Source organism: Myxocyprinus asiaticus, chromosome 20 (assembly GCF_019703515.2).
Source record: "Myxocyprinus asiaticus isolate MX2 ecotype Aquarium Trade chromosome 20, UBuf_Myxa_2, whole genome shotgun sequence".
Classification (NCBI taxonomy): Eukaryota; Metazoa; Chordata; class Actinopteri; order Cypriniformes; family Catostomidae; genus Myxocyprinus; species Myxocyprinus asiaticus.
The window spans coordinates 35,943,419-36,204,633 of record NC_059363.1 but is presented as its reverse complement, the minus strand read 5'-3'; the positions used below and the strand labels follow the sequence as shown (position 1 = coordinate 36,204,633).

At 40.1% G+C, this 261,215-nt stretch overlaps 2 protein-coding genes across 9 annotated transcripts; both read left to right on the top strand.

The window, feature by feature from the left end:
* Nucleotides 1-25,956: 25,956 nt before the first annotated feature.
* Nucleotides 25,957-173,360, top strand: LOC127411226 (SPARC-related modular calcium-binding protein 1-like). Of its 8 annotated transcripts, XM_051646633.1 has the most exons (16): nt 25,957-26,281; nt 71,257-71,422; nt 82,238-82,321; nt 88,362-88,474; nt 90,550-90,649; nt 92,581-92,631; nt 94,701-94,748; nt 103,394-103,483; nt 103,612-103,692; nt 125,790-125,982; nt 129,882-129,964; nt 144,643-144,748; nt 148,333-148,577; nt 149,368-149,421; nt 162,349-162,444; nt 171,617-173,360. In XM_051646633.1, exons 1-16 carry the CDS (start codon nt 26,177-26,179, stop codon nt 171,631-171,633), a joined length of 1,632 nt encoding a protein of 543 aa, XP_051502593.1. In that variant the 5' UTR covers nt 25,957-26,176; the 3' UTR covers nt 171,634-173,360. The 8 variants fall into 8 exon arrangements, with proteins under 8 accessions (XP_051502593.1, XP_051502594.1, XP_051502595.1 ...); XM_051646634.1 differs by lacking the exon at nt 92,581-92,631; XM_051646635.1 differs by lacking the exon at nt 92,581-92,631 and having other exon boundaries at nt 103,427-103,483; nt 171,617-173,359.
* A 60,786-nt stretch (nt 173,361-234,146) lies between these two features.
* LOC127411232 (solute carrier family 2, facilitated glucose transporter member 1) lies at nt 234,147-251,358 on the top strand. The gene is made up of 10 exons (XM_051646645.1): nt 234,147-234,161; nt 236,749-236,847; nt 237,499-237,659; nt 240,393-240,633; nt 240,756-240,918; nt 246,574-246,758; nt 250,274-250,378; nt 250,591-250,692; nt 250,800-251,003; nt 251,179-251,358. Exons 1-10 carry the CDS (start codon nt 234,147-234,149, stop codon nt 251,356-251,358), a joined length of 1,455 nt encoding a protein of 484 aa, XP_051502605.1.
* Nucleotides 251,359-261,215: the final 9,857 nt, after the last annotated feature.

Genomic DNA, 261,215 nt, shown 5'->3' with positions numbered 1-261,215 from the left:
TATTAGCTATGACAATTTTATGACCTTATGATGAAAACTAGCTAAAGCTCATGTCATTTTCTTCACCTCATGCATTGCAGGGTCAACTTTCTGTTTGATGCTTGCCCTGACCACCTACGTGATGTCACACCAATGAGGGCATGCAATTTTGATTATGCGGTCTCACAGCTAGGGCTCAGCAAAAAAAAAAAAATAAATAAATAAAATAATAATAATTTATTTTCACTCATCAGGCGAGACAATAAACCCTGTATATTTATACTGTCCCATTTGACCTTATGTCCCAATCACCCTTAATTCACCTATGAATATTTAAATAGGCTTACTTTTCCATCATAATTCTTCTTTTTCTTCTTTTCTTATTTTTGAATTAATATTTTGAAAAGCGCTAGTCTGTACGTTATTGTACAGAATATAAGCATGCACTATGGGGCGCCATATGCATAAAGATCACGAGGGACACAGTGATCAGTGCCTACAATTTTTTGCAACAAATTTAGGTGTTCTTATTGTTTGGAACAGTAGACTTGATCTATTGTTTTAAAATCTAAATCCTAAAAAAATCTGTTTGTGGGATATTTTACTTAAAAAAGAAAAAGAAAAAAGAAAAGAAAAAACATATGTCTTATTGACTTATGTTTAAGTGCGGCTATCACCTGATAGCAGGGAGTTTAGTTTGGAGTTACTGACTGCCTTTAAGGAGTTACTGAACACCTTTTCTTTTAGAGTGTGCATCCCTTAAGTAGATGGTGAAAGCTAGTGCTATTCCATACATTGTTTCCTAAGCTGGTTTAACAAGAATGAGAGAAACCCACAACTGATAGAAAATGTTACAGTGCTTACAGCAGATGCTCTTTTGAGTTGAAAGAATTCCAAATAATAATTTAATTCCTTGTGTTTCTAAGCATCCTTTAAGCATATTACAATGGATACAATTTCATCTGCAGCAAACAGGCAAGTAACTTTCCACTTACACACTTATGACCATTATTGGTTATGCAAAAATAAATAAATAATAAAATAAATACAAATACATGAGGATGCACAATGCATGTTATTGATAACTATTCACATGAAGATACTGTATATAGAAAGCAGCTATGTTACATATGCTGTTACAAATCACCTGCAATCAACCATCTAATCTTTATATAAAAATACAGCAAATATAATAATTTTATGACACAACAAATATTCCTGACAATTTAAAACTTCCCTAAAGTTATTTTCTTTGTAATGTTTGTAATATTGTATAACTCCAGAATCAGGTTTAATCTCGGGAAGCCTCAAATAGAACAAAAATCAAACACAAAAAAAATAAATAAATAAAAAATAAAAAAATCTCATTACTGTAATGTGTCCAGATTTACATTTTACTTGTGTATTTCTAATTACACAAGAAATATTCCTTGTGTTAAGTTCCCTAAAGATGTTCCCTTTGTAATGTGTTTTTTATAACTCAGGAATAAGGGTCTATATAAAAAAGCCTCACAAAGAACAAAAATCTAAACTCAATCCAATAATAATAATAATAATAATAATAATAATAAAAACAATCTCATTACTGTAATGTACCCAGATGTTTTATGCTTTACTTGTGTATTTCTAATTACAAAGTACATATTCCTGACATATTTGCTTTGTAATGTATATTTTATAACATGGTAATTCTCAGGTAGCCTGGCAAAGTACCACAAATAAATAAATAAATAAATAAAATAAAAAAATAAAAAATCCACAAATCCAAAATAATAATAAAACCTCATTACTGTAATTTGCCCAGATGTTTTACTTTTGTAGTTCTAATAATTCTCACTGATGATTCCTATTACAACAATACAATGATTCAGTTCCCCTGTTAATTATCCTGTCCAATGTTTTTTTTTTTTTTTTTTTTTTTTTATTATTATTATTAAATCAGCATAAATTAAAGGTATTTATTTATGTATTAAACACCATACATTAAAAATCTTGAGATTTATCCAACTAAAACAAATGATTGTGTTGCCACCATCTTTGTTTCTGCACAATTATGTTAAATTAAATTCAAAAACAAACTCTGGAGAGGCCGCCCTCAGAAGACTCTTCAGAGAACAGGACTAGATAACTGTGGGGGGAATCTGTGGTGGTAGTGACCCACTAAACTTTTGACCCAGTAGAGGAACAGTGTGAATTTAATTGACGCATGGATTCTATCAGAAAAGATGTGAGTAAGGTTTACATCAGGGGATGTACTGGCTACCTGTCATTTGAGGGCATGGGATCTGAAAGGGTTGAGTTATGGGATGTGACTGCACAGTTCACTAGTGCAATGGTATGCCCTCCAGACTATGCTGGTGAGTCACAGAGAGGCTGCTTGTTGTAGTGATGGAACTGATGGAAGCTGGTTGGGGTGAACTGATGGAGACATAACATATGGTAGTTTTCATGCCTTAATCAAGACACAAAACCTCTCTCTCTCTCTCTCTCTCTCTCTCTCTCTCTCTCTCTCTCTCTGATTTTCTTTCATGGATTGAGTATCCGTTATGACCACTATTAGCTGAGCCAGATTGAATGATAATTTCTTTATGAACAATGATGTAAGGTCCAAATTAACACTAAATAACATGGAATACAGAGGCCTGACATAGTGCAATTGGTTCAACCTTAATGAAAGTATGATTATTCACAATGGTGCAGTTCCATAATCAACTTTATTTTATCAGCCTTTATTCAAGAATAATCTGACTTGCTCTTCATATAATTAATAAACATATGAATAAGACTATTACAGTAAAGCATGATCTCTTTCCACAGAAGATGTTATCCTGGATAAAAAGTAACAAACACCAGCTGTTCACACAGTGAAATCTCTCAGTGATCTGGGGGTGCTTCAGCAAGGGTGGAATCAGGCAGATTCGTCTTTGTGAAGGACGCATGAATCAAGGTTATCCTGGAAGAAAACTTGCTTCCTTCTGCTCTGACAATGTTCCCCAACTCTGAGGATTGGTTTTTCCAGCAGGACAATGCTGTCAGTACTTTATAGAATAAAACAAAAATTTTCATTTTACTCAAACACATACATAATTAGTAAATCCATAATTGGTTACAGAATCTAAGATATATACTAAATATATATATTTTTTATACCTTATTTCCATTCATTTAAATGCAGTTTAATTTAACCAATAATCTTGATGTTGAGAAACATGGACATGTTATACAACAATTATGCTTATGCTGACATAATTAAAAAGTTTTTGTATTACAATAATCTAATGAGAATCACCATTGTGAACAATGGGAATAAAAAAAAAATGCAGTAAAATATGTAAAATTTTCATGAAATAATGTCATTATACAAAAAACAAAGGTTAATGGTCCTAATAATAGGCTTTATTTTCTTTTTGCAATATATACAGTATTTTATGCATGTATATAGTATGTACATAAACATTGCCTTGTTCCTCATAAAATGTCAAGTCCAGTCAAGTCAATTTTATTTATATTTAAATAAATGTATACATATTATTTATTTATATTTAAATAAATGTATTTCATATAAATGTATTTAAACATATTTTTAAATATATATATATATATATATATATATATATATATATATATATATATATATATATATATATTTAAATTCATTTATTTTCATCGTTTCAAAGCAGCTTTACAGAAAGTTACGCAGTAACAGAAAATGATGCTGTAATCTCCTCGTGCGGTTTTAATAAATAATGCGATTGAAAATCATGCTTTAAAAATTATTGTCTTTTGGTCCCCTGTGAGCAAGCCAAAGGTGACTGTGGCAAGGAAGGATCCCCAAACTCCTTAAGGTGTTAGTTTGGTGTCAATTTATGTAATTAAAATTAGCTAAAGCAACACAATTCTAGAACATCTTGTCTTAACATAAATTCATTACATTAAATTCAATTAAATTTGTAAAATTTAAGTTTACTTAATCCATTTGAGTGAGGTCTACATTAATATTTTTTGTAGCATTGATGAAACTGGGCAGGGGATTTCAATTTCCCAGCATGCTTTGCAGGGGACTTGATGGTGTGAGCAAATGTGAAGACTGGTGCTTGTGCTTTGGTTGGTGATGGACTTGCATTTTAAAGTTCTGTTTAATTTGAATGGTGCTTAGCTCTATAGAGCATATGTTACATAACTTTGTTGTCTTTTTATGACTCATTACACGACTATCACAAAAAAACTGCTTTGTTGAATGGACCAACTTTAAATAGAAACAACTGAGTTAAAGTAACTAGAACTAATTAGATGGAACCACTGTCCATAATTTCAGTTGTTTGAATGAAATCTTCTGATGCTGGTTGATTGAAAAATATTTGGAGAGTTTTTAATAGACCAAAACATGTTCAGAAAATGTAACCAGTTTAAGTTACAGGGAAGTGATTAAATTTATTTGGTTGGACATTACTATTTCACATAGATTTTTCCTCATTCAGTTGTGTAGTCACAACACAAGGAGTTTGCATAGATTAGAAAAGTTTCTTTAATGTTAATAAAAACTCATTTGATTGTGTGGAACCACTGTCCATAATTGAATTGAGTTAGTTTAAAATATAATTTTTTTTGAGCGCGTGAACATGGAGCAACGTGAATAAGCGCTGCTTATTATGCTATTCTAAGATAAATTATCAGATGATGTTATTGTTTTTCATATGTGATACAATGGCGATATTTCAGTAATTCAGCTGATTCTTTTTATTGATTACTGTTTCAGAAACCTTGCATATGTCCTCTACATGATGAGCAGTCATTAAAAGCCTCAATGACACCTGCAAGCCTCTGAGATCTCTAATAGGAATGATGTAGCGTCTTTAATGTAACCACAATTTTAAAGTGCTCAGTGACCAGTTTTACAGAAAATCATACCTAAATGTCTTAAAGCCCCCAGTGAGCAAGCCAAAGTCGATTGTGGCAAGGAAAAAACTTGATAGATAGATGGACAGATAGATCCATGCCACCCCCCAGTGTTTAAATCAAATCTATGCCCTTGGTAATATAAGTCATGTTTTAAGTTATGTATGTGGTGTTCGGGTCATTTTTGACCCATTTTGATTTTGTTTCTTTAATAAAAATGGTATCCTTTATCTGAGTGGTACAAGACCTGGTGACTTTTCCTCCACTAGCTATCTAAACACACAAACAAATCTGAACTTGATTCGTTAAGTCTAAGTGGTGCTAAAACAAAGTGACAATTGTGGAGATTCAGTCAAAATTGACCTGCCATAGGAAATTAATGGGAAATACTAAAATACAGAGATTTTTTTATTTGTTAAATAAAAATCAATAAATCAGACACAATGCAGAACACAACCACATATAAATGAAGGGGTGAGACTATAAAACATCCACAATACAGAAAACACATGCACGCGCACACGCCACCCACCCACACACACACATACAGGTTTGTTGATTATATTAGTGATCTCTCATTGACTTCCATTGATTTCATATCAGGCTAACGTCCTGGTTAGTTTCATAACCTCCGTTCCCTGATGGAGGGAACGAGACGTTGTGTCGATGTAGTGACACTAGGGGTCACTCTTGGGAGCCCTAAACACCTCTGATCTTTGAAAAAATTGCCAATGGGAATTGGCGAGTGGAATTTGCATGCCACTCCCCCGGACATACGGGTATAAAAGGAGCTGGTATGCAACCACTCATTCAGGTTTTGTGCTGAGGAGCTGAGACAAGGTCCCGGCCATTTCAGCGGGTAGTTCAGCATTGTGGCAAGAGGGACACAATGTCTCGTTCCCTCCGCCAGGGAACGGAGGTTACGAAAGTAACCAGGACGTTCCCTATCTGTCACTCACTCGATGTTGTGTCAATGTAGTGACACTAGGGGTCCCTATGCAAAACGCCACAACTATTGAACTGTGTTACGTGGACTAGCGGTGTGAGAGACGGGTAGACCTCTGTGTGCCTCATAGCCAGCGCACCAGGCCATCATGTAACCTCCCCCAATGCTCTTATGAGCATCGAACGGTCCTTCAGGAACAAGTCGACTGCCCAACAAATAGGCACAGGCTAGCCCAGCCATGGCCTCTTTTCCTATTTTTTCTCCCCAAAAAGAGTGGAGTTTGTTAACTGACTGGGGCCATAAATGTCTACGTCAGGGGGGTGTCACTCCCAAGGGGAAGACACCGTGGAGACCACACCCCGCCCAGAGAAGGGGGGGGGGGGGTATTTCGATTGGAAATACGTCACATGGTCTTACCGAGTCTTGTCGGAAGTATGTCATGTGGAGAAGTCGTCTAGTAGGTCCTACCCGAGGGGGGAGGAGTTTCTACAAGCATGGTGACTGGGGGCAGAGGGGCCTCTGCCCAAGGAAGATGCAGTTTACCGACAGGGAAACGATTTATTGGAAGATATATCACATGGGGTCACCTATGAGGAACCAGTGCATGTGGAGCACCTACCCCAGTACAGGGCTTAGTTAGCACATGTACTGGGCCAGCAGTGAGTTTCTCTGCAAACTTGTCTGCCACAGGGCTAAGGAGGAAAATCATCCAGGGATCACAACTTGTGAACATGACTGGGAGTCAAAGGCGCACGTCTTCACCTCATGGGAGGGGAAAGGCACTATATGCAAGCAGTACACCCAGCCAGCTGTCCCGGAATGTACCTGTTCAGACCTGACAACACACGGGACAAAACCAGCTCAAACCGGAGATTATAGAACCTTGCAAAGGTGTTGAGTGTCACCCAGCCTGCCGCTCTGCAGATGTCTGCCAGAGAGGCGCCACTGGTCAGGGCCCAGGAGGCCACTACACTCCTAGTAGAGTGGGCTCGTAGCGCCACGGGGAGCAGCATGTCCTGAGCGTGATATGCCATTACGATGGCGTCAATGACCTAGTGGGCGATCCTCTGTTTGGAGACAGTGCATCCTTTCTGCTGTCCACCAAAGCAGACAAAGAGTTGTTCGGAACTTCTAAAGCTCTGCGTGCGATCTAAATAGATGCGTAAAGCACGCACCGGACACAGCAACGCCAAAGCTGGGTCTGCCTCCTCCTGGGGCAGCACTTGCAGGTTCACCACCTGATCCCTAAATGGGGTCGTGGGAACCTTGGGCACATAGCCCGGTCGGGGTCTCAGGATCACGTGAGAGTAGCCCAGACCGAACTCCAGGCACGTTTCGCTGACAGAGAACGCCTGTAGGTCCCCTACCCTCTTGATGGAAGTGAGCGCAGTCAGGAGGGCAGTCTTCAAAGAGAGTGCCTTAAGCTCAGCTGACTCCAGGGGCTCGAAGGGGGCTCCCCGTAGACCCCGAAGGATTACAGAGAGGTCCCATGAGGGGATGAGACGCAATCTGGGGGGATTCAACCTCCTAGCACCTCTCAGGAACCTGATGATCAGGTCGTGCTTCCCTAAGGACTTACCGTCCGCTGTGTCATGGTGTGCCGCTATAGCGGCTTCATGCACCTTCAAGGTGGAGGGGAACAGCTGCCCCTCCAGCCTCTCCTGCAGGAAGGAAAGCACCGATCTGAATGCGCATCTCTGGGGGTCTTCGCGTCGGGAAGAACACCACTTAGCGAACAGACGCCACTTCAAAGCATACAGGCGCCTCATAGAGGGAGCCCTAGCCTGAGTGATCGTGTCTACCATCGCGGGTGGTAGGCCACTTAGGTCTTCCGCATCCCGTCCAAGGGCCAGACGTGGAGATTCCAGAGGTCTGGTCGCGGGTGCCAGATGGTGCCCCGTCCCTGAGAAAGAAGGTCCTTCCTCAGGGGAATTCACTGGGGGGGCTGTCGTGAGAAGCGTGAGGTCCGAGAACCACGTCTGGGTGGGCCAGTAGGGTGCTACTAGGATGACCTGCTCCTCGTCCTCCCTGACCTTGCACAGGGTGCACAAGTAGGCTCACTGGGGGAAACGTGTATTTGCGTAGTCCAGGGGCCCAGCTGTGTGCCAGCACCTCTATACCAAAGTGTGCCTCGGTCAGGGCGTACCAAAGCGGGCAGTGGGAGGATTCCCGGGAAGCACAGAGGTCTACCTGTGCTCAACCGAATCGACTCCAGATCAGCTGGACCACCAGGGGGTGGAGTCTCCACTCTTCCCTGAGCATAACCTGTCATGACAGTGCGTCCGCTGTGGTGTTGAGGTCGCCTGGGATGTGAGTGGCTCGTAGCGACTTGAGGTGCTGCTGACTCCAGATGAGGAGACCGCAGGCGAGTTGTGACATGCAACGAGAGCGTAGACCGCTTTGACGGATGATGTACGCTACCGTCGCCATTTTGTCTGTCCGGACCAACACGTGCTTGCCCTGGATCAACGGCCAGAACCTCCGCAGGGCGAGCAGTACTGTAACAACTCTAGGCAGTTGATGTGCCAATGCAGCCGCGGGCCAGTCCAGGAGCCGGCGGCTGTGTGCCCATTGCATATGGCACCCCAGCCCATCTTGGAGGCGTCTGTCTTAACCATGAACATCCTGGAGACCTGCTCTAGAGGAACCCCTGCCCGTATAAATGCTAGGTAGTTCCAAGGGCTGAAGAGGCGGCGACAGATCAGCGTGATGACCACACGATGTGTCCCGCGTCACCATGCCCATCTGGAGTCCAGAGACATCGAAGCACTTACCTGGCTCCTGATACCCACCATAAGATTGATCGAGGAAGGGGGAGGAGGAACATCATCGCCGAAGTCCATCGGAGCCAACCCGGTGTGGGCGTGCTTGTGACACAGCTTGGCGCGCAGGGGCGGGGGGTCTGCAGTTGGAGCGCCAAACCTGTGAAAATGGGACGGTGGACGGCGGTCTTGACGACGGCCGTGCACACCTGACATGTGACCCAGAGAACAAGGAAACCACTCTTTTGTTGAAGTTTTGGGTACCGCAGCCTCTTGGGCATGCAGCAAAAAATGAAACAAAAGATTCTCCTCCCGGCCCTCCACCGGGAGATGGAGTGGTCTGTCTACCAGCTCCGTAGAAGCAGATCTCCTCGTCCCTGGGTCGCCCGTCACGCTTTGAAGCCTTCCTAGGTTTCTTGGCAGTCGGCCATGAGACGGGTGCCGTCTGCTTCCTGCGGTGGGCTCCATGCCGGGGCCGGGCCGCAGGGGCAGGCTGCAGCGTAGCCGGTGCTGTTGCTGCAGGAGGACGCCTTTGGCGACGAGCAGATGGGGTGCAGGGTCTTGAGCCGTGCCGGGGCAGGATGTGTTGAATGGCCTCCGTCTGCTGCTTTACTGCCGAGAACTGCTGGGCAAAGTCCTCGACGGTGTCGCCGAACAGGCCAACCTGGGAGATGGGGGTGTCAAGGAACCGTGCCTTGTCGGCCTCTCTCATCTCGAACAGGTTGAGCCAAAAGTGGCACTCCTGGACCACCAGGGTTGACATCGCCTGCCCGAGAGACCGCGCCATGCCCTTCGTCGCCTGGAGAGCGAGGTCGGTTGCCGAGCACAGTTCCTGCATCAATCCTGGGTTAGAACTACCCTCGTGCAGCTCTTTTAGCGCCTTGGCTTGGTGAACTTGCAGGAGAGCCATGGCGTGCAGGGTGGAGGCAGCTTGTCCAGCAGCACCATAGGCCTTAGCCGTCAGGGACGACGTAAACCTACAGGCCCTGGATGGGTGCACCGCGAGCGCCTAATCCACCTGGGGGATCACCGAATACCCCTTGGCCGCCCCACCATCGAGAGTAGTGAGAGTGGGGGAGCTGAAATATCGGGATTGGACAGTAAATGGTGCCCCCCACGATCTTGTCAGCTCCTCATGCACTTCCGGGAAGAAAGGGACCGGTGAGGGGCATGACCATGAGCAGCGCTCTGGGCCCAGGAACCAATCATCGAGCCGTGAGGGTTAAGGGGAGAGTGGAGGGTTCCACTCTAGCCCGACGCTCGCAGCTGCCCGGGAAAGCATGTCCGTCATCTCCGCGTCGGCTTGAGACTGGGCGGCCACACCCGAAGGAGGGAGCCCAGCCGAGGCATCTGCGTCAGAGTGGACGAGCCCGCTCTCTGATGCTGTGCTCGATAACTCATCGTCTTCCCGGACTCCGAATAAGAGGAACAACTCGCCATGAGACGAGCCTGTGGTCTCATCCGAGAGCCCGAGAGCAAGCGAGCATGCTGGGGAATGGGAGGTCCATGGGGGTTTACCCGGCAGAGGTGCTCCCATTGAGGTCCCCAAGTCGCCCCCAGTGCTAACCGGCACGGCCTCATACCCGTAGGTAGAAGGACCGAGGCGGGAAGCCGCTGGGGTGGCTTGCTTTCTTACGAATGCAAGCCACGACCGCAACATTGCTATGGTCATGTTCTCACAATGAGGACAAGACCCATCCACGAACGATGTCTCCACTTAGTCAGTGCCCAGACACGTAAGACAGCGATCGTGGCCATCAGAAGCGGAGAGATAACGACCGCAACCAGGAATAACACATAAACGGAGAGGCATCTTTAAAAAGACGTTCCGTGTGTGCTGCTCTTTTAGAATGAAAATATACTCTTTTTAGAATATACTCTTTTTGTTATTCTGCCGAAGTGCCCAGGGGCGTTCTCTGCACTCCATGGGTGCAGAGGAGGAGAAGCCACTGAAATGCGCCATAAAATCCTGCAGATGAGGTGAATGAACTCTCGGATAAATTCAGCTCCAATGAATAGAACTGCTCGGCTCCAAAGAGAAAATCTGAATGAGTGGTTGCATACCAGCTCCTTTTATACCCGTATGTCCGGGGGAGTGGCATGCAAATTCCACTCGCCAATTCCCATTGGCCTTTTTTCAAAGATCAGAGGTATTTAGGGCTCCCAAGAGTGACCCCTAGTGTCACTACATCGACACAACGTTGAGTGAGTGACAGATACGGAATGATATTTTCTATTTCCAAACTCTGCCCCTAAACCTAGCCATCACACAAACATGTGCATGTCACTAGATTTGAAGATCAGCATCATCTGACACATTTAAGAGTTTTTTTTTTTTTTTTTTTTTACTGATGAGGACATTTGGCCCTCACAAGTGTAGACAAACCTATCTATTATTCCAAACATACAACACAGGTCCCACGATCAAAATACATCAGCACTGCACTTTATTACCCTTACTCTTATATCTCACACCTGTCATAAATTATATTATTATTATATTATATTCTCTCTTAACAACTGACTATCAACCGACAGCCTGAATGTCAATACAGTACAATACTGTACATTCTATATATATATATATATATACTTTTTTATATATTTGTATTTTTTATTTTTATTGATTAATGTGTATCTATATAGTGCGTATTGTATACTGTACAGTGTATGTTATTATTTGTATATTGTTGAGTGTAATTATGTGTATAACAGACGTTTAAATTGTGCTGTGTTAATTTGATGTTATTGTAAATTGGTATATGTCTCATCACTGTCACGACTGCTATGTTGATCAGAACTGCACCCAAGAATTTCACACACCATTGCACTTGTGTATATGGCTGTGTTTCAGTAAAGTGATTTGATTTTGATTTGATTTTGATATATATATATATATATATATATATATATATATATATATATATATATATATATATATATATACAGTGTTGGGGAGTAACAGAATACATGTAACGGGATTACGTATTTAAAATACAAAATATAAGTAACTGTATTCCACTACAGTTATAATTTAAATATTTGGTAATTAGAATACAGTTACATTCAAAAAGTATTTTGATTACTGAAGAGATTACTTTGCATTTTATTGTCATTTGTTTCATTTATTATTTAGTCCTTTCAGATGGAAAAATGTATACAAATAAATATAATAAAAAATTAAAAAATAAAGATCCAAAGTGCATTTGAACAGCGGTGAAACACTTTCTTATGATGTGTTACATTCATACGAGCAGACAGAGAAGTAAGTCTGAAGTAAGTTTGGAGCAGAAGAAATAGAAATAAACCTTGTGTAAATTGTCAGCTTTACGCTAAGTTAAAATGCTATTTCTAGCCATTTTACATGCACATGTTACCAGGCACGATCATATTTTTTTATCAAGAAAATTAATGTTGGATCATAACTTCTTTTTTTCTAGTAAGACCTTTGATATTAGGGCAAAAATCATATTCCTGATAATAATTTTTGTATTGTTTTCCTGTAAAAAATATCAAAAAATCCTTAAAACATGATTAATTTGCTTCATCTTGTTTTTGAAACAACACTGCATAAGATATTTAGGTTTTTCAGAGAACGTATTTTTAACATGTACTTTGTCTTACTGTACTGGCAGAGTTTTTATAGTCAAAACAAGTGAAAAAAAATCTACCAGTGTTGAAGAAGAAATCCAAAGTATTTAGAATATGTTACTGACCTTCAGAGTTAGGAGGGTTACATATGAAATGTATTCCACTACAGATTACAGATACATGCTGTAAAATGTAATTTGTAATGTATTCCGTTAGATTACTCAAGGTCAGTAACGTGCAGTAGTTAGTCAGTAAAATGCAGCATTTAAAATGCATTACTTGTGATAATATCTGGAAATTACGTTTTTTACAACATTGGCTTATAGAGATCAGCCAATGCATACAGCACTGAAGCCATGTATTCGCCATTGTTGTTATTTCATGTCATTTTTATTCCAGCAGATGTCACCAGAGATCCACAATGCATGACAAATTGGGATGTTCTTTCAATTTACTAAAATGAATGTTTACTATGTACTTTAGTGTTTTTACTTTAGTAAAAATATTGTTTTTACATATATATATATATATATATATATATATATATAAAAAAAGAAAATGAAAAATATTACACAAGTATGTTCGGGTAATTTCTGACCCACAAACACCACGAGTGTGACTCACAAGCGAACACAGCACAAGGGTTAATTGAGTAAGCTGAGTAGATGTTGGCAGATGTTTAAAACTAAAGGGTATTGGCTGAACTGTAAGATTAACGATTAAGTGTCTTTGAAGTCCATCCCAATTGACTGCTGAAGTGCACATAGATGTCATTTTTATTTGGCTGATGAAGTCTTTGGTTGGCATTCATTTATTGTCTATGTATTCCATTTAAGGAGAGTGTAGTCTATCCTTTGACCAAGATGATACAGGATGAGGTCAGAAGGTGTGCTTTGCAGTCTGGCTGGAAACTTGAGGCATTTCATTTCATTACAGTTCATCCTAAGTCTGAGGTAATATCAACAGCATTAAAGTACAATGCTATCTTATGACACTGAAGCACTTTTACTACGGTGCATAACTTGTAAGATGGTACATTTAAATATTTATATATTATTTGTATATTATATATTTATATATTAAATATAGGCTAGGGAGGTAGGTCTTGTTGATTTAAACACACCTTGAACCTTAAAAACCTTGGAGAACATTTAATTTGCTTTTAGCTCCACACAGTGGACGTTTTACCCAAGGACTGCGGCGATACGTGTAAAGCCTCCTACACACATGCTGCGACTTCTAGCGACAAAGTGACACAATCCCATTCATTTTCAATGAGAGCTGGCGACTTCCGGCGACACGAGCGACAGCGACCTCTGGCGACTAGATATGGGCGTGGTGAGCGACACGACAAAGTTGAGAAAAGTTACAATTTATGCAAATGAGGAGTGATTTTCGGGAGCGACAACCAATAATAATGAAGACGGTGTTCGGTAGAGCTCACATCATCCATCTCCCATTGAGATAATGGAGTCGAATGCAGGCATTATGAACCACATAATATTATTTTTCAAAAATGTCATCGTAGTAACAAGTAATGAGATAAAAAAAAAATAAATAAATAAAAATAAAAAAAATTTAATATAGTTTTTATAAAATAGTTCACCCAAAAATGAACATTCTCTTATCATTTACTTACTGTATGCCATCCCAGGTGTGTATGACTTTCTTTCTTCTGCTGAACACAAACAAATATTTTTAAAAGAATATCTAAGCTCTGTAGGTCCTCACAATGCAAGTGAATGGGTACAAAAATGTTATGCTCCAAAATGCACATAAAGGAAACAAAAAATGTATCTGTAAGACTCCAGTGGTTACATCCATATCTTCAGAGGTAATATGATAGGTGTGGGTGAGAAACAGATCAAAATTTAAGTCCCCCTTTTTTTTTTTTCTTTTTTTTATATAAATTCTCCTCTCTGCTCAGTAGGTGGAGATATGCAAAAAAACAAAAAAAAAAAAACAAAAAAAAAAAGAAGAAGAATGTGAAAGTGGAGATTGATAGTAAAAGAAAGTACTTAAATATTGATCTGTTTCTCACCCACACTTATTATATGGCTTCGGAACACATGGATTTAACAACTGGAGTTGTATGGATAACTTTTATGCTGCCTTTATATGCTTTTGGAGCTTCAAAATTTTGGTACCCATTCACTTGCATTGTGAGGACCTACAGAGCTGAAATATACTTAATAATATTTTGTGTTCAGCAGAAGAAAGAAAGTTATACAGATCTGGGATGTCATGAGAGTGAGTAAATTATGAGAGAATTTTCATTTTTGGGGAAATATCCCTTTAAATTGAATACAGTAAATAGTCTTAATTTTCTTTATGCAAAACATCTATATATACAGTACATTTCCATTTTAGGGCTACAAATATATACAGTAGTACTCCAGCCAGCCTTAGGACCCAGAGTCTGCCTGGCAGTCCTGTCCTTACAAAAGCTGAGACCTCTGAATGCCCCCAGTTCACATTTCTAGCTTGGTTTTGCCAACAGTAAGGGCCACGCTTTGCTGACATTTTGACAACTCTGCGCTCTCGACCCCTTGCTCCTTCCCTCCCTCCTCCATCAGTCTGGCACAGAGGGAGTGAATCCCCCCTCACTGGTGCGGTGAAGGTCCCTGGGACCAAGCTGTTAATTCAATCAGGAGGGTGGTATGCTCAATTAGGCACTCATAAGGGCCCAGGAAGGGTCTGGGGCCCAAGGAGAGGGCAGGCAGCCCTACCCCTGAGAGCCATTAATTGTGGATGACAGTGTGTAAACATTTGGGTGAATAAGTGGTGCAGGTGTTGGACACACCACTCATTGGACACTGTCTCAGTGGTTCTTTTCACACTCTGCTTTCCTCTGAACTTTCTCTTTATCTGTGTCTCAATCACTGTTTGTCCATTGGACAATGTGATGGAATGATAAGTAGGGGAGCTTGACTTTTTAAAAAATATATATATTATTACTGTATTTGTGTGTGATTGTATGTTGAGGAGTATTATTTAGAGCAGTGTTTCCCAAAGTTTTTATTTATTTTAAAATTATATTTTTTACGTACACCCAAAGCCCCATAAGTAGCCCTTAATCGACACCAAACCAGGATTTGGCATCATAATTAGTTATATGAAAGTGGCCATTATTGCAATGAATGATTCACATTTAAACTAAAATAACCAATACTGGAAAGTATAGCTTCTTCTCCCTTTAATAAGACAATTCAGCTTGTTTGTCTTTCATAAGGACCAACACTATGAAAATACAATATGACATTTCTGAGGGCAAATACTGAGAATTTTTTCACAAACTTAGACCTTACAGCAAATGTATTCATAAATCAAATCCAGATTTGATTGCTCACAAAACATACTATTTAAAATAGATGAGTAAAGACCATTTTTTGTTTGTTTTGTTTAATTTCCTCAATAAGGATCTGGGAAAAACATCAGATTGATCATAATTAGTTATTTTAATCTATTTACACCCCTCATATTCCCCATACACCTCTAACTCATAATTTCTTTCTCTTTTTTTTTTCTTTTATAATTATTATTATTATTATTAGGTTTAACATAGTAAAAAAGTACCCCCTGAAACCTGTTTAAGTACCCCCTGGGATATGTGTACCCCTGGTTGGAGATCTTTGCTTTAGGGAACACCCTAAAGAACATGTAAAACCTTAAACAGGCCGGTGACTGAACCCTCTGAAAACTCTGGGCAGGCCTGACATCATGTGACTTTTCCAGATACGGGAGCTTGTGAAAATTGCAGCCAGTACATGTAAAAGACATGGAATTCAACAAATGAAAGCCAGATGAGGGACTTTAAAGTGAAAGGGCTCTCCATTTGACCTCACATTATCTTGTTTGAAGTCCATCGTCCATCTCTTTTCTTCATTCTTCCACAATTAATCAAAAATGCACTTGCAAGAAATATGGACAATGTATAGAACAACTTTTAAAATCTGAAAGGTCTTGTCTTGTTGTGTAAGTCCCCAAACAATATTTCATGTTCAAGTTTTTCAACAGCTGTACAGCAGGTTTACACAACCATAGTAAAGAAAAATTACAACTGAGATCTACATTTAGTCATTTAGCAGACACTTTATCCAAAGTGACAAAAATCTATTTTATATCTTAGTTGTTTCTCCTTGGCTTGACAACAACAAGATTAAATTAGATGTTTCACCTGAGAAAAAGACCCTAGTAGTCTGTGTCCCCTTCAGATTTTCAGGAGAGCAATGCAACTGTGCACAGATTTGCCAAGTCTTCAGTCAAAATTCAGAGATTTCAAAATGAACTCAAACATTTATCATCAAATTCTTGGAAAACCGAATTATGTGATCAATGCTATCCAAGTTGATTTTATAGCTCTGTACTCTTTCTGTATTCCAACAATTGTCTAGTGTGTCTATTTTTATTTTTCCAAAGGAACTTTATAGGAGACACATCTGAGACAAAGTGGACACTGGCAAAAGCAACCTCTGAGCTTAAATATATCTCTGTGAAAACATAATGTACTCACTTTATGCTCATGCTTTCTTATGATTTCTGAACACACTGAGATTTCACATCGAGTAATTAGTAGTATTGTGGATATACTGTATAAAAGGGACAGTTCACCCAAAAATGAAAATTCTCTAATTATTTACTCACCTTCGTGATATTCCAGGTGTGTGTGACTTTCTTTCTTCACCAGAAAACATTTGAAGAAAAACAGAAAAAATAACTTATCTCAGTAGGTCCTTAAAGTGAAGTGAATGGAGATTTCTTTTTGATGCTCCAAAAATCACAGACAGTCAGCATAAACTTCATCCATACAACACCAGCTGGTAAATTAATGTTTTCTAATATGACATTATTGCTTTTAGTGTGAAAAAGAAAAATATTTAAGTACTTTTAAACTCTAAATCATTCTTCCGGTCGGCAGTGGTATGCGCATGTGTTACGTAACTGCACTGACATTTGAAACAAGCGAGAACTGAGGCATGTGTATCACAGCCAGAAGAGCAGCGCTGATTAGAATTGGGAAGAAGAAACGCTGTACAGAAGCTTAGTTGATTTTGGTTAAGATATGTATTTATCTGTTTCTTTACTCACAATGGTGTGCTTGTGTTCTTATCCTGGATGTCTCAACCGTGTGAAGAACGTGAGATTACATCTGTATCCATGGCAAGGTTACATTACATCTCCACCCTCTTGTGAATCATTAGATTATTGTGAAATTTCTCTTGCTCTGTTGTGAAGGAGGAAGCAGGAGCCGGGCAAACAATCCAAAGTAAATTTTTATTTTTACTACTTTTCAGTATCCTCACATTGTTTGCTTTTCAGCATAACGCAACTGAGTGCACACATTAAAACTGCTGTGTGCGTCTCTCTCCTCCGGTGGTCTGGACTTCCCTCTTATCCCTCTCCAGCTCTCACTGTAACACAGAACAGCTGTTAGAGATCATTTCCCACAGGTGTCTGACTCAGGCCGGGGAGCCATCCGGCATGTCACTTACTCCCCCCCCATTTCCGGAGAGGAAATCTGCAACAGCCATCTGCGTAGGCATCCTTCATGTGATGGAACCACTGGAGCGGGGCATGGCCCAAACAGAAGGTGGAAGTGCACCCCAACAGTTAGTACCACTTGATGGCCAAACACTCCTTTTCTATCGTGCTGTACCTAGTCTCCCTCAGTGAGAGTTTGCGACTAATGTACAGCATGGGGCGGTCCTCCCCCTCCACCATATGGGACAGTACCACTCCCAACCCCCTGTCCGATGCATCTGTCTGAAAGATAAAAGGGAGAGTGAAGTCAGGAGATTGCAATAACGGCCCGCCGCAAAGTGCAGCTTTCACCTGTGTGAATGCCTGCTGACACGGCTCCGTCCACTCAGATTAGTCAGCGTGCTGGTAATGGTCGAATAATTAATCACAAACCTGCGATAATAGCCAGCCAGCCCCAGGAACTGTCTCACCTCCTTTTTGGTCTTAGGTCTTGGGCAGGCTGCAGTCACTGTGGTCTTATCAATTTGGGGCCGCACCTGCCCATGACCCAAGTGCAAGCGCAGATACCGTACTCCACCCGCCCAATTGTGCACTTCTTTGGGTTTGCTGTGATTCCCACCCATCTCATGATCTCAGGACAGGCCTCAGATGCCACAGGTGCCGCTGCCAGTCATTACTGTAAATTATGTTGTCATCTAGATAAGCAGTGACATAAGCAGTGTGCAATCTGAGGATTCTGTCCATCAGTAGGGATGACTACGCACCACTACCCCTGGGGTCATTTCAATATGGTGCTCTATGAGATTCGTACGACCAGGAAGAGGTGAGAACATGTCAGAGAATTATCCTTGAAACCTGGCAACCTCCATGACTTGAGATGGTGAGAGGTGGTCTCTACAAGTGACCGGGGTGACACGATCGGTGGCTTTTAAGTTCACCTATGGTCCAAGCTCCTCCCTCTCCGGAACCACCATCGCCAAAGTCACAGGGACAGCCTCTCTCCATGGTTTTAGGAGGTTGAGGTGGTAAATCTGACATGCTCCACCTCTGTCCGTTACCACATAATTGATTTCCCCAACTCGCCATGTGACCTCAAAGGGTCCTTGCCACTTGGCTCGATGTGTGGAACAATACAAGGACTTGATCTCCCAGTGGAAATTTCCATACCAGGGAAGGCCTATTATACAGCCGGCTTTGACGTTCTTGAGCCTGGAGCAAATTCTCCTGTGTTAATTGCCCCAGTAAGTGGAGTTTTGCTCTCAAGTCAAGAATGTATTGAATTTTGTTTTTGCTGTTTGAAGGTCCCTCCTCCCAATTTTCCCATAGGACATCGGGCACGCCACGTGGTTGATGGGCGTACAGTAATTAAAATGGGGAGAACCCCGTGGAGGCTAGCGGGACATCTCGTACTGCAAATAATAGGGGCTCGAGCCACTTGTCCCAATTTCGAGCGTCTTCGTGCACGAACTTACGAATCATATTCTTTAGGGGCTGATTAAATCGTTTGACCAAGCCATCTGTTTTGGGGTGGTAAACGCTGGTCCGAATCGATTTAATCCCCAATAATTCATAAAGTTTGCATAGTGTACGTGACATGAACGTAGTACCCTGATCAGTGAGGATTTCTTTCGGAATAATTCTGAAGAGTGCCTCCGCAACACTTCGTGCTGAAATGTTGTGCAGAGGCACTGCTTCTGGATATCACGCAGCATAGTCCACCAAAACAAATACAAAGCGATGTCTGCATGCCGTCTGCTCTAATGGCCCGACGAGGTCCATATAAATTCTTTCGAAGGGGACCTCGATTAATGGAAGGGGGTGCAATGGCGCTCTTAGGGTGGCTGGCATATTCACCAGCTGACATTCATGGCATGCTGCACACCACCTGCGTACATCCTCATGAATGCCCGGCCAATAGAAATGGGCCATTAGATGGTTCAGTGTCTTTTCCTGCCCTAACTGACCCACCATCAGATTATAATGAGTCATCTGGAATAACATTTCTTGACGGCTCTGCTGTATTAATAATTGGGTTGTATCCCCCTTTGTCTGAGTGTCCTGCATCACCCAATACAACCGATCTGTTATAATAAAAAAACACGGATATGCGAGTCCAACGTCTGGCTGGAGGTGCTGACCATCAATCACTTTCACTTGATCAAAGGCATTCCAAAGTGCCTCTTCTTGCATCTGCTCCAGAGGGAAATCCCCTGCAAGGAATCCTCTAAGGGCTGAGGAAGCCGAGACTTTCCCCTCCCTTACGTCCTCCTGATGTGGAGCTGACGTAGACAGCCCTGGCACCACCTCCCCAGCCAGCGAATCACACACCTCACACTAATACATTTTGTTTCAGGACCCATCCACACACATTCCCCTTAATAAAGTTGTAAATGCCGGCCAATTCATACCAAAGATTAGTGGATGGTAGAGGCGGGGATTAACCGCAGCCTCGACACTATGCTTTTGTCCCAAAATTGAATAATGACCATCATTTCGGGGAAAATTTTGATTATTCCCATGCACACACCTTACCTTCACCCGCCCACTTGTATCCAACGTCTCGGGTTGAACCAAGCTTTGGTGAATGGAGCTTTGATTACAACCTGAATCCACCAAGTCTTGGTATGTACCCCCTTAATACTCACAGGTATCTGGTACGCTCCTGCTCAAATGGGGGTGGCTTGTGGCACATCAGGGATCCAGGCCAATGCCCTCATGCCCACACCCATGGAAGCAGATTCACCAACCTGTGGGGGAGAGCAGAGAGGGTTAGGGGAAACTGGCGGGTTGAACGGCCCATGGGACCAGGGAACCGGTTTTGGGGTTGGAATTCCACGTTTCTGGGGAATAGGAACAGGATGAGGGTAAGGAGAAGGGGAGGGAGGAGAGAGAGCGGGAGAGAGAGAGAGAGAGAGAGAGAGAGAGAGAGAAAAAAGAGGGCTAGCCGGCCCACGAATACGCCACCATATGGTCCTCAGCCAGCTGGACCGCCACATCCAGTGATACCGGTCGGTGGCACTGGACCCACTCCGCTGTCTCTTTCGGTAGCCGGGCGATGAACTGCTCCAGTACCACCAGATCGAGCATTCTCTCGGTGTCACATTCTTCAGCCAGCAGCCACCTTTGGCAGGTGTCACGGAGCTGTTGGGTGAATGTAAATGGACAGCCGTGCTCGCCAAGTATCCGCAAGTGGAAGTGATGTCGATGTTGTTCTGGGCTGTGGCCGACCCGCTGCAGGATGGCCTTCTTCAAGTCCTCGTACACCAGGAGGTTGGACGCAGGAAGTTGTTGGGCGAGTTAGGCTTCCCCGGACAACAGCAGCAGTAGGCGGGCTGCCCACTAAGTGTTTGGCCACTTTCAACTCCAGCCGTCCACTCAAAGAGCTCGAGGAAATCCTCCGGGTCGTCCTGAGGTCCCATCTTTACGAGCGTGATGTGAGGCACAGCCATAAGGGAATCTGGGGTCGTGGCTGAAGACCTCTCCTGGTGTACCAAGCTCCGTAACACCTGCCGGTCCTCCGCTTGAGCCTGGAGGAGCACATGGAACCACTGCTCCTGTTCCATGCACAGGTCAAGCAGAGCCTGATGTTGTGTTTGGTGGATGCTGGTGAGGGCCTTGAACAGCGAAGATGGCATTTTCTTCCTCCTAATCCTGGGTTTCAGCACCACTGTGACAGGTCTCATTGCTCTGTTGTGAATGAGGGAGTGGGAAGCTAGGCAAACAATCCAAAGTAAATCTTTATTTGTATTACTTTTCATTATCCTCACACTGTTTGCTTTTCAGCATAACGGAACTAAGTGCACACATCAAAACTGCTGCATGCATCTCTCTCTCTCTCCCCCAGCGGTCTGGACTGCCCTCTTATCCCTCTCCAGCTCTCACTGTAACACAGAACAGCTGTTAGAGATATTTTCCCACAGGTGTCAATCCTTTACTGTTCTTCCTCTCCCGGCCTCACTCTCCAAAGACGTTGCTCGGCCATGGCCACATCACCACATCACCACAATTATAGTTAAAAAGTACTTATATATATATTTTTTCGCACCATAGGCGATCGTGTCACTTTAGAAGACATACATTTAACAGCTGGTGTTGTATGGATGAAGTTTATGCTGATTCTCTGCGATTTTTGCATCAAAAGAGAAATCTCCATTCACTTGCATTTTAAGGACCTACTGAGCTAAGATTTTTTTCTATTTTTCTTCAAAAGTGTTCTGGTGAAAGTCATGCACACCTTGGATATCATGGGGGAATTTTCATTTTTGGGTGAACTATCCCTTTAAAGAAGACAATTGCTGTCAAAGACATTAACTGAAGGAATCTCTCAGGGTTTGAGTCAAAACTTCAACTTCTCTGAAAGCTGGTAAAACCACAATAAAGCTCAGTCCAGATGTCTAATTACAAAAGCTGTAAAAGGGTTTAACAGCACTAAGAACCACACAATTTAAAGTACAAAGGTATTAAGGACACTTAATGTGAAGTGGGCCTGTCACAGTTATCTTAGGCATCATAATAATCTAAGAGTAGGGGAGAAAGACCTCTCCTCTGTACCGATGTGTTGATTAAAGCCACGGAATGAGCATAGCCTGGCAATAATTGCGTCCGAGTCGGCAGGGTGCCTGCTGGTTGGGGCTGGCTAGTCTTGTCTACAGACACCTGCTAATTTTCTGTCGTCTTCGCTTGCTGTAAACAGACAGTGAACAACCACTGAGGATCTGCGGAAAGGGTCGCAGTGATAATTGGGCAGCACAACCCTTTTCAGTGTGTTCGCCCATCAAACATTTGTTTCAAGTCCAGCCAAGTGACAACAGCCATCTGTGTTGGTCAATGTTTCTCCAACAACAATATTTCACACACCAAAAGGCTTCTTTGTTTTGGATGAGGGCACAGTTAAAGCCGAGGGCAGGAGGAAAGTGGATAAAAGACATAAAGTGATCTCGTTAACATTCCATTAGACACTCCTGTCCCCCCACTTGCCTCTCCCCTCCCCCAGAAATACTTCACACAGTCCCAGACAAGCAGGGACCATCTGGCATAGTGAGGACCAGTGCAGCTGAGCCCTTAGGGAGGTCCAACTGAACTGGAAATCCAAAAGTAATTTAAGGTATATTCCACATACTACCAACCCTGATAGCAGGACCACATGGAAGCAGCCTTGAGCTCAACATTCCCTCTGCTTATCTGATAGTGTCACCCATCATAACCCTGTCAATGCCCAGGGAAAAAAATAAATAAATAAATAAATAAATATATATATATAGAGCCCCCCACTGAATAATGAGTCAGTCTGGGATTAAAAGAAGAGACAGAAGCAATTGAGACAGCCGAAATAGATAGAAGAACTGTGGCCAATTCTCCAAGAAGCTTGGAACATCCTATCTGCCAACAACCAAGAAAAATTGTGTCCAGGTGTACCTAGGAGAATTGGTGCTGTTTTGAAGGCAAAGGTGGCCGCACCAAATATTGATTTAGTGTCGTTTACTCGACTTTGTATGACGTTAATTGATAAATGAAAACAATTTATGGCATTATTTTTTAAGACATCCTCACTATGAAACATTTTTCCCAAGTGCCTAAAACTTTTCCACAGTACTGTATGCATAGTACTGTGTATGTATATATATATATATATATATATATATATATATATAGAGAGAGAGAGAGAGAGAGAGAGAGAGAGAGAGAGAGAGAGAGAGAGAGAGAGAGCAGTATATTGTACAGAGCAGTTGTCTGAGTTACTGTAGACTCTGTCAGTTCGAACCAGTCTGGCCATTCTCTGTTGACCTCTCTCATCAACAAGGTATTTCTATCTACAGAACTGCTGCTCACTGGATGTTTTTTGTTTATGGACCATTCAAAGTAAATTCTAGAGACCGTTGTGCGTGAAAATCCCAGGAGATCTGCAGTTACAGAAATACTCAAACCAACCTTTCTGGCACCAACAATCATGCCACGGTCCAAATCACTGAGATCAAATTTCTTCCCATTCTGATGGTTGATATGAATAATAAATGTATGCGCAGCGTAGTTCTAGTGGGAAGACTAGCAGCTGTACATCATCGCACCATTAGCTAGGTAACTCCTAGCCAATCACATGTAAGCCATCGCTTTATAAGTCTGTTCACATTCTATCACATTGCTGTTTCAGTTGTGCTAACATGGCAACCTCCACCACCCCACCACCACCAGTTGAGTCCCGTCCTGCACAGGAGTAGGCTCCTCGCCCCTGCCTCCTATCTCCGGCAGGATATGACGGTTCCGAGTACAACTTCTTCAGGCTGCCAGATGGGGCTTACGCCAAAGAGAGACATTACATTTTCTGTTTTATATTCAGCAAATAAATGTCATCTTGAATATCACTCAAGTCTGCAAGTCTTCCTGATAGAACTGAAGCTCCTGACCCATATCTGCATGATTTTATGCACTGCACCACTGCCACATGATTGGCTGATTATATAATTGCATGGATGATTGTTGGTGCCAGACGGGCTGGTTTGAGTATTTCTGTAACTGCTGATCTCCTGGGATTTTCACACACAACAGTCACTAGTATTTACTCAGAATGGTGCCAAAAGCAAAAAATATCAAATGAGGAGCAGTTCTGCCGACAGAAACGCCTTGTTGATGAGAGAGGTCAACAGAGAATGGCCAGACAGGTTCGAACTGATAAAGTCTATGGTAACTCAGATAACCACTCTGTACAATTGTGGTGAGAAGAATAGCATCTCAGAATGTATCAGAAGCTAACTTTTTTTTCTTCTTCTTTTATTTTTGAAACAAAACAATTTGTGAAGCAGCAAAATGGAAAAGTCTTACCCAGCTAACAATTTTTGGTTACCAGAACATTACTTTTGGGTTGGATCACAGAAACATTTACAGGAACGGACATAAAGTCCGTTCTCTTTTGGTTAGCCAGGATTTTTTATTTATTTATTTTATTTGACATAAGTAGAATGCTCTGTAGGTTTGGAGAATGTTTCCCTAACGGTCTCCTAACCTCTTTATTCTTATATCCTTTCTGCAACACTGCTGTATGGCAACAATAAATGCGCAAGTAATGTCTTGTTCTGATCAATTTGTTAATTAACCATTACAATAAGTTAAACACATCATTCCACATAATACGGAGGCTTATGTTAAAATGTACAATTTAATTCTACCATTAGCATTAGCATCGGACATTGATACTCAAATACTTAAGTTATTCCAAATAACCAATGACTTCAACACAGTCTAGGGTTTTTTTAAATCTGCAATTTATTGATAGACTTTAAAAATGTAGTAAAAATTCATGGTAACACTTTCTATGAAGCCCATATTTATGTTGCATTGTAAAGTCATTATTACTGCATTAGTACTGTTTCATAATACACCTTATGATATGTTATAATTTCTCATAAACAATTGTAAGCACAATTATACATTATAATACTTACATATTCATAGTTATACCTTAGAGTATAACGCATTATAACACCAGCAACATCCAATTTTATCTGCAGAAGTTATATTGCATTATATATACAGGTATGTGAAATATACTGTATATAATAGGTATGCTTTAAGTAAAGTGACAAAAGTAATGTCTTCTTATAAACATTCATAAGATATTTTTAGTGGTTATAAGACATTACAACAAATGCTGGAAATTATATACATTACACATGCACAAAATACAAATTAACACCCTTTCACTGTACATTTTGAGATATTACGAAAAACACAAAGCTACAAGCTAAATATCTATCAGAAACCCTCTCTCGAGAAAACAACAAATATATGTATGTTGATCACACATGTAGACAGTCTTCTTGGGTGTAGACACACCAAAAAATAAATACATAAATAAATAAATAAACAAACATGATATATATTGGACTCTGTTCAATAAAGTATGTTTGTGAGTCTTATTTGGAGACTTCAGCTTCATAGAAAGTGTTACCAAATTCAGTTAACCTTAATAAAGATAATATTCGATTTATTTTTTATCACTTAAGTGTACCTTTTTTGGCGGACATCACTGCTTCTCTTTATTAACTACCCGTAAAAACAAAATAATTTTTAAATTATGCACATGAGACTGTTTAAAACAAATGCAAACGCAAACGCAAAGCTTTGTGCGTCATTACACTTGAGGTAACCAAAGTGGACTGATGATTAATCCTCGGACTTTTGCGCCCCCTCCCAGTCTAAGCCCTGTCATTGGACCCTCAGAATGTCAATCACGCAACATAAACCCACCTCCTGAGGTTTTATACGCTTCCCAATGTAAGACAAACTATTCAACCTGTAGCGCCAGGCAGGACTGTACATAAGACGGACTGGAAAGAGTGTATCACTACGACATCATTTTGTATGAGTCGTCTCCATGGCACTATGAAACACCACTTTACACATGTAAAGGAAAACCCAACTGAGGACGAATATATTCGGAAAAACACGTTTGGAATTTCCTGCAACTTTGGAACCTTTGCCAATTAAGTTTTATTCTTGTCCATAGACTGTCAAAACATCAGAGAGAATGTACTCCCACAATCTGGTCCTTCTCGTAATTTTGTATTCGCTCACGCTGTTCATGATGATGTGTCTGCCAGGAGCCTCAGCGCAGAAGTCGAATGGTCCGAGGGTAAGTCAGTGCCGAACTTTGATCGCCGCCGCATGATATTCAGATGCGCAACTGCACGTTTGCGCATTTGGAAAGTGCATCTTTCTGATAACTTTGCTGCGTCATTTAAAGTTGTCAATGCGTATACTATTAATACTGGCAGACAAATGAGATTTCAATTTTAGAGCACATGCCAATGTCAGTGTAGTAGCACATGCAAAATATAATAATAATAATAATAATAATAATATAAATATATGAATAATGCATGACAAAAGTCAATCTGATAAAGTTACCATTTGTATGAACCTACTGGTATAGACACAGACTTCAAATTAAATCATACCCCCAATTGCATTGCATCCTAATTGCTACTTTGAGCCTTTTTTAGTCTTTGTCATAGCCTGTTGGGTTAATACATATTAGGTTTGAGAATGACCAGCTAAACTTTCTATAATTACATAATAATCTTCTGGCAATTTTACAGCATCTTTTAACTACCATATAGTGACATTGAATTAAAGTATACACCAGCATATTGGCATTGCATAAAATATTTAGAACATAGTTTAAGCATTTGCCCATACTACTGTTATTATTATTATTATTATTTATAATTTATTAGTTTTAGAAAAGATTAACTAAACAGTCTAGAATACATAATAACCCAATGGGAATTTTACTGTTTATTTATTTATTTATTTATTTTTAACTGCCATACAGAAACATAAAATTAAAGTGTACCACAGATTGGCATTGCATCCTACAAACCATATGTAGAACCTAGTTTTAATGTTGTCAATGCTTCTTAGGTTTATTAGTTTTAGATATACCATGACATCAAGAGTAGGCTTAACCTCAAAAAATTCCATTGCATCTAAAATTCTTATAAATTAGTTTTAGCCTTTGTGCTTATTTATTAGGTTTATACTTGCTAGTTTTAATGAAAGATTAACATATAATCCTAGAATACACAGTAACCCACTGGCAATTTCACAGCATCTTTTTGTGATTCAGCTGAATAGTTGGGTTTTGCTTGCTGAAGCACATTGTGCTGTGCGATTGTCAGTGAGTCTTGAGTGCACCCATTGAACTTTTGTCATAAAGGTCTTTTGCTTCCTGTGCACCCCTCTGTGCCCATAGAAAAGAGGACCGTTGCCTTTCCAATGCAGCATTTAATACGATTTCAACAAAGACAGCTGTGTGGAGTATTTCTTTCTGTAGCTGAATCGGTTTGCAGACAATATTGAATAGTGGTTCTATATGGTGTGTTAAAAAATGACCCCTGGCACCTTTGTTTTTGCATCTGTGGAGATGTCATGTCCATAAGTTAGAAGGTTTGTGTTAAGGTGATGAGCTGTTTCACTTCTCTTCAAATCTATTGTCTGTTATACATTTGACATTTATGACAATTAAATTCATTTAGATGTAATTGGTACCACTTGTCAGGCATAATATGAAAATCTGTCCCTGAAAAACATTTTTGTTCCTCTGTCCTGAAATATTTGAATAATTTAGACACAAGTTTGTTAAGATTGCTACAAGGTCATTGCATGGTCACTCAAAGGTAAACCAAGATTTGACCATTGAGAGTGAAAGTGAGTGAAAATGAGAAAGAGATAGAGAACAGCGCAAGTGAGTTTGAGAGGAAATTTGTGGATGCCGCTGAGGTATTGTCATATTTGTGGTCTGATGGGCTGGCAAGTCTTTATTAAAATCTGTGATGCACACACACATTAAACCTATCAAAAGCACAACATCTGTGTGTGGAACTCAAATAATTAAGAGACCAAAGGACAATGTTCTTATTCAAGCATTGTTCTCCTTGGAAGATTTTTGCAGCAGGTTACAAAATCCAGGCTGATCTCACAGTGAAATCAGAAACAGTATGTAGACTTTTCTTTAACTAATATTTGTCAGTGCTTTATGGAATTTAAAACAGTGCCTCCAGTGGCTAAAGTGGTAAGTGTTGTTGACAGAAATTTTCTGGGTTAAATGTCCACGGAGGGGTGCCAAAAAAAGTTGTTTAGAGCTGTACAGGTAGTAATGCAGTGAAGAGGAATGCATATTTTATAAACTGTACCATTCAATCCAAGCCCCAAACCTAAACCTAACAATCAGTGGAGTAAAAATGTAATGTTAGAGGGAAAATGCAAACTCCGAATTGTGCTGGTCACTGATTATGCGAACACGATTACTTCCTGGTTTCAACGTAATGCAGGTCTTCGACGCTGCTGTCGCAATGAGCTTCAAGTCGTTCCCCTTCCACAGGGGAAGATAAACACACTGGAGACGATGCAAACATGTCTGATAGGAGAATGCACTTGTCAGTGAGTTGGCATAATTTGGCCGATCCTAGGGTACAGGAGGTATCGGAAACAACATGTTGCAAAATAGTCAATTTTTTTTTCATAAAGGGGTAGTTCAAACAAAAATAAAAAAAAAAATCTTCCATCATTTACTTACCCTCATGATGTTCAACTCTATCTGACTTTCTTTCTTCTGTGGAACACAAAGAGAAATGTTAGGCAGAATGTTAGGGACTGACAGCCTCAGTCACCATTCACTTACATTGCATCTTTTTCCCTACAATGAAAGTGAATGGTGACTGAAGCTGTCAGTCCTTCACATTTTGCCAAACATCTCCTTTTGTGTTCCACATAAAAAGAGAGTCAGACTGGTTTGGAACAACATGAGGAGGAGTAAAGTATGTCAGAATTTTCATTTTTGGGTGAACTAACCCTTTAAGAAATTGTAAGAAATTGTCTGAACCAGTTAATCTTTAAAGAATATGTCAGGTCTCATTGTGATATGTTACTAGGTTTTATATATATATTTCAATGTTACAATACATTCTTCTATCTCAGCTTAATATGCAGAAATGACCATAAGTAAGCCATTTGACACTCAAAACACATTTAATCAGCTGCACTGAAAGTCACACGCATCTGTATTGTATAGTATCCACATATCCTCTTAGATATGGAGAAGAAATTAAGTGTTTAGATAACAACACCTCAGTGCTCCTTTACTGTGCTACTGCATAATTATTAAGGAGCACGAGGTTCTACATTTATTACAATTTAAAACTTGCTAAAAAAAAAAAAAAAAAAAAAAAACTCAGGCTGCTGAGAAATATTGTGAAGCATTAGTCTTTGTCATTAATGAGTTTTGAATGATTTGACCTCTTTCCAGACTTATGCAGCCTCTTTCTAATTTTTCTTGTTTTAACACACCCATGATTTTATCTCATGTGATAGGCTTGAATATCTGTTTACCAATTTTCTATTGGCAAGAATTTTACAGCCTGAAATATAATAGTACTCATATGATTTGAGCATGTGCGTGCATGTGTGATGAATTGTCATGCTCGATGACATAGTAAAAACAATGTGGAAATATCTCCACAATCTCCACAAAACACATTTTGCTTCAGTCTTACCTTATTATTACAGGATGTCATAAAGACTGTGTTGAAAAAGTTCTTCAAAGTTAAATGCTTCAAAAGTTGTTCTCCCTTCTGTGCCCCATTCGTAAAAGCTTATCTCGGTACACTGTCAGCTCCAAAAAACAAAAGTGTGAGGACTTAAGGTTGCTGGGCCGTGTGTAAGATGTATTCGGGCCAAGAAGATGCTCGAGCTCTTTTCAGAAAAACAATTGAGTGATTGGGTTTATTAAAAATGAAGAAAGTATGAAAGGAGAGAGGACAAAAGAAAGCGTCGCTTGACAGCAGAGTGATTGTAGGTTTTCCTTTTCCTCATTTAACATGAATTTAGCACACTTTTCCAGTCAATGCAATTCAGAGCTCTTCTACCTGGCCAATTCTGACATCCAGCAGACTTAGAAGTTAATATTTTGTTAGGATTTAATGTTGTCAACAAGTAGAGAAGCGTCTGGGCACAGAGAACGTCTCGACTGTCAGTATGCATATTTTGTCCTATTCTCTGAGATCTTTTGGTTAAACTGGTCCTGTGCAAAGGTCACAGTGAGCTTTCGCTGTTATTTATCTGGTAACATAGTCTGACAAACATGATCCTTGTGTTTGTAGCATGATGTCATCGTGGATTTAAAGGGATAACAGAAAAAACTGAAATAAAAGCTTAAAAAGCTTACAGTCTAATGGGAAACAGATTATAGATGAAGTTCTTAGAAACTTGAAAATACCATAACATTAATTAGCTACATCAAATTATAGCAATACTGTTAAAGAATATTGTATTTTTGACTTGTAGTTCTGGTTGGAATCATAGTTTAGTTATAGGCCGACTTTAAAAGAAGCAAGGGTGACTTGATAGAACAAAGCATAATTCTTTTTGTTAGGTCATGCAGCCTTAGTTTAGTTACATATAACAGTTCACATACAATAATTTAAGAAAGATTTTATGTTGTAACATCACATCTTACTAGAACAGGTGTTTGAAGTTTTTTGCTTTGTAACAAAAGAACAAGGAAAAAGTTGAAAAAGGATGGCAGTTGAGCATATGTTGTTCTGTAACCTCGAAAGATGTTACTCAACCACAGTTTAGAAGAAACCCAGCTGTAAAATTAATAACAAAAATACAGACATAAAAAGTGTAGTTCCAGACAAAAAATAATTCTAAAATGTTTTTGCCAATACACCATTGAAAAATGCATACTGGTGGACAATTATTATAGTATTTTATTACAAGGCTCTCTGGAATACTCAGTTCTGATTGGTCAATGGCGCCATCTAGCAGTCCGATATTGCTCTGTAACAACCGCACATCCACATATTAGATCGCTCATCCGGGCTCTGTGAGCCATATCTCCTGCTCTCGGATCACTGTGTGATCTCTACAAGCTAGCTAATAAAATCATTTCAACTCAAATCAATGTCCATTTATTTGTTTATTTGGCAAGTAGTCTTGTAATAGGCTGAATAATGAGGAGTCAGATGGTCATTTTCACAAAATAAACAAACACCAACAGAACTCAGATGCAAACCGGAGGTTGATTTCAGCTGTTCAGCGATTTCTTTCTTCTCAAATGATATACTTTCAACGCAAATCAATATTGTATGTCCATGTATTTATTTATTTGATTTGTTTTATTTGATTAGTAGTCATGTGATAAGCCGCTTCACATCAGGGTCCTGATCAACCTGTCCGGGTTTATTGTGTGATAACAACCGGCTGACTGTACATTATCCCTTACATAGCATACAGTAGTTCTAACTCTAAATCCTAATTGGAAGAAATCATGTTTAATACCATTGTAAAATGCAGATAAGTACAAACTCGTGCACATAAAGGTGTAAATGGCAGCTTGATCTCATGAAAATTATGTAGATACAGGGGGTGTGACTGCATTGCATCAGAGATATCACTTTACTCACAACTAATTGGTTCAGTATCAGTTTGCGATCTGTAGCCCCGAATAAAACCTGTTTGTAACAGTCTAAGGATGGGCAAGGAGCTCCATCACGGCCTGGCCACGCCCTCCTCCTATTCACACTCCTCCCCTGCCCGATTCAGGCTGGTGTGCCACCGGTCTGACTAACTCCGCCCCCCCCCAGACGCTGCCCTCCCGGCCGTTCTGTCAGCCGGTGGCCCACCCCGCCTCCTGTGAACCTGGAGGGAGAGACGAGGGGAGGCATGGGGAGAGGGTAAAGCGGAGACACAGAGAGAGAGGGAGAGAGAGAGGAGCGAGAGAAGAACTTGCTCGCCGGCTCCTGGACGCGTTGTCGTTCAGTCCTCAACCTCTCCTCCACGCTCTCCAAACGGAACCGCTCCTCCCATTCTCGGCAGACAGCCGCAGTTCCTTCGGCTCTCAGTGGGCGGCAGTGAACCCTCCGTCCCCAGGCAGACGGCTGCTCCCCTGGTGGATGGCAGCAGCGAGGACTTCATGACAACGCATCCCTCCTCCTTCCCAGGTTTTGGCCCCACTGTAACAGTCTAAGGACAGGCAAGGAGGAGGCAGGAACTGGCTGAACAATAAACAAACTTTAATGATACAATTGAGCTTAAAACAACATAAAACATAAGGACACAGACACACATGCAACACAGCCGCGTGCGACTCTCTCTCTCGAACCGGCATCTCTGGCTTCCCCTTATCTTGCTCTCCCGCTGATCAGCTGATTCAGCGCCAGCCATGCTCCATCACGGCCCGGCCATGCCCTCCTCCTCGCCACACTGTTCCGGAGCAGGTTAGCCATATAGCTTAAGTTGCTATGGCGATGAACACTGGTAAAGTCCGACCCACCTTCTTGAGCCCAAAAATGTTTGCTCAAACTCAGACGTACCTGGGTAGTCATGGAAACCGGCTTCGTGCAACAGGCCAATGATCATTTTAAATCAACAAAATCTACTTCCCTACCCTAAACCTTCAATCTAAACCTAACCGCTATTGTCAGTAAAAGAGAATATGCAATGAAAAACAGATTTGACTTAAAGTTAATGGTGCATCGAATGTTTAATCAACAAAACATACCTCCCTACCCTAAACCTTGAACCTAAACCTTAAGGATAGTATCATAAAAAGCAAAGGATGACATGAAAAACACAATTGCTGAAACAACTACACAGTTTGTGGTGCTTCAATTACACTTTGAACTCACGTGTCAACTCGCAATCTCTTCAGGACTCGTACGTCTGTACTTTGCATAGGAAGTGCAACGCTCTATCAGTTGAGCTACTGCTCAAGTTGATTGTGTCTAAACAAGCTTGTAAATGTAGTGTGTTATGTGATGCAAACATTAACATGTATCACCTTACAAGTCATGCACTACAGTAAAAGTGTTTAGATGTCTTAAAGGGATAGTTCACCCAATAATGAAAATTCTCTCATTATTTTCTCACCTTCATACCATCCCAGATGTGTCTGACTTTCTTTCTTCTGCAGAACACAAATGAAGATTTTTAGAAGAATATCTCAGCTCTGTTGGTCCTCACAATGCAAGTGAATGTTTACCGGAACTTTGAAGGTCCAAAAATGACATAAAGGAGGCATAAAAATAATCCATATGACTCCAGTGGTTAAATCCATATCTTCTGAAGCAATATGATAGGTGTGGGTGAGAGACAGATCAATACATAAATCCTTCTTTTACTATCAATCTCCACTTTTAACCAGCCCCAACCAGTAAGTGGCTGAATGTGAAAGTGAAAGTCACTTACACACCAGAATGTGGTACTTGATTTTCAGTAAAAAAAAAAAAGGACTTAAATATTGATCTGTTTCTCACCCACACCTATCATATTGCTTCAAAAGATGTGGATTTACCCACTGGAGTCTTATGGATTACTTTTACAGTATACTGGACCTTCAAAGTTCTGGGCACCATTAACTTGCATTGTGAGGACCAATATAGCTGAAATATTCTTTTAAAAATCTTTGTTTGTGTTTTGCAGAAGAAAGAAAGTCATACACATCTGGGATGGCATGAAGGTGAGTAAATTAAACTTCTGACTTCAAAAAAAATAAAATAAAAAAAAAATATTATATATATATATACAGTGCATCCGGAAAGTATTCACAGCGCTTCACTTTTTCCGCATTTTGTTATGTTACAGCCTTATTCCAAAATGGATTATATTCATTATTTTCCTCAAAATTCTACAAACAATACCCCATAATGACAACGTGAAAGAAGTTTGTTTGAAATCTTTGCAAATTTATTACAAATAAAAAATGAAAAAAATCACATGTACATAAGTATTCACAGCCTTTGCCATGACATTCAAAATTGAGCTCAGGTGCATCCTGTTTCCACTGATCATCCTTGAGATGTTTCTACAACTTGATGGGAGTCCACCTGTGGTAAATTCAGTTGATTGGACATGATTTGGAAAGGCACACACCTGTCTATATAAGGTCCCACAGTTAACAGTGCATGTCAGAGCACAAACCAAGCCATGAAGTCCAAGGAATTGTCTGTAGACCTCCGAGACAGGATTGTATTGAGGCACAGATCTGGGGAAGGGTACAGAAAAATTTCTGCAGCATTGAAGGTCCCAATGAGCACAGTGGCCTCCATCATCCGTAAATGGAAGAAGTTTGGAACCACCAGGACTCTTCCTAGAGCTGGCCGCCTGGCCAAACTGAGCAATCGGGGGAGAAGGGCCTTAGTTAGGGAGGTGACCAAGAACCCGATGGTCACTCTGACAGAGCTCCAGCATTTCTCTGTGGAAAGAGGAGAAACTTCCAGAAGAACAACCATCTCTGCAGCACTCCACCAATCAGGCCTGTATGGTTGAGTGGCCAGACGGAAGCCACTCCTCAGTAAAAGGCACATGACAGCCCGCCTGGAGTTTGCCAAAAGGCACCTGAAGGACTCTCAGACCATGAGAAACAAAGATTGAACTCTTTGGCCTGAATGGCAAGCATCATGTCTGGAGGAAACCAGGCACCGTTCATCACCTGGCCAATACCATCCCTACAGTGAAGCATGGTGGTGGCAGCATCATGCTGTGGGGATGTTTTTCAGCGGCAGGAACTGGAAGACTAGTCAGGATCGAGGGAAAGTTGAATGCAGCAATGTACAGAGACATCCTTGATGAAAACATGCTCCAGAGCGCTCTGGACCTCAGACTGGGGCGAAGGTTCATCTTCCAACAGGACAACGACCCTAAGCACACAGCCAAGATAACAAAGGAGTGGCTCCGGGACAACTCTGTGAATGTCCTTGAGTGGCCCAGCCAGGGCCCAGACTTGAACCCAATTGAACATCTCTGGAGAGATCTGAAAATGGCTGTGCACCGACGCTCCCCATCCAACCTGATGGAGCTTGAGAGGTCCTGCAAAGAAGAATGGGAGAAACTGCCTAAAAATAGGTGTGCCAAGCTTGTAGCATCATACTCAAAAAGACTTGAGGCTGTAATTGGTGCCAAAGGTGCTTCAACAAAGTATTGAGCAAAGGCTGTGAATACTTATGTACATTTTTATATAAATTTGCAAAGATTTCAAACAAACTTCTTTCACGTTGTCATTATGGGGTATTGTTTGTAGAATTTTGAGGAAAATAATGAATTTAATCCATTTTGGAATAAGGCTGTAACATAACAAAATGTGGAAAAAGTGAAGCGCTTTGAATACTTTCCAGATGCACTGTGTATATATAATATATATATATATATATATAGTTGAAGTCAGAAGTTTACATACACTTAGGTTGAAGTCATTAAAACTAATTTTTTAACCACCACAGATTTTTTTTTAACCACCACAGATTTTATATTAGCAAACTATAGTTTTGGCAAGTCATTTAGGACATCTACGTTGTGCATGACATGAGTAATTGTTCCAACAATTGTTTACAGACAGATTGTTTCACTTTTAATTGACTATATCACAATTCCAGTGGGTCCGAATTTTACATACACTAAGTTAACCATGCCTTTAAGCAGCTTGGAAAATTCTTGAAAATTCTGTCAAGCCTTTTGGCAATTAGCTGCTAACTGGCGTCAATTGGAGGCGTACCTGTGGATGTATTTTAAGGCCTACCTTCAAACCCTCAGTGCCTCTTTGCTCGACATCATGGGAAAATTGGAAGAAATCAGCCAAGACCATAGAAAAAAATAATTGTGGACCTCCACAAGTCTAGTTCATCCTTGGGAGCAATTTCCAAACGCCTGAAGGTACCACGTTCATCTGTACAAACAATAGTATGCAAATATAAACACCATGGGTCCATGCAGCCATCATACCGCTCAGGAAGGAGACGCATTCTGTCTCCTAGAGATGAACGTTGTTTGGTGCAAAAAGTGCAAATCAACGATTAAAAATCAGGAATTGTGAAAAACTGAGTTTAAATGTATTTGGCTAAGGTGTATGTAAACTTCTGATTTCAACGTGTGTGTGTGTGTGTGTGTGTGTGTGTGTGTGTGTGTGTGTGTGTGTGTGTGTGTGTGTGTGAATTTTTTTTGGTGAACTATCCTGTTAGTATAACATTGTGTGAGGAACAATATAAAAAATATTTATGAACCGATAATCTACAGTTTTATTTGTGATTTTTGTTAAAGGAAATAAAAGTCAGTGTTGTTGTAGCACTCTAGTGTATATTTCACCAGGAAAGTGCCACGATATGTACAAGGAGCAGTAAAAATCTTTTCGCAAAAATGTAGGTATAGTAACATGATTCTATGAGACAAGGTTGGTAAATAGCCAGTTAGGCTAATGAGCTATATTACATGTAGGAAGTATTGTTTATTTAGATTTTTTATTATTAATAAATGTAACTATTTAATGTATTTATTGAATAATATCATATTGTTGTTCCTGCTGTTTTATAAAAGCAGTAAGAGACTTTAGGTTGCGTGTCAGTGATTTTACTCTGGTGTGGTGAGGAGGAGGGCTGGGCCGGGCCATAACTACGCACACCCGGCCCCCAATGGGGCTAATCAGCCGAGGAGGGGGATAAGTGCAGTGGGGCGCGGCAGTTCGAGAGAGCGAGAGCCACATGCAGCTGACGTGTATGTTGTGTGTCTAAGTTCTTATTAAATATTATTTTGACTGTTCAGTTGGTTCCCGCCTCCGCCTTTCCCAACCTTAACCTTGTTACATATGGTTAAGGGATTTTAACTGTGGTAAAATAAGAATAGCAAAGTAATATCATTGCCTCTCGTGGCTTTGCTCTAATATAGGCTAACTCTTTTGTCCTAGCAGATTTGTGGGTTATTTGTAATTGTGAGAAAAACGCTTTTGTCTTTGGCCAAACTTTAAATTACAGCTTTTTCTCCAAACGTGCTTTTGCATCCGCACAACATGATTTGTACCCTTCATAGATCACTTCAGTATTTTATGACTTTGAAGTCTGGATTTCATTGAGCATGAACTTTTCCCATCATGACAATGCAAAGTTTCATCTGTTTTCATTTGGTAGTTCAATTAAAAAATACAGCATAAGACTTCCCACAGCATTCGTTTCTCGGAAGCAGCTGTACTCCCAAATTGTTTCAAAGCTGCAAAATATGCCTTTGCAACGTCATGAACAGGTTTCATGCATTAACTCCTTTCAAACATTTTTTCCATTTATGGACTAAATCTATAGATCTATTGATTCTTTTTAATAGAGCTCTCCACACTTCGTGGTAGTTAGGTCAAGCTGCCCTGCAAAAGTTAAACAAACACGACCACAGTGTGAATGATTAAAAAATGCAGTGTATACTTTGAGGTTGGCCGGGGATGCAGGTCATACAACATACCTGGTCGAGTGCATCACCGAAAACCTTGTAAAGTCATGTAAAGGACAAACACAGCGAGCCAAGTCTGTGCTTCATGCCAAGACTGCATTCTCTTAGCTCTGCAGATGAGTGCCAAACCCCCCGCACCCCCCTTTCCTCTTTTTATAGGAGTGATCCACATCACACCCTAAGTGCAGGTTTTAGTGTGTGTTTGTGGGTGAAAGGGAGAGTTTATATGTAAATCGTGTTTTACATGCAAGTGCATATCTGTGTGTATTTGGCAGTGTTGGGGAAAGTTACTATAAAACTAACTACAAGCTACTCTTTTAAAAAGTATTTAGCTACACTACAAGCTTCTAACAAACAGCAGCTAACTACATCAAAGCTATTTAAAGAGTGTGTGTGTGTGTGTGTGTGTGTGTGTGTGTGTGTGTTTGTGTGTGTGTGTGTACTGTATATAACAATCAACCTGATAGTTACATATTTAATTAGGGTGACATACCCTTGGTTATTGCAGGCATGGTTACTACAATATTAATCTACTAAAACCATGATTACTATATGGACAGGCACTGTAGTATTACTGTTGTGAAACCATGGTTAATTGTATCATAACCATGGTTACTGTAAAAATAATAATATAAAAATAAAACATGGTTACTACAGTTGTGGTTACTACAATATTACTTTAGTAAAGCCATGGTTTCCATCAAAGAACATGGCTGCTTCTGTCATGGTTATTATAATATTACTAAAATAAAACCATGGTTAATTTTCGTAAGGGTTAAACAAACAGGGTGACAACATTATATTAAACAAATGTATACTTTATATACACTAATAAACTAGAAGATACTAGGTGAGCGTGTTTGATTACTCCCTCGGCTTCATTGTTGCATTCACAAAACAATGTGATAAACATTTTGTGAAGCTAGAGCTACTTGTTGGAAAATGTAGCTCGTTACTGGTTACTTACTGGAACTACTGTCACGCTACTGAAAAAAATTTAAAGTTAGTAGAGCTGCCACTTTTGATTAATACTCCTTAACACTGGTATTTAGAAATGGAGCACGACAATGATCGACCACTTTTTCAGTGGCATTGGTTCTCAAAGTATTTTCCCATTAATTTTCTCAATGGAGATTTCTAAAAGATCTTTAATAAAAAAAATTAAGCCATGAGCCAAATTAACCAGGACTGACAACAAACTTCAATTTTAAAGAAAAAAGTATTTAAAAATTCAATATATTTTTACGTTCATTCCAAAATATTCAGATATATACAAATATAAAGTAGTTTTGGAGTGTAGGGAGGCTGACTTGACCATGGCCACATACACACTGCATCTCAATTCAGTTGTCAGTTCACTTTCAAGTGGTTAATCCTGTTCTGTACCAGCCTGATCACACAGTGAAATCGAAATGAGTAGGTCAACTTTTCTTTAGCGAAAATCGGTATATGCTGACCGAAATTTAAAACACTGCCCCCAGTGGCCAAAGCATTAAGTGTTGTTGGGTGTGTAGGCACATGTAAGCTCCATTTACATCCAACAGAGGTCGGCAAAAGCTAGTTGTGAAGCGTGTTCTTTTCACCTATACAGGATGCAATACAGGAATGTAGAGGAATGCATATTTTACCACCCAACCTAAACCTAACCATTAGTTGAGTAAAAATGTAATGTAAGAGGGAAAAATGCAACCTCTGAATCACACTCGTCACTGATTATGTGAATGCGACTACTTCCTGGTTTCAGGTGGGTATCTGAATCTGGGTCTCTCAAGCTACTCGTGACGCACATCCGGTCGCGCCACAGGGGAAGGTAAACATGTTTGAAAGGAGCTGCCATTTGTCAGTGAGTTGGCATACTGTTGCTGATCCTAGGGTACCAGAACTTTCGGAAATAGCATGCCAGCTTCTCGCGTGATCATGTGTTCTGTACACACACAGTTCGATAACGTACTGGTGTGACAGCCACATTCTACAACTGAATTAACTCCCAAAAAATCAGGTAGTGACAACTGCATTTTCATAAATTACAGGCAGTGTGTATGGAACTGAACAACAAGTTGTTAATAACGTGATCAACAGCGCATGAGAAAGGTGTGTCTGCACCTATTTATGTATTTCAGTGTGTCTCTCGCCACTGTAGTTCAAATTTCGACCACTCATAAGCCCTGTAGTCTCGCTGTAACCCAGACATTACTGTAGTCCAGAGAAAGAGTGCGCTGTTTATCAGCAGTTGCTAAGAAGTGCATGAACAAAACTTAGCGATTCTGTCAACGGCAGCAAACTACACATTACCAGATAATACGTTTCTGGTGGATAATCTCTGTGTTTAAAAACAGCGAACACAAAATGGGTTAAGCTGGTGACATTCATGTTTTCTGTTCACAGGCACAAAATGCTACAGCATTGCTATGGTTATCCCTTGTCAAGCACTGTATTCTGTACACACGTTGAACAAAAATTGAAAGAGACTCACTCCCACATTTAAATGCGGTTGTCACTTCCGGAACTTTGTAGTGCGTATGTGGCTTATGTCATTTGTAATCATTTATGGGAGTTGGCAGTTGCTACTGTGGTCTTTTGTCCTGATTTATGTTTCCATGGCAACCACAACTTTTCTGATTTGTGTATATCCTTTCAGCATTAAGGGTAGTGTAGTTCTTCACCAGGAATTAATCTATTAAATCAGATTTTAAATAAATCAATAAATAATTTGACTTGTGGCTTCTACAGAAGTACATATAATTGCTTTACAATCCCAGAGCTCATGGTTGGTCTGTCTAAAAAGGTTAATACATTATTGTTAAAAATCTGTTTCTCTATGGTGAAAATGTATCAGATTTTTACTTCCGAAACCCGACTGTTGGGCTCTATGCGATTGATGTGTGTTTGCATGTGTATGTATGTGTGCACTTGTGTTTCCAGTCTAAATTACACTAGGCAGACAGCAGACTAGGACAAGGACTGGAGCTGATAGAGCCAGAGCTACAGTAGGTAGTCGAATAAAGGGAGAGAAATGTGTGTGTGAGAGAGAGATAGGCAGAACAAGTTGGGAGACAGAGTCATGGGACAAAGGGCTGTTCTCCCTTGGTGGGCCAGAGGCAGTGCTGTGTGCTGGATATGCAGTGAGCGACAGCTGGGGTTTGGATAAGGAAGGTATTCTGACAGAGAGAATGTGTTCTGGGTCAGTGCTAAGGCATTTTGCTGTGGAGAGATAGCAGTAGCTATCAGCATTTAATGATATGGTTAACTCTGAAAAAATACCTTAGATTACCAGGCCTTCCAGAGGCTTCAATTACTTCCCAATAAAAGTAGTGTCCCTTGTACCCCTTTTACAAGTTTCATTAGTGGTAAGGAATGCCACCTTTTTGTCATATTGACATTCTCAAAAGGGATCTGCTCTTCTCTGAATGTTTTGTTGCTACTGCTAATTGTGCTTCTCAGGGGCGAGGCCAGAAATCTCCAAATGAGTGGACCTTGGTGAAACAGGGTGGACCTCTATTCTGTGCCTAATTTCATTGTGAATATAATGAAGCGCACCCCATTCCTCAGCCTTTAAGTCGATATTCGCTCATTTACTTAATACTTAGAGTTGCATAATTGCATGAACAATAACAATATTTTTTTTTAACAATTATTACGTTTATTATTAGAAATTTACCTTAATAGATCATATTGATTCAGTTGTAAATGAAATTGAATAACGCACTCGATTGACGCCATCTCACGCTTCATGATTTTATTCTGTTTAAACACATCGAAAAGCGGTGATCAGTCCCAATAATCACGCTCACGCATGTTCCACCACAACCACTCTCTCGGCTGGCGCAAACCTTAATCTTTATGTATTAACAATATAGGACAGATATACAATAATTACACATATTATTAAAAATATAAAGTCTGTACCTGTTTAATCACATTGAAAAGCAGTGGTCAGTCCCAATAAACATGCTCGCGCATGTTGTATAATGAGGATGAATATTAAATCAAACATTACTACACAAAAAACACAGTAGCTTGAGAAGAGGACATACAATACACTTTCATACATGACAAAACAAAATGTATGTCAATGTTAACTCCAAAAAAAAAAATAAGAAAATGAATAAAAATATTTCTCCAGGGAGCACTCACCCACCACAACCACTCTCTCGGCTGGTGTGAATCTTAATGACCCAACCGGAATCAGTTCGCTACACAGCACCAGCCAATGGGAGGAGAGTGCAGCTTAAATATAATTAAAGTGTCATACACAAAATTAAGTAAAGCAAGTGGAAGCACCTTTCTGACTGTTACACAATGAAAAATGAAATGGCCATAGAAATAAATACAATAAGTTAAAATAAGAGATATTGCAATAAACATTATTATTTGACACATTTCCTGCTTTTCACAAGTGTTGGCTGGGTTTCCCGAAGCATGAAGAAGAACGTTAGTAGCACTTAAGCAGTACTTAATCTCTATAGTGCGTTTCCCAAAAGCATTTGTTATCTAAGTAAAAACGTTTGTAAATTAACGTGAGCTTTGAACCACTCTTAAGTCCATTAAGTGCAACTAAAAATGTATCTGAAGTTCTACTTTATAACGAGCAATCTACGTGCTGGTTTGGGAAACAGGCGTTACTCCATTGTAAAATAACGAACGACGTCAGTTAAGATGATCGTAAAGGCTTAAAGGAATGGTTCATCCAAAAATGAAAATTTGCTGGTAATTTACTCACCCTCAGGCCATCCAAGATGTATCTGAGTTTCTTTCTTCATCAAAACAGAATTTAAGACTTTTAGGATTTCATTTCAGGCCTCCTCCTCTAAACAATGCAAATGAATGTACTCCATTTTTTGACGGTCCAAAATGCATATTTAGGGTGCATCAAAATAATCCAGTCGACAAATAAAGTTCTTCTGAATGCAAACTATTGATTATTTTTAGAAACAAAACAATACTTATATACTTTTTAACTACAAATGTTCACTTCCGTACATCTCTGTGGAGGAGGAGGAGTCAGGAAGCGCGTCATTGTTTACAAGGGAAACTTGTGCCATTCACAAACCAAAACAGTCCAAAACTATTTAAAAACAATATAAAATAAAATAAAAAAATAATTTTGCAAATAATAATAATAATAATAATAATAATAATAAAAAACAATGTAAACAATGACGCGCTTCCTGACTCCTCCTCCACGTGACGTGTTACCTTACCAATGAGCTTACGTCATCCCTCTCATGAGCCTAAAAGTCTTAAATTCTGTTTTGATGAAGAAAGAAACTCAGATACATCTTTGGATGGTCTGAGTAAATTATCAGCAAATTTTCATTTTTGGTTGAACTATTCCTTTAAGTTGCAACATTAACGGGAAACCCAGCATTGGCTATTTCCCCAAAGATCGAATCTTTAAAATCTGACAACTCTCCTTTGGCTTGCGTTCTGGGCATCGTGGAGCTCCTGCAATGTCGCAAAATATTTATTTTAATTAGTAGTCCAGGTAAAATAAGAGGTCTAGTGAAAAACGCGAGTGAATCAGATGTTATTTTTAACAGCTGCCCTATAGTGTTAGAGTTGGGGAATGCTACATTCAAATGGAGGCTCAAGAGAGTAGACAAGCACAGAAGAGTGCTTCTTGATCAAGAACCATTTCTGAGGTTGTAGCTACTGAATTATGACACATGACAATTCCCAATGTCCTTGCATCCTGAGATGGTCTGAGATCATATTCAGCATTCTCATAGATGACACTATTCCTGCAAATTGTTCCCAGATTACGAACGGGGAAGAAATAGTGAGAACTCGTCATATGCGAGTGTTCCATGAGACGCTGCTGCGCGCGTGAGCGCCAACGCCCAATAAACCTTTAAAAACACAGCGAATCAGAGACCGCATCGACTGCTTCTCTTTCGTCTGTTTTCCAAAATATGATCAAGTGTGCTTCTTCAAACACTCGTATTTGTGTCTAACAGAGCTTCTTGTCATTTGTCACTCTGAGAAGTCTTAAAGGTGGCCTGCCACACAGTTGCGGGTAGATGATGAGCAAAATTACCCGTTAATTTCATACCCTGCCATGTCATCTACAGAAACATCTACCACACTCCCATGTAAAATAATAGTAATAATAAATTAAGTGAGACAAAGCTTGGATACAATATCTTGGTGCTAAGCGCAGTAAGCGTATCTGTTTACAGGCATGACTGTAGAGAGCTGCGCAGTGCAGAGAAAATTAGCGACTCTATAAGAAGCGCACCGAAACTCATTTCAGTTCAACATAATCATATCAAACCATATCGATTATCTTTGCATGTGAGCTATTTTGCATGTGACAAAATGCTATTTCTTTTTATTTGCAAACTGTTCTTATATTCCTGCAGTTTTGATTGGGTGGACCAGCTGTCAATCTGGCACTCTGGCCCTTATGTGGCCTGGTGCTTCTACAATGGACAAACAAATTGACCAGTTATTTAGTCAGTTTGTTACTATAAGCGCCGGGGAAATAATTAAACACATTCCCTCAGCCTTTTGCAGTTAGTGGACAGCATGGTGTAGCTGGACCACATGGCAAGAGGTTGGAGCTTTTGGTCATTGTAAGTGGTTACAGAATTTATAGTGATGTTGTTTCATTACAGGTTGACCTTACTGTGAATTCGGCGACAGTAGGTTGAAATATCTTCAGCTAAAATCAGTCTGCGCTTACCAAAATTCAAACCACTGCCCCCAGTTTTTGTGTGAGCTCAGTTTTCCAAGGTGAAATATCCACAGAGGGGTGCTAGAAGCAAGTTGTGAAGCAAGTTGTTTTTAATTGTAAATAATGTAAAACAGTGAAGAGGAATGCATATTTTAGGCCCATTTATTAATCACAACCAAAACACCAATCCTAAAACTGTCAGTGGAGTAAAAATGCCATCTTAGAGGGAAAGTGCAACCTACGAATTACCCTCCTTGACTAAGTGAACACAATTACTTCCTGGTTTCCACCCGGAACCAGAACCGAGGCTGCTGAGTAGTACCACAGGAAAAGGTTAGGATATGGTGCTTGTCAGTAACTCAGCAGAATGGGGTCGATGTTAGGGTACTGGAACATTCGGTAGCAACATGTCGACTTACTGTGATCATATTGTCCTTTAATGATTCTTTACTAATTTATTTAGCTTTTTAACATAGAGCATAATAAACTTTGATTAATGTTTGTTTTTATGAAATCTGGATTGGCAGTCTAGAGGGTGTAGACTGTTATGTAGTTTATGAGTGATGGTTGTTATAACCCAGAGGTATTATTTTTGAACACACACCGAGACGAGCAATAATTGCTTCAACAGTTGCCATTCAATTATTTTCCCATGATTGCTTCTTAAATGTACTCTACAGAATTTAATTCATGATCAGACCCTCCACCAATTAATACCAGAAATCCTAAGATCCAGACCAATAACAGGCCCCTTAAGGCTCAGACACAGAACAATATTAGATCCCTTTTATTACAATATTAGACCCCCTCAGAATCAAACCAATTCTAGACCCTGCAAGTGCCAGACCAAGACCTAACCCCAAGACCTAGAGCTGAACAGGGCTATCCATTTCAATGAACTGAAAGGGAGAAAAAGCTGAATTTATTACATCATTCATTTCAAACACTGAGCCACTTTGTACAGTGGCTAATTAACCATTCAGAGCCATGGAGTTCTTGCAAATTATTTATGCTGTGGAAGATATTGTGTCAACCTGTCATTTAAATAATTATCACCTTTAGCACACTGGAAATAGACCGCAGAGTTGCCTGAGGCTGTAAGCCGAGACCCAGATGCAGACCAAGAATGAATGTTTTGAGACCCAGACCAAGGCCATGTTTATGTGATCTTGAGAGTTCTGAAGATTAAGACCATAAGATCAAAACTCTGGTCACCTATAGATCTTAATCTTATATTCAGTGTAATTAACCGTCATTGAGGGCAGTGTATCAAGGCCAACATCTTTCAGATAAATTGCTTTACAGAATTTGGTAGCAGACTTGAAATCTGTGCTAGAATGTAATGGGCTATGAAAATATGACGCTAAGGATGATACTTAAAAGGGGTCATGTCATGAGGAATAAAATTTTCCTTGATCTTTTGACAATTAAGAGTTTAATGTACTATAAAAACATACAGTAAGTGCCTGAATTCAAAACAGATCAATGTTCAATGCCTCCTTTGCTGCGCAGTCAGAGTGAATGAAAAGGAGACTGCACCCAGAGGGACCATTGCTGTAGTTGTTATTAAACTAACAAAGAGATTGTAATGTCTGAGAATATTTGAAAACGTGCTGTTCCTGGCTGTGGAAATTCAGCTTTTCTGCATAGCCTTCCAAAGGATAACAACATTGGGAGGGTACTCTGGCAGGATACTCTGCATGCAATGCAATCCAGAAATCTGGAAGTGACTTGAGTGAAGCCAATTTTCATAGAACCACTTGTAGAGATTTCAGTAAGACTTTCTCGCTCAAAAATTGGCAAGTGGGGTGCAGAGGTGGCAGAGAATGGATAGTGAATCCAGTTGTTTGTGTTGTCTGTCTCTGGGAAATATCTTTGCAATTGTGCAGCCAGCTGTGCAAGGTGCTCCTTAATGTCACAGTTGACAGTGTAATCAAGGTTACAATCAAAAATACCTCTGTGTTTTTCTTGTTAATGCAGTTAGATCAGAGCGTCAACCTTCTAACCATGGCCTCAATTTTGTCCTGCACATTGAATATACAGCTGTAGTTGTAGAAAAGCCTTGTAATCCAAGATTCAACTGATTCAGACGAGAAAAAAATACCACAGAGATAGGCCAGTCTTGTGAGACACTCTTTGTCATGCAAGCGGTGGCATAACACAAAAGGATGATTTATAAAAAATAAAACATACAGTGGTTATGTGAATTTGTGAATTTAGGGGCCTTGCTTTAAATTTTTTTTACAATTCTTACTGCATTGTCCAAAGCTTCCTTCAGACATTCAGGCATTCCCTTGGCAGCACGCTCCTATCTGTGGATGCTGCAGTGCACCCAAGATGCACTTGGGGCATCTGCCTGCTTGCACGTAACCACTCCTCTATGCTTCCCTGTCATGGCTTTCGCTCCATCTGTACAGATACCCACACATTTTGTCCACAAAAGTCCATGTGATGTGACAAAGCTGTCCAAGACTTCAAAAATATCCTCCCAAGTGGTCCTGGTTTCCAGCGGTTCACAAAAAAGTACATCTTCCATAATTGACCCTTCGTAAACGTACCGAACATACACCAGCAGTTGCGATAAACCAGCAACATCTGTTGATTCATCATCCTGCAAAGCATAGAATTCACTGGCTTTTATGCAAAGCAACAGTTGTTTTAAAATGTCTTCTGCCATGTCAGCGATGCAACGTGAAATAGTGTTGTTTAATGATGGCATCCTCTGTATTGTTTTTTTTTTGGCATTTTTCCCCAGCATTGCACCAGCAATAATAAACACAGCTGGAAGAATTAAGTTCTCCACAATAGTATGGGGTTTGCCAGTCTTAGCTACTCTGTAGCTCATCATGTAGGGTGCTTCTAGCTGCTTCTTCTAGAGTCTGATGCTGTTAAACATACTTTATTACTCCTGAGTTGTCTTAAATGTTTTTCAAAAAACTCTTGAGGTTTATTTTTGTAATTAGCATGCTTGTTTCAAGATGCCTGCACAAAAAGGCTTGTTTCATGCAATTATTAGCGAGTACATTTGCACAAATTACAAACTGTGACTGGGTATTTTCTTTGCTACCAATGTATTTAAAGAGCAAATTAATATATTCTCATATCTACACCTCTTTGCTGATCTTTCTGTGCTGTACTTTTCTGGGAGGTGAAGGTGATGTGGCTCTTCAACTTCAGAAGCATCACTGTCAGTATCATGTTAACCATGAAGGGAGCACCAGTGGGCTCATGCATGCTTGTTGAAGCAGAGGAGGTGCCTGGGGTGCTGCTGTCGAAGGACTGGATCAGCAGTGCTGCTGGCAGCAGACTCCCTGTCCACAGTTGTCTCCCTAGGTGCGGGCCAGGTTCTTTTCAGCCATTTATCCATTTTTATCTAATTAGCGATCACTCTGTTACCTAGCTGCATGCTTGCCATAATCTTTTGTGTTCAAGCGTGAGTATATATATACTCACGCTTGAACACAAAAGATAAATTGGCTGCGTCCAAAACCAGGAAAATGCTGCCTTCGGAGGCTGTATATGGAGGTAGGAAGGGATCAAGGCATGTCCGAATCTAATGTTCATGTCACATCCTGTGTAGGAATATTAGTATCTTTTGCTGCCTATGAAATCCCACAATCCTGTGTGCAGGGTTCCACAATGGTTGAGCTCAAGAAAAAAATGGCTTTTTTTATTTTTTCACTTTTTCCAAATTTTGATTCCATTTCTAGTGAGAAATTAATTTTGTAGTCATGAAATATACACATGGTTATCACCAAAACTCTTGATTTTTTTCTAGATTATTTGACCATTGTGGTTCAGTTGGACTGAATGAAGCAGACATGTGACCTTTAGGGGACACCAGATGGCAATAATCAGTTGCTGGTATACTAGCAACAATGTGTCATTATGCTGCCTCAGTAGCCTGTCCAAAACTAGTTTCTGGAGGTACCTTAGTACGCAAGCACTGTCTGTTGAGTGATTGACTGATAGGGCAGCGAGGCAACAAGAAAGCTACCTTTGGTTTCGGGCGCAGCCAACTGTTAGTTAATATGATTGGACCATTTATTTTACCATGAAACTACCATTGTGCTGTTTGTACACTAGAGGGTGCACACGTTAAAGTTTTAACTGTTTTATTTCAGTCCACTCTAAAATAACATACAATCTTTGCATACCCCCATCGCCAACTCACGTACCCCTGGGGGTACATGTACCCCAGTTTGGGAACCACTGGTGTAGAATATGCTAGTGCCTGCTGTCACATCTGTCTAGTATTAGCAGCAAAACAGTCAAAAGCATTCCCCTCCCCTGGTTGACCAGCGAAATGATTGGGGTGCGACCCTGCACCTGGTGAACATGTCGTATTTCCCATTTCACTGTATGTTGAAGCGGACAGACAACGGAAGAGAACCCGTCCACAGCTGGATACTGATTTATTAATCCTTCACATCTCAGTTTACGCTAGTCTGGATTAGTTTCACTGTTCTTAGCTTTATATAGAATTATTGTATCACCAAATCTTGCATGCTTAATAATACAAGTATTGGGGAGCAACAGTGTCTTGACTTTTAGTTTTCTATTGTTATATCTGTTGGTACAACTGTAGTAATTTGATTGTGGGCTTCACATAAATTGGGACCTATAACTATCAATGATTGCCTGGACTGAGTGCTTTTAAGGGATTTTGTAAATCACTTGCATGTTTAAAAAAAACAGTTCAAGGAGTGTTGGCAGGGTGTATGCACTTCAAAGATGTTAGCCAATCATAACACAGTGGGTGTGTATATTCAAGTCTTTAAGGGACAGCACAGAAAACGTCTCGCTTAGGTATGTAACCTTGGTTCACTGAAAGGGAAGTAATGGCGCAATTGGGACTACATCAGTGAGTCACGTAGTCTGAAGCCTGTATACAATCACGGCAATTTATTGGCTTATGGCTCTTGAGCGATGCTCATAGGGAGCCGTGTCACGGAACCCATATAGGTGGCTGCTTTGGCGCCATTTCGCCAGATTTTCTGCAACAGACCTGAGCCTATGCAGCAACTAGAGAGTATGGCCAGCTATGCAACGTCTCGTTCCCTTTCAGGGAACCAAGGTTACGTTTGTAACAGAGACATTCCCTTTCAAGGTGTAGGGCTTTACTGGTTGTTTAGATCAGTGTTACTATCAGAAATAATTAATAATTACTTCTTTAGTTATTAATTAATATTTAAATTAATTAATTGAATCTAACTCATTAAAACCTCATATGGGGCTCCAGTAAATGTAGTGTGCTACATTTAGGAGTGGGTTTGTTTATTAGCAATAATTAATAATTATCAAAGATAACTATTAATTATTAAAATCAATAGAACATTGATGAGAATCAATGCAAGCTTTTTCTAATCCTTTTAAATCAACAATTATCAAAGATAATCATTAATTGTTAACATCGATGAAACATTAATTAAAATTAACACTAGCTTATTGATCATTCAAATTCAACAATCATCAAAGATAATTATCAATTAAAAAAATCAATAGAATATTAATATGGATTAACATTGACGGGGCACCACCCTGGAATCAGGGACTAATAACCAGATAGTATAACAGTCTCAATATTAGATTGTTTTCTTAGGAAAACTGACATCCGAAGAATATCGATTTTCGGGAAAAAAACAATGAATGAAGGCTTGAATCCGAGCACTGACATCCCGTCAGCATGACACAGGTGTATGCAAAACAAACCAAAACACTTCTCTTTGTAATATAAACAAAGTTTATTTATGCAGTAATATCAATTAATAATTAATACAATGCAGTCAATAAACTTCCGACTTACAACTACAAACTAAACAGTGATATGATTAGATATGGAAATCAAAATAATCCTATAACACATGAGGGTGTGTGTGTGTGTGTGTAAGAGCGAGTGTGTGTGTGTGTGTAAGGAGGGACGCGCACAAAATGGCGGACGTGACTCTCGTGGAGAGTATGTCACGCGAGACTTACGGCCAGGGAATTTGGCCGCGGATGTGGGCGGAGAGAAACCAGTCAATGGCATCTTCCAGTTACTGCGTGTATCCGCTTGTACGATAGCTTAGGAACAAAGCTGAGCTTTATCACGAAGCTATCTACGAGCCAAAAATGTGTGCCAGAATGTTTGTGAGGGGTTGCGTGTGTGTGTGTGTGTGTGTGGTTAGTGCGAGATAGAGAGAGAGAGAATTAAGTGATGGCCCCAAAGCCAATTTCGCGATCGTGGGAGAGAAAGCAGCTGTTAGTTTATCACTCAGAGACGCGGTGGACGGCTCGTAAACAGTCCCGCGTTCTTTGATTCTTTAATGGATAAACTCAGTTTGTCGGTCTCACCCGCGATGGCGGAAATCCACAACAGCCCACTGTGGTTGGACCACAATACAGCAAATCAAATTCGTGAAAATTAATATCCTGAGTATTAATAATGAGCGGACATGGCGGTCCGTAAACTGTACAAGCAAAAACCTTGAAACACACTGAATTGATAACACACTATAATATTCTATCTCTGCCCAGATGTAAACCTCTTACTTGAATCGCATGAGGATGCAGGTGGAATGTGTGTTCATCCGTCCTTTAACTCAGACTCGGTTCTTCGAGGCTTGGGTGATGACGGGAGGCCGTTTCCTCGCTCTGTCGGGCAGTACGGCTGCTGATTCTCGGCGGGCTGGCGGAGAAATCAGAAACGTCGACTTGATTGAAGATGGAAGAGAAATCTTTAATCTCTTCACTTCTGCAGGCAAACGGATGAAGATGCGGATTGCTCGGCAGTCTCCTTCGGATCCATTAGAGTGTTCGGTTGAACACAGAGTAATCTCAACTCGTCCAGCGAGATGGAGATTGTATGGCCACAGTTTCAAGTCGTATGTTACTTCCTTGTGCCACGAGACTGCACCTGAGAGCAGCGATGAGCTGTGTCTATACATGGCGAGCAAAGTTGCTGGAAGCAAATCCCAGAAGCATTTCAGAGGTATTTCTACTCTTGATGATGTCATGGTTGAGGTGCGTTCTGTCATGTGCCTCATCCAATAGGAGTTGAGTGTTCGATCCTTTAGTGAGCAAGGCTTCATGGGATTTGTAGTCTGTTTTGGACTCCGTTTGTTTGATTTTGGCGCGATTTTTATCAGTATAATTTATGACCTGGTATGTGGGGGCCTGAGTTAGGTTTTATGACTGTGTAAAGCCTGCCTTTGTCTTCCAACTGAATACAAGAGGCCCAACAAAGGAAACATCAACGTTGCGTAATTACGCAATTGGGACGAGATACCATCACGCCATGCGAACTGTAGCTGCCAACTCTCTAAGCCTGTGTGGCAAGCTTATAGGGGCACACAAGCAAGTTAAAGAAATAAAAATCTCAAAAACGTTCTCCTGATCCAACATAGAGAACTTGGTAAGCAGGAGAAAAACTCTCGTCCAAATGATAAAATCTAACAAAAGGATGTGGAGAGGACCATTCTGCCACCAAACAAATGTCTTCCAAGGATGCACCTCTAGCCAAGGCCCATGAGGATGCCATGCTTCTCGTAGAATGGGCTTGAATACTCAGAGGCGAAGGCAAACCACGCACCTCGTAAGCACTCGAGATTGCATCCACAATCCAATGAGACAGTGTCTGCTTGGACACCAAAACATCCCTGTTGCGGCCACCAAAGCACACAAACAATTGCTCTAACTTCCGCCATTGGCTAGTATGGTGAACATAAACCACACTGGGCATAACTTATGTAACTATTTTATGCTCTTCTAACTCAAACAGAGGAGGTGAAAAGGACTGCAATTTAACAATCTGCTAGCGAAAATACGTAGAGATGACTTTAGGAAAATAGCCCAAATCAGGTCTCAGTACAAACTTAGATAACCCTGCCGCAAATTCCATACACCAAGGATTGATTGACAGGGCATGCAAATCATCAACCCTCTTAAACAATGCCAATGCTAATAACAGGGCCATTTTAAGAGTCAGAAATGTATCAGATACTGAGGTTAAAAACCCGAATGGAGCAGCCAAGAGCAACTCTAACACCACAGATTAATCTCATAAAGGGATGCGGACAGGGTGAAAAGGTCTAAGCCTGTGCGCTCCACGCATAAAACGAAAGACAAGAGAATGTCTTCCAACAGAAACTCCATTCACCAGTGCATGTTCAGCCACTGTAGTGGCTATGTACACTTTAAGCATTGCTGGGGTAACCCCGGCCCCAAAACGCTCTTGCAAAAAATCCAGCACTGAACAAACAGGGCAGTGGACTGGATCCTCACTCTGCACTGTGCACCAAGAGGCGGAAATATGCCATTTACACATATATAACCTTCTTGATGATGGAGATCTAGCATTTAAGATGTATCTACCCCCTCGTGGGATAAACCATAATTCAAAAGGGGGACCCATTGAGGGGCCAAACCCACAATTTCCATAACTTGGGCCAAGGGTACCAAATGCTGCCAAGCACCTGAGACAACATGTCCATTCTGACTGGAAACTCCCAAGGCATTCTCTCCAGGAGAGAGACCAGATTCGAAAACCACACTTGAAATGGCCAATACGGCACCAATAACAGGAGCTGAACACGATCCTCCTGAATCCTTTGCAGAACCGAGTGCAGCAGTTTGATCGGTGGAAACTCATAAAGACGCGCAGTCGGCCACTGATGTGCCAGCAGTGTCAGGGGCAAGAGGGAAAACCAGAGAGGACAGTGTGACATCTCGCTTGACACACACAGGTCCACTTCCGCTCTGCCGAACCTCATCCAGATTTGTTCCACAATCTGCGAGTGTAATGTCCATTCTCCAGGCATCAGAACCTGTCTGGACAGGAGATCCGCCCCCAAATTTAACCGCCCCAGAACATATACTGCTTGTAGAGACAGCACATTATCCTGTGCCCACAGAAGAATGCAATGTGCCAGCCTAAGCATAGCACCCTTCCCTGACAGTTGATGTCATCCTGTTGACTGACCGGATGTGGACATGACTGCCCCGAATTTCCGGAAGGAAAAACCTCAAAGCCAACAGCATCACTAGCATCTCCAGACAGTTTATATGCCAGTTCAGCCGCTGACCCATCCATAATCCTTGAGAAGGACGGTTCTCGTACACAGTGCCCCAACCCATAGAGGAGGTGTCTGTCGTTATTATCACCATGCGGCGGTACACCTGTCCCAACTGAATGCCCATCTGCAGAAAGTGGTTCCGTTTCCATGATAACAGAGCTTGGCAGCACCGACGCATCACTCTGATGGGACGAATTGCATGCGTCAGTGGTTGAAGGCCCTTTACAGAGTTCATCCAACACTGAAAAGGTCTCATATGCAACATGCCCAGGGAAATGACAGCGGATGCTGCGATCATAAGCCCCAAAAGCCTGTGAAGCATTTTTGCGGGGAGAACGTGTCCCACTCTGAACATCACCAGACACTGGCAGAATGACAGAATGCGAGCTGGAGACAGGCACACCTGTATTGTCTGTGAGTCTAGCTCCACCCCTAGAAACGGCGTCTGTTGCCTCAGCAACAAAATGCTCTTGTCTAGGCAGCCAAACTCTGAGTGAGCTAACACCAACCAATCGTCAAGATAATTCAAAATGTGGATGCCCTGAAGCCACAAGGGTTTTAACGCTGCATCCATGCATTTTTTGAATGTACAAGGTGCTAACACAAATCTGAAAGGCAGGATGCAAAATTGGTACGCTTTGCCCCAAAACTGAACCAATTTATGTGACAATTCAGCTGCTGACCCGTCCATAATCCTTAAGCAGGATGGTTCTCATACACAGTGCCCCAACCCATAGAGGATGCGTCTGTCACTCTTAGTGCCAAGTCCAAGGCTGTGCAGTTTCATGATGGCTTCAGTATCCAGCCCAGCTCCCTCATGGAGCCAGTGTTGCTGCCGTAGGTGGATGCCCTCGGTGATGAGCAGACAGTGTACGGGATCTCTGTGGCCTGTAGGTGGCAGAGGAATCGCGCCAGGGCAGGATGTGCTGGAACGCTGCGGCCCAGGCATGCATGGCCGTCAGATGGTGGGAGCCCAGTCAAGTCCTCAGCATCAGACTGCAAAAGCCTGCTCTCCGATGCCGTGATCAATACCTGATCCTCATCTCGAGCCACGAATGAGACATTAAGCCCGCCCTGGGGCGAGCCACCTGACTCATCCATGAGCTCGACCGGTAGAAACGAGCATGCCGGGGGCATGGGAGGTCCGTGGAGATTCACCCGGCAGAAATGCTCCCACTGAAGCCCCCAAATCGCCCCCAGTACTAGCCACTGTGGCCTTGTGCATGCAAGCAGAAGGACCAGGACGGGGAACAGCTGGAGTGGCTATCTCTATATGAAAGAAGGAAAGCCGCGATCACAACGATGCCATGGTCATGTTCTCGCAGTGAGAACATGAGCCATCCATGAACACTGTCTTAGTGTGACTACGGCCCATACACATGAGACAGCGATCGTGGCCGTCAGAGGATAAAAGATACCGACCGCAAGCAGGAACTGCACATAGATGGAAAGGCATCTTTAAAAAGATGCTCTCTGTCAGTGCTTCGCTCTTCTAGAGAAACTACTCTTTTAGTTGTGTGGCTGCAGAAGCGTCCAGGGGCATTCTCTGCACTTATCTGTGCAAGGAGAGAGAACCCACTGTAAATGTGCTGTATATCCAACAGCTTGTACACATCTTCGAGGTGAATGGAACGCCAGTGGGAAGCTCTACACTGATCGGCTCCGAAGAACAAATCTGAATGAGTGGCACAGTCCCGTATGTCCAGGGGAGTGACATGCAAATTCCACTCGCCAATTCCCATTGGCCTTTTCTCAAATATCAGAGTTGATTGGGGCTCCCAAGTTCAACCCCTGCTGTCACTACATCGACACAACGTCAAGTAAGTGACAGATAGGGAATCATCATTTTGTCCTGCACTGTGTCAGTAGTGTATGTTGTTAACCTTTCTAAGCCTGTTCATTTGTTTACTATTATTGGGAGATGTTTGTGTAAAAAAACACTTCTCAAAGTACTAATAGAAATATCTGCCAGCGTCTTACTAGAATCCCCAATTTTATCTTAAATACTGGATTATTTTATTTTTTTTAAGAGCACTGGGTATCATGTCATTTAGATGGCCTCCTACTTTTTTCCCCATCAAAAGTATTTCACATAAATAAGATAAATGACGTCTTCATGGACACTCTTGTTTTAAACCTGTATGGCTTTTTTTCACAAACACAAAAACATTTTGCAGAATGTCCTGGCTGATCCACACAATGGGAGTGAATGTACTTCAGTTACAGTCAGCTATGACACATGCAAAAACTAATGATGTTTGATTTCAAAGACATCAAAAATAAATGACTGAGTCTTCTGGAGCCAAATGAGTGTTTTGTGTGAGGAACAGTATGTAGCATATACTGCCCTAAACAAGACTGAAGCTTCTCTTAGGCATTCATTTCTTATGTAGCTGTTCTGGGTTGTATACCTAGGGTTACTTATCTGGATTTTTTTTTTTTTTTTGCCTAATAAGGACATTTCAGTTTGAAAAAGAGGTCAGTACAGTTTAAGTGTAGGTGTTAGGCCATACTTGAGATGACGCCTTGTTCGAAGTATTGTTACAGTAAGTATGAAATGATCAATCACTTTGTTGACTATGCAACCTAACCAATGTGATCACATAGGAAGTCGGCATGTTGCTACCGAATGTTCCGGTATGCTGAATTCAGCCCCATTCTGTGAACAGACGTCGGCCAGAGGTGACATGGTGAGATGCTGGATGAAAGAGAGTGGGGGTACTGTTTGATGAGACATCTAACCAGTGACTTTCTACAAGCAAGAACAGAAGTATATTATACAGACATTCTGCAAAATATCCTTTGGGTTCAACATAACGGACTGATTAAGAGACTTTTTGTTTAGCCCACAAGTGAACTGACACTTGAGTTGAACTGAGATAATCTGAACATTTCAAAATGTCACAATCTGATGAAGATGGTCCATTATTACAAAACATTGATTATGAACATGGTGCAGGTAGCAGTATGCATGATGTTCAGGGACAGATTCAAGAACTCAACAGAAAGCATGACGAGACCACGGCAGCTATTGCCAATTTGAGTAGAGAGCCAAACAGGTCTTATGTATATGTGGCAAGAGAACATCACATTCAACCATTCAGTAGTGATTTCAGAAAAGATGGGAGACATGATGATGAGTTAGTTGACGGAGTAGACAGGGTATTACATGCTAGAAATCAGATCACAGAGGACCAGTTAGACCTCGTAATCTCCATCTTATAAGGTGCAGCCTTAGAAGAGGTCAGATTATGGATGGAGAATGAACCAAAGCGACCATGTGACCTCTTTGTGTATCTGAAAGATGCTTTTCGAGAAAAGTGCAATGTGTCTCAGTTATTACAAATATTCTATAGCCATAAACAAATGGAAGGCGAGGATGTTCATGCTTACTCTTATGCTTTGTCTCAAATTCGGAGTTTTATCTTGAAACAATCATCAAATGCAATATCAAATGTGAATTTGGCAATCCAAGATCAATTCATTGAGGGGATATGGGATGCAGGCCTTAGAAGGGAGCTTTGTAAGCATGTGAGAGACAAGCAACAGTCAACACTCATTGAAGTGCAAGATGAAGCCCTTTTATGTGGTTTCTAGAAGATTCTAAATCTAATGTCACAAAAGTAGTCGCCAACAGAAGTGTTGTGTCTGAGACAATACAAGCTCAGTGCACTGCTGTTGGTGTCTCTGAATAACAAACCCATTACTCTTGAAGTTTTAAAAATTGTATCAGAACAAGGAAAAGCTATAGGAGATCTAACACAAGCTGTTGAGAAAATCACTTTACAGTGCACTAAGTCAGAACCTGTGGCTCATTGTAAAGAAGCAGCCAAGGTTTTCAGATGACGGTCTGCCAATATGTTTCCGGTGTAATGGTGTAGGACACATAGCTAAGATGTGTGTGAAGAAAAACAAACAGACTGTCACAGAGAATGCTAAATCGTCAGTGCAGCAGGGAAACTTGCACCCTCACTTTCTGAGAGCCAGGCAGTGCGAGGGCAGTCCATAGGCTCAGCCAATATTGATACTTGTCATGACCGACTACTCAAGTGTACTGTGGGAAACTGTCCTGTCGCTGTTTACTTGTGGAATTCCAGGGCTCCATCCATATGTACATCGATTTTATTTTCACTTTACATGCTCCCATTAGGCACGGTTTTTAAGAAATATGACATCTTGTTCCACTGTTATGCGGACGATACTCAAATCTATCTTCCGCTAAAACAAAACACAAACTGCTTAGACACTTTCCTAGCCTGTCTATCTAAAGGCCTGACTGTCCTTAAACTTTCTAAATTTAAATGAAAGTAATACTGAGGTGATAGTCTTTGGCCCCCCTGAGACCCAAAAAACATTTAACATTGATTTTGGGCCTCTATCTCAATATGTAAAACCGTGTGTAAAAAACTTGGGAGTCTATATGGATAGTGCCCTGAAATTTGACAAACAAGTCAGCTCTGTGGTCAAATCCAGCTTTTTCCATCTAAGATTGCTGGCAAAGGTGAAGACCTTCCTGTCTTTTAAGAACTTTGAGAGGGCTATCCATGCTTTTATCACATCTAGGCTCGATCATTGTAACTCACTTTACACAAGTATTAGTCAGGCTTCCCTTTCTAGGCTCCAAATGGTGCAAAATGCAGAAGCCAGACTCATAACGAGTTATGAAATACGAATATATCACACCTATGTTAATATCACTACACTGGCTGCCGGTATGCTATAGAATTAATTTAAAGTTCTATTGGTCTTCAAATCTCTCAATGGTCTGGCACCATCCTATCTCACAGATCTCTTGTCAGAACATTGCTCAGGGAGATCTTGGAGATCCTCAGATCAGAGACTTTTAGTGTTGCCAAGGACCAGATTAAAACTTAGAGGGGACCGAGCCTTTTCAGTAGCAGCTCCAAAACTCTGGAACAGTCTTCCTGTGAGTATTAGAATTGCCTCGACTATATCACTTAAAACCTATCTGTTTGTGATAGCTTTTAATCAGTGAGGCAGTGTTTTTTTCTGCCGTTCTTTCAATGCCCTATAGGTGTATGCTGTGGTTTTTTTATTTTTTTATTGAGTTTTAACTTTTATTTTACTATGAACGGCACATTTGTCAACAGCTGTTGTTTTTGTTGTGCTTTATAAATAAAGTGACATTGACAATGTAGACAACTGGTTCATGCAGAGTTTGATACTACCCTAGGTGGAGAGTTGCAGTATGAATGGAAGGAGGCATTTCAGCAGATGCAGAGTGCCAGCAGTCTAGGGTTAGTCCGAGTAGCTAGAAAAGACATGGTACACATACTTGCTTCATCAGTTACATTGGTAAAGGTCAAGGGAGCAAAGAATATGTTATATTATAGTTAATGTGACCTCCTGTTAGAACCAGTGAACACACCCTTACCTGGCGGTCTGATTGTTGTTCCCTCTCTTGTGTCTTCAGAGAAACTGTTGTTTCCTGTACAGGTTTTGAATCTCTCCCCAGAAGATATCTGGTTACAGGCCAGAACTAGACTTAGTACTCCGTCTTGAGTGTGAAGGTGAGGTGAGACTTCAGAGAATTTTGGCTGATATTGAAGAGGCCGGTGTAAACCCAAAAGAGTTATTGGAGGACAGGTCCAAAGAGTTTCTCAGCAAGCTACACATTGGTGGTACTCCTGAAGAGCTGAGTGATTTGTTGATGAAGTAGTCTGATGTTTTTGCTCTCGAGGATGAAGACCTCAGTTTTATAGACAAAGCGCTACATGAGATTCACATGGTGGATGATGTACTGGTGGCCCAGCCTTATAGGCGTATCCCACCCATTCAGTATAGGGAAGTCAGAGAACATATCACCAAACTCCTTAAGAAAGGAGTGATCAAAGAAAGTACTAGTGCTTATGCTTCACCTATTGTGCTAGTTAGGAAAACTGATGGCAGTCTCAGGCTTTGTGTTGATTACAGGCAGCTGAACTAAAGACCATGTGAGACATGTTTCCTCTGCTGCTCCTAGTGCATCAAAGCTTTCATCTATCCTAGGCAAAGTTATTTTCTTCCATTGATTTAGTAAGTGGATATCATCAGGTTGCTGTACACGAGGCATAAGACTGCATTTACAACTCCATTTGGGATCTTTGAGATTCTCAGATGCCCTTTGGGATTTGCAATGGACCTTCAAAGTTTCAACGTCTTATGCAAGCTTCCATAGGTGATCTAATTTTTCAGATCATGCTAGTGTACCTTGATGACATACTAGTGTACTCGCCCACTTTCCTTGAGCACTTACAGAGACTGGAAGCAGTCTTTAACAGACTAAAATAAACAGGTCTCAAAGTTAATCCTGAAAAGTGTAATTTCTTGCAGCAAGAAGTAACTTTAAGTCATCAGATCTCAGCTCGAGGTATTGGTACTGATCCAGGTAAAGTTGAAGCGGTCAAGCAATGGCAAATTCCCAGTACAGTTAAGGAATTATGCTCGTTCTTATGGTTCTGTAGTTACTACTAATTGAGGGTTTTTCTAGAATTGCAGACCCCCTTCATGATTTAGTGAACCTCTATATCAAGCAGTTTGACACCACAAAGAGAGAGTTTAGTGCTTTGTGGTCATCAGAGTCCAAACAGCATTTGAGCTGCTGAAGGAGAAGCTTACTTCTGCTCCTGTGTTAGGGTATGCAGATTTCAGTCTTCCTTGGGTGCTGTCTTATACCAGCAGCAGGGTGAGTGTAGGAGAGTCATAGCTTATGCCAGTAGGAGACTTTGTAAAGCAGAAAGGAATGACAGTAGCATGAAAATTGAGCTACTGGCCCTGAAGTGGGCTATCTCTGAAAAATGATATGGTTATCTGCTTTGTTCCAAGTTTGTGGTTATAACAGACAACAACCCTCTGTGTCATCTAAAAATGGCCAAGCTCGGTGCAATTGAGAAAATATGGATCACTCAATTAGCCGTCCTTTAATTTTGAGGTGAAATACCACCCAGGACAGCATAATGGAGCTGCCGATGCCCTCTCTAGGCAGCCATCGGCAGGGGAGCCTGCAACTCCTGAGGATGCAGAATTTGATGACTGTATTTCCATATGCAATATCATAAACAAAGGAACAGCCTTAGAACCTGACTTAGTGTTGGCTGGTGAAAAGTGCTGTAGAGTTAGAGAGATTCGTGACTTAGAGTGTGGAGTAGATTAAGGAAGTAACCCTCAAGGAAGTATGCCTACTCTGCCGGGTTATACAACAGCTGAGCTGAAGGATTCTCAATTGAAAGATCCCACTCTCAGTTCTTTCAGAACCTTTTGGGAACATAAATAAAAGCTCACCACTCATGAGAGATCTGGTCTATCAAAGTCTGTACTGTCACTGATAAAGCAGTGGAAGTGTGTTAGAGAGCTGGATGGCTTGCTTTAACACATTGTGAACATTCAACAGTGTGTTGAATGCCAACAGCTGCTCTTACCCTCATGTCTTAAAGAACAGGTCCTTGAAATTGTTCATGACAGTATGGGACATCAGGGCATTGAGCGCACACTAAATCTTTTGATGCAGTGATGCTTCTGGATTGGCATGTATAATGATGTGGAGCAGTGGATCAAAAAGTTTCAAAGGTGCATCTTAACCAAGATGCCACAGCCAAGGATACATCCCCCTATGAAGCCATTTCTGGTTTAGACTTTGCTGTGCTTGAACCTGCCTCTGGCTGTGAGAATGTGTTAATTGTAACTGTTTTCACAAAGTTCACACAGGCATTTCCAACCAAGGATCAGAGGGCAGATACCACTGCCAAGATCCTTCTTAAAGAAAGGTTCATGAAGTATGGTGTGCCTGAAAGTTTGCATTCTGATCAGGGCAGAAATGTTGAAAGCGATGTGATTGCTGAGCTGTGTAAAATGTATGCTGTAAAGAAAACCTGCAACACACCCTATTGGCCTCAGTGTAATGCTCAGTGCGAGTGCTTCAGTAGAATGCTCCATGATCTATTACATACACTTCTCCCTGAAAAGAAAAAGCGTTGGCCAGAACACCTTCCAGAGTTGGTTTATGCCTATAATGTTACACCAGATTCAACCACTGGATACTCACCACATTACTTGCTGTCAACCTGCATTTTCCAGTTGATGCACTGTTAGGTCAAGAGCAAACTGTGGACAGAAAACATGACTGATTAGTGATTCACCAAGACAGATTGAAAGAAGCTTATGAAAAAGGCAGGGAATACACTGAACACAAGGCTGCTGAGAGACTTGCCCCTTTGAATGACAAGGTCTATTGCGCAGTGATACAGACCTTTGGGTAGGAACACAATACAGGATTCATGGGGTCCTACTCTATACTGGGTCATAGATGTGTAGGATACCACACATACCATAGAGCTTCTTGAGGGTGGTTCTATAGAGAGAGTCCATAGAGTTGACTTGTGCCCTTGTGCTAACTCTGTTCCTGAGCCAGAGGTGACTGAAACTCATTCTCCCACAACACCACAGTCGAGGGGAGAATCTGTTTCTGAGCAGGTTGAAGTTGTGCATTCTGATCCTGATTGTGTTGTGTTAGAAGAGGTCACATATGCTAGTCTGCAAGAGACAGAGAATATGAAAACTGAAAACCCTTTGTCAGCCAATGAATTCAATACAGGTGAACCTTTACTTATTTCACGGAACACTGAACAACAAGGTTCGGTACCAGAGAGAGTTGAGTCTAGCAATGACAGAGCTCCTAGAATGTCTGGTTCAGAGAGAGTTGAGCCTGACACTGGCATATGAAAAGATATGAAAAAGCCTTCTCTAAGGTGTAGCCTGGGTAGTGTGTTCTTTAAGAAAAGCTGTTAAAGAAGTGAAAAAATATTTATTAACCCTCTGGGGTCTGAGGGTGTTTTGGGCCCTGGAGAAGTTTTGACATGCCTTGACATTTGTGCTTTTTTTTCAATTTCTTAAAAATATATTAATGGCTAAAGTCTGATAACACTGTATTCAGCACAAACTGGGCTACAATAATATGTGAACAACATATATGTACATTTTTGTATTTTTGAGAAAATAACGTTTATGCGCAGTTTTTGAGTCACTGAAACAAGGCCATATAACACATACTAAAACATTTGTTCACAAGACTTTTGAGAATTGGATCTTGTAGCCTAGAGTTTTTGCTACAAAAATGATGTGAAAACAATCCTGATCACTCATTCATACTAAACAATATAGTCATTTAACTTTTGTAAGACACTTTTAGTGTTAGAAAGGCCATATGCAAGGAGGCATGGAGGATCATGAATACTGATGTGATTCACACCTGAGGAGACAAAGACCCCTCCCCTGAGAGAGAATGAATTTGAGGAGACTTAATGATTGAATGTATTGTTTGTAGCTTATTCACAAAATCAAGTTTAAGTAAAAATAAGTAATCTGACTATACATTTTCTTTACATAAAGACTTTACTTAAAAACTTTAGACCTACACTACCGTTTAAAAGTTTTAGATCTGTAAGATTTTTTAAAAATGTTTTTAAAAGAAGTCTCTTCTGCTCACCAGGGCTGCACTTATTTGATCCAAAATACAGCAAAAACAGTGATATTGTGAAATATTTTTACAATTTAAAATAACTTTTTCTATTTGAATATATATTGTAAAATGCAATTTATTCCTGTGATCAAAGCTGAATTTTCAGCATCATTACTGTAGTTTTCAGTATCACATGATCCTTCAGAAATCATTCTAATATGCTGATTTTCTAATATGGGCATATTTACAGCACATTTTACACATTTACACCCAAACAGATATTTGCAAGCACAAGATTCATTGATGATAATGAGGCAGCATAAACACTAGTTAAAATATAATCTAAACATTCATATTATTTTTATATCATATTACTTATCATATTTATATCATATAGCAGGATGCGCCAGCACGTCTGTTGACCCCTGAGGGTTAAGTCATCGGGGACAATGACTTTAGCAGGGGAGATTGTAGCCAAGTGGATAAATTTAATGTATTTGAAATCTAGTCATAAATTGGAAGTGGCCCCTTTAAAAACCAGAGTTTTGCAACACCTGCTTTCTGGCACTCTCTTGTGTTAGAGACGTGAGAAGATACATTGTGCAAGATAGCTCCCAGTTTTGTTCATCATTTGATAATACTTTGGGATGCATATGGATTGCATGTGTGGAGTTTGACCACGTTTTGGTGCACATTAGAGGACACTGGCCTCTACAGTATTCCGCTGAATGATATTTCATTTTTGTATTAAATGTTTTGTAATTTGTTTTACTCCTTTTTTCCTTTTTATATAATACGGCCACATCGACCACTGTTTTCCCTTTTTAATAAACAGCCGTCAGAATAAAACCCCAAAAGATATTTTTGTATCCTGTGGTGATTATTTTCAACCCGCCTGCTACATGTATTATATCATTTACAACTAAAAACAACTGACTTTACAACTCTGTTTTGGCGCCCCTATGTGGACATTTCACCCGGAAATACATTCAAAAACATTTCCTGCTACGGCCACAGCAGTGCTTTGAATTTCAGTAAACATAGATCAAGGCTGAGTTCGGAATTGCATACTACCCATGCTACTCGCCATATCTGTCTATGGAGAAATAGTAATAGTAGTATCGTAGTATGCAAAACCGAACTCCGATTAGCTCATGAAAAGTCATCCTACTGTTTTAGAATACACTGTGAGATCAGTCTAATATAACAAGAGTTGTAGGACACAGAGGGAAATGCATTTCATGACCACTGAATAGTTTTGTTTTGTTTTTTTCAACACTCTTATTCAATATTTAACTTAGTTTATTAGTGACAGTATTGTGAGCAATAAACAAGACAATTTCATGTGATTTGATGGGAAGGTACAGTCACTCGCTGAGGTCTTTGGAGGTTTATTCAGTGGTTTAAAAGTTTATACAAAAATACATATCAAATATATAACTCGGCAAAAAAAGTAACATCCTCTCACTTTCAACTTCTTTTATTTTCTGCAGACTTAACATGTGTAAATATTTGTATGAACAAAAAAGATTCAACAATTAAGACATAAACTGAGCAAGTTTCACAGACATGTGACTAACAGAAATGGAATAATGTGTCCCTGAACAAAGTGTGTGTGTGGGGTGGGGGGGTCAAAATAAAAAGTAACAGTCTGTGTACTTCAGTGCATCTCCTCCTCAAGGACTACACCAGATTTGCCAGGTCTTGCTGTGAGATGTTACCCCATTCTTCCACCAAGGTACTGCAAGTTCCTGGAATTTCTGGGGGGAATGGCCCCAGCCTTCACCCTCCGATCCAAGAGGTCCCAGATGTGCTCAATGGGATTGAGATCTGGGCTCTTCGCTGGCCATGACAGAACGCTGACATTCCTGCCTTGCAGAAAATCACGCACAGAACGAGCAGTATGGCTGGTGGCATTATCATGCTGGAGGGTCATGTCAGTATGAGCCTGCAGGAAGGGTACCAGATGAGAGAGGAGGATGTCTTCCCTGTAACGCACAGCGTTGAGATTGCCTGCAATGACAACAAGCTCAGTCGGATGATGTTGTGACACACCGCCCCAGACCATGACGGATCCTCCACCTCCAAATCGATCCCGCTACAGAGTACAAGCCTCGGTGTAACGCTCATTCCTTCAACGATAAACGCGAGTCCGACCATCACTCCTGGTGAGACAAAACTGTGACTCATCAGTGAAGAGCACCTTTTGCCAGTTCTGTCTGGTCCAGCAAAGGTGGGTTTGTGCCCATAGGTGACATTGTTGCCGGTGATGTCTGGTAAGGACCTGCCTTACAACAGGCCTACAAGCCCTCAGTCCAGCCTCTCTCAGCCTATTGCGGACAGTCTGAGTACTGATGGAGTGATTGTGCATTCCTGGTGTAACTCGGGCAGTTGTTGTTGCCATCCTGTACCTGTCCCGCAGGTGTGATACTCGGATGTACCAATCATGTGCCGGTGTTGTTACATGTGGTCTGCCACTGCGAGGACGATCAGCTGTCCTTCCTGTCTCCCTGTAGCGCTGTCTTAGGCTTCTCATAGTATGGACATTGCAATTTATTGCCCTGGCCACATCTGCAGTCCTCATGCCTCCATGCAACATGCCTAAGTCACGTTGACACAGATGAGTAGGGACCCTGGGCATCTTTCTTTTGGTGTTTTTCAGAGTCAGTAGAAAGGTCTCTTTAGTGTCCTAAGTTTTTATAACTGTGACCTTAATTGCCTACTGTCTGTAAGCTGTTAGTGTCTTAACGACTGTTCCACAGGTGCATGTTCATTAATTGTTTATGGTTCATTGAACAAGCATAGAAAACATTGTTTAAACCCTTTACAATAAAGATCTGTATAGTTATTTGGATTTTTACAAAGTTATCTTTAAAATACAGTGTCCTGAAAAAGGGACGTTTCTTTTTTTGCTGAGTTATATATATATATATATATATATATATATATATATATATAAAACACATTTCTTTTATTTCTTATGGGATTCATATTCAACTGTAGGTTATAACAGAATGGCACAATCATAAAACAAAACATGGCAACAAAGAAAAAAATGAAATGACCCCTGTTCAAAAGTCTGCATACCCTTAGTTGTTAATACTGTGTATTGCCCCCTTTAGCATCAATGACAGTGTGCAGTCTTTTGTAATAGTTGTCTATGAGGCCCCAAATTCTTGCAGGTGGTATAGCTGCCCATTCGTCTTGGCAAAATGCCTCCAGGTCATGCAAAGTCTTTGGTCGTCTTGCATGAACCGCAAGTTTGAGATCTCCCCAGAGTGGCTTGATGATATTAAGGTCAGGAGACTGCGATGGCCACTCCAGAACCTTCACCTTTTTCTGCTGTAACCACTGGAGGGTCAACTTGGCCTTGTGCTTAGGGTCATTGTCGTTCTGGAAAGTCCAAGAGCGTCCCATGCGCAGCTTTCGTGCAGAAGAATGCAAATTGTCTGCCAGTATTTTCTGATAACATGCTGCATTCATCTTGCCATCAATTAGAGCTCAGGCACCCCCAAAACATCAGTGAGCCACCACCATGCTTCACAGTGGGGATGGTATTCTTTTCACTATAGGCCTTGTTGACCCCTCTCCAAACATAGCGCTTATGGTTGTGACCATAAACCTCTATTTTGGTCTTGTCACTCCAAATTACAGTGTGCCAGAAGCTGTGAGGCATGTCAAGTTGTTGTCGGGCATATTGTAACCGGGCTTTTATGTAGCATTGGCAGCTTGACCATGCAGCTCATTTTTGTTCAAGTGTCATCGTATTGTGCTCCTTGAAACAACCACACTGTCTTTTTCCAGAGCAGCCTGTATTTCTCCTGAGGTTACTTGTGGGTTTTTCTTTGTATCCTGAACAATTCTGCTGGCAGTTGCGGCTGAAATCTTCCTTGGTCTACCTGACCTTGGCTTGGTATTAAGAGATCCCAGAATTTTCTACTTCTTAATAAATGATTGAACAGTTCTGACTGGCATTTTCAAGGCTTTGGATATCTTTTTATATCCTTTTCCATCTTTATAAAGTTCCATTACCTTGTTACGCAGGTCTTTTGACAGTTCTTTTCTGCTCCCCATGGCTCAGCCTGCTCATTGCATCTATGTGAGAGCTAACAAACTCACTGACTATTTATAACTATGTTATAATAAATGGCTTCATATGATCACTATCCTTAAATAAAAGACCAGTCATATAGTCATATTTTCAAAATCAATGCCAAAATTTCACAATTTCTGCCAGAGTATGCAAACTTTTGAGCACAACTGTATATATACATACACTGGTGGCCAAAAGTTTGGAATAATATACAGATTTTGCTGTTTCGGAAGGAAATTGGTACTTTAATTCACCAAAGTGGCATTCAACTGATCACAAAGTATAGTCAGGACATTACTGATATAAAAAACAGCACCATCACTATTTGAAGTCATTTTTGATCAAGTCTAGACAGGCCCCATTTCCAGCAGCCATCACTCCAACACCTGATCCTTGAGTTATCATGCTAAATTGCTAATTTGGTACTAGAAAATCACTTGCCATTATATCAAACACAGCTGAAAGCTATTTGGTTCGTTAAATGAAGCTTAACATTGTCTTTGAGTTTGTTTTTGATTTGCCACAGTATGCAATAGACCGGCATGTATAATAAAATAGCAAAAAAGAAACCGCTTTCTCTTGAAACTCGTCAGTTAAATATTGTTTTGAGGAATGAAGGCTATACAATGCAGTGAAGATTTCATACAAAGGTGCACACTACAGTCTTCAAAGATAAAGGACAACTGGCTCTAACAAGGACAGAAAGAGATGTGGATGGCCCAGATACAACTAAACAAGAGGATAAGTACATCAGAGTCTCTAGTTGTCCTCAGCTGACAGCTTCATTGAATTCTACCCACTCAACACCAGTTTCATGTACATCAGTAAAGAGAAGACTCAGGGGTGCAGGCCTTATGCGAAGAATTGCAAAGAAAAATCCACTTTTGAAACAAAAAGAAAAGGTTAGAGTGGGCAAAGAAACACAGACATTGGACAACAGATAATTGGAAAAAAGTGTTATGGATCTTTAGCCCATTGAGCTTTTGTGGGATCAGCTAGACTGTAAGGTGCGTGAGAAGTGCCCGACAAGACAGCCACATCTATGGCAAGTGCTACAGGAAGCATGGGGTGAAATGTTTCCTGAGTATCTGGACAAACTGATAGCTAGAATGACAAGGATCTGCAAAGCTGTCATTGCTGCACGTGAAGGTTTCTTTTGATGAGAAATCTTTGAAGTAGTTTAAGAAGTTCTGAAAACAATTTTCAAATAGTAATAGTAATTTTTCATTTTATTAATGTCCTGACTATACTTTGTGATCAGCTGAATGTCACTTTGGTGAATAAAAGTACCAATTTCTTTCCATAAGGGCAAAATATGTACATTATTCCAAACATTTGGCTGCGCTTGTGCGCGTGCGTGCGTGCGTGTGTTCTACTTTACACTTTTTAAAGTACTAGCATTTACACATATCATTGGCAGGACATCAACTTTGAACATGAACCTTTGTAAAATCTAACTGAAGCATCAATTAGTTTACTTGTTTCAAAGTTGTATTGATTGTAGTTCAGACTGATTCAAACAGACCTCAAGTAATTCATACACTATAGTTATTACACTTAAAATGAGCCAGATTATTTAAGAAGTAGCCTATGGCCATGTCATTACTCTCAGAGGAAAAAGTCTCAGCTGGTCTGTCATCAGACATTAAGACTGAGTCAGACCCTGTCTACTGTATTAGTGACATCACTTGGTTCCATCTGACCAGTAGCTTAATCGCTTAACTCAAGAGATTCAGTCTTGAGTCTCAATCTTTTATTTGGTGTATGCGTGTGCATGTGAGAGAGAGAGAGAGAAAGAGAAAGAGAGTGAGTGTGCGAGTTGAGGAATGGTCAGCTCTGTTCATTCAGGTTGGCCAGGATTAAATGGAAAATAAGCCCTGAGTTTCTGGCTTAAGCTACCTTGTTTCCAGCAGAGATTTTCCAGTTGTGTGTACCTGCTGTGCAGTGAGACCACTGCTTTGTCAGACCACTGCAAGCCAGCAGTGTGCTAAACTGGATTGCCAGTATACTTCTACGCTGACCCCTGTGAAACATTTAACTGGCTTCTCTTTCTCTCTAGAGACTCTCACTTCTCAAAATTTTCCCGATTGAAATCTTGGAAATTGAGCATGATACACAGTATGTCAGTGACATTATAACAGTGAATACGATTCCAGAAAATGTACAGTATTTGGAATATAATTCCAATGTGGGGTAGAAGAAGAAAATAAAAATTGTTGTCTTTTGGCTGGTATATAAGCTTTAATTTTCTTAAAGGCTACATGGAATCAAACTGACCCTTTCACTTTTTTAAAACACATTCCTGGTCTTATCAGTGCATGCTATTCCAAAGAAAAAATACTCACTAAAGGACTTATGCAAATCAGATAATGGCACAATCACAAATAAAATGGCTTTGAACGCAATTTGTACAGAGCAATTCCTGATCTTGCAGGTCAGTTCGGACTCTGAGTATTAGATTGGGAATGATGTAGCATACTGCAATATAGCAAAATTTACTGGGACTGTACAATATGATCACACAGCAACTCAACATGTTGCTATACCGAATGTTCTGGTACTCTGACATCAACCCTATTCTGCCAAGTTACTGACAAGTGCCATCTCCTATCATACATCTATGCACCAATTCAAATGTGCTTTGCCTGTGGTGCAACGTTGTGTCAGAAGCCTTAAAAACATGGTTTCTGGTCCCACGGAAACCAGGAAGTAACCACATTCACGTAATCAATGACAAGTGTGATTCTGAGGACAGATAGGTTTAGGGTTGGTTGGTCAAGTGATAACAGGAAAATGCATTCCTATCGACTGTATTACAACATTTAAAACAACTTGCTTTACTCGCTTTGGAAATATTACCTGGAAACTGAAGCTCGTACATGCCTGTATATTCAACAACACTTCCAGCTTCGGCTACTTAGGGCAATTTACATGGGTAATAACAACAGGCAAGATTTTTGTGAAAAAAGCCCAATCCATAATAAGTCTAATTTACATAGAAAGGATGTGTGTTTGCCCTGAAAAGAACAATAATTTCATAAAGGAATAGTTCACCCAAAAATTAAGATTCTCTCATCATTTACTCACCCCCATGCCATACTAGATTTGAGACTTTCTTTCTTCTGCAGAACACAAATAGGCCTATTTTGGCCCTGTAATCCATACAATGCCAGTGAATGGTGACCAAAACTTTGAAGCTCAAAAAAGCACATAAATGCAGCATAAAGTAATCCATGTCTTCTGAGTCGATTGTGAATGAAGACAAACCAAAATATAGCTCTTTTCTCTATAAATCTTGACATCAGCAGTCTCCTTGGTGATGATATCAAGCCATCAAGCACTCTGTGCATGCATCAAGCACTAGGAAGTGTAATCGAGCTTGAAATCAAGATTGTGCTTAGCGACTGCAATGGCAAGATGAACAGTGAAAAAGGAGTTACAGTATATTTTGGTATATATTCTCATGCGAAAATGACTAGATCGCTTCAGAAGACAGGGATTAAATTGCTGGAGTCTTATGGATTACTTTTATGCTGCCTTTATGTACATTTTGGAGCTTCAAAGTTTTGGTCATCATTCACTTGCATTGTAAGAGCTGAGATATTTTTTCAAAAAATCTTAATTTGTGTTCTGCAGAAGAAATAAAGTCATACACATCTGGGATGGCATGAGGGTGAGTAAATGATGAGATAATTTTCAATTTTGGGTGGGATTTCAGGTGGTTCGTCAATAAGATGCAGTTGTTTTTTCTTCCGAGCCAATCATTTTTAATGGATGAAATCAATTAAATTTTTTTTATCTACCTATTTCACTAGGAAATACTTAACATTAACAAAGTAGGCCTAAAATGTGCTGTTAATGGCTTTTCGTGCTGGTTTTAAGCAAATATATTAACATATGGACTTGCATTTCTATACAAGTCTGTCTGACATGAATAGGTTATCCTCTCTTTTCTTTCCTTTTAATTAGTTCTGCTGTCTTTGTTGTGATACCACTTAATATATCTCCAGTATGGCTGTATGAAATTTGACCTCAGCTATTTTTAGACAAAATCATTCATTGGAATGGCAATTGCACCAACGGAAGCAAATCGATTTTCCGGCCACCAAAACCTGTGAAACTCATTGAGCTGTTTTAAAGCTCTGCAGCTCTGTTTAATTTATTACGTAGTCATTATAGGTCTAGTCAGTGTCTTCATTGCTTTGTGGCTTATTTGTCTCACATAGCCAGACTTTTGACTGATGGCATAAATTCTGGACCATATTGTGGCTTGTTCTGGCCAAGATCCTCCCACTTAGACAGGAAGACTTGTTTGATTGACATGTAAAGTGGCCAACCTTTGTGTAGGGGCAGATTTTAAATTAAGCAGAATCACATGGGCAAAAGTGCTGTTGTTCTGAATATCAGCAAGACTGATTCGGCCATAGGCATGATGCTGCAAAACTATTGCTTTTATACAACAATTCTAAAAACAAGTAAATAATATCTAGTTATTTTGTTTTCAGAGAAAAAAAATGCCATATTAGTAAGTAAAATACATCATTCATGTATGTACATTTGTGTGCAGTGGCTTATAGGGGACATAGAGAGTCACTGTGCCATCGTTTGCTCCAAGACTCGTGGCAAGCCTGTGTGTGGTTCGGACGGCCTCAGTTATGATACCAGCTGTGACCTCCAGAGGGCGAAATGCAAGGACCGCACTCTCACCCTTGCCCACAGGGGCCAATGCAGAGGTTAGTACATAAGCCACTTGCGATCAGTTCTATTGAAATGCATGTGAACATTGTATAATGTATAACAACAGCTTCTATTTGATGGCAGACACTCCCAAGTCATCAAATACTGTTGCTTGTGCAAGAACTCAGTGTGTCACTATGTAGATGTCAAAATTGCCAGATTGAATGCATAGAATTAAATGCGTAATCAATATATAACACTGTTTTCTTTATAAATAAACATAAAATTACAAGACTAGACACATTTTAGCTAGCAATTTGAGAAACTAACTTCATGATCATAAAGATATAGATACCCTTAGCATCAGTCTATTGACTCCAAAGGTTTCTGTTGAAAGCAATGGGCTCTCAGGGGTGCTATCATTTTGTCACATAACAAAAGCGTATTATACCTACATATATTGTGTGTGTGTGTGTGTGTGTGTATATATAATATATATATATATTGTTGGGGTGATCAAGAGACAGACACGCTTGGTGTGGCGTCAAGCATTGTGTCAAGGCATTTTTTGGAAATAATAATAAAAATTAAATGTATTGAAAGGATAGCCCCTTGGGATGTAACATGTCATTTTCGAGGGGGTCCTAAAGACACAAGATACAAAATTATAAAACACATACAAACAAAACAGCATTACATAACATACACTACAAATACACAAATACAGACATCTTGCTCGCCCTCCCCCACCCACACCCACAGACCTCAGCTGTTGTACAAGAAACTTAGTTACAAAGACCCAGCTAAGACATCAGTTACATCAGCATAAAGATGAATTGAAGCAGTTTAAGCAGTTCATCTTCAGGTTATTTGTGATACAAATAAACATAATTAAATAAATAATGAAATAAAAAATGACACAAAAATTAAAACATAAACAGGTCGTTTTAAGATGGAAAAACAAAGATGTCCTGAAGCAATGAAAAGAGGTAATAGATCTCAAAAAAAGAGGTAGATTATTCCAATCAGAAGGAGCTTTGTATTTAAATGACCAGCGACGACTTTGAACATTCTAGGAACAAAGAAAAAGGGATATTGCATATGTCTGAGTGGATATGAAGATCTACATGGGGCCAAAATCTGTTTCAAGTAGGAAGGACAAGTAAAATAAACACATTTGAAAAGGAACTGAACCCAGTGAAAGTGCCTTCTAGATTTAGGTTGCAGCCAATTGAGCGACTCATACATGAAACAATGGTGAGTTCTATATGGACACCTCAAAACAAATCTACATAGGCCCCTTAATGTTGTATATAATTCTCTAAGTGTCAGAGGTGTTTTGATAAACAGTGTCAGCATAATCAATAATAGGTAGTATCAACTGAGAAATTATTCTTTTTCTAACATGGAATGTAAAACAATTAATTGAACGATAGAGTGTACTCAGACAACCATATGTTCTTTTTATAATAAAATCAATATGAGGCTTAAAAGGAACGTTCTGGGTTGATCCAGAGTCCAAGATATTTGAACGAATCAACTTTATCAAGAGGTGAACCATCATCAAAAATAATATGCAAATCAAGGGGATATGAGAGACTATGTCACGAACTAAACACCATACAGCAGGACTTCTTTTTCAATATAAGTTTGTTGTTTTGAATCCAGTTTTGGAGTTAAATTCGGACTGTAAATAGTTCTGAATTTGTAATATATAAGAATTAGAGGTGTAAATAACAGTCTCATCAGCATAAAGATGAACAGAACAATTTGAACATATTTGAGGTAGGTCATTAATAAAAATAGAAAAAAGAAGTGGTCCAAAGGTGGAACCTTGTGGAACACCATTTTCAACAATTAAATAGTCAGACTGAGAACCCTGAAAGGCAACACACTGACGTCTGTTATGAAGACAGGCATTAAACCAGAGGAGAGCATTTGAGTTAAACCAATAGAATAGAGCTTATCAAGGAGGAGGGAGCGATCAACCATATCAAAAGCCTTGGAAAGATCAATAAAAATTGCACCTGTGTGTTGGCCTTTGTCAAAGGATGAAAACTGTCACATATTCCCTGTTTTTGTGATGACTTTTATGATGAAATTCTTGTTTAGTTCCTGTTTCCTGTTAGTTTGTAGTCCTTTTGTAGTTTCATTTTATGATTGGTTTTCCCCTGATTGTTTTCCCCAGGTGTTCCTCGTTTCCTTGTTTGCCCATGTATATTTAAGCCCTTGTTTCCCCTGGTTTCTTTGTCAGTCTTTACATGTTTTGTCATGTTCTGTGCTTGGGTTCCCCATGTTTTTGTTTCATTCTATTCTGAGTTACTTGGTTTATTTTTGGTTTCCATTAAAAGCTGCATTTAGATCCTCATTCCACATCTGCCTCGTTACAAAAACACCTGCAGTGGTAGTGGAAAAGTTAGGTCTAAAACCAGACTTAAATGGGGATCAAATATTGAACAAATTGATGTATTGTGATAATTAATTAAAGATAAGTTTCTCAAAGATGTTTGCAATTGTACAGATAATAGAAATTGGACGATAATTATTCACATCGGATGGGACTCCACCTTTGAAAAGAGGGGTAACTCTGTCACATTTCCATATGAGGGGAATTGAACAATTAGATAAAGACAAGTTAAATCTGCAAGGGGATACATTATTACATTAGCAGCAAGTTTAACAAATTTAGCTTCCAAACCATCAGGACCAGCGCTGTTACTTGCTTTTAACTCACATATAGCATGAAAAACATCAGTAGGCAAGATTTTACTAAAAGAAAATGAGCCATTAGAGGTAATAAAATTTGAGAAGCCAAAAGTACTATAGGAATTAAAGTGTTGGGAACCGCAGATAGAAGAAAAGTGCTGATTAAAAGCATGGGAAATATACTTTCATCATTAATTTTATCTGGTTTATGAAGCTTTTGTTAGTTTTATTAAACATATGATTCAGTTGATTCCAAAACTGTCTAGGGTTATAAAAATCCTGAGAAAAGCTATCTTTATAATAATTGGATTTTGCATTCTTTGTTTTAGTCTTACATAAATTCTTCAGATGTCTATAGTTTTCCCAGTTAGCAGAATCTTTAGACAAACGATATTTGGCCCAGGCTTTATCCCTTTGTTTGAAAAGGTTAAAAAGATATGAGCTGATCCAGGGTAAATGTCTACCATTAACTCGAATTGTTTTCATGGGTGCATATTTATCAATTATGCTAGTAACTTCAGAATAAAAAAAATTCCATGCATCATCAACAAAAGGAATTAGCTGAAATCTATCCCAGTTGATATCAATTAAGTCTTGAATAAAACAATCTACATTCATATTTTTACACTGTCTCAGTCTAATATATTTAGGAGGAGAACCTGGAGTTTTAATTTTCCAGACACAAAATATAACAGAGTGATCGCTTAAACAATCAGACATAACACCAGATTTAGTTATCGTTTCAGGATTTGTGATAAGTATCCAATCCAACAAAGATGAAGTCCGATGATCCAATCTAGTAGGTTCATTAATTAACTGAGTAAGGTTTACACTACAAAATACATTTCTATCATCGGTAGAGGAATGATCAAGCCAGTTACTGTTGAAGTCACCCAGGATAATCATTTCATTATGCTTTTCAAGAGAATTAATAGTTGGCAAAATACACTTTGTGGAATCAGTCGGAACAGAAGGGGGCCTATAAATGTTACCAATAGTAAAATTTTTGTTAACATGAAGAGTAACATTAATAAAAAGACATTCAAAATTAACAGGCTCTATAATAGGAATGACACACTCAGAAACAAGATTTTCAGAAACAAATGTGGCCACCCCACCTCCTCTAGAAGCCCTATCAGCTCTATACAGAACAAAATCATCAATTTCAATTTCATCATCAGAGATTTTTCTATGCAGCCATGTTTCGGAAATAGTAATAATATTGGGTTTATAAAGAATAACCCATGCTCTGAGGAAATCAATTTTTGAAACAAGGCTCCTAATATTAAGATGAATAACCTTTAAACCTTTAGCTGATTCAACTGTGCCTAGAGAAGTAATAAAACCACAGGTCAAAAAACTGAGTTAAGAGAAAGGAGGTAATAGGGGTGAGGAGCAAGAGCAACAGGCTGAACAAACAGACAAACACCACACATATACACTCTCTCTCTCACACACACTCACACACACACACATACACACACACACACACACACACACACACACGCAAAGTGAAAACATAAAAGAGGTGAGTGACAGATTAACAAGAATAGAGTTTACAGCCACAGGTTCAGACTGCTACAGACTGCCTATTGTAGACATAAAGAGAGGGCCTTGCCTTTATAATGAAAATTATATTCGAATGAACATAAGAATATACATGGCCTCATAAGTAAAAACAAAATTGAATAATGCAATTAGCAAAGGGAACAGGGCCATTACATTACATCAAGAAATGAAAGTTAACATTCAGTATTCCATGATTTTACAACAGTGATCATCTAATGACAATACGACATTGCATCATTACGACGGATTTGACTAACACTGATGCCACAATTTACGGCAAACCTTGACTCGCACACCATGGCATTATAAGGTAGTAGGCTAACCAAAAGAAAGTTTGCAGTAAAGTTATTGTTTGCAAATAACAGAACAAAATAAACTGAAGTTGCTGGAATCGTATAGTCAATGATCCAAAAACAGGAACTAAATAGCATCATTCAAACAAACAAAAGTAGGAGGTTAGCAACTTGCAGGATAATCTACTCACAACACTATCCTGGGGAGGAGAAGGAAATGTCTTGGAAAAAAGTCTCAGCTTCCTCAGGACAGTGGAACAGTTTTGGCTTTCCCTCCACCATCACTCTCAGTGAACAAGAATACAGCGGAGAGTATTTGATGTCCACGGCACGGAGATTCTTTTTGACAGCATCAAACTGCCAAAGTTTCTTGACCAGACCAGCACTGAAGTCAGGATAAATATGGACTCGAGTGCCCATATAGGTGAGCTCGTTTCTCTCCCTGGCCAGACGTAAAATACTCACTTTGTCCTGGCAATGTAAGAACTTGACCAGGATGGGTCTAGGAGCAGACCTAGAGCTAGAGCTGCAGGTGGAAGAGCGATGAGCCCTTTCTGTAACCGGCACAGTAGGAAAATTCTCCTTGCCAAGAAGTAGCGGAATCAGCTGGTTCAAGAAGGCGATAATGTCTCTTCCTTCAGTTTGTTCAGAAACATTAATAAAATGAAGATTAGGTGTCCAGCTTCTGTTCTCAGCATCATCAACTTTATCCTTCAGGTAGGCATTTTCTTTTTCAAGTGTTTGCACACGTTTTGTCAGGACCTCATTGTTATCTTCATTAGAACTCACCCTGTGTTCGAGCTCCGAGATATGCTCACACAGTGAAGATAAAGATCCCTAAATGTTGTTAAGACCAGTTTGAATGGTCACAATTTTTGAATCAAGATGAGCTGTCATTTCCACTTTGATCAGATTGTAGGGAATCCTCAGCCTGATCCATGGCAAGGAGCAAACAATTATTATCTGCACGAGGAAAAATACTCAGCTGAAGAGATCAGCAGCAGGAGAAAGAACAAACTTAAATACTTAGGAGTAGATTTAGATAAGTCAATAAAAAAAGTTATAGCAGGCCCAAATTAGGAAAGCAGAGTCCTGCAGCAGATGCTCAAGCAATCGCGTCCATTTTATAAACACAGTATGTGTATCTACATTTCAAATGGGTCTACTTTTCTCAATTCGTACCTCAAATTTTATTCAGATGTAATTTTTTTTCTTTTTTCTTTAAGGATACAGCCTACATCATGACCCTTCTCTTCAGTCATTTGTTTGTCAGCAATAACGCAGTCATTTGCTGACTTACATTTAAGGGATATTGTTGTTCTCGGCAGATACCTTTAACAAATAATTAAACAGGTAGTTAAAAGGATAGTTCCACCTCATGTCGTATGATTCAAGCCCATATGATTTTCTCTTTTCTGTGTAACTTAATAGAGCACAACAGTTTGAAAACAAATTGATTTTCAATTATAAATTATAAACCTTTAATGACAGACCAACCATGAGCTCGGAGGTTGTTCATTGATGGTATATGCCTTTGTTGAAACCATCAGTCTGTGTTGTTTCATATTCATTGTTTAAAAATCATGTTTATTAGCAGAGTTCCTGGTGAACAACTACACTACCCATGGTCCAGTAAAGAAAGATCCACCAATCAGAACCGTGGCCTATAAAGCCCACCAAAAAAGTCCAGCAGCAACAACCCACTTTCATGACGCACTATGAATGTCTCAAGTCTCCCTACACCCTAAAACTACATAGACTGAACTATATTGGGGCGGCTGTGGCTCAGGTGGTAGAGCAGGTTGGCCACTAATTGCAGGGTTAACGGTTCAGTTCCCAGCCCACATGACTCCACATGCCGAAGTGTACTTGGGCAAGACACTGAACCCCAAGTTGCTCCCAATGGCAGGCTAGCACCTTGCATGGCAGCTCTGCCGTCATTGGTGTGTGAGTATGTGTGTGATTGAGTGAATGAGTCACAGTGTAAAGCGCTTTGGAACCACTAAGGTTAAAAAAGGCGCTATATACATGCAGACTATTAGATATTTGTATATATTGGTATATTTTGCAGTAAACTTAAAATATATTGTTTCAATACTTATAATCAACAACCAAAAATAAATAGTTTTATATACTGTATGTTTATTGTTTTTTATTATTTTATGCCATTTGCAATACTTCATGGCATTGTAGTTTGTGCCCTTGTGAAATACGGTAAGTACACAGTCTTGTACCTTTGACTTTTTGTCAGATTTTTTATTAAATTTTTTGCTTCAGATCAAATTTTGTAATGCTGCTATTCACTTCAGAGCTGGCTGGTTTGGTTCATTGCTTAAAACTCTTTTATGAAGGATTTTGTGAAAAAATAATGGGAAAAATACTTCCGGAACCCAAACTGCTGAAAAAGTGGGCCAGCACTGCACACTTTATTGGGGATGTTATGCAGAATGTTAGTCTTAGTTACTATTCACTTTCAGTGCATCTCTTTTTTTCATGAAATAAGTGAATTCCAAGACTAATAAGACTGTCTTCCTTTTGAGTTCCACAGAAGAAAGTCATAGGTTTGCAAAGACGTGATGGTGAGTAGGTGATGACAGAATTTTCGTTTTGGGTGAACTGCCCCTTTAAAGGAATATTTCGGGTTCAGTGCAAGTTAAGCTCAATCGACAGCATATGTGGCATAATATTGATTACCACATAAATTAATTGACTTGTCCCTCCTTTTCTTAAAAATAAAAAAATGATAACGTGAGACTGTTTTTGTTCACAACATATGCTTATTTAAAAAATAAATAAATAAACTTGGGGTTTTATATTATACGGAAGGGCTCTTCAACTACTTTCTTGCAGGGGCCAGATTGTCTAGATGAAAACTAAAATTGTTTGACAAACTAAACTGTTTTTACACATTTACAAATGTATTGTAACTAACATGTTAACATGAAAAACAAAACTGTTAATAATATGCATTTATTTATATTAAAATATTATGTAATTACATTAAAAGAGGTATTTAATTAACATTTTTGTCTGGCTGTAAATTCCTTCTTAAGATCTGCCTGAAGAACAAACATGACCTCACACCATCAACTAACAAAAAGGTTTTGATTAACTTTGAAAAAATAAAAAATAAAATAAAAATAAAATGTAGGTTTATTGTTTATGAAAACTGAGGAAGATCATTTAGATCTGCTAAAGTCTGTATCTTTGACAATATCAACACACATAAGAGAACAATGGCAATCTAATTTAGAATAGTCTTTTTACACAAAATAATGTAGCCTAAAAAAAAAAAAAAAAGAGTATTATGTCTGTTTTTTTTCTTCCTTTTTCTTATTTATCCTCCCATTCAATGAGGGCAAAATAAGACTTGTACACATGAATTTGCACACAGGAGCCAGATACTTGTGCAGATAATAAATAATCATAAGAAATGGTGAACAAACTGATTTGATGATGTTCAGGATTGTAAACGGTGACACATCTGTATGGAGAACTAAACACTGGCAGGAATTATGCCTAGGCAGGTTCAGTGACACTTCACGTAATCTTTTACAAGCATTACAGAAAAGAATAAAAAGCAAATTTTCCTGTGTATTTTCTTTGAAGCTTCAGTTTTCATCATTGATTTATCTTTTGTGAAAAAAAAAGGTTGTGAATGTGAGCTTACATCACCTCTGCAACAGCTTTGAAATTATTTTTCCGTCTGTAGTTTTGACTGCATCCAGCAGCTTAATAATTTGCATAAATATATTTGAATGAATAAGACATGATAAAATGCGCTTAAAAGTTGCTGGTTCATGTATTGGAGGAGATAGTAATTGAACTATGTACAGATGAGCTTAAACACACGCACTTCCCATGGAACTGGACAATGGATTGCTTGATGACCGCCGATGCTGTTGTTGCACATGTCGAGTGTTGTTAAACTCACCTCTGAGTTTTGTGCAGCGACTGCTACGGTGTTTACCGCCACGATTTTATCGAAATCATTTGCAAGCTCAGATAAGTGATTGGCTGGCCTCATCGAAACGCAGACTGACATTAAATAAAAATATTACATTGTACCGGGAGACTCTTGAAAAATGGTGGTACGCACCACTGGTCGCAAGACATATTGACAGAAACAATATGTGTATTAACATGATTTTAGTTTGAAAAAAATATTACTAACCCTTTCTGTGTAAAGTTATGGCCAATTTACAACTTCGTTGCCATGGCGATGTAATGTCAGCAAACCCTAAAACCTTAAAATGACAATTTAAATGACTTTACAGCTCAAATAATGCATGAATTTAACAGAAGAATTGATGTAAGTGCTTCTATAAACTTTTAAGCTTCAAATTTCTGCCGTTAAACCGTCCAAAAATTGGCCACATTCACTTCCATTTTAAGTGCAACACTGTAACCTCTCTCTCTCTCTCTCTCTCTCTCTCTCTCTCTCTCTCTCTCTATACATATATATTTTTTTTTTTTATTTATTAATTTTTTTTTTAAAGAAAAGGAGTGATGAGTCTAAATAATTTTTTTGTTGTTCTCAACATTATCCAACAAATGCTGTTGATTGAGCTTAACTTGTATTGAACCTGGAATATTCCTTTAAGAGTTCAAGCCAATGCTCACCAATTGAACCTTTTCATACTTACTGGTCATGCGTCTGTAATTTTAAATTCGCTCAGTTACTCATAGTCTTTTGAAGCACCAGATATGTTTATTTTACGCACATACATGCAACTCATCACCAAAGTACCACAATAAAAAGTTTACAGCTGTTATGCGTACAGTCAACACATCAAAAGCAATCTTCCTCCGATGCATGCTGCCATTGTTTACATAAGTAGTGGTTGTCATTCGCCACACAAACAGCTACTCAGAGTATTTTCAAGCACATAATATGTTTATTTTATTTAACAAACAGCCTAATTGTCACAAAAGTACCACGAAAACAGTTCACAGCTTGTATATGCACAGCCATCACATCTAAATGCGATCTTCCCATGCATGCAGCCACATGTGATTATTAGGTGCAAATGCGGTTTTCATTCACACAAACAGCAACTCAAACAGTCTTTTCAGGCATATATAATATGTTTGTTTTCTGAAACAGACAACCAAAGTATCACAAATCACCACGAAAACAGTTTAAAACTCGTATACCCACAGTGAACATATTCTGAGCGTAATTATCATGCAGTCACACCTGTTTACATTAGCGTTTGTCACACACACACACACACACACACACACACATGTTGGTGCAGCTATCATTATGAGGACTCCATAGACATAATGATTTATATACTGTACGAACTATAGATTCTATCCCCTAACCCTACCCCTAAACCTAACTTTCACAAAAAAACTTTTGTGCATTTTAACATTTTCAATAAAACATCGTTTAGTATGTTGTTTTTTTCTTTGTTGTTTTTGTTTTTTTAAGCAATTTGAATTATGGGGACACTAGAAATGTCCTCATAAACCACATTTATAGTATAATACCCTTGTAATTACCAGTTTGTAACCTAAAAAAAAGTCCTCGTAAACCACTTAAACCTGCTAAAAATGCAGACTAATGAATCTGTAGTAACAGAGGAAAGTAGTATTGCAGAGCAATACTTCAACTAAAAGCAGTATTGCCATGGCCATTATGCTTTATTAACGTTAAATACATGTTAACGCATGGAATTAATTAAAGTTTAGCGCGTTCATTTTTCTTAATTATGATTAATACATTTAATGCTAATAAAACATAAACTAGCATAAACACAGGTTTAATTTTGACAACTCAAAATTACATATTATTTTATAAGTGGAGAGGTGACAGTAAATGATAGAGCTAGATTCAAACTCAGGTCTCCCACACGTCCCAGCATGCAACGTGTCAGAGCACATGTCCTACCCAACCAGGTTACATCTACGATATATTATTTATATCAGTCCCTCCAGGATTTTGTGATCTTTTGATCGCAAGAATTCTTGTAAATTCAACCAATCTCCGCATTATTTGCGGTGGCTTGCAATTTAGTATAATTTACGCAAATTTTCACAAAAGACGTAAATCTTAGGGAATCCCATTGCTTCATGTTTGACAGCGGCAAAGCAAATGCTTGAAAATCTTGAAGCTGTCGCAACATATCAAAATGCACAGCTGTATATATATTGTAAGTATAGAATTATAGAATAATTATAGTGTAGAATTGTGTATGGACTTTAATTAAACCTAATGTGCTGGACTGTTCATTGAGTATTTGTTAAAAATGTGTTGTTCTGTATTTATTTATTTATTTAATATCACAATTTCAGGTAAAAACTGGGTAAGGATAGATCAACCTCCCATTCTCCCTGCACCTACACATTCATCAGAGGACAAAGAAATGGAATTGAAAGGTATGAGCTATGGTGACACAGCAGGGGGAAAAAACATACACACACAAGACACAATGCCCTACTAAAACAGGGCTTTGCACCCAGTGAAAATGTGTAGTTTGGCTTCATCTCAATTCACACTTTTACTATTTACCAGATGTACTGTTTGTACTTTGCTGGTGATGGAAAAGTACACTTTTGAGCATACAGTACTGCAGAACATTAGGACATACAACTTCATCATAAGTCTAGATACTAGCTGCTTGTCATGTGCTGTTTGCATCTTCACGTAAAACTTAAGCGTTTCCACACATACAGCCTTTACTGTAAATTTAATGTAACATTTTAGTGTTCAGAAGTTTTGTGTGAACAGGACCTTTTGTTAAAATGCTGGAAAATCAGCTCCGGCAATTTGCCAGCTTAAGAAGTTGTAAGTTCCTTATAGATGCTATGTGTAAACAAAGCCATGAGATCACATGCCAGTTTGAGTATGTATAAGGTTAGGATGATCTTTGCACCGTCAAAGAGTTTGAGCCAGTCACACAGTTCTGAAGGAGCTTAGTTGTAAGTCTGTGATGCAAGAGTCGACATTTTTAATTATTTACGGTGTAGAAAGAAAATGTACAGGTATGTCATCAATATTGATTGATGCTGAAACGAAAAAGCTTTTCTCTGTCCAAGTGGATGACATACGATATGGCAATATGGATTAGAGCCCGACTGATATGGCATTTTTGAGACCGATACCGGTTTTAGAGGGGGAAAATTCACCAATTACCGATATGGTGGCCGATATAGTTAATTTTTGAGCAGGAATGAAAACAGACCTTTTCTATGTGGATTGTTCACCGATTTTGCACCGATATGACTATGCAAAGGTACTCAAAAGGCTTCTTTCTTAAACAAATATTTTTAGCAAAGAATATTTGACATTATTATTATACATTGTCAACAAATTCTAGAAATGAACACTGAGAAAATAAAGAATAAATAAAAATACAATACATAGCTTTAAAAAAAATCAGTACTGTATGTTCAGTATCAGTCAGTTGCTGACTATTAAAATAAAGAATAAATTCAAATACAATAAATAGCTAAATAAACATCAGTATTACTGTTTAATATAGGTCAATTGCTGACCATTAAAATAAAGAATAAATACAAATACAATAAATAGATAAATAAACATCAGTACTGTTTAGTATGTCAATTGCTGACCGTTTAAATAAAGAATAAATAAAACTACAATAAATAGCTAAATAAACATCAGTACTGTTTAGTATCAGTCAAATGCTGACCATTAAAATAAAGAATAAATAAAAATACAATACATAGCTAAATACAAATCAGGACTGTATGTTTAGTATCAGTCAGTTGCTGACCATTAAAATAAAGAATAAATAAAAATACAATAAATAGCTAAATAACCATCAGTACTGTTTAGTATCAGTCAAATGCTGACTATTTTAATACTGCCATGAATTAGGGGCAGGTTGTAAAACAATTTTTTTTTTACAGTTGCCAAGTCAAGTGCTGTTACACCGTATTCTGCTATACAAGTTCATATAAATACATTTTATAAATGACATGACTGGAATTGTTCGGTTAAAGGGGGTACCAAACTGTGAATCCTGAACAAAATAGTTTGGTGAATACATGTTTACACATTAACTTACACTCAGCTAACAAGCAATGAAAGTAGCTACGTGGTTAGCTAGTTAGCTAAAAGCTCACTGTCATGGAGAATAAAAATGGACCAGCATTGCGTCTCACCAACTAGGTAACAACGTTGCGTGAAATCAACACTCAGCAGACATAATCCACCACCACACTGTTGTCTGCTGAGCTGCAAAAAGATGCTCTGATGTTTACCTTTCAATCTGCTACATTACTTACTGCACTGACAATCTATAGCTGGCTAACACAGAAAACAGATAAACATGAGTGTCATGGTTGTCAGGGACAGGGTTAACATTATATTAGTTATATTGAAAAGGGAAAATGATGGGGTCACTGTTTATTAACTTTCCAGTATGTATTTCACAAACAAGTTAGCAACTTACCGAGAAGACACCGCTTAACACCGCACCGCTTAACTCCACCCTATCTGTAGAGCCACCGTCAGTTCAGAGTCAGCTCTGTAAACAGTGGAGTCGGAGCATGCTCTGCTGGACAAACTACATTATGACACCAATTCTAAAGCATTGTTTTCTGCATTATATGTTCTGAAAAAAGTTTTCATATCTGTGCATATCGGTAAACATATACGCCGATACCGATATATCGTGAATGGCTAATATTGGCCAATAATATCGGTCGGGCACTAATATGGATAAAAGATGCTGAACGTATAAGTAAAAATGTGGTACATTTACCAGAAAAGGTAATCCAGCTATTTTATTCCAATTTAACAGATTTCATGTCTGCAAGTGGTTATTAGCATCTAGCTAAATTGTTTAACCCTTATGTTTGGGTATCGGGTATCCCTTATCTGAATGGTACAAGACTTTGTGACTATTCCTCCACTAGCTATCAAAATACACAAAATCTGGACTTGATTCGATAAGTCTAAGTGGTCATGAAAAAAAAGGAAAAAAGTGACACTTGTGGTGTTTTGGGTCAAAATTGATTCGCCATAGGAAATGAATGGGAAATACAAAAATACAGTGATTCATTTTATTTTTTATTTGACGAATAATAATCAATAAATCAGACAAAATGCAGAACACAACCACACATAAATGAAAGGTTGAGTCTATGCAACATCCACAATGCAGATAACACACACAACCACACACACATACAGGTTTGTTTGATTATATTAGTAATCTCTCATTGACTTCCTTTGATTTCATATCAGACTAAGTGTATTTTCTATTTCCAAACTCTACCCCTAAACCTAAACATCACACAAACATGTGCACATCACTAGATTTGAAGATCAACATCATCTGACCCATTTATGAGTTTTTTTGTTTTTGTTTGTTTGTTTTTTTGTTGTTTTTTTACTTATAAGGACATTTGGCCCACACAAGTGTAGACAAACCTGTCTATATATACCAAAAATACCACACAGGTCGAAGTCTGAGTCTGACCCCTTTTTGACTAAATTTATGCTGGAATTTTGATGTTTGTTGTTTAAAATGTTCAAAATAATTATTAGCATATTGGAGCATCATTGCCAAATATGACACTTCAACACAAGTGGTTTAGAAAAATACCCAACTTTTATGGCTTATCTCAAATCAGTGCAGCAGAACACATCTGTCTGTGTGAATGTGTCAACCTACAGAGGATATACAGTCCCCAGAGCATTAGAGAAAACTACCAAGGAAACGTGTATGCCCACTGGTATGCGTATAAGTTTTTGCAGACCATGTTCATACACTGCTTGGAATGCCAAACCCTCAACTGAAAGACAGATTGACTGGCCAGAATTCAAGGTCAGACCTCATCATCAATTTCTTAGACTGGATTGTTTCAAACAGTCAGTTAAAGATGTTTTTTGTCATAACTGTTTTTAGGAAAAACAGCTAGAAAATCAGTGTCCACTAACAAACTTTCCATAGATATATCAGCCTGCTTAAAGCTAAATAGAACCTTTGGTTAAATTGCAGCTTAAAGTTTAAATGCATATAAGAACACAATAAAATGATTAATAATGAATGGATGGCTTTGAATAAACCAAATAAAATCTTTTTTCTTTGTCACATTACAACCTGGAGGTCAAATTAAAATATTTTTCTGGCATGGTGCACCATGTGAAAGCTACACACGTTTGCTCCGGAGAACTGCCCTTAGAAAAGCAATTTTACTGATTTTTCACCCATCAGAAAGCATGATCTACATTTGTTAGTTAGTAAACCTACATTTATAACATGTTGTAAAGAATTGCTTAAATGTGTTATTAACTAGAACATTGTGCATTGGAATGGATACAGTGGATATGGACACAATGAATGCAGCCACTAGATCATATGTAGATCATAAGTATCTGCATTTTTAGTATTTATTCAGCAATTAATTAAAATGTAATTTAAAATAGACAAGCTGGAATCCATTACATTACATTCTGTCTTGCATCCGTTAGTTTTTAGTATTCAGACATCAGCAACGTATTTGATTAATTTGTTTCTATTGTTGCACAGTGTTGAGGGATAAAAATGTATGCTTCGTGTTTGGTTGTTCCATATATGTCAATATGATTTACTTCTGTGATGTCGGGGGCTGACTGCAGCCCACCTGTCTCTCCCATCCAATCGGTCATAGTCTTCACAGACATAGCAGGTGTTTCTCATTTCTTGCATTATAGATGCCTTTGAGAGCATCTGCTCATAGGCATGCCCCGGACAGATTTGTAGTTTGTATAGTATGCATGCTATGTATAGTTGTGTCCAAAAGTCTGAGACCATGAGTGAAAATGCCTCTATTTTGCATTATGATTTAAAGGTGCACTTAGTATTTATTTATTTATTTATTATTATTATATTTTTTTTATGTCATCTTGGACTTACACTGACACCTAGGGGCATGAATGCAGCATCATTTAAACAACGTTTTCAGTTACCGATGCCATTGTAGAAATTCACAATTCACAGTCAGTCATGATTCATTTAATCCATGAGTTAAAGTGTCCAATAACAGGGCAGCTACTAAGATTAAGCAAGTGGTATTCAGCTGTTCATGTGATCTAACATGGCTGCTTCCGTGAGTGGACCATTTTCATGTAGAATAAAACTTTTTTAATTATGCTATTGATATAATTGATCTTTATTATCAGCATAACAATTTGAGTGAAAAGTTTTTACATCAATTTAAGAATTTCTTAGTATTTGGCAAGTCTCCCTTTTTCTTTAACGACAGCATGCATTCGAGTTGACAGGCATTTTTCATGTTTCAATGTAAACAAGGAAATCAAACCTTTTGAACGAAGAAGTTAAAATAGTCAATGTCACAGATTTGTTTATTTGATAAGTGACTTAGAAATAATGCAGAATCTTAAATATTTTATTTTCACCTCATGCCGTAACTGTTCTTTTATATTTTTCCTCAAAATACTTCGTTTATATTTAGGTTTAAATTTGAATCACATATTTTAATGTGGTCTCAGACTCTTTTGACCCCACAGTATCTGCCCAAATGCACATGCATTTAATAATATAAATGCAATTTTGAGCATTTTTAGGACTGAGCTATGAATTGTTTAAACGTTAAAAGTCCAACTCTGTGGTCCAACTTATAAGTGTTGTTTATTTGTCCAAAATGACTAAATACTCTGTTATTCATCCAGAATGACCAAGGGCTTATATGTTGGAACATGGCATGTTTTCAGTCAACCTTGCCATTTCTAAACGTCATAATTTCCTTCTTAAGAGGCAGTTTAAAAAAAAAACTTCATGATGCATTTCATACCGCATGTGATGAAGTCTGTTTTATGAGATGGCTTTTCCAATAACGTACAAATCTGATCTTCAAACATGCTCCATTTATTGTGCTGCTGTCCTAGGTGTATTGTTGATCTAACATGATATTCTTATGATTACATTCACATATATTTATTCAGCAGATGTGCTTTTTTCCAAGCGGCTTTCATTTTAAGGTGCCATAGGTGCATCCCTGAAATGAGGCCTGTTACAAAACGTTACAAAAACATAACTGTATGCTGTCTCCTAAAAAATAAATTTTGACCAAATTTAAGGCAGCATCACATGTATCTTATGCAGTAATGGCAATTCAAAAGTGACACTTTTACCAAATATGTATGTGTGATATGTATTTTGTTTTACTTATTAGAGTATTGTAGCACTGTCTGACTCTGTTGGAATCTGTTTTGAGTTGAGTCTTCTGTGCGGGCAGCTATTTTTTGGGCCGTGGAGTTGCTGCCTATGTAGAGCATTCCAACTCAGTTATTTATGAGGTTCCATCTTGGTTGGGATGCAGCCTCTAAAGGTTGCTGCCTATGTAGTTAGCTGACTGGGTTTTGGAACAGAGCCTGTGTGGTCCCCTTGGTCCCTAACTGAATACCAGATAGCAATTAGGTGTTTTTGTATCTGTATTTCAGAAGCAGGCCAGTCAAAGTGTCAGACGGAGAGGAGCCAGGCCTTGGAGCAGGCGAAGAGGCCACAGGAATCCATTTTCATCCCAGAATGCAATGATGATGGAACATTTGCCCAGGTCTGTCAGAGTTCTGCACTGCTGCACTTTATGTGTTGTATGTGACATCAGTGAATCCTAAATGAAACCTACATATCACAGTTGGGTGGACAAATTAGCCATCCAAGATATTCCCCAGACTTGATCTGTATCCACAAAAGCATCACACTTCCCTGTTTCACGTCAATATGGTCACATAGGGACTTCGAAAGGAAGCTGTACATTAAATTGAATTTATAGACTTCCAACCGTTCATTTCACCTGTGCTATACTTTGTTAAACAGCGATCATCCCGTCCACCTAAGCTTTTAGCGCATCATCATTTATGAGAGTCATTTATCAATTTGAATAACTGTATTCACCAATGGTCATCCAGGAGATACGAAAATGGTTACAGGAGGGTCATTGCTGTTATGCAGGACCTCTTAAATTTAAACTTTATTATTTATAACTTGATTATTTACAATGACATGGACATTAACAAGAAGCATATCAGTGTGGACATGAAGACAAAGTTAGGATAGAGAATTGAAATTTTTATATTAGGGTGTCAGGTTATTTTTGGTATTGTTTTACCATCTTTGAAAATTTGTATAATATCATTGCAGTGTGTGCAATTTTTTGAAACAGGATGGAATGTTTTCGAGACACAAACCAACAAAATTCCACAAAACATCACAGAATTCATAAAATTCATTGGTACTGAAATATTTGAAATCAAAATTTTAGAGGTTGTGGCTTTTAGTCTATGGATATTTGCTTTTTAGCCATCCAAGCAATCTATAAGTGTATTTTTAAACCTTTTAGCAGATATACGCATTTTGAATTTACAGTCTTGCTCTTCTAGGAAATGGACAAAGTACTGATGGTGCATCTTGCACTAGACATATTTTCTGTCTATCAAATGCTCTCTAGAATGAGAATATCCCTCCCTCTCCAAGTGCCAAGTTCATGGTTCATGAATGTAACAAATCTAAAGCCTTTTGTCTATTCAAAAACAAAGAGACAAGCCATTTGATATGCCCTACTCAACTTCACGTTTCAATAGGAAATACACAGGCTGATCTCATGAAAATTATGTGATCGTGGCAACATTGTTTGAAAAATGAAATCATGTGGTTCGTTACACGTTTTGCTGCAGTTTTGAGGTAAAATGACAACTAAGTGGCGCTAAAAACAAGTTAAATGTTCTCCCAAAAAGATGACGTTTTTAAGGTTAATGCTCGATGATGTTTTAAATAAACAGAGGCTTCCTCCCTAACCTAAACCTTTAACCTAAACTGAACCAATAGTGTCATAAAAAGCAAATGTGAGATGATAGAGCATTAACCTTAAAAACCTCATCAAATAAACAAAATCAAGTTCCCTACCTTAAATACTACACCTAAAACTAACTGATAGCGAGAGTGTCATAAAAGCAAATGTGAGATAAAAAAATAAATAAAATAAATAAAAGCAATAGCTGAAGCAACCACGTTATTTTGTGGCACTTCTATGACACTTTTGGCTCACTTGTCAACTTGCGTGCTTTGATAGACTCGTACCCTGGTTATCCATGTTTAAAGTCCATGCTCTATGAGTTGAGCTACTGGGCAACTTAGTCATGCTGGGATAAGCTTTAAATGTAGTTGGCTATGCAATGCAAGCATTGTTAAAATATATTGTCATTCGAATTATGCGTTATAAAAAAATTGTTTAGATGACATAAGTTAGCATTGTGTGAGTAACAGAGCAAAAATAAGTGTTAATAAAACGTTAATCTTCAGTTTTACTCATGATTTGTTGCGGGTAGTGTTCATTTAACCAGAAAACTGTCACGATATGTAGAACAAGGCACTTAAAACTCATTTTACAAAAATGTAGTTATAGTGACATGACAGTATGAGACCAGGCTGGAAATACATCAACTCAGGACAGAAAACTTTTTTTTTTTTTTTTTTGACAGGGACATGGTAAAAATGGCAACATCAATTCAAACCCAAGTAGTGAAATTATTTACACACACACACATATATATATATATAAATAAAAAAATGAAAATTTACTGCATTGAATGACCAGAAAAAATTTCCTCTTACTGTCTGTGTCTCCTTCAGGTCCAGTGCCACACTCTCACAGGATACTGCTGGTGCGTGACAGTAGATGGCAAGCCAATAAGCGGTTCTTCTGTCCAGAACAAAACGCCAGTATGTTCAGGTACTGTATGTATGCAGATACCAATCTCTAGACTGTTTGCTTGGGTTATTGCTTTGTGTTTAGGTCTTGCTGAAAAGCAGAACCCCTAAACCATCAGGCTTTGCTCAGGTGCCTCGGTCAAGAAGTTGCGTCTGTAGTCCATCAATTTCAAAGCTATTAGACATTGTTTGATTCACACTGTGCTTTTTGTTTTGATGGATTCAGCAGGATGTTAAACTCTAGCCACTGCTCTGTTTAGTTTATTTCTACTGTGTTTGTGCACAGAGCCAAGAGTTGATGGATAATGTCCTGGAGGACTTGCGCTGACTCAGAAAGTTCATCAATTTTATTTTTCTACTCTTTCTTTGACTGATTTTTTTCTTTTGTGTCTATTTCCAACATCATACTTAATCATTTATCTTCCTTTGTTTGAGTCTCTATGGTTTTTCTCTCTTCTCCATCATTGGTTTCTCTCTTTTGCTCTTTCTCCATCATATAACTGCTTTCAGCGAATGGTTTGGAATGAAGGAGCTGTTCTCTCTGTAAATGAATGGGAACACTTTGCTCTAATGGCCCTGAATTCTCTGTTAGAGAGAGCACCACAGAATCCTGCCAGAACTGGATAACATTATGATTGGAACACTTGGCTGTAGTCAATTTTTAATGCATCTTAAGATTTTCTGATTAAATGCCATCTCACACTTACCTAACCTTGACACTACATTTCTACAAGCCTTCTGGCTGGTTCTCGGTTCATCTTTAGCAAACTGCGAAGACACCAGTTGAACTTTGGCTCTTCCACTATAATGCTTTATGTTATACTAGAAATTGAATTGTTTTATCATTATTACCAACATATTTTATATAAAATATGCTTTATCCTAGAATCTTGATTTCAGAGCAGTTAGAAATAGCCTTAGTCCACACTGAAAACGCATTGGTTTCACTACGTTTACGCCTCTTATCCACAGTGGAACAGTGTTTTCCACCACCGAAAACAAAGGCTTTCGAAAACGATTTCAAGTTTCGTTCTATTAACACTTTTCCAAGTAAGAATTTGGAAATTCTCTTTTTCCAAGCTGAAGGGAAAGAAGCATATGTCCAAATGCCCGTCATTCAAACAATGTTTTTATGGTGCCACAGAGTCACAGACTATATACAGAATAGCATTTTGCCAAAATGCACTATTGCCTTTTTTTTTTTTTTTCATTATTTTTTTGGACTGCCTAGAGACGCCAATCAATTAAAATATTTAATTGTAATTAAGAAAAAAAAAAAATCGTAGTTAACACTATAACAAATTCACTTCCAAGACAAATAAATAAATAAAAATATGTATTTGTGTAATTATTAGGTTCGCCAGCTTGGATGGATCAAGCTCTTAATGTAGATTTACGCAACAGCGCACTTTACTCATCAACAGATTCTACATTTCTTAAAATTGCATCCAAACACATGGGAAATGCAAACCTGGAACTCCGATTGGAAAAATTCAATAATTAAGCAGCTTTTTCCATAATTTATAAATTTATCTTTTGTAAAGATACTGCTGGCCTGCGAAAAAATTCCTCCACTAGTCTTTACATTTCTATGAATGACGGTGATGATTCACCTATGATAAATAAATTCCACCATACTAAGAGCGTATATGACTACTTTTGTTACAAATGTTCCGTCTGGGACTCATTTATAGATAACTTACTCGTAAAGAGGGTCTTCCTCTAGTTTTTACTGATTAACGAGTTCTCTGCTTGAGGCATGTGTGTATACCATTCTAAAGACAGGTGCCAACTGGTGATGTTCCATTTCTGCAATAACATCACATGCAAATGATCTTGGCTCAACTTGTGTGTACAGTTCATAAATGTTCAAATGATAGACCAGTCCTGTCCCAGAAATGAGTGAATCCCATGAATCACTACTTAAGTGAAATGTCTCGCACACGTTTGCAGGAAACTTCCGTGAATTTATGGGAACTCATGCTGGGACAAGTGGATTGTCAGGTAGTACGTTTAATTCCAAATAGCCTTTTTGTTCAAAGTTCTCTTTCTCCAGCATTGTAATTGATTTGACTGTCTAATCTTGTATTCATGCATGCTTTTACTCCTGAGCATTTGCACGTACCTGGAAGAATGTGATTGGGAATCGTGTGTGCATAACAAGTAACCCTCTTCTCAATGTATTGTACTGTATGTGTTTTGTCATATCAAGGTGTGTTTCATACACTGGTTCTCAATTCTGGAGATCTACCTTCCTGCAGAATTTAGTTTCAACACCAATCAAACACAGCAGAACTAGATAATCAAGTGGTTTGGGCCAAACAGTAGTCATTCCTAACAGAAGTGCTAAAAAGTAAATGCTTCGCAGGGCCTTTTGAAACTACAGTTTTTAGTGTCCAAATGACGCTTGGTGCTCTTTCCTAATGACTAGATGCTCTGAGCATTAGGTCATTGTGCAACTGTAACAGCCGCTCATTTGAATTTGAGTGACTGAATAGGGTTTAAAACAAAATTCTGCAGGAATTCTGATACCTGGGCAGAGCACCAGTGGTTAAATTTGAAGTGTGTAATTTCAGCATATGGAATTAATAGTGATTGTAATAATTGTTTTCAAACAGCTTTCCTGAATACTTCCCCTGTTTGCCACTGGTCAAACAAACAGATAGTACCACCCCAAACTCACACCATTTGTTGAGCCATTGATGCTGTGTCATACTAGTCAGGATGCTCAAACAAAGAGCCACATTGTTTATACTCGTTCAGGAAATCAAATGACTAACTTATATTTGTTTGCATCTTAATCTGGGATAGAAAAAAAAAAGAAAAAGAAATAAATACACACATCAGCTTTAAAGGAATAGTTTATGCAAAATGTTTAATTCTGATATAATTTACTCACCCTTTTCTCACCTATGTGGTTCCAATCCAGTGTGACTTTCTTACTTCTGCGGAACACAAAAAGAGATGTTTTGCAAAACGTCAGAGCTGCTGTTTTCCATTCAGTGAAAGTGGAGAGTGATATGTACAACTTTGCATAAAAAAAATAAAATCTTCCCCTCTGCCATAGCTCTTAAATCACATTCACATATTCAGATTGGTTGAATAAGATCGGTCAGATGACACTCGAACACCAATTGTGTTCAGAATCATTGACGTCAAGCATTGGTGTAACACATTCTCGCACAGGATATTTCTGTGGTGGAGGAAACGATTGTCAGTGAATAACCGTACAATTTTAGTCTGCTCCTCACACAAAGCTATCACATTTTTGCTTTAGATTACTTAAATATAGATATACCTATAGATGACATATAATACTTACAGTATATAAGACTTAATATAGTGCACAGGGTGTATGTTCTGCTGGTGTGTTTATGATGCTTTTTTGTTCTTTTCGAAGCTTGGCAGTAAAAATTACCATCCACTTGTATGGAATTGTATGGAAAATAGCAGCTTAGACATTCTTCTAAATATCTCCTTTTATGTTCCATGGAAGAACAAAAATCATATGGATTGGAATGCCATTAAGAGTGGGTAAAATGATAATTTATATTTCTGTTGAAATATTGCCCCCACTAATTTTCTTTGTGTTTTATTTCTTTTTCTTATCCACTATCATTGAATACACCAACTCATTTTGTGCCCATTTAAACACACCTGGAATAATATGGGATTTTGTAATTAACAATAATAAATAATAATAATAATAATAATAATAATAAAAATCTTTCTAGATAATAACATTTGTCATGAATGATAATGTGAAATAATTGCTGTCTGGTGGTTTTGGACTGGTCATAACATTGATTCTTATTTTCGGGGTCTTCTACTTTATTATTTTTTTCTTGAACTGATCACTGTTTCTCTCTCTCTCTCTCTCTCTCTCTCTCTCAAATGTGTGTGAATGAATATGTGTGTTACATTTGTAAAATACATTTTGTATTCTTTTTATATGACTTTTCCAGAGTGCATGTTGTGTAAAATATTTATACAGATTTCAGCCTGGTGTACTGTGAGCTAGTTACTGTACTGCATTGCAAAATGTGGGTAAACACTGTGCTCTTTCTTTAAAGGGTCAGTAACCGATAAACCACCAGGACCTCCTAGCTCTGGTAGAAAAGGTGAGTTGAGTTTCACAGAAATGTGTGTGTGTTCGTGTGTGTGTGTTTGTGTGTGTTTATTTGTGGAGATTTTTAGAGGTATTACAAATATATAAAAAATAGGGGCATACTAAACTATATTTGATGTAGACTATTCTATCTCTCTCTCTCTCTCTCTCTCTCTCTCTCTCTCTCTCTCTCTCTGTAATGTGATTCAATTTAGAGATGCATCTTCTAGAAGAGAGTTTTAGCTTGGAAGTGTGGTAAATAAGATTTTGTTGTTTAAGATAAACTATTTCACTTTGTTTTGCGTTATATAGTGTATAGTTATGTTGCCATTTTATTTGTTAAATATTTGTTGGTTACCCTATTGACTATCAAATAATTATTCAGACAACTCACTGACTAGTTGATTTTGAAAATATTTGGTTTTGCTAAACCACTGAACATTGCATGCTTCTACCTCTTTCAATTTATTTGTGCAAGTTTAAATGTGTTTCAGCAAGATATCCATGCTGACATGTTCATTGGTTTGACTCTGACTCAACTTTGTGTCAGGCCTTTACTTCAGACTTAGGTTTCTCCAAGGACCGTAAAGGTTGAAAACCTATTCCAGTTGTTCCGTTTAACATCCAGTGTAAGGACTTAGTTAAAATCAAAGGCTAGGGTCTACCAATGCCTCTCTGCTCAGTTACAGCAGTGAAATCTCAAACAGCTAATATAGATGTTAACAGCAGTGATGGCAGTCACCTACGTCTGTGGCCCCTAACTCGGGAAAGCCAGATTGTCATTTACAGGCCCCTGGGGTGGTGTATAGTGATTCAAGAGTGTGTAAAGTTTTGTACCAGGGGAGTGGGAGATGGGAGTGCTGGGAATGGGAGGGTTTAGGGTTTGCAGAATGGAGTGTGTATGTGGTTTGGCTTTGGATGTTTTTTTGGATCTTATTTCACCTCTGCTGCACCAGTGTGCAACAGATGCTTGTGTCACCAGCATGTAAACGGTGCTCAAATGCCACTGTCTACATCAGCAATATTCAGAACTGAACAGTTGGGTTACATTAAAAGTGTCATTTAAAATCTCTGTAGCAAAATTTATTTTAGTGGTAACCTATATATATATATATATTCAGGTGTAGATTTCAGCTTTTGTGAGAGAGTTCTTTGGCTTTTACCGGAAATGGTGCCTTTTGGGTGTAGACATCCTTACAGGCACTTGGGAAAAATGTTGCACAGTGAGCATGTCTTCAAAAATAATGCCATAATTAGTTTTCATTTATCAATTAACATCATACAAAGTCCAGAAAACATAAAAAACCTAAATCAATATTTGGTGTGACCACCTTTGCCTTTAAAACAGCCCCAATTCTCCCAGGTACACCTGGACACAGTTTTTCTTGGTTGTTGGCAGAGAGGATGTACCAAGCTTCTTGGAGAATTTGCCACATTTCTTCTATCTATTTCGGCAGTCCCAATTGCTTTTGTCTCTTCTTGTAATCCCAGACTGACTCATTATTCAGTGGAGGGCTCTGTGGGGACCATGCCATCTGTTGCAGGGCTCCCTGTTCTTCTATTCTATTCTATTTTCAAAAGAAATGTTTGGGAGTCTAAAATGTATATTTCCTATTGACCCACTAAAGCTGAAAATATAAATAGTGTTGTGCTTCCCCTGGGCACTTCGGCAGCTGAGTCCACAGGTGTTAAAAGAATATATTTTAAAAGAGTATATTTTCTCTAAAAGAGCTCGCACAAACGATTGATGTCTTTTTAAAGATGTCCTTTCGCCTTTTTGCTACTGGGTGTGGCCATTATCTCTCCCCACCGGATGGCCACAAAATCTGTCTCGAGTGCTTGGGTCACCAGCATGCCGAGTCAGCTTTTGTGGAGGGGCCATGTTCTCACTGCGAACATGGGGAAGATCCACAGAGATGTGCAGTCAGATCTGTGTTGTCCTTCAGGAGGGGCTGGAGAGACGGCTGTCTCCCTCTACCCTGGAGGTGTACGTGGCTGCTATAGCAGCATATCATGATACACTGGATGAGAGACCCTCATGGCAGCACGACCTGATCACCAGGTTCCTCAAAGGCGCGAGGAGATTGAATCCCCCTAGACTGCACCTGGTTCCCTCTTGGGATCTCTCTGTGGTCCTACCTGCCTTACAGAGAGCCCCCTTTGAGCCCCTGGAGCAGGCCGAGCTCAGCACTTTTTCACTGAAGATGGCCCACCTGGTGGCGCTCACTTCTATCAAGAGGGTTGGGGACACTCTCATGTGATCCTGAGACCCTGGCCCGGTTACTTGCCCAAAGTTCCCACCACTCCCTTCTGGTACCAGGTGGTGAACCTGCAAGGGTTCCCTTCAGAGGAGGAAGACCCGGCCTTGTCATTGCTGTGTCCAGTTCGCACCCTGCGCATCTATCTGGACCGCACGCAGAGCTTTAGAGGCTTGGAGCAGCTCTTTGTCTGCTTTGGAGGGCAGCAGAAGGGGAAAGCTGTCTGCAAACAAAGGTTGTCCCATTGAATTGTGGATGCCATTTCTCTGGCTTACCAATCACAAGACCTGCCGTGCCCTTTGGGAGTCTGGGCACACTCCACCAGAGGTGTTGCGTCCTCCTGGGCGCTGGCGAGGGGTGCCTCTCTAGCAGACATATACACAGCAGCGGGTTGGGCTACATCCAATACCTTTTGCGAGGTTCTACATCCTGCACATAGAACCGGTTTCGACCCGAGTGTTAAGGGGTAACAACAGGTAGGCCGGGCAGCCAATTGGGTGTATTGCTTGCATTGCGCCTTTCCCATTTTTTAAGGTGATAATGTGTGCTATCTTGTCCACAACAGTTCCCCGCAACTGGTGAACACTGGACGCCTCTTTAATTCTTTAAGCACTATTCGGTGAACTCGGCGGAGGAGTAATGCCACCAGGCCCAGTACTCGTGGTATGCCCCTTTTCAGTTGAGCCTGTGTACTTGGGCTCAGTGCTCCATATGTGGTGATTCCCCCCTCGGTAATCCCGTATGATGCGTTTCCACTGTTCAGTTTCCCCTCAGGTGAACCCTGTGTTTCCCCTCGTCAGAGCTCTGCTCTGCCTCGGCCACCATTGCTGTGTACCCTCTGCATAGACAGGGTCCTCCCCAGTGGCATCATTCCATATGTGAACTTCCCCGTCGGTAAGTCCATGAGAGGTATTCTCCACATGTTAACCTCCCTCCATAGTGCTCTCCCTCCTGGAGAGGGAAGAGCACTTCCCCAGCACTTCTAGCAGGTATAAAAATTGCTTAATACAAAAATCAGGAAAAGCCACCACCTGTAGCCTCCTCAGGTAAGTGCCTCCTCCCACCCTTATCGGGACCAGGGAGACTCCTTACCTAGCTCGCTGGAAGGTCACGACGTGGTCGAGCGCTTGATGCGAATGTTGGGCCTCATGTATTCAGATAGAAGACAAAGGCAGGCCTAACACAGTCGTAAAAACCTAACTCAAGCCCCCACATTCCAAGTTGTAAATCTTACTGATAAAAATCGTGCCAAAATCAAACAAAGGGAGTCCAAAACAGACTACAAATCCATGAAGCCTTGCTCACTAAAGGATCGAACTCTCAACTCCTATTGGATTAGGCACACAACAGAACGTCACCTCAAACCATGACATCATCAGGAGTTGAAGTACTTCTGAAATGCTTTCGAGATTTGCTTCCAGCGACTTTGCTTGCAGTGTGTGGACACAGTTCAACACTGCTCTCATGTGCAACCTCGTGGCACAAGGAAGTAACGTCCGACTTGAAACTGTAGCCATACAATCTCCATCTTGCTGGACGAGTTGAGATTACTCTGTGTTCAACCGAACACTCTAACGGATCCGAAGGAGACCGCCGAGCAATTCACATCTTCATCCGTTTGCCTACAGAAGTGAAGAGATTAAAGATTTCTCTTCCATCTTCAATCAAGTCAACATTTCTGAGTTCTCCGCCAGCCCGCTGAGAATCAACAGCCGTACCGCCTGCCGACAGAGCGAGGAAACGGCCTCCCGTCATCACCCGAGCCTCAAGGAACCGGGTCAGAGTTAAAGGACGGAGGAAAACACATTCTACCTGTGTCCTCATGCAATTCAAGTAAGAGGTTTACGTCTGGGCAGAGATAGAATATTATAGTGTGCTATTCTTGTGTTTCAAGGTTTTTGCTTGTACAGTTTACGGACTGCCATGTCCGCTCATTATTAATACTCAGGGTATTAATTATCACAAATTTGTTTTGCTGTATTGTGGTCCAACCAAATTGGACTGTTGTGCAATTTCACCATCGCAGGTGAGACAGCAACTGAGTTCATCCATTAAAGAGTCAAATAACGCGGGACTTTTACAAGCCGTCCACCACGTCTCTGAGTGATAAACTGACAGCTGTTTTCTCTCCCACAATCGCGAAATCGGCTTTAGGGCCGTCATCTCTCTCTCTCTCTCATACTAACCACACACCCACACCCACCCACCCACCCACACACACACACACACACACACACACACACACACCTTATGTGTTATAGAATTATTTTTATTTCCATATCTAATCATATCACTGTTTAGTTTGTAGTTGTAAGTCGGAAGTTTATTGACTGCATTGTATTAATTATTAATTGATATTACTGCATAAATAAACTTTGTTATATTACAAAGAGAAGTGTTTTTGTTTGTTTTGCATACACCTGTGTCATGCTGACGGGATGTCAGTGCTCGGATTCAAACCTTCATTCATTGTTTTTTTTCCCGAAAATTTTTTCCTAAGAAAACAATCTAATATTGAGACTGTTTGACTATTTGGTTATTAGTCCCTAATTTCAGGGTGGTGCCCCGTCAATGTTAATCCTTATTAATATTCTATTGATTTTTGATAATTGATAATTATATTTGATGATTGAATTTGAATGATCAATAAGCTAGTGTTAATTTTAATTAATGTTTCATCGGTTAACAATTAATGATTATCTTTGATAATTGTTTATTTTAAAGGATTAAAAAAGCTAACATTGATTCTCATCAATGTTCTATTGATTTTAATATTTAATAATTATCTTTGATAATTATTAATTATTGTTAATAACCAAACTTGCTCCTAAACGTAGCACACTACATTTACTGGAGCCCCATATGAGGTTTTAATGAGTTAGATTCAATTGATTAATTTAAATATTAATTAATAACTACAGAAATAATTATTAATTATTTCTGATAGTAACACTGATCTAAACAACCAGTAAAGCCCTACACGAGGCACGCAGCAGCCTGCCTGTGTCCGCTCCTCCGTACCTCATGACACGGTTCAGCGCCTGCGGCATTTCGTATAGGAACCCCTAGTGTCACTACATCGACACACTGTCCTGATGGAGGGAACGAGACGTTGTGTCCCTCCTGCTGCGGTGCTGAACTGACCGCTGCCAGGACTCTCTCTCGGCTCCTCAGCACAACTCTGAATGAGTGGTGCACGCTATCTCCTTTTATACCCATATGTCTGGAGCGGAGAGTGGCATGCAATTCCCACTTGCCAATTTTCATTGGCCTTTTCTGAATAAAGCAAAGGTGATTGGGGCTCTCAAGAGCGAACCCCTGGTGTCACTGCATCGACACAATGTCTCGTTCCCTCCATCAGGGAACAGAGGTTACATCAGTAACCAAGATGTTATTATTATTAGGCTATTATTATGAAAAGGCATATACAAGGCATATTTTATTAATAGAAAAATAGGTCACATAGTTTTGACGCACTTCTGGTTTAAGCCCCACCCACACCTGGTTGTATCCGAATACAGATGTATCCGAGACAGATACAGATATTTTTGTCATATGAACATATACAAATACAGATAATGACTTCACTGCACACCCTTAATATATATATACACACACACACACACACACACACACACACACACACACTCACACAGTTGATGTCAGAAGTTTACATACACCTCAGCCAAATAGATTTAAACTCAGTTTTTCACAATTCCTGGCATTTAATCATAGAAAACATTCACTGTCTTAGGTCAGTTAGGATCACTACTTTATTTTAAGAATGTGAAATGTCAGAATAATAGTAGAGAGAATTATTTATTTCAGCTTTTATTTCTTTCATCACTTTCCCAGTGGGTCAGAAGTTTACATACAATTGGTTAGTGTTTTGTAGCATTGCCTTTAAATTGTTTAAATTTGGTCAAACATTTTGGGAAGCCTTCCACAAGCTTCTCACAATAAGTTGCTGGAATTTTTGCCTATTCCTCCATACAGAACTTGTGTAACTGAGTCGGGTTTGTAGGCCTCCTTGCTCGCACACGCTTTTTCAGTTCCGCCCACAAATTTTCTATCGGATTGAGGTCAGTGCTTTGTGATGGCCACTCCAATACCTTGACTTTGTTGTCCTTCAGCCATTTTGTCACAACTTTGGAGGTATGCTTGTGGTCATTGTCCATTTGGAAGACCCATTTGCGACCAAGCTTTAACTTCATGGCTGATGTCTTGAGATATTGCTTCAATATATCCACATAAATGTCCTTCCTCATGATGCCATCTATTTTGTGAAGTGCACCAGTCCCTCCTGCAGCAAAGCACCCCCAAAACATGATGCTGCCACCCCCATGCTGCACTGTTGGAATGGTGTTCTTCGGCTTGCAAGCCTCACCCTTTTTCCTCCAAACATGACGATGGTCATTATGGCCAAAAATATTTGTTTCATCAGACCAGTGGAAATTTCTCCAGAAAGTAAGATCTTTGCCCCATGTGCACTTGCAAACTGTAGTCTGGCTTTTTTATGGTGGTTTTGGAGTAATGGCTTCTTCCTTGCTGAGCAGCCTTTCAGGTTATGACAATATAGGACTCATTTTACTGTGGATATAGATACTTGTCTACCTTTTTCCTCCAGCATCTTCACAAGGTCCTTTGCTGTTGTTCTTGATAGATTTGCACTTTTCGCACCAAATTACGTTCATCTCTAGGAGACAGAATGCCTCTCCTTCCTGAGTGGTATGATGGCTGCATGGTCCCATGGTGTTTAAACTTACGTGCTATTGTTTGTACAGATGAATGTGGTACCTTAAGGTGTTTGGAAATTGCTCCCAAGGATAAACCAGACTTGTGGATGTCCACAATTCTTTTGATTTTTCCATGATGTCAAGCAAAGAGGCACTGAGTTTGAAGGTAGGCCTTAAAATACATCCACAGGTACACCTCCAATTGACTCCAATTAGCCAATTAGCTTCTGATAGGCTTGAGTAAAGGCTTGACATTTTCTAGAATTTTCAAAGCTGCTTAAAGGCACAGTTAACTTAGTGAATGTAAACTTCTGACCCACTGGAATTGTTATATAGTCAATTAAAAGTGAAATAATCTGTCTGTAAACAATTGTTGGAAAAAATTACTTGTGTCATGCACAAAGTAGATGTCCTAATCAACTTGCCAAAACTATAGTGTACTAATATGAAATATGTGGAGTGGATAAAAATGAGTTTTAATGACTTCAATTTAAGTGTATGTAAACTTCTGACTTTAATATATATATATATATATATATAATACACACACACACTCTACCGGTCAAAACTTTTGAAACACTTGACTGAAATGTTTCTCATGATCTTAAAAATCTTTTGATCTGAAGGTGTATGCTTAAATGTTTGAAATTAATTTTGTAGACAAAAATATAATTGTGCCACCATTAAATAAAAATAAAAAAAACATAATTTCCATAGTTCCATTTGTGTTATTCCATAGTTTTGATGACTTTACTATTATTCTAAAATGTAAAAAAATATATATATATATATATATATATATATATATATATATATATATATATATATTTATATATATAAAATAAAGAATGAGTGTTTCAAAACTTACTCAGTGTGTGTGTGTGTGTGTGTATGTATATATAAAAATGTTTTATATATATATATATACATATATTGCAATTTGACTATTTTGTGACAATATTCATTAGATAAATGTTGAGGTACACTAAAGAGGTGGGTCATAACTTAAAAAAATGGATGTGGTAAAATGAAGTGGAATGAAGTCAAGGGTCACTAAAGACCCAAGGTAGGTATTTACAGGTTAAAATGATCATCAGCTCATTTCAGTGACTATATCACTACCATTATATTTCCAAATATCCCCTGCATGTAAAAGACCATATGTTAGCTCAGTTAAATACTTGTATTCTTTGACCTGGTTTCCACTGCCATCTAATTGTGGCTTTAGCAGTGTGGCTTTGGCCCCTCCACTGCGAGGGCCTGCAATTACCTGATGTTGGGCACGAGAAAATCAGCCAGAATGCAATAGAGCATTTGTGGGTAAGTACTGTAGGAGGTTTCACATTTCTTAAGAATTATGGCATCTTTGACTGAGTGGGTTAAATAGTAAATTATTGACATTTACTGTATATAAACCTTTAAATTACTCCTTATCTAGATACTATACATCTGTAAACACTTATTTATCTTTAGTGTTTGTGACTGTGAGTGTGAATGGATAAGCACTGTTGTTTATCTCTGTGTTTTCTCACCTGTATTTTCTCTCTGTGTATCCCCTCTATCTCTCACCCACTTTGTTTTCTGAGCTCTTGGCCGGGCCATGTGCAAATCCCAATCATTCAACTGTTGTGGAGAGTAGATTGTATTAACCTCAATAATGGTAGTCTCTTTCCGTTTCTTTCTCACCCTCAATCCAGATGATGGTTTTAAGTCCACACCCACTATGGAGACACATGTTGTCCCAGAAGCTGAGGGTAAGTCTGCAACTTTTGTAAAAAACATTAACATAATAACATTAAAGTTAGTCCTGTAATTATTTATGTATTAATTCTGATTGAAGCAAACATGATGGTCATTTTTTTATTTTGTGTTTTGGTCACAGAGATTACAGCCCCCACATTGTGGATTAAGCAGCTGGTATACAAAGAGAACAAACATAACAACTCAAATAGTAGGAAGCCAGGTAAGCAAGCACAATCCATCCATCCATCCATCCATCGCAATCCTGTCATGATTTTCTAAACCTGTATGACTGTTTTATGTCCATGGAAGAATAAGTCATATGGGTTTGGAACTAAATTATTTATCAATTTTAGGTTGTAAACTATTGCTTTAATTTTGAGCCAAGTAAATATCAAATTCAGTTGTTTCCATGTTTTCAATTTCAAAGCAGACGTATCTAGCTAATTACTTAATGGTTGATACACTATGTTGCCAAAAGTATTCCCTCACCCATCCAAATAATTGAATTTAGGTGTTCCAATCACTTCCATGGCCACAGGTGTATAAAATGAAGCACCTAGGCATGCAGACTGTTCTACAAATATTTGTGAAAGAATGGGCCACTCTCAGGAGCTCAGTGAATTCCAGCGTGGTACTGTGATAGGATGCCACCTGTGCAACAAGTCCAGTCGTGAAATTTCCTCGCTACTAAATATTCCACAGTCAACTGTCAGTGGTATTATAACAAAGTGGAAGCGATTGGGAATGACAGCAACTCAGCCACGAAGTGGTAGGCCACGTAAAATGACAGAGCGGGGTCAGCGGATGCTGAGGCGCATAGTGCGCAGAGGTCGCCAACTTTCTGCAGAGTCAATCACTACAGACCTCCAAAGTTCATGTGGCCTTCAGATTAGCTCAAGAACAGTGCGTAGAGAGCTTCATGGAATGGGTTTCCATGGCCGAGCAGCTGCATCCAAGCCATAAATCACCAAGTGCAATGCAAAGCGTCGGATGCAGTGGTGAAAAGCACGCCGCCACTGGACTCTAGAGCAGTGGAGACGCGTTCTCTGGAGTGACGAATCACGCTTCTCCATCTGGCAATCTGATGGATGAGTCTGGGTTTGGCGGTTGCCAGGAGAACGGTACTTGTCTGACTGCATTGTGCCAACTGTGAAGTTTGGTGGAGGGGGGATTATGGTGTGGGGTTGTTTTTCAGGAGCTGGGCTTGGCCCCTTAGTTCCAGTGAAAGGAACTCTGAATGCTTCAGCATACCAAGAGATTTTAGACAATTCCATGCTCCCAACTTTGTGGGAACAGTTTGGGGATGGCCCCTTCCTGTTCCAACATGACTGCGCACCAGTGCACAAAGCAAGGTCCATAAAGACATGGATGAGCGAGTTTGGTGTGGAAGAACTTGACTGGCCTGCACAGAGTCCTGACCTCAACCCGATAGAGCACCTTTGGGATGAATTAGAGCGAAGACTGCGAGCCAGGCCTTCTCGTCCAACATCAGTGTCTGACCTCACAAATGCGCTTCTGGAAGAATGGTCAAAAATTCCCATAAACACACTCCTAAACCTTGTGGAAAGCCTTCCCAGAAGAGTTGAAGCTGTTATAGCTGCAAAGGGTGGGCCGAAGTCATATTAAACCCTATGGATTAAGAATGGGATGTCACTTAAGTTCATATGTGTCTAAAGGCAGATGAGCGAATACTTTTGGCAAGATAGTGTATCTTACAGTATTCAGTGCATTACAGATATACAGTACATGAAATAAAATCAATTAATTTAATTTCCTCCTTAAAGCAGCAATAACCAAAAACACATATTTTCGAATAAAGTTGTATGCTGACACACAAATATCTTGTGGCTAGCCTACACAATCCTACAGAAATATTTAAAAAATCATTATTATTGCTTTATCCAAGTCGGTGCATTCAAGCAACAATTCTGTTCCAGTTTTAGATTTAATATTCAGCATGTCCAGGGCTGAGATACCTAACACCGCTAGAATTATGGCGCAATCTCCTTCTCTGTATGTGTCGACTGTCTTCTGTATAATTTGTTTTGCTTTCTGTGTCTCCTTTACAATTTCTTTCAAATTAGTTGAGCACCCTCTGGGCATGCTCAGTCAACACCATCGAGCTCTGTGAGGTTTTTGATTGAGAAGAGCAGTGTGGTCTGTAGGGGTGTGTGAAAACTATAGTGTACTAATATGAAATCTGTGGAGTGGTTAAAATTGAGTTGGAGTGCGTGAGTGCAGGAGTGCAGATTTCCTGGCTGAGGGCAGCGAAGTGTGTTGTGTATGTCTGTCAGTGTATATGAGTATAGTTCCAGTGGTGGTATGACCAAAATGTTATATCACGGTTTAAGCAGGGTTCTTATAGTTTGACTTTTTAATTGTTTATATTCTATTTTATTTTCAATTAGTTCTTTCACTTCAGTTATTTTTTTCATAGTGTTCACTCTATCACTGTTAGTATTTGCATTGCCTTTGCATGTAAATAATGCAAAGTAGTCACCCCATTAATAATATACCTGCAAATATATCTACCATATAACTGTATAAATGGTTTAGTAAAATCTCTACTGGTTGATTTCTGCTTTAGCATGGTATATACAGTACAGTATCATCAACCAGGAGCCAGTTATGCTTCTAATTGGTAGGCATGGAATATAAAAGCTGAGGCTATTTATTCCACCATAGACACAATTCATATTAACAAAATTGACAGGAATTCTAACAAAGGGCTTTCTGTGTTGAATGAAGCATTTACGTTAATGTGTGTGTGTGTGTGTGTGTGTGTGTATGTGTATATATATATATATATACACACACACACACACACACACACACACACACACACACACACACACACTGAAGTTTAGAATAATAATTTTGCTCTTATGGAAAGAAATTGGTACTTTTATTCACCAAAGTGGCATTCAGCTGATCACAATGTATAGTCAGGACATATATAGTTAACAACATGAAAAATTACTGTTACAATTTGAAAAACTTAAACTACTTCAAAGGGTTCTCATCAAAAAATCCTCCATGTGCAGCAATGACAGCTTTGCAGATCCTTGACACTCTAGCTGTCAGTTTGTCCAGATACTCAGGTGGCATTTCACCCCACGCTTCCTGTAGCACTTGCCACAGATGTGTCTGTCTTGTTGGGCACTTCTCTTGCACCTTACAGTCTAGCTGATCCCACAAAAGCTCAGTGGGGTTAAGATCCATAACACTCTCTTTTCCAATTATCTGTTGTCTAATCTCTGTGTTTCTTTGCCCATTCTAACCTTTTCTTTTTCTTTTTCTGTTTCAAAAGTGGCTTTTTATTTGCAATTCTTCCCATAAGGCCTGCACCCCTGAGTCTTCTCTTTACTGTTGTACGTGAAACTGGTGTTGAGCAGGTAGAATTCAATGAAGCTGTCAGCTGAGGACATGTGAGGCATCTGTTTCTCAAACTAGAGACTCTGATGTACATATCCTGTTGTTTAGTTGTAACTGGGCCTTCAACATCTCTTTCTGTCCTTGTTACAGCCAGTTGTCTTTTGACTTTGAAGACTGTAGTGTACACCTTTGTATGAAATCATCAGTTTTTTTGGCAGTTTCAAACATTGTATAGCCTTCATTCCTCAAAATAATGATTGACCACGAGTTTCTAGAGAAAGCTGTTTCTTTATTTACATTTTTGACCTAATATTGACCTTAAGACATGCCAGTCTATTGCATACTGTGGCAACTCAAAAACAAACACAAAGACAATGTTAAGCTTCATTTAATGAACCAAATAGCTTTCAGCAGTGTTTGATATAATGGCAAGTGATTTTCTATTACCAAATTAGCAATTTAGCATGATTACTCAAGGATAAGGTGTTGGAGTGATGGCTGCTGGAAATGGGACCTGTCTAGATTTGATCAAAAATGAAGTTTTTCAAATAGTGATGGTGCTGTTTTTTTTTTTTTTTTTTTTACATCAGGTATATATATATACACACACACACACACACACACACACACACACACACACACAAACTATACACTGGTGGCCAAAAGTTTCAGTAGTCTATAACTATACTTTATGATCAGTTGAATACCACTTTGGTGAATTAAAGTACCAATTTCCTTCTGAAACTTTTGGCCACCAGTGTATAGTGTGTGTGTGTGTGTGTGTGTGTGTGTGTGTGTGTGTGTGTGTATGTATGTATGTATGTATATATATATATATATATATATATATATATATATATATATATATATATAAAACCCACATTAAATAGTTAAATCTTGTTAAATGATGAGACTATCTTCAGTATCCTGTTAATTATCACAACAGTAAGCCATAGGGACACAAAAGGTGCACAAATGACACCGTTTCCTGAAAATTATCACTTTGTGTGAAAATCACTGGTAAAAGTGTATGCAGTGTGACAAATAACCAAGGTGCTTCATCTACCTAGAAAGGGCTTGAGAAATTGACTAGAGATTAAGCATTATTGGCTCATCCATTGTGAAAAAATAAAACAAAATAAATAAATAAATACCTTACTTTCTTGATATACAGTTGATATACAAAATCTAATTTAAACCTCAAGACAAGTTTTAGGATTTAAAACAAAGAAAGTCATGACAAAAAATGTATACAAATTTTTGTGAGACCATGTTTACTTTAATTGAAGCACAAGATGCTTTTGGAACATTATCAAATCATGCTGGGATAACATGGATCATCAAGTTTTGCACAAACTTGAGAAGTTTATTAGCTTGAGTGCATGCTGTCATTAAAGTCAAAGGGAGAAGTTCTCAAATTCATGTCAATTGTTCAATTCAGCTTTTCAGTCAAACTGTTATGCTTATAATTTGTAGGGCTCTATTTTTGAGTGTGCAAAGCGCAGTGCTACGCGCTACGACCGTGCGCAACGTCTTATCCAATTTTCATGAGAGCGCTAATTCTAAGTGCAATTTTCATGCCAGCGCAAAGTGTAAATGGGCGTGGGTTTTTGCGCTATTGTGGGTGTAGGCATGCAAACTGTGGGTGTATTGTATATAAATTAATTTGCTATTTTCCTGAGAAATAGGTTGTTGCATTAAGACATTTCAATACCACCTCTTAACTCGGCTCCAAGTTCAAATTCAATTCCTGCAATTACAGTTTGGAGATTCCACCAGCAGGTGGTAATAAAGTTAATGTCCAAACTCTGAAAATACAGAACATCAAATAATGTCCCTGACAATCGCAATTTTTCATGGGCAATCGCTTGAGATTTGTATTAAACTTTCTAGAGGTCATGGTTTGTTATGTTTATATGTATTATTATTATTGTATATTTACAATATATTTATGTATTTATGATTTAATTTGTAGTCTAAAAGTAATTTTCCACCTGTTGTAGAGGTTTATTTTTAGTCATTGCAAAAGGGGCCGGTGGAAGAAGGAGAGACTAAAATGTTTGGATTGGGTATGATTTTTTTTACGACAGTTATTTTGATAAAATTTTAGTTTTGTTTAAAGTGTAATTTGAATGTAGAAATATGTTTGGTTTATTTAAAAAAAATTTTTTAAGATTAACATCGACCGGTAGAAGTGAAGTGCGTGCCGATACAATCACTGTTAATACTGGCCATGATTGTGTGTCAGTAGATGAAAATGATAATAATACTTACATTCCCTATAATTTAACTGAGCGTACATCCAAATTCAGAAGAGAATCACATTTTCTATGCTTATAAAAGGAGTGTGTCACTCTCATAGAAATTTGCCTGGCATTCATCAAGGAAGCAGTTAATGCACATTTTCTATTCTTCTAATTAATTGCATACAGTCCATTTACACTACCAACACCTTATGAATGTGCTGTCTTTGTTTATATCACTGGTGCTTGACATGGTATGGACTATAATAGGACGCAGATGGTGAACATCCCTGAGAAGAACCTCAGAATTCAATTGCACTTAATCCAGCCCATTTGCGCGTTGCGTGGGCGATTTCACCAAACCTACTTGCGCATAGACTTAGTGAATGCTTGCACGAAAATACCAATATTTCATGCCCACACCCACTGACTTTGTGCTTATTACTTATGGCATAGCGCTGCACTTAACATTAGCGCTCTTAAAATAGGGCCTTTAATGGGAAAATAATGTATTACAGTTAAGTATCAAATTGCAAAATAAAAGCAATTTTTCCTCATTGTACAGGCAGTATTACTATGAAAAATATGCTACAATTTGCAAATGATTGCTAACCTAATAACCAAGAACAGGTTCCTAGTTTCATATATCCAGTAATCAAACCCACTGTTCGCCAAATCATTTTTAGTATTTGAAAATTTGGACGTGTGTTGTCCAGTGTTTGGTGTAATCTGAATACAAAGTAATTGTAATCTAATTACATTTTAGTCTAACAGTAGTGTAACACATTACATTTTAAATGATTAATCATATACTGACTTAGTTACTGACTTTAATTACTTGGAAGTACATTACTTGGGCCACTTTTTAAAATAATATTATGTATGTACTGTATATTACATTTAAAATATGAATTCTTATGTTCATACTGTATGTATGTCTGTTTGTGTTTTAGTGACAGCTGAAGGGTGTATGACAGTGAACATGAGGAAACAGATCATTTGAATTCGTTGAGCGGCAAAACATAAACGTTTCTGTGAAAAGTATTTTAGAAACTGACTTAAAAGTGGGGCCTGGGTAGCTCAGCGAGTATTGATGCTGACTACCACCCCTGGAGTCGTGAGTTCGAATCCAGGGCATGCTGAGTGACTCCAGCCAGGTCTCCTAAGCAACCAAATTGGCCCGGTTGCTAGAGAGGGTAGAGTCACACAGGGTAACCTCCTCGTGGTCGCAATAATGTGTGGTTCTTGCTCTCGGTGGGGCGCATGGTGAGTTGTGCATGGATGCCGTGGAGAATAGCGTGAAGCCTCCACACACACTACGTCACCGCGGTAACACGCTCAACAAGCCACGTGATGAGATTGGATTGACGGTCTCAGATGCGGAGGCAACTGAGATTTGTTCTCCGCCACCTGGATTGAGGCAAGTCACTACGCCACCACGAGGACTTAGAGCACATTGGGAATTGGGCGTTCCAAATTGGGGAGAAAAGGGGAGAAAATAAATAAATAAAAAAATAAATAAAAGGAAATTAACTTAAAAGTAAAGTAATTAGTTATGTGATTATTTTTATGAAGAAATCATTAATGCAAACCGATTACAATTTATTTAAGTAATTAGTAATTTGTAGTGGATTAAAATGACTACAGTAGTGCCTATACCTAAATCCCCCAACCTGATCTGAGTCAATGATAATAGACCAGTTGTCCTAACATCTTTCGTGATGATGGCATTTGAGCATATTGTTCTGGCTAACCTTAAATCTTGCACTTCAGGTCTATGGAAGATGTCATCAGCATAGCTCTACAGTACTTACAACATTGTATGCATCATTTTCATAATTCGACTTTTAATACCATCAACCCACTTAAACTCTTCAGCAAACTAAAAGACATGGACCTCAACCCATCTATGTACCTCTGGTTGCTGGATTTCCTCCAAGGCAGACAAGAGCCAGTCAGGATTAACAAGCTCACCTCTGAAATTCTGAACATTAACACAGGTGCTCCACAGGGCTAGCGTACTATCCTCGCTACTTTATTCTATGTTCACCAATGGCTTCAATTCGCATCACAACCCTGTTGAAACCATTAAATATGCAGACAAAACCACCATTGATGGACAAATCTCTGGCATTCATAAGACACAGTTTTGTCTTGAAATGAACAGAGTTCCTGATGTGTCAGCAATGAACTAAACACATCAAAAACCATTGAAATCATTGTAGACTTCAGAAACTCACAGAACACCAAGTGTCTCAGTTACTGTTGTATCCTCCATTCCCTGATGGAGGGAACGAGATGTTGTTTCGATGTAGTGACACTAGGGTTCGCTCTTGAGAGCCCCGAACACCTCAGATCTTTGAGAAAAGGCCATTGAGAATTGGCGAATGGAATTTGCATGCCACTCCCCCGGATATACGGGTATAAAAGGAGCCGGCTCGCAACCACTCATTCAGGTTTTGTGCTGAGGAGCTGAGACAGGGTCCCGGCCATTTCAGTGGGTAGTACAGCATTATGGCAGGGGTGACACAACATCTCGTTCCCTCCATCATATATGCAACTGTTGCTGTGTTGTCCGTCCGGACCAACACATGCTTGCCCCGGATCAACGGCAAAAGCCTCCGCAGGGCGAGCAATACTGCCAGCAACACGAGGCAGTTGATGTGCCAACACAGTCACGGTCCTGTCCAGGAGCCAGCGGCTGCGTGCCCATTGCACACGGCACACCCCAGCCTCGCTTGGAGGCGTCTGTCATAATGACGACGTGCCTGGAACTCCTGCCCATAGAAATGCAAGGTCTGTCCAAGAGCTGAACAAATGGCGGCAGATCGGCGTGATGTCCACACGATGTGTGCCGCGGCGCCATGCCCATCTCAACACTTGAGTCTGAAGCCAGTGCTGAAGCGGTCTCATATGCATCAACCCTAGGTGAGCGGTGCCCTGAACCCAGGAACAAATCATCTAGCTGCAAGGGCTCAGGGGAGGGTGGAAGGTTCCACTCCAACCCGACACACACGGCGGCCCGGGCAAGCATGGCAGTCATCTCGCCATCAGCCTCAGACTGGGCAGGCCGACCCATAGGTGGCAGCCCAGTCGAGTCCTCGGCGTCTGACATCGCCAGTATGCTCTCCGATGCATCAATCGAGCACTCGTCCCATTCCGGAGCTCCAAAAGGCACACTAAGCTGGGCCTGGGGCGACCTGGTCTCGTCTCAGAACTCGCCAGGGGCAAACGAGCATGCTGGGGAATGGGAGGTCCGCGGGGATTTACGCGGCAGAGCCGCGGCCATTGAAGCCCCCAAATTGCCTCCAATGCCAGCCGGGCCAGCCTCATACCCGGAGGTAAAAGGCGCGGCACGGGGGGCGGCTAGAGTGGCTTTCACCCGGAAGAAGGAAAGCCGTGACCGCAACGTTGCCATGGTCATATTCTCGCAATGAGAACATGAACCATCCACGAACGCTGCCTCAGTGCCCATGGCTGTTGGAAGCGGAGAGAGAGCGACCGCATCCAGGAATGGAAAGGCATCTTTATAAAGACGCGTCTTTAAAAAGATGTTCAACGTCAATGTGTGTGCTCTAATAGAGAAAATATACTCTTTAGCAGGAATATACACTCTTTTAATGCTGTCGAAGCGCCCAGGGGCGAAATCTGCACTCGTCGTGCAGGAGGAGAGAAAGCCGCTGGAAATGCGCCGTATATCCAACAGCAGTAGTATTCAGCTCGCTGATAGTACAACCGCTCGACACCGAAGGAAAATTCTGAATGAGTGGTTGTGAGCAAGCTCCTTTCATACCCGTATGTCCGGGGGAGTGACATGCAAATTCCACTCGCCAATTCTCATTGACCTTTTCTCAAAGATCTGAGGTGTTTGGGGCTCTCAAGGGTGACCCCTAGTGTCACTACATCGACACAACGTCGAGTGAGTGACAGAAGGGGAACTCCCAATCTCTATTAATGGACAGTGTATTACTATAACCCATTCATTAAAATTCCTTGGCACCCAAATCTGCAGAACTTTAAAATGGGAATTTAACTCAGATCACCTCATCAGGAAGGCTCAAAGATTGAATGAATGAACATTACACTTACAGTATGTAGCGCTTTTCTGACACTACACTCAAAGTGATTTACATGTGAACAGGGGACTCTCCTCAACCACCACCAGTGTGCAGAATCCACCTGGATGATGCAATGGCAGCCATTGTGCACCAGAACGGCCATAACACACCAGCTATTGGTGGAGAGGAGAGAGTAGAGTGATAGAGCCAATTCATGGATGGAGGTTATAAGGAGGCCATGATTGAGATGGGCCAAATGCTGGGAATTTGGATTGTACTTCCTCAGGCAACTGAGAAAGTTTGGAGTAAGTTAGCATATCCTAGTCTGTTTCTATACAGCCACTGTAGAAAGTATACTTACATCATCCATCAGACCTGGTATGGTAACTCAGGCACCCTAAGAATAAAAAGACTGAAATGTATTGTCTCTAGGGCCTCAAAGGTCATAGGTAGAGATCTACCATCAGTAGAATCTCTCTATATTCAGTGCACCATCAGATGTGTTAAGAAGATCATTGAGGACGCATCCCATCTAGCACATAACTGTTTTCAGCAGCTTCTCTCAGGCCGACGCCTGAGATTATTACCAACCAAAACATCCAGATCAAAAAACATCTGTCAGTTTACTTAAAAAAGAAGAGGAAAGTAATTTGTTACTTTACCATGTACACACTTCTAGTCTATATTTTGAGTAACTTACCCAACACTGGTTAGGCCTGACTACATAAATCTTCACTATGTTACTGATGATGAGAATTGACAGTCTCGATTAAACTTTTCTTACCCTACCTGTTGCATATTATTACTTGAAGAAAACATTGTACCCTCAAGATTACACCACTCCTCTTCTGGCCCATCACACCCTCTTCTGTTACTTTATGTGTGCAGAATACATAGATCCAAGAGCAGGGTGATCACCTCACAGCTGAAAACAATTGGAGGGATAGCAAAAGAATAGAGAGAAATGTAGAGACAGAGCGTGCGGTGGGTGGGGGTTAGTACGCAAATGAGCAAAAAAATTGAGAGAGAGAGGAACATTGTGTTTACTGGAGACTGATAAGTCTAAGCACTTCAGACTTTGGAGCTGTTTTGTTTGGCCAGATCTTGGTGAGATGAAAAACATACGCTCTGATTTTCGGCTGCGATAGTGAGGAAATCAGCAGTTTACCTACATCATATTGCACATAAACTAATCAATACCAGCCTGTAAACACTGAAAGAGAACCACAGCAAAGCATTCTAAGAAGCAGTAAGCTCTCACCTCGGCTGTACTCTCACTTACAGTATATCTGGTTGTTTTAATGAACCTGACTCACTTGTCCTTAAACAAAATGGGTAGAACATATTAAAGTTACTCTACTCTGCAGTGGAAGAGGATCAGATGAGCTTTTACGTACACATCTTTTTAAAAAAATGAAAAATGCAACAAAAATATGATTTCAATAGGATTAAATGGCATTTGCGATTATCTTATCCATTCCTGTTTTATTGTAAAAGGGAGATAGTAATAATGATAAAAAATATATATATTTTGGGAATCCCAGCTGCTTGGCACCAGTATACCCTAACTATTATAAACAGTGCTAAATAATTTAGATATGAAGGAACTTTGGCGGGAAGCGTAGGAGTCATGGATTCTGCTATGAACACTTGAGTGCAAATTGCGGGCCCTCTGTGGAAAAGAGGACATATTAATGCTCCGATAGCTAACTTGCGGCCCCCTCCCTCATCCTCTTAGTCAGGTCCCACGTAAAACACCCCTGGTCTTGTTCCCGATCACGCCAACGCTGTCAGTCCCCTTACCAAATCTGTTTGTAATGGAGACAAAGCAAAAAAACAGCAGGATTTGGTTACACTGAATGAGGTTGTAGCTCATGCTTTTCATTTGGAGGCTCAGATGAACCCTCTGACTGAGTTGAGCTGGTTCTTAAACTTTTTTCTGGCTTGACGTTTTGTAAACATCTGATTAAGAAGAACATGAATCTGATGTGTTAAAAAGCTCTTCAGCACCCCACTAGCTGGATTAGCCTCAACATGTGGTGCTGTTATACTTGGCCTGACACATTACGTGAGCAATGTGCTAAATGGATTTCAACATAAATAGAGATTTATGAGACAAGGCGTAAAACATTTAAAAGAACATTTCTCAAGTGTCCTATATGTTAATAAATACAATGAGACTGAGCTAATGAAAGATTATCCATTCAGGAAAGGGGTGAAGACGCCTCTTAAAAGTATTTTGAGAAATCTTTTATCAGCTTAGGCCTTCATTAGGCATTTATACTGTAGCTGACTTAGTTCAAGTGGTGTACATTTAATGTTGGATGATTTCATAATTGTATAAATAACATTTACAACACACTTATTACTATTCTCTGGCTGAATTGACTGACTGGTTAACAGTATGTACACATACAACTCTGGCAGAGGTGTTGGATGAAAGGAATGCCCCAAAACAAGGTTCAATACAATTTAAACCCTATGAACAGCATCTGTGGCATGCTGTTTATTACCACAGAATTAATTTGGCCTTGTTCCTTAGTTTGTGAAAATACAAAATTGTGTATGTACTACTGCACTTAAAATGGAAGCCATTTGGGGCAAGGCTTTGCACTGGAATAGACCTTAAAATTAGGCTTGGGAACTGGGAACTGAGAACTGGTTCTTATTCAGAACCTTATTCCATTTCTTAAAAAATACTGGAAGCACATGATTTTTATGACTTTCAGTTCCAATAACGGTTCTTGAGCATGCATTTTTCTGCCGATGCAGACGGAACACCACAATAAAAAAAAACTCTGACAGTGTTTAGAACTCGCACAGAACTGAATAAAATGTCAGAGTCTAATGTGAAAATTGGTAAATGCTTTAATAATATATTGTAATTAATCACATGCGTTAACCTGTTAATTTTGACAGCTGTAATACTTATATTATTACAGAGTAAAGAAAATGTAATTGCAGCTTTCATTTGGTCCATGCTGCATATAAAGAATATGCTTTCTGTCTCATTCTATGAATATAATCCACATGAGATCAGTAAAAGTAACTTCTGTAAACACTCAATGATGATTGAAAGTTTATACAGTATACTGTATGCAGTAGATTGTGTGTTATTTTTTTATGTTTACATTTTGAATCAATGGCAAAGATTCATGGTGCTAATGCTTATACGTCACCATACTATGCACTTGTAACCTTCTGTTATTGTATTTTATGATTATTTTTTAATTTTTTAAAGAATCCACTTCAAGATCATAAAAAAGGTGGTAGAACTTTATTTTACAGTACTGTTCTACATTTATGTACTATATAATTGCAACAACTTCAGTAATTACTAGGTACTAACCCTAACCTTAACCCAAATTAAATACATGTAGTTACCTAATATTACTCAGTACTTTCTTGAGTAAGTACACTGTAAGTATTCTGAAAGTACACGTACTGTAAAATAAAGTGCAACCAAAAAGGTTTTATCTCGATTGATTTCTCACTTTTCAAACACACACACACACACACACACACACACACACCTTCTCTACTCCAATAACCAAACTTTTAATGAAAGTTTGGGCTGTTTCAGTGAAGGTGCTTAAATAGTGGTGTAAGAAAGTACACACAAAAGCATTTTATGGGCGAAAACTTGAAAACTGTTTTAGTTCAAAATAAGGATGGCCCGATACCATTTATTTGAGAATGAGTACGAGAACTGATACTTCATTTTTGGTACTCACCAAAACATATTCCGATGCCTGTTTATACATTTTTTTATTTTTTATTTTTTCTGAACTCCATATCAACTGTTTATTTCAATTTTATCACAAAAATTGTTTCAATAAATGAATTATTATAAAACTTTAATCAAATGAAAAGATAACAATTAATTTTCAACAAAGGAGGAGGAGAAGGGTACCAACTCCTATGTCACTGCCAACATCCACGTAGGCGTTTCCCTGCCGCTGCCAGTGCCCATGGCCACGGAGGCCGTTCACCTGCTGTTACCAGCATCCACGGCTGCGGAGGCCGTTCTTCTGCCACTGTCAGCGCCCATGGCCACGGAGGCCATTCCTCTGCTGCTGCCAGCACCCACGGCCACAGAGGCCATTCCCCTGCTGCTGCCAGCACCCATGGCCACAGAGGCCATTCACCTGCTGCTACCAGTGTCCATGGCCATCGAGGTCGTTCCCCTGCAGCTATCAGCAACCACAGCCACAGAGGCCATTCCCCTGCCGCTGCCAGTGCCCACGCATACCACGATCAATGAGCCAGTGCCCATGCCTGCCACGGTCAACGAGACATTTTCTGAAGCCCTGTCCATCCCAGAGCCAGCGCCGGAAGCCTCGATCACCCCAGAACCAGCGCATGAAGCTTCGGCCATCCCATTGCCAGCGTCGGAATCCTCGACCACCCCAGAACCAGTGCATGAAACCTCGGCCATCCCAGTGCCAGCATCAGAAGCCTCGACCACCCCAGAACCAGCGCATGAAGCTTCAGTCATCCCATTGCCAGCGTCGGAATCCTCGACGACCCCAGAACCAGCGCATGAAACCTCGGCCATCCCAGTGCCAGCGTCGGAAGCCTCGACCACCCCAGAACCAGCGCATGAAGCCTCGGCCGTCCCAGTGCCAGCGTCCTCGGTCACGAAGGCCATTCCCACAGCAGTGCTCCCGGCCGCCCAGAAGAGGAGGAGGAGAAGGGCTCCTGCTCCCCAGTCGCTGCCAGCACTCCCGGCCACGGAGGCCATTCTCCAGTCGCTGCCAGTACTCCTGGCCATGGAGGCTATTCCCAAGTCGCTGCTAGCGCTCCTGGCCATGGAGGCCGTTCCCCATTGGCTGCCCACGACCACTGAGGTCATTCTCCTGTCAGTGCTTGTGCTCACAGCCATGGAGGCTGTTCCCTGTCACTGCCAGGGCCCACAACCACGGAGGTCGTTCCCCTGTCACTACCTGTGCTCACAGCCATGAAGGCTGTTCCCTTGTCACTGCCAGTGCCCATAACCGCGAAGGTCATTCCCCTGTCACTGCCTGTGCTCACAGCCACTGAGGCTGTTCCCTTGTCACTGCCAGTGCTCACGACCACGGAGGTCGTTCCCCCTTCCCTGCCAGTTCTCAAGGCCATGGAGGCTGTTCCCCAGTCTCTTCAGGTGTTCGCGGCTACGGAGGCCATTCCCCAGTCTCTACCTGTTCTCATGGCCACGGAGGCCTTTCCCAAGTCTTTTCCAGTGTTCCCCTGCCACAGCCAGTGCCCAAGCCTTCCACGGCTCCACCCCCTGAGCCACTCACCCCTGAACCCTGTCCAGTGGCCACTGTCCAGTTCACTGCCCCCTATCCATCCACCAGACCCTGCCTCTGCCCTGAGGCCTCCCAGGCCGCCGGACTCCGCCCCTTTCCTGAAGCTCCCTTCCTGGTTTCCCTCCCTTTCTGTTGCGTTAGTGCTCATTTTGTCTGTCTTGTGTCTTGTTTGATGTTCCCATTTTGGGACACCGGGATGCCTCCATTTTGGGGGGTGGTCCTGTCACTCTGTTAGTCTGCGTTAATCTGCATCATCATCCCATGTCTGTCTTGTTTCGTTTTCTGTCTTTGTGTGACTGTACGGTTTCAGTTGTTTTCCCTGCCATGCGCTCTTTGGTCTGTCTTGTTTCATGTCCAGAGTGCGGTGTCTGGATCCTGACTTCCTGTCTGGTTCGGTTTCAGTCTGTGTCAGGATCTGGACACTCATGCGCCATGCTTCCCCAGGTAGAGCGCGCCGTCGCGGTGCATTTATGCCCATGGTCATCCTGCAGGTCCACCAGGCCAAGGCGCTCAAAGATCTGCATGAGGGTAGGACCGACCCAGGGCTTATGCAGGCATTGCGCACCGCGACTGACCTCACTCTACGGGCGATGAAAGTCACGGTGCGCACCCTGGGCAGGACGATGTCCACCGGCATTTGTGGCTCAACCTTGCAAAGATGCGTGACGCCAAGAAAGTCCGCTTTCTCGATGCGCCCATCTCCCAAGGGAGGCTCTTTGGTGACACTGTCGAGGATTTCGCCCACCAGTTCTCAACGGAGAAGAAGCAGAAGGAGGCCCTCAAACACATCCTGGCATGGCTCGGCCACCTATAGGCCTCATCTGCCTCTTGCGGTACCAGCCCTGGCTCTCCCACCATCGGAGCCGGTACGCCGGTCTTTGAGAAGAAGATCCTCCTGCAGGAAGGAGGCACCGCCTGCCCACCAGCCGGCCGCCAAGAATCCCCGGACAGGCTTTGAGGCGGTCCTAAGACGGGCGACCCATGGATGAGGCAGCACTCATTGATGACTCTGACCTAGGTGTGCGCACGGGCCCCACTTCCGCCCCTGGGTCAGCACGAGGTGGGTATCCCAACGTCACCAGATGCCTTCTGGGCTCCGGCACCCAAATTGTCAATAAAAATGCAGTTTCCTCATTCCCTGGGTCATTCTACAATGCTCAGCTCCTCCGGCCCTCGCACCCGTGACGGGCAGGCGCTGAAAGTCTTTCCGGTCAGCGAGCGGGACACGAGTATCTCATGTTCCCTTGTTTTCTTTCGAAGGAAAGCCGGCAAACAGGTAAGCTCGGTCACCATTGCGGGCTTGCGGAGCAGCATGCCTCCCCTGGACGATCCTCCCGGTGGGACATCTGCTCTGCCCTGCCGCTAACCACCCACCCCGGGGTGATAAATCCAATAGGTCCCCCGGTGCAGTTAGTGCAAAGGCTGGAAGCCTGGTTAGCACTTTCCAGCCCGTCGCGATGGCTCATCAGGACAATCCGGCTTGGCTATGCGATCCGGTTTGCCAGATGGCCTCCCAGGTTCAGTTGCATCCACTCCACCGCTGTGCGATGCGAGAGTGCCTCGGTCCTTCGGGCAGAGGTTGCCACCCTTCTGGCGAAGAGAGCGATAGAACCCGTCCCCTTAGCAGAGGCGCACAAGGGCTTTTACAGCCCTTATTTTATTGTGCCCAAGAGAGGCTTCCTTTTAAGATGTTGACGCAGAAGTGCATCCTGACGTCTGTACGACATAAGGATTGGTTCGTGGCCATCAATCTGAAGGACGCGTACTTTCACATATCGATCCTTCCTCGACACAGACCCTTTCTTTGGTCTATCCCTGTCTCTTTGCATCTTTACCAAGGTCGCAGAGGCTGCCCTGGCCCCGTTGAGGGAGAAGGGCATTCACATTCTCAATTATCTCGACGACTGGCTTATCCTAGCTCACTCGCGAGATCTATTGTGTGTGCACAGGGACCTTGTGCTTCGGCACCTCGACCGACTGGGGCTTCAGGTCAACTGGGAAAAGAGCAAGCTCTCCCCGGAGCAGAGCAGTCCCGAGGTGGGCATGGCGCCACGGCACCCAGCGCATGACTATCACGCCTTGGTGCCGTCAAACTTTCAGTCCTTGGTCAGACCTGGCATTTCTACAGGCAGGGGTTCCCTTAGAGCAGGTCTCGAGGCACGTCGTGGTTTCGAGCCGGGGCACTGTGTGCAAAGGGCAGGCAGTATCGGGTCTCTGGACAGGGCCCTGCCTGCAATGGCACATCAACTGCCTAGAGTTGCTGGCAGTTTCACTGGCCCTGTGGAGGCTTCGGCCGTTGATTCAGGGTAAGCATGTGTTGATCCAGACGGACAACACAGCGACTGTGGCGTACATAAACCACCAGGGCAGGGTATGCTCACGTCGCATGTCGTGACTCTCCCACCGCCTCCTCCTTTGTAGTCAGCAGACGTTGAAATCTCTGCAAGCCACTCACCTCCCGGGCATCCTCAACCATGCAGCGGACACGCTCTCACAGCAGGTAATGCTCTGTGGAGAGTGGAGACTCCACCCCCGCGCAGTCCTGCTGATTTGGGAGAGATTCGGAGAGGCGTAGGTGGACCTGTTCGCCTCCCGAGAGTCCTCTCACTGCCCCCTTTGGTACTCCCTGTCTGAGGCTCCCCTCAACACAGATGCCTTGGCACACAGCTGTCCTCAAGGGCTGCGCAAGTACACGTTTCCCCCAGTGAGCCTCATTGCACAGTTGTTGTGCAAAGTCAGGGAGGATGGGCAAAAAGTCCTGAAGGTTGCGCCATACTGGCCCAACCGGACTTGATTTTCCAGACCTCATGCTCCTGGCAGTAGCCCCTCCCTGGCGCATTCCCCTGAGGCAGGACCTTCTCACTCAGGGGCAGGGCATGCTCCGGCACCCAGGGCCAGACCTCTGGAATCTACATGTCTGGCTCCTGGACGGGACGCGGAGGACCTAGCAGGCCTTCCGCCAGCAGTGGTAGGCACGATCACTCAGGCCAGAGCCCCCTCCACGAGGTGGCTGTATTCTCTGAAGTGGCATCTCTTCGCGAATTGGTGTTCTTCCTGTGGGGAAGATCCACGGAGATGTGCAGTCGGGTCTGTGTTGTCCTTTCTACAAGAGGGACTGGAGAGTCTCCCTCTACCCTGAAGGTGTACGTGGCTGCTATTGAAGCATATCACGATACACTGGATGGGAGACCCTCTCGACAGCACGACCTGATCACCACTTTCCTCAAAGGCGCGAGGAGATTGAATACCCCTAGATTCCCTCTTGGGATCTCTCTGTGGTCCTACCTGCCTTACAGAGAATCCCCTTTGAGCCCCTGGAGCAGGCCGAGCTCAGCACTTTGTCCGTGAATACAGCCCTCCTGGTAGCGCTCACTTCTATCAAGAGGGTGGGGGACCTGCAGGCACTCTCTGTCACCAGCAAATGCCTGGAGTTCGGGCCGGCACACTCTCACATGATCTTGAGACCCCGGCCCGTTTTCGTGCCCAAAGTTCCCACCACTCCCTTCTGGGATCAGGTGGTGATCCTGTAAGCACTCCCTTCAGAGGAGGAAGACCCGGCCTTGTCGTTGCTGTGTCCAGTTCACGCCCTGCACATCTATCTGGACCGCACACAGAGCTTTAGATGGTCGGAGCAGCTATTTGTCTGCTTTGGAGGACAGCAGAAGGGAAAAGCTGTCTCCAAAAAGAGGTAGTCCCATTGGATTGTGGATGCCATTTCTCTGGCTTACATGTTAACCTCCCTCCGGTAGGATGTGGTCTCCGTAGTGCTCTTCCTCCTGGAGAGGCAAGAGCACTTCCCCAGTGCTATTCTAGCAGGTGCTCGGTGGGAAATTATTTAATACAAAAATCAGGAAAGGCCACCGCCTGTAGCTTCCTTGGGTAAGTGCCTCCTCCCACCCTTGTTGGGACCCGGGAGACGCCTTACCTAACTTGCTGGAAGGTCACGATGTGGTCGAGCGCTCGCTGCGAGGCATGCAGTAGCCTGCCCATGTCCACTCCTCTGTACCTCGCAAAATGATTCAGTTCCTGCGGCATTTCGTATAGGAACCCCTAGTGTCACTACATTGACACAACGTTGAGTGAGTGACAGACAGGGAACATCTTGGTTACTGGTGTAAACTCTGTTCCCCGATGGAGGGAACGAGACATTGTGTCCCTCCTGCCGTGGCACTGAACCGACCGCAGACATGGCCGGGACTCTCTCTCTCGGCTCTGAATGAGTGGTGCACGCCATCTCATTTTATACCCGTATGTCCAGGGTGGAGAGTGGCATGCAATTTTCTTTGGCCTTTTCTGAATAAAGCAAAGGTGACTGGGGCTCTCAAGAGCGAACCCCTAGTGTCATTACATCGACACAACATCTCTGTTCCCTCCATCAGGGAACAGAGGTTACACCAGTAACCAAGACGTTCTGTTTGTTATTGACATGGGTGCATCGAGCTTTTGTCATCTTGGCAGCGTGCACTCATGTCAATAGTTTATATCTGTCTCTTGCAAACACGGGTGCACCTCGCGTTGCACTCGTGTGCACTGCGCTTCCAGGTCACAAGCTGTATTCACGTTGTGCTGAGGTTTGGTCACTTCAGTCTGAGATTTCTTGTTTGTGTGTTGCCAAGCTCTCGCACAGGTTTCCTGTCTTGTTTTTGTTGCCTGTTGCGTGCATCGCATGATGTTTGCCTCGTGATGTACGCTCCAGTTTCGTTTAGTGTGAGAGTGCATGGCATTGTTTTGTTTGGCGTTGATACGCATTCTTTCATCTTGTTTGTCAGTTGGCATGAGCGTATATTGCTTATCGTCTTGGCGATGTGCGCTCATGCCATTCGTGTGTTTTGTTTTCTTGTGAGAGCACTTGGCTTTGTTTTGTTTCTGTATCGCTGCATGTCTGTCTGTCTTATGTCATACCCCACCTCCTTGTTTGCCCGTTATTAGTTTATTAGTCACACCTGCCCTGTCTTGTTAACCTGTTGTTTTCTCTCCCTATTTTATTCTCCTTGTGTGTGCTGTCCAGTGCCAATTCATCTTGTGTGTCTTGTGTTTCCAGTCAGTCTTGCTTATGTATTCTATGTCGGTCTTGCTTCCAGTCCCAGTCCTGTTCAGTCTGGTCGGTCTTGATTCCCTGTTATAGTCTGCCCCAGCCCTGGATTATTTACTTTGTGCTTTTCCCCTTCGGGGTAGTTTATGTTTATTTTTTTCCCCCCTTGTGGGAGTTTTATGTTGGTTTTTGTTCTTTATAAATAAATCCCCTTTTTAACTCCGTGTTTGGGTCCTGTCAATCTCTGCTAAACCGTGACACATAATATTCTATTATTTTTTATCAAATGAAGTGCTTATGTACAGAACCTCACAGCACAATCCAAAATACAACATTGGAGTTATAGTTTCTCAAATAAAGTGCTGCATAACAGAGCATCACATATGTTAGATACTGCTTAGTGTAATACAATTACTACCGATTTATTATTTTTATTATTAGTAGTAATGTTAGTAGTTGTATTACACTGAATATTACATAACTATACAGTAGTGATATATTTCTTACACACTGTTTTCCTATCCACAATATTCCTGTGTCCCATGATGCTTTGTGGTTAATGTGGGTGGTAATTCCGGTTAAGCGTGAACAATCATTATGTTTTGAACTAATGCAGCATTAAAAATGACAGAATTTTGAGAACAGTTGTTCACAGAATTATAGCAAGGCGTTATCTGTTAATGATTATGTGTTTGAGGATGATGGCCAAATATTGCAAATAGAAGCATTTTAGTTATTTTGTTGAGTCTTTATCCATCGATGGAAGAACCTGAGCAGACTAAAGCTATATAGCCTATTAGCACCTTCACAGCTGTGAAGTTGGACATGTTTTGAGAACTGTAGATAATTATGTTTATTTTAAAGCATATACTGAGTCTAGTTAGAACCTGAAGAGTTTTTTGTACCGAGATAATGTACTTACTGCAGATATAGGGGAGTTCCAGCAGGATGCTCATGTATTACAGAACTCAGGTGATGGTAATGTCACGCTTCCGTTTTTCGGATAAAATACAATTATTTTGTGGGAGATGAATGTGTAGTAAGCTCAATCTAGCTTTATAATTGTTAGTTTACATACATAATCTCTGTCTCTAAATGCTATTACCTACATGAAAAGTTTTAGTGTTGACTGAACAACTGATCCTGTTGATAGACTGAATTTATTGTTCTTGTGTAGGAAATAACGATGTATTAGCAGCCACCCAGTAAATTGTACCATACAAAAAGAACTACATGCAATACAAATAAACATTTATTTGGACATACATTATAAACATTGTACACAAAAGTTCAGTGTTCTCTGTAAAGCAACTATTAAACAGTATGTATTATTAAAAGCACTGTACAAATACATTTAATTGATACTAAATTAAATTAAATTAAATTGCAGCTTTTTCTGTTAAATAATCTCAACAGGACATAACCTGATTTTAATTTGTGGGCTGAATGTTTACGTAATGGCATTCGCACGTCAGATGGTGTCGGTTTTTAGTATCAGCATTTTTACAAGTACGAGTACCAGCACATGAGCGTGGTATCGGGACATCCCTAGTTAAAAACATGTACATTTTGAAACTGTGTACTAGTCATGGCAGTGTCTCACCTTCTGTTCTCTTCTTTTTAAAGAAAGACAAATGATTTCCTTGAACTGTTCTGATGGCCACTTTGGAAGGTGTGCTTAACTTCTGAAAACTTGTATTGCATTTTGTGGCATATGTTTCATGTGAACACTTGGAAGGGAATGTCAGCCCATTGCTAATCTCCAACATACATGTTTGCCACAGTGTAGAGAGAGCTTGCACACCCATGATTGCCAGATTGTGCAACTAAAGCTTAACACTGGCAGAATATTTCTAAACTGTGCAAATCACAAAAGATCTGATTGGGGGCTGCCTGTATTGATATCTGGCAACCCCAATTATGTCGAAATATTTCGAAATCAAAATTGCTGTTATTCAGTGTCTGTTATTTATCAAACGTAGAGAATATAAATATTTTACTTGCATGATTAGTTCTAAGTAATACATGACACAACTGATCTAAAGGGGATGGTAAGGGGGGTTGGTGGTTTTACAAGGGGGATGGTGTTTGCCATTAGTTTCAACAAGGGGGGTGGCATCCCTTCACATTCCCCCTCAACTCGAGCCCGGCCTTTAAGAAAAACTTTTAACTATCTTCAAACTACAAACAGTTTACAAAAATGAGCATACACTGTAGATTTAAGAAATGATGATGGCAATTACCATTGCTGAAGAATAGTAAACTATATTTGAAGTGCATATATTTCTGTGTATTGAGTGTGTTTCTTATGGTTTTAGAAAAAGTTCACTCTTGTGACCAGGAGAGGCAGAGCGCTCTGGATGAGGCCCGGCAGAACCCACGGGAGGCCACCTTTATTCCTGACTGCGGCCCGCTTGGACTTTACAAGCCAGTACAATGCCACCAATCCACTGGTTACTGCTGGTGTGTGCTGGTGGACACTGGGCGACCCATACCTGGAACCTCCGCAAGGTTAGATGGATAATCAAGGGGAATTCACACAACAAAATTTGTACTTAACACAGCACATTTAACACGATCTTGCAGGTCGGTACTGAGAGTAAGGTTATAATTTCCTGGGACTGTACAACATCTCTCCACCACGGCTCTTTAAAATGTTGAAAGTGCATTCAATGACACCACGCATCCGGATATATGGTTATAATGCTCCTCTGCTGCCAGACAAACAGCGCTCAATTTTGTGAATATAGCACAATCTAAACTCAGCAAAAAAAGAAACGTCCCCTTTTCAGGACACTGTATTTTAAAGATAAGGTTGTAAAATCCAAATAACTTTACAGATCTTTATTGTAAAGGGTTTAAACAATGCTTTCCATGCTTTTTTAATGAATCATAAACAACTAATGAACATGCAACAGCTTACAGATGGTAGGCAATTAAGGTCACAGTTATAAAAAAGTTAGGACACCAAAGAGACCTTTCTACTGACTCTGAAAAACACCAAAAGAAAGATGCCCAGGGTCCCTGCTCATCTGTGTGTACGTGCCTTAGGCATAATGCATGGATGCATGAGGACTGCAGATGTGGCCAGGGCAATAAATTGCAATGTCCATACTGTGAGATGCCTAAGACAGTGCTACAGGGAGAGAGGAAGGACAGCTGATCGTCCTCGCAGTGGCAGACCACGTGTAACAACACCTGCACAGGATCAGTACATCTGAATATCACACCTGCAGGACAGGAACAGGATGGCGGCAACAACAACTGCTCGAGTTACACCAGGAATGCACAAACCCTCCATCAGTGCTCAGACTGTCTGCAATAGGCTGAGAGAGGATGGACTGAGGGCTTGTAGGCCTGTTGTAAGGCATTACCAGACATCACCGGCAACAACATCACCTATGGGCACAAACCCACCTTCGCTGGACCAGACAGGACTGGCAAAAAGTGCTCTTCACTGACGAGTCGTGGTTTTGTCTCACCAGGGGTGATAGGCGGGCTCGTGTTTATCATTGAAAGAATGAGCGTTACACCGAGGCCTGTACTCTGGAGTGGGATTGATTTGGAGGTGGAGGGTCTGTCATGGTCTGGGGCATTGTGTCACAGCATCAACGGACTGAGCTTGTTGTCATTGCAGGCAATCACAACACTGTGCGTTACAGAGAAGACATCCTCCTCCCTCATGTGGTACCCTTACTGCAGGCTCATCCTGACATGACCCTCCAGCATGACAGTGCCACCAGCCATACTGCTCGTTCTGTGCATGATTTCCAGCAAGACAGGAATGTCAATGTTCTGCCATGGCCAGCGAAGAGCCCAGATCTCAGTCCCATAAAGCACATGTGGGACCTGTTGGATCGGAAGGTGAGGGCTAGGGCCAGGGCCATTCCCCCCAGAAATGTCCGGGAACTTGCAATTGCCTTGGTGGGAGAGTGGGGTAAAATCTCACAGCAAGAACGGGTAAATCTGGTGTGGTCCATAAGGAGGAGATGCACTGCAGTACTTAATGCAGCTGGTGGCCACACCAGATACTGACCAGTTACTTTTGACCCCGCTTTTGTTCAGGTACACATTATTCCATTTCTGTTAGTCACATGTCTGTGAAACTTGTTCAGTTTATGTCTTAGTTGTTGAATCTTTTTGTTCATACAAATATTTGCACGTTAAGTTTGCTGAAAATAAAATCAGTTGAAAGTGAGAGGACGTTTCTTTTTTGGCTGAGTTTATAATAAGCCTAATTTACATAGAAAGTAGGCGTTTTTGCACTGAAAAGAAGGGCAATGACTTAATTTTAATTCTCATGGCATGGCGCTATTTCAGTGCATGTAGTGACTGGTTAAAATGGATTTCCGGTGAGTGAATAAGATGCAGACTTTTGAGTAAAAAGTGAATTTGCCCCTCTCTTCTTAATATACATTTTCCATCAGTAGGATTGCTTGTAATTGCAACCGAGTCAACACATTATTATTTTCACTGTAACTGCATTATATATACAATGTGTTTCTAGACAAGCTTGCGTGTCCTAACCATCTCTAGATGGTATAAATATGACAATGATCAGAAATACAATCATTGTGACTGATTCGTTAAGTTGTGGAATGTGTTATGACAATCAGCTTTCGGTCCAAAGTCTTTATTTTTCCATGATCATAGCTTGAAGTGCTGAATTTTGTTTAGAAACGACTCACAATTGAGAGCGTGACATGTCCTGATGCGTTTCTTCCCGTTATGAGCCCTGATTTATTTTCCATTTCAAGAGATGTGCTCTGTATGTGTAAATCGCTCTCCTTTGCCAATTTTGTCATGGAAATGTTGAGATGGTTTAGCCAACTGGTTCCTGCCATGTTTTATTTTTATTTTTTTTACGGTAAGAAGTTTGTAATTTGGATTCAGGCATTGAGCCCACCCTGCTTCTCCCCCATGCTGAGACAGTTTGATCCTTTGGATAGATCTTCTGGATGTGTCTGTTAAAGCCTAGATTTCATATAGTGCTTGTATGAGGCTACAATATAATGTAATCAGCACAACTAATCAAATATGAAACAAACTTACTTCCAAGTGCAAAACATCAGCAGAAGTGGTTTCTGCTTGGCTTTAAATCTCATAAAAAAAATAAAAAAAAAGGGTTATTAACAAAAAAGAAAAACAAACAAAGACTGAAACAGATACATAATAAATAAATAGTCACAACTTAACATTAAAAAACAAATATAAAGGTCTCAGTTACTCTCACTTTCTATCCATTCTGTCTTATAACTAGAATAAGAAACCAAACATGGCAAACAAGGGTAAACTATCTCAGATAACCTAGACTAAAGCACTGGACAAGTTTGTTTGTGGACTGATTTGGTCTTGGCATATCCATGTATTGTGTAGGTGGTGATGTGACAGTATATATTTTGTTTTTTTGTTTTTTCACCCCTTTTTAATTGAATGGCTGAAATCACCATTTCCAATCAGATTGGCTGTTGCTACTCACAACAGGAGTCAGAGTGTACAGTTTTTTTGTTTGTTTTCATTCCACCTAAAGATAAAGTCATTTTTACAAAGGGCAGGGTTGCAATGTTAAGTAGACATTTGATTTGCCTACATTTGCCAGGGTTATTGCCATCAAATCTTTGAAAAATGTTCAGAGTTTATATATCCACGAGCAGAACTGACAGAAATTTTGGTCACAAAGTTGATACACTATTTTACCATGTTTTCTGTCCAACTGTTTGCAGAGACTGACCTGTTTATTATGTTATTATGTCAGTTTATTGTTGTGTTATAATCTGTTCCCAATAAACCCACCCCTAAATGGCACATACAAAGAAATAACTGTTATAGCTTGCTTAATGTCAGTTAGATGGCCTCTTTCTGTCTTAAGGCTTGGGTACACTTATTTTTTCCATGTTACGAGTCGTCTTGCATACAGTCGAGTGATCAGCCTTTCAAAGGATACTTTGTTGACAGCGAGCGAATACGAAAGTGTTTGACACATGCATATTATGACTGCTTTGTGATGTTCTTTCTGTAAAATCAATGGCAGGAGCATGCGCCGACAATGCACACAGACGAGGCATGTCCACGTGACAAGGAAATCTGGGTTGCGCGCAGACTGTTGACGAAATTTGCGTTGCACAATGCACATACTGTGTGTGTTCCGATCAGCAATGCGGACAACAGAAGTATGCTTTGGACATTAGTGGGAGGTTGTTGGTCTGTATAAGCTACAGTAAGGACCAGGCATTATGCTGCAAGTCAAAAGTCTAACTATGCGAGCCTAAAACGGCTGTATTAACTGAGACAGGACTTGTATGGCAAGACTTTAATAAAAAGTACTGGATTTCAAAGCTCACTCTCTCTCTCTGCCTAGCCACACCAACCAACCTCAGCACTCTCTGTGTCTACATCTTTTTCTCCATTAGGTATGAGAAACCAGAATGTGACAGCACAGCTCGTTCTCGAGTCACAGAAATGGAGGATCCCTTCAGAGACCGAGATCTGACAGGTCAGCAGATCTCTATCTCTCACCCAGTCTTTGTCACTTTTTTCATATTTCATAACTTTGTGCAATATAAATTACATGAAATAAACTGTAGCATATATGTTTCCCTGCACATAAGGTGTTATGTTTCAATTTGCCTTGATTATGTTGCTTACAAAAACAACAGAACAAATTTTCAGTTCCCTTTTGTAGGAATTCGAGCTGCATAATTGCATTGGGACACGCCCTGAGTGTCATGTGGTCTGAAGCTCTTATACAATCACTGCAATTTATTGGCTGATGGTGCTTAAGCAGCGCCCCTAGGGAGCTACATCATGGGCTCTATAAAGGTGCTCGCTTTGCGACATCGAGTCAGATTTTCTGTTCTTCAGTGCACGATCTCGTCTGGCCCGTGTTGTACCAACGACTCATGTCGAAGCAAGGATAATTCTCCCTTTTGAGTGGCACCACAGGATGGCATTTAAGAAGCAACTTGTGTTGTTTTATACAGCGTAATTTCAAGTGTCTTTTTTCAAACATTACAAGGTCCGACTGGGACAGCGGCACTGTTCGAGGCTTGCAATTTCTCACCACGAGGCATTATCCTCACTTGTTCCAGTTCCACGGCCTCCAGATTGGAGCTCCGTGTGTGGGGGCAGTTTGGGATTTCGTCTTTGTGTCTGAGAAGATTGGAGTGCGAACTGACATCGGATTCTTTCTCATGTTTTTCGCCCACCCCTTGAGCGAAAGCGCGAGTCTCGTCAGACATGCTTTGAGGCCTAGCTTGGTGGCCATTTTCTAATGAACAAGTGTGCTAAAGAGTTACTATGCCAACCACCACACGTTGTCCTCCCATAAGAATTCTGGGACCATTGTGGCAAGCCTGATTTTTCTCAATTCCCCTCCATGTTCACACATTCTTCCCCGTTCTATGCTAGGGAAGATGGTTTATCTGGCGTCCTCTGCTGTAAATACATTCTGAGCGACTGCTTTTTATAACTGCCTGATCAAATTCGGTCTTCATGACCAAGGGTTTCGAGACATGCATAGAAGAATTCGATGTTCATCGAGCACAAGTGTACACATAACATACAGTGTACATAAGCACCACACGTTGTCCCCCCATAAAGAATGCTGGGGCCATTGTGGCAAACCAGTTTTCTGAAATAAACATTCCCCCCAATGTTCATACACTTTTTCCCCATACAAATACCAGGGAAGAGGTTTATTCTGTCAGCATCCCTGCTGTAGATACATTCAGGGGGCTCATCATAAAATATGATCAAATTCCCTTCAACCAGCCACAGTATTAGAAGAGTGAAGGCTTCCATCTGCTGTGCCGCTGGATGGAGGCAGTCGCCAAAAGTATGCCAATTGCACCATCTAGTGGTTACAGGTCACACTGCAGTCAAGAGCCATGCATTAATCCCTCTGTCTGCCCGTCTGTTGGCTTGGCAGCAGCTGAAGGGCATTTCGAACTGGGTACTTCAAACAATAAAACATGATTATGTAATTCAATTCAGGCGAACTCCGCCGGTGTTCAGTGAGGTTGTTCCAACAGATATTTCTGTTTGGGAAGTCCCTTTTTTTATTCGGGAAATTCATTCTCTCTTAGAAAAAGGGGCAATAGAGGAGATTCCCCCCTCTCAGAGAGAGTGCTTTTAAAGCCGTTATTTTCTGGTCCCGGAAAAAGATGGCGGCTTGCGTTCCATTCTGGATTTGAGACGTTTGAATTCCAAACTAATGAAAAGTCGATTTGGAATGCTGACACAGAAGCAAATAATGTCACAAGTGCAGCCGGGGGACTGTTTTGTGACAATAGATTTGAAGGACACTTATTTCCATTTTCAGATTGCGCCGAAGCACAAGTGCTTTCTCAGATTCGCTTTCGGGAGCAAAGCATATAAAATTTGCATCCTTTCATTCGGACTTGTGCTGGCACCACGCACTTTTATAAAATGTATGGATGCGGCTTTGATGCCCTTGAGGCTTCAGGGCATCAGTATTTTGAATTATCTTGACGATTGGTTGGTGCTAGCCCACTAAACCTAGACAAGATTGTCCTGTTGCCAAGGCAGCAGACTCTGTTTCTAGTGGTGGAGCTAGATTCACGGGCGATCCAGGCGCGTCGGTCTCCAGTTCGGGTTCTATCATTCCGCCGGTGTCTAGCGATGATCAGATCAGTGGTACGCATTCTCCCTGCGAGAACATTTTACAGGCTTTTGGGGCTCATGATCGCAGCTAGTACCGAACTAAGTTACCATGGAAACAGACCCACCTTCTGATGTGAGGCATTCCGTTGGGACAGGTATGTCGCTGCAAAGCTATAATGACAGACGCCTCCTCCACAAATTGGGGCGCTGTATACGAGAGTCGTCCAGAGGGGGTTGGATGGGCCAGTGGCAATATTGACACATAAACTGAGATGTTCACTGTGCTGCTGGGGTTAAAGTTTTTCCTCCTGGAGATTCAGGGCAGTCATGTCCTTATACAGTTGGACAACAGGATTGTGGTGTCCTGCATCAATTACCAAGGAGGAGTGCGTTCTCATGTCATGCTGAGGCTGGCATGTCGCATTCTTCTGTGGGCATGGAACAATGTGCTGTCTCTATGAGCCTTGCATGTTCTGGGCTGGTTGAATTTGGAGGTGGATCTCCTGTCCAGACTGGGCTTGGTGCCCAGACAGTGGACATTACATTTTCAGATTATGGAACAAATCTGGAGAAGGTTCTGCAAAGCGGAAGTGGATCTGTTTGCTTCGAGCAAGATGTCACACTAGTCCCTCTGTTTTTCCCTCTCATCTCCGGCACCGCTAGGCATCGATGTGTTGCCGCATCAGGGGCTGACAATGCGTCTTTAAGCATTTCCACCAATCAGTCTGCTGCATGCAGTTCTGCAGAGAGTTTGGGAGGATCGGGTTCAGCTTCTGTTTGTAGCGCTGTTTTGGCCATCTCAAAATAGAAAGAAGCATGCACTTATTAATGGACTCTCTGTTGGTAGACATTCTCTTGTCTCTCATTTTATGTGCTGGGTACGCAGGCTTAGACCTTTTCATCTTGTCCGTGTTATGGGATTTATCTTTTGTTTCAGAGGCGCTCTCAGGTGCTCCGATTGAGCCCTTGGCAACAGTCGCTGATAAGTTTTTGACTCTTAAAACGCCATCTGTGGTGATGGGGGCTTTGTCGTGTGTCTGTTTTTGGGAAAGAGGGAGTGGTGTGGCTTGTCAAGCTGGTTGACATGATTTCTAACAGCTGCTTCTCATTACAGTGATAGCGGAGAGAGCCCTTAAAACAGCTGAACACACCAGAGAAGGGAGAGAGAGAGTGAGTGTGCAGTGTTGGCATCTGTTTACATTGAGTGTTGAATCTATTGAGTATTGTGAAGAAGTTTGTTTATTTTGAGGGCATGGATTTGCTGAGTGAAAACACTGAAAAGAGTGCATACACTTCACACAAAGGCAAAGAAAATAAAAGGCTTACCTGAACTGTGTCACTGCTCCTGATCTCCTCATTTCCATACACAAACCCTGATGTGGTGTCACACTGGTGCTGAAACCCAGGAAGAAATTTGAGGAGATACGTAGTCATGGATTCCTCATTACTGGGCGAGGTGATTAAGACCCTCGCCGGCATCCAGCAGAACCAGCATCAGGCCCTCGTTGAGCAGCGTTTTCAACTTCTGCTCCAGGCCCAAGCGGAAGACCTAATCAGACATGAGGGGGTTGCTGCGGTGGCCCCGGAGCCCACCTCGACTTTCACAGTCACCCTTGCGAAAATGGTCCGACGATCCAGAAGCCTACCTCAATCTCTTCGAGAAGAGGGCCGAGGTGTGGGAATGACCGCCTGACCAGTGGGCAGACCAACTGTTGCCGTTACTCTTCGGGGAAATGCAGCTTGTGGCCCAACAGCTCCCCGCAGCCAACCTCCTCATCTACGCTGACTTGAAGAGAGCCATTCTGCAGCAGGTTGGCCAGACCCACGAACAGAGCCGACAGCACTTCCGTGCCCTGAAGCTGGGAAAACACGGCCACCCATTCGCCTTCGCACAGCTGCTCCTGGACGCAGTTTCTGGGAAGTAGTGTACCGGAGTCTCTCTCTCTGTCTTCTTCTCTCTCTCTCCCTTCCCTACCCCCAAACTCCACTTTTGCCCCTCCTCTTTCCATCCCATTCCTGCCCCCAGGAGGCTGGGCGGTCCTGTGCCCAGGTTTCCTTCCTGCTTAGGGGGATCTCCCCCGTCTCCCGTGCTATCTCTGCCTCTCTCCGCTATCCCTACCAGATTGGCGAGTCCAGTCCCACGGGTGTAGAAGGGGGGCCTGGGCCGGTCTGTTGGAGCTGCGGGGATCCAGGGTATTTCCAGGACCATTGCCCCGTAATGGAGGTGGGTATGCTGGTTCCGGATTCCCAACACTCCACAGGCCGCCCCGATTGAGCTGGATTCTGGCTGTTCTCAAACCTCCATCCACCAATGTTTGGTACAAGATGGGACATTGGGTACAAATAGTCAAGTGAAGGTGCGGTGTGAGCATGGGGATATTCGCACGTATCTGGTGGTTACCACTGAGATACTATTCAGGGAAAAAAACATAGAGTGGAGGCCAAGAATTTGAGTGATTTCAAGAATTTGTTAAGGGAAATATGTGCGGATGGGTCCTGTGAAATAATGCCTCGGTTTGTGACGTGCGATGCTATGGCTGGGGAGGTGGTGCCAGGGCCATCTTCATCTACTCTGCGTCAAACTGAAGCAAGGGAGGGAGTCTCCGCCCTCAGGGAGTTCCCTGTTATTTGCAGTTCGAGAGGTCCCACAAGCCTCCACAGGGTTTTCCCCATTCGAACTGTTGTATGGGCGTCGGCCACGTGGTGTGCTCGATGTCATATGGGAAGCTTGGGAGGAGGGGCCTTCAAACAGCAAAAATGAAATTCAGTACATTCTTGATCTTAGAGCAAAACTCCACACTTTGTGTCAACTAAGGGGAATTTGCTCCAAGCTCAGGAACATCAAAGCCGACTTCTATGACAGGGGCACTCGACTACAGGAATTCACACCGGAAGATAAAGTGTTTGTATTACTGCCCACCTCAAGCTCTAAATAACTCACCAAGTGGCAAGGGCCCTTTGAGGTCACACTACGAGTCGGAGATCTCGATTATGAGGTTAAGCGAACAGATGGGGCAGAGCATGTCAAGTTTACCACCATATGCTCTAATTTAACACTCGGCTGAGACTCACTGAGCCGGCACTTCATCACACTTGTCCAAACCTTACAAGTGCTAATTGGAGTCACCTGGTGAGCCACAGGACCCCACCTCCTACATATACTGCCCTAAGCCAGCAAGTCAGAGAGAGAGAGGGAAACCATGAAAGAGTGGGGGTCGGGGTGCAGGGGATGGAGAGTGAAAACCAACATGAATGCATAGGGGAAGCTGCTTTTAAAATTGTAGCTTGCCAAGTTACAAGCTACGTATACTCTAATTTAAACTACAGTCAAGCTGTCTTTTTTGAAAAAAGTAGTTAGCTACACTACAACCTACTAACAAAAAGTGACTTATTTGCATTTAAGATAATTTTATGTAACTAAAAAATTTACTTGCACAAAAAATTACTAGCGTATTTACAAACACAATCTTATAACAGTTATGCTAAATTAGCTGGCAAAGCATGAGGTTATGTAAATGATTATCGATGTTATTACCAGCTTATAAAAAAAATCTAGAGTTCTGTTAAACTCGCCACAAATTTGCCACTCATTATTTTCACATGCTATTGAGCTTGCTATTCGCTATATTTGTTATCATAATATTATGACAGTTGGCCTATGCACTGCACACAATAAAAATGTAAACTCAAAACACAAAAAGTGGATTCAGTAATGATGGGGATGAAATATAACTTATTAAAAGGTGCAAGGCACTGCAAAGAAGGCCAATGCAGGCTTATATTCAGTGATATGGAAAGAAACTATATGTTGCTATTTAAGGCCACTTTTTGTACTGTTTAATCAATACTTGTCTGCCACAATAATTAAATGTATTTTACATTACATTAAAAATATTTAATTATTGTATATATACACACACAGGATTGGGGAGTAACAGAATACATGTAACGGGATTACGTATTTAAAATACAAAATATAAGTAACTGTATTCCACTACAGTTTAAATAACTGGTAATTAGTTACATTCAAAAAGAATTTTGATTACTGAAGAGTTTACTTTGCATTTTATTGTCATTTGTTTCATTCATTTGTTTCATCATTTAATGATGCGATCCAAAGTGCATTTAAACAGCGGTGAAACACTTTCTTATGATGTGTTACATTCATATGAGCAGACAGAGAAGTAAGTTTGGAGCAGAAGAAATAGAAATAAACCTTGTGTAAATTGTCAGCTTTATACTAATCTAAAATGTTATTTCTAGCCATTTTACATGCACGTTATCAGGCATAATCATATTTTTTTTATCAAGAAAATTCACGTTGGATCATTATTTCTTTTTTTTTTTCTAGTAAGACCTTTGATATTAGGGCAAAAATCTTATTCTTGATAATAATTTTTGTATTGTTTTCCTGTAAAAATATCTAAAAATCCGTAAAACAAGATCAATTTGATTGATCTTGTTTTAGAAACAACACTGCTATGATATTTAGGTTTTTCAGAGAATGTATTTTTAACATGTGTATTTTGTCTTACTGGCAGAGTTTTTATGGTCAAAACAAGTGAAAAAATCTACCAGTGCTGAAGAAGTAATCCAAAGTATTTAGAATACGTTACTGACCTTGAGTAATCTAACAGAATTCTTTACAAATGACATTTTACAGCATGTATTCTGTAAACTGTAGTGGAATACACACACACACATATATATATATATATACATATATATATATATATATATATATATATATATATATACATACACTATATGGCCGAAAGTTTGTGGACACCCCCTTCTAATTAACAAATTTGGTTACTCCATTAAATCCAGTAAAGAAAAATCTTAATGTTTCTTTATGTAATGGCTTGGGCTTTGTGTGCTTCCAAATCTGTGGCAACTGTTTGGGGATAGCCCTTTTCTGTTCCAGCATGACAATGCCCCTGTGAACAAAGTGAGGTCCATAAAGAAATGGTTTACTGTGTCTGGCGTGGAAGAAATTGACTGGCCTGCACAAAGCCCAGACCTGAACCCCACTGATCATTTTTGGGGTGAACTGGAACAGCAACTGTAAGTCAGGCCCCATCGACCAACATCAGTTCCTAACCTCACTGATAGCCTTGTGTCTGAATGAGAGCAAATCCCTGCAGCCATGTTACTACATACCGTATAGTGGAAAGCCTTCCCAAAAGAGTGGAAGCTGTTATTACAGCAAAATTAATGCCTAAGGTTTTAAAATCAAATGTTCATCAAGCACATATGGTGTCCACAAACGTTTGGCCATATAGTATGTATGTGTGTGTATATATATATATATATATATATATATATAATAATGGTGTTTTCATTCAATGCAAAAGCAGGGCAACTGGAAAAATCTACCCGTGTCGATGGGTCGACCTTACCCCAATAACTGAAAACCATCTAAGCCGTTTACATAACCTCATGCTTTGCCAGCTAATTTAGCATAATTGTTGTAAGATTGTGCAATCTTACACTTGTAATTTTTTGTGCAAGTAAATTACTGCTTTATTTTTTTTTATTTTTTACATAAAATTATATATATATATATATATATATATATATATACACACACACAGTTGTGGCCAAAAATATTTGTTCACCCTTGATAAATATGAGCAAAGTTGAAAAAATCTGCTTTGTTTATCCTTTTGATCTTTCATAAATAAAAAATAAAAAATCACAAACATCGATCCTTTAATTAAAGTAAAACAATTGAAACGGGAAATATCACATATTAAATAAAGATTTTTCTCCAAAACGCATTGGCCATAATTATTGGCACCGTTTTATTCAATACTTTTTGCAACCTCCCTTTGACAAGATAACAGCTCTGAGTCTTCTCTTATAATGCCTAATGAGGTTGGAGAACACCTAGCACGTGATCTGAGATCATTCCTCCATGCAGAATCTCTACAGATCCTTCAAATTCAGAGGTCCATGTTGGTGGACTCTCCTCTTCAGTTCACCCCACAAATTTTCTATGGGGTTCAGACCAGGGGACTGAGATGGTCATGCCAGAACCTTGATTTTGTGGTCAGTGAACCATTTTTTTTTTTGCTGATTTTGATGTTTGTTTTGGATCATTGTCCTGCTGGAAGATCCAACCAGGGCCCATTTTAAGCTTTCTGGCAGAGGCAGCCAGGTTTAGATTTTTTATCTGTTGGTATTTGATAGAGTCCGTGATGCCATGTATCCGAACAAGATGTCCACGACCTCTGGCAGAAAAACAGCCCCACAACATTAAAATCCAGCACCACATTTAACTGTGGGCACTGAGTATTTCATCTCTGTGTGCGCCAAACCCATCTCTGGTGTTTGCTGGCAAAAAGCTCTTTTTTTGTTTGTTTCATCTGACCATAGAACCTGGTCGCATTTGAAGTTCCAGCAGTGTCTGGCAAACTAAAGACGCTTGAGTGTGTTGTTGGATGAGAGCAGAGGCTTTTTTTCTTGAAACCCTCCCAAACAGCTTGTGGTGATGTAGGTGATGTCTGATATTTTTTTTGTGACTTTCCGACCCCAAGACCCAACTAATTTCTGCAATTCTTCAGCTGTGATCCTTGGAGATTCTTTGGCCACTTGAACCATACTATTCGCTGTGCGCGGAGACAATATAGACACACGTCCTTTTCCAGGCTGATTCTTAAGATCTTCAGTTAACTGGAACTTGTTAATTATTGCCCTGGTGGTGGAAATTGGCATTTTCAGTGCTTTGGTTGTTTTCTTATAGTCACTTCCCATTTTGTGAAGCTCAACAACCTTTTGCCGCACATCAGAACTGTATTCTTTAGTCTAACCCACTGTGATTGATTTTGGCCTCTGTGTTACCTCATGTTTTACCCCTGGTAAACAGGAAGTCAGGGCTGAACAATTTCATGTTCCTAGTCACCCAGGTGCACTAACATTTTTTAAATATGAATGGGAATATACTTATACAGATATATTTTACTCATAATAATTGTGGCCAACATGTTTTGGAGAAAAATATTTATTTAATAATGAGATATTTCCCCTCTTTCAATTGTTTTACTTCAATTAAAGGTTAGATTTTTGAGAATTTATTGAATGAAAGATCAAAAAGATAAACAATGCAGATTTTTTTTTCACAGCCTTCTTTGCTCATATTTACCAAGGGTGCCAATATTTTTGGCCACCACTGTATGTATATATATATATATATATATACACACACACACACTGTAGAATTATTTAATTATTTAGAATAACTTAATCATTATATATTGAACTACTTTTATTTGGAGGCCTCTCTTTGTATACATTATATGCAATAAATTGTGAATTAGTTAATCGGCATATTATGTAATTAATTAAAATCGATTGACAGCCCTACTCAGAATGACGTGCAGGGATTTTTGTTAACACAATTAAATGATGACACATGTTAATAGGCAAATCTCAGGATTGAACAGACCAAACAGACCAATTCACTAAAACAAACAGTTTTAGTGAAATCGCTGAAATGAATCAAACTTTCCACTGCTCCTTTAGAGAGAAATAAAATGATCATGATAAAAAACTGTGATGTAGCATTGTGTTACACTACACTTCTACTCATTGGAAAAAATAGCTTGTTACTGGAAAAGCTACACTATTTTGAAAATGTCTCGGTTACGTGGAACATATCCCTGGTTCCCTAAGTGGGAACGAGATGCTGCGTAATCACTATGGGACATGTCTGAGTGTCACGTGGCCTGAATCCCTTATATAATCACATCAATTTATTGGCTGATTTCGCTTAAGCGATGCCCCTAGGGAGCTACGTCATGGGCTCCATTAAGGCACTTGCGTTCACGCCATCAAGTCAGATTTTCTGCAGGAAGGCACGAGCCTATGGAGCTGCTAGAGAGTATGGCCAGCAATGCAGCATCTCGTTCCCACTCAGGGAACCAGGGTTATGTTTCATGTTACTGAGACGTTCCCTTTCATAGGAACTCAAGCTATGGGAATGATATACATTCACGCCATGGGAACAGTAGCTCCCAACTGTCTAAGCCCATGTGGCAAGCATATAGTGGCACACAAGCGAGCTAAAGCGTCTGAATAAAAAGAAGGAATTATGAGTTTACTCCTGTTCCAACAGAGAGAATCAACCTTGGAAGCAGAAGTGAAACCCTCATCCAGATTATAAAATCAAACAAATGTATGCGGAGAGGACCACCCTGCTGCCATACAAATGTCCTCCAAAGACGCATCTCGAGCCAAAGCCCATGAGGATGCCATGCCCCTCGTAGAATGGGCTTGAATACCCGAAGGCGAAGGTAAACGGTGCGCTTCGTAGGCACCTGAAATTGCATCAATAAACCAATGAGACAGTTTTTGCTTGGACACCGAAACACCCCTGTTGTGGCCACCAATGCACACAAACAACTGCTCTGACTTATGCTACTAGCTAGTACGGTCATTATAAACACTCAGCACCTGAACTGGGCAAAGAATATGTAACCTTTCATGCTCCTCTGTCTCAAATGGGGGAGGATAGAAAGCCAGAAGATGTTTGTCTGCGAGCAAAATGATGTTGAAATAACCTTGGGCAAGTAGCCCAAACAAGGTCTAACACAACCCTCGAACACCCTGGTGCAAAATCCATACATAAGGGTTTGATCGACATGGCATGCAAATCACCGACTCCCTTAAACGATGCCAATGCCACTAGAAGGGTCATTTTAAGAGTCAAAAACTTATCAGTGACTGTTACCAAGGGCTCGAATGGAGCACCCGAGAGTGCCTCTAAAACAACAGATAAATCCCATAAAGGAATGTGGATGGGACTAAGCCTGCATACCCCGCACATAAAACGAGAGATGAGAGAAAGTTACCGACAGAGACTCCATTGATAAGTGCATGCTCAAAAACGCTCCTGCAAAAATTCCAGCACTGTACCGACAGGGCAGTGAACTGGATTTTCACCTCGCGCAGTGAGCCAAGAAGCAAAAATACACCACTTGAACATATAAAGCCTCTTAGTTGATGGAACTCTAGCATTTAGAATGGTATCAACCACAGCGTGGGATAATCCATCATTCAAAAGCGTGCCCCGTTGAGGGGCCATACCGATATCTTCCACAAGTCCGGCCGGTAGTGGCAAATGCTGCCCAGAACATGTCTGTTCCGACTGGAATCTCCCAAGGAACTTTCTCCAGGAGAGAGACTAGAGTCGAAAACCATACTTGAGATGGCCAAAACGGTGCTACTAACAGAAGCCGAACCCGATCCTCCCGAATTCTCTGCAGAACTGCATGCAGCAGACTGATCGGTGGAAATGCGTAAAGATGCATTGTCGGCCACTGATGTGCCAACACATCGATGGCCTGCAGTGCCGGGGGCGAGAGGGAAAACCAGAGGGGACAGTGTGATGTCTCGCTCAAAGCGAACAGGTCCACTTCTGCTCTGCCGAACCTTCTCCAGATTTGTTCCATAATCTTGAGTATGTAATGTCCACTCTCCGGGCATCAAGCCCTGTCTGGACAGGAGATCCGCCCCCAAATTCATCTGGCCCGGAACGTGTACGGCTCATAGAGACAGCATGTCCCATGCCCACAGAACAATGCGACGTCAGCATGGCATGAGAGCGCACTCCTCCCTGGCGATTGATGTAGGACACCACCCTCCTGTTGTCTGTCCTGAATTTCCGGGAGGAAAAACTTTAATGCCAGCAGCACCATGAACATCTCAAGACAAATTATGTGCCAATATTTTTTTATTTATTTTTTTATCCCCTTTTCTCCCAATTTGAAATGCCCAATTCCCATTACTTAGTAGGTCCTCGTCATGGTGGCGCGGTTACTCACCTCAATCCGGGTGGTAGAGGACAAGTCTCAGTTGCCTCTGCTCCTGAGACAGTCAATCCACGTATCTTATCACGTAGCTCGTTGTGCATGACACCGCGGAGACTCCGCATGTGGAGGCTCATGCTATTCTCCGCGATCCATGCACAAATTGCCATGCGTCCCATTGAGAGCGAAAACTACTAATCGCGACCACGAGGATGTTACCCCATGTGACTCTACCCTCCCTAGTAACCGAGCCAATTTGGTTCCTTAGGAGACCTGACTGGAGTCACTCAGCACACCCTGGATTCGAACTCGCGAATCCAGGGGTGGTAGTCAGCGTCAATACTCGCTGAGCTACCCAGTCTCCGAGTGGGCTAACACCAACCAATCATCGAGATAATTCAAAATGCGGATGCATTGAAGCCTCAAGGGCGTCAAAGCCGCATATAAGCATTCTGTGAAAGTACGTGGTGCCAGAGTAATCCGAACGGAAGGACGCAAGATTTATGTGCTTTGCCCCCGAAAGCAGTTCTGAGAAAGCGCATGTGCTTCAGCGCAGTCTGAATATGGAAATAAGCATCCTTCAAATCTATTGTCACAAACCAATCCCCCGGCTGTACTTGTGATATTATTTGTTTCTGCGTCAGCATTCTGAATTGACATTTCATTCAAATGTCTCAAATCCAGAATGGGATGCAAGCCACCATCTTTTTTCGGGACCAGAAAATAACGGCTGAAAAAGCCACATTCTCTCTGACAAGAGGGAATCTCCTCTATTGCCCCTTTTTCTAAGAGAGAGTGAATTTCCCAAATCAAAAACGGGCTTCCCGAACAGAAACTTCTTTTGGAAAATCCTCATTGAATGCTGGCAGAGGCCGCCTGAATTACATAACCATGATTTATCATTCGAAGTACCCAGTTCGAATGCCCTTCAGCTGCTGCCAGGTAGACGAGCAGACAGAGGGATTAATGCATGGCTCTTGCCTGCAGTCTGACCTGTAACCACTAGATGGCATGCTTGGCTTACTTTCGGAGAGTGACTCCAAACCAGCGGCACAGCAGAGGGAAGCCTTCGCTCCTCCAATACTGTGGCTGGTTGAAGGGGATTTGATAATGTTTTTGCCTTTATTGTATTTAGGCATAAATGATGAGCACACTGAAATGTATCTAAATCAGAAGCTTTCCGTTGTTCCATGACGGCCTCAGCATCCAGCCCATCTCCCTCATCTAAATCTCTTATAAAATGGGCCTGGTAGGCTTGCAAAACTGCCAGCGTGTGCAAAGCTGAAACTGCCTGACCCGAAGCCTGGTAGGCCTTGCTCAACAAGGATGACGTCACCCTGAACGGCTTCGAGGGAAGAGTAGGCCTCAAATTCCATGTGGTCACCAAAGAAGGAAAGAGTTGGGCAGCCAGCGTCTGTTTCATCACCGGGACCGAATTATATCCGTGGTCATAAACTCGACACACATTAGAAAATTCAGAGGATGATTGATTTGTAATCCTGGCCGAGTAAGGTTGATCCCAGGACTTTTAAATATCACGATGGAGGTCCGGGAAAAAAGGGAGCGGCCTGTTAGGCGTAGCTGCACATTGGCCCGCTAAAAAACAGTCGTCCAAGATCGATTTACGAGCCTCCAACTGCGTTTCATCCGGCTAGTCCAGGTGCAATTTCTCCACTGCACATGTAATAACCTCCATCAACTTTCCAAAGGAGGCAAGCCTTTTGCAGAGCATTCTGACATTCATTAAATCACACTGTGGGCAATCCGAACCCTCCAACGTGGCCTCTGTGTGGCGTAACCCTAGACAGGCAACGCACGTGGGAATCTTCACCGATGATAAACCGCGTGCATGGCGGTAAGCACTTCTTAAATTCCATCCTGTGTTGCCACTCAAAAGGGAGAATAATAATGATCATCACTTCGATGTGAGTCGCTAGTACAACACGGGCCAGACATGATTGTGTACTGAAGAACAGAAAATCTGACTCAATGGCATGAAAGCGAGCACCTTTATGGAACCCGTGACATAGCTCCCTAGGGGTGTCACTTAAGCGCCATCAGCCAATAAATTGCCGTGATTGTATAAGGGCTTCAGACAACGTGACACTCAGACGTGTTCTAAAGCGATTACACAGCTTGAGTTTCTACAAAAGGGAACAAAAGAGTTACTACTGTTGCTACAAAAGAATGTCGTTAAGTTAGTAACATTAATTATTTTAGTTAGTTACTCCCCATCACTGAGTTAATGCAAGTGAAATTGTAAACTGAGATTTTTACATTCTCCTTTTTTAAGTGGCGCTATAAGAGACATAATTAATGAAAGAACATTTGCTCAAGTCGAGCATACTCTTTCAGCCTCGCATTTGGGACAGTTAAATAGTGTTGTTAAAGTTAACGGGGCTGTGGTGGTCTGCAAAAGTGCCCTTATCACCTCAACACTTTACCTTTTTACACTACAGCTCACACATGCACAAAAACATTCAACACAAATGCTGATATCTGTTGCTTTGCATACTATTTTGATTATCGTGTGTATGAACTGCTGAGGTTGAGATCCAAGTGAATTTTATATTGCATTATGCTGCCTTACGGTTGATTGAGACAGGACAAATGCTTCCCTCTCTAGCTGTGAACTTATTTAAAAAAAGCTGGTCTGAAAAGCTTTTTAATTTTGAAATTTCTTATTTGTGTGCAATTACGAGACTAAATATGAATCTTTTTTGTTTAAATGTTACAGGGTGTCCAGATGGAAAGAAAGTGGAATTTATAACCAGCTTGTTGGATGCCCTTACTACTGACATGGTCCAAGCTGTCAACTCACCAACCCCCTCTGATGGTGGGAGGTAAGAGACTGAACGGCATGAACAAATGTGACTGTCACTAATAAATAGTATGTTTCTTCAAAACATGGGTCTTAAGACATCTTGAAAATATTCTAGCATTGATTATAAATAAGTAAACTCTGGAAAGCTATGATTTTCATTTAATACAATTTGAATTGTATTAAACTGAAACGTGAAATATATAAACTCAGCAAAAAAAGAAATGTCCTCTCACTTTCAACTGCTTTTATTTTCAGCAAACTTAACATGTGTAAATATTTGTATGAACATAAAAATATTCAACAATTAAGACATAAACTGAACAAGTTTCACAGACATGTGACTAACAGAAATGGAATAATGTGTCCCTGAACAAAGGGGGGGGTCAAAAGTAACAGTCAGTATCTGGTGTGGCCACCAGCTGCATTAAGTACTGCAGTGCATCTCCTCCTCATGGACTGCACAAGATTTGCCAGTTCTTGCTGTGAGATGTTACCCCACTCTTCCACCAAGGCACTTGCAAGTTCCCGGACATTTCTGGGGGGAATGGCCCTAGCCCTCACAGGTCCCAGGCGTGCTCAATGGGACTGAGATCCGGGCTCTTCATTGGCCATGGCAGAACACTGACATTCCTGTCTTGCAGGAAATCACGCACAGAATGGGCAGTATGACTGTGGCATTGTCATGCTGGAGGGTCATGTCAGGATGAACCTGCAGGAAGGGTACCACATGAGGTAGGAGTATGTCTTCCCTGTTACGTACTGCGTTGAGATTGCCTGCAATGACAACAAGCTCAGTCCGATGATGCTGTGACACACCGCCACAGACCATCCACCTCCAAATTGATCCCGCTCCAGAGTACAGGCCTCGGTGTAACGCTCATTCCTTCGACGATAAACGCGAGTCCAACCATCACCCCTCATGAGACAAAACCGCGACTCGTCAGTGAAGAGCACTTTTTGCCAGTCCTGTCTGGTCCAGTGAAGGTTGATTTGTGCCCATAGACGACATTGTTGCCAGTGATGTCTGGTAAGGACCTGCCTTACAACAGGCCTACAAGCCCTCAGTCCAGCCTCTCTCAGCCTATTGCAGACAGTCTGAGCACTGATGTAGGGATTGTGCATTCCTGGTGTAATTCGGGCAGTTGTTGTTGCCATCCTTTGCCTGTTCCGGAGGTGTGATATTCGGATGTACTGATCCTGTGCAGGTGTTGTTACACGTGGTCTCCCACTGCGAGGATGATCAGCTGTCCTTCCTGTCTGCCTGTAGCGCTGTCTTAGGCGTCTCACAGTATGGACATTGCAATTTATTGCCCTGGCCACATCTGCAGTCCTCATGCCTCCATGCAGCATGCCTAAGGCACGTTCACGCAGATGAGCAGGGACCCTGGGCATCTTTCTTTTGGTGTTTTTCAGAGTCAGTAGAAAGGTCTCTTTAGTGTACTAAAGTTTTTATAACTGTAACCTTAATTGCCTAACATCTGTAAGCTGTTAGTCTCTTAATGACCGTTCCACAGGTGCATGTTCATTAATTGTTTATGGTTCATTGAACTAGCATGGAAAACATTGTTTAAACCCTTTACAATAAAGATCTGTAAAGTTATTTGGATTTTTACAGAATTATCTTTAAAATACAGTTGCCTGAAAAAGGGACATTTCTTTTTTTGCTGAGTTTATATATATATATATATATATATATATATATATATATATATATATATACTGTATATGTATATAGGTTTGTGTGTGTGTGTGTGTGTGTGTTTGACGAAGAGGAGGATGTGGCCAGGTCTAAAATATGGTTGCCCGGCCACGCCCTCCTCCTCATGATAGATAGATAGATAGATAGAGTGATGCTTGTAAAAGAGAAAGCAAGCATCATGTTACTCTAGCTAATACTGTATATTAGGGATTTGAACAAAGCCCTAATCCTATGGATTAAACGCTGTACTGACAGAATCATTGTACACTAAAAAATAAATAAAAATAAATAAATAAATAAATGTTTGGCTGAAATTAATTCAATCATGGACAGTGATTGATTACACTTGTTTGAAATTAGTTTTCTTAAATTAAAATTGCATGCTAAATACATGCTGGTGGGAAGCAATTCTGAGTGCAACATGGTCACAATGCTATGGTTAGCACAGTAACTGCTCACTGGATGAAGCAATATGTAAAATACTTTAAAGGGATAGTTCACCCAAAAATGAAAATTCTCTCATAATTTAATTTCATGATACCCCAGGTGTGTATTACTTTTTTTCTTCACCAGGACACATTTGAAGAAAAATAGAAAAATATCTTAGCTCAGTAGGTCCTTAAAATGCAAGTGAATGGCGATTTTCTCTTCTGAAGCTCCAAACATCACAGACAGTCAGCGTAAACTTCATCCATACGACACCAGCTGTTAAATAAATGTCTTCTAAAGCGACACGATCACTTTTGGTGTAAAAAGATAAATATTTAAGTACTTTTTTAAAACTCTAAATCATGCTTCCAGAGCGGTACGCACATGTGACGTAATCGTGTTGGCATTTGAAATGCGAGAACTGATGCAAGTGCATCACAGCCGGAAGAGCAGCGCTGTTTACAAGTGAGAAGGAGAAATGCTGTATAGTATCTTGGTTGGTTTTGGTTTAGAGCTGTATTGATCTGTTTCTTTACTCACAACGGTGCGTTTGTGTGCTCATCCTGGATGTCTTAACCAAATGCAGAATTTGAGAATACGGAACATCTGTATCCATGACAATGCGAATACGTCACACGAGCGATCGCTTGGACTCCACCCTCTCATGAAAAGTTGGATTATAGTTAAAAAGTACTTAAATATTGATTTTTTTTTTTCATACCAAAAGCGATAATGTCGTTGTAGAAGACATTAATTTAACTGCTGGAATCGTACGGATGATGTTTATGCTGACTGTCTGTGATTTTTGGAGCTTCAAAAAGAAAAACGTCCATTCACTTGCATTTTAAGGACCTACTAAGCTAAGATTTTGTTTTCTATTTTTCTTCAAATGTGTTCAGGTGAAGAAAGAAAATCATAAACTCTTGGGATATCATGAGTGTGAGTAAATAATGAGAGAATTTAAATTTTTGGGTGAACTATCCCTTTAAATGTATTGGTCTTCAACCTAGGCTCAAGCTTCACTCTTTTCCATGATGTTAATCCCCAAAGCCATGTCTTAGGATCAGAATAACATGGAGACTCTTTTAACTTACTGTAGGCCAGTTGTTTTCCTCCCAGAACACTTAGGTTTCATTGTTTGTAAACTAACTATTGATATAGAAAGGGTGAAATTGCCCAGTTCTTACTGTGAGAAATGTAAATTATAGTTGGATCCATGGCATGGGGGTTAGAACACATGCTTGCAACACATCAGTGCTTCTTTGAGGAATACAGGTTCTAATCAGGCCTGCATCCCAATCTCAAATTCTCTCCCCACCATGTCCTTACTCTCTTCTCTGTCTGTCAAAAAAAATGCAAAAAAGTATAATAATAATAATAATAATAATAATAATAATACTATTAATTAAATTTGAAGTTCCACTTATGTTAACAATATGACATACCCCTCACCAACTGTAAACATTTCTCTTCAGGTTTGATGAGCCTAACCCAAGCCACACACTGGAGGAACGGGTGGTTCATTGGTACTTTGCCCAGCTGGATAACAATGGAAGTCAGGACATCAACAAGAAGGAGATGAAGCCTTTCAAGCGCTACGTGAAGAAGAAAGCCAAACCCAAACGATGTGCCCGCAAGTTCACAGAATACTGCGACCTTAACAAGGACAAGACCATCTCACTTCAAGAACTCAAAGGCTGCTTAGGAGTCAATAAAGAGGGTGCGCAGTTTATTTATTTATTTATTTATTTTCTGAATGCATTTAAGATATGATGTGATTTGGTACTGAACTTATGAACCGGAGAAGTTATGTTGTGCTTTGGTGGAACCTCATTTTGTGAAGTTACTTAATTTCCCCTGGCACTTCCTTTTTCATTGAGTTCACAATATACTCTGTGTTCCTGCCAACTTCCTATCAAGGTATTTCTAATTTGATATTGTGGAGATATTACAGATATCAGGCAGTAGTATTAAAGGCTAAGTGGAAAAATATTCCCATTTTCCAGTTATCCAACAATGAGTAAGCCATTTGATTCCCTGAAAAGTGTAAACACTGTGGTTCTGTGGTGCTATTACAGTAAAAAGTTTGTATGAGCCCGACATAGCAACTAATGGTATTGATTTGTGGCATTAGCCTACTGTCTACATGGGAGTTTTCAGGAAACCTGTTTGAAAACAATCATTTATTATTGCAATTACATGTGCTAACACTAGTGCTATTTTTTCAGCACAAACAAGCCTTCTTACTATGTAAATTAGGCTTAATATTGATTGCACCTCATATACCAATCTGGTGCTTTTAGTGTTGCACTATTAGCCGAGCACACCATTTTAAAGAGCTGATTTAGGTGCCAGTGGTGGAGTGATGCTTACTGTACCTTTTGTGAATCGGTTGCCAAAATAGTCAGACCACGCATGCAAATAAGCAACACTATTCTTAGTGAATTCCATGTGTATTCCATTGGTAATGTGTTTTTTTTTTTTTTTCTGTGTGTGCTTTCTTTTTACAGGTAGCACTACAAGCAGCAGCAGTCAGGGGACAAGGCAAGGGACAAATTTGTTCAGTAAGGCCTGACTAATTGCTTTTGCGCTAACATTTGCCTCAGAAGCTGCAGAGAGCATACATCATAACATTTTAACAATATGAACAGAGTGCAAGCAATGTAGTGCACATATAGGGCTTCCACATTTTAATTTGGAGATGGTGCAAACTAGGGCTGGGCGACATGTCAAATACTCACAATATATTTCCAATTAATTTTCTTCCGATGTAAAATCAAGCAACATCAGTAATATTGCGATGATTTGAAATGCACTATTTAGTTGGCTTTTAATTTTTTAAAGACAGAGACATTAGACTGGTTTCAGGATCCCTCTTATCTCGTATGAGAGTGTAAAAGTTTTATAGCATCTCTGATTTAAACTTATGTAGCGAAAATGCCGTTAGAATTTGTAGGTTTGATACATTCCGTAATCAGCTAAAACTACTAGTTTCTGTAAATCTGTTTAAAATTCTGATTCAATGACTTGTTTGCATCATCCCTCAAAAATGTTTACTTAAGTGCAAGTGTGGCATTTTATCTGTGTTCAAATTTAGTCTATTTAGTGAAAAAAAAAAAAAAAAACCTAGGCACATTTTCCTGTTTAATACTAAATATGTGTATATAAGTGCATATAAATGAAAATGATTAAACCTCATTCTTCCCATGAAGAAATCTGATATATGCCATATGAGCATATTTATAAAATTATATTTCATATAGTATAGGCAAAAATTTACTGTACATATTCAAATTCCACAATGATTCAGGAAAAGATACAGCATATATATATAGAGAGAGAGAGAGAGAGAGAGAGATCACACTTTATATTAGGTGGCCTTAACTACTATGTACTAACATTAAATACATACAAGACTATGTATTTACTGTGTAACTACATGTTGTTCTGCAAAATATCCACATTTGCTGCTACTGAGGTTGAGGTATGGGTAGGTTTAGGAGTAAGGGTATGGTTAGGATAAGGGTTTAGAGTTAGGTTTTGGGGTAAGGGTTGGGTTAGGGTTATGGGTAAAGTTAACTGTGTAACTACAAATGTAATTAAATGCAGGTACTTTAAATGTATTTATAATGCAACAACACGTATGTACATAATAAGTACATTGTATCAAATGGTTAAGTACATAGTAGTTAAGGCCACCTAATATAAAGTGGGTCCAAATATATATATATATATACCCTTGGAGAATTGGTCATATATGTACCATTTTTAAAGAAAACATGAGTGAGCAGGCAAAACACATTTCTTTTATTTCTTATGGGATTCATATTCAACTGTAGGTTATAACAGAATGAAACAAAGCATGGCAACAATGAAAAAAATGAAATGACCCCTGTTCAAAAGTCTGCATACCCTTAGTTCTTAATAATGTGTATTGCCCCCTTTAGCATCAATGACAGCGTGCAGTCTTTTGTAATAGTTGTCTATGAGGCCCCAAATTCTTGCAGGTGGTATAGTTGCCCATTAGTCTTGACAAAATGCCTCCAGGTCATGCAAAGTCTTTGGTCGTCTTACATGAACCGCACGTTTGAGATCTCCCCAGAGTGGCTTGATGATATTAAGGTCAGGAGACTGTGACGGCCACTCCAGAACCTTCACCTTTTTCTGCTGTAACCACTGGAGGGTCAACTTGGCCTTGTGCTTAGGGTCATTGTCGTGCTGGAAAGTCCAAGAGCGTCCCATGCGCAGCTTTCGTGCAGAAGAATGCAAATTGTCTGCCAGTATTTTCTGATAACATGCTGCATTCATCTTGCCATCAATTTTCACAAGATTCCCCGTGCCTTTAGAGCTCACACACCCCCAAAACATCAGTGAGCCACCACCATGCTTCACAGTGGGGATGGTATTCTTTTCACTATAGGCCTTGTTGACTCCTCTCCAAACATAGCACTTATGGTTGTGACCATAAAGCTCTATTTTGGTCTCGTCACTCCAAATTACAGTGTGCCAGAAGCTGTGAGGCGTGTCAAGGTGTTGTCGGGCATATTGTGACCGGACTTTTTTGTGGCATTGGCGCAGTAAAGGCTTCTTTCTGGCAACTCGACCATGCAGCTCATTTATGTTCAAGTATCGTCGTATTGTGCTCCTTGAAACAACCATGCCGTCTTTTTCAAGAGCAGCCTGTATTTCTCCTGAGGTTACCTGTGGGTTTTTCTTTGTATCCCGAACAATTCTTCTGGCAGTTTTGGCTGAAATCTTCCTTGGTCTACCTGACCTTGGCTTGGTATCAAGAGATCCCCAAATTTTCCACTTCTTAATAAGTGATTGAACAGTACTGACTGGCATTTTCAAGGCTTTGGATATCTTTTTATATCCTTTTCCATCTTTATAAATTCCATTACCTTGTTACGCAGGCCTTTTCTGCTCCCAATGGCTCAGTATCTAGCCTGCTCAGTGCATCCATGTGAGAGCTATCAAACTCATTTACTGTTTATACACAGACACCAATTGCAATTTAAAAAGCCACAGGTGTGGGAAATTAACCTTTAATTGCCATTTAAACCTGTGTGTGTCACCTTGTGTGTCTGTAACAAGGCCAAACATTCAAGGGTATGTAAACTTTTGATCAGGGCCATTTGGGTGATTTCTGTTATCATTATGATTTAAAAAGGAGCCAAACAACTATGTGATAATAAATGGCTTCATATGATCACTATTTTTAAATAAAAGACAATTTTTTTGCATGATCAGTCATATTTTCAAAATCAATGCCAAAATTTCACAATTTCTGCCAGGGTATGCAAACTTTTGAGCACAACTGTATATATATATATTTATATATATATATATATACACACTGGTGGCCAAAAGTTTGGAATAATGTAAAGATTTTGCTCTTATGGAAATAAATTGGTACTTTTATGTATAGTCAGGACATTAATAATGTGAAAAATTACTATTACAATTTAAAAAAAAAAAAAAATTCAGAACTTCTTAAACTACTTCAAAGAGTTCTCATCAAAAAATCCTCCATGTCATGTGCAGCAATGACAGCTTTTGCAGATCCTTGGAATTCTAGCTGTCAGTTTGTCCAGATACTCAGGTGACATTTCACCCCACGCTTCCTGTAGCACTTGCCATAGATGTGGCTGTCTTGTCGGGCACTTCTCTCGCACCTTATAGTCTAGCTGATCCCATAAAAGCTCAATGTGGTTAAGATCCATAACACTCTTTTACAATTATCTGTTGTCCAATGTCTGTGTTTCTTTGCCCACTCTAACCTTTTCTTTTTGTTTTTCTGTTTCAAAAGAGGCTTTTTCTTTGCAATTCTTCCCATAAGGCCTGCACCCCTGACTCTTCTTTTTACTGTTGTACATGAAACTGGTGTTGAGCAGGTATAATTAAATGAAACTGTCAGCTGAGGACATGTGAGGTGTCTATTTCTCAAACTAGAGACTCTGATGTACTTATCCTCTTGTTTAGTTGTACATCTGGCCTTCCACAGCTCTTTCTGTCCTTGTTAGAGCCAGTTGTCCTTTGTCTTTGAAGACTGTAGTGTACACTTTTGTATGAAATCTTACAATTTTTTGGCAATTTCAAGCATTGTATAGCCTTCATTCCTCAAAACAATGATTGACTGACGAGTGTCTAGAGAAAGCCATTTCTTTTTTTGACATTTTTGACCTAATATTGACCTTAAGACATGCCAGTCTATTTCATATTGTGGCAAGTCAAAAATAAACACAAAGACAATGTTAAGCTTCATTTAACAAACCAAATAGCTTTCAGCTGTGTTTGATATAATGGCAAGTGATTTTCTAGTACCAAATTAGCAATTTAGCATGATTACTCAAGGATAAGGTTTTGGAGTGATGGCTGCTAGAAATGGGGTCTGTCTAGATTTGATCAAAAATGACATTTTTTCAAATAGTGATGGTGCTGTTTTTTACATCAGTAATGACCTGACTATACTTTGTGATTAGTTGAATACCACTTTGGTGAATTAAAGTACCAATTTCCTCCGAAACAGCTAAATCTGTACATTATTCCAAATTTTTGGCCGCCAGTGTATATATATATATATATATATGTCCATTTTTGTAGTATTTTGACATATATGTTTCATACAAGTATGTGACTTTTTATATCAGTGATATGGAGATGCATTTTATATGTGTTTTACATATATTGTCATTTATTTGATTTCTGTTTGCGTTCCTTGTGTTTATTTAGTAAAACAGTGTGGGACAACTGTATTTTACTTCTTGCATTAAAGATTTTTAATCTATTTAGCTAAAATGGCTGTTTGACTTTAAATCCTTAAAAAGGACCATTTAAGCAATTTTCTTTAGCAAATATGTCTGTATAGGCTATATTTTATATCATCAAAAGGCTGAGAAATATTAAGATGTATTGTTAGCTATTGCCCAGCCCTAGTGCAAACCATGGCACAGTGTCTGTGCATGTGCTTGTATATAAAATGTTTGGATGCTAGATTCAACTGATGATTACTTTAATCACAGTTTTTTTTTACGGTCCACGGGGTGTATGAAATTGAGTTGGATGTGAGCTGTTCACTGAGAATAATCAGGAAAGAAAAAAAATGGCAGATAAACAGCATGTGACATCATGACAGAGAGCAATTTGGTGGAAAATTTCCATTCAGCCCCTAGAGCCTGTTGAGCTCTCTTCTCAGTGAGGTAGTGGAGAAACCAACAGGGTCAACTCCATCATGTCTCCTGAATTCATCTGTTGGGAGCAAAGAGCTCTATAATACTTGGAGGGAGCTATCCATTTTCATTCCTATTCATCTCAATGGCAGTTGCTCAGCTGGCTCATGACCAATCACATGAGTTGTGAATGCCATGTGACTGATTATTCTGGAGCTGCAGGAAAATTACTTCCTGAAATGCTGGCAGTGCTGGTTGCTAATAACACTAGAATAATGTGCACAGTCCTAAGCCCTTCACTGGTGAATATCTTGAGCTGTTACACCAATGGCAGCAAACGGGAAAATATTAAATCCATTTTACACTTTTAAGAGCCCTTGAGGCTAACTGGATCATGCTAACTAGCTAAACCATAACCCCTTTGTCGGAAGCAACTCGTTCAGATGATCAGGCCGAAAATCCACCTGATCCTTCCCCTGGTTGAGTGAGTTAATGCCACATCCCATCATTAGTTGCTCAAGTTCTGGCACTCCATCACCGAACAAAGACTTTGCTACTTAAGTTACTTATTACAAGAAGACATCCCGTCTAATAGCTTTTGTTGGATAGAACTACCAGGTTTGGAGTTACTCACTTCTCCTTGCACACATAATTTATTCTGCTTCATAGATAAGCAATGACAAGTGCATTAGTACATCTGTAAAATGTTTCCAACATCATAAATCTAGTAAGAGAATTTGCTTTCTAAAATAACCATCAGGAGTCATGACAGTGAATATATTCTGTTTTATTGTGAATATATTGCAAAAAATATAGTGCTGTCATGCATTCACTGTATATTGCCAGTTTACGAGTAGGAAAGTGTGGTTTGGATATTAATCCTGTTGTGCTTCTGCATATCGGCCTCCTCTGGTTTGTGGTTCTGTAAAGTGGAACTTAGGAGCAGAATTTATTCTAAATGCCGTAATTCAATGTGTCCAAATCCACCTGTTTCTTTTTGCAAAATTAGTGTAAAGTTTAATTCACTGGGGTCCTGTGCATAGATGTTCAAAAGTTATGTGTGGCTTATTAACTGGTTTGTAGACATTTAGGCACCTCGTTGTTTAAAAGAAAAACAGCTTAAACCAGACTAAGGTTGTTTATTGAACTTGGTTTAAACTTGTTTAGTGGGTCTAACAGGTCTAACAGGCCTTGCCAAACTCATCTTAATTGGTTTAAGCTGGTCCTCCAGCCTGATTAATCTGGTCTAACTGGTCCCCCAGTTTGATCAGCTGAAAAGTGCCCAAACCCACCTAAAATCAGCCAATTGACCAGCCTGACCAGGCTGGGGAAACTAGCTCGGCCCAGCTAACCAGCATAGGCTGGTGTTAGCTGTTTTTCTTTTTTTGTTTTGTGTTTTTGTTTTTTTCAGCAGTGCCATTTACCTCACATTTGATTAGTGGTAGTCTTCAGTGATATTTTCTTTTAAAGCCACAGAAAAATGCACTTATTTGGAAGAATGAATGTTTATTTGAAATGATGGCAACCGAAATAGCATTGAGACTGCGACTTGTCACTTGTCACTTGTGGTTTCTTTTTTTGTTACCGTCTCGGAGACATAGACACATAGTAGAAAGCAGAGACACTCTGTCTCATAACATGATGACAAGTCTCTCCCTTACTTTCCTCATCTCAGCTCATGGTCTGACTTTAGTCTTTTTTCCCAGCCATAATGTTTTATAATGCTCGTAGTTATGTGTTTAGTATTTGATGACAGACTCGCTAGCCCTCTAGCATTGTCCTTTGTTTCTCACCAGCTCGCTCTCCTACCAGTGGGAATCCCTTGCTATTAGTTGTGTAGCTGTTGTTTACCCTGGCTTGTGGGATTCAGTAGCCTAGCAGAGACACACTGAGGGCCCAAACAGGGCTGAGCTCATGTGTTTACCCTGGCGCTGCCAACTTCAACCTATAAACAGTGGCCGAGAGCGAGTAGAATGTCAGGCCCAGTGGACTGTGATTAGCACTGCCAAGATAAACAGCTGGTTCGTTTGGAGAGCTGAGGGGGCTTCTCCTGCCCACAGCCAACAAGTTTGCTTTTCGACACCCCTTCCCACATACACACTCTAGGGTTGATGGATTGAACAAAGCTTCGCCTAAAAGACAGTTTTATGTCTTGTCACTTAAGTGTGCAGGAATTGAAACAGATGAGTCTAATGTAGTCAGGATTTAGGACTGTACACTGCCAAAATATCCAAGATGAGATGAGAGCCAATGGACAATTTTCTTGGTCTGGCTGTGGCTGTGTTTGACAATGAATGTTTGATAAATGGTATCATATATGCTGCTCGACTGCTGAATTTGAGAATACAGTGATTTATAGCATTACATTAGATCCATATTCCATATTTGCATAAATTCATGTAATCCATCAATTAATGGGCCAGTTAGAGGACATTATCGTCTGTTTAGTTACAATAATTAATTAATTGATATTTATTTTCCTTGCAATACTCAGTTTCCTTACTTCGTTTCAAACTAAGATACCTAAGCTTTGGGTGATCTCTTAGCAGGGTGGAGGGATTCAAAATCATTTTGCACTACAATGTCAGGACCTGCTTTTCCATGAGCTTTTTATTATGTTTACACATTTGCCATTAATCTGCTAACAGTACAATTTACACCACTGCATCTTTGGGAGTCATAGAACGTTTCACAAACCTTTCGCAACGTTGTACTTTGCATGGTTATAATATGATCACCACTCCACAATCACTTCCAAGATGCCTACAGTACCCAAAAAATTGCCCCTTTCACAATAAATGTATTACTACAGTGACATCTTGCAGATAAGCAATCATTATACAAAAATACATCTTCCAAATGTAAACGTACACATCAAACACTCGTCTGGGTGATGTACTTGTGCTGTCTGGGATAGTTATTCGCCAGTTTTATTGTTGCTGATGTCTTGCATCAAACTTACAGCTGATTTGTTTTTAGTGAACATTCAGAGATAATAATGTGCAGCTTCCATTGTAGACACAGTCTTAAACACAAACATGTAAATTGAAAATGGCTAGGAACAGAGCGAACCTTAAGTCGGCAGCTGTAAAATGTTGACTCAACAAAGGTACTACCTCTACGAATCATAAAATTTGTCTCTTGACTACTTTTGTTCAGTACTTTTGTTCTTTTGTTATTGTTGTACTACACTAAGATATGCTGCAGAAACTATTCTTGCATTCAGTTAAGTAACTAACAATGGTCAATCCCAAATGCAAAAACTCGGGTGAAAACCTCCATCCAACCATCAGCATTGTTTTCATTGTATATAAATAACTCTGAACTAAATGCACTAATAATTAGCTTCTAATGCATGGCTTTGCTTTAAAGTCTTTGTTGGAAAATTAAGCAGACTCTTAAAACGGGGTTAGCAATCCTTCAAGGCTAATTATTTAAGGAGTAATGGCACTGTTTAGAACACACCTGCTGTGCACATTTCTCCAGATTCTACCAGTGCATTGTAACACTTATTTTGGTACTTCCTCTCATCATGCATGATTCAAGTTGTTGGGCCTCATGTATTCAGATAGAAGACAAAGGCAGGCCTAACACAGTCGTAAAACCTAACTCAGCCCCCACATACCAAGTCGTAATTCTCACTGATAAAAATTGCGCCAAAATCAAACAAAGGGAGTCCAAAACAGACTACAAATCCCATGAAGCCTTGCTCACTAAAGGATCGAACTCTCAACTCCTATTGGATGAGGCACACAACAGAACGCACCTCAACCATGACATCATCAGGAGTAGAAATACCTCTGAAATGCTTCCGGGATTTGCCTCCAGCAACTTTGCTTGCCGTGTGTAGATGCAGCTCATCGCTGCTCTCAGGTGCAGCTTTGTGGCACAAGGAAGTAACGTCCGACTTGAAACTGTGGCCATACAATCTCCATCTCGCTGGATGAGTTGAGATTACTCTGTGTTCAACCGAACACTCTAATGGATCCGAAGGAGACCGCCGAGCAATCCGCATCTTCATCCGTTTGCCTGCAGAAGTGAAGAGATTAAAGATTTCTCTTCCATCTTCAATCAAGTCGACATTTTTGATTTCTCCGCTAGCCTGCCGAGAATCAGCAGCCGTACCGCCTGCCGACAGAGCGAGGAAATGGCCTCCCGTCATCACCCGAGCCTCGAGCAACCGAGTCTGAGTTAAAGGATGGATGAACACACATTCTACCTGTGTCTTCATGCGATTCAAGTAAGAGGTTTACGTCTGGGCAGAGATAGAATATTATAGTGTGTTATTCTTGTGTTTCAAGGTTTTATGCTTGTACAATTTACGGACCACCATGTCCGCTCATTATTAATACTCAGGGTATTAATTATCACAAATTTGATTTGCTGTATTGTGGTCCAACCAAATTGGACTGTTGTGCATTTTCGCCATCGCTGGTGAGACCGGCAAACTGAGTTTATCCATTAAAGAATCAAAGAACGTGGGACTGTTTACGAACCGTCCACCGCATCTCTGAGTGATAAACTAACAGCTGCTTTCTCTCCCACGATCGCGAAATCGGTTTTGGGGCTGTCATTTAATTTTCTCTCTCTCTCTCTCTCGTACTAACCACACACACTCGCGCGACCCCTTACAAACATTCTGGCACACATTTTTGGCTAGTAGATAGCTTCGTGATAAAGATCAGCTTTGTCCCTAAGCTACCATTGACCGGTTTCTCTCCGCCCACATTCGCGGTCATATTCCCTGGCCGGAAGTCTCGCGTGACATACTCTCCACGAGAGTCACGTCCGCCATTTTGTGCGCGTCCCTCCTTACACACACACACACACACACTCTCTCACACACACACCCTCATGTGTTATAGGACTATTTTGATTTCCATATCTAATCATATCACTGTTTAGTTTGTAGTTGTATGTCTGAAGTTTATTGACTGCATTGTATTAATTATTAATTGATATTACTGCATAAATAAACTTTGTTTATATTACAAAGAGAAGTGTTTTGGTTTGTTTTGCATACACCTGTGTCATGCTGACGGGATGTCAGTGCTCGGATTCAAGCCTTCATTCATTGTTTTTTTTTCCCGAAAATCAATATTCTTCGGATGTCGATTTTCCTAAGAAAACAATCTAATATTGAGACTGCTATACTATTTGGTTATTAATCCCTGATTCCAGGGTGGTGCCCCGTCAATGTTAATCCTTATTAATATTCTATTGATTTTTGATAATTGATAATTATCTTTGATGATTGTTGAATTTGAATGATCAATGTTAATTTTAATTAATGTTTCATCGATGTTAACAATTAATGATTATCTTTGATAATTGTTGATTTAAAGGATTAAAAAAAGCTAACATTGATTCTCATCAATGTTCTATTGATTTTAATAATTAATATTTATCTTTGATAATTATTAATTATTGCTAATAACCAAACCCGCTCCTAAACGTAGCGCACCACATTTACTTGAGCCCCATGCGAGGTTTTAATTAGTTAGATTCAATTAATTAATTTAAATATTAATTAATAACTAAAGAAATAATTATTAATTATTTCTGATAGTAACAATGATCTAAACAACCAGTAAAGCCCTACAAAGTGTTTTAGCAGGATAGTCTACATGCCACTAAACTGCTTTTGAGCATTCAGTGGTAAAAATGGGCAGTTGCCCTAGGATGGGCAAAGAGTTTAATTCAATTATAAAATAGATGTCAGACAGAAGAAGTTTTAGTAAGCTGAAAAGCGTTTTTGTCAGTTTGTTTGCTTTAACATTGAGTGCAGGCATGAGACTTGTCTCGTCTGCGACTCTTATTTCTTGTGTAAAAAAAAGAGGCTTTGTGAGTGCGTCCCATTAGTCTCATAAAAAGGACTCTTTAAGCATCTGGCTGAGAAAATGTTGCAGACACACTGATTTGTTGCATCTTCGTAATTTCCGATAATAATGGATGACATCATGGTGATGTTTTCTATGGAGTATGTGAAAATGGAAGCAAGCTACTTGCCGTGTTGACTTGCTTGAAAAAATTGGCACTGCTTTGGAGCCCTCTCTTTTCTATAGGCTTTTATATTAAAGTCTCAAATCTTGAATTTATTGTATGTTCAGATTATATTGCATAACATTTCCTGTGTTTTACTGTGTCTGACACTTTTGGGACATTTAACCTAGTTAGGTGCATCTGTAGTGGCATGCATGCTGCAATATACTGTATACAGTACTAGTCGAAAGTTTGGACAAACTTGACGATGTTTCTCATGATTTAAAATATTTTGATCTAAATGCTTATGCATTTCTTGATATTGATTGTGTAGACAAATAAATTGTGCCTGCTTATCAATTCACATTTACATTTATGCATTTGGCAGATGCTTTTCATCCAAAGCCATGCTCAACCAGTTGAGCTAGAAGAATTACAGCTGAGCTCAAGAATTTCTCTAGAAACTATATATTTATTTGTTTGTTTATTTATTCATTAAAATGAATGAGTTGGACCAGATAGTGAAGAAAAATCTGACAACAAGAGCCTAGCATACCTGGGAACTAGCATAGCATACATACAGTATTTGAAAAAGTGTCCATTTGTGTTGTTCAGTAGCTTTGATGATGGTGCTATTAATCTAAAATGTTGAAAATAGTACAATAAAGAATACGTAGAGTGTCTAAACTTTTGACTGGAAATGTACTTAATATGCATACATTTACATTTACTCACTGAACAGACACTTTTATCCAAAGCGTCTTGCACATGAGGAACATAAATATTTTGCCATACAAAAGTCAACTATATCTACTAATGCCAAATACCAAGAATAGCCAGAGTAGTTTAGAAGCTAGTGCAGAAGATTTTTATTATTTATTTATTTATTTATTTTGCTGTATGGTAAGTGCCATTATGCTTGTGGACTGGTTATGTGCTCATAGTAGAGATGTGTTTTCAGCAGTTTCTTGAATGTCGAGATGTTTCCACAGATCGAGTGAAGGTTGGAAGCTCATTCCACCACAGAGGAACAGATAAAGTGAATGATTGTGAAATTGATTTTTTTCCATTTTGCCTCATTGCAATGGGACCATTGACAGAGAGCAAGTGGGTACATACACCTGGAGGAGCAAGTAAGAGGGTGCTTTTCTATTGACTGTACTGAAGGCCAAAGTCAAAGATTTGAACTTGATGCAGGCAGCTACAGAAAGCCAGTGGTTTAAAATCAATAGGGGGGTGACGTAAGCCCTCTTTGGTTGACTGAAGACCAGACATGCCACTGCGTTCTGGACCATCAGCAGTGGCTTAATCGCACTGGCTGGGAGGTCGGCCATCAGAGTATTGCAGTAGTCCAGTCTTTAAATGACAAGAGCTTGGACGAGGAGCTGTGGAACTTTTTTGGACAGGAATGGTCTGATTTTCCTGATGTTGTAAACTTGCATGTTGTGTAGATCAAAAAAGGGGAGGGATCCAAGCATTGATCCCTGAGGAACACCAGGGGTTAGCTGATTTGACTTGGACTGCTCTCCTATTCAAGAGACCTTTAATAATCTGCCTGTGAGGTATGACAAAAACCAGCCAAGTGCAGTGTGTCTGATGCCCAGGTCGGAGAAGTTGGACAGGAGGATCAGGTGGTTCACTGTGCCAGAAGCAGCAGACAGGTCAAGGAGGACGAGAACATATTATTTGGAGTTAGCTTTTGCCAGTGGCAGGGTTTCAGCTACTGACAAGAGGGCAGTCTCCATTGAGTGTCCTTTTTTGAAGCCGGACTGATGTCTGTCAAGTAGGTTGTTCTGTGAAAGAAAAGCAGACAACTGGTTGAACGCAGTTTTCTTAATTGATTAATTTATCATTCATTTATCATCATGTATTTATCTTCATTCATTTATTTATGCATTTACTTTGCATTGAACATTACACAAAAAAGTTACAACATAACCAAAGCTCCTGTTGTTTATGCACAATTTATGCCAAATAATAGTAGCATCCCACTAAATTCTATAAAAACCATGCAAAATCCCTAAAGACATAGTTCACCCAAAAATTCAAATCTGGTTATCATTTACTCACCCTTATGATGTTCCAAGCCCAGATGACATTCTGTCTTCCATGGAACACAAAAGGAGATGTTAGGCAGAAGGTTAAACTAGGTCACCATGCAGTTTTATTGTACAGTATGGAAAAGGATGCAAAAAGTGAATGGTGACTGAAAAAAGCATTTTGTCTAATTGTGTTCCATGGAAGAAAGAAAATCATATGGGTTTGGAACAATACGAGGGCGAACAAATGATGAGAGAATTAATTTGTTTTGATTAACTATCCCTTTCATTCTCGATTCAGTGTCAGCAATACCTCATTGCACACCTCTTCTGCCTCAGGGCACCAGCCTAGCATTCAAGGTCTCTAATGTGCAGCCTAACAGAGATCTACAGTCAGGTAAGGCAACTCTCAGACACACTGGATCTGGTTTCCCCAGCCTTTATCAGATCAGGGGGACGGGGTGAGCAGGGAGAGGCTTTGTGTCCTTAATGGCACATTCATTTCATCACTTTACCCCTCTGAAAAAGTCAAGGCCAAAATTGACCGTTTTTTTGGTGCCTGTTAATTACCGAAGGGAATTGGGCTTTTGAGGAGAATGAGTGTACAGATACTGAGAGCTCAGAGAATTCCCCACACTAGTGAACAAACAAGACAAACTCTCAAATTTGCCTCAATATCTTCTCCGCAAAGCAGTTAGTTATGACAGCAAGGATATATGACTAAATAAGTTTGATAGCAATAACTGCCAATAAATTATAATGCTCAATATTTCAACCAGTGTGGGGAAGCAACTTTGAAATTGCAGCTTGCCAAGCTATCTTTTTGATAAAGTTGTTAGGTACACTGCAAACTGCTAAAAAAAAAAAAACATCCACTCGCTGAATGAGAGTTCATTAACATCCACTCACTCACATGTCATTCTAAACATGCATGACTTTCTTCAGTGGAACACCAAAGGAAAAGTTTCGCAAAATGTGCAAGCTGCTCTCTTCCATACAATGAAAGTGGATGGGGACTTGGGTCTGTCATTTTTATAATAAAATAATTACATAACAATATATATAAACATATATGACTGAAATTGAACAGACTGAAAGTTATTTTATACTTTCTTTGAAAATCTACCTTAACATTTATTTTATTTCAGTAAATAAAAAAGAGCAGCTTACACATTCTGCTATAAATAACTCCCTTTGTTTTCCACAGAAAAAAGAACAACAGTAAATGATGACTTTTCAGTAAAAAAAAAAAAATATATATATATATATATATATATATATATATATATATATATATATATATATCATCTTGGGTGAACTGTTCTTTTAAGTTAATAGCTTTGCAATATTAATTAGTTACTCTCCAACACTGGTTTGAACTCAGTTTAAGTAGGAAATTCGGCATGGCTGTTGAAACAGAACTGTCCTTTTTATTGAACGCCCACCTGCGTCCCCACCCCCAAATGCCTGCTGTTGACCCCCCGTACACCACAGACACACATCTGAACCCCTCTGCCTGTCAGGCCCTTCCTCCATGAATATAGGAGGAGTTTCTTCACTGGAACTCTTGTACTCCCTTCCACCACAGCCATCTGCAAGCAATCTGTCTGCTTTACCCATCTCCCCGGTCTCTCAGCTTCTCTCTGATTGATGCCCCAAATTAATCTTATGACCCAACCTGTGGACACCGAACGTCCCATGCCATCATGATCCAATTACATGCCACATCAGTCTGTCACAACGTACTGTACATGGCGTGAATGACAGTGTATACTATTTCTTTTGTGCAATATGTTTTTATGTTGATAATGACTTTTTGATCCTTCAAAGCAGCAATTTACATAAAACGCCAATGATTTGTGGTCTAACGTCAAGCGCCCCAGCCTCAAAGGCAAAATGGATCAGGCAGAGAATTAGAGAAATGATAGGATGAAGACAAGGAGGTAGCAGTGGAGGAAGAATTACACATAACCCACAAGGAAAGGATCTGTTTCCCACATGATTTCTGAAAGAGAGAACAAACATAGTCTCTTAACCTCCCATCTACATTAACATGCTCTCTCTCTCTCTCTCTCACACACACACACATACACACACACACACACACACACACACACACACACACACAACATCATGGGAGCTGACATCGAACATATCATCTTCAGTGTGCATTGTGTTTTATGCATCTGGACAAGTTTTGCTTAAAGCCCTCCTGTATCCCACACATCCACATTGTAAAGGCCAAGGCTACATTCAAATTTGCATACTACCATACTACTTTTACTATGGCTGCATTGGATAGTAGGGATGGGTCATGATCGTTGACTAGTCCAAAAACCAGGGGTCGGCAACCTATTATATTTTAATAAAGCCCCTCACACCTCCATGCCAACCAACCTCTTGATGTAATGCAATATATCACGTAGCATGTTTTTTATGAACTGAGTGGAAAGCTAAACACTATTAAAATGTGACTAGACTACGGTATAGTCAATAGACAAGCACAGCGCGAGCAAGCCATTTTTGCATTACAAGCCGGTTGCACAGATTAATTCAGGCAGCACTTCACTTTTGAGGAGTAAACACTTTTGCCAGGTTGAGCAAATCGACAGGTTCTTTGAGAATGTTATCTGTTAGCCAATCGGCTTGCTCTTATGTGTCATGCTAAAGGAATATTCTAGGTTCAAGACAAGTTAAGCTCAATCGACAGCATTTGTGACATGATGATTACCACTAAATTAATTGTGACTTGCCCCACCTTTTCTTTAAAAAAAAAAAAAGCAAAAATCTGGGTTCCAGCAAGGCACTTACAATGGAAGTGAATGGGGGCCAATTTTTATCATTAAAATACTCACTTTTTCAAAAGTATAGCCACAATACATAAAAAATATGCATGCAAACATGATTTTAGTGTGATAAAACCAATTACTAACCTTTTTCTGTGTAAAGTTATAGCCAATTTTACAACTTCATTGCCATGACGTTGTAATGTCAACAAACCCTAAAACGCTAAACTGACTGTAAAAACAACGATTTAAACAACTTTACAGCTCAAGTAATACATGGGTTTTAACAAAATAATTAATGTAAGAGCTTTTATAAATTTACCAGCTTCACATTTCTGCCTTTAAACCATCCAAAAATTGGCCACATTCACTTCCATTGTAAGTGCCTCACTGCAACCCCAATATTTGTTTTTTAAAGAAAAGAAGGGACGCGTCAGAGTTAATTTTTGTGGTAATCAAAAGTGTTGGGTGTAATGTGCTACAAAGAAACATGATACTGTAATCTAATTACATTTCGTGGTAACGCAGTACTGTAACATGTTTACTTTTAAAATTAAGTAATCTGATTGCAGTTACAGACATGAATAAAATTACGCTAATGGATTACACATTTATTGCTAAGACAATAATATTAAGTAGAATGCATTTTAAAATGTATTGCGTACCTATGTTAGTACTTTTATGTGTGTTGATTTGTAATCTAATGAGCATGCACTCTAACAAACCACCATGGCATAGAGGACACATATCGAGGCAATGGCAGATGAGTAAGCGGCATTACTATGGATGCAGCGGAGTGTAGTTGTTTATTCAAATAGAAAACGAAAGCGAAGTGTTTCAAGTTTTTATGCGCTCACAATCAATCTCAGCAAGCTCTGTGTCAGGAGAGAGGCACGCAAGGCTGGGCCTCCTACTCAAATCTCAGCGCTCCACTGTATCCTCACGCACCTCCCTCACGTGTCCCTCTGCAGCTGCCGCAGGAGGAGAGGGGATCGGCTTCTGGCATATATGGAAAACAGTGCTCGTTCCCATCTGACAGAGGGATATATCGCTCACAAGGTGGAAACATTTGCGGAAGCTAATGGCTCTTTTATGTTCTTTATGTACTGTACACAATAAAACACAAACACAATGCAATAGCGATACAGGAGTGCAAGTGCTAAAGGATACTCAGTTCGTCCGAGCACAAGTAGGGAGGTAGAAAGTCAACTCGCTGTAAAGTTGTGTAAACACACACATATGCTGCACATGTACACACAAACAGACATACCGTACATGCACACATACACATGCATGATGCAACACACAAGCAAACCTGTATATGCACACTGAAAAGAAACAACAAGCATTCAAATACACAATGGTTTTACTATCAAAGCTGTTTGCAAATGTGTTTTCAGAAATGTTTTCAAATGTGTCTTTCACACCAACACAAAAACAGGTAAACAAGCATACTGTACACATACAGTACGAAGGATGTAGATAGTGGACACACACACACACACACACACACACGTGTTGGTGCGGCTATCCTTATGAGGACTCTCCATAGACGTAATGATTTTTATACTGTATGAACTATAGATTCTATCCACTAACCTACCACAAAACCTAACCCTCACAAAAAACATTCTGCATTTTTACATTTTCAAAAAAACAAACATTGTTTAGTATGGGTTTTTTTAAGCGATTTGAATTATGGGGTCACTAGAAATGTCCTCATAAAACCACATTTATAGCATAATACCCTTGTAATTACCACAATTACATTAAAAAAATTTAGTTTTTAATGTAACTACATTACCTGAAGATTACAGCGTATTTGAAATAAGAAAGTTAAGTTGCATTTTTAGAAATGCATTGGATCTCTTTAGCCAAGGTGCTGTCTTTAACAAAATTACAGCAACATGACATTGTTTTCAGTCAATATTAAAGAACTAAAAGAGCTATTTTTTGCAGGTTTGATTGGTTTTAGAAAGTAAGTTCAAAGTAAAGTAATTAGTATTATGATTACTTTTCCCATGAAGTAATCAGTAAAGTAATATGATTACAATTTTAGATAAGTAATCAGTAGTGGATTACTTTTTGATAGTAACTTACCCAACACTGGTAATCAACATTATGCCACAAATGCTTTTGATTTAGCTTAACTTGTATTGAACCTAGAATGTTCCTTTAAGTCCTTTGACATGTTATTGGGTAGCCAATTTACTTGTGTCTCTCTCTTTGTGTAACATTTAAATTTCCCAGTTTTGCAGACAAGCCAGTTTCACTGCAGCCCATTTCTCCTGCAGCCAACACATTGACTACAAAAACTGATTATTTGCTTACCATCTAATCTACCCAGACCTTGACAGGTGCCCTTGTTAGGAGATGATCAATGTTATTCATGTCACCTGTGAGTGGTCATAATGTTTTGGCTCATCATTGTGTGTGTGTGTGTGTGTGTGTGTGTGTGTGTGTATGTATGTATGTTATACTATACTATACTATACTAATGGCCAAAAGTTTGTCGACACCCCCTTCTAATTAACGAATTTGGTTACTCCATTAAAACCAGTAAAGAAAAATCTTAATGTTTCTTTATGTAATGGCTTGAGCTTTGTGTGCTTCCAAATTTGTGGCAACTGTTTGGGGATAGCCCTTTTCTGTTCCAGCATGACAATGCCCCTGTGAACAAAGTGAGGTCCATAAAGAAATAGTTTACTGTGTTTGGCGTGGATGAAATTGACTGGCCTGCACAAAGCCCAGACCTGAACCCCACTGATCACTTTTGGGGTGAACTGGAACAGCAACTGTAAGTCAGGCCCCATCGACCAACATCAGTTCCTAACCTCACTGATAGCCTTGTGTCTGAATGAGAGCACATCCCTGCAGCCATGTTACTACATACAGTATAGCCTTCCCAAAAGAGTGGAAGCTGTTATTACAGCAAAGGGGGAAATTGATGCCTAAGGTTTTGAAATCAAATGTTCGTCAAGCACATATGGTGTCCACAAACATTTGGCCATATAGTGTGTGTGTATGTATGTGTGTGTGTATATATATATATATATATATATATATACACTCCGGAAAGTATTCACAGCGCTTCACTTTTTCCACATTTTATATTACAGCCTTATTCCAAAATGGATTAAATTCATTATTTTCCTCAAAATTCTACAAACAATACCCCATAATGACAATGTGAAAGAAGTTTGTTTGAAATCTTTGCAAATTTATTAAAAATAAAAAATGAATGAAAATCACATGTACATAAGTATTCACAGCCTTTGCCATGACACTCAAAATTGAGCTCAGGTGCATCCTGTTTCCACTGATCATCCTTGAGATGTTTCTACAACTTGATTGGAGTCCACCTGTGGTAAATTCAGTTGATTGGACATGATTTGGAAAGGCACACACCTGTCTATATAAGGTCCCACAGTTAACATGTCAGAGCACAAACCAAGCCATGAAGTCCAAGGAATTGTCTGAAGACCTCCGAGGCAGGATTGTATCGAGGCACAGATCTGGGGAAGGGTACAGAAAAATTTCTGCAGCATTGAAGGTCCCAATGAGCACAGTGGCCTCCATCATCCATAAATGGAAGAAGTTTGGAACCACCAGGACTCTTCCTAGAGCTGGCTGCCTGGCCAAACTGAGTGATCGGGGAAGAAGGGCCTTAGTCAGGGAGGTGATCAAGAACCCAATGGTCACTCTGACAAAGCTCCAGCATTTCTCTGTGGAAAGAGGAGAACCTTCCAGAAGAACAACCATCTCTGCAGCACTCCACCAATCAGGCCTGTATGGTAGAGTGGCCAGACGGAAGCCACTCCTCAGTAAAAGGCATGTGACAGCCTGCCTGGAGTTTGCCAAAAGGCACCTGAAGGACTCTCAGACCATGAGAAACAAAGATTGAACTCTTTGGCCTGAATGGCAAGCATCATGTCTGGAGGAAACCAGGTACTGCTCATCACCTGGCCAATACCATCCCTACAGTGAAGCATGGTGGTGGCAGCATCATGCTGTGGGGATGTTTTTCAGCGGCAGGGACTGGGAGACTAGTCAGGATCGAGGGAAAGATGAATGCAGCAATGTACAGAGACATCCTTGATGAAAACCTGCTCCAGAGCACTCTGGACCTCAGACTTGGGCAAAGGTTCATCTTCCAACAGGACAACGACCCTAAGCACACAGCCTTAAGTACAAAGGAGTGGCTTCGGGACAACTCTGTGAATGTCCTTGAGTGGCCCAGCCAGAGCCCAGACTTGAACCTGATTGAACATCTCTGGAGAGATCTGAAAATGCGCACCGACACTCCCCATCCAACCTGATGGAGCTTGAGAGGTCCTGCAAAGAAGAATGGGAGAAACTGCCCAAAAATAGGTGTGCCATGCTTGTAGCATCATACTCAAAAAGACTTGAGGCTGTAATTGGTGCCAAAGGTGCTTCAACAAAGTATTGAGCAAAGGCTGTGAATACTTATGTACATGTGATTTTTTTTTCCCGTTTTTTATTTTTAATACATTTGCAAAGATTTCAAACAAACGTCTTTCACATTGTCATTATGGGATATTGTTTATAGAATTTTGAGGAAAATAATGAATTTAATCCATTTTGTAATAGGGTTGTAACATAACAAAATGTGGAAAAAGTGAAGCGCTGTGAATACATTTCGGATGCACTGTATATAACATGGTCTGTTCTAATACTCTATTTGGATTGGCTGGAATGCGTGTACTTCAAACCGTTGAATGCACTGTAGTTCTGGTCAGTTTTAATCACCATTCGATGTGAATATGCTTTTTGTAACCATAGCAACATAACATTATAGAGCAAGCAGAGTGAGCTATAGCAGCTGAAAACATTTCCTAATCACTTTTATTGGCATAGTTAATATTATGGAATTCAGCTTGTTTTGCATGGAGGGTGAGAGAACGAAATCCGGACCTATTAAATGCGTCTTTCACTGTCCGGCAAGGCGATCCCTACTAAAAAATCCAGCTTAACCAGCATGCAGTTCCCAGTTAGTGCTGGTGTGTTGCTGGTCTAGCTGGTGGACCAGCATAGCCATGCTTTTCACCAGGCTTTTTCAGCTTCGCGTCGGGTAGTTCTTCGCCTCCATGTCGTGCATTTAAAATAGTTTCATGCACACCTAGCCGGGGATTATCCCTTACATATTACACATATCAGTATTGGCACAGACAGTTACAAGGATAATTTAAAGTGGCACAATATGTCAAAACGTTTGCGACCACTGTTCTATTCGATAATTGAAGTCAACTAGTTTTTTCTTGATTCTTAACGGTGGTGCAGACAATGTGCTGTGCTTTAGCTGTTAGATAGTCTGCCCTTTTGGAAAAGTTGAGTCTTCCGGTACAGCCATACACATTCAGACAGTTTCAGTCTTTCATTCTGTGCCTGTTGCATTCAGGGGCGCATTAACACATGGGCTTACATGGGCTAAAGCCCAGGGGCCCACAACTCCCAGGGGGGCCCATTTTGCGGTGTCCGCCACCCCATTCTCCCCCGTCGACATCCCCTGAATGAGCGTTTGTAAACACTTTCAGCGAGAGATGCTGTTGTAAACATAGAGACTGTGCACAACTGTATAAGCCATCCGTGTAGCACGTTCATCGCACAGCAGTACCTCCCCACACCCCCATATCTCCGCTCAATGACTGACGGGGCCTCTGTGAAACAGCGAGCCCATGGGCCCAAAGGTACCTTAAAGCACCCCTGGTTGCGTTGCGTCTCATGTTGTTTTTGGAGCATCCCTCTATTAAAGGCTGGGTGTATCCTGATTTTCCAATCTCTTTTAAGAGACCAAAAGTCTTTTTTTCAATAACTGTGGTCCCTTGGTATCCGCCGTAACAAATTCCACACTCAACATTCAAAAATTGCTGTCTTGAGAAGTGCTACGACACAGGTTTTACATTAGTAATGCCAAATGCTCATTGGCACTCGTGTGTCTTGTGACCAATTGCGACATGCTCAAGTTGGGAATGGTTTGTAATGCAGGGCGTGCTTTAAACTGATTAGTTGACTAGTTGTTCACACAAGCCACTAACTAGTGATTTATTTTTTATTTTTTTAAATATGTTGTTTTGCGCATCCCTTGTATGTAATATGTATACTGTGCACATTGTGCAAATTTCTCTAGGCATAGAATACCCAGATGATCTACTACATTTGCCAAAATTTGCAATGTACAACATTGCTTAGAATACTGTATCTCACAATGCAATGTGCTGAACTTGACCTTCCATTTCCAGTGACGAATTAAATCATGTTACGTTTTTTTAACATCTCTTTCTTGACCCATTATTTGATCAGACTGCCAAAAATTAAGACATGTTTACAAAAAATGGAATTACAAAGGCAAAAACTTTTATTTCCAAGATGGCATGTAGTTGCCACTCATTGCATTAAACATGCAATACGATGAGGTCATGCAACAAACTTTTTGAAATGTTTATCATGAAGTAATCCCAACCATTTGACTTAATATTTTTAGAAAACAGAATGCAGTATTCAGTGTATACTGCACAGATTTTAGTAAGTATTGTAAACAAAGCCCATTATACTGTTTACCACATTTCCTATTTGTCATGTGTAATCTACTTCCAGAAAAGATCTAGGACACATGTATGTCTGCATATGTGAACGGGTGCATGCATGAGTGCAGATAATCTTAAGAATGCCGCAGTTTTGTCACGCTATTGCTGTTGGCGCATCTGTAGGCAAGCTAGCTGAGCGAAGTTGTCAAACTCTCTCACTGGCTTATCTTTCCTCCAGTAGGTCGTCTGGTTTGAAGACAGAAAGTTCCAGAAGATGAGTCAGTAGCACAAAGCACAATGGGAATTCAACTGTACACTGCTGGAAGAGTACAACAAAGGATTCTTAGAAGAATAAAATAAAAATTGAGGTTCCTCAAAACAATAAAAATGATAACATGGAACCTAAATATTTGCACTTTCTCCTCCCATTGTTAGATATTTAAAATGTTCTTGTTTGTGTTGTAAACTTTTAATAATATGATTAAAAGATTGACAAAAATTTATACTGTATGGCCAAAAGTATATGTGGACACCCAAACACCACAATCATATGTGGTTGTTGAGCATTTAATTACAGATCATCTGCATAAATGGGGTTTGATCGTCCTAAACTTCTTCTGGTAATGCTTTTCACTACAGTAGATGTTGGAACGTGGCTGCAGGGATTAGCTCCCATTCAGACAATAGAGCATCAATGAGGTGAGACAATGATGTTGGGCAATAAGTCCTGGCTTGCCGTTGGAATTCCAGTTTATTCAAAATGTGTTTCTACAATTTGCTAGTATGTCATTGTATGGCATGGCATTAAGATTTGTCTTAACTGCAATTAAGGGGCATAGAAGAGAGTGTCCACATACTTTTGGCCATGTAGTGTATGTCAGATAACAGCCTGTAAGTGTAAATGACTATCTGCTACCATCAACAATGCATTTTCAGCATATCCACACTCACCGCGAATCAAGACAGTATTATATAGTTATTACAAAGCATTTGCATGATAACATTTTAAATGACAAATTCAAAATTCTAATTTTGAATGTCAATTCAGAATTCAAAATAATGAACATTACATTTTGTCTGTTGAAATTAGCATGTCTAGAAATGCCTCTTCACCTGTTTGCAGTTGTTTTTGTAAATGTCCACTCATCCAGTTTGTTTGCTCTGTTGTTCACCTTAACAACAGAACTAATGGAGCATTGATAGTGAACAAGAAATTTAGCAAAATCTTTTCTGTAAACAAAGATTAGCTACGGTCTCCAGACCTGCACCTTAGAAAACTAGTAATGTTCAACTAACGATCACCTGAGAATTATCAGTAAGTTCTGCATGGTTCATTCATTCAGAGTTCAAAAGCACTATCACGCAAAATTAGCTTTGTAAATGTCACAAAACACTTTGCTAAGATTCACCTTTTCAGATTGATTATTCAGTGAGTACATGGTGTGCCTTACAACTTCAAGGTGTTTTTTTTTGTTGTTTTTTTTAATGATGTCTTCAGCAAATTTTTACCATAAAGCTCAAAGCTGGGCCTTAAAGCTGAAATGTGTAATTTTTTGTTTAATGTTCTTTCTTTTAATTTTTTTTTTTTTTTTTTTTTTTTCAAATTTCCCAGCTTAATATGCAGAGTCAACTGTAAGTAAACCTTTTGTAGGTTTATTTAATCAAAAGGTATAGAATTCTGTGGCACTATCAAACATTCCTCTGTATTTGTTTTTTTTTTTTTTTTTGAGTGGCCACCATGGTACTTTTTTTTTTTATAAAGGTAGGACCCCATGTTCTTATCTGTCTAGAAGAGGACTTTATACTGTAAACTTGGTCTCACAATAAACCAGTAAAATAAAGGTTTTCCACCTACAACTGTAAAAAAAAGCACATCTGTGTTTACAAGTCCTGTCTGGTGTGATTTATTGTTAAGCATCAGTGTTAGCTGGAGTGTGTTAGATAGTGTTTTTTTTTTTTTTTTAGTAATCAATTCTATAGTTATGTTTCAGGAACAAAAGATTGAAAAGGGTAGTTAATAAAAAAAAAAAAAATTTAAAAAAAAAAACGAAATTGTTATATTTTCATCATTCTGTGGGTTTGGAGATAATTTCTTGTCCATCCTGAAAACTAAACAACCAGCATCTTACAATGAAATAAGAAAAATACTGTAGAAATATGTACCCCCTAACATTGACATTATCTTTCTAATTTAAGAAAGATGTTGTTTGTTGCTCTTTGTGTCTGGTTCTGTGTTTGTTTGTGTGTGTGTGTGTGTACTATGTTTATACTACATTGTGGGTACACCACAAGGGTAGTGTAACACAGGTCAATGGAATCATGACCTGGCCCCGCCTTCCGCCCTCCGCCCTGCCACATTCCTTCCTCCTTCTCTCACGCCGGGGAGCCCCCGACATGACGTACAACCCCCCCGTCTGCCGGCAGGTCATCCCCGTCTTCCTGGATTTAGGGAGGGGACGAGGGGAGGGAAACAACAATAATAACAAAACAAACAAAAAACATGGTACATACACTGTAACAGTGATAATACCAAAAAAAAAAAAAAAAGACAAGAATATTTAAATAGAGAGGGAAAAGTCAACGTGGAGCGGCAGCGGGAGTGAGAGAGAAAAATAAATTTACTCGCCGGTTCCCCGATACGCCGTAGCCTGGTCCCCAGCCACTCCTCCACCCTCTAGCAGACGACAGCCAAGCCTCCACGGGCGGATCGGAGGCAGTCCTCTGGCCCCTGGCGGATGGAATGCCCCGCCGCATTTCCGGTGGACGGAAGGGGTCTCCCCCGCCCCTGGCAGCGGTCCTCCTGCTTCAGGCGGTTGGCCAGGAGCCCCTCCCTGCTTGCGGTCAGTGGTTCTCCGACCCCACTGTGTTTTAGCGGCTGGTAGGGGTCTTCGCTGCCCCTTGCAGCGGCCCTGACTGCTCCAGGCAGTCAGTTAAGAGCCCCTCCTTCCCTTGCGGTCGGCGGCCATTTCTCCACTCTCAGGTGGCCGGGATCCTCCGTCCCCCGGCGGATGGCCGCAGCTGCTCCGTTGGGGTGGATGGTAGTGGCGAGGACTCTACTACGGCGCATCCCTCCTCCTTCCTGGTCCTCGGCACCAGTGTAACACAGTTCAATGAAAAGGAGGAGGCGACAACCGGCTTGACGATATAAATAATATTTTAATGAGAAACTGAACCAAAAGATAAATACACACAGGTGTCAGGCAGCTGCCCGTAACTCTCTCTCTTCGCACTACCGTCTCTGGTCGCCCTTATCCCTCTCGGGCTTAATCAGCCTAATTAGGGGCCGGGTGTGTGGAATCATGACCCGGCCCCGTCCTCTGCCCTGCCACAGATAGTAAAACCTGAGATCACCTACCTTGTGGGGCCCAGCCAGCGCACCCCATGAGGGAAATAGCTTTTTAAACATACTACATTATTTTTTGGAAAATGGTAAATGCAAAAAGGTTTCTGTGAGGGTTAGGTTTAGAGTGTGTGTGTGTGTGTGTGTGTGTGTGTGTGTGTGTGTGTGTGTGTGTGTGTGTGTGTGTGTGTGTGCGTGTGCATTTTTGGCTTATGGATATGTACTTGGAAACCATTACTTTGGCTTAAAAAGTAAAATAGTCAAGTTGTAAATATTTATCATATGTGCTTTTAGTATTTTATCAAAGTCAATCTTAAAACAGTGTTTAGCAAACTCTGAAAGCAATGTCATCATCAATTAGAATATATAATAAAGTAAATTAAAGTACATTGTATTAGTTGGCTCTTTTGCTCTCATCATAAATTTTTTTTTTTTTTAATACATTTTATCACAATGTAAAAATGACAGCCAGTCACAATACACATTTAAAAATCATTTTTGTGTCAGCTCATATTTTATCCGAAAATGTACACTACATTTAAAAAAAGTTTGGAATCACTATGAAGTGTTTTGTTTTTGATATAAATTAATCATTTTACTGTATGCACTAAGGATGCATTCAATTGATTTAAAAAATACAGTAAAGACATTTATAATGTTACAATTAACTATGTCTAGTTCAAATAAATTCTGTTCTTCAAACTTTCTGTTTATTAAAGTATCCAACATTTGCAGCAATGGCAACTGAGCAGACCATTCTAGGTATCATTTTAGTAAGATATACAGCTGACATCTCATCCCATGCTTAAGTAGAATTTGCATATATGACTTTAGTGTTAACCCAAATAACAAGCTCTCTCTCACTGCCACTGCAATAATATAAATATGACAATAGGACAAAAAAAATCCAATATTAGTATTAATATTACCAATTTCTTTCCATAAGAGCAAAATCTATTTTTCTATAAAAAATCTATAAATCTATAAAAATTCCATAATTTTGGCTGCCAGTGTATGTATGTATGTGTGTGTGTGTATATATATATATATACACTCAGACGCACATTACTGACTGCCATTTCCTTCAGAGACTTCTCCAACGCTGATCCAAAGATACCAATGTTTTTCAACAGGTGCTGCATTGATGTTCCAATAAACCCTCAACACCCGACCTCCACAGGGTAAGTGGCAGCCCTCCATCCATTTGGCACTCAGCAGCCAGATCAGCATATTTTAGCTTCTTCCTCTCATAGGCTGCCTCCAGGTCCCTCTTTCCATGGGATAGTAAGTTCAATCATTATGACTTTCCTAGTTGATGCCGACCATAACACTATGTCAGGCCTCAAAAAGTTGATGGTGATCTCAGAAGCAAATTTTAGCTGCTGGCCAAGGTCAACCATCATTGACCGATCACTTCCATGTGCCAGGATTGACCTCTCCTCCCTCCGTGCTGTGCCTTGTGCGGCACCTCCCTTTTTAACAAACTCAATGTACTTCCTCTGAGGTGCATGATGGCCTTTGTTGGCCTTTATTCTACACACCTCAAGAATCACTGCCAGCTTTCATAGAACCTGATCATGCCACCACCTGTACCATCCTTGTGCCAAAGCAGTCTTGCACCCAGCCAACATGTGCTATAGATTTGCTCTTGGGGCATCGCAGAAGGGACAACTCTCCTCTTTACCATACCACAGAGACAAATTTCCAGGGCTTGGAAGAGTGTCATAGGTGGATCATATTAGAAAACTTAGCCTGGCCTGGGGTATCTTCCACAGGTCAGCTTATCCTAAAACTCTATTAGATGCACCCTACCATACTGTCCAGTGCCCTTGCTGCTGCTGGAATTTCATGGTTGCCGGTGCACAAGAGCCATTCACAATAGAAACCACACTATCCTCCGCCATGATGAATATTTATATCTCCTTCCAACGCAGAAACTCTGGTAAAAGGTAAGCGCCTCGTGTATGTTTTTGATTATTACATCTGTTGTGTCTCTCAGCTGTGATAAGTCTTAATGCTGAAGTTGTTAGTTTAACTGAATTTCCCAGCTGTGATGTAGTTGTTGTAATCTGAGCAATCATGGAGTGAGAGACTTCAAAGAATGACTTTGAAGAGGACTTCAAAGAAACCGCTCGCTGACTGACATGTGCTCACTCAATACAGATCAAACTTAACTGGCTCATAACATATTAAAATGTCTTTTGTCGCCACCTGCTAGCTAAAATCTTTAATGTCACAGGAAAAATGAAAAGACATATATCTAGCTCTATTACACATTTGCGCTGCTCTAACACTTTAGTTTAGAACACCACGAACACAAGCAGAGTGATACAAACAGTGAAGCGTCTGAGTCTCTCGTCCAATCAGATTCGGGGACTGGAACTAACTGTTGTATAAATATATATAATAAACATTATTTCATTAAAGTATAGTGTAAAGATTTAACACATTTCAATCAAATGATGTAGGTACCACTACAGCTTTTAGTACTTTAAACATATTGATCCTGAAAGCTAAAATTATTAACACAATATGAAGGCAAAACCTATTTAGTAATGTTAAAAAATATTAAAGCAATGATATTGTTAATTTGATGTGTCACAATTGCCCCCAACCACTTTCTACACACCCGTATTGGGAGCAACTTCAACACTGACTAGTATTAACTTCAATGTTACGATAAAGTCTTTCTCAATGTAAATATATAATGGGGCCATTACTGTTGGGGTATGTTTATGTTTCTCATAACAAAATATGGCAAGTAGATTTATAGTTTTCTCTATAATTGTGAGTTATGAAGGAAACTGTTAAATGCTACAATTGCCCCTGGCCTCACCTACTAGGTATATGAACTTCTATTTGCCTTGCATAACATCTTTCCTTTCACATATATATATATATATATATATATATATATATATATATATACACACACACACACACACATTAATAGTACTTCAGAGAAGTAAACACACACTTGTTCACAGCTGCCGCCCATTTTCTATTTTACACCAACCTGAAACGCAGGTTCGTGCACCCCCTTTAGTGCTTCCAGACCTCAGCTGAGACCTAAATGTTTCAAATTGTCTGACAAAGCTGGAACGGCTGTAATCATGGCCAATCAAACATGGGAACCAATCTGGATGGAGGCACAGATTACTGTTAATATCACAAATAGGCAGAGGGTGCCCCAAAAGAGAAGTGATTAAGCCTGGAAATGGCCTAAACCAATTCACCATCCCAACAGTAAAGACAGGGCCACATGTTCAGATTGTACAGAACAGCAATGAAACCAAGTGCTTCTATAAAAGAGGCACTCCCTCATCCCAGGTGCACAACTGATTAGATGTCTAGGGACAGTAGAACCAATATAGGAGGATGTGAGATCATTGTTGTGTGCAGTGGAGCATTGAGGTACCAAAGTTTTATAATTTGACTTCCTTTAGAAGCAGAGATGCAGAAATATGTTACTGAAGATGAGGATGGTATCAGAGGTGGGATCAAGGATTTTTGGGGGGTGAAATGTGGGGAGATGAAATAGGGGTTTAAAGGCAGCTGCAATACATGTGTCTAACACTGACACATGTGGCATTTGACTTCTAGTGTGAAGTTCAAAATAATTTTATAATGACGCAGCTGCTTTGGGATGTGTACATGAGCGAGTGAGTGTATGTGTGTGCGAGTGCTTTGTGGAGAAGGATAATGGATTTGCATTGTTCCTAAAAGACAGAAACACTTATAGAAAAAAAAAAACAAAAAAAACTAAAGTTTGATTTTCTTATAAATGTCATGTCAAGTGATTTCATGCAACTGTAAAGTAGTTTCAGCCATCCTTTATTAAAATGTACTCAATTTAAGTTTAACTAACTTATGGTTATGTTCAAGATATTAAGTCATTTATTAAACACTATGACCCATGACATCCTACAGTTATTATAAGTTCTATACTTGCTTAAGGGTAGAATGGTGATGACTCATGGCTCACTGCTTGTGGGCATCAAACCAGCAACCTTTTGATTACGAGCCCTGTGGTTTACCCACTACACCATTTTTACATCATGTGGTTAAGTTCATGCAAGGTTGTGATATACCGGGAGAGAGCTATCTGTTAGCATTTCCATTCCTTGATGCATAAAGCCCTGGAAGTACACTTTTTGGAATCTGCCATCTTTGTTTTTCCTGGCACAAAATTCTGGAAGACTGATCTCACTGTGAATTCAGAAACAGTAGGTTGAAAATTCTTGAACTAAACTCAGTCTGTGCTTACCGAAATTCAAAATACTGCCCCCAGTTGCAGAAGTGGGAAGTGTTTATGAACATAAATACACATCTGAGCTTAAGTTTCTAGGTGAATGCCCACAGAGAGGCACCAAAGTGTGTTGTGAGTTGTTCAAAATAATGAACCTGTAAATAATGTTATACAGTGAAGAGGAATGCATATTTTATTAACTGTACCCCCAAACCCCAACCCTAAACCCAACTGTCAGTAGAGTAAATATTAAATTTTAGAGGGAAATGGAACCTCCGAATCACACTTGTCACTGATTATGCAAATGTGATTACTTTTTCAATGCAGGACTCAAACCCAGGTCTTCCACACTGCTGACACAATGCACTATCAGTCACGCATCAGGAGAAGGTAAACACATATGAACTGATGCAAAAATGTGTGATGGGGGATGGCGCTTGTCAGTAACTCGACAGAATAGGGTCAATGCCAGGGTACTGGAACTTTCGGTAGCAACATTTCGACATCCCATATGGTCATATTGGTTCTGGAAACTTTTTTTTCTCCCCTATGCTGTAAATGACATGTGATTGATCAATCTATATTAGATCTCCTTGCAGAAGATACAGTAGGGTCAATTGGTCACTGATGATACAGCTACTATAAAATAATGAATCTTCTATTTCATATTATATGTTGTTTGGAAAAAAAAACTTTGAATGGTTTTCAGTGGAGAAACATGGTTTTTCCCTTTATCAAGTTATTTTATTTTCTGGAAACATTTATGAAAAAAACAATCTACTCAAATAAATATATAAAAATGAGACTTCATTTTTTTATTAAAATAATACCACTAAATCAGTTTTACCATGCAACATCTATTTAAGAAAACCAACAACACTGATATTTAATTGTTCATCAACATAAGCAGAGAGAACTATTCTGTTACGGTTAAATTCAGATTTCAATAATATAGTAGGAATTAACAGTATAAAGATTATTATTGTGTTATTGTGTTACTAAGGCAAAGTGACTCGATCTAAGAAAACAACTTCCAGATTTGATGAAGAGAAAAAGATAATTGCAGGACATTTTTCATTTGGTTTTATCCATTATTTTTTAAAGATTTTGTCCAAATGATGTGATTCACTAGTTTCAGTCCTCGTGTGAAATGAGGATCTCACTTAAGCAACTCCGCACATGGGCAAAACACTGCAAGCCATTTTAAAGCACATTAGAGTCATGGAGGGCAGCAATTTAGACGATAATGCACTTAACAGTTCAAGCAAAAAAGCATGTGAAATGGGAAAGAGGCATATTAGGTCTTCAGTGTGAACCATTTGTGTTGAACACCCTGCTGTCTGTCTAGAGCAGCACCTGCCTAACAGGTCGTGCTCTCCAGGGCCAGGGGTCACCTGCCAGGAGGCCTATCCTTGAGGTCAAAGGTCACATCTCAGACACCCATGTGTGATTGAGAACACAGCTGGGCTAACCGAGACAGGTGTCGGTCCCTTTATTTAGCCCTCATCTTGGGATGTGTTCGAAATGGAATACTAGCATACTGCTAACTGCATGTTGAGAAGTATTCACTGAATAAGGCCAACTATTTCTTAAAAATAGTCATATGACCTCATTATGTGCAAGTTTATTTTATTCCCCAGCGTTGCCAGTTTGGAAAATATGGAAACAGTTTCCTGTTTATGAGTTTCAGTAATTTTCAGTAGTAAAACATATATTAGGCCAGGCGTTGTTCACATAATCCAGTCTTTCCAAATCATTAATCTTAGACCTGCCTCATTCTAGTACTGTCACAAACTCTAGATTAAAGATATTCATAAATGGCTGAAGTTTTGTTCTTGTGTTGAAAACCAAATGAATGCATTGTAAGTTATGGTCTATTAAATCTAAATAATAGCAACTGTAGTACAGAAAGTGAACTTGGGGTACAACTAAAATAACATGAGCCAAATTTTACTGTAAATCCTTCATAGTAGAATTAAAGTCAAAGCAGCATACTCTTTAAATAATAATAATAATAATTATAATAAATGAAATCAGTGAAACATAATGAAACCCAAGAGCAGCCTGATGTTATTGAGATAATATGCTTCTGTGAAGGAGGCTGGGGTGAAAAACAAGGTGGGTTACCTGGAAATCAACATCCTTGAGGGCACACAGAGGGCAATTTAACTTTATAGTGTTTTTACCCACTTTTATTGTCATGCTGTTTCTGCCCACATGAGATGTGGTCTATGCACAGGAATGCCTCTTCACCTCTGTTCATTATCCCACTGTGTTCGGCATCCCATTTTGATTATTTTGGATTGGCTACACATATTAAGCACCGTGGGATTTTTTTACCTCCTGGTTGTCTTCCCTTCATTTTGCATATGAAGTGTAAAGTAAATCATGTTCCGAAGTCTTTATGAGTAGGTGATTTTTGCTGCAGTTTAAGCAGGCTACATGTCCCCCTTAAATAGCTTTGTACTCTCTAGTATTTCTTTACACTTTAGGTTCCTTTGACAATTTCTTGTCTCAGACTTAAGACTTAATTGGTGTAGGATAAGATAAATTAAGATAAAGTTGTATATTCTCTTTCTTGTGCTTGCACATTGGCAAGCGCAGATTATTGCATACTGGGACAACATATAAGTGGAAAAAATGTATGCATCAAGAAATTATTTTGTATTCATCTTTTATGTTCTGAGGTACATTATATATATGCATCTTGGTGGAACCCTTCTGCTCTTTTTCTTTGTCTATAATTCAATTTGGGTCAACACCATAAGATTAAAAAAAATAACGTACTATAATTTTAAATATTTATGGAAAATGTTAAATTCAGCATCCTCTTCAATTAACAGATAAACTGGGGAAGGATGATTGCAAACTGATTTTCAGCTACATCTATTCTATTGCCAGCACCATCAGAAAATCTGAAGGTGATGTTACACCCCTGAAGGTGACAGATAGACATTAGAAAATGATTGAAACACGAACACAGTGCTGCTTTCAGCACGTGGAACTGTATTGATTTCAATGCGCAGCACAGGTTGCATTAATTGCAACACACAGCACAGTTCCCCCCCTACCGGACACTCCCGGAATTACTTGAATTTTGCTGCTTAACCCTTTAAAGCCCGAGCCCAAAATTCCATTCTGTGCCAGAATATGATATTCGTATTCATATAACATCACACACCTGAACTGTATATACCATATTGAAGAGAAGAACTAGGGCTTTCAAATGGTAAAATATATGTATGATTATTTAAGGCTAATCATCCTTTATCAATAAGATTTCACTCGGCAATTTTTACAAAAATCTTCTCCGGCCACCATACTTCATCAGACAACTGCATTTTCAACCATTTTAATTACAAGCTAGAGGGAAACTTAGAGTGTATTAAATATGCATAATTTTGTGGGCAATGTAGAATAGCAGACAGATTAGAAATATAATCTATTGTTTAAAAGTTATGACCATTCTAGTGATTTGTAGGAAAATGGAATAAAACAAACATTTAGAATGTTAAGATACATTTCACATGACCACTCCTCAAGTACTCCTTTTGAGCACCTGTAATAATAAATTGAGATTGCATCTGAAATTGAAGGACACAAACACTGAAATATACATTTTGTGTGTTCAATAAAACATGCACTTTATTTTATTTGAACATTAGAATTTCACACACAAATTGCACAGCAAAACACACAAAATCAAACTTTCGAACTATCTACAGTAAATACATTTTTAATAGAGTGCATGAACAGAATATATATAAATTCATATGCAGTGGCGTATCCAGGACATTTTTACTGGGGTGGCCAAGATGTGGCACAGACCTAGTACGGGGTGGCGATACCAGGAGAAACTTTATGAATGGCACATGATCAAAATGTGTAAATATCGCATTGCTTTGCTTCAACATCTACACATGTAGAATAAATGAATTCTTAAACTCATGTTAGCATTCACTGAATTGTTTGTATTCAATATCAGACTGTTGTTTTGACATTTGACAGTTTTCTATTCCTGTTCTATTTCAACCTATTACAGTTTCTGGAAATCTCTGGTTATTTTAACATAACATCCATTTTTAAATCAGTAATTGTTTAGGAAAAGTCAGTTACACATTTTTAAGAGCTATTCTCATTGTAGAGAATTAATCTGCGTATAACATCAGGTATAGTGTATAATCATAAAAAGATACAAGTACAGGTGATAACTGATTGAGGCACAATTCAATCAATCATTCATTCATTTATTAGCTATAACTGCACTGTCCAGCAGAAATATTGTTAAATTGGGTACAAATCAGTGTGTGAAATTGGCTACAAGGGCTTATAGGTGTCTGTCTGGAAACCCCAAAATTGCAGACTGAGCTCTGAATACAGTAAAAAACAAAACTCTATTTACAGTAGAGTCTACTCAGGTTTATTTTCCACATGTTCTGATAGATTCAATTACTTTGAATATTACCAAATAAAATAGTTAGTCAAATCATTTGTGGCATTTAAGTGCAATTTGCCCTGCCTCTGCATATTTAAAATGTCAAATAAGGTATAAAAACTTTGAAGATTTTATTGGTCTGACTGACCAATAATACACATAAAGAGCTCATAAATAACTCATGTAAAGATTTAAAGTACAGTCACATCACAAACCCTTCCATTTCACACACAGGTTAGCCATATATATAACTTTAGCTATTGAACATATACATCTGTAAAACGCTTTACACACCTCCGTCATTAAATCAGGAAACATGGCATTTCATGTCAATATAAAGATAACATGCTGAATGTGGTGTTGGGTCTAGCTTACTCTTTAACCTAGCTACTGTAACAATGAAAAAATGTTTTCACATTCACATGGAAATTTGGGATAAATTAAACGATAGATTAGATGACCATACCTCTCAAATAACAGCTTTCTTTTTGACCACAAATCGACATCGTCAACTCATTGAAAGTTGGAGGTAGATGCTAGCTCGTGTCAGCTTCGTGCTTCTGACCGACCATTATACTCCAGACCTGGCGCCCGCTGCCCGCGACACCTGCCTGGCCACCCGCGGCCTGCCCCTCCCCCCACTGATCAAAGAGCAGCTCACGCAGCTTCAGTCCCACCACTACTATCATGGTCAGAAATATAAAACTGACCCTGGGTCAGTGTGGCTCTAAATCAACAAATGACCTGAGATGTCATCTTTGATTGACAGGTGTTTCTATTGGCTCTTTGTTCTTGTGTTGATGAACATGATGAACTACCAATCAGTTCTGGGGTGGCCACAGGGTGGCCAATGAGATTTCAGGGGTGGCCCAGGCCACCACAGGCCACCCCCTAAAATCACCACTGTTCATATGAGTCTAGTATCAGTCATATGAGAAATAGAAACAAACAATACATACACATTCATATATACCCAGTTAACGGTCTTGGCTGGGGATCAGGTTCCATCTCATCCTCCATCTCCTCATGGTCCGGGTCTTCCTGCAGTAGTTCCAGGTGCAGCAGATCTTCCTCCTGTGTGCTCATTCCCTCATGAGCCATGTCCTCCTCTGCTATGAACCCAAGCTCATCAGCAGTCAGCTGCCTCCTCCTCTTGAGGGTGCTGAGCAGGGAGCCATAGTCTCTATCCATCTCTACAACAGGAAAAAAAAACAAAAAAACAAAACAAAAAGTACAACAATTGGTAGCCAGCAGTGTGTTCTTCACAAATCCATACACTGAATAGTCACCAAAGGCTTGCAGACTAACCAGAATGTCCAACTGCAGACAGTCCTCTCACACTTTCCTTATGAACAGGAAGCTACACACAACCTAAAATCATCAGTTCTGAGCAACATACAGTGCATCCGGAAAGTATTCACAGTGCTTCACTTTTTCCACATTTTGTTATGTTACAGCCTTATTCCAAAATGGATTATATTCATTATTTTCCTCAAAATTCTACAAACAATACCCCATAATGACAACGTGAAAGAAGTTTGTTTGAAATCTTTGCAAATTTATAAAAGCAAAAAAAAAAAAAAAAAAAAAAAAAATCACAAGTATATACAGCCTTTGCCATGACACTCAAAATTGAGCTCAGGTGCATCCTGTTTCCACTGATCATCCTTGATGTTTCTACAACTTGATGGGAGTCCACCTGTGGTAAATTCAGTTGATTGGACATGATTTGGAAAGGCACACACCTGTCTATATAAGGTCCCACAGTTAACAATGCATGTCAGAGCACAAACCAAGCCATGAAGTCCAAGGAATAATCTGTAGACCTCCGAGACAGGATTGTATCGAGGCACAGATCTGGGGAAGGGTACAGAAAAAATTTCTGTAGCATTGAAGGTCCCAATGAGCACAGTGGCCTCCATCATCCGTAAATGGAAGAAGTTTGGAACCACCAAGACTCTTCCTAGAGCTGGCCGCCCGGCCAAACTGAGCGATCGGGGAAGAAGGGCCTTAGTCAGGGAGGCGATCAAGAACCCGATGGTCACTCTGACAGAGCTCCAGCATTTCTCTGTGGAAAGAGGAGAACCTTCCAGAAGAACAACCATCTCTGCAGCACTCCACCAATCAGGCATGTATGGTAGAGTGGCCAGACAGAAGCTACTCCTCAGTAAAAGGCACATGACAGCCCGCCTGGCACCTGAAGGACTCTCAGACCATGAGAAACAAAATTCTCTGGTCTGATGAAACAAAGATTGAACTCTTTGGCCTGAATGGCAAGCATCATGTCTGGAGGAAACCAGGCACCGCTCATCACCTGGCCAATACCATTCCTACAGTGAAGCATGGTGGTGGCAGCATAGTGCTGTGGGGATGTTTTTCAGTGGCAGGAACTGGGAGACTAGTCAGGATCGAGGGAAAGATAAATGCAGCAATGTACAGAGACATCCTTGATGAAAACCTGCTCCAGAACGCTCCGGACCTCAGGCTGGGGCGAAGGTTCATCTTCCAACAGGACAACGACCCTAAGCACACAGCCAAGATAACAAAGGAGTGGCTACGGGACAACTCTGGCCTAGCCAGAGCCCAGACTTAAACCCCACTGAACATCTCTGGAGAGATCTGAAAATGGCTGTGCATCGATGCTCCCCATCCAACCTGATGGAGCTTGAGAGGTCCTGCAAAGAAGAATGGGAGAAACTGCCCAAAAATAGGTGTGCCAAGCTTGCAGTATCATACTCAAAGACTTGAGGCTGTAATTGGTGCCAAAGGTGCTTCAAAAGTATTGAGCAAAGACTGTGAATACTTATGTACATGTGATTTTTTTTCCGTTTTTTATTTGTAATAAATTTGCAAAGATTTCAAACAAATTTTCACATTGTCATTATGGGGTATTGTTTGTAGAATTTTGAGGAAAATAATGAATTTAATCCATTTTGGAATAAGGCTGTAACGTAACAAAATGTGGAAAAAGTGAAGGCTGGAGTCTCTGATGATCCTCTGAGCTTTTTTCACAAACCGCCTGGTATGTGTGTCCTGGAGGGTGTGTGAAAAACGCTCTGAGGATCAGAGACTCCAGCCACCCGAGCCATGGGCTGCTCTCACTTCTACCATCAAGCAGGCGGTATCGCAGCATCAGGACCCGCACCAGCCGAATCAATGATAGCTTCTTCCCCCAAGCAATCAGACTTTTGAACTCTTGATCTCTCACGATCAATATACATCAGCACTGCACTTTATTAATCTCACACTGGACTGTCATAAATTATATTCTCTCTTAACACACTGGAGACTGACTAATCAACCAACAGCCTGAATGTCAATACAGTACAATACAACCTACTGTATATTTTATATACTATTTTTATTGTATGTGTATTCTATATTGTGTGTATTGTATACTGTACATTGTATATTATTATTTGTATATTGTGTTGGGTGTAATTGTGTATATTAGTTTTGTAAACTGTTTACAACATGATGCCACAGTGCCGCGGGATGGCGACAGAAATGAGTATGCCGTGAGTGAGTGACCCACTTGTTGGGCCAGGAGCGGAGCACTCAGAATGAATATATAAACTATAGTCATATAGGATGAATTAATGCCTTCACGAACCCAGTCAGGAAGGGAGTTTATATAATGAAAGTGCTTGACTTTATGGTAAATTACAATGGCCTGATGCAGGCGGTTGTGTAAAATGATAGGGAGCCTGTACTTAAGGGGAGGGGCATGAGCATACGTTTGGCAAACAAAATAGCAAGTGCTCTAAACAGAGAGGACTTGTGAAGAGAGAGATGTTATGTTTAGGCTGTAAAACCTTGCGAATGTGTTTTGAGAAGACCATCCTGCTGCAAAACATATGTCTTGTAAAGACACACCGTTCATCCATGCCCATGAGGAGGCCATACTTCTAGTTGAGTGTGCTTAAACACCAATTGGGCAGCTCTTACCCTGTGACTCATAAGCCAGGGCAATCGCATCAATGAACCAGTGAGAAAGTCCTTGCTTAGAGATGGACATTTCCTTTTGTGCATCCTCCATAGCACACAAAGAACCGATCAGACAGTCTGAACTGGCAGGTGCGCTCAATGTATGCGTGTAGCGCCTGCACAGGGCACAACAAATACAAAGATTGTTTCTCATCCAAATTAAATGGAGGAGGGAAGAAAGCTTGAAGATGAACCACCGGTGCTCTGAAGGGCATGGTTAGAACCTTAGATACATTGCCTTTTCTGGGTTTGACAGTGGCTTTTGAAAGACCGGGGCCAAACTCCAGGCATGAATTGTCAATTGATAGTGCATGTAAGTCACCGACCCGTTTTACTGAGGCCAGAGCCAGCAGTAGTGCGGTCTTAAATGGAGAGCATGCGCAAATGCGAGCGCTTTTAGGACCAAAGTTAGGTCCCAGGTCGAGACTGTACCCGGTTGAGGTGGATTTAATCGTCTTGCTCCTCTAAGGAACTTTATGATTAAATCATGCTTGCCTACATTGGCGCTGGCTTCAGGTGCGTGATATGCAGATATAGTCGCCACATAAACTTTGAGCGTTGACGGAGTGCATCTAATCGCTCTTGAAGAAATGAGAATTTCATGTATGGGGCAGTTTACTGTGTCTTTGCCATGTGAAAGACAACAATCAGTGAACACATTCCAATTTAGCACATACAGGCGTCTCGTGGACGGCGCTCTGGCCTGTAAAATGGTGTTTGTGACTGAATGCATCAGTTCTGGCACGTTTAGCGTGCTCTGTTCAGGGGTCACACATGCAGGTTCCACAGCTTGGGCTGGGTATGCCAGACTGTGCCTTGCGCCTGAGAGAGGAGATCCCTCGTCAGCGGTATATCCCCATTGTAAGCTTTATAACATTTCTATACATTACCGCAAACCATGATTGATTGGGCCATTTCGGTGCAATTAACAGAACTGTTTCCATGTCCACTCTGACTTTGCTTATGACAGAATAAGGAAGCGCACCAGGGGAAGCGCATACTTGCGTTTCGCCGGCCATACATGGGCCAGCCTGTCATGGCAACATATATACGCCACCACTGTTGTGTTGTCCAAACGAATCAGAATGTGGTGATTCACAATATCGGAATGAAATGCACTCAAAGCTAGAAAGACAGCCAGTAGCTCTAGGCAGTTGAAGTTACGGCCTTTCGCACCTGTTCCCAGGTGTCGAAAGTTTGGCATCCATTACACACCATGCCCCAACTTGTGTTGGATGCATTTGTGGTCAGCACTTTCTTTTTGAAATCTTAACCCAGTATAAGTTGGTAGAAGGCTGGCACTGTTGGTGCTAGAACAGCCAGAAAGTGGTGAGTTACCGCGATGCACATGAAAATTAAATTGAAATGACTTCAGTGGTAACGTGTTTTTTTTAATAATTTTTTTTTTATCAATTTGGACTGAAACGGACACCGAAGAATGGTCTGTACACGCTCGTTCATGAGGTGCGCATGCATGAATTCCTAAAAAGGAGATTTACTGGCTGGGGAAAAGTGTGCTTTTCGCCAGTTGACATTAGACCAGATTTGCCACATGGCAAAGCAGCAAGTCTCTGTGTACACTCAGTAGTGCCTCTGATTGGCTAGTAATAGCCAATTGCTTAGGTAATTCAAAACACATCACAGTTCATTTTCAAAGGGGTGAGCGCCACAGCGATACATTTCGTGAACGTGCGGGGAGCCAGAGACAGCCTGAAACGAAGGACTTTAAATTGATACACAGTACAGAATCTAAAAAGCCGCCTGTAACACGGTGTAATTGGTACATGAAGTATGCGTCATTCAGATCTATTGACGCAAATCATTCCTGAGGATGGATGTGCTATAAGATCTGTTTCTGAGTTAACATTTTGAATTGGTACATCGTGAGTGACTAGAATAGGCCGAAGCCCACCATCCTTTTCCAAACGAGGAATTAATGGCTGTAAATCCTGCTGTGTGTGTCACAGTCTGGGCACGCAACACCGGCATATTGTGGGGTCAGACCACAGATTGTGCTCGATCGTTATAAACACCAGCTCTGACACGGTCGTGAGGACTTGCCACACATTTGCACAGCAGGCTTATTAATTCATATGAAACAACCTCTATCGCATTCTTTGCGAAAATTTTGTATATCTCGGCTCATAACTATGGCGTGTCTTCGGACAGAACCGTGAAAGACAGAACACCGTTGAAACGGGGCGGCCGATGTGCAAATTGGATCGTATAACCATGTTCGATCGTTTCTTTAGCACCCAGTCAGAATGTCAGACAGAGCTCGCCACACATCCGCGTAACGAGACAGAGGGCAATTAGGTATGTTCATGACATGATATAAATGTGCCACTTACCATTGGGAAGCAGTTGCGCATAATGAGGCTTTGAAGTGGGAAAGCCCTTTATTGAAAAGTGCGAGTCTCCTGCGAGTGCTGTACTCATTTTACAACCTTTATGTTCATACATGATATAATGCACTGCTTGCCATTGGTAAGCGGTTGTGCATAATGTGTGGGCTTTGGAGTTGGAAAGCTCTTATTGAAAAAGTGTGTGTGTGTCTCATGCAAGCGCTGTACTCTTTTTTGCAATCTTTGTTCATACATGATATAAAATGCGCCGCTCACCATTGGGAAGCGGTTGTGCATAATGTGCAAACTTTATTGCATGTGATGAAAGTGAGACACAGAAAACACATTGAACAACATTTTGAACAACAATATTCCTTTCCCGACAAACAGCAGTGGGGAAGAGGGGAACAGTATTGTGTCAGGAGTGCTTTGCTGCACAGCTGAGGCAGCTGCACAGCTTGTGTGGCTTTACCAGCAGCTCGGCAACGAAATTTGGTGGCACTGAGGCAGCTGGTGTGGGGTTTTTAGCCAGGCACTGGCCCGAGACAGAGCGAGCCGGTTGTGATGAAATACTACTCCGTTCTGGTATAAAATGTCTCATAGCCTATGATTGTTGCCGAGTCTCATAGCCTGTGAATTGCATTCGTGACGTAGCACTCAGCAATTCTATTCACAGAGCCTCCAAAAAGGTCAGCTGGAGACACTGGAGCATCAAATAGGGGTGGGTTTTCCTGTGTCACACATTTGCATGAGGGTCAGCCAGATGTGACTATCCAAAAACACCAGGTTGCTCACTGACTTTCCAATGGCCTTTGCAGTGACTTTCATGGCTCGCAGCGCTAAGTCCGTAGCGGTGTGGAGCTCTTTGAACATCTCTGGATCATAGCATTGCTCGTCCATTTGTTTAAGAAGCTTAGCTTGGAAAACTTGGAGCACCGTCTTCACGTGGAGTGCTGAACCAGTTCGGCTGCTGCCGAGTATACTCTGCCAGCCAGTGCAGACGTTAGTCTACATGGCTTAGAAAGATGAACGGGGTGCGATTTCCACACCCTGCTACTCGCTGGGCAGAGATGTGCCTCTACCGCCTCTTTCAGAAGGGGTAGTTGGGCATAACCGTTTTCTTCCTCATGATCCACATTGGAGAGGATGTAATCACTGCACGGGTGAGCAGTGATTACATTTTGACAGTTCGTTACGAACTTCAGGGAAGAACAGGGCAGATCTATGAGACGCGGTCGCTTGATGCCATCCGGACTGCAAGAACCATTCATCAAAGTGAGATTGTGTAGGTTCCTCTGAAGGAGACCACTCGATATCGAGCCCTTAAACCACCCTTGAAAGGACACGAAGCATCTCCTTGTCAGTGGTGCGTACATGCTCGTTGCCGTCGTTGGGGGAAGAGGCGGTAGCATCATCCACTGAACACTCGCCTGATGCAGTGAAAGACATGACACAGTCATCATCTCCAGTGTCAGAACCACCGAACAAGATGAGGCATTGCATGGAGATTGAGGGGCTTGTGGGGCGTGTGCCAGCACGAGGTCCACCTCAAATTCATTTTGCTCGACCTCACGGCCCCGCTGTGCCTTCTCGTGTGATCCCTTTTTTGGATGTCAAAGAAGAGGTGGGTGGGAGGGCGCGTGAGGCCGAATCGTCCCTCAGAAGGAGAGCGATACACGAGCGAAGTGTCTTGTGACTCAGGTCTTGCAGTGAGGGCAGTCTGTCTCCATGAGAGCTGACTCTGTCTGGGCCATGCCCACGCAGAGAATGCAGCTCTCATGCTGATCTGACGGTGGGATGTGCCTTTCGTACAAGGAACACTTACGGAATGACATTTTTAAAAAGACGCGAACACAAGCGGCTCAGTGAAAAATGTGTTGCATGATAAAACTTGTTTGAAAAATAACGGAGACAAGTTGTAGCGGAAAAACACGACCCAAGTTGTCCAGCACACGAGAGCACTTTATAAACACTTCAAAGAAGATCATAAGCATACAGTTTAATGTGGACCGGTTGCTGCATCAGGTCCGTTTACAGAGTGATAGTGCTGTTTGATGCGCTGAAGAGTTCTCTCTCCAGCGCATCACTTACATTTTACTGCTATTGTTTGTTTTATAAAGTAAACATCTTATGAATTAAAAAATCAGCCACGTATTTAGCAGAATTCTTTGTTCTTGCCACAAGCGAGTCTCTGTTAAACTGTAACAAGCGAGCGAGCGCACACATCCACATCAATCTAACCGATCACAATGGAGAAAGGGAGTGCAATCATTTTGATTAAACTGTCCAACATCATACCACGATTTCATTTTCAATGTAATCAGTTGTGCAGCTTTCATGGATATCAGACTGAAGTCTCAGCAGTCAAGGTGTGCCGGTTTTTAAAGTGTTTTCTCATGCTCATGTAAGCGCATGTAATACAGTGAGCATCGGGATGAGTCTTTTCAGCACGAGAGTGAATTCGCACAGGGTTTACAGATGATTGTATTATATTAAACTGCACGTAATGCCGAATATAATGTATAATAATGCGGAGGGTCCTGATATTTGAAAGTCCTCCTGATAATGCTACATCATGTAATGTCTGATTTCACTAGTAAATTTATACAATGGCAAACATTATTTTACTGGATAAACAATTTTTTGAAAAGAATAGTTTAGAAACATGTAATCAGTGAAAATACTATTATAAAAACTATAATATTAAAATACTTAAATGTACATAATCAGTGACCGTGTACAAGCATACTGTATATGTCTAACATAATTATGTATTTTTCAGTTGGGGAGAATTATTAACATTTCTGTTCTCGTGTCACTATTGCCCTCTGCTGGGCTGATCTTTTGTCCCACTCCATGCCCTATGGATCATTTTACTCTTTAATGATGAGAATTTTTTGTTAAGTTTCACAAGTTAAGCAACTGTTTCGCATATGTCCTGATAGTAGTAATAATAATACATTTAAACTTAACTTTTTATGATTCAGGCTTTGCTCAATGTTTGAGAGTAAAGAATCGTTAATTCAGTAATGTAAATCAAACCAAATCCTTACACCCTTTATCATTTCAAAAATCATATTTTAATAAAATACAGGAAATAAAATTACATTTTTATCCGATTAATTGTAGAAATAAATCTAAGATCAATTATCAAAATAATCGTTAGTTGCAGCCCTACTATATACACACAATATATAAGTGCTTTATAAGGATACACAACACCTTCCAAAGCGCTGCGAAGAATCAGGATGCTGAAGCGGCCTGTTCACCAGCGAAGCGTCAAGCGGCGAGGCGGAGTGATGTTCGCCGGAACACTGCAGGGGAGCAGAGAATCTTTTTGTTGCCATGAAGATTCCAACCGCTGACTCATGTAGTCGATGGCAAAGCAGTAGAGAGCTTCTAGATGAGAGATGAAATCACTGTCTTGAAGAAAATTGAGGAATGGTGCTTGTGCACCTACTTTTATAGCATACAGCTTCGCGCCTAAAAGGGCGGGGCTCAGAAACCATAGCCAGTGTTAGAATATTGGCGTTACTGTAGAGAGGTTTCAACTAGGTCGTATGGAAGGACACTCCCCATATGCGTTAGCACGCTAGGTCAAGTGTACTGAGTCGTACGGGAACTCAAGAACTACTGAATAGAGGTATACTATGATTAGTATTATTATTATTATTAGTATTATCTGTATTATTTGAATATAACCAAGTTAATGTTTGTAGATTAACCCTATCATACGTACCGTCACACATATGTGACAGTTAATTACTGGGCCCTGCAGAGTAGCGTCACACATGTGTTTCTGCAACATCCAGTTAAGTTACAAGCTGCCAGATTCAAATCGGCTTTCGAGCAAACACAGGCTATGCTGGTCAAGTGGCTGTAATTTATATACGCTCAAACAGTTACTCATACAGTCCACAGAATAACTTTACTTTATATACATCCAACTCAAAGTACCACGATAAAAAGTTTACAGCTCTTATAAGCAGTCAATACATTAAACGTGATCTTTCTCTGATGCGTGCTACCATTGGTTTACATTAGTAGCGGTTGTCATTCATCAGACAAACAGCTACTCAGAGTCTATAAGCACGTTTATTTTATGTAACAAATTCTATGCAACAAAACCAACTCACCAAAGTACCACGATAACAGGTCACAGCTTGTATATGCACAGCCATCATATCTAAATGTGATCTTCCCATGCACGCAGCCACATTATATACAGTATTTTATTTTTTTATGACAAGAAATAAAATGTAAATAATTTGTTTTTCGGACCACCTCTACTGGCTGTGCAGTATCACGTGCAAAAATAACTCACTCCAGGGGGCACTGCAGGGGAATTTAGACCCTACTCATGAAAAGGTTAACACTTTCCTAGTCAGTAGTGCACAATGATCCATCTTTGGTATCTATACATAAAGCAAGGCTGATAAAGTTGGCCATAGGGTGAATGCCTGCTGTCCAAGGTAAGGTATACTCTGATACTGTTGAATTTCACCACTACAACTTGAGCTATAGTAAGTGGGAGTCACAATGTGATCATAAGTTAAGAATTTAGTGGCCTGTTTTTTTCTCTCTGAGGACTTGGAACTCTTTCCTCCATTTCAAAAATGTCTTGGAATGGCTCTGGTGATGCAGAAACCTTCTCTCCCACATATTCCTCCCCAGGGTGTTCTTCCACTGGACTTACTTCTCCGGTGGACTCAACAGCTTCCTCCCGATCACCTGTACACTCTGTAAACCTTGTCTGTTTGTGCAGTTCACTTGTTTCTTCTAATTTGTCAGTGTCTCTGTCACACAGTTCCTCATGATTTTGTTTGATATCTGAGTAATAGTAACAATTCATCTTCATCCTCTTCCTCTTCACAAATCTCTTCAATGTCACTTTACCTTTGTTTTGTCATCCTTTTCTTTACATTGGCTTTATTGTGAGATTGTTCTCCCATCTGCAAATGATTGCATGACAGCAGGAGATTATGGTGCAGTATCCTAGATCTTCCTTTTCCTAGTTCTGGCTTAACTTCAGAGATTGGGAGATCTTCTGTGACTTCTCACAACAGTGTGGATGGTCTCTTCCCAATGGTTACGCAACCTGCCTGTGCCCCCTCTATGGGTCAGGTTCCCAATGAGCATGCGGTCACCCGGATACAGGACTGTACTTCTCAATTTATTATCATAATACTTCTTTCTTTGTACCGCTGCTTTTTCCATATTCTCCCTTGATATTTCATATGCTTTCCGCATCTGTTCTCTCTATCTCTGCATGTATTCCTGGTGGCTCACAGTACCGGTGCTTTCATCCAAACCAAAAATAAGAAACTGGGAGTCTTGGGTGCCGTAATGAAGATAAAAAGGTGAACACCCCATGACCTCACATCTGGTACTATTATATGCAAAGATCAGTTTATTCAGGGATTCCTTCAAGTTTTACTTCTGCTCGTCTGTGAGTGTCTTGAGCATTTGGAGCAAAGTTATGTTAAATCGCTCTGTTTGACCATTCCTTTGTGGGTGGTATGGTGTCGTGCGGGATCTGATGACACTGCAATTTTGTCAACTGGTCTAAAAGCTGGTTCTCAAACTCACCTCCCTGGTCATGACATACAGGTGCATCTCAATAAATTAGAATGTTGTGGAAAAGTTCATTTATTTCAGTAATTCAACTCAAATTGTGAAACTCATGTATTAAATTCAATGCACACAGACTGAAGTAGTTTAAGTCTTTGGTTCTTTTAATTGTGATGATTTTGGCTCACATTTAACAAAAACCCACCAATTCACTATCTCAAAAAATTAGAATATGGTGACATGCCAATCAGCTAATCAACTCAAAACACCTGCAAAGGTTTCCTGAGCCTTCAAAATGGTCTCTCAGTTTGGTTCACTAGGCTACACAATCATGGGGAAGACTGCTGATCTGACAGTTGTCCAGAAGACAATCATTGACACCCTTCACAAGGAGGGTAAGCCACAAACATTCATTGCCAAAGAAGCTGGCTGTTCACAGAGTACTGTATCCAAGCATGTTAACAGAAAGTTGAGTGGAAGGAAAAAGTGTGGAAGAAAAAGATGCACAACCAACCGAGAGAACCGCAGCCTTATGATTGTCAAGCAAAATCGATTCAAGAATTTGGGTGAACTTCACAAGGAATGGACTGAGGCTGGGGTCAAGGCATCAAGAGCCACCACACACAGACGTGTCAAGGAATTTGGCTACAGTTGTTGTATTCCTCTTGTTATGCCACTCCTGAACCACAGATAACGTCAGAGGCGTCTTACCTGGGCTAAGGAGAAGAAGAACTGGACTGTTGCCCAGTGGTCCAAAGTCCTCTTTTCAGATGAGAGCAAGTTTTGTATTTCATTTGGAAACCAAGGTCCTAGAGTCTGGAGGAAGGGTGGAGAAGCTCATAGCCCAAGTTGCTTGAAGTCCAGTGTTAAGTTTCCACAGTCTGTGATGATTCGGGGTGCAATGTCATCTGCTGGTGTTGGTCCATTGTGTTTTTTGAAAACCAAAGTCACTGCACCCGTTTACCAAGAAATTTTGGAGCACTTCATGCTTCCTTTTGCTGACCAGCTTTTTAAAGATGCTGATTTCATTTTCCAGCAGGATTTGGCACCTGCCCACACTGCCAAAAGCACCAAAAGTTGGTTAAATGACCATGGTGTTGGTGTGCTTGACTGGCCAGCAAATTCACCAGACCTGAACCCCATGGAGAATCTATGGGGTATTGTCAAGAGGAAAATGAGAAACAAGAGACCAAAAAATGCAGATGAGCTGAAGGCCACTGTCAAAGAAACCTGGGCTTCCATACCACCTCAGCAGTGCCACAAACTGATCACCTCCATGCCACGCCGAATTGAGGCAGTAATTAAAGCAAAAGGAGCCCCTACCAAGTATTGAGTACATATACAGTAAATGAACATACTTTCCAGAAGGCCAACAATTCACTAAAAATGTTTTTTTTATTGGTCTTATGATGTATTCTAATTTTTTGAGAGAGTGAATTGGTGGGTTTTTGTTAAATGTGAGCCAAAATCACAATTAAAAGAACCAAAGACTTAAACTACTTCAGTCTGTGTGCATTGAATTTATTTAATACACAAGTTTCACAATTTGATTTGAATTACTGAAATAAATGAACTTTTCCACGACATTCTAATTTATTGAGATGCACCTGTATTTCTTTTGTAAATCCAAATCTCAAGGCATAGTCATTGAACAACTGATCAGCTACTGTTTTATCAGACTCCGACGTTGCAGGATAAGCTTGTGAAGCACGTAAAGTGATCAACTATCACTAAAATGTATTTGGACCCCACCTTGCATTTATCTAAATGGAGGAATTAACTGATAAAAAAATGGCTGGTTTATGATGATATTTGTGAGAGGGGCCCTTGTTTCTTTACATGGTTTCTTCTGTTTCAAACAAGGACAGCTTCTTGCAACAATGATCAATCTCCTGTTGCATATGAGGACAGAAGAAATGGTCTTTGATCAAAACTTTCTTTACAACGGTCTTGTATCTTTTGGTTAAAGCCAGTTGGTTTTTCATTTCAGAATACCATCTTCATCAACATGGTGCTTCTCCCATTCACGAAGAAGAAATTGACTCGGAGTGGTGAGAGATTTCATTTGGTGGTCATGTTGTTCAATTTACATTTTATTACAGGCCCAATTTGTGGATTTTCCTTTTGGCAATGGTTTATATCTGCAGCAGAAAGAGGTTCATATTTGTCCCCATCTACTGGACACTGAACAGGTGCTGCCCATGATGAGGTAAGTTCTTGTACTTCCACAGCTTGTGCGGTTGCTTCAATGCAGTCCGATGACAATTCCTCTGTGCAATGCTCCATCATTGTTTCAATGTCTAAAGGCATCCTGGATAAGCTGTCAGCATCGATGTTCTCACAGGGTGGTACTTTGAGAAACGGAAGTCGGCTAGTTCAGCTACTCACCTATATCCGGTTGCATTGAGCTTTGCGCTGAACAGGACAAATGTTAGGGGGTTATTACTGAATACTGTAAACATAGGTGCATAATATAAATAGTCTCTAAACATCTGTCACTGACCACTTAAGAGCAAGAAACTCCAGTTTTCCTGAATGGAGATGGAACTTGTCTCCAAAGCAGTAAGTCTTCGAGATCGATATCATATTACCCAGAGCATTTGGTATAGTACTGCACCCAAACCTTGGCTTGAGGCATCAGTATGAAAGATAAACATAAAAATCTGGAAACCTGAGGACAGGTGTTTCAACTAGACAGTTGATCAACTTCAAAATCTCCCAATGATTAGCTTTTCAGACTATTGGCTTGTTCAATGGTGGTACTCTATTATTCACTCTGCTTTGTCTTGGGTTTTGTCCTGCATTTTCTTCTTCTGGGTTACCCTCAAGTAAGCTGTACAGTGGTCCAGCAATTCTGGAGAAATCCATAATGTACTGCCTGTAAAGGCCCATAACAGTTTGCAGCTGCCCAACAGTACTGGGTCTCTTTTGCTTCAAAGCCATCACGGCAGCCATTTCAGAATGATCCACTTTGCTACCTTCTGCGGAAACTATTCTTCCAAGATAATGGACTTCCCGCTTGAAAACTTCACACTTGCTTGGTTTTAGCTTAATAACATACTACCTTAGCTGCTCTAGAACCCTCCTAACAAGGTGGACATGGTCATCAAATAAGTTACTGTAGATGAGGGTGTCATCAACTTACGGCACGCATATCTTGTCTCGCAAACCTTCCAGGCATTCCTCCATACACCTTTGAAAGGCTGTTGGGGCATTCATCTAAACAAAAGGAATTCATATCCATTTGTACAGCACCAACGGAGTGAAAAATGCCGTCAATGGCTTACTCTCCTTTGTCATGAAGCATTGATATTATGCTTTAACTTGGTCTAACAATGAACACCATGAGTTTCCACCAAGGCTCGAGGATATCTTGCACCCGAGGAATTGGCTGTTGGTCAGGATGCGTTTTCCTATTCAACTCCCTGTAATCTATACAAAGACATAGACTTCTGTCCTTTTTCCTGACACAGACAACAGGCGACGCATAAGGTTATGTTGATTTTTCTATCCAACCCTGTGCAATCAGGTCAAGCAAGCAGTCTTTCACTTCTCTATACAGCAGCTTCGGCACAGAGATGTATGAGTGGGCAACAGAGCAGGAACTGTATCTTTTAGTGATAGTTTCAGTGTCAGGCTTTCAATACAACCAATGTCACTATGAATTAGAGAATGAAACACATAACTCTTTACATTTTGCATACCGTTTCCTTTTCAGGCTCGTTCAGAAGTCCACTGGAGGATCCCATACATCGTCGGCAGCTTCAACACTGTTAGTCTGGACATGGTTTACTGTTACAGGTGACTTGGCTGATCAAGGGCGGTGGCCAGATAAACACCTTGTACCCCATGTGCTGTGCCGATGGTGGTTTTACCAGCTAACATAATGTCATGATCTGTTAGATTCGGTGCATTAATTATAATGTATGGTGGAATACATTTCTTCAGTTCCACAAGTGTATCCAGAAAATCTAACCCTTCTGCCCATTGTGCATTGATATCAGGCTCAAACATCAAAGTGGTGTCCTCTTTCAATGGACTTGTCTTTACTCGACAATCAATTTGTACAGAAGTGTGCTTTGGTACCCGTAACTCTCTCGTTTAAAAGAGCACCTCCTGGATGAACTCAGTCCCTTTGCTCTGCAGCCTGCAAGGAAATGTCCACTACTTCTACACCTGTAAAAGTGCATACAATAATTATCATTGCTACTCTGTTGACAGCTGAAACATCTCAGACAGCCCCTACATGGGGTAAAGTAACATTGTGGGGCATATCCTTATTGGAATTGTGCTGTTCAGCCTCTCTGTCCTCCGTGCTGTTCCATAACTGTGCCAGCTGAAACATTGTTTTGTAAACCATATGAGGGCAGACTTTGTTCTGGAACAACCTGAGGTATCTGAATTGACTCCCTGATATGAAAAACTTTAGCACTGAGGTTCTTTAATAATGCCATGTCAGATTGGATTTCTTTGAGTTTGTTTAACATGTCAAGATTATGTTCAGTTTTGTTCTCTTGAAGTGATGATTTTCCTTTCTTTTCAGCAGAAGGTGAGACTTCCGTGCACCTTCTGAGTGCACCATCACTGACCGATGTGGGACCACTGTTTTCTTTTTACTTTGTCTCTCTACCTCAGTCATGCATGCAAATGTTCAGTTTTTCTAGCAAAAGCTAATTACTTTCTGCTTGTTGCAGATACGGCTTGAAATCACTCCTTATGTAGTCATTCTGCAGGCCAGTAAGAACTGTCTACAGGAATATTTTCTGTATTAGAACAGGGTCATATTTGAAACTGGATTCAGCTTCCCGAGAAGCAAACAGAATTTTTGGTCTCAAATTTAAAGCACGGATGAGTAAGTTCTGAGGAGTCTATTAACGGTCTTGGACCTCTGACAGTTTGCTTGTACAGTTCAGTTGCACCCCTCTCCTGATAATGTGGATGAAGAATCCTTCTCAGTGTGGGCAGTGTTAAGTTTGCTTTACCCTCTAAGTAGCTGCGTAGTTGCATGCCAGGTGCAATGGTTTTTATGACTACATGGACTATTTCATGTTCAGGGACTTTTTTCTTAATTCCATTTTCAATCAGGGATTAGCCCGTCAGGGAGGAGTGGCTCCAGCAATGCATCTAATTCGGCCAAACCCTCCCTGCTCTGGTCCTGGCCGTGCGAGGATGCCAGTGTGCACACATGGAGATTTGAAGCCGGCTCGCCGAGAAGAGGTTTGCTTGGCATTTTAAAGACAGTGGTGAAGCATTATTCACATCTGGTGTACTTCATCCACAAATGTCAAAATGAGGATTATTAACTATGCACCTCTTCTCACTCTCCTGCCCAACTACTGTCATGAGCCTGGCTGAAGGACGGCCCTAAGAGGAGGGGCGAGGATGACGAGTTGACTTTTTTTTTTTAATCTATTCCATCAGTACACACACACATCTATCTATCTATCTCTCTCTCTGGCGAATTCTCAGGGCCAGCAAAGCCTTCTCTGCTGGCCTAACATGCCAAATAAATAAATATTTTTCATCCTTTCATTCTCAAATCACCTTTTTGTCTATGTATTTTTTAAATCGCTTTCCACTCTTAATTAAACTCAGCCAGAAAAGAAACGTCCCTTTTTCAGGACACTGTATTTTAAAGAATTTTGTAAAAATCCAAATAACTTTACAGATCTTTATTGTAAAGGGTTTAAACAATGTTTTCCATGCTTGTTCAATGAACCATAAACAATTAATGAGCATGCACCTGTGGAACAATCGTTAAGACACTAACAGCTTACAGACGGTAGGCAATTAAGGTCACAGTTATAAAAACTTAGGACACTAAAGAGACCTTTCTACTGACTCTGAAAAACACCAAAAGAAAGATACCCAGGGTCCCTGCTCATCTACGTGAACGTACCTTAGGCATGCTGCATGGAGGCATGAGGACTGCAGATGTGGCCAGGGCAATAAATTGCAATGTCCATACTGTGAGATGCCTAAGACAGCGCTACGGGGAGACAGGAAGGACAGCTGATCGTCCTCGCAGTGGCAGACCACGTGTAACAACACCTGCTCAGGATCGGTACATCTGAATATCACACCTGCAGGACAGGAACAGGATGGCAACAACAACTGCCCGAGTTACACCAGGAATGCACAATCCCTCCATCAGTGCTCAGACTGTCTGCAATAGGCTGAGAGAGGCTGGACTGAGGGCTTGTAGGCCTGTTGTAAGGCAGATCCTAACCAGACATCACTAGCAACAATGTCGCCTATGGGCACAAATCAACCTTCACTGGACCAGACAGGACTGGCAAAAAGTGCTCTTCACTGACGAGTCGCGGTTTTGTCTCTCCAGTGCTGATGGTCGAACTCGCGTTTAATCGAAGGAATGAGCGTTACACCGAGGCCTGTACTCTGGAGCTGGATCGATTTGGAGATGGAGGGTCCGTCTTGGTCTGGGGTGGTGTGTCACAGCATCATCGGACTGCCTGCCATGACAACAAGCTCAATCTCAATTCTGTGCTACAGAGAAGACATCCTCCTCATGTGGTACCCTTCCTGCAGGCTCATCCTGACATGACCCTCCAGCATGACAATGCCACCATCCATACTGCTCGTTCTGTGTGTGATTTCCTGCAAGACAGGAATGTCAGTGTTCTGCCATGGCCAGCGAAGAGCCTGGATCTCAATTTCCATTGAGCACATCTGGGACCTGTTGGATCGGAGGGTGAGGGCTAGGCCCACTCCCCCCAGAAATGTCTGGGAACTTGCAAGTGCCTTGGTGTGACATGGACCATTTTGATTTGTGAAAGGCGCTTGGTCTGTGCAAGTTTCTATTGTAAACAATGACACGCTTCCTGCCTCTTCCTCCACGTGACGCGTGACCTTACCAACGAGCTTACGTCATCCCTCTCATGAGCGCACGTCACAGATATGTATGGAAGTGAACATTTGTAGTTAAAGTATATAAGCATTGTTTTGTTTCTCAAAATAATCAATTGTTTGCATTCAGGAGAAATGTATGTGTCGACTGGAGTCATGTGGATTATTTTGATGCACCCTAAATATGCATTTTGGACCATCAAAAAATGGAGTACGTTCACTTGCATTGTTTAGAGGAGGCGGCCTGAAATGAAATCCTAAAAGTCTTAAATTCTGTTTTGATGAAGAAAAACTCAGATAGATCTTGGGTGGCCTGAGAGTAAATTCAGCAAATTTTCATTTTTGGGTGAACTACTCCTTTAAAGTCATATCGATAAATGTTTGTTTCCACATTACATGATAAAGCTTGTTTAATAAACGCCTGCAGAAACAGGTGTATAAAACATTATAATCTCTTTTGATAATCATACACCTGAAGCACAAATGCTAGCACTGCAGCATTGTTTCAGTTGGGTTGCTAGGAGACATCTCTAATGAGAGTCAAACCCCTGCTAAGCTAACGGGAGTGTTGCAGTTTTGTTTCCTTAAACGTCATCTTCCAAATAAATATCGGGAAATGGAATGCATTTATGGTCAGATATCAAGTAGGAATATCCCACATCCAACTTGAATGGGATGCAGCAAAACCATGTACCCTGACGAAATAAAATTTATTGCAAGAAACATTAAAATCACAAATATTATTAGATTTTTCTGGGTATTATAGATCTCCTTGGTAGATTCATATGAAAAATTATGATTTTGAATGTCTGTTCGGGAGACGTTCATTTCACAAACAGTCATGCTGCAGTTAAAATTAGGATTGCTTGAGCATTGTGTATTTTCAAGTTCTGGCTTTCGTGGGTGGACGTGTTTTTAACAGTTGCTATTATTAGTTAGCTACGAAATAATGTATGATGCCCAAAGGCATAGGGTGTCTTATTCATTGTGAAACTGTGCTTTCTTAAATGACATGAATCACACTGAAGGCCTAGACTTTAAATGCACGGCCCGTCACTGATTATATATATATATATATTATAAATCTGGGCTGCAACTAACGATTATTTTGATAATCAATTAATCGGATAAATTAAATTTTATTTCCTGTATTTTATTAAAATATGATTTTTCAAAAAACTGAAATGATAACGGGTGTAAGGATTTGGTTTGATTTACATTACTGAATTAACGATTCTTTACTCACAAAACTTTGAACAAAGCCTGAATCATCGTACATTTTTTTTACATTTATCATCACTTTCAGGACATATGGAAAACAGTTGCTTAACTTGTAAAACTTAAATTCTCATCATTAAAGAGTAAAATTATCCATAGGGAATGGTGTGGGACAAAGGATCAGCCCAGCAGAGGGCAATAGTGACGTGAGAGCAGAAATGTTAATAATCCTCCCCAACTGAAAAATACATAATTATGTTAGACACATACAGTATGCTTGTACACGGTCAACTGATTATTTACATTTAAGCATTTTAATATTCGTTTTTAAAATAGTATTTTCACCGATTACATGTTTCTAAACTATTCTTTAAAAAAAAAAAAAATTGTGTATGTTTATCCAGTAAAATAATGTTTGCCATTGTATAAATTTATTAGTGAAATCAGACAATACATGATGTAGCATTATCAGGAGGACTTTCAAATATCAGGACCCTTCGCATTATTATACATTATATTCAGCATTACATGCAGTTTAATATAGTACAATCATCTGTAAACCCTGTGCGAATTCACTCTCGTGCTGAAAAGACTCATCCCGATGCTCACTGTATTATATGCGCTTACATGAGAAAACACTTTAAAAACCGGCACACCTTGACTGCTGAGACTTCAGTCTGATATCCATAAAAGCTGCACAACTGATTACATTGAAAATGAAATCGTGGTATGATGTTGGACAGTTTAATCAAAATGATTGCACTCTTTCTCCATTGCGATCGGTTAGATTGATGTGGATGTGCGCTCGCTTGCTCGTTAGAGTTTAACAGAGACTCGCTTGTGGCAAGAACAAACAATTTTGCCAAATACGTGGCTGATTTTGAATTCATAAGATGTTTACATGTTAAACAATCAATAGCAGTAAAAATGTAAGATGCGCTGGAGAGAAACAACTCTTCAGCGCATCAAACAGCACTATCACTCTGTAAACGCACCTGACGCAGCAACCGGTTTTTACATTAAACTGTATGCTTATGATCTTCTTTGAAGTGTTTATAAAGTGCTCTCGTGTGCTGGACATCTTGGGTCGTGTTTTTCCGCTACAACTTGTCTCCTCATTTTGAAAAACAATGTTTTATCATGCAACACATTTGTCACTGGGCTGTGAAGTGACGTCACTGACGGGGCTTCTCCGTGCTTACTCCAAATATCCAACTAATCGATAATCGAAATTCGTTATCGATGATTTCCATTCTCGATTAGTTGTTGCAGCCCTAATATATTTGAAAGATAATCAATAATAAATGTAACTCTTTAATAAACATTGGTCTCTTTCATAAGTTTTATAAATTTGCAGTGTTTACTACTGTTATAAGTAGTAAGTGGTGTAGGGACGCAGATGGTTTTTAGAAGTCTGGTTTTGAAGCGTGCTTCTGCCTTGAATTAAATAAACACATTGTCCATACCTTCGGGTTAAAGTCGGATATGCCAATCCATTTACTGTCAATTTGGCATTGCAAACAACCAAACAAAACAAAAAGGCAAAAGAAATATTCCAAAACTTCGACATTCCACTAACAAAAAAAAATATTTAATTCAAAAACTGTTATTGGCACGAGCACAGCCTTGCAAAATACGCTGCACAGCACACTCACAGCATGGTCAAAACGTTTTTTTGACCTTCCATTGCGCACCAGTAACTCATCATCACCTTACTTAAATACTCAAAATACTCAAACGCCTTCTAGTGGCTTAAACATAAATTACAACTCAATATAATGGCTCCAACATACCGGCCCCTAATTGTTAATGATGTAGGGCATAAACAATTCAATACATTTATTTACATAAGAAGCCATTTTTTACCCACTTTTTTTATTTTTATTTTTTAGAATAAGAGTACACCATGTATTTGAACCTTTTTTTTTTTTTTTCACATTTCTAATGAGACAAAGCTTTGATACTGGTCTTACTATTTTGTTTGTTTTCGTTTGAACTCGTACAGATCTAACCAAACCCTTTTTATCTGGGAAAGTCTCTAGTACTCTTCCAAGAGTCCAAGAACTGTGTGGGGCTGTAGAATCTGCAATGAGTACAATATCACCATGCATAAGATTACGCCTCTCTTTGGTCCATTTTTGCCTTTCTTGTAACAAAGTACTCTTATCCATCTTTTCCAAAAAAGATCTGATAAGTATTGTACTTCTGTTTCCACCTTCTTACATACTGTTCTGATTTCTCAAAAAGACCAGGAGGATAGATTGGTTTTCATTGTAAGAAGATGATTGGTGGTAAGTGCTTCAAGATCATTAGGATCTTCAGACATTTTGGTGAAGGGTCGATCATTGAGAATTGCCTCAGCTTCACACAGCACAGTGTGTAATCCTTCATCATCCAATGTTTGTTGATTCAAAATGGAGGACAACACTTCTTACCATTCGGATGATGCGCTCCCATGCGCCACCATGATGTGAAGCTGCAGGTGGATTAAAACTCCATTTAATTCCTTGTGTGCTAAAACCTTTGTGATTTTATTTTGATTTAACTTTACAAGTGCTCTTTTCAATTCCTTTTCTGTGCTAGTAAAATTTGTTCCATTGTCGGACCTTAAATTATATACTTGTCCTCTTCTGGCTATGAATCGTCGCAAAGCATTTATGCAAGAATCAGTGTCCAAGGAATATGCCACCTCCAAATGAACTGCCCTACTGGCCATGCATGTAAAGATTGCGCCATAGCGTTTCACACAAGCGCGACCTCTTTTTACATCAATTGGGCCAAAGTAACCTACTCCTACATTAGAAAATGGAGGTAGATCTGCAGTTATTCTTTCTGTGGGTAAGTCGGCCAATTTTTGCTCACCTAGCTTACCTTTGTGTCGTTTGCAGAAGGTACAGCTTGAAAGGATTTTTCTGGCTGTTGCATTGGCTTGAGTGATCCAATATTTTTCTCTTAATATAGACAGCATATGGTTTCTTCCACTATGGCCACTCTGTACATGAATATGCCCAAGAATTAGTTTGGAAATATGCTGATCTCTGTATAGAATAACTGGATGTTTCCTTTCTTCAGGCATAGCAGCTTTGCATAACCTCCCACCGATTCTTAGCAATCCATCTTCTAGAATTGGGCTTAACTTGTGAATAGCACTGTCATTTCTGATTTCAGATCTTCCAGATTTCAGTGATTAAATTTCTACGCTGAATCTTTCCCATTGACTGAACTGGATAATAGCCTTTTCCGCCTCTGAAAGGTCGTCTGGAGACAAGCACTATCCTCCAAATGAAGCTTTGGTTTGTTGCAACTTCTGTTCCAGTACATTGGAATCATTTAAAGTCATCCTCAGTTGTTTTCTTTGGCAACTTCAAGTAGAATTTTCTTTCAACATCCATGCAACTGCTGTCTTGAGTCTTCTCCAATCAGAAAATTGATTGATCAGCTAATGAGTTGCATTATTGGTGTCCTCAACATTTACAACATTTGTTGAGAGCTCTTTCTTTAGTTCTGGATCATCATCATCGTTTGACTCAATGTTGTCATTTGACCACTTTGAAACTGGTTCTCTTAGAAACTCTGGTCCATTTAACCATCTCTTGTTGGTAATGAGCTGCTGTACAGTCATTCCCCTGGACGCATCATCTGCAGGGTTTTGTGAAGTATGAATAATACATCCAATGTGTCACATCTGAAGCTTCTCTGATTGCAGAAATCTTATTTGCCACGAAGGTACGGAATCTCTTGTTTTCATTCCTTATATACTTCAGGACAGATGTGCTATCAGTTCAAAAAACAAGAATTTTCCAGTTGAAGCTGAAGTTGTTCTATGAGCATTTTGTCAATGCGAATGGCTAGGACTGCAGCAGTTAGCTCCAAACAAGGAATAGTAACTGATTTTACGGGTGCTACCCTGGCTTTGCCAAGCAGAAAGGAAACGTGAACAGCATTGTTACAATTCTGTAGCCTCAAGTTGGTCACAGATCCATACCCACTTCCACTGGCGTCTGAAAAATGGTGTAGTTGGGCACTAATCGGTTGTCCAAAATCACATGTTTTCAGACATCTGTCAACATTGAAAGTGCTTAATTGATCCAAGTCAGTAATCCATTTATCCCACCTTTGTTCAAGAACTTTAGGAATCTCATCCCAGTTATGGGTTGTTCTGCACAACTCCTGGAGGATGAGTTTGACTGGAAGTGTCAGTGGTGCAAGATATCCTAAAGGATAATACACTGAACTAATCACTGACAATATGCCACGTCTAGTTGGCATTCTTTCTTTGTAAATAGATTTGAAATTGAAGGTGTCAATCTGTATGCACCATTGAAGTCCTAAGGCCCTTTCCACTGGTAGTTGGTCTCGATCCAAGTTGAGCTCTATCTTGTTCTGCAATGGACTGTAAGACCTCACGGCTGTTACTGACCCACTGTGTTAGATGGAAGCCTCCTTTTTGGCAGAGTGGTGAGGTCTTTGACCATCTGGATTGCCTCATACTCTGTAGGTAAGCTTTTTAGGCAATTATCCATGTAGAAGTTCTTATACACAGTGTCAATTACCTCTTCATTAAAGCAGTGTTGATTGTCTTTTGCAGTTCTCCTCAGAGCTAAACTGCTCCAAATAAATGAACAGTCATTCGGAAGACAGCAACATCTTGTGTAACATCTCCACCTGGCCACCACAGGAAGCGAAGAAAGTCTGTCTTCCTCTGCCACTCTGACCTGGCAAAACGTTGCTCTAATGTCAGTCCTGAAAGCTACAAGTTCCTGTCTGAACCTCAGAAGAACTCCAATTAAAGAGCTTGTGAGGTTTGGGCCTTGTAGTAGTTGACTGTTTAAAGATTTGCCTTGGTTTTCTGCTCCACAGTCAAATACCACTCATAGCTTGCCTTTACGAGGATGGTACACACCATGATGTGGAATGTACCAAATCTTACCATCACATCCATCCAATTGATGCTCTGGCACCTTCTCAGCATAGCCTTGGATAACCATATCATTGAGAGTCTATATATTCTTGTTGAAACTTTACATTCTTTTCAAACTTTCCTTTTATCCCAACAAGACGCTGTTTGGCAATGTTAAGATTGTTAGACATGACAACACCTTTGTTTTTGAAAGGCAACTTCAAACTATAATGTCCATCCTTGAAGCTCACAGATTTCTCCATGATTTCCATGAACTTTGCATCCTCTCTGGACATTTCTTCTTTGTCCTCTGACATTTTCTCATTGAAATCATGCTAGTATTGCTTTTCCAATAGCAACTCCAAGGTTTCAACAGAGATCCTATTTACTCTAGCAGTATGTTGTTCATTTTGATAACTGCTTAGAGAACCATTAACGACCTACCCCAATAGGGTTTATATGGCACAGGGACCGTCTCCCTAACTATTCACTACTTCCCAAGGTTCAAGTAACTTGGAGGCGTTGGTACCTATCAACAACTCTACTTCAGCTTGAATGTGCGGAATGTGAATACCATCAAGATATGGCCACTTAGTTAGGTCTTCCTGATTGACCATGTTAGCTTGGTTTACAGGCATTTGTTTCTGTGTAAACTTCTGGTAACCCATAAAAATCCTTACCAGCAAGACTTGAAATCTCCAAATTGTTTACCACATAGCTTGAGACTGTTGTTTTAGGACTCATGGTAAGCAAACACATTTTTGTCTTTCGTCCATTCAGGTGCAGTTTCCTCATCAAACTTTCTGAACAGAAAGTAGAGGTACTGCCTGTGTCCAGAAATGCATATGTCTGAACAATTTTATTGTCCATTGCAGACTTTACATGGACTGGAAGGATAGGTACCACTGCTGAAAGATACCACTGCTACTCCCAGCCCCTATATGACCACATGTTTGTGCAGATACAAGCATGTTGTTGATAGTTGGTCCTACATTCTGTTCATTGTTTGTGTTGACAGCTTTATCAACTTTGAACTTTTTAAAATGAATGTGAAGAACACTGGGATGTTTCCCAGCTGCAAGTTAAGCGCCTTACACTCTTTGCTCCGGTGTCCAACATGTAAGCAACCAAACAGACGGCTTTTTCCTTTATAAAGCTGATCTTTTCCCTATGTTTTCTTCTTCTCAAACTCTTTACATTGCTCCAAAGAATGACTTTGTGAAAAAAACAAACAAGTGTTGGAGTTACTCTTGATTGGATGTTCAGCATTAGTTTTTTGGATTTCACCAACAATGGGTTTGTCAACGTTGGTGACATTGGTAGCAAAGCTATCCCCTTTCAAATTTGGCTTTGACTGGGATTGCGACTTCCTTTGTAGACATCCTTTGGTTTACCAGTTGTTCTCATCTCTACATTTTGAATGGACCCAAATATTGGATCAGAAATTATTTTAACTTGATATTCAATGAAGTTGATGACATCACTAAATTTGGCTCTTCGTCTCTGTATTTCCATGCTATCACATGCAGCTGTTCTCCATTTTTCTCTGAGATTAAATGGAAGCTTTAGAATTACTGCTCTCATGTTTGTTGGCATGTCCAGTTCTTGCATGTACTGTAGATCTGCCATCACATTACAACACCCACATAAAGAGAGTGCATAATCTTGAAGAGCTGTGATATCTTCACGCCTGATCATGGGCCATCCAAGCACCTTCTCCATATATGTAGTAGAAACAAAATAATCTTCTCCAAACTGCTGTTTACGCATAGCTTTAGCTGTATCATAACCTCTTTCAGGTGCCATTTTCATACAGCTTCGAACAATTTCTCTTGGGCGCCCTCTAGTGTATCTTTTAAGAAAATACAAGCAATCGCCCTTGTTATTTGTTTTTAACTCCACACAATTTTTAAAAGCTTTGGTGAACAAACTGAATTGCAGTGGATCCCCTTCAAACACTGGAATCTCATGCAGTGGCAAATGTTGAGACTTTTGCTGCTGTATTAACAACTCTTATTTCTTGATGTTTTTGAAGCATACTCTGTGTGAAATCAAACCCCTTCCATCATTTACTGAAGCAGTTATTCTGGATCTTGAAGATGCATGTTGCTGCAAATGATGAGATGTATGTTGTGAGGTAACATCTATGCTGCCTTGCAAAGTAGTCCTTGTCTGTGTCTCAACTTCTGGATGAAGAGATGCAGTTGCTAATTTTGCTTGTTTGCTTCTTTGCATTGCGTTTCAAACTTTTCAAACATACTTTTGACCTCATTTTCATATTCTCTATTACCCATTAATTCTTGTATTGTCCTTTTCAGTTGGGATGCTGTGTCAAATTTTGACATTTTGTAAAATATCGAGTTGCCATTAACCCTTTTGCAGTAAGCTTAACTTCTCGTTTTCGTAGACAATTCAACATTTTTACCTTCTGCTTTCTGAGCTTGAGCCCCATCATGCTCAATTTCAGAACCATGAAACTCATATTCAGCCGCCATTTTTTAAACCTTTAAATACTTACTGCATATTTTACACCATAAACATCACCTTAAACACTGTAAACATAAGCATTTCAAATGATAAAACAGTTCTTAGTTTCACAAACATCTTTTCTTTTTCTTTTTATCACCAATGCGCATTAAATTTGTGTTTGTTTGTTTTGTATGCACACTGTTTATATATGGCCATTTAATTCAAGTTCAAGTAAAAGCGCTTTCATACCTCAGTTCCAGGTAAGGTGAAGACTTTGACGTTCGTATGCGCTGTACCCTCTTTGTTTACACATGCAGGTTTGTAGCCCGTCAAAATCCGCAATCAATCAAAGCAATAATAACATCAAACAGTATATCACAGTAAATCCATCAAACGAAACGGTCATGAATGAGCATCACCCGACTTCAGATCAGCTGACTTTTCCTGTAGTCGTCCAATTTGATCCACTTCAGTCGTCGATGTCGATACAGAAGCTCATCCAGGCTCCTTCGGTCAAACCTTTTGACTTAAACATGTAGGGACGCAGACGGTTTTTAAAAGTCTGGTTTTGACACGTGCTTCCACCTTGAATAAAATAAACACATTGTCCATACCTTCGGGATAAAGTCGGATATGCCAATCCATTTATTGTCCATTTGGCATTGCAAACAAAACAAAAGGCAAAATAAATATTACAAAACTTCGACTTTCCACTAACAAACAAAATATTTCATTCAAAACAAACTGTTATTGGCACGAGCACACTCAGGGCATGGTCAAAAAATGTGTTTGACCTTGCATTGCACACCTGTAACTAATCATCACCTTACTTACATACTCAAAATACTCATACGCCTTCTAGTGGCTCAAACAAAAGTTACAACTCAATATAACGGCTCCAACAAGTGGGCTTACGCAACCCTTACCCATTTGTAAAATCTTCTCGGTTATGTACATAACCTTGGTTCACTGAATAGGGAATGAGACGTTGTGTCAATAGCTATGGGAACACCTCCCTAGTGTGACGACTGCCTAATGCCCTTCTAGAATCACTGCAATTCATTGGCTGATCATGTTTAGCGCTGCCCACTTTCCATTAAATAAACATATCCCAGCATCATCTCCCTCTGTGAAAGGTACCAGTGCCTGCAGTGAAATGTGTTGCTAAGGGGAGTGTGGCAAAGCTATGCAGCATCTCGTTCCCTACTCAGGGAATCAAAGTTTCATACATAACCAAGACGTTCCCTTTCAGAGGTTCACTTGATGCTGTGTCATTAACTGACGCTTAGGAAACTGTATATTATCATGCCATACTACTGAATAGCTGCCATTTGGAAAAAGCCTGTGTAACAATCAACAGTGATACATTTTATCAAGCAACTATCACAGAAATGAATCATGGCATAGTTTATTATTAAGTATTTGCATCTATTTTATTTTATTTAAATAATAGTATTTTCAAAATGTATTTATTAAAATTCCTTAGAATCAGCATAAAACTATTAATTCTGAAATCTATTAAATGTAATCAGTTAAACTGTATGAACTTGGTTTAAATATGGCTAGCTGTGAAACAAGCGAGATTTAATTAGTTAAAATGCATGAGATTGGTTTACATACAAATTTCGGGAAGTGAAATCGTTTTGAGGTGGAAATGACGTCAGAGTTCTCTCTGCCTGTCCCGGTCTTTTCACCATTTCACCCCAGTGCTCCCTGGATTGTGGTAAGGTAAGTTACATCTATATACATCTATATACCTATTTGACCTGCCAGTTATCAGTGTGTGTACGTACAGTATGTTTTATCAGTGCAGTTGATATCGTATCACACTAATATATTGACAATCAAATCCAATAAGTTACCCAACAGGTGGCTAAATGGCAGCAGGTGCCAGTGAAATATGAACATATAAGTGAGACCGGCACACTGAGTTTATCCATTAAAGAATCAAAGTCCAAGGGACGGTTTATGAGCCGTCCACCGCGTCTCTGAGTGATAAACTAGCAGCTGCTTTCTCTCCCAGGATCGCGAAACCGGCTTTGGTGCCGTCACTTAATTCTCTCTCTCTCTCGTACTAACCACACACACACACACGCGACCCCTCACAAACATTCTCGCACACATTTTTGGCTAGTAGATAACTTCGTGATAAAGTTCAGCTTTGTCCCTAAGCTATCGTACAAGCGGATACACGCGGTAAACTGGCAGAAGCCATTGACCGGTTTCTCTCCGCCCACATTCGCGGCCATATTCTCTGGCCGGAAATCTCGCGTGACATACTTTCCATGAGAGTCACATCCGCCATTTTGTGCGCGTCCCTCCTTACACACACGCACACACACCTTCCTCGTGTTATAGGATTATTTTGGTTACCATATCTAATCATGTCACTGTTTAGTTTGTAGTTGTAAGTCAGAAGTTTGTTGACTGCATTGTATTAATTATTAACTGATATTACTGCATAAATAAACTTTGTTATATTTCAAAGAGAAGTGTTTTGGTTTGTTTTGCATACACCTGTGTCAAATGCTGACGGGATGTCAGTGCTCGGATTCAAGCCTTCATTGTTTTTTTGTTTTTTTTTCAAAAATCGATGTCGATTTTCCTAAGAGAACAATCTAATATTGAGACTGTTATACTATCTGGTTATTAGTCCCTGATTCTAGGGTGGTGCCCCGGCGATATTAATCCTTATTAATATTCTATTGATTTTTGGTAATTGATAATTATCTTTGATGATTGTTGAATTTAAGGATCAATAAGCTAGTGTTAATTTTAATCAATGTTTCATTGATGTTAATAATTGGTGATTATCTTTGATAATTGTTGATTTAAAGGATTAAAAAAGCTAACATTGATTCTCATCAATGTTCTATTGATTTTAATAATTAATCATTATCTTTGATAATGATTAATTATTGTTAATAACCAAACCCGCTCCTGAACGTAGCGCACTACATTTACTGGAGCCCGTATGAGGTTTTAATGAGTTAGATTCTATTATTTAATTTAAATATTAATTAATAACTAAAGAAATAATTACCAATTATTTCTGATAGTAACACTGATCTAAACAACCAGTAAAGCCCTACACAAGTGTCACCCTTGGATGCATGATGCTTTTTGGACTGATCTACATGCTTAACTTAAGCTACCCCAAGGACCTCAAGTCCACATTTGAAGTTTTCCAGAAAATCCTGATGGAACTGGACCCATCCAAGCTTTCACCAAAAGTCCAAGCATTGAAAGTTAAGTTGCTCAAGTGATTAAACAAGATACATTTCAGTGTTTGGAAATTGATGTTTTTCTTAGTTACAAAAATAATTTCCATACATTTTTGATTATTTACATATCACAATATAGCGATACTAGAGGTTGTCAATTCTGTGCATTTTAAAAAAGTAATTTTCACATGCATAATTGTTTATAAAAATATTCTTCTTATTCGCTTACAACCACTTTATCGGTCCACTCAGCTGCAACATGAGTACCACAAGTTAACTTACTCCATTGACTTTATGAAGGACATCGCTTGCTGTGGGCATGTGAATGTTTTATGGCCATCCTTAGCATCTAGTCTCAATTTGGCCGGAAATATCAATGCAAAAGCAGACTTCCGTTAATGTAAAAGTTTCTTGCATTCATTAAATCAATCACGTTTGATCACTCTTGTCGAATTCGCAAAGTCTGGTATCAAGAAAATGCTGTGGTTCTTCCAAGAAAGCCTTCCTTTATTCCTCGCCTCGCATAACACGAGATCTTTAACGGATGATCTCAGAAATTTGGCCAGAATTGATCGGGGCCTGTCTTGCTCTGCAGATCTCCGAGCCAGAACCCTGTGAGCTCGCTTGATTTCCAGCTTATGACCTGTTATGTCGAGCAGATTCGGAAGGAGCCCATCCAGGAATTCCACCATATCCCGACCCTTTTCGGCCTTAGGAATTCCAACAATATGGACATTATTCCGCCAGCTACGGTTCTCCATGTCCTCCAACTTCTCCCAGACACGCCCCAAATTCACAATGGTCACTAGTGGATTAGCAGATAATTCCCTTTCCGATGAATTTGGCTTTTTTATGCCGGTTTTAGAGCAGTGGCTTCTTCCTTGCTGAGCAGCCATTCAGGTTATGCCAATATAAAACTTGTTTTACTGTGGATATAGATAATTGTCTACTTGTTTCCTTCAGCATCTTCACAAGGTCCTTTGCTGTTGTTCTGGGATTGTTTTACACTTTTCGCACCAAACTACGTTCATCTCTAGGAGACAGAATGCATCTCTTTCCTGAGGGGAATGATGGCTGCGTGGTCCCATGGTGTTTATACTTGTGTACTATTGTTTGTATAGATGAACGTGGTACCTTCAGGCATTTGGAAATTGCTCCCAAGGATGAACCAGACTTATTGAGGTCCACAATTTCTTTCTGAGGTCTTGGCTGGTTTCTTTTGATTTTCCCATGATGTCAAGCAAAGAGGCACTGAGTTTGAAGGTAGGCCTTAAAATACATCCACAGGTACACTTCCAAGTCAGCACACCTCATATCAGAAGCTAATTGGCTAATTGTCTAAAGGATTCACATCATTTTCTGGAATTTTCCAAGCTGCTTAAAGGCACAGTTAACTTAGTGTATGTAAACTTCTGACCCACTGGAATTGTGATATAGTCAATTAAAAGTGAAACAATCTGTCTGTAAACAATTATTGGAAACATTACTCATGTCATGCACAAAGTAGGTGTCCAAAATGACTTGTCAAACTATAGTTTGCTAATATTAAATCTGTGGAGTGGTTAAAAATTAGCTTTAATGACTTCAACCGAAGCATATGTAAACTTCTGACTTCAACTGTCTTATTGTGTATTTCTGTACACTGGCAGCCAATAGTTTGGAATAATGTACAGAATTTGCTCTTATGGAAAGAAATTGGTACTTTTATTCTCCAAAGTGGCATTCAACTGATCACATATATTCAGGACATTAATAACGTGAAAAATTACTATTACAATTTGAAAAAAAATTTCAGAACTTCTTAAACTACTTCAAAGAGTTCTCATCAAAAAATCCTCCAGGTGCATCAATGACAGCTTTGCAGATCCTTGGCATTCTAGCTGTCAGTTTGTCCAGATACTCAGGTGACATTTCATCCCACGCTTCCTGTAGCACTTGCCATAGATGTGGCTGTCTTGTCGGGCACTTCACACGCACCTTACAGTCTAGCTGATCCCACAAAAGCTCAGTGGGGTTAAGATCCATAACACTCTTTTCTAATTATCTGTTGTCCAATGTCTGTGTTTCTTTGCCCACTCTAACCTGTCTGTTTCAAAAGTGTCTTTTTCTTTGCAATTTTTTCCATAAGGCCTGCACCCCTGAGTCTTCTCTTTACTGTTGAACATGAAACTGGTGTTGAGCAGGAAGAATTCAATGAAGTTGTCAGCTGAGGACATGTGAGGTGTCTATTTCTCAAACTAGAGACTCTGATGTACTTATCCTCTTGTTTAGTTGCACATCTGGGCCTTCCACATCCCTTTCTGTTCTTGTTAGAGCCAGTTGTTCTTTGTCTTTGAACACCGTAGTGTACACCTTTGTATTAAATCTTCAGTTTTCATTCCTCAAAACAACGATTGACTGATGAGTTTCTAGAGAAAGCTGTTTCTTTTTTGCCATTTTTGACCTAATATTGACCTTAAGACATGCCCATCTATTGCATACTGTGGCAACTCAAAAACAAACACAATGTTAAGCTTCATTTAACGAACCAAACTGCTTTCGGCAGTGTTTGATATAATGGCAAGTGATTTTCTAGTACCAAATTAGCAATTTAGCATGATTATTCAAGGATAAGGTTTTGAAGTGATGGCTGTTGGAAATGGGGCCTGTCTAGATTTGATGAAGAATGTATTTTTTTCAAATAGTGATGGTGCTCTTTTTTATATCAGTAATGTCCTGACTATACATTGTGATCAGCTGAATGCCACTTTGGTGAATTAATGTACCAATTTCTTTCCGAAACAGCAAAATCTGTACATTATTCCAAACATTTGGCTGCAAGTTTTTTTATTTTTTTATTATCTCTGTCTTGTTGTTGTATTGTTTGTGCACTTGAGGCTTCTGTCACCAAGACATATTCCCTGTATATGTAAGCATACTTGGCAATAAAGCTCATTCTGTTTCTGATTTCCCTGTTATAGGTCAAGAATAGCTAATGAAAAAGCATCAAAACAAATAACAAATATTCTAGATCCTATACCAACTAAGCTACTGAAAGAGTGTTTCCTGTGATCTCAGAACCTCTTCTCAATATTATTAACTCCTCGCTGAGAAATTATATGGAAGATAAATGGTATCTGTGAAGAACTTCAGTCAGGATTTAGGCCCCATCATAGTACAGAGACTGCACTTGTCAGAGTTACATATGACTTAGTGCTGCCTTGGACACCATAAATCACAACATTCTCTTTGATAAGCTTGAGAATTATGTTGGCATTTGTGGACAGGCATTATTATGGTTTAGATCCTATCTGTCTGACTGCTACCACTTTGTGGAAATGAGGAGTTTTCAGGTCAAGTAGAAGTAAAGTACAGTGTGTCACAGGGCTCAGTCTTAGGTCCTCTGCTTTTTTCCTTATATACAGTATTCTTCCCCTGGGAGACATTATCAGGAACCATGGAATTATTTTTCATTGTTATGCCAACAATACTAAGCTTGATGAAGCAAGGAACCTGATGAAATTTAGCAATTTTCCAAGTCAGCAGATTGTATCAATGATATCAAAGACTGGATGGATGGAAATTTCCTTCTGTTTAATTCTGACAAAACAAATGCAATCATTATTAGACCAAAAACCTCCAAGCATAAGTGTAATGTAAGCTGGATCTGCTGACAATGACGATGACGTGAAGATGAAGAACCCAAGTGCAGTTTATTTAGAGACCATGAAAACCATTAATCCTGACTACAAACATGAAGCAATCATAACATGAGACTAGACTATGACTTGACTTGACTTGACTTGACTTGACTTGACTTGACTTGACTTGACTTGACTTGACTTGACAAACACATACGATAACATTCAAGACTTGACAAACAGACAATGCAAACATAAGAGCTTAAATACAAGACATGGGAGAACATAAACCAATGAACAAACAGAACTGATAACAAGATAATTAAACAATAAACCAATGAAAACATGAGACGAACATGGAGGGAAAACAGAAATCACATGACTAGGGAAACAGGAACACATGACATGAAACAGGAACCTGACAATAAGATGCTAGAATATGATTAGACTCTCGATGGATGCACTGTTACATCATCTTCTACTGTTAAGAACTTGGGTGTTATGTTTGATAGTAATCTGTCCTTTGAAAATCACATTTCCAATGTTTTCAGAACAGCATTCTTTCACCTCAGAAATATTGCTAAGTTATGACACATGCTCTCTATTTCTGCATTCTGCAATTTCATGCATTCATGACCTCAAGACTATTGTAATGCTTTACTGGGAGGATGTCCTGCAGGTTCAGTAAAAAAGCTAGAGTGGGTTCAAAACCCAGCAGCTAGAGTCCTAACTAGAACCAAGAAATACAATCATATCAGCCTCATTTTATCAAGGCTACATTTCCTGCCTGTTAAATTTCATATACATTTAACAATTCTGTTTATTACTTATAAAGCTTTGAATGGTCAAGCTCCTCTGTACTGAAGTGACCTTCTATCATGCCATTGTCACACGTGTTTGTGTTGACTTTTATGTTGAAATTCTTGTTTCGTTCCTGTTTCCTGTTAGTTTGTATTCCTTTTGTAGTTTCATTTTATGATTGGTTTTCCTCTGATTGTTTTCCCCAGGTGTTCCTCATTTTCTTGTTTGCCCATGTGTATTAAAGCCCTTGTTTCCCCTGGTTTCTTTGTTAGTTTTTACATGTCATGTTCTGTGCCTGGTTTCCCATGTTTTTGTTTAGTTTTATTCTGAGTTACTTTGTTCATCCCTTGTTCTCATTAAATCTGCATTTAGATCCTCATTCCTCGTCTGCCTCGTAACAGAATGACTGACCATCCGAAATGGATCTAGTAGCGTGCTTTGTCCAGTTGAGCCAAGCAAACGTACCAATTAGAGAATACTCTCGTCTGTTTTGCACCGTTGCCAGATACACGGGATTTACCGATTCCCACTTGAAGTCCTGGTATCAGATCGGCCTCATAGCTGACAAGTGGAGGGAATTGCCGGAGACCAGTGATTACACATGGGAGGAATATGTGGAGTTAATTTTAGAGACATTCGCTTCAGAGGAAACTCCACTCTCAACCCCAGTTCTGGTTTCCGAGTCTTCCACGCCCCAGCCTGTTCCATGTCATGTCACAGCAATGCCTCATCCTGCTCCATACCATTTCACAGCCAAACCTCAGCCTGTTTTATGCCATGTCACAGCTAAGCTTCAGCCTGCTCCATGCCATGTCACAGCAATGCCTCGGCCTGCTCCATGCCATGTCACAGCAATGCCTCGGCCTGCTCCATGCCATGTCACAGCAATGCCTCGGCCTGCTCCATGCCCTGTCACAGCAATGCCTCGGCCTGCTCCATGCCCTGTCACAGCAATGCCTCGGCCTGCTCCATGCCCTGTCACAGCAATGCCTCGGCCTGCTCCATGCCCTGTCACAGCAATGCCTCGGCCTGCTCCATGCCCTGTCACAGCAATGCCTCGGCCTGCTCCATGCCCTGTCACAGCAATGCCTCGGCCTGCTCCATGCCATGTCACAGCAATGCCTCGGCCTGCTCCATGCCATGTCACAGCAATGCCTCGGCCTGCTCCATGCCATGTCACAGCAATGCCTCGGCCTGCTCCATGCCATGTCACAGCAATGCCTCGGCCTGCTCCATGCCATGTCACGGCCAAACCTCGGCCTGCTCCACGCCATGTCACGGTCAAACCTCGGCCTGCTCCACGCCATGCCACAGCTACGCCTGAGTCTGTTCCACACCATGTCACCACCAAGTTTAAGTCTACTCCACGCCATACCACAGCTCAGCCTCCCATGGCCCTTGTTTCCAAGTTAAATTATCCACCACTTAAGTCGGTGCATAGGGTCATGAAGACCCTTCCACACAGCTTGTCAGTATTCACGCTTGCCACGGCCAACGAGCCAACACCTCCCACGAGTCTCTGCCCATGCTCACGACTACAGAGGCCGTTCCCAAGTCTCATCCCATGTACACGACCACGAAGGTCGTTTTCAAGTCTCTTCCCATGTTCGTGACCACGGAGGTCGTTCCCCATTCATCCAGGACTCTTTGTCTCAAGGCTCCCACGGCTCCGCCTTCCACGGCTTCGCCCCTCGAGCCTGCCACGGCTCCGCCTTCCACGCGGCTCCGCCCCCAGAGACTATTCCTCCAGCGGCTCCGCCCCAGAGACGACTCCTACAGCAGCTCCACCGCCTGACCCTGTCTCGGCCCTGCGGCTGCTTCCCAGGACTCCTGACCCAGTCCCCACCTTGAGGTCATCTCCTTGGTCTCCTGGCCATCCGCCTGATCTGCCCTGGTCTCCCCGGTCTCCTGGCCATCCGCCTGATCTGCCCTGGTCTCCCTGGTCTTCTGGCCATCCACCTGGTCTTCCTGGCCTCCTGGCTGCCCACCTGATCTGATCTGCTCTGGTCTACTTGGTCCTCTAAGCCTGCAGCGTTGCTCTGGCTCTCTATCCCTCCGACTTCGCCTTGGTTTCAAGCTCCCCTTGTGCCCCCCTAAACTACCTGTTTTCCCCCACACTCCATGGACAATTTGTTTTTGTTTTTTGGAGCGTCTGGAATCTGCTCCTTAAAAGTGGGGCTCTGTCACATATTCCCTGTTTTTGTGTTGACTTATGTTGAAATTCTTATTCTAGGGCTTTACTGGTTGTTTAGATCAGTGTTACTATCAGAAATAATTAATAATTATTTCTTTAGTTATTAATTAATATTTAAATTAATTAATTTAATCTAACTCATTAAAACTTCATATGGGGCTCCAGTAAATATAGTGTGCTATGTTTAGGAGCAAGTTTGGTTATTAGCAATAATTAATAATTATCAAAGATAATTAATTATTAAAATCAATAGAACATTGAATCAACGTTAGCTTTTTTAATCCTTTAAATCAACAATTATCAAAGATAATCGTTAATTGTTAACATCGATGAAACATTAATTAAAATTAACACTAGCTTATTGATCATTCAAATTCAACAATCATCAAAGTCAATTATCAAAAATCAATAGAATATTAATAAGGATTAACATTGACGGGGCTCCACCCTGGAATCAGGGACTGATAACCAGATAGTGAAACAGTCTCAATATTAGATTGTTTTCTTAGGAAAATCGACATCTGAAGAATATCGATTTTCGGGAAAAAAACAATGAATGAAGGTTTGAATCCGAGCACTGACATTCCCGTCAGCATGACACAGACGTATGCAAAACGAACCAAAACACTTCTCTTTGTAATATAAACAAAGTTTATTTATGCAGTAATATCAATTAATAATTAATACAATGCAGTCAATAAACTTCCGACTTACAACTACAAACTAAACAGTGATATGATTAGATATGGTAATAAAAATAATCCTATAATACATAAGGTGTGTGTGTGTGTGTGTGTGTGTGTGTGTGTGTGTGTGTGTGGTTAGTACGAGAGAGAGAGAGAATTAAGTGACGGCCCTAAAGCCAATTTTGCGATAGTGGGAGAGAAAGCAGCTGTTAGTTTATCACTCAGAGACGCAGTGGATGGCTCGTAAAAGTCCCGCGTTCTTTGACTCTTTAATGGATAACTCAGTTTGCCGGTTTCACCCGCGATGGCGAAAATGCACAACAGTCCAATTTGGTTGGACCACAATACAGCAAAACAAATTCGTGATAATTAATACCCTGAGTATTAATAATGAGCGGACATGGCGGTCCGTAAACTGAACAAGCAAAAACCTTGAAACACAAGAATAACACACTATAATATTCTATCTCTGCCCAGACATAAACGTCTTACTTGAATCGCATGAGGACACAGGTAGAATGTGTTTTCCTCCGTCCTTTAACTCCGACCCGGTTCCTTGAGGCTCGGGTGATGACGGGAGACCGTTTCCTCGCTCTGTTGGTGGGCACGGCTGTTGATTCTCGACGGGCTGGCGGAGAACTCAGAAATGTCAACTTGATTGAAGATGGAAGAGAAATCTTTCATCTCTTCACTTCTGCAGGCAAACGGATGAAGATGTGGATTGCTCGGCGGTCTCCTTCGGATCTGTTAGAGTGTTCGGTCGAACACAGAGTAATCTCAACTCGTCCAGTGAGATGGAGACAGTTTCAAGTCGGACGTTACTTCATTACTTCCTTGTGCCACGAGGTTGCACCTGAGAGCAGCGATGAGCTGCGACTACACACTGCAAACAAAGTTGCTGGAAGCAAATCCCGGAAGCATTTCAGAGGTATTTCAACTCCTGATGATGTCATGTTTGAGGGACGTTCTGTTGTGGGCCTCATCCAATAGGAGTTGAGAGTTCGATCCTTTAGTGAGCAAGGCTTCATGGGATTTGTAGTCTGTTTTGGACTCCCTTTGTTTGATTTTGGTGCGATTTTTAATCAGTATAATTTACGACTTGGAATGTGGGGGCTTGAGTTAGGTTTTTACGACTGTGTTAGGCCTGCCTTTGTCTTCTATCTGAATACATGAGGCCCAACATTGTTTAGTTCCTGTTTCCTGTTAGTTTGTAGTCCTTTTGTAGTTTCATTTTATGATTGGTTTTCCCCTGATTGTTTTCCCCAGGTGTTCCTCGTTTCCTTGTTTGCCCATGTGTATTTAAGCCCTTGTTTCCCCTGGTTTCTTTGTCAGTCTTTAAATGTGTTGTCATGTTCTGTGCCTGGTTTCCTGTGTTTTTTTTTAATTTTTTTTTACTTACTTTGTTACTTTGTTCATCCTTTGTTCTCATTAAAGCTGCATTTAGATCCTCATTCCTCGTCTGCCTCGTCACAGCTATAATCCATCGCGTTCACTACAATTGCAAATTTCCGGACTTTTGATAGTACTTAGAATATCAAAATCCACAAAAGGAGGTAGATCCTTTTCCTATTTGGCAAAACTATGGAATAGCCTTTCGAGCAATGTTCGGGACTCTCGACACACTCTCTCAGTTTAAGTCTAGACTAAAGGCTCATCTCTTCAGTCAGGTATCCACCTAATTTATCCCTCAGCTCATAGTTATGCTGCATTTGTCGGGTCTGCCGGAAACACTTCTCATATTCAGCATCTTTGCTAATATTATATTCTCTGTTTCCTTGTCTCACCTGAGCCTGCCACATCCAGCTTCAATCCAGCCCGATGTAACGTCTGTGTAAGATCAGTGATGGCTAATTACACTTTGTTTGAAAAAAACTTTGTTTGAAAAAAAAACCTTTTAGCCTTTTGACATTTGCATATAAATTACTGACCTGGTCTCCACGTTTACATTTATATGGGTGCTAAATTGCAGATGGTCTTTATCACTATCAAAAGGATGCTAAAACAGGTCTCCTCTGAAGTGTCTCCATCAAGCTTCAAACACATTCCACAGAAAGGGAGGTGACTCCCCCCGTGCCAGGCACCAGAGCAGTTGTCTGTCTCCAGTAATTCCAATACACGTCACACACACACCTAAAGACATTTTCTCTATTTAGGCCATAGTAAGCAGTTATAAATGTATCTGCTATGTGCATGTGTTGTATGTATATTCCCCTATTATATTAACTTGGTTAAAACCCTTTACTTGTATTAGTTAGACGTTAAATGCCTATATTCAAGTGTATGAGTGTATCTCTGCTTTAATATCGTCTGGAGGTTACCTTCTTGGTATCAAAACGATCTTCCCTTTATTTCTCACACAATAATGTACACCATGTGATCGTGAAATGCATCGAACAATTCTTACTATGTTTTGAATTAAAAGCTGCACCTGCGGTCCAGATCAGCAATAAAATGCGAATGGGCCATAAACGGAGACAAAGGATGTTTCTCCCGCTCAAAATGCATGCCTCTGATTGGCCACTCCACCCACAAAATGGGTGCGGCAATGAACTATCAAAACTCCAGAGCGCAAAGAAATCATCGCTCAAAACTCTTCTTCTTGAGACCAACCCACTCCAAAACTCTCTCTCTTGAGTTTAACCTTCTGGCAGTGTTTACCTTCAAGTAACTTTGTGGATTTCCTGTGGACATCTTCAACTCACTCCTAAAGAAATCGTCGAGAACCTCGTCTACCGCATCAAGACACTTATTCAGCAACAAACCAATGCAAGTAACAATTTACAACTGATTAGATGCGCGTTTAAGTTTGAACCCCTTTTAAGGTGAATTGTGCCTCTGATGATTCTCATTTAGGTTGTGGTTAACTGAGAGTTTTAAAACCCTTGAAATACTGCCATTCTTTTCTCTCTCTCTCTCTCTCTTTTCCTTACTTTTCTTCATTCTATATATGTATGTTTTGCTTAGTTTGTTTGTATGTTAGTTATAGTTTCATTTATTAAATCCCTTATATTCACGATTGATTGTCTCTGTGTTCCTCTCACAATTCAAAGTCACTGAATGTTGCTCCTTGCTACATGCTAAACTACTGCTAGCACTGTATAAGTAGGAAGGCTATTGTTCCTTGGCCAGGAAAGTAATCTTCCTAGAATTGATAAATAATTATATTGTCTGCTCGCTGGACGGACAGATCAAGTAATTGTAATATCGATTCTGCTACAGTTAATTCTAAGATCTAATCTAAATATTTATTATTAATTATAACCAGTTATAATTAGTTATAAATAATTCCCTTTTAAGCTAATTTGCTACACCGATGTCCCACTCCCACTTAGTATTGACTACTAACTGCAGTCTGTACCAACAAGACAGCGAGTGGTGCTTCAATGATCACTGACTGCATCACTTCAGTCTTCTATGCTGGACTTCACAGAAGATGAACTGCTGCCAGCTCCAACCATTACACATGGGATTTTTCACTGTCCACTGCCTGCACCTCAAACTTAAGATGGACTTCAATGAAATTAACCACCAAGCCTCCACACCTCGCTGACCTCTGCCAGCATCTTCTTGGTCATATACTGAACTACACTCTCTTAAAATGGAATATATAGACAATAAATTAATGCCAACTATAGCCTTCATCTGAGAAAAAGGGACACTGCATCTAACTGCACTTCCGCAGTCAATTCAGAACAAACTTCATAGACACTTAATCATTAATCTTAGAGTGTGTAAATTTGTTTTTAGTTATAAACATTGCCCACCAACATCCACTCAGTTTATTTACATAAAACAAGACTTGTACTACAACTTTTTGACTAATATCAGCATTATACTCATGCTGTTTAGACAGAGGTTAGCCTTGAATCTCCCAAGGTTCATTTTCTCTATTATCTAACATCTGATGGATTTTTTTGTTCCTTGCCACAGTCGCCTTTGTCTTGTTCACTGAGGGCCTAAAGACAATATTTTTTAAAGCATGCTTTTTTATCTCGTTATTCATTTAAACCGCTCAATAATGACATTAACAGCACCATGTTTTGTTACAGCATAATTTTCTGTAAAGCTGCTTTGAAACCATGTGTTGTGAAAAGAGCTAAACAAGTAAATATGACTTGACCTTCTACAGGGGGATACAGAGTTAACACTTTAAAGCCTGAGCCCAAAATTTCAAAAATTCCATTCTGTGCCAGAATATGATATTCATATTACATTCATATTCATATAACATCACACACCTGAACTGTATATACCATCTTGAAGAGCAGAACTAGGGCTTTCATATGATATAAATATATGTATTTGTACACAAACACTGAAAGATACATTTTGTGTGTTCAATAAAACACACACTTTATTTAATTTGAACATTAGAATTACACACGAATTACACAGCAAAACATACAAAATCAAACTTTAGAACTATCTACAGCAAATACATTTTTAATAAAGAGTGCAGGAACAGAATATATATATAAATTCATAAATACTCAACTGCAATACCTGTGGAGAGAAGAGAGGGAGAAAAGAGGGGAGGGGGAGGACAACAACACCAGTAAACACAGGCCAACCAAGGCCTCTTCGCGAAACTGGTCACACTCAGCTGAGTGCCAAGACTGAAAACAGTTCCTATCGCGAACCAAGCAAAGTCTTTTGCCATTACATTCTGGCACGCAACAAGCTACTTTTGTTTTATTTTCAGTCCTACTTTTCCGATAGCATAGCCAACATCTCTTAGAGGACAGTGGGCTGGAGGGCTACTTCGTTTGTCCAGTCACCATAATTTTTTACAAACCTAGTAAATTCGGTTGAGCCATTCGCATTGTGGAAATTGGAGAGGCGTGTAACTGCACGCGTGTCCTTCCACTGAATTACAAGTATATTCCCCTTGTAGGTGCTACTGGTTGTTTAAATCAGTTTTACTATCAGAAATAATCAATAATTAATTGTTATTAATTATGGAATAATCAAATAACAATTAAATAATTAAATAGTAATTAAATAGAATTTAACTCATTAAATTCTATTCTCGGGGCACCACTCTTTGAAAAGAGAAAAATGATAGCAACTTACTGATTGAGTCTCATAAAACAAAATCTACCCTGTAGGTTGAGTATCTTAATTGTTAATCAAAATAATCAAAAAGGGGAAAACTAGTTATATTATTGGTATACAAATCTAATAGTAATCTAGTTACAGTTAGTTTCTAACACCAATAAAATAATAGTACTCTGAGGTAACTTGGGAGTTCTTCACGTGGCAGAGGTTGGCTTCAACACAATATTCAAACAAAAACAAACAGGAGTACTTATTATAATATAACAAGATTTATTATAATCAAGCAGTAGTGAACACAGCCAATACTATCCAAATATAATCCAAAAATAAAATCAAGGAGATCCTAAACTAACAGTGGAGCTATATGCTAGTGTGTGTGTGTGTGTGTGTGTGTGTGTGTGTGTGTCCAGATGTGGTAACAAAGGAATCAAAATGGAGGATCAGGTTCAAAATGGAGGGTTAAATCCAAAATGGAGCTGATACCACGTGCGGGTGGAAATGAGCGGACAAACAAAGGAACTGACGAAACAGGTGGGAGAATTTGGTTCACCAGCCAGTGAACACAGCCAATATTATCCGAATATAATCCAAAAATAAAATCAAGGAAATCCTAAACAAACAGTGGAGCTATATGCTAGTGTGTGTGTGTGTGTGTGTGTGTGTGTGTCCAGGTGTGGTAACAAAGGAAACTAAATGGAGGATCAGGTTCAAAATGGAGGGTTAAATCCAAAATAGAGCTGATACCACGTGCGGGTGGAAATGAGCGGACACACAAAGGAACTGATGAAACAGGCGGGAGAATTTGGTTCACCAGCCTGAGTCGAACACAAACCGCGGTGCCGCTCACTCAATGAATATCAGTGAGAGAGAGAGAATGAGAGCAAGAGAGAGAGGAAAAATGCATGCAGTTTAGTTAAGGGTAACTGCACGTAACAGCGGGACTGAATTACTAGTTCAAATCACTCAACAAAACAAACATAACCCCAAAAGAAACAAAAACAAATCTCCCAACTTGAAGCAGCGAGCAGAGTTTAATATACAAATATACTCAAAACATCAGCATTTAGAATGAAAAATACGATTTAGTTTCACAAGAAAAAATCACAGTTTCTAAACTAAATCTGCCCATATATCAAGCCTTGCTTGGGAAATCCTGTGTGATTTCAGTAGGGTTGTCCATTGGAATTCCTGTTGCATTGAGCAGTCAGGAGAAACAGTCTGGATGGTTCCTTGTCTTACGCTCGTCAGCAAAAAGACGCGTCTCTGCTTTATTCTTCGGATCCAGTGATGAGAAGAATGCAGAAAGTAGTCAACGTTGAATGAAAAAGAGGGAGAAGGGAAATTGGTCGCCTTTCCGTTTTTCAAAATAAATTCACAGTGCTTTACAGTGAAAGTGAACCGGTTGATATAAGTATACTATAAGACTTGAACAAAGCTAAGTTAATCTTACTCTACCATGGCCAAATGGTGAGGTTAGAAAAACGTGGTCTCTTTGTTCTCAGTCCAAATGGAGGGAAAACTCCTTCAGTACGTGCACAGTACAGATGTCCCTTAACAGCCAGGCAGAACTTAGCACAGAGAGGCCGAACTTCATCTGTCCGCTGGTTTTATTGACAAGATGACGTCAAAGGTCGTAGGCCACTCGACCAATGGCGTTTGAGACTGGGTCCATGGGTGGGACTTTGCATCCAGTTGTGAATTTGTGAAGGATCCTGGGAAACTGAGTTCAATGTCTCTTCTTTGATCATAGAAAAAAAGGGCCATGCAGTCTCTGCTGCCATTTTAAGTGGGCCAAGGCCCTACACACTTAATCCTACACCACCTCATATCCCCATGAGCTGTCTTGCATTCCCATCTTTTGATGTCTTTAAATTATGCAGGAAACAGTTTATGATTCATGCTGCATGTCCCACAGGCATTAGTTCCCATTTCTAACAACTTAACCATAAGAGCTGGGGACGTGTAAAAGTTGTCAAACCAAACATTGTGGCCCTGGTCTTTGAATGGCTGCAGTAACGATTCAACTACTTTGGTGGCAGTCAGTGACACGCCCATCATGACTACCTGTGTAAACATTAAAGTCGAGAGTATACCCCGAGTCTGATGTTGCAAATACCCATAATTTAAAACCCCACCGTGTAGGCTTGCCCTTCATGTATTGTTTAAATTCTGACCAAGCTTTAGACTTGACCATACATTCATCTATTGCAAGATTTTGGTTAAGCTGAAAGAGCTGCCGGCAATTTTGTTTGAGGTGGTCCATAAGATAACGCAACTTCCTAAGGCAATTCTGATTATCCTCTGTGGTAGGGTCTACAACATGTAGAGCTGCTAAAAGAGCCTTGTAGCAGTCACGCAACATAAATCCCCTCGCCCACGAGCCTGAAGTGACTTGGTTCCCCAATGACGATGGGAATCAGGGAGAGTTGAAAACCCCATGTAAATGAGCAACCCAAGATATGTGTAAAATTAATCGGGGGTCACCTCCATCCAAGCTCCTTGGTAGCTGGTATATGACAGACAGTTTAGGACGAGCTCCCACCCCTGATGGTTTGTAAAGCTGCATATCTCAGCAACTACAGCCTGAGTGAAAAACAGCATGAAAAAGTCAATTTCTCACAACATCATATTGGAGGTTGACTGCACAGCCTGACGCACGCTACCTAAGTCAATACCGAATGGATGGCTAGGCTTAAATGGGAGAGTTTTTGGTGCCTGTGAATCGATGTCAGAGTACGAGGGATAAGAAACAGAGTTAGGGAAGCATTTACGCTTTCTAGCTGACTTGGGACCTGTATGAGAATGGCTAGCCATACCCAAAATAATAAGAGTAACAGTGTTAATGTTACTGTGAGTATCAGTCATATGAGAAATAGAAACAAACAATACATACACATTCATACATACCCAGTTGATGGTCTTGGCTGGGGATCAGGTTCCATCTCATCCTACATCTCCTAATGGTCCGGGTCTTCCTGCAGTAGTTCCTGGTCCAGAAGATCTTCCTCCTGTGTGCTCATGCCCTCATGAGCCATGTCCTCTCTGCTATGAACCTAAGCTCATCAGCAGTCAGCTGCCTCCTCCTTTTGAGGGTGTTGAGCAGGGAGCCATAGTCTCTATCCATCTCTACAACAACAACAACAAACAAAAAATACAACAATTGGTAGCCAGCAGTGTGTTCTTCACAAATCCATACACCAAATGCTTGCAGACTAAGCAGAATGTCCAACAGCAGACAGCCCTCTCACACTTTCCTTGTGAACAGGAAGTTACACATAATCTAAAATCACATCTGTGTGATGGATGGGTAAGGCTATCTGCTAAATTATAGAAAGATATCTGCCATTTTTTTTATTACATTGGAAAATCAACAAGCTAGATAACTTATCTAACTAGCAGGCCAGTTTCCAGGCAGGTCTGAACAGCATCTGCTCTCTGCCTCACATTACTTCAGGTGGATTTTTCACAAGCGTCAAAATTGGCAAAAAAAGCTTTGATATTTAGTTAAAAATGTATTGCTAGCTAATGTTTATTTAACAAGTTTCAAAGAAACTACCAAAAAAATGTTGATATAAAAAGAGGGTCGCCGATGACGGTCACATCAAATTGTCCAGAAAAAAACTAGCGCTACTCCTACAAATAAATGCTTCGTAACTAAAAAGGTTTGACTATCTTCCACAAGCGACAAAATTGGCCAAAAAAGTTATTGATATTTAGCTAAAAATTTACATAGTATTGCTAGCTAATGTTTATTTAGCAAGTTTCACAGAAATTTGCTTAAAAATAGAGGCTAGCTGGCTGTCCATTGAACGCCGACAGTCATGTCATTTTTTTCCAGAAATAACTAGCGTTACTCCTACAAATAAATGCTTCGTAACTAAAACGTTTTGACTTTCAATAGACAATATTAACAACACATGTTAAATAACTTGTCTTACCTCAAAAGATCACCTTGAAGCAGTAAGTCCAACACTGGAGGTAATCTCCTGGTGTATCCTCTCTGGCTCCGCTCAGGCAAATTGAGGATGACGCTGATGACGATACATTTATTATTCTCGCCCAGTAACCCCTTAACCAATCATATGTGCTTTTAGCTTATATTGTCATGAGTATCTGGCAGTTTTCAGAAATAAAATCTGTGATTGGACGGCAAAGATACTGAGACAGGAACCATGGGAATAATTGTTCCCAAATTTGAACACTCCGGCTGGTAAGGGTTAATTCTATCTCATAGCTCTGATTTTCATGCATCCGATCAATGGCGTACTTGACACAAGTTCTGGAGGACAGACAGGAGACAGACAAAACATTTGCATGGTCTGGTTACATCTTTCAACCAGGGGCTTGCCCTCCTCTTCAGAGAAAATGTGTCAGCTACATTTTGTTGACCAGACGGCTTCGGGACCTCTGGTTGGAACCGGTTTCAAGTCCAAATGAAAATGCTGAATTTGAAAAGGCCGGACTGTGAAACCAGAATGTCCAGCAGGAAAAACGTATCTCTCTCATGAATATCTGTGACACTGAGCCATGAATGACACTCCACCACCACGAGGCCCACCATGTTCCTGCCAATAGACCATGCCTTGTGCTTGGTAGCTCTAAGTGCCATGTCCTTAGAGTGATGTAACTCCATCTGGGAACACAATAAATCCTTGGTTTCCGACATGGCAGTCTACAAAGCATCATCCTTTCCAAAAGAGGCCACAGCGTGCACTTCCAGAATAGGGAACAAACTCCGGCAGACATACTCGACAGGTGAATAGTAGCGCTGTTACTCGGGTGACATAAAAATTTAGTGACTTCTTGTTCTCCATTTCCTCAGTTCCAGAGCCGGATTCCCAAAGCTCGGGCTTACCCTGCTCCTTGGAGACTGCAGAACTCAATTGACGGGGATATGTGGCCTGCCCTTGTCCTGCGAGAAAAAGTTAAGCCTCAAACTAAGCACTTTCACTGTCATCCCATTGCAGTGCGGGCAATCTGATACCTCCAGTGTTGTCTCTGCATGGTGAAATCCAAGACAGGCAACACATCTGTCATGAGAATCCTCACCTGTGATAAAATGGGTGCACAAAGGCACACATTTCCTAAATGCCATTCCAACGTGTTGCCACTCAAAAAGCCAGCACGGTTACGGATTTTTTTCCCACTGTAGTGCTGAAAACAGACTTTGAATGTTCACAAGAAATACATCATTTGTTACCTTGGTAACGCAAGAGTTTAAGGACCGTGTGAGAAGTGTGCTTACTTTGTCCAAATAGTGCGCTTGACCAGCTACAGAGAAAAATGAGTAACCCTGGTAACTGACAAGTGACCAATTGTTAGTCGTGACGTCACTACAGGCATTTCAACAGCATAGTTGAGCACGGTTGTCTAACCATGCAGAGAATTCCGGGCCGAGGACGGTTTCTAATCATGCCGTACCGAATCGTGCCCAGGTGAAAAAGCTATTGTAACCATTCCTCACCATGCTCAGAACCGTTTGGCCCGATGGTGGAAAAGAGACTATAGTGTCAGAATCCTATCCAGTACTATAAGCTCTCTTAACTGACTGTGAGGTGCTTGAGAGTTTGAAGTGCTGATCTCATGGTTTAATGAATAAACATGAGACAGAGCGTTCACATAGGATGAACAGTCTCATTAATAATTATGAGACACTGATGATGCGACGATGCACTGTAGTACAGGGAAATGTCACTTTGTTTGACATTGACTCAATGTTGATTTAAAACCTGGAAAAAATCCCTAAATTAACCACTTTCCTCTTAACATTTTAAATAAAGAATGCTTACTTTGTCTTCTGTTATGTGCAACACATATATATCTGGTAACATCTCAGAAAATGTAGTTTAGTGTTTCATGACCCTCTTGAATGCCTTGTCCTTGTACTTGCCATGCCTCGCTTTACTGCACACACTGTGTGCAAGTGCAGTTGCTGTACCGATTATTATTATATTTATTTATTTTGTTTTTTATGAAATGAGGAAAAAAGAAAGAAAAAAAACGAAATGAGGAACGAAAAAACATACTATACAAATAAGTAAACTCGTTCAAATATTCACACATCCATATACTAAACTAGTATACAGAGATCATGAGAGGACGTTTCTGTTCACTGTCCTTTTGGTTGTCAATTAAACCCTCAAGGTTGTGAATTGTAGCATCTTCATGTGAAATACATGGGACCTGGAACCAATCCACCCTCATACACAGACAAATGCTTACAGATGCATACACTAATCATACAGCTCTCCTTAAGATGTGCATTGCAATGGTTGGAGCATTGCTAAGGGAAACAATGGAAATATTTTGGATGCAATATTTGCCTACCTTGGCAACACAAAATATGTCACACTCACATTTCAATTAAAAGTTTAAATTGAAAAACTTAAATGAATTACATAATTTCTAAATATTTAGTATGTACAATGTCATAACATGATCAATGTCACAAATGTTCTTATATTTGATTAGACCTAGAAATAGTGCATAATCTGAAACTTTTTATTCATATTACTTCTAAACATTTCTCTTTGTAATTTATATTTTTTATTTTCTGTTTAATTAGGGTTTTATATGGAAAAAATCCCAGATTTTCAGTGTGGTCTCAGACTTTTGGACTCCCACTGAAGAAGAAAAACAAATGTGTGTCTAAACAAAATTTGATGTCAGCCTAACAAACCCTGCTTGAAATTAAAAAAGAAAATAGTTTCAAACAGTTTTTACAGCTTGAAGTTTGAAGATTATTGTGGACGGACAGATGGATAGACAATCAGGCAGGCAAACAGAAGGACGGATGGACGGATGGACTGATAGATAGATACTGTAGATAGCAAGCCAACTTAATTATGATATAGAATTTATATGATTTCATTTACTGATAAAACAGTAAACCATATGTTAGTGTGAGCTGGTCTTAGTATAAGGTCCGGTCTTCCCTGAGCACTGAAGGCTCATCGCTCCCATTCCATCAGACCCAGCTCAAATTCACCAACCCGGTGTGACTTCATCACAGCTCTCAGGGGTCCCAGCGACAGAGGTGTGAGTCCTGGTAGGTGCAGGGCGAGAGGCATGTCACAATGTGGGTGGAAGTGGGAAGTAAAAGACAAGCGGTGGGAACGGGTGGGGTGTGCAGAGACGGTTCAGGGTAGATGGATGCCATTGAAGACCGGGCTCCGCTGGTGTTAGCGAACATAAACAGGTGCCAGGGAACAGTGAGGACATTTTTGAGACATTGTCAACCATTTCTGAGCAGAGCTCCTGGCAACCACAACCACTTCTGACTTTTACGTGCGGGTAAGGGATGTGTCATTTTGTTATTGCGAAAAAAACACATTGTAATGAACTCTAGTCACACAGAGAAACCAAAAGTGTTGTGAAATTCAACAGGTAGAAGAGATAGTTACTGTATATTTGAATAGTTTGACATGATACTGAGTCCACATTGATTCTGATGCTCTTTTTTAATTGTTAAATTATGAACCTGAAATATTCTGACAAAGTAATTTGATAAAATTTGACATTATCTTTCAGAACACTGAAGCAACTGAGGCAGTGCAATATCTAACTGCCTTACGATAACTTTCCATGTAATACTGGCTGTGTTCTTATACAAATTGTTTCATGTCATACGAATAAAAAAAATAAAATGTAAAAAAATTAAAAAAAGAACACTGAACAACAACTTGAGCAACTTAGGACTGACTCAACAATTTCATAAAGCAGTTCAAGAAATTCAGGAATGTAATCAATGCAAAAATACATTTATTTCCCTTAATTTTCAGGAGGTGAAAATAATCAAAGGTCAATGGCTTTTAAGGAGGTTAGTGGATCTTTTTAAATCCTTTGTTTGTACTTAAAATATGATTAAATATGCGACATGCACCATTAATTAAACTAACTGCATATTCTTGGGCATATAAAATATAGCAACAATTTATATAGCTTTGTACATAGTTCATATATATATATATATATATATATATATATATATATATATATATATATATATATATATGTAAAATACATTTTTTGTATTTTATATGCCCAAGAATATGCAGTTAGTTTAATTAATGGTGCATGTCACATATTTAATCTCACAAATGTAATTGAGTCTTTATATATATATATATATATATATATATATATATATATATATATATATATATATATATATATATATATATATATATATAAGTAGCTTCAGTGCAACAGTAGGGTTCCAGAAGTAAAAATAGCACTAATTTTCTCCATAGAGAAATTATACCATGGTCTGTTCGAATTCTCGATTCTGATTGGCTGGAATGCGTGTGGTTCAAACCGTTGAATGCACAGGTAGTTCCGGTCAGTTTTAATCACTGTTCAATATGAATGCGCTGTTTGTAACCCTAGCAACATAACATTACAGAGCAAGCAGAGTGAACTATAGCACTTGAAAACATTTCCACTTTCAACAGCATAGTTAATATAATGGAATTCAGCTTGTTTTGTATGGAGGGTGAGAGAAGGAAATCAGGACCTATTAAATGCGTCTTTCGCTGTCCGGCAAGGTGATGCTAATTTAAACTGTAATGTGTTGTGTATTTTATGTGCTGAAGTGCCGCCTATAGCCACTAGAGGCCCTCCACGCTCACACATCTCTGACTCTGACTGAAGGAGAAGCACTGTTTGTTTACAAAATGCACGCATCATTTTGCGGTGAAGCATTACCAATCAAGGACAAATTGCGATTTCATTCTTGATTCAGTCAATCGTGCAGACTTGGTGGATACCATACCGATGTCTCAGAGGTCAAAATCCGCAGGTTCCAGAGTGTTTTCAATGGTTTTCCCCTTATCATACAGTAAGTGCTTCTTTTACTGTCAATGCCACGTTTATAACGTTGGTTTTTCCACATTTATGTGGAAATGACAATGAATAAAAATAAAATAATTTGTTTTCTATGGAGTGCCAACCCCTCTATGTTCTGTGGATATTATTATTTCTGGATTGTGCATTTAAATTCACAGTTTTGACCAAGTGTGTGGTCACACTACTTTTTCTCTGTGTCTCAATAGGCAGAGCTGTAGATCTAACAGCCCTTAGATAAAATTAACCATTATTTTTTGTTCTTCCAGTCAAATATTGCACTGCAAAAAATGTATGACAGCTGTAACTAATCAATTCTGTCAAGTGACCATGGTATAAGCGGGATAATCCACAGCTAGGTGTGCGTTAAACGGTTTTAAAGGCACGAGTGCTTTTAAAATTGTTTAATGCACACCTAGCTGCAATTAAAATCGTTTAACGCACACCTAGCTGTGGATTATCCCTTACATATATATATATATATATATATATATATATATATATATACAGCTCTGGAAAAAATTAAGAGACCACTCCAAATGTTTCTTAAATCAGCATCTCTACATATATGGCAACCATTCTATTTCATTCCAGTGTTTGTTGAATTCCTGCTTGAAGTTTACTCAAACACATAGCTATAAATAGTAAATACAGAGAAACTGAACAAAAAATTAAGAGACCACTCCAAATGTTCAGTTTTTCTAGATTTACTATTTATAGGTATGTGTTTGAGTAAAATGAACATTTTTGTTTTATTCTATAAACTGCTGACAACATTTCTCCAAAATTCCAGATAAACATATTGTCAGTTAGAGCATTTATTTGCAGAAAATGACAACTGGTCCAAAAAAACAAAAACAAAAATTATTTTTAAACAACACAATACTAATGTTTAAACATAGGAAGAGTTCAGAAATCAATATTTGGTGGGATAACCCTGATTTTCCTGGCTCAACAATTCTAGCAGGAATTCAACAGACACTAGAAAAGTACTGCATTACCCATACTCCTGAAGAGAGGTCCACCAATCAGAGAAGTTCAAAGAGCTAAGCAGTGACTGACCACTCCCATGAAGCTATGCAGAGACGTAATCAAGTCTTTGTACACTCTAAAATAACTTATATATTTCTATAGCCTATATCTTAATATTTTGCAAGAAACTTCAAATATGTTGTTATGCTCATAACCAATTACTGTACAATAAATCAATTGTTTCATAATGTTCCATCATTTCAACATAATTTGCAATGCTTCATGGGATGAGTAGCTTCCTCCCTCATAAAATATTTTAAGTACCCAGACTTGTACCATTTTTTCTACTTTATGCTTCAAATCAATATTGTGGTTCATCTCAGAGCTGGTTTGTTTGGTTCATAGCTTAGAACCCTTAGTGTAAGAATGTATTTATTTTTTAATGCCTGTGCAGTCAATGAGTAGGAATAATATTTCCAGAACCAAGGTTGCTCAAAAAGTGAGCTGCACTGCTGAGCACTATATTGCCAGATCATGATACAGTACTTTTGACCTGCTGAGTTGACTAACCACAACCCCATTCCACCCAGAATCAGCTAACCATTACGCTTCTGACCTCCATCGTAGCAGCGGTGCTCGGCTCCCTCCAGATAGGATACCACACAGGCAACATCAATGCCCCAGCCAGAGTAAGTAGAATTGATTTTAAGGGCCAGCCGCTAGCATGGTTTCTCAGTTACATACAAACTTCTCAGAATCCTCATAAAACACTGAATAAACATTAGCAAGTTGCAGAATATTTCCATTTAGCCAGCAATGGATTTGGAACGATTTGTATTTGCACACAGGTAGCTATGATGTCTGGTTTGTGTTGATTTATCGGCCATGTGTGGATATAGTGCAGTTGACTCTTGTGAGCCTTTCATTATGAAAACATTGGGACTCCTCTCAAGATATTAGTCATGTCTTCCAAGCAAGTGAAATGCACTTTCAGAGTGAAGTATTAAAATTACAGGCTCCTTTGACTTTCTGTCCTGAGAAATGTACTTTGATCAACATCTTTGCATTACGTATGCTATTTGTTGGTTGATATATCCTTGGATGTCTACATGACAATTAATGTGTTGAACCTTATAGACACAATAAATGTAAGAGTATGATGTATACAATAGTCTAGTGTTTCTTTTTGTGTGTTTATTTCATGCACAGTGGTTTCACTGAAGCAAAAAGTAATACTGTGACTTGATGTGGCATTTTACATGATCTAACATGATGAAATTGCATCCTGGCAAAGGATGGTATGGTTTATGGCTAACATGATTTTGTATTTTTTCATTGAGGTCATTGAGGAGTTTTTCAACACAACATGGAGGTCCAGACACAATCAGTCAATACCAGACCACAGTCTCACTTTCCTTTGGTCCCTCTCCGTTAGTATTAAGGACTTTGGTGCACTGCTTGGTTCACTGGGGGTCAAAGGCCTTGCTGACACTTTTGGGAGGTGAGAACATATGTTTGTTTCACAAATACCTGACCTATTTTCAGGAACCTAAGCCATTTATACCTGAAAATATCAGGATTTATTTATTTATTTATTTATTATCAATTCATATGCAAAGATTGCTGAATGTACAAGAAATCTAATTTTTCCACCTCAGGTCCAAAGTACTAGGGCCGTAACCACCTTAGATAATGGGAGAATATTATTAAATACCCCCTCATCCAACCCCCTTTTTCTCATTTACTAATTTCTCAAAGTCAAATCACTTGATCAACTTTTTTTCTACAATTTCCAAAAGCGATTTAAGAAATTCAGGAAAGCAATCAATGAAAAATACATTTGATGTTTATTCTGAAATAAATAAATAAAAGGGCTATGAATTGATAAATTGTTTTAAAAATAATTAATACAAATTTTCTGTGATTAATTGCAATTAAATTATGGTACATGATACAATACAACAAACATTAAAAAAACATTATAAATATACAGCTCTGGAAAAAATTAAGAGACCACTGCAAAATTATCAGTTTCTCTGGATTTACTATTTATAGATATGTGTTTGAGTAAAATTTTTGTTTTATTCTATAAAGTACTGACAACATTTCTCCCAAATTCTAAATAAAAATATTGTCATTTAGAGCATTTATTTGCAGAAAATGACAACTGGTCAAAATAACAAAAAAGATGCAGTGTTTTCAGACCTCGAATAATGCAAAGAAAACAAGTTCATATTCATTTTTAAACAACACAATACTAATGTTTTAACTTAGGAAGAGTTCAGAAATTAATATTTGGTGGAATAAACCTGATTTTCAATCACAGCTTTCATGTGTCTTGGTATGCTCTCTACCAGTCTTTCACATTGCTGTTGGGTGACTTCATGTCACACCTGGTGCAAATATTTGATGGCTTGTGGCCATCCATCTTCCTCTTGATCACATTCCAGAGGTTTTCAATGGGGTTCAGGTCTGGAGATTGGGTTGGCCATGACAGGGTCTTGATCCGGTGGTCCTCCATCCACACCTTGATTGACCTGACTGTGTGGCATGGTGCATTGTCCTGCTGGAAAAACAGTCCTCAGGGTTGGGGAACATTGTCAGAGCAGAAGGAAGCAAGTTTTCTTCCAGGATAACCTTTACAAAGATGTATCTAACCTATTCCAGCCTTGTTGAAGCACCCCCAGATCATCACCGATCCTCCACCTGGTCATCTAATGGTTAGACAGAGACCTGGAGACGCCTTCAAGCCACAGTGTCTCGTACCCACTGTGAAATTTCGTGGAGGATCGGTGATGATCTGGGGGTTCTTCAGCAAGGCTGGAATCGAGCAGATTCGTCTTTGTGCCACACAGACAGGTCAATCAAGGTGTGGATGGAGGACAACCGGATCAAGACCCTGTCATGGCCAGTCCAATCTCCAGAATTTTTGCACCTGGAGTGGCTTAAGGTCACCCAGACTGGTAGAGGGCATGGAAAGACGAATGAAAGCTATGATTGAAAATCAGGGAAATTACACCAAATATTGATTTCTGAACTCTTTCTAAGTTCAAACATTAGTGTTGTGTTGTTTAAAAATTAATATGAACTTGCTTTCTCTGAAAACGCTGCATAATTTTTGTTATTGTGACCAGTTGTCATTTTCTGCAAATAAATGCTCTAAATGACATAATTTTTATTTGGAATTTGGGAGAAATGTTGTCAGCACTTTATAGAATAAAACACAAATGTTCATTTTACTCAAACACATACATATAAATAGTAAATCCTGAGAAACTGATGATTTTGCAATGGTCTGTTAATTTTTTCCAGAGCTGTATTAACAGTATTTTATACTTATACTCTCAAAGAACTTCAACTGCAAGAAATTGGTTAATCATAATTTATTTTAATTATTTAAATACGTACAAGTTAACAGTATGTGTAACGCAAATTTCGTCGTCAGCACAGTCTGCGCTGCTCAGATTTTCTCAATATGCAAACACGGTCCTCTGTGCGCATCGTCGCCGCATGCGCAGGGCATTGACTGTACTAAAAAAGTATGACAAAGCAGCTTAAGTGGGCATGCGTTGAACACATTCATATTTGCTTGCGGTCAGAAGAGAATACACTCAGAAATAAAAGGTGGTCGGCCGGGCGCGATCCAATCCGGAACACAAAAACAATGAAGTATATCTGGGACTTCAGTCTCCAAGTGAGGACCAATTTTAGCCACGGAAAGTGGGAAAAACATTGGTGAAGTTTTGCCCACTGTACAAAAGTGCCTGGGTTTGTTCCTGGCAGGCAGCAGATGCCCTAACCCCACCCCCACCCTAATCCAAGCCTGTAAGGCTGAGTTGCCTGGCCAGGAACAACTCGGGACACCTTTATCCTATCGGCGTGAAATTTCAGAAGGTAAAAAAAAAAAAAATATGTTTTTTTTTTTTACAGGTTAAACAACAAATATGTTAATCGCAGAAATTCATATGTTAAATTTACCAGCCCTAAAATAAGTAAATGTTTACTTTTGGTTGCCAGTATCTTTGCATTACACACTAAACAGTTAATTCTAAGACGTAATTGTAATAAGTTTCATTAATATAAATAAGTTCATTATTCTGATAATTGTATCAGTCATTGGTGCACAAATGGCCCCATTTCCAGAGAACATCCTGCCAAGAAAAGGGCATAGTGAATTCTGTTTTAGAAATAATCTTGAAATAACTCTCACAATGCTTTTCATTGCATCCCACAGGCGTAATGCCATCCTAATAGTAAATGCCCTGTCTGTGGTGGGCGCATCTCTGATGTTCATGAGCAAAGCCACAGCCTCGTTTGAAGTGCTTATTGTGGGTCGGCTGATCTTTGGTTTGTTCTGCGGCCTGGTCATGAGTCTGAACCCTCTGTACATCCAGGGTGTCTCCCCCACAAACCTACGTGGTGCCTTTGCAACTCTGAACCAGGTTTCATTTGCCTCGGGCATTCTGCTGGGCATGGTGAGATCACACCTGCTCCTATTTTTTCTCCAGCTGAGCCCTTAACGGTTACGTAATGAACTAATGCCTGGATCTCATCAATGCGAGCCTTATTTTAAAAGTATTTGTTTTGTATGTCTCAGGTGGTTGGCTTGGAAACAGTGTTGGGTACAGAGAAGTACTGGACCCTGATGCTATCTCTGTCCCTTATACCAGCGACGCTCCAGTACATGACCCTTCCTTTCTGTCCCGAGAGCCCCCGCTACCTCTTCATCAACAGGGGCAAAGAAAAAGAAGCTGAAGCTGGTGAGTTAATGGACTTGAATACATTGCAGCTCTGTTATGCCAAAACTTTGAAGTACTGGTTGTATTGAAAATAGTTAAGCAACAATTTATTGTTTTCAAACATTCAGACATGCCCTATGCTGCTGAAGCTACACTTTCCTGTCAACAGAATATGTGAGAAACATTAATCAATGGGATATAAGCAATCACACTTTTTTGTGTTTTCAATTACTTGATGACTCATTCTATGAATATAGATCATCAGATTTGTAAAATACACTGTTTTTACCACTTACAGTTATGATCATTGAAAGTGACAGTATACGCAGCAGATGTCATTTGTCATGTTTATGCTAACCTTAACAAGCTCTATGTTGCCATAATATGCACCGTTACCCTCTGTTATTGAATTTTGTGAAAATAATTCATGTAAGATCATTAAAAAGTGTTTTTTTCCCCCCCATGCATAGACTGCATAGGATTCTCCTCCATTTTACTAGCACATTAGAACAATGCATTGAAAAGAACCAACTCAAAAGATTGATTTATTCACAAATCAGGCAGTTTTGATTCTACACAGCCTACACTAGCCCCTTCCAAGTGAGTCTATCAATGTTGTGGGGAGGGCGGCACTACATGTTATCAGAGCTCATGGAGCACAGTTTGCTTGACACAGGTTCTACACATGCTAAAATTGGCTCTTAAGATTGCCACACCCAAAGATATCATGCCCTAGGCCCTGTTTACATTTACCATTAACATGCAATCACTGTGATCCAGTTAAGCAGATTGGATTATCACCCAATCAGAACACAGCACGTTTACCTTTGTCCACATCAACTAGCTTCTGTGTCTTCTCTTTTCCCACGCAGAAGTATTCGATTACGTCATCAAATACGCCTCTGCCACCATGCTGATTGGAAACATGTAAACAAAGCATTGCATGTTTCTTTAGTACCAAGGAGATATAAATCGAAATAAAATAATTTTGAAACATTGTGACCGCATAAAACATTTACATGTAAATAGAAATGTTGGATAATATTTCACGAAGTGTTACGAGAAGAGAAGTATGAAGATAAACTTATATCTGATATTACCCACATATCATGCAATATCATCATCAATATGTGATGCACACTGTGGATGCTTACACAAGCCAAGAACTAAAGACATTTAAATCAAGTCATTATTTAGTCTTTGTTAAAACAGTTAATAACATGGGAATATTCATTAAATATGAACATACACTATCAAACTACACACAAGATATGAAAGCAAGCTTACATTCTAATGATCGCGAGTCCTGACTGCTTTGTGCAAACATAGTACACAATGCTAGTGTAAGTTAAAGGTTCAATTTATTGTCAGTCAGCATTTACACAGGTGCACAAGAAATAAATAAAAAAATATTTCACAAAAAGGGCCAAAACGGCAAAAGATGAACACTCACAAACAGGAGAAACAGCAAGGTAAATTTAAGTGTGTTATTAGCCCTGGGCGAGAGGAGCGGGCATAATAATAGTCGGCGGGGTTTGTGTGACGTTGATCTGTGAATGCAAATATGATGGCTGGATTGCATTTAGATTACATTGATATCTGATCACAATGTGTGCCCGATTACTTTGGCATCAGGACACGCAGATCAGAACACATTCTGATCACAAACGTGTTTACACTTGTCTTTTCAATGCGTATGTGGACAACATGCAGATACAGGTTGCATGTTAATGCCAAGTGTAAACACAGCCCTAGTTGTCGCCTAATGGATTGACAGGGCTTGGAAACTGTTGCAAAGATGAATGTAAGATGAGTGTATAAAAGGGCAGCAGAGAGACAGGCATCAAAAAGGTATCAAAGGGCAGAATACAGGCAAGAGAATAATGATTTAAGACATTGAGTCTCACTTTGGGCTGAAGTGTGAAAATCTTACAGGCTGCAGCAAAGGACATATGAATGATTGCATATCACACAACCAAGTTAATGAGCATGTAGTAGTATTTGAGTATATTTGGTTCCTTTTGTCTAAAACAAATTAAATGAAGTCACACCTTTTCTTTCTTCAACTTCATTAGAAAATTTCTCATTCCATAATGCAAAAGAAAAAAATAGTAATTCAAGAGGAGACAGGAGGATGCTGATTGTCAGTAATTCAGCAGAATTAGGTCGATTATGTCGAATCAGTGTGTGGACGTTCCACCGAGACTGCCCTGCTGTCTGTCATCCAGTCACTCAAACAGGTGAGAGAGGGATGCAGATCATCCATACTTATTCTACTGGACCTTTCTGAAGTCTTTGACACAGTCAACCATCAGATCCTCCTGTCCACCCTCTCTACTCTGGGAATCACAGGAACTGTGCTTGGCTGGTTCAAGTCCTCTCAGGTAGGTCTTTCAAGGTAGCCTGGAGAGGTGAGGTGTCCAAGTCACATCAGCTACTTACTGGGGTACTTCAGGGCTCAGTGCTTTATCCACTTCTCTTCTCTATATACACAACATCACTGGGACCCATCATTCAAGCACATGGGTTCTCTTACCACTGCTACACTGATGACACACAGGTCTACTTGTCTTTCCAGTCTGATGACCCCACGGTGTCGGCTCGAATCTCAGCCTGTTTGGCAAATATCTTGGCCTGGATGAACGAACACAACCTGCAACTCAATCTAGCGAAAATTTAGCTCCTCATCTTTCCAGCCAACCCTGCTGTTGAGCACAACGTCACCGTTCAGTTGGTTTCATCTACAATAACACCTTCCAAAACAGTCAGAAATCTAGGGGTAACCATAGACAATTAACACAATTTCATCAACCACATCTCAAAGACAACACGTTCATGTAGATTCATACTCTACAACATCAGGAAAATAAGACTCTTCCTCTCTGAACATGCCACACAACTTCTTGATCAGTCACTTGTCATATATATATATACTGGATTACTGCAACGCTCTCATTGCTGGCCTTCCTGCATGCACAATTAGGTCTCTGCAAATGATCCAGAATGCAGCAGCACATCTGGTCTTCAACAAACCAAAGACAGCATATGTTACACCACTCCTTGTCTCTCTACACTGGCTGCCGGTTGCTGCATGTATCAAGTTCCAGGTTCTGATGCTGGCATACAGAATATTCACTGGATCTGCTCCAGCCTACCTAAAATTATTCCTGCAGAGCTACATACCCACCAGAAGCCTGCGGTTGGCTAAAGAGCGGCGTCTTGTTGTACCAACACAAAGAGGCACCAAATCACTTTCCCCGAATTTTGACTTCACTATACCTCGGTGGTGGAACAACCTTCCCTACTCCAACCGTGAAGCCGAGTCCCTCTCTGTCTTCAAAAAACGGCTAATCTTTTCCATGAGCACTTGACCATAAACTTATGAATAAAAATAATAATAATATATTTATTTATGAATCCTCTTGTAATCTGATCTGTCTTGGATTATATTTTTCTGATGCATTAGAAACTTTGTAATGCTGCACTTCATACTACTGTCTCCTTTAGATGAATCGCTTTTGTTGTATTATTCCTCTTTTGTAAGTCACTTTGGATAAAAGTGTCTGTCAAATGAATAAATGTAAACATAAAGTAAATGGAGATTTCAGGGTACATGAACATTCGGATGTAGCATGCCAATTTCCGGTGTAATCATGCTGACAATTCAGGAAAACTGCCCAGAACCTCAGAAGTATCGCTCAGAAGCTAACAAAATCTTCATCCTTTTGCATATATGATCAAACCGGTGTGCAGTGCTGGATGGATTACTTGTGAATTGTGATCTGGTACTGATTGTACTGATTACAAATTACTTGACAAAAAATCCAATCAGTAATGTTATTTTGTAGATTACATTTCCCCAGGTAAACTGAGACATCAAGTTCATTGTAAGTGCATAAAACAATTGCAACATTGCGAACATTAATGACCATAAAATCAACAGCAATGACTAAAAACACTGAAACACGTTTAACCCTTACTGCTTACTGATAGTCCATGGCCTTTCCAAAGCTGAGGTGCAATATACATTATTATCTTTTGAACAGCAAGAATATTCTAAAAGGGCAGAATATTTTAAAACAGTTACACCAAGTCACACAAGTTGACAAGTTTTATGTCAAGTTTCATGCAGTGGACTCGATAGTAGAGTGATGGGCTTTGTATCATATTACTGCACATTTTGCAGTTGAATTATTGTGTACCCCGCAGGCAGGACCCTTAGAGATGGCATCCACTAGATCCTTTGAAGCAGTTAAGTTCAATGTATGAATTGCACACCATTGGTGTAATTCCATTCTTAAAAATGAAAAAAAAAAAAAAAAAAAGAATTTGAAAAATGAAATCTCTATAGATCCAGTGGTTAAATGCTGAGGTAGACCGCTCCATCTTCACCTGACTGGTTAATAGCAAGTATCAGTTCTAGTGCTCTCTTCCAAAAACACTCAAAGACTTACCAAACATATATCAGCGGTGTGCTGATTTAGAATGAAAAATTTAAAAGATTGAAAAAAGTGATGATCAATAAATTATTAACAATTTACTGCTGTTGCCTTGTTAATATGTAATCATGTAATCTATAAAAAGTAACTGTAATCCTATTATGAGTATTTAAAAATGTAATTTAATACAAAATACAAAATAAAGTACTTGATTTTTGTAATCTGATTACATAATCCAGATTACATGTAATAAATTAGTACCCAGCACTGCCGGTGTGATTACACTAGGCTGGTCTTAGACGCATACAGTCAAACCGGTGCGATCTTTATTCATACTGCTGTTTTCCAGCAAAGAGGGACTGAAGCGGTTGTTATAATGAACCAGCTGCTCAAATAGATCTCACATCACAATATCTTAATTTTTTTTAACTGTACAAATATTCAACTAATAAAAGTATAAAGCTGTAACCATTGGAGCTGACTGTTTTGATGCAGCACTGTATTCTGATGTCAAACAAAGGATATATAAACTAATCAGTCCACTTGAGCCTCCGCCACCCCCCAAGCACGGGACAGAAGGTCTAGTTGTCCCCCCTTATCGGCGGCCCTGACTCCACTCACACATTCTCGGTTAATGCATCATTGGACCTCTGAAGCTGCGTGGTATATTTTGAGTCATTTTCACAAGGTAAACATAGCTGAAACTTGCTGACAATTCAACAACTTTTCTTGACAATATGTCCATTGGTAAAAATAAGTAATCGTGCAGGCCCTACTAAGAAGTGAAACTGTCACGTGTTGTAGAGATGAGGCGAGAGAGCAGGATCTATGTGCAGCTTTAGTTTAATCCACAATCAAGAAGACGAGAATACATGGAACACGATGATAACAGTTACAAAACAGAACAGTCGTCTCTAATAACATTAACATATGTAACAACGAACAAGAACTGACAAAGAGTGAACAAAACAGGGTATATAGGGTATATATGCACACTGGTGCTGATGAGGGCATGGAGAACAGGTGAAGAAGATGGGGAACAGATGGCAGTGATGAGGGCATTGCAATATAGGAAATGTAGTTTATGGCAAACTGATGACATAAGAAAAAAACATTTCAAAATAAGAGTACTTTGAACAAAACAGTGACTAACTGTAACAGAAACAAACAGCAATTCCTTGAACTTTAAGTGAAGAAAAATTTAATCCAATATCTTTACTATTTCTTTTTGTGTTAGCCCTGAGAAGACTTCGGGGAAATCCAGAGATGGTGATGAAAGAAATGGAGGAGATGAGAGATGAAGCAGCCCACAGTGAGACAGGAGTGACTCTTAGAGAATTCCTCAAGAAGCGACGCTACAGGCAGCCTATAATACTTGTGCTCATCATAAACCTGGGCAGCCAGTTATCTGGATTCAATGCGGTTGGTGTTCCTTTGCCTGAATGTTCATCACTGCAATAACCAGTCTTAAAATGATTGTATTTCAAAGTTTAACTGGTTTAAGATAGGTCTTATAGGGTGATGGTATATTAGCTGGATAATTTGATTTTGCATACTATCTCAGAGCAAGTTAAAGCTAAGGGCACACTACAAAACTAAAGCTTTCCGCCCTGTGCACTTTTAAAGACTCAAGTTTATTTTTTGTCATGTTGTCGATGTTAATGTGCAGACTTTGCTAAGCTTAAAGACTTTTTAAAACATTAAATGTTTTTCCCTGGGATATTTTAGTTCAGTTTATTCTATGACTACATGCTATAAAATGGAGAAGTACTTGCAAACATGTTTGCAGTGATTTGCACACAACAAAGAAAAAAAAAAAACAGTGCTTGGGGAGACGTAGGGAGCAGTTAATGGGATTGGGATTGACTTGCAGTTACTCAACTTCCACTAGTCAAAGTGCACAGGTTTTTAAATTCCACCAGGAAACAAAGGCATATTCAAAAGGTACCAGGATGCTTCAATGAGCACTCTTGGGTAAGAAATAATCGCTGGATTTGCCAGGTTAATGGCATCAAATCTTTAAGTTGAAAATCACTTAGCAGCAAGTAAACTACATTTATTTTGTGTTTTCTGTACAATTATACTTTTGTGCATTTAACTGAATGTTTTTTGTATTATTATTAGAAATAGGACTTTGAGCCCTAATATTATAGAGAATGTAAGTATTATATATAACTTTCATCTACTGACACACAAATCATGGCTAGTATTAACAGTGATTGTATCAGCGTGCAATTCACCTCTGGTGGTACATTTTGAAAAATGTTATTTATTAAAACACACAAAATTAAACCAAACATTTCCAAATTCAAATTACACTTTAAATGAAAATATACTCAAAATTAGGAAGTGGTTGTGACGAGGAATGAGGATCTAAACGCAGCTTTATTAACACAAAAATAAAGAAACTCCAAATATAAGGAAACAAAACACAGGGAACCAAGCACAGAGCATCAAACAAAACATGCGAAGACTGACAAACTAACCAGGGGAAACAAGGGCTTAAATACACAAGGGAAAACAAGGAACACATGGGGAAACAATCAGGGAGAACCAATCATGAAATAAAACTACAAAGGACTACAAAACTAACACAGGAAATAGGAATGGGGAACTAAACAAGAATTTAAACATAAGTTCAAAAACAGGGAATACATGACAGAGCCCCTCTTTAAGGAGCGGATTCCAGATGCTCCCAAAAAACTAATTGTCCATGGGGTGTGGGCAGAAAGGGGAAACAGGGAGTTCTGGGGGGCACAAGGGGCAACCAGGCAGTTCAAGGGGGCACAAGGGGCAAGGGGAGCAGAGGAACAAGGCAATGTCAGGGAGGCTTGAGACCAAGGTGGAGCCGGAGGGATGAAGAGCCAAGGTGACGCTGCAGGCTCAGAGGACCAAGCTGGAGCCAGAGGTTCAGAGGGCTGAGGTGGAGCTTGGAAGACCGAGGCAGAACTGGTGGGAGTGAGGACCAAGGAGACCAGAGCAGATCAGGCGGACGGCCAGGAGACAAAGGAGATGACCTCGAGGTGGGGACTGGGTCAGGAGGCCTGGGAGGCACTGTAAGAGGAGTCTCTGGATGAGCGGGCAGAGCCGCTGGAGGAATAGTCTCTGGACGAGTGGGCGGAGCCGTGGAAGACTCTGTGGGTGGAGCCAGGAGAGGCTCGAAGGCAGTCGGAGCCATGGGAGGTGGAGCCGTGTGAGGCTCGAGGGGCAAAGCCGTGGAAGGCTCGAGACAAAGAGTCCTGGATGACTGGGAAATTACCTCCGTGGTCGTGAACATGGGAAAAGACTCGGGAACGACCTCTGTGGTCGCGGGCACGGGCGGAGACTCGGGAACAACCTCTGTGGTCGCGGGCACGGGCGGAGACTCGGGAACAACCTCTGTGGTCGCGGGCACGGGCACGGGCGGAGACTCGGGAACGACCTCTGTGGTCGCGGGCATGGGCGGAGACTCGGGAACGACCTCTGTGGTCGCGGGCATGGGCGGAGACTCGGGAACAGAAGCCTTTCTTCTCCTCCGGATGGCCGAAGTTGGCAACGCTGGCACTGGGATGGGCGAGGCTGGCAATGCTGGCTCTGGGACGGGCGAGGCTGGCAACGCTGGCTCTGAGATGGGCGAGGCGTCCGGCTCGTTGGCCATGGCAGGTGTGGGCGCTGGCTCGTTGGCCGTGGCAGGCGTGGGCGCTGGCAATTTGTGAGGTAGGGTCTTCATGGCCCTAAGCACCGACATCAGTGGCAGATCATTCAACTTGGAGCAAGGGAGCCGAAGATGCAGGTTCTGGCACGGGGTTCCCGCCATAATCCACTGTATAAAGGAAACCGCAAAGTTCCGGAGCCTTCTCCGCAGGCGAGGAATGAGGATCTAAATGCAGCTTTATTAACACAAAAATAAATAAAGAAACTCCGAATATAAGAAAACAAAACACAGGGAACCAAGCACAGAACATCAAACAAAACATGCGAAGACTGACAAACTAACCAGGGGATACAAGGGCTTAAATACACAAGGGAAAACAAGAAACACCTGGGGAAACAATCAGGTAACAAGGAACCAATCATGAAATAAAACTACAAAAGACTACAAAACTAACACAGGAAACAGGAATGGGGAACTAAACAAGAATTTCAACGTAAAAGTCCAAAAACAGGGAATACATGACAGTGGTAAATTAATAATAATAATACCAAATCCAAACATCTTACCCTCTCCAGTGTCTTTCTCCGTCCCCTTTTGCAGTTACTTAACAATCACTCTATGACAACAGGTGGAAAAATACCAATACAAATGACGTCATAAATACAATTTTAAAAATAATATGAATAATGAATAATAATTGACAAATAAACCATAACCTATTGATAGTTTAACACAAATTAAATATTTGTTTTGTTTCATAAAACGGCATTTGTCAGGGACATTATTTGATGTTCCACTATATTTTCAGAGTTTGGACATGACCTTTATTACCACTTGCTGGTGGAATCTCCAAACTGCAAATGTAGGAACTGAATTTAGATTTTACGCTGAAAACAGACCTGCTACTGAAACGATGATCTATTTCTCAGGAAAATAGCAAATTGCATCTTAAGCAACTTCTTTAACATACAAAACACACACCGTTTGGGCACATACTCCCACAGATAGCGCAAACACTCCCATTGACGCCCAATTACACTTTGCACCGGCATGAAAATAGAGCCCTCTGATGAGATGCGAATCTCAGACATTTTTTTCAAGTAACAGTAACAAGAAACCCAGATAAAATACTCAAAGTCAAGTTCACATCTCAGTTTTTCTTTTATTTTCTCATACCACTACAGTCTGTCCTTGTTGTTGGAGGTTATTCGAAGATCATGTGTAAGGATTCCACCACTGGGTTGCAAACATAGCAGAACTGCTCAATAGAAACTCTTTCCCATGTCTCCTTCTTTTCTTCCAGATCATAAATTATTCAACTAAGATGTTTGCCCAATCAAATTTTGATGAAGCCAAATATCTGACACTTGGGGTGGGCACTGTTAATGTGGCATTTACTATAGTAGCAGTAAGTATTTCATATTACATTAAAATTATTTTTATAATATTATATTCATTACATTCTTGCATTTGTAATTTTATAGTACAGTACACTTGGTCAGCTGTATTACTGTTTTTTTTTTGTTGTTTTTTTTTTCACTACAATTCATTCAAAGGATTAATAGACCAATGACCAATATCATTACAAGTAATATTGTATATGCTTTTCTTACTTCAAAGTTCTTCCTGGTGGAGAGAGCAGGACGCAGAAAGTTGTTGCTTGCTGGATTTCTGTCCCTCGCAATTTGTAACCTGCTTGTGACCATCACATATTCCATACTGGTGAGATTTCTAAAATAATTTGCTCTTCCTGTTTTCAAACTCTATCAGAAATAAGGTCAAAACGTCTTCACCTTAACTCCTCTTCTCTACCTCTTCTCTCATCTCAGCCCATAGTTCCAGACATACGCAATGTTCAGGTGCTGGTGATATTTTTGCTGATCTCAGCTTATGAGGTTGGACCTGGGCCAATCTCTTGGTTCATTGCTGCTGAGCTTTTTGACCAGTCGGCCCGTCCCATTGCTATGGCCTTCACAAGCATGTTGAATTGGGGAGGGAAATTTTTACTAGCATTGCTCTTTCCACCTCTATTGGTATATGTATCTCTTGTCTTGTCTAAAATATATTATAAAAAGATTTCAAATACATCAATACCATCAATACTTATTTTAAATACTACAGCTACTACTAAAAAAGTTATTGTTTACTCATATAGTTTACATGAAAATAACAGAAACATACTCATTGTGTTTTCATTTTTGTTTTCAGAACATGTGTGGGGCCTATGTCTACCTCCTCTTTATGTGTATGGCCTTGCTTGCCTTTACCTACACCATGTTTCGTCTTCCTGAAACCAAGGGACGCACCTTTGATGACATTGCGGCTGAGTTCCGTGGGGCAGAGGGCATTCCGCTACATAACAAGACAAATTTTAACACATTCACTTGACCATACAGGTTGCTCTGACTTTACCTTTTGACCTTGAAGTTACAAGGACCTTTAAACAATGATTGATTCAAATGCTTTTAATTGGTTTATATTCACAAAATATTACTGAGTAATGGGTTTCAGGGATTATGCTAAAGATAATCTAGTCTGCATAGAATATCTAGTCAGAAAATGGTAACCTATGACCTATATCCCAAAACAGAAGACCCTTGTAGACATTCCCCTGTAAACAAGACTCCTGGAGCTTGGCTCACCTCACAGAGAAAACGTAAGCTTTGTAAGTTTATATTACTCTGTGAAATCTAACAACTCTTTGGCCTTTATGCTCTTGCCAGACTTGTATGGTTGAGGCTGCAACAAGCCAAGTTCAACAAATGATACTATCCGACAACTTGGCTGAGGAAAATAGATTGACAATGAAGCAGGTATAAATTGGACTACTTGATAATTATTTGTTATCCAAGTTATTATGAAGTTTAGTTGAGTTCTGGGCAACATAGCATTCCTTTCTATGTGGAACTGACAGCAGTTTTTTTTTTATGGTAAACTGGATTACCTATGATGTTAATAATACACTTTACACTGATTTTTAATTTGTTTACTTTTGACTTTTTTATATGTACGTGTGAATATGATTGTGAATCTGAAATAAAAGCATTAGAGCATTTATTTTTAACTCATCAAGAACAAAGTACTATACACATGGCTGTAATTTGCTTTTTGTCTCTTTCTTTTTTTCTTTCTTTTTTTTTTATTGATCAAGGTTGGAAACATTTAAGCAACATCATAGTGACTGAATAGTCCTTGCAAACTGAAAAGGTGATTGTTATAACAGCCTTTGTAAAAGGGAATAGTAAGGACATGATATTGTGGACAATTTATGATCTCCAAAGGAAAATATTGGAATTGCTGTCTTGTTACCTGTTGTCTATAACAAGCTAGAGTAATTATGGGATTACAAGAACAGAGGGATGTTCTCGTAAGCTGAACAAATGAAAAAACAAAAATTAGAACAAACACTCTTCACTGTGGAAAAATAGAAAACATTTGAAAGAAGCTGCAGAGTTTTTACAGCTCAGTTAAGTAGACCTGTAAAATATAGCAGCATTTCTTAACGGCCCTTCATAGTCCAATAATGAGAACCGTTTGAAACTGTCAGCTTTCATGAGGTGATCCCCTCACTTAGTCATGTGAAGCATGTGCTTTTTAGATCTAATTACTCTCCATGAAAAGAAGCAGACAATCACATCACTAATATAAAGTAATGTTAGCTGCCAGTTAAACCACACTGGGCAAAAAAACTAAAACAAACTAGATGTGTCATTCAGAGGTTAAATCTCTGTAAAGCCAAAACGCATTAAGGATGCCATCGTTGAAACTGACTTTTTTTTTATTTTTATTTTTTTTTATTTTTTAGATTGTCCAGTTAAATGTTTTTTGTAAAATACTTTCACTCTATTTTCTCTGCATCTGACCATAGTTGAGCCAAACCCGAGCCTAACCCAGAATGCAAAGACAAAAACTGAGGCCTTCAAACAGAGATTATTAACCACAAACAATAACTGCCATGATGATGATGATGCATTATTCACCAAACTGACTACTTTCATGTCTGTAACTTGGCAGACAAAAGGGCCTGGGAGAGAATTTTCAGAGAAACTGGAACAGATTTATTCAAAATGCAGCTCGTTATGATATTGTATGGTAGTTGCTAGCGGTAAATTTGCTTTGAGTAATCAAAATCATGGCCATCAAATACACTGTTCTTCATTTTGCATACTGGGTCAATTACCATAACTGGAGGGATGATTATTGTAGGAGAATGTAGAGGTGTAAATATTTGCTCTGACAACAACTCAATTTGTTTTTCACAAAAAAAGATTGATGTATCTTGAAGTTTTACATTTGGTCATAATTTGGTTTGATTATGTACGATTCATAATTACATAAAAAATGCTGATGACACTGGATCCAGTGTAACTGGATGGACACTTGTATTGGGCAAATCATATCCTCAGTTTCACCGGAATTAGATTGGAAATTATTGATGGATGCTTATGACTGCAAACATTGAAATTGTATTTTGGATAAGAAATTATTGTATAATATACTGGGATTGGGATTTATTATGTTATTTTCTTTATTTGTTTTTCATATTACCCTGATGTCATCCAGATCACTGGCATGTGCCTGGCTGACTTCGGGACCTCTTCTTAGATAATCTGTGGTTACAAAAATGTTTAATCTAGAGATCATCAGAATCATTTTCCAAATTGTCAAGTGTCTCTGACAGCAGGGAATCCTTTTTTGAGATATCTGCAAGATATTCACTTATATATTTGCTTAATTTTAGTCTAAAGACACACTGAGGAAACTTCTTGGAAAATCTAAAAACAACTACACAACAACAACAACAAACAAAACATTTCAAAGTGCAGTATGCTGCTGGTGTCATTAAATGAGTGATGAATTATTATCATCGGGTATTTGGCACTTTTAATGTATTATTCTATTCCATGTATTACGTAGTAACCTAATGTAGTAACTTTTGCCAGTTTAGTCAAATAATTTATAAAGAAGGAGATTATGGCTGAGAAACCTGTGATTTCAAATTAAACCAATGGGCGAGGCTAATGCTTTTTTTTTTTAAGATTTGAAAAAATCTTAAAAGTATCCAAATAAGTGTTCCTTGTCTTGCATACACATTGAAATGCAGACCATATACAGTAGGCTACATTATGTGAATTTATTTAACAATACATGATGTAATTGACAGTTTTTCACAATTGATTTGGCTCAATTCTCGGATGAGATTTTTTTTTTTTTTTTTTTTTTTTTTTTTTTCAAAACAATAAGTTCAGATCTCTGAACAATTAGTTTCTTGTTCACACCAGATTTTAATTTCTTATTAATGCATGCAAATTGCATGTGTTTTGGGGCACATGTGTACAAAAGAGTAAGTGCAATTGTCTACAATTTGCACAATAACAAAATGCATATGGCTTGCTGATCAAAACTGATGAGTTGATTCTCAGTGAAACTGTCATACTCTTCACAACTTCTAAACATTCTTTCATCGTGTGAGCCATCACATGCAAAATGATCCATTCACTTATCAAAATCTGTCAGACATACATGTATATTCCATAAATAACTATGAAATGGAATGTTTGTGATATCTGCTAAATCTCTGGCCAGACCAACAAGAGCAACATGATGTCCACCAAGAATATGGGAACTTGTAGTGTTATGTACTGTGAGGAGGTACAATTTATTGTTTTTTACAGAACTACTGTAGGTTTTTTAATTGTTGCGGGTTTTATTTATTTATTTATTTATTTATTTTGCATGCATGCCATTTTGTGGTAATTTTCTGTTCACTATATATGACTTTACATGTAAGAAATGTGTAAAAATGGACATGCAAATGTGAATTTTCTGTTTACATGTAACACATTGCTACAAAAATAAATGTAATGTATACATAAAAGTGTGCATATCCTGTATTGACTTTTCCCAGTAAACTTTTACCTACTGTTGAAATCGGTATCTAAAAAGCTCAGTGTGATACACAATAGCATTTAGCTAGACAAAACTGACATTCTTGTATAGTACAGTAAGGACTCAATACAAAAGTAGAACAAAAATGAAATTGGTATATAACAGACATTTCCAGGGTTGACTGCCATGGTGAAAAAAACTTCTAAACATTTTGATCAGTACAGCTCACACAATGACAAAAAAACGTTATGTTTTGGTGGCATTGACCAATTTACTGACACAATAACTAGGTTTTGAAGCATGAATTAAATGTTTTGGGTGAGTTACTGCATTTTGCAGACATGCAATATGAGTTGTGATGTCCAATAAAACAGTTGTGACAATTGCACTTACAGTTTAGAGAATGTTAAGACTGTTTCAAAAAAATGAGCCAAAGCAATTAAGAAAAACTGTAACATAATTTATAAATAGATTACCTACATGTACTTACAGTTTCTAAGCCGTACAGTATCTGTTAATATGAAGTCATGATCTAATTCTATACTTATAGATTCTGTTTTCTGTACCAAACAGGTTGCTTGCACAGTGTTCCAAACCACAATATAATACTCTGGTGCAAGCAAACAATGAGACTAGATTTAAATAAAAATTGAACTGAAAGGAGAAGCAAGCAAGAATGGATCTTAATCATTAACTCTTCTATTCTCTTATGGTCATTATAAATACCGCATAGTTTTTGTACTGGGACCAAAATATATGTAGTTTGACGGATCACCCAGTAAGTATCGAGGATTTCTCATGCAAAGTGAGTTGTTTTTATCTCTACAACCTCAAATGTATCCCAATGATGAAGCTTGTTTCCTTTATGGTATCACTGCTGTCAGGAAAAGCACTAGACTGGGCTACATCCGTATGGAGTTGTGAGAACATTATAAAACGCTCTTTGTCTCATTTCATAGCTCGTTTATGGGAGGTTTTTGAACACTCTGAGGGTGGTAAGGACCTGGGAGAACTTCTATTATGTTTTAAACAAGGAAAGAGTTCAGCTGCTGAATTCCCTTTATACTTTTGCACGCTAGCAGCACAAACAGTGTGGGTGGAGGACACTTTGAAACTGTTGTTCTGTCAGGGGTTAAATCCCAATCTCCAAGCTGAACTGGCATGTCATGATGAAGAGAAATCTCTTGATGAGTTCATCAAATTAGCCATTTGTTTGGACAATCTGATAAAAGCCTGCCAACCAGTCAGTTCTCTCCAGACATTTAACTCAGACAATGCTGAAACAAGTTATTACAAACCCATGCAAGTGGGCCGTTCTTCTCTCTCTGCCGAGGAATGAAGACGTCGTTTAAGGGAGAGATTGTGTCTTTACAATGGACAGTCGGGACATTTACTGGCTGCCTGCTCAACTCGTCCTTCTAGGAAGGGTGACACAGCAGTGAGTTTGGAACTTTCAAACCTAATTTTTATAGACCAGTTTGAAGTCCCAGTAATTATACATGCTCTAGATTAAGAACATTATGTGTCTGCCATTTTAGATTCTGGGGCTACAGGTAACTTTATAGACCTGGGTCTCGCCACAAATCTAAACCTGTCTTTTGTTCCCTGTGTCCCTCCTTTACATGTGTCAGCACTAGACGGACGACCTCTGGGAACTGGCAAGATTCAACAAATTACCCAACCCATTCGTCTTCAAGTGGGGCTTCTTCATTATGAAAAGATTACATTATTAGTCAATCACTCTCCTAAGAACCCAATTGTCCTTGGTCTGCCATGGCTTAAACTTCACAATCCTGAGATTTCATGGAGAAATTGACAAATCACTCGCTGGAGTTCTTCCTGTTTCCAGTCCTGCCTCAACCTTCCAGAACCCATCTCTCTTCCTCCTGTAAGCACTACTACTATCCTCACTGAGGAGGAGACTTCGATTCTGCCACATTATTATTCAGATCTCCAAGAGGCATTTAGCAAATTTAAAGCTACGCAACTTCCTCCACACCGTCCCTGTGACTGTGCCATCGACCTTCTGCCAGGCACCTCTCCTCCACACGGATGCATACACCCCTTATCTGAACCAGAATCTAAAGCTATGGAGGAATACATATCGGAGGCTCTAGAGAGAGGGTTCATTCGACCATCCACTTCTTCTGCTTCTGCTGGTTTCTTCTTCATGGGAAAGAATGACGGGGGTCTTCATCCGTGCATTGACTACCGAGGCCTGAATGCTGTCACCATCAAGTATCGCTATCATCTACCTCTGGTTCCAGCAGCATTAGAACAGTTATGATTTGCGAAAATATTCACTAAACTGGACCTTCGTAAGCTTACAATTTAATCCGCATCCGGAAGGTGGATGAGTGGAAGACTGCTTTCTCTATACACACTGGTCACTACGAATATCAGGTGATGCCCTTTGGACTATCCAACAGTCCCTCTGTCTTTCAAGCATATGTTAATGACATTTTTCATGATCTTATATGCAAATAGTCACTGTCTACATTGATGACATTTTGGTCTACTCTTCTTCCCTAAATGAACATGTTCAACAATTCAAAGTGGTGCTCAACCACCTTATTCAACACCAACTGTACGCCAAGATAGAGAAATGTGTTTCAAAAGTCAACCATCTCTTTCCTGGGATATATCATCTCACCAGAGGGAGTAACCATGGATCCTTCTAAAGTGAAAGCCATGCTAAATTGGCCACTACCCATTTCAGTCAAAGAACTGCAGCGCTTCATCTGAGGTTTCAGCTCGGTTGCTGCTCCACTCACCCATTTTCTCTGTAGAAAAGCTCTGAAACTAACCTGGACACCTTCTGCTCGTCAAGCTTTTGATGATCTTAAACTACGCTTTACTAGTGCACCCATTCTCCATCATCCAGATTCTACTCGACCCTATGTACTGGAAGTAGACGCTTCTGATTCGGGAGTTGGTGTAGTGCTCTCACAAAGACAAGGATCTCCCACCAAACTCCATCCCTCTGCATTCTAGTCACGTAAGATGTCAGCTGCTGAGAGGAATTACAACGTCGGCAACTGTGAACTTTTGGCCATGAAGGCGGCTTTCGAGGAGTGGAGACATTGGTTAGAGGGAGCCCGTCATTCATTCTTGGTTGTCACAGATCATCGCAATCTGGAATATATTCAATCTGCAAAATGCCTTAAAGATCGTTTTTCCAAAGCCTGTAGATTCATTCCTCTGCCAAAGCTTCCCTCATCTATGGTTTACCAGAGGACATTGTCTCTGACCGAGGACCTCAATTCACCTCCTGAGTATGGTCAGCATTCTTCAAATTGCTCAACATCAATGTAAGTCTAACTTCTGGGTATCACCCACAATCTAATGGACAAGCAGAATGCCTTAATCAAGACCTAGGTAAATTCCTCCATGCATACTGTCAACTGAATCAGCACGGCTGGAGCCACTTCCTTCCATGGGCAGAATATGCTCAGAACTCTTTGTTCAAACCAGCCACCGGAACCACTCCTTTCAAATGCATCTTAGATTTTCAACCCCCACTCTTTCCCTGGTCTGGAGAACCATCCGATGTACCTGCAGTCGATGACTGGTTGCAGCGCAGTGAGGCTATTTGGGATCAAGCGCATGTCCACTTACAACATACCATTCGTCGGCAAAAGGAACAGGCCAATCTCCATCGGCGGCCAGGCCCCAACTATGCCCCAGGTCAGTGGGTATGGCTGTCAACTCGAGATATTTGTCTTCCACTCCCGTGCAAGAAATTAAGCCCCAGGTATATTGGTCCTTTCAAAATCATTCGTCAAATCAATCCTGTATCCTTCAAGCTACAACTCCCTGCTAATTACCATATTTCCCCTACTTTTCATGTCTCCTTGCTCAAACCCACAGCGCCTCCGAAAGAGAAGGACTTTCAAGACTCCTAGAGACACCTTCCATTCATCATTGATGGAGAGGAGGTCTTTCGGGTACACAAGCTCCTGGACTCTCCAATATCTTGTTGACTGGAAGGGCAATGGCCCTGAGGAACATTCCTGGAAAAACTCTGAGGACATTTTGGACCCAGCTCTCATCTCGAAATTCCACAACAATTTCCCTAATCGTCCCGCTCCCAGAAGTCATGGTAGACCCCGATGCAGACAACCTTCTCGCGTCAGGAGCTGCTCGCGGAGGGGGTGGGTGGCTCTGTTTCACATTCAGCATCTGCTATCTCTCCAGAGCGCCGCCAGAGGTCTCCATCTCTGGAATTCTAGTTTTCCCTGCATGAACTCCATTTCCCTTAATTCCCTGCTCAGACTTATAACACTCACACCTGATGCCGATTATCTTGAACTATTTAAGATCACTGTTTGCTTTCATTCTTTGCGAAGTCTTGTTCAGCCTAGCCTGCAATCCTGAGCATTATTATCATTCCTGTTATTCCTGTGTTTTTGACTATTGCCTGTTTATTCGTATTTCCCTGCTTGCTTGTGTGTTTTTGGACCTTTTGCCTATTTATTGGATTACCCCTCTGTCTCTCGGATATTACTTGGTTTGCCTTCCTTGGACTGTCTCCTGTGTACCGGACCCTTGCCTGTTTTTTCGTTTATACTTTTCATCGCAAATATTGTTGTAACAGTTCTTATTTTTAATAAACTGCATATGGATTTAACACAACTGCCTCGGCATCTTTGCTACATACACTACCGGTCAAAAGTTTTGAAACACTTACTCATTCTTTATTATACATTTTTTCACATTTTAGAATAATAGTAAAGTCATCAAAACTATGGAATAACATAAATGGAACTATGGGAATTATGTTGTGACTAAACAAAATCCAAAATAAATCACAACTGTGTTATATTTTAGCATCTTCAAAGAAGACACACTTTGCCTAGAATTTGCAGACATGTACTCTTGACATTTTCTCAACCAACTTCTTGTGGCATCACCCTGGGAAACTTTTTAAACAGTATTGAAGGAGTTCCCATCTATGTTGGAACACTTATTGACTGCTTTTCTTTATTATTTGGTCCAAGTCATCAATTTCAAAAACATTTTTTTTATTTTTTTTTATTATAAAATTTTAGTTTTGTAATTAAATAAATGAATATGGTGGCACAATTATATTTTTGTCTACAAAACTAATTTCAAACATTTAAGCATACACCTTCAGATCAAAAGATTTTTAAGATCATGAGAAACATTTCAGTCCAGTGTTTCAAAACTTTTGACCAGTAGTGTGTGTGTATATATATATATATATATATATATATATATATATATATATATATATATATATATATATATATATCCCATGGGTCTGTTGAATGCTTGATTCTGATTGGTTGATGGACGTTCTATGGTGTGCAATTATTTTCCAGTAAACACACAGCTATGAAGTAGTTCCAGGTCTTGACTGCATAACGGTTCCATATCACTTCACCAAATTATTTCAGTTATTTCAAAGAGCCCTACAGGCTACCACAAGAAAATAACCAATTAAAACAAAGACATTGGTTAGGTACATCGAATAAGAATGACAAACAATGTCTATAATATCCTTAATTTATTTTAGTTTCGATTGAAAAGCATCCTTAGTCTCTCCCTCTCTCTTTCTCTCTCTCTCTCTCTCTCTTTCGCTCTCGTTTCACCCACCCACCCACCCACACACACACACACACACACACACACACACACACACACACACACACACTATAGCCATATAAACCAAGACATTGTTTAAAGTAAATCGGTTAAGAATGTCAAACAATATCTATAATATCCTACTTTTATTTCAATTCACCCACACTTACACACACTCACACACATATATATGCACATGCATGCACACACACATGGAGACTCGTGTTGTGACCAACAAATAGAGCACTTGATCCCCGCGACTTGATCAATACAACAGTTTCTATTATCCGAAATAACTTTTACTATATGTAACTTTTCATCTTTCAATGTATTTCGCCCTAATCAGCCTCACATAGCTATGTTGGAAAGCATTGTGCTACCCCTCCCCCTCTCTTTTGCTCTTACATAAACTCTCTCAGAAGTAAAGTCAGTGCATCCCCCCAGACTCACTGGAATTGTAAACAGCTGTTTCACAATGAATAAGCTATATACAAGAATGGCAACACTTTAAACACAGGTAATTCAACACGCGGTCTCTCTAAGTTTCTCTCTTTTTCTCGCTCACACACATACACACACACACACACACACACACACGCACACACACACACACACACACACACAGGGGTGGACTGGCCATAGGGAGAACCAGGACTTTTCCCGGTGAACTTGCTGCAAAACGGGGCCGAATGGGTGGCAATAAGCTGAAATGGACTGCCGCGTTATGCCGAACAAGCCGCGACTGGCTG

Bases quoted from the DNA above. Each gene is read 5' to 3' on its own strand.
- LOC127411226 (XM_051646633.1), top strand. From the start codon at position 26,177: ATGTACTCCCACAATCTGGTCCTTCTCGTAATTTTGTATTCGCTCACG. The intron at 71,423-82,237 runs GTTAGTACATAA...TCACAATTTCAG, and splicing joins CCACAGGGGCCAATGCAGAG to GTAAAAACTGGGTAAGGATA. The intron at 103,693-125,789 runs GTAAGCAAGCAC...TTATGGTTTTAG, and splicing joins CTCAAATAGTAGGAAGCCAG to AAAAAGTTCACTCTTGTGAC.
- LOC127411232 (XM_051646645.1), top strand. The intron at 237,660-240,392 runs GTGAGAACATAT...TGCATCCCACAG, and splicing joins CTTGCTGACACTTTTGGGAG to GCGTAATGCCATCCTAATAG. The intron at 251,004-251,178 runs GTATATGTATCT...TTTTGTTTTCAG, and splicing joins TGCTCTTTCCACCTCTATTG to AACATGTGTGGGGCCTATGT.